Source organism: Anguilla anguilla, chromosome 12 (assembly GCF_013347855.1).
Source record: "Anguilla anguilla isolate fAngAng1 chromosome 12, fAngAng1.pri, whole genome shotgun sequence".
Classification (NCBI taxonomy): domain Eukaryota; kingdom Metazoa; phylum Chordata; class Actinopteri; order Anguilliformes; family Anguillidae; genus Anguilla; species Anguilla anguilla.
In genome coordinates, this window is record NC_049212.1 from 34,991,512 (window position 1) to 35,277,816 (window position 286,305).

Consider the following 286,305-nt stretch of genomic DNA (forward strand, 5'->3'; position numbering starts at 1 on the left):
CCTCAGCCTGAATTTAGTATTTGTTCTTAAAACTGAAATATAGATGTTTAATAGAAAACAGATGATTTCTTGTCGTTAATCTTCTGGGATTTCAATGGTGTCTAAAGGGTTTATTGTTTATTATTATGAATATTTTGGATCAAATTCAGACCGTCCCAGTGCAATAGCCAATTACGTCACACTGGGTAAAGGAGGGTTCAGTCAGTTATGGGTCCTCGTTTCATTGCTCTCTAGTGACCCCTGCTGGTCAATCTGGCACCTGTGGACCGACTGCCAAAGCTGTATATAACAGGTCTTCCTCCTTCCCCGGTTACAGGACAGATTTTTACAAACATCAAACTTTTTAAAACTTTAAAGAAAATGGTTTTAAACAAACGCAAAACTGCAGATGGTACAATCATGAATGTCGGCCACTGTGCAATGAGGCTTTTGCAGATCAAACGTTTCTTCATTTTTATAGTTAATATTTCAAGTAGATGTAAATGTGTCCTATTTTAAAACTCTACATGACCAATTTACTAGCAATAATCAGATGCCCTTATCCAGAAGGACTTTTACATATTACCCGTTTATTTCAGCTGGATATCCTGAAGGAATTTCAATTAAATACCTTGATCAAGGGTACAACAGAGCCCAGAGGGAAACGCTGATTATCAGATCAAATTCAGTCCCTCTACAGGGCAACGTGGTGCCCAGAGCAGTTTCGTGTTTCGTGAGACTGAAGTCAGCCTATGCTTAGTGGGGGATACATCATTAACCGCTCTGTTCTCGCCTATCCATTCTTTAAAGACGAAGCAATCAGACAAAGGTGCACTCCTGTTGACATTGATGTGTGTGTCCTGACTGCAGTCACGCTGATGGCCTCGCTATGCCGTTAGCCTGTGGCTGCTGGGACCACCCAGTGTGTGTGAGATGAGCACTTTGACAGACTGATCCATTTAGAATCGGCCGTCATGCAATCATCTTGTCTTTCTATAAGGCCTGAAAAGAGGGGGGGGGGGGTGCAGCTAAGCACAATGACATAAATCATTGGTGTTGTGGGGGAGGGGCACTGATATAAATGGTTTATACATCTGCATTATATCACCTCCCTTTCATTTGTCCCATTCCATACCAACTACCCCCAAGGCTATTTAATCCAAGTTTTTCTGCCTGTTCCAAACCAAACCAAAATCGACAGTGTGAAGTGTGCTGTGTCAGGGCCGCTGGACATTATGTACAGTGCCTTTGGAACCAGGAGCGCAAACGGAATGCAGAATAAAGAGGGGCTCCATGGAAACGCTGCTTCACCCAATCAAATCAGTTGGAGGACCCCATCAGGCCTTACTGTAGTTATCCCGCACAAACCTCATAATCACAGAGCGTTAAATGGCTCAAGAGAATCTGATGTTCTGACCAGATCATATGTCATAGTTTTTGCGTCCAGCTCCCCCATGGAAATGTCTTTGTTTACGCAGACCATCGCAGGCGAGTCAAATGGAGCTTTACTGTGAAGTGCATTTTCTTTTCCCATGTCTCTCACAATGCAGAATCAATCAGACTTGTTATCTAGCCAGGATAGAAATACAAGGACAGAGCCTTTACAAAAAAAAAGGAAGCTCATCCATTAAAAGTCAAAAGTACAGCACTGTATACAAAAGCCTCATTAACTGAAGTTGGAGCAGACATCATAATGGCTCGTATGATAAATGACAAGCAGCCTCCATTACCAGTGATTAAAATTTTGATATTGAGCCTGCATCTGTTCTCATGACACAGGACCTCAAGTCTGCTGTTTCGACTCCTCCACAAACTGCCATCTTTCTTCTCCACTTCTACCCCACGGCATGTCTCTGTTGACTGCCGGCTCACAGTTAGAACATCTTAAAACCCTTCAAACTAACTTAAAACCATAAATGGTACGTTTCTTTTTTTCAAGGGAAGGATCGTTGCCCGGCCAGTTAGAAATATAGAAACAATGGACTAACACTAACTGGGGAAAGATATCTGGGAGAAGAGATCCAGTCAGATTGTACGGTGGATTTTGCCCAAACCTGTTCACTGAGTGCTTTATTAAAATGCAGCTTTGCATAATGAGTCCACGGGTGGTACTGACTTTTAATTAGCCTGAAATGCAATGGGAAATTAATATCATCTCGACACGGCTCTTGCTCAAGTCAATGATATTAAATGTGCAGTTTTCCTGGTCTGTGCCTGTTCACCCAGCTGTAACGCCGGTGTTTAGCTTTCTTCCGAAGGAACCTTTCCAACAGGCACGATGTTAAAGACTTAAACGTGCACTGCCTAGTGTAGGGGTGATCAACTTTTTGAGACCCATATCCTGCTGACACTGCTGTGGAATCAGACCGTGCCTGGGTTCAATACAGTGAAACAGTACATTTGATCTGGAAACACAACGAACATATCAGAACTTCTTCGATTCACATTTTCAAACCGATACTGAAATAGGCTTCCCCATGTGAGTAATACGCAGCTAATACATAGCTATATTCGCACTAGTTTAATTAAACTTTTTTTTAATATACCTTATTCTGTTGATTTGTTGCTGTCCTTGATCGTGTGTCCCAACCCCATCCATTCTTCATGAAATATGTTGCCTGTGTCCAGTGTTGAAGGTGCAGTTCCATTTCACATTACATTACATTTTATTTGGCAAGGGGACGTACAATGAGTGCACAATGAAGGTCGTTGGAACAGCTACAGAACACAGGTCGGATAAGGCACAATTATCGTAAACTATCAGTCGTTTTTAAGAGACGCATACAAATCTGAAGGAGGACCTCTCTGGGTAAAGGATGCTGGTGCGACCTCAAACTCCATAACCCTGTGCATTGAGCTTTTGCACGGTTCATTTCAAAGCCTGTTTAGACTCTACATTCAGACCCCAATGTCCCTGTCGCTGTGCAAAATGTGCCGGCCTGGTTCTCCCCCCTCATTACCAGCTGCCTGACCTCCTGTTGTGTGAGCTGGCAGGGGGGCGGCGATGGCGTCTCCGGGCGGGTTCTTTGATGTCCGTTTCCGTGCCTCGTCAGATGCACCTGCTCGGCCCCGACCCCTCTCACGAGCAGCGGGATTCTACCACGTCTCCTCTCCGGAGATATAAGAGGGGTTCTTCACAGCCCTGCCCCCTCCCCACCATGTCCAATTCCCTTAGGGGCGGCACGGTGGTGCAGTGGGTAGCACCGTTGCCTCGCAGCTTGAAGGTCCTGGGTTCGAATCTAGCCTGGGGCCTTTCTGTGTGGAGTTTGCATGTTCTCCTCGTGTCTGGTTTGTGGGTTTCCTCCGGGTACTCTGGTTTCCTCCCGCAATCCGAAGACATGCAGGTAGGCTGATCGGAGACCATAAATTACACGTGTGAGTGAATGATGGGTGTGCCCTGCGATAGATTGGTGGCCTGTCCAGTATTCCTGCCTCTCGCCCAATGCACGCTGGGATAGGCTCCAGCACCCCCTGCGACCCTGCCCAGGATAAGCGGGAACAGATAATGGATTGATGGATTGCCTTTGGGAGGCTCACCTGTCAGTCGTGATATGAAAGCCCAAGACAGCAGGAGGTTCCCCCAGGATCAGAGCCAGTGCAAAGTGACAAAAAGGTATGCATGCAATATTTTTAAAAAATGATTTACCGTTCAGTGTTGAGCTGAAGATCTGATCTGACCGTAGCCCTCCCCAGAAGGCTGCCGCGTAGGCATCTGTGTGGATAACGTCAGGCAGGCTTGCAGCTTTTGCACCGAAGACTATTTTGGCTCAGTGTGCTTGTTTCACCCTTCTTCTGCATCATTACCAGTGCCAGTCTGAGAATATTTCCTTGGTACATTCATTAAAAAAAAGGTAGTTGTGTCATTTTACAGCTCTTTACATTTAGGCCATAATGCTTTCGGTTTACTATGCAGATGGCGCTTTTAAACCTCTGTCTCCATACGCTCTCCCATCAGATGAGTGAAAGACATTTTGCCAACAGCATATGTATTTATTTGAGTGATGCCGCCATCTCAGGCGTGACACTCCACCATTTCCTCTTAAGCCCTTCCAGCACATTCCGACACCAATCGACCAAAGTTAATGCTGTCCTAAAAAAAATAAAATAAAAAAAAACATAAAAATAATGCAGCTATATAACACGCTGGCACTGAAGTGCGCTCATGAGTAAACCAGACCTGGGGCTTCGCTAATGTTCATTTCCACTGCCACTTTACTGGAGCTCTGGCTCCTTACCGAGGGGGAAGCAGGCTTCAGCTGATCCCCACTGGCTTACTGATAGATTAGGTCGCAAGAACGCAGATGCACTTGATGCGATGGGCAGTCGTGTGGTGCTGATTGGCAAGCGGGGGTCTGAGAACATATAAAAAAAGAGAACAGTGGAGCTTTTACAAAGAAAGAAAAAAAACCGTTAGAGATCGTGAGAAAAAAAAACAGCAGGAGGAGATAGTCGCGTTCATGTAAATCTATCTGCTAATATCCATTCAGCTCTAGAAATAGAATTCTGAAAAAAATTACCGATGTGCTAAGTGTGTGCTGCATGTGTATAATTTCCGTTCTACACATTTGTCTTAGAGATAAATAAAACACCTTAATTTCCATCTAACAGATCTTACAGTACAGTAACTGCAAGATAAGACCTTATCTGTATATGTATCTCTATCTTAATCAGTTGTATTTATTTATTTATTTATTTAGTACAGTCATTTATTATCAATAATCCGCACTGGTCAACACGCAATTCACTTTTCCTTAATTGTATCTGGTAGTAGTCACATTTTCCACCAGTTGAGCCATGTTGCATGTCGGAGTGGTTTGATTGGTCTAGCAGGCAGAGCTGAGTCAACCCAAAGGGCAGGATTTTCCCACTAACCAGCAGGGAGAAGAACCTCTCCGTCAGTCTGAGTGCATCTCCATACGCCTGCATTATTCACCACTTGACATCATGAATTTGTGCAGCATATAATTTCATACAATTTGCAACAATATATGAGCAGTGTTCCTAGCCTGTGTGTGTAACACAGCAACAGTGTACATTGCAACCCTTGATGTACTGAAAGATCCAGAGACATAAAAATGATGCTTAATATTGGCAAATCAGTGTTGCTCAGCATAAATAATAGATATAGATTATTATTTAAAAATATATAAAATGTTGGTTGTAAGCCTTCCAACACCCACCCACACCAAAATATGGATCCCTGGGTGACACTTGTTGAAAGGCCATGGGGTCGAACCCTAACCATCATCCCAGAGAACCCACAAACAAGCAATCTGAATAAATATAATATGGTGGTACAGATGGTATTTATGTTTTTAAGCTCAGAAATGTTAGATGTTCAATTACATTATAACTGCCTTATGACGACTCTGGAATACATAGGGTGATAGGGATATTAGCATCAAACCTGGATTTGCATGGGTCATTACTACAATTCCCCCCTGAGGTGTCCCTATGCACCCCATGCTTATGCTCAACTGCAACAATCACTGAAGCCAAAACTACAGCACCGTGTAATACAGACGCAAGCCATTTATTTATGAACATGGAGGCAACAGGACCTGACTGATGTTGATTTCAAGAGTAGATTTTTGGAATGTTCAAAATTTCAAGCTAGCATTCTACAACTCCATTGCTTTCAATTACCAGTAGTGATTGTGATCAGCATTAGAATTTTCAGCTAAGAAAATTCTAATCACATATTTGTGATCGCACAGCTTAAAGGTTTAATGATTCTCCTTTTTTTTAATTAAGGTTTTATAGCCCTTTTCAAACATTTCTAGATCACATGGCATGCTCTCTTCCTAATGGCCTGGGGGCTCTGTGGGTCCGTTTGGAACTGAGCCTCGGTCCGTGGCAATAAAACGATTCTGCTGCTGTACGGGGGCGCGACGAGACAGAAGAAGTGGCTTTTCACAGGTCATTTAACAGCACGGAGACGAGAGCCCATGCAGCACGGCTAACTGACTGCCACAGTACATGGGTCCCGGTACAACGTCCACAGTAAAATTGCACAAGAGCATGCTCTTGACTCGCAAACAGTATCTGTTCAGACTCCTCGCGTGTTTTAAACGGAGAGTACCAACTTCTCCCCTCGAATAGGCGTTTCAGAGTCCCTCTAATTTAAACGCGACAGGACAAAGAATTCTTTTATACATCGGTCTATCCTGTTGCTAAACCAAAACCAGCGTGCTGCTAACTGAGATCTGAATCCAGAGGATATAATGTGATATGTATGTTTGTCATGACTGCTTGATGTGTTATGTACTTCTAAGATAAGCGTCATATGTGTAACTGTATGTTTAATCAGTATGTAATCTCTTGAACGGAACTGCCTAAGGATGCAAAATGAATTTCAGTGCAAACTGACAATAAAGTTGCATCGTATTGTATCGTATCGTATCACAGTCAAGTATGACAGATAGAGCTTCAGACTCCATTTGTGATCTATCAGTTTTCTTCACACACACCCTCTGCACTAATGCCTTTCATAACCTGGCAAAATATATTCTTCCATAAATGGGCAGGATTTTTTACTTCCCTTAAAGCCTTTGAACCAAACGAAAGAGCTGCAATTACATTAAATTCCATATATTTTCAGTCTTTCAAATCAATTGAGATAAATGCGTTCATTTTTAACCTCCAGAGCCAAACCATTTATTTCCCAGCATTTTTAAATATTCTATCCTCGTGGTGTGTAATGAGGTATGTGACGGAAACACAGCCCAGGAAAATCCCAAAACCGAGCTTGCTTGCAATAGTAAAAGAATGTCCTCATTTTAACAAAGAGACAACTGACATTTAAATGTCGAGAAGGAAGACTGACATCTTCCGCCAGCCACCGCTGTTGAGAAATGGCTTTAAAAAAACTGTGAGTTACGCACCAGTGTGTCTGTCATAGAAAATGGAAAAGCACACTGCACTTTCCAGCGGGTCATCATATTCCAATGTGCCTTTCTACGATAGGAGAGCTCTGATGGAGAACGTGAAAGTGTTTCTTTTTTTTGGTTTGTATTTTTGACTGTATAAATTGAAAAGATCTCACATGATGCCCCCATGTTCTAATATTTTTTTGAGGGCCCCCGGCAGTCAGGGCCCTTAGAATTGTCCTAAAACCCCCTCCTCCCCCACCCCCCCCTCCTGGCCCCCTGCCTGTTACTGTGCCCCTGAGCACTGCTGCCTCGCAGAGTGAGGTCAAGGCCGGCCCAGGTCTTCTCTGGATGGAGTTTGTATGTTCTTCCCATGTTTTCGTGGGTTTCCTCCAGGTGCTCCAGTGTCCTCCAAAAACATGTAACCCCGGGTCTACAAATGACTGTTAGCCTCCCTGGCGAACTCTGGCCCATTTTCATAAGTGTTATTAATGTGCATCAACCATGTCAAATAAACGAATAAATTAAATGATGTGATATAATACAAGCGCTTCCTGTTTTGCCAAACTGTTATTGCTGTGATGGCTATGGAGAAATCATTGTTCTATTAGACATACCTTAAAACTGAGAATCACAATGGCACATGTGAAATACATTTTTTTCATTAGATTTCCACAGTTTGTTTGTGTAGAACACAAAAGAGACACATATTGCAGTTTTCGTGCAGACAAGAATAGCCGTTACCTTGCAAAAGCGTAATCGCCTGCACTTATGTTCAGCTTGTATTTTGTTAATTGGGACAACAATGTTTTCTCTTCTCTTCTCAATTCAGTAATATGTATGAATTATGCCACTTCATTATATTGTCTAAGGCCCTCTTATTTGCAACACTCAAATGCAAAAAGCTGTATACATCCGCCGTAATGAAAGCACGCATGTAGATTAAGCATTGGTTTGTGTTTCTCTGCATAGTGCTCTGTGTAGCCTGCAGCAGTGCAAACAGGCAGTGCGAAGCCCAAGTCTGTATTCATATTAATTATAGCCTTTGGCGAAACGCACGGGACAAGTGTAATGAATGTGATTATGATGCTTTTAGTGCCGTGGAAAGGGAAGGGGAGGTAGCCGTCCGTGGCAGACGGACAGGCCCTTATTTAAAAAAACGGGTGTGTGTGTGTCTGTCAGAGCTCACACTCCTGATGGACTGTCCTACTGCTGAACAAAGACATGCAGGATAACACAAAGGCTTGAGAGAGAGAAAGAAACAGAGAGAGGGAGAAAGACAGAGGGAGAGAGAGAGAGAGAGAAAGAGAGAGAGAGGGAGGGAGGGAGGGAGGGAGGGAGAGAGAGAGAGAGGGGGAGAAAGAGAGAAAGAGAGAGAAAAAGAAACAGAGAGAGAGAGAAAGACAGAGGGGGAGAGAGAGAGAGAGAGAAAGAGAGAGAGAGAGAGAGAGAGGGGGGGAGAAAGAGAGAGAAAAAGAAACAGAGAGAGAGAGAAAGACAGAGGGAGAGAGAGAGAGAGAGAGAAAGAGAGCGAGAGAGAGAGAGAGAGAGAGAGAGGGAGGGAGGGAGGGAAGGGGAGAAAAAAAATCCTTTGATGCGTTCTGTTTTCCACACATTGTTGTTTTTGTGCCTCATGCATAATGCTGATGTCCACATGCAGGGCATGAAACGTTTGATGGTATGCTGCCCTTGAGAGAGATTGAAGAACTGCTCTATATCATCACATGTTACTTGATTCAGTGCCATTTCTGTGAGCATATACACTACACCCCCCTCCCCCATTTCAAATAAAACAAAGCTGTTTGGGATTCCACTGTTATTTCGGTTCTAAACAATGTGGTGTAAAAATAAATTAAACAGCACTGTTACAGGTTTATTTGCAGCTAGGCAGATAAAATAAAGTATTCTAATAAAAAACCACACACACACACAGACACTCACAATGTCAAAGCAGAACTGGCCACAGGGTTGGAAGACTGTGTTCACCTTCACAGTGCAGTGTAATGGTTAGGGAACTGGACTTGTACTGAACGTGTTGCTGGTTGAGTTCTTAGGTGTGGGTTTGCTGTTAAGAAAGGTACTTAACCTGAATTGCCTCAGTAAGGTTAACACAAGGAAGGAAGACTGTCGCGATGGCTAGTGTTTTAGTGTAATGATTTACTGGCCCTCAAAACCACTGACAATGGAAGTGAATTTTCAGTTCCAGGAAATGACTGTGGCAAGTTGCCATGATTGCCTCCCACTGTACACACTGCATTGTGGTCCCACATTCCCAGAGGAGGACAGATGGTTTTGAAGCAGCGAATTGGTTTCAAGCACCAGCTTCAACAACAACGGCTCTGTTGCATGCAGCTCTGTTACTCTGAGATGGGAGTGGGTTTTTTTGGGGGGTGAGGGGGAAGGGGCGTGTGCAAAGCAACAGCAGAGAAATATCTCAAACTTTGTTTCCTGGTAATGGCTGTCCATATTCAGATCAGTCGCTAATGTGTATGCACAAGCAAAAGCCACTGTCTTAATCCTTTGAAGAGTAGAATTCTTTTGGAACGTCTTATTCAAAATTCTAATTCGGTGTTCTAGAACTCCATGGCTTTTAATTACCAGTAGTGATTGTGACATTAGAATTTTCAGAACACCTGACACCTTAAAGGGTTTCAACCGTACAGTTTCTTCAGGAAAGTAAGTGAGAATACATTTTGGTGCACATGTGTAAACAACCTCTGTAGTCTTACCATTTTTAAATGGGAAATGGTTTATGTGAACAAGCTGAGCACTGCAGTTGACCTTAATTTATGTGCAGCACAGCATTTTCCCCCTGCAAAAAGTAAAACAGGCACATTTCTCTTTCAGTTCCTCCTGGTTTGTAATGGTAGACTTTCTCTGAGTGCAACCAACAAATTGCTAAGAGGTGATGAGGGCACAGACGGTCATATAAATGTCGGAAAATAATCGCCAGCGTCAAGAAGCTTGCCTCAACACCAACAACATAAAGAAAAAGAAGGGTTCTTCTTCTCCTTCTTCTTCTTCATTATAATAATAATAATAATAACAATAATAATCATAAATAAAAACATTGCGGGTCGATTGCAGCATGCTGCAGTTTATACTTGATGTTTAAATCTAAGCACACACTAATTGATCCTGAGGCTTCCTTGACAAGGCAGTGCTTGATGGACAATCATGCAGGAAGACATACAAGCTAGTAGAAATAATAAATAAAGAAGGCATGTTCTACAACTTTTTAAGAATTTCAAAATATTACATGCCGCAATTATGTCACAATAAAATTAGTTGTTTTCTTTATTTGTTTTGTACCACTGATTGAACTGGAACCAGTGGTGTGTGAGACTGCGAGAAAGGAATTTTGGAATTTACTAAGGACATATAGGTATATTGACATATAAACTTCAGTAAGCTGATAACATTTGTAAAAGAAAACAGCAGCTATTTTGACTGGAGACAGAAATGTGTGGTATTAGCTCACAAAGTCCCATAAATATTGATAAACGGGTGTTGCATAACTTTGCCCGCTCAAGTGGAAAACCTTCACTGTTCCCTGAGCTGTGAAATCACTCCCCCACCCCTCTCTCTCTCTCTCTCTCTCTCTCCCCCCTCTCTTCCTCTCCCCTCCCCCCCTCTCCCTCCCTCTTTCTGTAAAAACAAGTGATATTTGCTGAAAAAAGGCTACTATAAATAAAAAAATGTAATATCCTGGAAGATGGCCATGTAAGAAAATCACAGAATAATGAAACTTATATTCCTGCTTACTGCAATGCACGGTTATATTACATTAAGTTCAGACTGAGAATAACATCAGCTGCCTGCCAAATGCACTTTGATGCAGTATTTGTCTTAGCTGCTGGGCTGGCATCTCATATAAATTCCTTTTAGGTTGGTTATAACTGCAGTACATAATATCACTACACTAGAATTGTTGATCAATAAATACTGCACAATTTTGCAGATCATTTTCTGCTGCATTCATGAGTCCTGTCACAGCCCCAAATAGACTCAATTTTTTAATATCCCTGATAAGTATGATCCTTGAAGGTCAAACTGACGCGTGAAGCTGGCCTTCACAGCTTCTGAGCTTACCCCAGCCATCCTTCAAATTGCAGGCGAACTTTCCATTCATGTTTGTGTTTTGCGTCTAAATGAAAGATTCTATCCCAAAATTTCCCCAAAGTTCAGCTTGACTACCTTACAAGGGTACAGCTCAGACATTAGTTGTCCTGTTACCACACATTGGCTCCAACTGATTTATCTCGATTGTTGATTTCCTCAGGAAAATGTCATTTTAAATTGTGCTGACCGTTTGCCTAGAACAGAGGACCACAATGGAAACCATGATTTATTGTGTCCAGTTTCCTCATGTTTTCTGTGCATATGCTTGTTGCCATCAAACCTATGTATATTTTAAAATATGTCAGATTAAATTTATCAATCTATCTATAAAGCAATGTGTGATAGCATGCTTAATTTTTATGTCCACACTATCATAATTCATGCTGAGTGACATTCTCAGGGATGTCGACAAATCCTTGCTTTTTCACCATGAATCAGAGGTGGATTAGACATATGACACAATTTATGATGAACAATTTCTCTGAAAAAGCTCATATTCCTTCAGGTTGTATCTGGCTAAAATACAAATAGTAGAGTAGGCCAAGGCGAATGAAATATAAAAGGCAATAACTTATGAAGAGTATGTTCTCAGAAACAAGGCCAGGTTGAAACCTAGTATATGGCTGGACCTAACACACGTGATCCGGCCGACCAATGGTGTAACTTCATCACTCAGCCACAGACATTCGCGTTTGTAGGACTGGCCCCGCTGTTGCGGTCCAGCCAAAAAATCTATGATAATAATCGGACACAGTTTTTTTTTTTGACTGGAGCAGTTGCTGTAGAAAGGAACGCATTGTGGCAGGAGGGACACCTTTAACTCAGCCAGGATGTGAACCATCGCTCCGCGTGTCACCGTCGAAGCGGAAAACGGGAGCTGAGGGGAGCGGAAAATGCGGACGGTCTCTCATTTCACGCGCCTGACCTCGCCGCCGCCGTGGCATCGCTGTCGGATAGAGGCCGTTTAACGAGGGGAGGATCCGAAGCGGAATGCCGCCGCCCGCGAGAGATCGCCGCCCGCGACGCTCGCGGCAGACCCGCCGTCTGAGGGGTTCTGCACTTTAAACGGTTTCGCCGTTTCCCCTGTGGTGAGCCACGCCGTTACCCACAACACCTCCAGGGAAAAAAACCCCGAAACGACATGGAAATTTATTCATTAATCAAACGCCGTCTGCCCAAGCCTCGGCATTCCGGCATCCACCTGTCCGTTTAATGGCAAACAGCTAATACCTGCTAATCCGTGTGTTCGTTTGCATACGGCACGTGGTGCTTTCATCACCGCTAAGGAGGAAAAATAAGCCCTAGCTTTGCCCAGACTGGGGCTCAGACACAGAATGTCAAGTACGGGAAGGGGGGGGGGGGGGGGGGGGGTCTCACAACACTGTAAATATTTTTCACAGGTGGATGAATGACCTTCACAGTGAGTCAATGTTCTCATTTTTTCCCCCTTCTCACTGAAAGGATAACCAAAGTACCAACGCAATGAAAGAGGTGGCAGGAGAGCAGTCCAGGACTTTCACTCTGATAGACTTTGATGGGTCTATTGATATGGGTGGGCAGCATCAAGGACCAGGGTCAGGCATGCAATGACAGGGGTGTGTCAACAGTTAAACGATTTACACGTGACAAAACTCTGCTCCCTGTCGCCCCCTTCTGGGCCGGTGCAAGATGGCAGTTTAAAAGGGCTGAGAACTGCTCCACAACATCACGCTCCACAACCATCCATTCATCCATTATCTACACCCGTCCATTCCTGGCCAGGGTCGCGGAAGGTGCTGGAGCCTATTCCACCATGCATTGGTGGAAGAGGCAAGAATACACCCAGGACAGTTTGTTCCACAACCAATCCTGAATAAATAGATCCCTATTCACTGACTTTTCTGCTAGCATTGTGAGTGAATGGTGTGTGCCCTACGATAGACTGGCAACTTGTCCAGGGTGTATTCAGGTCAGGTCAGCAGGTCAGAAACTTCTGTCAATATCTAAAATATCCTTCAATGCACACAAAAACTGTCTGGATCAATTAAAACTATAGTAAAGCTTAGTTAATTTTTAATCTCAGAAAGTGAACTATCCCTTTAATGACATTCAAATTTTTAAACAACTTTTTTACTTGTGAAAATATATTGCTATAAGATTTCTGTGCTCACACAATAATTAACTGCTACAACCCGAACTTGCAATGGTCATTAGCTTTAAACCTCTGTCACCATCCTGCAGGTTTTCATTTTAATCCTAATTTGGCACACCTGATTCTACTAATTAGCAGCTCAACGAGATCTCTAGCTGTTGAATGAGGTGTGCTTCGTTAGGGTTGGAGTGAAAACCTACAGGACGACAAATCTCCAGGAACAGGGTTGGGCAGCCTTGTAATAAATAAATGATATTATGAGTAGCATATGATGCTTGACCCTGAAAAGCCTTAAATGCATTTTGAGCTTACTGTAAACCCAATGTAAACTGAAACAATAATGGGTTTTAAACGGAAGGGCTTCACTGCAGCTCATTTGATTAACAAATACTGTATATGACTAAAATGTTCTTAACAGAAAGTTGGATCCTCTCCTCTCTCTCGTCTTGAATTTACACAGTCAGTCCTAACATGGGTTCTACGCACCATTTGCCATCCCATTCCTTTCACTATCTCCTTTAGCAAAATGTTGAGGACGTGCATCACAAAATACAGTGTCCTCGAAAACCATTCAAAAGTATCAGCCACAAAATATTCTTGACTCACATCACAGTGTATAAATCTCCATGTGTTTTTATCCTTCTGAGACACCGTAGCCAATGGCAAGGGATTACAGGAGTAAATGTTAGTCTGATTTGCCTTCAGTAGACCAACAGCCAGTTCCCTTAAGATTCATCACAGTGCGTACTAATTAGAGCGATAGCACAACGAGGGAATTAAGAATTCTCTCCATGCAAAGATTTTCAGCAAAACAAAAGGTCGGACACGAATGGCTTGCTTATCCTCCACACTTATAACTGACAGAAGGAAATGCAGAGTGATGTAACACCACAGTTCACAGCAGGCCAGGGGGGCAGCTCCACACCGCTGTCAGCATACAGTCACCAGACCTGCAGCAAACCAGAAAGGTTAATGTCAAATGCAGCTGCCCTCCACGCCAAAGTACTCTCTCTCTCTCTCTTTGTCTCCCCCCTTTTCTCTCCCCCCCCCCCCCCCGAGTGAGTATTAGTTACCCTCACTCCTGCCAGAGGACTTCACAGATCAGCGATGACACAGACTGCTGATGTAACTGCCAATGTCGGGAGAAGTTATTTTGGGGCAAGAGAATAAAATTAACGAAAACAACACCAACGACAACAACAAACTAAAATGCCCCCCCCTCCCCTTCCCTCCTCTTCAGGGTGAGTCGAGCATCTGCCTTCTGGTCCCACTCTTGTCTCTTGGAATGAATCGGATTCAGAAACACGTTCTGATCTGGGCTCCAGGAACACGCTTCCTAGGGGAGGGAGGACAGGGATGTACCAGGGAGGTCTGGAAGAAAGGAAAGACAGGAACGCTCCACCCAAACACTTGCTAAAAATACTGACTGTGAACTTCACAGCACCGTCCCCGTGTTTGGGGATTTTCATCTCCCTATTATTCCGTGTGATAGCTCATGCCGTAGAGTAATCTAACACACAATCTGACTGAAGCCATGTGTATAGTAGCCTATAAACAGAATATTTATATATATATATTTAGATTTTTTAAAAAAAGAAGAAATATAAGGGTACCCTTGGCAGAAATTCCGTTGTTATGGGGGTGTCTCCAGACAGTTGAATCTCCCAGCTGTATACATCCTGTTAGACACGTTCACTCAGAAACGGTGTTATCTTTACAGCCGCTGGCATGCCCAACACGCCAGGGAAGCACAGATGTTGCATCACCACGGACCTGGAAATAAAAACCAGCCTGCTGTGTAAACACGGTTCATTCCAGTGCCATCCAGAACAACAATAACAGGAAGAAGCGCCAAATATGAAAAATATGTAAATCAGATGCTGTCGTCCAGAGCACAGCAACGGCATTCTCAAAATCTGATTCCACAATGTTTAGTCCAATGTATAAATATATCGGAGAGAACATTACCATACGGAAGGCAAGACCTCTCAGAGGTGTCTTGACCCCGAACTGACCCTTCGGAAAAGAAGTGAATGACCTTCAATTTGAACTTCTTAAAGTACAATGTAGCCTGAGTAGCCTGTCTAAAAAGCATTGTTCCCTCCAGAATATCAGACTGGACTGGTTCTCACAAGATAACGTATGACAACAGGAGCACCAGATGAACGTACAAAACCGACTGCATTTTCATATTGCTCATAACAATGCGGAGAGGTACATTTAGATTTTCCATGGCAGGTGACATCAACATTGCCATTCTGCATATCTCCAAAAAGGTTTAACTAAAAAAAATAAAAAAAAGATGCAGCACATATTCCAGGATTGATCCTCCTCCTTCATACCTGAAAGGGGAAAACGCAGTATTCTGTAACCACCTGCCGCTGGAGAAAAATGTCAGCAGTGCTGTCTGTAGTCACGGAGATAAGCATGGCAGAGAACCCTTGCATTGTGTGGGCTCCAATAAATGAACTGCAGATTTGCAAGTGAATGGAAAGGGAAGATTGTCTGAATAATACGATCAGGGAAAGGGCAGGGAAATTGAAGACATCTCACTTAGATTCGCTTCTTGCATTATGCTGTAATTATTTGCTTTATTACTCGTCTACCTTATAAAGTAAGACAAGGGGAATCTTTGCTTTATAAAGTGAAAACAGCCTTTGATTGTGGTCCCCAGCACCGCACAGGCAGAACAGAAGAAAGGGCTGCTCATATGACTTTTGCAGACAGAAATAGACGACCACAGAGGTCATCTTGTTTGGTGGCAGCTTTTATGCTTATGCTTCTTTATGGCCAGTTCTGTTTCCTTTATGGTTGTTATAGCTACGGTTGTTACAGACTGCCACATTTAGAAGCCTTCTTCATTTTGTTCTGAGCTTGATACTGCTATCTTCCAGCTATACAACAATTGATTGATGTTTTTAAGAAGGGTAGACATCAAAGTTGTTGTTTTTTTTTGGGGGGGGGTATCTATGAATATTTCACTGTGTAGATTGCAGCTGATCTGCTAAATCCTGATCAAACCATTTAAAATACAGCACGCAAATCATCAATGTGATGGAAAATGTGAATTTTTAGTGGTGCAAAGGATAGATTGCGTTTGGATGCTTTGAGTATGAATAAAGGTGTGTGCAACTATTCAGATATGCATATACGTTTTTATAAAGCCCATGTTCGAGATGCATGAATACATGCTATTGAAAAAACAGCATTAATCTGGCATCACTAGATTAATGGGTAACAAGAAAAATGGGCCTGATTTCCCCTGCCTAATTCTTCTGCACAGTGTAAAGGATGTACCTTCTGGGGTAGCCTAGCCTGAAACAGAATTAAGAATGAATTAGCCTGGAATTTGTCATCGATAAAAGCTTTCTCTTGGCAATCAGTTCAATATTTATGTCTCTCAGTTCACAAGTGGAATGTTATTCATTGGTTATTGGTATCTTAATGGGGTCAGACAAATCTTTAAACAAGTAATAATTGTGAACACTAATGCAAGTGAAATATGCAGCAACTTCAGTTGTTGTGAAAAGGGGTGTCTTTCTGTCATTATATATGGGTCCTGAATCAATCCAGAATAAACACTGAGAAGCAGAATGTGCATGACAGTGGTGCACTGACAATATCCAGACGGCCAGTTAACACAAAACATTTACAGACTTACCGAACATGCGCGCGGTTTTATTTCCAATTTTGGGGATCATACAGGTTGTCTTCAAAGAGGAGGAAAAAGTATGTGTTAGCTGCCGAGGGCCAAAATTAAAAATAGACATGTCGTGAGAACAGATCCAGACTGGCTGAGCGATTAAGTGATAATTTCTTTATATTTTGCTAGGGGGAAAAAAAACATTACTGAGAACAGTTAAACATGAAACAAGTTATGGTTTTGTTGAGAGTGCTAAAATTAAATAAAGAAATCTGTCAGTTGTTTATGTCAGTGAATTAGTTTGACCTGCAGAGCCTTCAGGTTTCTTGCTCAATTTCTTGCTCATGGCATTTTCAAATTCGGTCTCCGTGACAACGCTGAATAATTAAATTTAAATTTGAATCAAGACACCAAACGATGTAAAAATTTGGTCCCCTTTAGTGGATGTGTTTTTAGCATTTCCAACAGATGTAGGTCAAAGTGTTTGATATTCTCCCATCAAGCCTAATTGAATTGGATTGAAAGAGTGTCAAATCACTTTACAATGTGCCCCTATGTGTGTGTGATTGTACATACACAGTTTAAACTAAAAAAATCTGATGTGTTGGAATTTCCTTGACTAACACTTTAATAATAATAATACTACTAATAATAATAATAGCAACAACAACAACAATAATAATAACTTTATTTACAAAGCTCATTTAAGAAAATGGTGCTTTAAAAAAAAATAAAACTAGGATGCAATGCACACCCCCGTCTGAAAGCCCCCACTGTCCACCTGAATCGGTTAACACCTTACCCTGATCAGAATCATTTTGCTCCGTCAGCCTACAGGTATCGCTCATTGCCAGATTTGAATGTAAATACCTCAAGGTGATTGGTCAGAGTTAATTAGTTTGTTGATGACTGGCTACCTGGAAGCAATCACCTTGACATGAATGGGCAGAGAAAGAAGCCACCATCAAAGGTAAATGCAATCATCTCTGTGGATCCACAAGCTGTTATACCTGTGTGCAACAAATGAACATTCCTTTTACGCCTGTGTCAGTAGCAGTCCTTCCAATGAATCAGACTTTAAAGAAATCTAACTCTGCACTCTACAGTGAGAGGAAATCTTCACTTGGAAATTAAAATACTGCATTAAAGCCGCAGTGCCTCAGAGCAACGATTAAGCCGTTACGTAGTTTTCCTCTTGGTGAAGAATTAAGCTCCATAAAGTAATTTCCCCACAATCTCCTCTCAGTAAGTGTACTTAAAAGTCTCCATTCCAAATTGATTACACTGTATGCATATTAATGTCTAAAAAAATGACTTTCCCTGTTTAGTCTCAACTTCTGAATAATGCAGCTTCTGCCTGAGAAAAATAAATACATTTTTTTAAGATTACATCAAACTTGTTAAAATGTAAATTACATCAATCAACCCAAATATAGCGAAATTCCTACAATCCGGTTTACCATCTTAATCAACGATTTGCGCATCATTTATGGAAGTCAGTCATCCTGAACACTGAACGATGCGTTTAATGGCATGGTTCTGTTTCTGATAAACAACATTAGGAGCACGGCAACAATATTCGGTGTATTAAAACATTTTACAGCAACTGTTCAAAATCAGCTATTAACTGATTATAGGTCATCATCCAAGTGAGTTACAACAATAATCTGTCATATTTTGTAGCTACAGGGCTGTTTTTTTTTGTTGGTATTTTGTTTATATTGTTCTTCTAATGAATGTGTCGACCTTCATTTTTCGATTAGTTATTTCGTTTTAGATGCCTAACGTTAGAAACAAGGACCTATTATTTATTTATTTATTTTTTTATTTTTTTATTTTAGCGCAAGTCCACATAGTAGTACGGTTTCCGGTTTTTTCTTCTTCTTCGAAGAAAAGCATAGCGTTGAAGTCTCGCAATGCTGCCTAGGTCTACTTCCTGGATTTGTAAAGGTAAGCAACAAAACATCGTAAAATATTAACAAAACGAAATAACTAATTGAAAAATGAAGTTCGACACATTCATTAGAAGAAAATTAGAAATAAAATAAGCCCATATGTGTTTTAAAGTGTAGCCTAATTCCCCTTTAACTGCACAGACTTCATCCCCTACACTCTCTGCATCTTTCTGGTTCCAGTCGACCCATTACTGGACAGAAAGCTATGCTCGCGCAACTATGTGCTTATTCACACAGGACATTCTTACCGGTAATTAGCGTGGGGCTAAAGCTCTGCAAGCTAAGTAGTTAGCAAAGGAAAGTGAACTGTACAAAGGCCTGTGTGGTCGGCCTAGTGCAAACACGAAGCTGGCAGTACAGCAGTGCAAAGGACTGGGGTTATAACTAGCATTACTGATCAGAAACAGCAGTTAGTGTGACAACAGACAACGGGGGGGGGGGGGGGGGGGGGGGGGGGGGGGGGATTTGATTTAGAGTGTATTGTACACATGTAAGAAATTGCCCATTATAAAATGCAGCTGAAAATTGTCGTCCGAGAGAAGTGTTCTTAATTAATTCCGAAACAAAATGATCGAGGTCAGCAGTAAGAAAAACCAGTTTAACAGTATGGCAATTGTATAAACGTTCTCAGATCATCCTTTCTGTAGATTAGTTATGGTCGTATGTGAACCTACATAAGCAATGTTTAAAAACGTTAATTTACCACCGAGATGGCAGTTTCAAGATTGATAAATATTGGCGAGGTACCAAGAGATTGTTATTGTGTGTCTGTTTCACCATTGCTGGAGCAGCAGGTCACCAGAACAGGTGGAACGGAGGAGCCAGAGAGGGAGGGATAGAACTTGAATACCACATTCAGCAAGTGAGATGACTTGAATGAATTTTTATGAATGAAAGTTTTGATGTACTGACTCGATTGTACTGATTCATTTAAATGAATTTAACTACATGTATGCACAATAAAGATGGGCACATGCTGCAGGTGAATGCTAAAACTTTTAATATGATTAATCCATTTTCAATATAAAAATAATATTTTTTTGGGGGGGAAACAGATTTTTTTTTAACTTCAGAAAGTAATATGATATGCACAGTAATATAATATCTCACATTCTATATCAAGTGAAACTAAGTGAATGTGTTTTTGTCAAATTTTATCCTGCAACATTTACTGTAACTTCACAGAACAAGTCAAGCCACCCTTTATTTAAAGTGCATTTCACAGATGTCTCAACACACCGTATGTTTAAAAACATAAAAGATTGTAAAAGATGATACATAGTGATTGGGCAACAGCATAACAACAAAACCTCAAATCAAGGGGTTCATAAGAGAGTTAGAAAAAATGTGTTTTAAGTTTACTTTAAAAAAAATAATAAAAAAATAATAATTATATAAAAATAATATAAAAATATTAACACAACTTGCATGGTGAATTGATGGGGGAAGGGCATTCCGATTGCCGATTTATTTTGTATGCACGGTGTTGACCTGCTTAATGGAGAAGCCCAGGTTCCTTAATGTTTCAATGAAACTCTGACTAAGAACCAAACGAGAATTTCTCAACTAAATAAACTCCCAATTGTTGTAAATGTATTATATTATTAAACATTTTCAAAGGCTGATTATCAAAAATAATCCCAATTTAAATTAAAATTTGCTGATCGTTCGGTTTTTTTGATAGCTACTGCTTACCATCCAATAAATCCTCCAGAAAGTGGAACATACCTCCCCAACCTTAGGCTGCTCTCTTCATAACCTGTAATGCCGACGAGTTTTGCTGTATTCCGCGAGCGCCATCTGCTGGCTGTTATTGTGTAATGAACCCACTCTCTTCGGAGCGCAGGCAGTCTCCTAAAGATTGACTACGGCAACTGGCAATCAACCTTTCGCCGCTTGTTTGCTGAGGTTTATCACGAGCATTCATGCATTCAGCAACCTAATTAGGAGCCTAATAACTAACCTCAGTTTTTAATTTGATCAGTTAAAAAAAAATATTACCTAAATGAAATTGTTTTCAATATAACACATTAAGTGCAATGGCAATTTGATTCTTCATGGCATGCATGGTAATTTCTGACAATGTGGCTTAAGAGATTTCACTAATTCCTATAAACAAAAAAAGCACTGAATTAAGAAAAATTAACAGCTTGTTAAAATTCTGGGATTGCAATTGTGGTTGGAACGATAACCAGTGTACACAGAGGGCCCCCAGAGCCAAGGTTGAGAACCACTTGTATAGACAACTTCTTTTTTCCCCTATAAAGAATTCAGTCAGAGATTACGTGCAATTACAGAGATCATTTTTCATTAATAGATAACTACAAATTTGCCAGATACTCAGGAGATTCAGGCAACAGGCCTACATCCTTTCACTGCTGGCACAGTCAAACTGCATGGCACACATAGCAACGATGAGATGGTCAAAACAATACTTAGAACAGGAAGTGCAACATGCACGAGGCGGGTCCTCATCTGGATTTTTTTTTTTTTTTTTTTTTTTTTTTTTTTTTACTTCAGAGAGTAATAGCACATGCACAACAGGCTACATACAAGCTCTTTTGCAAATGATTTAATAGTATCTCACATTCTGGAGCAAGTGAAATTCAGTGAATGTGTTTTTGTCTAATTGTATCCTCTAACATTTACCGTAAGTTCACAGATGCCTTAGCATAGGAAAACAAAATCCTTAAGGCAACTCAAACCTATTTCGTTTTCTGAGCAACAAGATAAAAAAAGGCCTCAGCATCGTAATATTCTTTGTCGGTTTCTTTTGGATGCAGGGTGTTGACCTGCTTAATGGAAAAGCCCAGGTTCCTTAAAGTTTCTTCAATGCAGCTCTGACTAAGAACCAAACAAGAGAATTTCTCCTGCCCCACAAAGTAGAATGATTCATTGAGAACACCAATGAGCACCAGCACACCTCCAGGTTTAAGGAGTGCCGCTATACTTCCGAGAGCACGCCGGTATGTCTCCAGGTCCTTGCAGGCTGCCTCCAGACAAAGACTAGACAGTATGCAGTCTGCTGGTTCCATCGTCAGAGGGTGGAAAGGGTTCTCCTGCCGAACGTCACATCTCTGCACCTGCTTCACTATCTGCCTAAGCCTCTGTTCAACCTCTTCTGGTGACCTGCTGCTCCAGTAAAGACGAAACAGACACAATAATATTCTATTAACACCTAGCCAATATTTACTCATCGTCAAATTGTCATCTCAACAGGGGATGGCGAGCAATACACACATCTTTAAACATTGCTTATGTGGGTTCACATACATGCATAGCCAATCTACTGAAAGGATGATTTAAGAAAGTTTATGCAATTAACTTTCTTAAATCTACTATTAAGCTGGTTTTTCTTTTTTGTGTTTCGCAATTAGTCAAGAACACATTTCTCAGAGGACAATTTCCAGTTTCATTTTATAATGGGCAATTTCTAATGCAATCCTAATTGCATACACAGGAAAGTCTGGATTTTGTTTCATATAGCCTACATTATATTACTAATACAATTTCAAGCTACACAGTACCTTCCGCCTTCTAGCTCACAGACAAACTCGATGGTGGGACGCCAGTCAAAACAGCCTTCCTCGTTCCTCAGCCACTTCTCAATCTCCCTGCGATTGCTGTCGGTGAAGTCTGACACCACTATTTCTTCAAAGTATTTGCTTGCACTTATGATACCATGGATTGTAGGTCCACATCCTATGTCAATTAACTTCTTGCCTTTGATGTTTCCTGAAATGAAAAACAGCAGGCTAACTTGCAAAATAATGTAAGAATGTTCGTTGAGGAAAACATGCCAATCAGCGTTTCTATGCCTGTCATGTGTCGATCCGAGATAAGAACAGAATTATGCCTGTCATGAACGCCAGCGGCAGAGTAGCATAATCGGTAAGGAACTTGTACAGGTCACAGGTTTGATTCCCGGGTAGGACACTGCCCTTCTACCCTTGAGCAAAATACTTAACCTGTATTGCTTGAGTATTTGTCCAGCTGTTTAGACTGATGCAATGTAAATGCTATATAAAAGTTGTACAGTTCGCTGTGGATAAGAGCGTCTGCTAAATGCCTGTAATGTGATGTAATATGACGATCCGAGATAGGAACATTAAACAATCCCAAATCACAACTTTCACCACATACCAACGACAAGCGTTTGGTTCGCGAAGACTTCAGTGGCCTACTTACCCGATGAAAATGTCTCGTGCAGTTTCTGTAGCACAAAAGGCAAAAAATCGTCGCCACTACTGGGACTACTGTAGTAGGCACTGAAATATTCCCTGCTGTCAAAATGTCCCTGGTAAAACTCGCCTTCTGTAAATATTACGCGGTCTGAATCATCCATAGTTGTTGGCCTACAATGCTTTTCTAAGTGCCTGTGTTTTAAAAAAAAATTTAACTAACGTCTGATGGTGCTGGATCGTTCAAAAACGACGTTTCTCTGATAACACTAAGGTAGCCTACGTTTGTTTTGAATGCTTTCAGCACTTCCTGGTAGGAGTTCCGTGAACTTTGAGCGCGGATATTTCAAGTGGGAAACTTTCCAACTTCAGGGCTCCGTCCGAATAGTCTTTGGCTGCGTCCGAATAGTCTTTTTTGCTTAGAAAGATTCCTAAGTTAGTGAAATGACCCAGAAGTATCTAAATGGCAGCCATGATAAGAGCTGTTCGAAATCTCTACGTCTTTTCACCACTGGCACATGCAGTCTAACTGCATGGCACACATAGCAACAATGAGATGGTCAAAACAATACTTAGAACAGGAAGTGCAACATGCACGAGGCGGGTCCTCATCTGGGTGAAAGTACACTACAGATAAAGTACAGAAAAAGAGATTAAATGACATTACTGTAGATTTATCCACTCAACCCTCTGTGTGTCTGGATGATGTCATCACTTCTCAGGAGGTCATCTGAGCAAATGCATGCACAATAAAGATGGACACAAACTGCTGGTGAATGCTGAAACTTTTAATATGATGAATCCATTTTCAATATAAAACTAATATTTTAGGGGATATATATATATATATGTATTTTTACTTCAGAAAGTAATATGACATGCACAGTTATTACAGGCTCTTTTTCCAAATGATTTAGTAATATATCTCACATTCTGGAGCAAGTGAAATTTAGTGAGTGTGTGTTTTGTCTAATTTTATCCTCTAACATTTACCGTAAGTTCACAGATGCCTTAGCATAGGAAAACAAAATCCTTAAGGCAACTCAAACCTATTTCGTTTTCTGAGCAACAAGATAAAAAACTGCCTCGGCATCGTAAAACCCTTTGTTGGTTTCTTTTGTATGCACGCTGTTGGCCTGCTTGACGGAGAAGCCCAGGTTCCTTAAAGTTTCTTTAATGAAGCTCTCACTAAGAAACAAACAAGAGAATTTCTCCTGCCCCACAAAGTAGAAAGATGCATTGAGAGCACTGATGAGCACCAGCACACCTCCAGGTTTAAGGAGTGCCACTGTACTTCCGAGAGCACGCCGGTATGTCTCCAAGTCCTTGCAGGCTGCCTCCAGACAAAAACTAGACAGTATGCAGTCTGCTGGTTCCATCGTCAGAGGGTGGAAAGGGTTCTCCTGCCGAACGTCACATCTCCGCACCTGCTTCACTATCTGCCTAAGCCTCTGTTCAACCTCTTCTGGTGACCTGCTGCTCCAGTAAAGACGAAACAGACACACAATAATATTCTTTTGGCACCTAGCCAATATTTATCAATCTTGAAACTGCCATCTGGATGGTAAATTAGCATTTTTAAACATTGCTTTTGTAGGTTCACATACAAGCAAAGACAATCTACTAAAATGATGATTTGAGTAAGTTTCTACAATTACGAGCATACTGTTAAACTGGTTTTTCTTTTTTGTGTTTCGCAATTAGTTAAGAACACATTTCTCAGAGGACAATTTCCAGTTGCATTTTATAATGGGCAATTTCTAATGCAATCTAAATCGCATACACAGAAAAGTCTGGACTTTGTTTCATACACAGATGCATTATATTACTAATATAACTTCAAGCTACACGGTACCTTCCGCCTTCTAGCTCACAGACAAACTCGATGGTGGGACGCCAGTCAAAACAGCCTTCCTCGTTTCTCAGCCACTTCTCAATCTCCCTGCGATTGCTGTCAGTGAAGTCTGATACCACTATTTCTTCAAAGCATTTGCTTGCACTTATGAGGCCATGGATTGTAGGTCCACATCCTATGTCAATTAGCTTCTTGCCCTTGATGTTTCCTGAAATGAAAAACAGCAGGCTAACTTGCAAAATAATGTAAGAATGTTCGTTGAGGAGAACATGCCAATCAATGTTTCTATGCCTGTCATGTGACGATCCGAGATAAGAACAGAATTAACCAATCAGAAATCACGACTTTCACCCCACACCCATGACAAGCGTTTGGCTGGCAAAGACTTCAGTGGCCTACTTACCTGATGAAAATGTCTCGTTCAGTTGCTGTAGCAGAAAAGGAAAAAATTCTTCACCGCTATTGGGACCCCTGTAGTAGGCCTTGAAGTATTCCCTGCTGTCAAAATGTCTCTGGTAAAACTCGCTTTCTGTAAATGTTACATGGTCTGAATCATCCATAGTTGTAGGCCTGCTGAATGTTAGTTGAAAGTGAAGTTGAAACAAGTGTGTGAAAGAGATGAGTTGTTCACAAGCAATGTTTCTGTACTAAAGTCTAAAAAACACTAAAGACATGTATTATGTATTTATACGCTCTATAGAATCCACCCACCCAAGAGAAGGCTCTCGGGATGGGCCGGGGTTGTTTTTGGGGAGGCGTCAGATGTTAGGTCCTTGTCATATAACGAGGCGAGACCAGTTTCTGAGCCAAGTCACTCCTGAGGTGCGCACGTACGTAATGCTGGGGGCTATTTAGAAAATGTACAACCCCCCATTGATATGGTGTCACATAGCAGATAGAAAATGCTGCTGGGATCCATATGTGGATATTGCTCAGATGAATTACAGTGTTTGCCTATATGTTGCTGGTGTAGCTTACCTATTATTAGGAATGTGCAGCGAGAACCAGAAAGCCAAAAACCAGAGGAGCTGCAAAGTGCAATAGCTTTTGCTGTTTGTTCTGTCTTTAATGTTTTAGTTTTTTTGTGTGTGTGCTCAAAACCTGTGAGGGGAAAATGTTTGTTTAAATGAATGTGGCCTTGCGCTCCTTATCAGCAATAAAATGCTGGTGAAAACAGGAATTGTTGAATCTGTGCATACAGAAATTCTCCTTGCTAGGTGTGTCATCCAGCTTGTGGCAGTCTTGTTCCGCATTAGATTTGAGAGTCTGAGTTGTTTTCTCCTACTGAGAGGCTGAGTAAAAACTACTACAACAACTTTGGTCACTTTCACTTTCACCTTTACAGTGTTCCTTAATCAGTTTCCCTCGCTGTATTATGAGTCCCCGCCCCCCCCCCCCCCCCCTTAAACACACTAGGAACAAGGTAATGGAAACAACTGACAGGTGGTGAGCAAGTCCTTGTCAGTTTTCACTTCAAAATCTACCTCACATACACCACCATTGTCTTCCTGTGTTTGTATATGTATAAGTATATGTACATATATGTTCCATATGTACATACAGAGAGGGTGCGAAACAGATATGGAATTATTTTGGAATAGCGTTTCTCTCTGACAAAATTAGAGTCTGTTGTTTTCTCCTATTAACAGGCTGAAAGAATCGGTTCTTCCAGGAAGCGTCTCAGTTCCACGGTTGAGGGGCGCAGCGGACTGATTCGAAGACCCTGAGGTTGATCCCAAACAAGGAGTTGAGGTGTGGTCCTCAAACGCAAAATGGTAGAGTCTGGTCTCCTCCTCCCCCAGGTAATTTTCTCCATGTCTCCAGTGCAGGGTGTTAATTAGCTGGGAGCCGTGGGGTGGGCATTCAGGTCAAGTGCTTCAGGTTTAAAACTCATCAGAGCAGGCATGTCCCACGGGGCTTCGCTGTGGATCTGGCAGCGGCAGGATTAAGTTTCGTGGCCTCCCGGCCCCCGAAGTGGCAACTCAACAGCTTGACTCCCTAACACCTTTCTAATAACTCACATAAAAGCTGACCCCCTGCTGCCCCCTGCTGGGGTTGAGGCAGACAGTTTCCTGTTCGGATTAACGCGGAAAGCTACGGTGCAATTTTTTTTATTGAAGCGATCAATCTTTTTATTGCGCTGGACTTTCACAACCGGGTTATTAATTAATTAAACAATTTTTCCTCTCTGGCTACAGCGTTATATATCTGGAATTTGTGCTTTTGTTACATATAGCTAACATTTAGCCGTCTGTTTATTTATTAATTTATTTATTTATATATTTACGGCCTCTTGAGGTTATCTTGTAAAGATCAGGCTGAAAAATCCAATGACAGACACTGTATCCAACAAAGGAGGGATAAATCGCCCACTTTCTCAGCAGCCAGTGTCTGCTGTCTTGCTTGCTGTTATTGAGCTGTGAGACGCTGGCATGCAGCAGCTCTCTCTCTCTCTCTCTCTCTCTCTCTCTCTCTCTCTCTCTCTCTCTCACTCTCACTCTCTCTCTCTCCCCCCCCTCTCTCTCTCTCCCCCCCCCCTCTCCCCTCTCTCTCTCTCTCCCCCTCTCTCTCTCTCTCTCTCCCCCCTCTCTCTCTCTCTCTCTCTCCCTCTCCCCCCTCTCTCTCTCTCTCTCTCTTGCCCTCTCTCTCTCTCTCTCTCTCTCTCTCCCCTCTCTCTCTCTCTCTCTCTCTCTCCCTCTCTCGCTTGTTCCCAGGCTAATTAAGCAGGGCAGGGTTTGGCTTTTCCTCCCAAAATCACAGGGCTCTACATGTTCTCTCTGCATGCGCCAGTGTGGTCTCGCACGCCACGACATTGTTCCTCTCCGCTGCATGGCTGCATCCCAGATTAAATAATGCGTAACGAAGTTGTGCATTTGAGATGCACAATGTGAAGCACGGAAGTCCCACAGGTTATTGGGCTACCCTTTGAAGCCACGTGTGCCGGTTGCAGGTGCGCCTCAGGAACATGGGGCAGAAGCAGGTATATAGGTGAGATAGACCAGCTGCTTTTGGAAAGGGAGGGGGGCGCACTTTTTAGCTCTAACCTGAAGTCGATGAGGACTGTGCAGAGGCAGGACAGTTATACTTCAGGGCCAATAACGTCCAGCTGCCTGTGGCCCCAGTAATGATTTATTTTTATACGAAATCGCAGGTATAGAGAAACCTGAGTGTGGCAAATGTAGACCCAGCAGGTTTTTTTTCCCACACATTTGAATTGGCAAACTCCGTTCTGACTGGCATGCTGTCTTTAAGCATGCAAGTGTGTGTTCTTAAGCAGCTCTACTGCAATGCTGATGTATAGTATGTTATGTGAGTGTGTGAAGTTTCATTTTCTAAAAATTTATAGATGTTTAATTAACCCATGCTAAGAAAATATCCTTGAACTGTCTATTTATATTCACTTATCATTGACCTGTATGTTATATGACTAACTTGTTAGCCTTGAATAATTGTTTGTAAGTCATGTAATTATACGATACTCAGTGGCCATTAGGAGACATTGTGGCAAATTTAGCATAAGACACTGATTAGCTTGATCGCTGAAAGTAAATCCATGAAACATGAATTTTTTCAGTCTCTGTTTATATGTGCTCACAGCATATGTAGGGATTTTTCTAAAGCAATCACCAGCTGAATTTACAGCCTGGTGATGTGATGCCTTGTGTCATTTGCAGTTTGGAGGTTCAACATTCCCAACAGCTGAGAGGGTAGGGATGGGGGGCGGGGGTAGGGGCTGGGAGGGGGGGTGGTTGTGTTCTGGCAATACTCCATTCTGGTCGCTGGAGAGTTATAGGAGCAAGTTGACAGGACAACAGAGGAGTTGCGTTTGCTACTCTGTCCTTGTGGACCACTTCCAATCGGGACCGCTATCTGCTACATGTAACCTTCAGTCCATCTCTACTGTCACTGCAGTTGAGATGCAGTGAAGGAAAAAGATTAACCGGTTTTAGCTGGACTTTTAGTTCCTCCGATTGTCATTATGGAGAGATTGTAGCTTTGTATTGGTGTGCTCATGAGAAACCAACAGTTCCCACAAAGCACGCTGGTAGTCAGAAAATGTGAACTTCCCCCCCCTCCCCCTCAAAGGAACAGTACCGTTGACTTTGCCTTTGGGATTTTTGGGAACGGGGGACTTGGTGGGATGATGACGAGTCCGCAGCAGCTCGCTGAAAGACGGCGCACCCCCCCCACACTCTCGGGGAGGCGGAGACGCGAGGCGTTCTCACGCTGTCCGCGGGTTTTTCCCGCTAATTTCCCGGCTCACCTGGCAGGACAGCTGGCAGGACGCTGTTTCAACACCTCGAAAACCCAAAGGACTAAAAATGATGCCAGGTGGCCACCCTCACAGAACGAGCACATTAAGGAAGTACGGCATCAAATAACCTACAATCTACAAGGGGGGGGGGGGCTGTCTTAACATTTTTTAGCAACAGTTTTTCATGAATGATACTTGCTGCATTATCGTGTGTGCGCAGCAAGCATTAAGACCTTTTTTAAGGTTCCACTGACCTGAGCCATTTAATGTCGCTTGAAAAATGCGAGTAAACATTGGACCCTATAGATTCAAGACTCTTCAAGGAAAGGGTTTCGCCCCTCCTCTCTCCTACCTTGGGGACTCTTTGTCTTATAATCATCGCCCCAGGCACCTGCCCGTCACCTAAATTGTTTTCGGCGACCTTTTGAAAAGCCGGTCTCCGCCGTTCTCGCACGGGTACGTGGGATCAAAGGAGAGGTGCAGCCGGTGATGCAGATCACCCAAAATAGCCCTAATGAGTCCAGAAGGGCCCGGCGTGCATTGCCACTCAGCGCCAGGGGTGGGGGGAAAAAAAACTGAAAGTAACAGTAAAAATAGACCCGATAAGCTGGAGGAATTAGAATAGTCCAATGATAGTGGGACTGTGTCTGTGGCTTCACTGCCAGACATAGTGTAGTACTGTAAGCATCCATAGCTATGCAAACAATGGAGACGGGGTTTCAGTTCAATGTAGGGCACGTACTCTGTGTTAGTCATGCATACTTTGTGCATTGTTTTAGATACAGCTACAGTTTGTTACATATAGAATGCAAGAGTATATCTATATTATCTGTATCTGTGTGCACATAAGAGCAATTTACAATCCAGACACAACTGCAAAAGGGTAGTTACTGTATATAAGTATGTTGCATAAACTTCCTAGAACGATTTTCTCAGTTAAAAGTTAAAAAATACTTTGACTTACAGTGCTTTAAAAAATTTTCCGTATGGTTAGGGTTAAATATGAATATGCTTTTTTCAATTACCATGGAAGCATTTTATGCAGTGCAATTATTTTAGTCAATGTCCCGATATGATTCCCTTGGAAACACATCAAATGTCTTCCTTAGTTAAAAGTAGAACTTAAGTAATGCTACCTTGTATTTTGTTCAGTATTCATTATCTAGTTGCCATGCAACATCAGGTGAAGCTATTCTTAGATGCTTGTTTCCTGTATCTTGTTTCTGGAACTTGAACATTACATCCAAATTCATGTACTCCAAACTTCAAAGAATTGAATAGGCATAAGACGTCAGGGTGATGTATGAAATTTTGTCAATACCAATTCACCATTACCATTAAACAAGTTTAATGACAAAAATAAAAAAGAATAACAGCAGTTCCACGCAGAGAGCTTGCTCTTACACTGAATTTCAGGACCCCAGACTGGGCCCATCTCCTATCTATGATTCCTACCGCATTCTCTGCGGTCAATAAAATTCCTCTGGCAGACTGTTAAATACCCGATTGGAGATCCAAAACAATCTAGCCAAGTATACGTATATACGCTTAAACCCATGTATCCATGTACACAGTATGTACACATGTACACACAGAGGTATGTCTATGAGAGTCAGATACACAGATTATTCAGATTCCATCACAAGCCTTGACGCAGCACTTTTCGGAGGACCGATGACCCAACGGCATAATTTGCATGACGGTGCCGTGAGAAACCCAGGAACCCTGAGCGAACGGAAGAGACCACAGGGTCAGCGTGTCATTGCACTACATTACATTACTGCCTTTTAGCAGACGCTCTTATCCAGAGCGACTTACACAGCTTTTATGTACTGTACTGAAGCAATGCAGGTTAAGTACCTTGCTCAAGGGTACAACGGCAGTGTCCTACCCAGGAATTAAACCTATTACCTTTCGGTTATGAGCCCAGTTCCTTACCCGCTGTGCTATACTGCTGCCCGCCGTGAGAGAGCTGAGCACCCAGTACCGGCAGGGAAACTAAATCTCAACATGCCTCCTGCACCTGCACATTTTCAGTCTGTGTCCCCGCAAGGCAGGAATGGCACCATCATTGTTTCTCCAACATGACCCCCGCCACCCCCCCCCCACCCCCCACCGCCCCCACAGGGTCTATCTCCACTGCCCTGTCCTCAAAAACCCTTTCGATGGGAGGGGGCAGGTACAACCCTTCCTGACACCGTCATGACCTCTTTTAGCCCAGTGCGTCCACATAGCTGCATGTGATTTGTGTATTTATTTATTTATTTATTTATTTATTTATTTATTTATTTATTTTTAAAAGTACATTTTTGATGCGACAGGAGGTGGAACATGTGAGGTCATCCAGGTGACTGTGTTCCTTTTTGCAATGATTTGACTTTTAAATGTGTGTTTGCCCCTGTCAGTCTCTCTGCATGTCAGCACTTGTGGCACAATTCCTTTTTGTTTTGCTGAGGAAAGAAACATTTCTTCTCTCTTGCACAAATCCAAAGAAATGTACAAATTTACTAAGAGCCTTTAGCATGCGCAAAACCTTCTAGCACACAAAACAAATAACATGACCAGTGATTGGCCGTGGTATTTTTTTGCGCCAACCTTTGGTTGTGTTATTAGCTTAGCATGTGCAAAACATTTCAGCATAGGCAAAAGGTCTTAGTATATCAGGCCCTTGATGTGTGTAAATGTGAAAATCCACTCTGCCTGAAATGGCAGCTTTTCAAACGGCATTTTCTGGACTCAGTGGATGAAGCCGGAAGGATACGATTATTTAATTTTGTCAGCCTCAATGCAGGTCTGGACATTTCAGCTGGATCAGCACATTCCCATTGCCAGAAATGACTGAATGACATAGGAACAGTCGTCCTCATTAAAATGTTTTTGTAGTTTTTGTTCGGAACAGAAGTAGTTTTCCTTTTTTTTATATAATTGCAGAGCACATGAATAAATCCATCCACCACATGTTTGTAATCATAGTACTAGAGTAAAATACCTGCTGGAGATACAGTACCATGGATTACTGCATCACTTTCTCTCTCTTTCAAACACTGTTGCTTGGCAGGATTAATAACATATTTTGATTTCATGAAACTAATCAATAGCTATAAATATCAGACATATAATATTCACATAAGTGGTATGAAAACCGGTACTAAAAGGTTGTAAAAAAATATATGCATTTTTTCTTTTTACTATTATTGGCTAACTTGCAAATTGGGGGGGGGGGGGGGGGGTCACATATTGCTAACCTTTAAAATTGAGATAATATATGGTGGCTGTGACCTGGAACATTCCATTTTGGCATTTAGCAGACACTTAGTCTGAGTGATTTACACACTTCTTCTCTTACATACAATCCACTATAAGAGTATATACTTTTACTAAAGCAATTCAGGTTAAGTGCTTTGTCCTTAAAAAAAAAGCAGTATCCCATCTGGGAACTGGCCCTGCAATCTTAATTAAATGTCCAGATCCATAACCATTGCACCACATTGTTATCCCACCATTATAATACACAACATGGCTTATGTGGGCTGGCTAGGTGAACACAAAGAAACAAGCCAAACAGCTGTCAAACTGAGCACTGTAAGCAGACCGACTCACCTGAGGCACGGGTAGATCTAAGGTGAGTGGAAACTTTTGTCTCAGAGTGTTTCACACTCTAGTCTGATATGGAAACAATACTTATGCAGCAACAGTTGCTCCACTGTAGTAGGGGAAAGAAAATACTAAGAAAGACAGGGAAAGACATTCCATTTGGCCGTGGAAAATAACTGTCACTCTCAGAGTGTGCCACAGGTGAGTTAGGGCCAAGCTCTTAACGTGGTGTATTACAGCAAATATGTCATGATGACAGAGAAAGAATACAACTATGTGAAAAAAATATACAAAATACTTGTTAAAAAAAGTTATTTTTATAATTCTGGGAGGAAAAGAGCTCAGCCAGTTTAATTGCTCTTTTCCTCTCAGCATTATAAAAATAACTTTTTCATGACTGTGAGGGGAAAATGAACTGGCATCAAACAAGGAAAAGAAAATTGCCAATGTACAAATATGCTGGAATAAGCCACTGAATTCAAAAGCTAACAGATAAGTTAATGCCATTTTTGCTCAACTGCCACGTGACAACAACCTCTTGAGGGAAGCTCAGCAAAACGAAACAAAAAAAAAGACATTTTCAAAATGTGTCATGAATGTTTCCTACCAGTTGCACTTCCCTAGATCTCTGCCATGTACAAACCAAGCAGGCATTGTAAACGCCTTGCAGATTGCCATACCACTCCTTCAACAAAAGCAGTTTGACATCTCTAGGTACGGCATTCCTGACAAGCTCGCTCTTGTGCATGGAGCCTATAAATGTACCCCCTCCCCCTCGCTATTATCATTATCATTATACTTTTTTTTTTCAGTTTTAATTTGTCCGAGAGAAATGTCGGTTTCAACAGGTGTGTGATTATGCAGGAGCCCTTTCACGCGATGCGGCTTATTGCTCTCTTCACACTTGACATTTCGAGAGAACATTACCATGCTCAGGCTTCGCAGTCACACGCCCACTTCCTTCACGCTTAGGGGATTACACTCATTTACAGACATTACACTGGCAGCCACTTTAATCAAATGACTGCAATGAAGCAACTGTCTGCATTCTGCTGGCGTTAGAATGGTTTGTTTTGTTTTTTTTTGTTGCCATTTTTCTCCCATTTTCTCCCCAATTTAGTCGTTATACCAAGTCCCCTTGTGAATCACGGTCCTGGTCGATGCGGTCGATGTAGACTACCACGTGCCTCCTCCGATACATGTGGAGTCACCAGCTTCTTTTCACCTGACAGCGAGGAGTTTCACTGGGAGAGCCTAACGCACGCGGAGGTTCACGCTACCTCCCACAGATCCCCTCCCTGCTGAACAGGCGTCCCAACTAACCAGTAGGAGTCGCTAATGCAACAATCAGGACTCATACCCTCACCGGCTTCCCACCCGCGAACGCTGCCAATTGTGTTCGTAGGAACGTCTGACCAAGCCGGAAGTACCGCTGCCGGGGATTGAACCCAGGTCTCTGCGGTGGTAGGCGAGTGCTTATACCTTTACACTACCCAGACGGCCCCTACGGATTGTTTTTTTTATTAACTGGCCTTATGGCCCTCACTCAAAATTTAGGATGGATCCTGAGTTAAGTGTGCTTTTTCGGGGGACGTTGGGCCTCGGCGTTTCAGCATCTGAAGCGTTCTTATTATTTGAGCCATCTGAAGAGCAGCCATGCGAACAGAACTTTTTAAGCCCTCGAATTTTTACTCCCCGGTGAATGTTTTATGAATGATTGGTTAGCACCTCCAGGGCAACTGTGGAATAAACAAGGCGAACTCGCCCCCCCCCCCCCCCCCCCCCCTTCCAGCCCGTGGCTGAGCGGCTGAATTTGGCCGGCGTTCATCTGCTGTTGTGTTATTGCACTTCCTGCCCCCATGAGCCCCGTGCCTGGAAGCTGTCGCTGAAGAGGACTTTTCATCTTCTCTTTATTTTTATTTTTCCCGCTGAATTATGCAGACGATTCCGGGGCTTCGCCTCGCCAAATACCACCACCCACTCGGCCGGCTCATAAGCAGCTCCTGACTGACGGGCCCAAAGCGACCCCGCCCGTTTATTTTTTCTGGAATGAGCCGTTCCACAACAACTGGCAGCCTGGATACCTCGACGGGCGCAGACCCCATAGTCTCTCCGTAACCCCCCCCCCCCCACTAATCCATATCCCTCAGAGGCGTTCCAGAAATCCCCCAGCCCGCCCCCCCCCCCCCAATGGGCCAGGCAACCAGAGGAGTCAGTGGAGGCAGCAGGAGGAATTCTGGGAAGAGAGAGAGAGGTGGCGGGGAAACATTCCGCGTGTGACTTCTCCAGCTGGCGGCACGTTGCAATCGTGACCCCCCCCTCCCCCCCCCCCCTTTTGAAACGCGTTCACACTGCGGGGCTCGGAGCCCGATTTAACCCCTGTCCCCCTGCACGCCACACAGAGTCACACAGGCCCGCGCATAAATCAGAGTGGCAGGCCAAGGCTGCCCCTAATTCGATTTCCAAAAGCCGCTCGGCAGCTATTAGCTGGGCATCCTGAGCGTAAGTGATGAGCTGAACTGCAGTGTAAAAATGTTATTAAATGTAACGTATGCCTAGGGCGTCCATTTTGTGGCCTGCTCTGATTTTCAGGTAAAAATACTTGTGAGGCCTTCAGACAGACTCCAGTACTCCTATTATAGTGTTCTTCTTGTGTACTGTACTTTGTACTCTTTCTTAACTTTGCCTTGCTTATTTGTTTTACATAGCCGAAAAGCTTGTCTCCAGGTAATGACAGGAGAAAAGTAATTATTCTTCTTCTACACCTAACAGGATTAGCAATTTCTTGTGGCTAATTTTATCAACCGGCAACCGGCTGTGATGACGGCCTTGCTAATTTCTTCTGAATCCCTTCAAGAAATTACAAAGATGTTTTTGAAGTCGTAATTATCGAAACAAGAAAGGGGGCAGGTGGTAAGGGGAAGTGATTTCTCTATGTTTTTTTTTTTTTAATCAGGTTTTTAAACAGCAAAAACCTGGATTTGCTAATGACTGCAGAACGCTCCATGAATTGAGAAGCAGTTTGTGTGGGGAAAAGTAACGTCAGAGAGAAAAAAGAGTGGGGGGTGGAGAGAGAGAATGACAGTGGAGGAGGGAGGCCTAGCCCTGGTGGTGTAGATGCAGGGGCAGAGGTAAGGGGCTATAACAGGTAAAGCTAACAAGTCCAGGGGACCGCAAGTAGTAGGCGAGGTCTATGCGAGGTCTTCAAAATGGGCCCCAAAATAATCAATAATAAAACTGATCGGTGGTGCAGTGGGTAGCGCTGTCGCCTCACAGCAAGAAAGTTTGAATCCCAAATCCCGTCCTGGGCCTTTCCGTGTGGAGTTCGCATCTCCTCCCCGTGTCCGTGTGGGTTTCCTCCGGGTACTCCGGTTTCCTCCCACAGTCCAAAAACACTCAGGTAGGCTAATCGGAGACTCTAAATTGCCCATAGGGTATGAGTGTGTGAGTAAATGTTGTGAATGCTCTGCGATAGACTGGCGACCTGTCCAGGGTGTATTCCTGCCTCTCGCCCAATGCATGCTGGGATAGGCTCCAGCACCCCCTGCGACCCTGACCTGGATAAGCGGGCATAGGTAATGGATGGATGGATGGATTTTTTAAAAAACTCTACACAGGGCCCCCGTAAACCAGGCAGGCCTCTAGGCGGTTGCCTGTATGGCCGAATAGATGGAACGACTAGGCGTGTTCCTTTTGCCTTCAGCGAGAGGGCAGGGCCAATGCCCGTGTAGTGCTGTGTGACTAAACCTCGCTGGTAAATAATGAGTCAAGTCAAGTCAAGTAGAACTTTATTTGTCCCCAGAGGGGCAATTAGTTGTGCAGCAGGGAAAACAGTACCAAGGCAATTAAATACAACAAATATTAAAAAAGTAAAAACATAGATGAGGGTAATGAGGGTTCTGTGACTCCACTTCAGCTGGACCTTCTAGAACGGTGGGGTTAAACATTTTGCCTTGCGCCCATCAGAGAACTTTCCCAATGTCAATCCAAGATTCAAGGACTGGAGATTATTCCTTATGCTATTACTATGTGTATGCCAGCAGGTTGTACTCACGAATATTTGCTTAAATATACAGTTTATTCAGTTTGATTTTGAATTACAGATAACCCTCAATGTGACATACTGGTGCTGGCAGGTGTTTCTTTGTTGTACCCCCCAGCCCCCAATTTCAACACTCACTTCCTGTGCTCAAATGTCACGGTCACTCAATAAAATGCTATGTATAGCTTATGAGTCAATAAACCACATGTCACACGTTTAAAACAGAGCTGTCGTGCATTTGACCTAAATTCTTTACAGTATTATAACTGAACAACATTCTTTATTCATTTCTGAAACACCGTAATGTAATACTGTAATTACTAAATCCACTAGTGAGAAATGTCATTAATCTTGTCAATAATTGATGGGAGAATGTCAGCATTGAAAGAATACTGACGAAAGGTTGACATTTTGTATGGAGTGGCACGCCGTGACATTCTCTTAAAAAATAATAATTCCAAGATATTAAGCCTTTGTCTGCCCTTTGCCTAGTTTAACGATCCAACGTGTGATATCACAAATATGCTATTAGAATGTTCTTAACTGAACTGATGTGACAATCACTACTGGTATTGTAAAGTAATGGACTTATAGAACACTGACTTTGGGGGAAAAATCATTGCAAAAACCCATTCTTAATTAAGAGCAGACTGTTTTGTACATCATTGCGTAGTAAATGTGTTCATACGTATGGTCATTACAGTAGTTATGTGTATGGTGCCATGTCGTGAAGTATGAAGTCTCATGTCGTTCTTGTTTTCTTCTTGGACTTTTGTGAAATAGATGACATACAGTACAGGCAAAAAGTATTAGGCCACCTGTGGTTTAAAAAAAAAAAAAAAACTTAAAGAAGAGAAAAATTCAGTTAATATATGCACAAATAAAAACAAAGTATAAAATTTTAAAAAAATTCTACCTATAAGATGTTAACATTACTTCTCCTGTTAACATTACTGCCCATCAGCTTCTTTGCAATTTCTCACTAGGAATAAGTTTCTTAACCACAATATGTTTACTTGGCACATCTAAGCCAAACTCCTTGCCATATTTCTTGCAACTTTAGTGCCTATCTTACTTACACTGCAGCCCAGTGATATTAGGCTACCTGTGGTCTAGAAAAAAGTTAACATAGATTAAAGATTTCAGTAACTTTAACTACCCGGCAATCTCCCTCCCACCCCTCCACCTCCCACTTCGCAAAATGATTGGATAGGCTTAAAATAATTTGTTTAATTGTAATTAAAGCCAAAGGAGGCTATTTTGAGGAAAGTTGTGTCCAAGATTATTTTTTAAGTAAAACTAGTCGTATTATGTTATTGTAGTTAGAATTTTTTGTAGTTTGTACATTGGATTGTTATTCAATAAATGCGCATAAATTAACTGAGTTCTTCTCTACCTAAATAGTTTTTTTTCTCACCTCAGGTGGCCCAATACTTTGGGCCTGTATTGTAAATGGATCACATTCATAAAGTGCCTTTCAGGATCTCAGCGTGCCTTTTCAGCAAATGGGGGTGAACTCGCATCAGTTGCTACCAACCTGGGTGAAAGTGACACCCGAAAAACAGCGTATGTGCTCCGAACGGCGTGAGATTTAGACATTTCCGAATCGTAATTTGAGAGCGGTTCCCCTTGTGATGCCTGCTGCTGCTCTGCTGCCCGGGCACGCAGGACTCTCAGGTTTCACAGGGAGAAACGCTCCCTGGAATTCCACGTTCATTGTCCACACGGCTGTCAGAGTTTCCACAGGTTGGGCTGCGGAACCAGCTAAAGCTGGCACATAACTGCAGGTCAAAGTCCCCTAGCTTCAGGAACTTGGAGCAGGGACAGGAAAATTGTAAATGCAAGAGAAAGGCATAGCCTTGGGGAAGCTTCTCTGGCACTGAGTAAACTCCTGGTTATTGGATAATCCCACCATGCCCCTGCGGAATCCCTATCAGTCTCCTGGTTACTCATTCGTCGGTCTCGGAATCTGAGGATTCTACGTGTAAAATGCACGTCGCTGCCGCCGCCAAATACGCAAACGCCTGAAATGTGACGCGGTGGCAACCATGTGGGTTTCTTCACCTGTGCTTCCCGAGTGCGGAGCAGTTACGCGTTTTAATCAAGCTCTGAGGTAACAGAGTCATTTGTTACCCATTAAAATGCAGAGCAATCCCTTTATTCTGCCAGGTGAATGATGCGTCCGTCTCTGGTGGCTTTTGGATAGGAAGCTTCAACTCAGATTATTTTTAGCGGTTTTTTTTTTTATTGGTTTTTTTTCCCTGAAAACTCTCAGGAGGGCCGACGGTGCAGCTGGTGCGCTTGAAGTCGCTGCGTCGGACGGCCCTCTCCCCGGAGGTGCACGCTCTGTCACAGCAGCTGACCGAATCTCCGCAGCTGCTGCCCCCCCCCCCCACTGAACCCCACCGAGCCCCAGACTCTGCTGGCTTTTTTGCACAACTTTTCCCCGGGGGTGGTGGGGGTGGGGGGTGGGGTGGTGGGGGAGATATGGGGGAAAGGGCGATTTCCACCAGCAACCCAAGTGAGGATGGGAAAAAAAAGCAAAGTGTCGACCGGTCAAGACACCGTACAAATTTTTTGCAGTGCTGCCTATTTCCCCCTGAGCACTGCCTAATGTACAGGGAAGTTCTTTCCAACTTCCAGTTCTTTGGAAGTGCATGTCCATTCAGAGAGCGATAAAGAAAATTTTTGTGCCTCATTCATTGTTCTGGCCTAAGTGTACTTTATTTCTTAATTACTGGCCTTTTAATGTTTCATCTCTTTCTTTGTTTCTTTGCAGATTCCTTTTGTAATACCCGTGGCTTTTGTGTGAGAAATGAATGTCCAACTTTGACTCGTAAAAAATATTTTGCCCATCTGTGGAAGTCCTTGGGAACAAGTGATAAAAAAAAAACTTTAGTGAAATAAATATTCACTTCTCCTGACCCTTTCCATGTCTCACTTTACGCCAAGATGTTCTGAAGTATGATGTATCTCTTTTATCAGATTGCTTTTATCATTATGTGTATATGAATTACTAATGTGCCACGTACAGGCTTTTTCTTTGATGGAGAAAAAAACCCCAAATAATTTTAGTAGATGAAGCCCACAAATGCGTATTTCTGATCATGTGACATGACTGTATCAGACCCATTTTGGAAATGGGTTATGTCATTTACTTCGTAATTGGTCCGTGGCGTCAGTTTGGATGTGCCACTCCTACATCATCTAATGACAGAGCGAGTGCAGGGAGAATGATACTGTTTAATAAATTACATTTTGTGTGCCACGAGAGGGAGCCAAATTATCTACTTGGAATGTCTGGTTTGAGAGGAAACACTTGGTACGCCTTCTACACACCATTATCGTATAATAAATAATTACTGATGTGAATGTCTATATTTTTGATGCATCATTTAAAATGTTAGATTTTAGCACTGATGCATTTGTATGCATTCGTAATCAAGCTATGCAACGTCATTTCACAAAATATAGCTGTGTTTTATTTGACGATATTAAAGACAGTCAGTTTTTAAAAAAACAATGTAAAACGATTTTTAGCAAGCACACTGTCTTCAATCAATGCAAACGCGCCTGTTGGGTACAGCTTTGTGTTTGAAATTAAAGCAGGTTCTAGGCATTTATGTATTCATATGATGTAGGATATACCTCTCACGTTTCCGAATGAATTTTTGAATAGAAATGTATGCCCGCGAGTTATTATCTTTTAAACACTGATCTATAGAGAATAGTTCTGTATACGTTTTTTAATCCCTTGACTCACCTCATTCAACCTGTTACTAGTCTTCCCGGTGCACTGCTTGCCTGTGTCGCCGCTCTCCTCCTCAGAGTGACATCAGTCACGTCCATTTACAACCTGACAAACGCATTCCACCGTAAATATCATCCAATCGCCTGTAAAAGAGGGCGTGATTTCCTTACTCGGGGCTCGCAAGTGCCTGAAGTTTATAACTCGGCGCTGCAGCTCGAGAAGAATGCAGTGTCTTGATACGGATGCGCGTGTGGGATTTTTAAACTCTCGGTCTGCGTTCTTTTAACTTTCAACCGTCCTGTTGTTTTTATTGTGGATTTTATTTGCACAGAAGAGGACATTTACGCAGTGGCTTCTGACGGCAGATGGCTAGAAGCATGTTCTCGCAGCGGCAGAGGACTGCAACAGCCACTGTGGTGTTTTGCAGACTTGTACTATTTGCAGTGACTCTGACAGGTATCGCATCCACGCAAGTTTTTGACAGTTTGGGATTATATTATGCCCTGCGACCGGAACTATCAGAGGATGCTATTCTTGTCGCTAACAATGGAATACGTGTGCCGTTTGGAAGACCCGTTTTCATTGATCCCATCAATGATTTAGTGATTCAAGTTCAGCCAGGAGACAGATGCAGCATAACTGTTTTGGATAATGATCCTTTGTCACAGAGACCCGGGCAGCTTTTCCCAAAGAAGTTTTCATGTGAATTTGGTCCCAACGACGTGAAGTATACGCATTTTGGCTCGAGGAGCCCTTCAAAGGACCGAGTGAGGTTGCAGCTCAGGTATGACACTCAAACGGATACCATTATAATACCGTTTATGATGGAAGTTGAGGTCGTTTTTACGCAGCTGGAGGTGCTAACCAGAAATATGCCACTCACAGTTGAAAAACTTCTTGGCACTAGCAATCCAATCGACAAAAAAATTTTGGAGTTTACTTTTGATAGAAACTCACAGCAGTGCAAGATATCATCCTTAGCTAGTATCAGCACGTTGCCCAGGTACGGCAAACTTACTGATGACGCCAAACTGGGGAAAATGGTGGACTGTGATGAATTTCTGAAGCTAAATATACGCTATCAGCACACATTCACCCACAGGTCTCCAAACAGAGATTACATTCCCATGATTGTGGAATTACAGGACAAGGAGGGAAATTTGCTCAAGCAAGAGTTTTTTCAAATTATGGTGCGCATAAGAGAGGGAGAGGAAAATAACGCCCCCAAGCCTAGTTTTGTAGCGATGATGATGATGGAGGTTGATCAGTTTGTCATGACTGCCATAACCCCCGATATGCTTGCTGCAGAGGACATAGAATCCAATCCTGATGATTTGATATTTAACATCACCTCCCCTCTCTCCTTCGAGGAAGGCTACATTGTGAGCACCGATGATAGGAATATGCCAATCACATCCTTTTATCAGGGAGACCTGAAGGATCTAAAAATAGCCTACAGGCCCCCATCTGTTGATTCAGACGCAGAGAGAATTTTTCAGATCGAGTTCGAGGTGGTGGACACCGAGGGGGCCGTCTCCGACCCCTTTGCGTTCATGATCGTGGTGAAGCCCATGAACACGCTGGCGCCCGTGGTGACCCGGAACACGGGCCAGCTCCTGTACGAGGGCCAGTCCAGGCCGCTGTCCAGCTCGCACAACCTGGAGATCAGCGACGAGGACAATTTAGTCGACGTCAGGGTCACCGTCATCAACGGGCTGCGGCACGGCGAGCTGACGGTCCTCGGGGCGAGGAGGAAGTTCTTCACCCCGTCGGACCTCGACGCCGGCGTCGTCATTTATCAACACGACGGCAGCGACACCTACAGCGACAACATCATTTTCCGCATGACGGACGGCAAGAACGAGGTGGAGTTCCTGTTTCCCATCACCGTCGTGCCGATGGACGACGAGCCGCCCATTATAAACGCCAACACCGGCCTGGTGCTGTTCAAGAACCAGATGATGCCCATTTCCCCCCTCATGCTCAGTGCTGCGGACATCGACTCGGAGGACTCGACCATTAAGTTCACGATCGAGCCTCCGTTTTCCGCGATCGGAGAGGTGTTGCTGCGCCAGTCTGAAGCACCAGAAGACCCATCGACCTGGAAGTTCAGTGCAAAGGACGAGGTGTACGAGAAGGTGGTGACGGAGTGGCTTCAGCAGGACATTACAGATGGGAAACTGTTCTACAGGCACGTTGGCCCTCACAGCACAGACACGGTCATGGACCAGTTCGTGTTCCGAGTTCAAGATGACAACGACCCGCCCAACCAATCAGGGGAGAGCGCTTTTATCGTCAAGGTTCTTCCGATTGACGACATCCCACCCACACTCTTTCTCGGAACCACCTTGCAAATGACTGTGCACGAGTACCAGTTGACCCACTTCCGCAAAAAATTCCTCCGGTACACCGACTTGGATTCAGAGGACAGAGATCTGAAGTACACCGTCATCCAGCCGCCGACCGACACAGATCAGAACAGCCCTATAATACTCGGATCTATCGTTTTGACGGAAAGCCCTACGACCGTGGTCACCGAATTTACCCAGGCGCAAATAAATCACCACAAAATAGCGTACAAGCCCCCTGACCTGGAGCTGGGAATCACCGCCCACGTGGTGCAGTTTCGCTACACCGTTGAAGACACTGCTGGAAATAGTGTGGAGGGAGATTTCTCCATATTTCTTCAACCTGTTGACAACAAGCCTCCTCAGATAACCAACAGTGGCTTCACGGTCTTTGAACGGGGCACCCATGTCATTACGAGCGCAGAACTGGACACCACCGATGCCGACACTGACAGTAAACAGATATCGTTCACGCTCACTCAGCCTCCGCTTCACGGTCAGGTCCAGTACTCATTCACTGACATGACCAAAGGGGATTCTTTTAAACTGAATGACATTTCTAGTGGCAAAATCTCTTATATTCACAATGGGGACGAGTCCACAACAGACACATTTCAGTTGGACATCAGCGATGGCATCCATGTTGTCACGATCACCATCAAGATAAACGTGAAGCCTATCGACGATGAACCCCCCACAATTAATCTCCCTGTGGGCACAATCGGTTCGTACATAGACGTCTTGGAGAACGGAGCCACAGAGATCACAAGCAACGTCATTCAGGGAAGGGATGAGGACACGGATGACCTCAGGCTGACCTTCATCGTGGAAGACCGTCCATTATTTGGGGAAATCCTTGTGAACGGTGTGCCCTCTGAGAGGTTCACCCAGGCAGATATTATCAATGGCGTGGTGGTTTATGCCCACACCAGTGGAGAAATCGGCTTCACCACAAAAGAGGACTTTTTCAATCTGACCCTCACAGACATGTCAGACGAATGGACTGTTGGAGGCAACAAAGTGAAGGGGGTCAGAGTGCAGGTCACCATTCTACCATTAGACAGCCAGGCACCAGAGGTCACAGTGGGCACGCAGTTCAGTGTCGTCGAAGGGGAGAAGAACGTCCTTGAGATCCAGCATGTGAACGCCGAAGACGTCGACACACCTAAAGACGACCTTCTCTGCACCATCATCGTCCAGACCTCCTCTGGTTACCTTGAGAACATTTCTCCAGCCCCAGGCTCAGAGAAATCCAGGTCAGGGACTGCTATCAGTGCTTTCACCATTAAGGACATAAGACAAGGTCACATATATTATGTGCAGAGCATTCACAAAGGTGTGGAGCCCGTGGAGGACAGGTTCACCTTCCGGTGCTCCGATGGCATTAACTTTTCAGAGAGACATTTCTTTCCCATAGTTATAATTCCCTCCACTGATGAAAAACCGGAGATCTTCATGAGGGAGTTTGTGGTGATGGAAGGCATGAACATTGTCATTGACACACCTATTCTGAATGGGGCAGATGCAGACGTCCCAGCGGATGAACTGACATTCATTATCACCAAGCCACCCAAACATGGGTTCATCCTCAACCAGCTTTCCACCGGCACAGTCCCAGTAACCAACTTCACACTCGACCAGATTAAAGAGGCCTCAAGTATTGTTTATGAGCATGATAACACAGAGACCACAGAAGACAGCTTCGATGTAATGCTCACTGACGGCAAATTCACGGTGCAAAAAACCATTATTGTCATGATAATTCCTGTAGACGATGAAACACCCAGAATGGCAATTAACGATGGCCTGGAAATTGAGATTGGGGAAACAAAAGTAATTAACAATAAAATTTTGAAAGCAACTGATCTTGACTCTGAGGATAGCACTCTGACGTACGTAATCCGCTACGGGCCTGGGCAAGGCTTCTTACAGAGGAAAACCCCTTTCGGCTTATATGAAAACATTACAGTTGGCATGAAATTTACACAGAGTGAGGTGGACCAGGAGCTCATTGTGTACATACACAATGGACAGGAGGGCATCCGTGACCTCATTAAATTCGACGTCACCGACGGCCTGAACCCACTCATTGACAGGTACTTCTACATTACCGTAGGCAGCATCGACATGGTGTTCCCAGATGTCGTCAGTAAAGGTGTTTCTCTGAAAGAGGGCGGTAGGGTGACGCTCACCACGGACCTGCTCAGCACCAGTGACCTCAACAGCCCAGATGAAAGCCTGGTCTTCACCGTCACCAGGGCGCCCGTGCGAGGGCATTTGGAGTGCACGGACACGCCCGGTATGCCCATCACCACCTTCACCCAGCTCCAGCTGGCCGGCAACAAAATCTACTACATCCACACCTCCGACGACGAGGTGAAGATGGACAGCTTCGAGTTTGAGGTGACCGATGGCTACAACCCGGTCTTCCGCACCTTCCGCGTGTCCATCACGGACGTCGACAACAAGAAGCCGGTCCTGACGATCCACGGCCTCGTGGTGAACGAGGGTGAGAATAAACTCATCACCCCCTTCGAACTGACGGTGGAGGACCGGGACACCGCCGACCGGCTGCTTAAGTTCACCGTGACCCAGCTGCCCATCCACGGCAGGCTGCTCTTCAACAGCACCCGCCCCGTCACCTCCTTCACCAAGCAGGACCTCGACGAGAACATGATCAGCTACAAGCACGACGGCACCGAGTCGACCGAGGACAGCTTCTCCTTCCTCGTCACCGACGGCACCCACACGGACTTCTACGTCTTCCCCGACACCGTGTTCGAGACCCGCAGGCCGCAGACGATGAAGATCGCCATCGTGTCCGTGGACAACGGGGTCCCGCAGGTCGTGGTCAACAGGGGCGGCCCGACCTTGCGCATACTCACGACTGGCCACCTGGGTTTCACGATCACAAGCAAGGCCCTGAAAGCGGAAGACAGAGACAGCACCCATGCTTCCGTGACCTTCAGGATTACCATTGGCCCGCTGCACGGCTACATCATCAACCTGGGGAAGGGCAATGCCACGATCACCACGTTTACACAAGGTAAAAAAAAGAGACATTCTATTCTCCTTTTTTTCAGCTTTTGCGCTTAATCCATGCACCATTATTTTATATCTGTGTAATTACTGAGCTGAGAACCACACAAATCCATACCTTTCATGTGCACTACAGTTTGCTCTGCAGCAAAGAGCTGTGCATGTTAATGCTTGCATCAAGAAATCCTTGAACTATGTTCAATTTTCGGTTGCAGTACTTCAACTTCTTCAGAGAAAAGAGGCGCGGATGTCTAGTCATTGCATATTAGCCTAAGCACTCTGTATAACTGCAGAGACCCCAGTGGAGCCAGAGGTTGTGATTTTACTTTACATATCTAACTTTCCTAAATAATTGACAGGAGCTCAGCTTTTTAAGCGCGTTTTTCCAGTTTTAGCATTAACACAGGTGGCAGAAAGGTAACGGCAGGTTTCTCAAGCTGCTCTGGCTACTCTGTCAGTACCTCTGGAATCTCCAGTGTTCACAAATGCAGACAAGCACATTCAAGCAAGCTCACTGTCAGCTTCCAACCGCCATTACCGTCTTTGGGAAGTCACCCCCCGACCAGCTGAATTTCTCATACCTCATCTATTTCACACACATGGAGTCTTGTCAGTAATATTTATTGAAGGATGAATAGAGCTGCCCTTACATTTTGTTGTTTTTATTTTGGGGATGGGGGGGGGGGCGGAGGGTGAGGGGCAATGGTGCTAAATAATGGATGTGGTGATGAATCTGAGGGCCCGTCGCAGGGTGTGAAATCCATCTCAGCTGTGCGCAGACTGAAAGACAGCCGAGTATCAGAGTCTAAGACGCACGAGCAAGGCTACAAATGAAGAGAGAAAAACGGAAGGGGGGGGTGGATTGGCAAACAGTTCCCATCAGAGCGACCAGTGGGGGCGGGAGAAAAAGCACAGATCAATGAGATTTATTTACAGATTCAATTTTCTGCACAGCTTCCCCATACACGCTTGCTAAATATTTGAAGAAGACTCTGGAGGGGGGAGGGGGGGGTCGGCTAACGGACAGTAGTATCTGAAGCTGGTCTTTGCATGCCTCCAAAATTGATGGTTTACATTTTTATGAGCCTGCTTCTTTGGAGGGGGGGGGGGGGGGGGGGGGGGGAATGTTTTCACATCAAATATTGAGGACGGCAGGGTCGATAAACTTCACACCACTCTCGCTCGCCAGGGAACTGAGCATCCATGCGGGGATTCCAGCTTAGAAGATGACAGATGTTGTTGCCGCTCCTTGAAGCTTAGCTTTTTCTAGGAAGTTTTTTTTTCCTCTTTCCTTCCTCTCCCCTGTCATTAAAGAGTCACCTGCTGTTCTTAAGTTTTAGTGACTCTTCCTTTTACAATTCGTTGAAAGTGAGTTAATTGAACGGTTTCCATACCCTTTCATTTGCTGTTTCCCTTGAGTCGTTTTATATGCTGTTTTAATGCATGTCTGGACGCTGGGGAGTTCTGCTAGGCAGGCGTTGACATCAATTCATGATATCAAACAAGTGCTGAAGCCTGTATAGGGACTCAGCTCTCATACTGCGATCAATGTAAAAGAGAGAATATAATGTGTACGAGTGGTGACGACTAACCCCGGACAAACAGTGAACCCTTTCTGGAAAACTGGAAATATGAACAGGCTACTCTGTCAGTGAAATCCCTTGCTTCAATTCACAAGTGGTGTTTTGACCGCTGACTGGAATGTCTTATTAGTGCTAATTACTGCAGTGACTCAAAACAGTTTCAGCCTCATTGGAATTACAGGAAATCGTCACTGCATTACGCAACATAATTCAACAGATTACCTTGAGTAAAGCATTCCACCTGTTTGCAAAAATATGCCGGTGTAGTAGAGACGTGAACCCCGGCTGCTTTGTAACCTGTGAAATACTGTGCATTTAAAATTTATGCTGTTAAAATGAAACCGGATGCGGAGATGATGAACGTGCTTCTGATCTGTTTCGTTAGCGGACGTCGATGACATGAAGGTCTGCTACGTGCTGAGAGCTGGAGACAACGCCACGAGTGACATCTTCTACTTCTCCATCGAAGACAGCGGTAAGACACAGCCCTGGCGTGCTTTACTTACGGCAGACTGAATATGCTGCCGTCGTGTCCGTCTGCAACAAGTAGTTTCAGTTTTCGTAAGCATGAATCAGTGTGTCAGGTGCATGTTTGTGAAAACAGGTGAACTAAGCATTAAGTACAGTTTAGTGGTAGGAATAGACGAGCAGTGTTGGGCTGAATGGCCTGTTCTCGTCTTACGTCATGTTATGTTAAAACAAACTACAGTGTCTCAACAGGCAGTGGTTAGCTTAGCATGTTTAAGCTGGACTATTGTTTTAATGATGTTGCCTCTATACGTGCTGGTCTGGGGATGTTGTTGGCTTAGTTTGGCACTATTGCACATATTTAATCAGGTGAACGTACTTACGTTCGTCCTGTGCTGTGAGTCACTGTGGATAAAAGGTCCGCAAAATGAATGTAATGTTAAACAGTCGCTCACAAACGGGGTCGACTGGCTTAAAAATGGGCTGGCTGTAAAATCTGTGGATGAGAAAGCCGACTGAGGCACATTTCACACCTCAGAGTCTGGTGTCTGAAAGGCTTCCATTAAAGCCCTTTTCGTAAACAACAAAGGTGAGAAATCAGAGTAATTTTGACTTTGCTCTCTCAGCCGTGGTTCTTTGCCCAGAGAGGGTTTTTTTTTTTGTTCACAGCGGATGAATAAAAAGGTGCATATAAAGACATTTGTGGAGATGGCGGGTTGTGATAATGAAAGGGGGACGGGGGGGGGGGGGGGGGGGCTGGCACGATAAGATTGAGAAGAGATCACCTTGAAGTTGTGGCGGGGAGAGAGGGGAAGCGTTGTGATCCGGGTGCGCTTCGGGCATGGAGGAGAAGAGACCTCCAATCACACAGGAATCTCGCCTGCTCTTGGCCTGTTCTGACAGGATTTCTTTAAGGTCAGCACAACACACACACCGACTGAGGCATTTTAATGCTGTGACTGCGGTGGTGCGTTAGACTAGGTGTAATGTGGTCGTTAAAAAAGTAGCTTTTAGCCCATAACGTTCGAACCGTTTCGTCTTTTGCGCAGAGAGCCGGTGAGAAAGAGCAAGAAGGTGCATGCGGTTGCACGCAAATGAATATGTGCTCTGGTGTGTGTGTGTGTGTGTGTGTGTGTGTGTAGGTGTGTGTGTGTGTGTGTGTTTGTGTGTGCATGTATGTGGATGTGTGTGCCTGGCTTCCCCCCTTGAAAATCAATTTTGGGTAAAATAAAATTGGCGAGTGATGCTTTCCAGTATGGGCTCTCTGTAAGTAACAGAACCACCCCCCCCCCCCCCCCCCCCCCCCCCAATTCTCTATAACTGCCAAGCACCCTTCACCCCTCCCCCCCACCCCCCCAGCCTGCGTTCTCCTGTCACTCAGGAGGGATCCAGAGGCCCGTCATCTCCCAGCAGCCCCTCCCCACTCAGCTCTTTTTCCACGTGCAGGTCACTTCCATTTAAATAAATTAAAAGGCTCTCTAACTCTTAGGTATGCAAGTGGGAATGTTCAGCCTCCTCCCACCCTCCACCCCCCCCTCCCCCCCCACCACCCCCACTCCCCTCCCCTCCCTCCTACCTTTGTGGGCTTTTTTTTTTTTGTGTTTGTGCGTTTCCGTGATTTGCTGGCGCTGACGTTGATGGTGGCATTTGCTCTAAGAGAGGGCCCGGCCGGCTCTGGGCTTTCTTCGGCTTTTCCACAGCAGTGAAGAAACACAAAAGGCTCTCCTGACATAGGTCTGCGTGCTTCAAAAAATCCCGCCCCCCTCACCCGCCTCCCCACCCCACCCCCCTCTCCCAGTGACGCCGTAACGTGCGGACCCAGGACTGTAATTTTAAAGGTTAACAGCAATCTGTCGTGCGTAAACGCTTGAGAAGTGGAGATAATTAGGCGCTTTTACGGGTCGGTGTGGGATGCTGCTCATTTGGAGCGTAAAGATACCTGAGCAGAGGCAGTGGTGGACGGTCAGACTCGTTTGCGGCTTGTTTCCAGGCTGGTTCTGTCAGCTTCGTCTCTCTACTTCAATAATCCCATCATGTCTTTGGTAGGCCTACTGCAGTTGTAAGCCAACCCTGTTCCTGGAGATCTACCATCCTGTAGGAGTTCAATCGAATCCTAACGAAGCACACCTCATTCAACGGCTAGAGGTCTTCTTGAGCCGCTAATTAGCCGAGTCAGGCGTGCCAAATTACGGTTGGAGTGAAAACCTACAGGATAGTAGAAACTCCAGAAACAGGGTCCGTTACCACTGGTCTACTGTCTTGTTTTGTGTCTCATGCTTAATGATGTCATTCTTGATGATGTTGGTTGTCCGCATTCTGTGTCAGTCTGGATTAGCGCATCTGTTAAATCAATACAATGCACTGCAAAGCCAGGCTGTTCTGTTCCAAAGACTGCTGTGTGTCCATGCAGTATTGTAAAATCCCCAGTGCGCTGGAGAAGAGAAGGCTACAGGTGGGCAGCTGCCATCAAGGCTCAGTGGGCTTTATGATTAACTTGTAGGAGAGGGCAGATAAATCGTGCATATCTCGCACATATTTCACTATCGCATTTTCTTACCTTTATTGCTTCGGCTCCTTGTCAGATGTAAGGAGAAAATATGAACTGCATTAGACTGCTGAAAAAGTGGTGTGTGGTTATGTGGAATCTGAGTCTAAGGCAGAGTAAAGCCTCTAAATGCCTAACATGGAGAGATTCTGGAGCTGAGCTCTTTGTAGCATATTAGAGGAGTAAGTGAGGCAGAATCCTAGTTACTGTAGATCCCCCATGGTATTGTATGTAGAGTGGTTTAAGGGCTAGTCTTCTAACTTTTTAAGAAGGTTGCTGGTTCTCATCCCGGGAGATGCATAGCAGTTGTACAGTAGAAGAATGTACTGAATTGCTTCTCAAAATATCTAGCTCTTTGAATGGATAATATTGTAAAAAAAAAAGAATATAGCATTGTGCCAGACAAATACATACTGTAATGTAATGTAAAAGATGAATGATATTATATGATCATTACTGAAGCAGGTAAGGTCCAAAGGCAGTGCCACGGGTGTGCACCTGTGTGTGTGTGTGTGTGTGTTTATTTTTTAGTATTCACTCAGAACTCATGTCCTTGTGTCTGAGTATCTACTGTACCTGAAGCACATTGAGTCCTTTATTCCTGTAGCGGTGCAGGAGCCTCCATCTTGGAAACGCTTTGCCCTGTCAGACTCTCTCTCAGAACGGGCGTGCGCACAGTCGGCTGGCATCGCCTCAAACGCTCTCCCAGGTGGCCTCCCCCCCCCCCCCTCGCGTCCCGCCGAGCTCCTCCAGGCTCTGAGCTTTGCCGGCGGATTCCCCGAATCCCGCAGGTAGCCAGGTAGCTGTGTGAAAGACGGGCGCCGAGGAGGAGGAGGAAGGACGGTTACCGTGGCGCAGCTGTGCATATTTGCGTTTGAGTTTGTGGAATTAAAATTTCTCACGCGCTGAACCTGAAGCTCAAAATTAGCAATGCACATGTGCGATGCAGTGTGTCCTTTGTGTGGAGAAATGTGTGTTTGTGCGTGCATAGTGTGTGTGTGTGTATGTGTGTGTGTGTGCATTGTGTGTGTGTGTGTGTGTGTGTGTGTGTGTGTGTGTGTATGTGTGTGTGTGTGTGTGTGTATGTGTGTGTGTGTGTGTGTATGTGTGTGCATTGTGTGTGTGTGTGTGTGTGTGTGTGTGTGTATGTGTGTGTGTGTGTGTGTGTATGTGTGTGTGTGTGTGTGTATGTGTGTGCATTGTGTGTGTGTGTGCTTATGGTCCCTTACTCACAGCTGAGCAGACCAGTGTCACAGAGCTCCCGTTCATCCTCATAGAGACGCTCTATTCTGCCCCACAGGCACTCGTATCGTTTGTCCAGTTCTGCACAAATATCATTCCCTCACTGGTTGAAGAAATTTGATCAAATTCGCCCAATGCACGTTTGATAAAGTAAACAATAATTTTCCATGTTATTCCTGTACTGACATACATATTCCCTTTGGAAAGAGGCCAGTGTTAAGAACTTTCAGTTCAATTGCGAATGGTGTTAAACAGAAAAAGAGATTTAATGACTGTAGCCTTGCACAGACTATCACCAAATCAGACCCATGTTAACCGCCTGCAATCAGTACCGAATATTATGACAGGTGTTTGCTGTCTGCATGAAATGCATCTAGCTTAAGCTTGTCCCGGAGTGATGAAATGCTGTTATTTAATGCGGATCTCACACAAGATCATTTTTGCCCCGCGGTGGTTCTTATCTGTTTTGGCATTAAGCCGCGAGCTTGTTCGTGGTGTCATGTCTGGGGGCGGGGGGGGGGTTTCTGTTAGGGCATTTTCTTAATAAAACGAAAAAATGACTACTTAATAAATGAGGTCGGCTGTATGATTCCCCGAAGGCGCATGTCTGTGAGAGCCGTTGTCGGATTTTCGGAATGTTCCGGTGTTTTCTCTTGCCACTCACAGTCCCCCCCCCCCCAACCCTGCCCAGGGCTGTGCCTCGTTGGCATGGCTTCACTTGCTAATCTGGCAGTGACCTCTGACCCCCTCCTCCACCCCCCCCCCCCCCCCCACCCACCTTCACCTCAGGCCTGGGCGATCGCCGAACGGCTTTGATTTTCCGACTGCGGACCTTGAAGGGCGCTACATTACCCCCTCTGCTGTAGTTTGAGCAAAGGGGATTGAAATCGCCCTCCTGATGAATGGCTAAAAAGGCTGGTGGGGGTGGTTGTCTGGCATTCCCTAGCCACCAAGAAAAGCTTGACAAATGACACCAGGGCCAAGGTCCTTAGCGTAGACTGTAATGAAATGTGGCTTACAGAAGATTACTGACACAAAGAGGCTGTGTGGAGCTTGTAAAAATGTAAATATCCTTGGAGCCATTGCTCCCTTAAATAATAAATATCTGTCACGCGCGTAGCTACATTTTTACATGCTGTGCGTTACAGTGCGCGGCTCGCCGTATAAGTCTTAAGAGATTTATTTTGTTTTCTTACTACCTTCAGAGAAGACAAACACAGTAATCCGGAGCAACGTGGTTTGTCTTATCATTTGTGTACGGCTTCTGGGAGAGGTTTCACGCACAGTCGCATGTTAAAAAAAAGGCAGTATTGTCACGCAAAAACACTTTAGTCGGGTCTTGGAAGGAGCAGTATTTGTGTGTGTGTGGGGGGGGTGCATTGGGAGGGGGGGTGGGGGTAAATTCAGGAAAGATGAGGGCACGGGTCAGTGACTCAGAGGCATGTACGTCAGTCCATTCGGCAGTGATGTCAAGGTTTTGAAAGCAGGACAGACGCGGTCAGCGTTGGTGTTTTGGGTCTGGAGTTCTCCTTCTCAGGCTGAATCGTTCACCTGCATCGCCCAGAGCGCTCAGACCGCCCCCCCCCGTGTCTGTAGCAGTGTTTAGGGAGAGCCGGAGGTGGCAGAAGGCTCTTATCACGTCGACTGCTGGGCTGATTGCTGTATTATGATGGCCTTTTTTTTCTTCCACTTTACATCCCCCCAACCCCCCATTCTTAACCTCACCTCCATTCAGGTGAGCTTACCTGAGCACACACAAGTCCAGGAATTCCCTGGCCGAGGCTTGTCTCCCTCTACCTGCCGCCCCCTAATCCGCCCAGTCACTCAGAGTCTCAGCCGTCGCCCACTGACAGACACCCAAACCTGCCTTTTGTTTTTGGGTCCCCTCTCCCAACCCCCCTCGCCGGCTTTGACTGCTGCTCCGGGGCCTGACTGACAGGCAGGAAGATCCTCCCTTTCATCTTGCATTTACCATTTACCATTTACCATCCCCTTGCATTCATTCAAAAAACGATGCAAAAAAAATGAACTCTGGAACTCTGGAACTCTGGAATGGTCATGGGGGCGGCCCGAACCTCTCGTTATAGTGAGATTTCAGAACGAGCAATTCGGTTCGGTTTTCCCTCTTCCAAATTCCAAGCGTTTGGGGTTTGTGGGAACAGGGAAGGGGAACGGATCCAGCCCAGGGTTTGGAACACCCAGGTGTGCTGATCTCAGCCTGGAAGTGCTCGAACCGTGGAGGTGCGACACGACCCCCCCTATCCTCTTACTGGTGCACTGATCCTTAGCCACTGAACCTGTGCACGTTATTTAACAGTACATCATCAGAGGGGGTAAGTTCTGGTCACTGCCAGAGATTGCCCTGCAGGAGTACAAACTCATGAGCTCATGCAGTTCATTAGCACGGATTGCTACAGGAGTGTGAGGCTTGGTGGGTTCGTGACTTAACCCTTCTAAGGCGCGAGATCACAAATATGCGATTAGAATGTTCTTAACTGAACACTCTAATGCTGATGTCACAATCAGTGCTTGTAATGTAAAGGGAAGGAGATCAAAAACATTGAAAAAAACGTTCAAAAAAATCCTGCTCTTCAAAGGGTTAAGTCCATGGTAATCAGCATGGAGATCACTGATGATCATTGGAGATTGATCATATGATCACTGGAGATCTCTTAAAATTTAAGATTACTGGGGATCTATTACAATCACTGGTGATCATCCCTGCAAGCACAGAAAATCTATTGTGATCACTGCAGACCTCTGAAAGCCACTGAAGATTAATTGAGATCAACTGGAAATCTTTGAGGATCACTGGAGATCACTGGTTGAAGCTATAAAGCCATATTATCCCTCTCATTTTAGTCCTCATCAGAAGCTCAGGGTGATGGGGCTTCCCCAAATTCCATTGGGTGGCGCAGGTAGCGGAAAAAACAGCTGGCCCGCACAGGAGCCGGAGAGCATTCCCGCGGGACAGGGGCAAGATCCTCGCGCCCGCGAAAGACCGGCATCCCAACACGTTGTAAAGTGTAAAGCATTATGTGAAGCGGATAATTACTAATCTCTCCCCCACGAAGTACGGATGACACACGTGATGTTTAGTCTGTTCCGTCCCGCACAGCCGTGACAGTTCTTTTCAAGGCGGTGCCACTCGGGGGGGGGGGAATCATCTCGGCGTAGTTACTTCAGGGACATCAGGAGGAGACCCGGAACCACGGTCAAATTGCCTCCTTCACTCCCTCTCTGCCTTTGCTGCTAATGAACTGTCTGGAGGAGGGCTAGGTGGTGATTTTGTTGCCCGATTTTGTTTTCGTATCGCGCCTCGGCGACTGGATTAGAGCCTCCGAGGACTGTGCGGCAACATCTGTTCCAGGCCGGTGGGGATGGGGGGGAGAGAAAGGAGGGATTGCAGTGGGATTGAATCACTGTGCATCAAAACGTGCGGGTTTTACGTGTTGGAATGCGCCGCGCGATTCATCAGCCGGTCTCTGCCTACCTCTTCTTTTTGATTTGTTTTCTCTGAGGCTTCGCATAATTAATGTAGAAAAAGCAGGTGAAGAAAGAAAGAAAAAAAAAACGGTTGAACCTTGGTGTCAGCCTTGGTTGTCGGTGGTGTTACAGTTCCTTTCTCTGTGCGCACGGACGTCTATGAGGAACATGTGTATCTTCACACTCAACAATGGCCTATATATATATAGGCTAATTTACTACAGGATTTGGGTGTTTGTTCTGGCCTTCCATTTGTCCTGCCCCACAGAGAAGATTTATTTGCTGTCCTCCTATGGTGGAGCGGCTGAAAACCAGGTAGTAATTTAGAGATTATCTCGCTGTAAAGCCTGTGGGTTCTCCCTTGTACCGGTGCGGTGGTTTACATGCTTTCTTTCAGGAACGCGGCATTTTGACAAACGAGGCCTTTCTGTGGTTGTGTGTCTTCAGGCTGCCACTCCCCCTTGTTTCCCATGATGCCGTGCTTAATGTACAAGGCGTATCACCCCAGCGGCAAGCGGGGCAGTGCCAGGGGCTTGTCAGCCGCCATCGCGGTGCGTTGATGGGAGGCCGCGCCGTCCGGCGCTCCATCGCTCACTTCCTGTCTCTCTCTCACTGTTTGCCGGTTCGAGCGACCGGGGCCTCCCCCCAGCGAAGGCGGGTCGAGTCAAGCGCCCCTCTGCTTTTAGGCAGTGACATTTATTAAACAGCGGGGCATTTAGACGTTCAGACTGTAAACATAACCCAGGGAGGTTGATTTACAGCGGGGAGTACAAAGGCGGAGGACAGCGTCCTGGACCCGTTCCAGGCGAGGGTATTTCTGCGTGTGTGTGGGGGGGGGGGGGGAGGAGGACGGGGGCTGATGCTCTGGCACAGAGGGCAGGGTCGGCTTGTTTCTGTCAGCCCTCTCGTTCTTCAGGACATCCTCTTTTCTCTCTCTCTCTTCTTTTCTCCGAAGATAAAGGTCTCCGCTGAGACGGGGCGTCGTTAGCGTGACCCGCAGAGTTAGCAGATGCTTGTTCCCGCGGCGACGGTCGACGAGGTTCCGTTTTGCATAGCGTTTGAGGAGGGGGTGAGGGAAAGGGAGTGGGGTACTGAAGGTCTGACAAAAACTCCCATCTTTGTGCTTCTACCGTGGCGGGTTCTCTCTGGCCTGTGGGAAACGATGCAAGGGGCCCAGGAAGAAAGAGAACCAGGCCCCAGCACGGAGTCTCCGGGCCTGAAGAGAAGAGGCTACTCCAGGCCCTGGCTTCTCCAGAGGCCTCTGTGCACCACCGCTGTGTGAAGCCTCTCACAGCGCTCGCTGAGCCATTGCATGCCGGGGGCCTGAGGCACCCAGAGCTGTGGTTCCCTGTTTGACAGACAGCGGGAAAGCAACCTGTGTGATTCCTATGCTTGGGCATGTATATCGCAGTCCTTCAACTCCGTCGCAGAACACAATATGGCTTTTGTACATTTAAGAGCTTAAAGACAAAGCTCTGTACAGTGTTATAGGAATGAGACGTTTCACCGATTTCTCACAAAAGGGTTTCTTTGACCCCACTGTCCTTGACTAAACGAGTGTGGAGTCCAACCAGCATTTAATTTGTCTTAATAATGTGTAGTTTGGACTACATATTGTGGAATTTCCATCCTGAAGTTAAGATGAGTAAAATCATGGCAGTAACTAGTTTTATAGGTTAACTGGGATGAAATATAGGACAAGTGGGACAGTATTTTGCAGAGTGGTAATCCCAGTTTCATTTGACCTACATTTCTGAATCTGGCGCAAGAGAAAGCTGATCCTTTCCCCCCCCTGGTCATCCCAAACTGCCTGGGTGTACCCCGCAAACCGGGCCCACCAGGATGAGCAGGGCACCCCCATGCTCCTTCAGAGCCCAGGGTCAAGGGGTGGAGAGGGGGGGTTACCCCTCATTTTGTTGAATTTCTCCCTATATCCTGGGGGAGAAGAGAGGGGGATTTTCGCTCCATGGGCGCACGTTTCCAAGCAAAATTCCACCGTCTGGGCGCACCAGGCCCGGACTTGTCCGCTTCGTGATGTTACGCGTCGACAGCCTTTCCTCTTCGGGTATTTAGGTTCTGGGTTCAGAAAGAGCTTGCTTCAGCACTTTAGCGCGGACGAGAGCGAGCGAGAGTAAAAATAACCTCGCCATTTTGTCGCGCAAAGACCTGTTACCCTCCTGTCACACGCGGGCGTTGGAGCCGCTCGAGGAGCACTTAAAGGCTTCTGCCTCTCACACGTGCCGAACAGACGAGCTGCATTTAGCGCTTTTCAGACGATCTTCTCCTCTCTTTTACCCTCTTCTTCCCGAGGTAGTCAGGCTTTTTTTTCCCGCTCAGTAAATGAGTCTGGGTGACCTTTTTTCAGCCGCGGATGCTCGGCGGGTACGTCTGTCGGCCCCGTTTCTCCCCCCTGGGCTCCCTGAGGAGCTGTTGACAGGCCGGAAGAGGGGCGGCCTCGCTGAGCCTAATCTCCGGCAGTGCCCTGGGGTCCAGGCCTGGGGCCTAGACAGGCAGCCGCTGTCCCCGCCTCCCTGCCGAGCTCCTTCACTCTCCCCACCTGCGCGTATTTTTAGCAGGGTGATGTGGCACCTAAGTGCCAGCTGCTCTTCTTGCTTTCACATTAAAATGAGACCTCATCCTTCCATCTCCACCCACACAACTCTTAGCCTGTTGCTACCGATTATTGCCAATTATTTGTCTGCTTAATTAGTCATTGTAAGTATGATAAAATTAGTAATTATTAGTATAATTAATAGTAATGATTAGCCAGGTGACTGCATTACCTTATTACCTTGATCTTATTTTTAAGAGTAACCCTTCCCCCTCTGTGTATTATTCGTAAGCATGCGGAGTAGAGACTGCTCCAGCACACCGCGTGTATTCAGTCGATCATGGAAGAAATACCCTATTTTCTTTTTTTTTTTTTACAGAGAACTGAAATTCCCCATTTAGTATTAGATCGATCAGATGTGAATGTGTGGCGATAGTAGATTAGTATCGTAGAATGATAGCCATTGATAAGCCACCCAGGGGTTCCCCCCTGTAGCCTGTAGCCTCAAACGTGGGAACAGGAGCATGCAGGGAGAGATCAGGAGGTTTTACAGTATCGATCCTGTGAGGGATCAGATGCAGCAGTTATCAGGATGTAGGAGCTCTGCAGGCTGGGAAGGAGCATGTAGAATTGTTGAACGGATGGGGGGGGGGGGTGGTGGAGGAGGCCCTCCTCGCAGGTTGAGAAGCTCACCCCCCCACCCTCCCCCTTCCGTCGCGGATCTGCACCAAGGTGTGGGGTGGGGGGGCTAGGGTTTGTGTCCTGATAGTCTTTCATTATTTTGATATTAGCTGTCTGACTGACTGGCACGTTCATGTTTTTGTGTAGCCTTAAGTGATGATCTATACTTGCATTGCTTCATGAAGCCTAAATTAGTAATTGTGATCATGTTCGTCATTTACCATACTAGATTAGGTGCTCTGCTACAGTAAGTAAATAAATAATGTATTCCCTTCAAACTGCAGCCCGCCAAGCATGCTGTCTTTCACATTTTCAGCAGTCTCAAGTTTTACAGTTGTGAATAACTTTTTAAAAATATTTTGTCAGCTAAATTTGTTCTCAGATGGAAGATAAAAAGAAAGGAGGGATCTTCAGCATGCTGCGTGTGAACAAACCCTCAAACCCTTTCAGGTGTTGTTATTTGATCATTTAAAATTTCTCAGTTTAAGTGAAAAATTCTGGATTCCTCCATGAACAGATGAAATCACACAGAACATTGTTCACCCTCTGAGTCTGGATTTAAAAAAAAAAAAGAAGACAAGCCCCCCCCAGTGTCAAAGATGATTTGTGTGTTGTGGAGTGTTCTCCACTGCTGGCTTCCTGCTCGTGTTTCAGGTCTCGTTGCCGGACGCTGAAAACGGGGATTTAACGGGCTGCTAAAGGGAGCCGTGGCGGGCGGGCGAGTGGCACGGGTTTTAGGGGCGGCCCTAGTGAGCGTTGCAGACAGATGGGGCTCTCAGAGAGCCGAGCCCCGTCCGACCGAAAGCCCGGGGGGGGGCTCGGCCGCGCCCGCGTCGGACTCGGCCCGTCCCTCTCGTAGGCCGACACCTCCAGGTCGTCCCCTTCGCGGGGTGAATGAAATCCGTCGGGCGCCGTTTCCTCACAGCCTGTCCTCGAGGTGGGGGTGGGGAGGGCCTGGTGTTGGCTTTAGCCTGCTTGTTGAAAAGGGAGAGAGCCGAAGAGCCGAAGCCGAAAAGCTGAAGGCCCGTCTTTCACCAATGGCGAGGGCCCGCGCGGGGGTCAGCGCACATAAAGCTTGATGGATCGCGCGTACCGTGCTCTTTGCGCTCTCTGCGCCGGGCAGGAGCTTTCACGAGAGGACAGGCGTGAGTGTTTGAGAAGGTCAGGGGTCAGGAGGGGTCAGAGGAGACGGGCGCGTTCAGCGCCGGGGGCCCGTCCTGCGGTAAAGCTCTCCGCTCGGTCGTGGCACGCACCGGCCCGAAATAGCCCAGCCCCCCGTCTCTCGCGTGTTGGCCGCGTCCGTGTGGCATGACCCTGCTCATATCTGCAGATTCCAGGCCTGTTTGGGAGCCCGGAGAGCGGTTACACATTAGCACGTTAGCACGTTAGCACGTTTACAGATCAACAGAGGGGCCAAAGAGCAGGGCGGAAGAGGCCAGGTTAGCAATTCAGTATTTTGTCTCCTCTTGCTTTCATTTCATTCCTCATCCCATAGCTTCCTAGGGAATTATTCGTCCGTGTAGATTATCTGCAAGCCTGTATTTCAATACTGCTGCAGTGTAATTACTTGGAATCATTCATCACTTCAGGTGCGGAAAATGAAGTTGCTGAGGTTTCTAATTGTATCTAATTTCGCGTGAACGGGCCTGTTTGTTGCCCTTTCCTACGCTGCCACTTTTGAAAAAAGCTCACTGTTGTGCTTTTCTTAGTAATCCATTAATTTACTTGGGCTTGCAGGCTGGAGAGTGAACACACCTAATGTTACTGAAAGGCGTCACAGCCGAATGTTCCAGAGACAGACATCCCAATGAAACAGAAGCTGGTGAATTTATTTAATCTCTCTGTTATCAGCAACCCTCCCTCTCAGGCCTGCAGCCTGATAGCATGTACAGTATGTCGTGCTTACAGTCGAAAGTCACGTCTACACTTCGACATTTATCAGCGAGAAGCTCAGTGTAATCTGGAAGCAGAAAAATGCATTTTTTAGTGAAAAGTGTGTGGAGGTGGTCTTTATGTATTCAAGAAACAGCAGTGAGATTCCTTAGCTGCTAAGCTTTTCTACATATACGCATCAGCATTAAATACATTGGAATATTCGCCTTTTATCAGTAGGGCAGATTAAAATAACTTGAAGCACCTGTTATAGCAAATCTTGCATTATACGGGGCCTTTAATGTTTTATTACTTTTCTTAAAATGAATGTGGAATACCATTGGTAAAGTTTCAGTCTGCATGAAAAGTCATTTTTCCTCCTCTAGATACAAAGTTAGCTTTTGCAGAAAGATAACAGAGTGGCAGAGGAGGAATGTTCTGGAATGCTGAAGCTGCTGGTGTGCCACAGTTTCCAGCTAGACTGTTGTTTTTCGACAAGTGGAAGTGTTAGTTCATTAGAAAGCCAGTTTCTCACCCTCTCTCTCTTGTTCACTCTCTCACTCTCTCACCCTCCCACTTTCACTATCTATCGCACTATTCTCTCTCTCTTTCACCCCTTCTTCCTCTCTCTCTTTCACTCTTTCTCCCTCTCTCTCTCACTCTCCCTTTCACCCATTCTCCCTCTCTCTCTCCCTTTCACCCCTTCTTCCTCTCTCTCTTTCACTCTTTCTCCCTCTCTCCCTCACTCTCCCTTTCACCCATTCTCCCTCTCTCTCTCTCTCTCTCTCTCTGTCTCTCCCTGAACTCCTGCTAACCCCTGCATCACGCTTCCAGCGCTCCAAGAATGCGGGCCGGTGTCGGGCCGTAAGACCATAGGCCCTGGCCGGCCGTGCGCTGCTGAGGGTGGGGGGGGGGCGGGGGGGTGTGAGGGGATTGGAGATTAATGGCTTAGGAGGTCTAAGGGGTGACCGGGAAGCGGCCAGTGCTCACAGAGTTAAATAACGCACATAAAAGGCCATTCTCTATTTTAAAACAAAAAACAAAAAGCTGAGTGATCACTGAGTTCTCCCAGCAAATTAATGGGACGGCATTGTGGAGTCCATGAAGTCCCTGATCCCCCCTTTGGAGAGCCCAGGGGGCCTGATGGACGGGCTGGTTGATGCACACTGTCCCTCAGGCAGTGAAAGTTTTTGAGAAGGGAAATGATGGCTCTCAGAAGCTCTGATATTTGGTCCGGTTAGTAATGGGGCTTTGAACCCCTAGCCAAAGCTGTGGTTAGATACCACATCTCAGATATTCCTGGGGCCCAAACGAAAGTTGTCTTCAAAGTGCCGCACTCCTTTTAAAATAATTAACGCGAGGTAAAACAAACTGACTAGCGAGGGAGGTTTGAAACTCTCCCACTTCCTTTAAGAATGCTGCGAGTTCGTTTAACGGTGCTCCTCGGCGCTAGCCGCCAGAGCGCTAGCGCCGCGTACCGCCGCGGCTCCAGCCTCGCCGTCGCACGCACGCATTCCGGTGATCGGATCGCCGGCGAACGACCAACATCTGACATCATTAACGGGGGAGACGTTAACACGCTACGCTCGCTTGGTTATCCGAGGCAGCGTTGTCGGGAGTGAATTTAAAATTCTGCGGTTTGAAACACACCGTGCGGTCGTAACGGACGCTTCCGCCCGGTCTCCCCGGACCCACTTCTCCCTTTAATCCTGCCCACAGTGCAGGAGACAAGAGATTTAGGTCTATCGGAGCATGCGAAAGGTCCCTTTCATATTCCAGGATGCTAAGCCGACAGAGGATTTAAAACAGCGATCGTCATGCCCCGGTCCTGGAGAGCCGCAGGGTCTGCTGGTTTCTGTTGTTACTCGGCACTCAATTGGTCGGTTAAAGCTGTCCGTTAAGCGGTTAACTGACTTCACCTGTTTTCTTGGGTTTGAATCGGTTGCTGATATTAAGCCAGGAACAGAAACTAGCAGCCTGTGCGGTTCTCCAGGACAGGAATGAAAATTACTGATTTAAAACACTGTGCGCACAGGTATTTCCACATTCTTGACAAGGGAAAAAAAGAAATAATTGAGGACTGAAACATAATATTTTGCTGAATAGCCTTTCTTTTCGCAGTAGTAGCTTTTATGTGTTCAGAACATTTGAAGTCAAAGAAGCCTTGCTAGCCACACTTTATCAGCTGAAAAGCTGGTCCTCTACTATTCAGAATGTCATTTTCACATATTAGGTATTTCACAGATGTACAGAGCAACTTACACAGTTTTATGTTCTTTACGTACAATCAACATGTACAGGTGGATATTTACTGAAGCAGATATCTGTAAACAAATGGTTCAAGGTACAGCATTAGCCTCACCTGGGAATCAAACCTGCAACCTGTAATTACAATCCCAGTTCCCTGCCCATTACGCTACACTGTCCCCCCTCATGGGTCGTCTCGTTGGGCTCTTGTCTCGCTGCAGTGCAGCTGGACTTCATTAATTTCTCTGAAGAGCGGGAGTACTGGCTGAAGCCTTTGGGGACATACCCTGCAGCGGCCTGGCAGACACACACACACACACACACACACACACACACAGCTATTAGCACGGAGCGCCTGAGCTGCAGCGAGACAAGAGTCCGGCTCTTTTTTGTGTGTGTGTGTGTGTGTGTGTGTGTGTGTGTGTGTGTGTGTGTGTCTTCCCCTCACACTGATGCGTTCAGCAAACAGCGCTCCATTATTCCGCCTGACAAGAACACAAACAGCACGCATTCAGAGGTCAAGAAAAAGCACGCATCCACCCCGTCACCCTCCTCTCCCCCCCCCCTCTTTTGTCTTTGTCCCATCCCATGCCTTGTTTTCCTCTTCTCTGTTTTCATGCTTCTTTCCATGTTTCTCAAATTTATACACCTCCTCCTCCTTTCTACAAAAAAAAACATTTTCATCAGTCTGTTCTTTTTTTTTTGCCAAGGATCTTTTTTTTGGCATTCAAGCTGCATTCGGTGCCTGGTGCAGCTTATTTCTTGCAGTTCAGTAGGGCTAACGATCGCAAAAAAGCTCATTTTCCCATTTGGGAGTGTGACTAATGTGTCAGGAAATGACCTGAAAGATGCTGTTTGTGTTTGTAAGCAGGTTCCCTAAATGGGCTGATCACTCTTCGCCCATCCAGGACAGCCTTGTGGCCGGGGTAGAGTGCTCTTAGGAGGACTTACCAAATGAATGATAGCTCTGAAAGCATTCTGCAAAGTAGCAGAGAAAAGAAGAAGAAGAAAGAGAAAAGCGAAAATGCAAATGACTTCATTTTGGCTTGATTGGGCGCTGCGCGGAGTTGGAGGCTTTTAGCGGTAATTGGGAATAGCGGAGGCGGGAGGGTGCGAGGACGTCCGCCCAGGCGGCTCGAGTGGCGGAATTAGCTTTTTTCGCGCGGGCTAGCGCGGCCGGCCGGCCCTGGCCTCGTTCACCGCGGCGGCGGCGGCGGCTGTGGCCTCGGGGGCCGCCGGAGTGGTCATGCATAATTGACCGGTAATGAGCGACAGACTTTTCAATATTTAATCGGCGCTGACCTTTACGCGCGAGCGTGGGAGGAAGTGCCCGGCGGCTTGCTGCTGCTTCGAGGGCCTCGCCATTCTCTTTCCCGGCGAAGTCCGCCTTTTTTGCTCTGAGAGGAAGCGAGCGGCGGACCGCTAATTGACTGGCGGGGGACGAAGCGGATTTTTGCAGAGAGATGTGCGATGCGTGCGTATCCGCCCCGGGGATAGGTTTGGAAACGTGACCAACGTGACTGAACCTGCCTGTAAACCAGTGCACATACAGTCGATTCTCAAGCAGCTGAAACTCTTATCTAAACAAATTAGGTAATGCGTATATGCATTGTGGATCCTCTGGAATCCAGACGGAATTGTCCGGAGTTACTGACAGAATATTAATACACGGTGGATTTTATTAGCCGACCGGCTTGATGATGTCCCTGCTGCTTTCACTGCAGTGGGGCCTCGTTACAAGGACCCTGCTGCAGCATGTTACAAAATGCGAAAGAGAGAAAGAAAGAAAGAAAGAAATAAGGAAAGAAAGAAGGACAACATTGTTGAATAGCTTGTGTTAGCTCCAGGTCTGAACTGTAACGTTCAGATTTTAATGGTGTCACCTGACCTTGGAGCCTTGGCAGGACACCCTGTCCTCCTGGTTTTGGGGGGCAGGGTACGACAGCGCGTAGCGTGTGCAGGCCGAGCCGGCCGGAGAGGGAGCCCCACTAATCCAGAGGTGCTTCCCAGGCCTGGTATTCTCTGGCACGTGTAATAGGATTAAGTCCTTAAAAAGTAGAGCATTTCTGAGGAACACGCACTGGTGTTTTTCAGTCACACTGGAAAAAAAACGGACCTTTATTGGTACATGTTTATTAAACACAAAAACAAGGAGGTGACTTGACCTGAAACAGCCTGGAAGGAATTCCTGTTGATTCCGCTTGTCTGTCACCTTCTGAGAACACCAGGGAATCGTCCAGGAGTGGGAGAACCAATATGTGATGTAGTTATGTCCGTTTGTTTCCTTGTTTTCAAAGAACAGGAAATGACAATCCCTTAAAATGAAAGTGTATTGGTTGGAAAGAGGATTTTTCACACAGAGATGGCTAACCAACTGTGCTGCACCTGCAGACACGCTGAGTTGTGCTTTCTGCCATTTCAAATAGTGTTTTCCATGTATTTCAGATATCAAGCAGTGTTTTCCATGTATTTCAGATATCAAGCAGTGTTTTCCTTGTATTTCAGATATCGAGCAGTGTTTACCATATATTTCTGACATCAAGGGGGACATGGTCATGCTCTACCAAAACCTTTAGCTTACGTTTTTTTTCATTTGTCTTTTTGTCACATTTAAAAATACAGAGGGTCAACGGTTTTTGACTGGCACCTTCCTTTACTGCACAGAAATTTCAAAGAGACTTTAACTTGTGGGCCACATTTTCTGTCTAAATTCCTCCTCTGTGCAGACGAATTAGCCCAGTTTTTGGTCACGGGTAGTTCTGTGCGGATTTGTTGTGGTAAGCATTTAGCATGCACTCAGATTTTAATTGTCTGTGAAATGTCTGCTATAGCACAGTAACTTTAAATCTCCAGCCTGCTCAGCGATTAAAGTATTTATTTTATTTTTTTTTTACTGATGTAGTGGTTGCCAAGTTTTTCTTTTTATTCCACTTCATCTGTGGACAGATTGACATCGTTGGCATCCTGTCGAGGGGGGGGGGGGGCAACAGTAGGGCATGGTGCAGACTGCCCACCCAACGTCGTCCTATAGCCACAGACATGCCATATCTCCACCCGTGAGCCTGTGCATAAAGGAGCCAGCTCTGAATGGAGATTTCGTGAATTCCGGACTGCCTCTCCACAGAAGTGTGGGGCTCCAGCTTTGTGACCCGGGGAGGAGAATCTTTTAATGGTTTCCACAACAACCTTGTAGAACAATCTGGAATCAAAAAGCCAGAAAAGGGAACACTGCCCTTTGTGTCCAGGGGGGAAGAGAATTTGTGGCCCATTATCTAATACTTGGATATTTTAACCTAACAACTACAGATACCAAGGGACTGTTATAAAGTACACCCTTAAACTGGTTTTGTTCTTGTATACTGCAGTATAACAGTTGATTTTATGCAGTCAGGTTTTATGATAGTGCTACCCTGTGGCCACACTGCATACGTTATCACTACATAATAACACACATAAGAGCTGCAAGGTTCACTATGGTGTTTTAAAGGCTTTTGCTGGATATGAACATTATAAATCTGAAAAGAGTTTTGTCTGTAAATAAGAGTTTTCCGTGCCGTGTGGAATTGGAACGTACTGAAAAATATCCAAATAAACTTGTCAAGAACTCATCACTATATATTAGCAAAAATGCTAATTATTGGTGCACTCATATGTTGTAATGTATTACACTGCGATGCAGTATATCACATATAGTCATATATTACACTGCTACGATTACCATATATTTGTAAAATATTACAAATGGTGTAAAGCATATCAATCATCACTTTTTCAAAACATTACCGCACATTTGCAGTATATTACAATATATTTAATTTCTATAAGGGAGCCAGTCGTGCTGTTACCTCAGCCTGCAGTCCGGTGTCTTGGGGTAAGGGCCCCTTTTAAATGCCCAATGGCCCTTAGGCCATGACAAAGCAGCACAAAGCAGACCCCTCTGACCGAAGATGGGGGACAGTGGGCACAGATTTATGTCCGCTGGGCTCTGTGGAAGGTCCAGCCGGTCGGTGGCCAGGGGGGGGTAGGAGCTCTTTTAACCCCTCCAGAGCTCTAAATCTTTCAACCGCCATTCACCTCCCAAATCGCCGGGGATTAATGGGGTCAAGTTCGATTGTGCCATCAAAGCTATCCTCTTTCTGCTCGTTTTAACCCTCTCTCTCTCCCTCTCTCTCCCCCTCTCTCTCCCTCTCTCCCTGTCTCTCTCTCTCTCTCTCTCTCTCTCTCAATTCAGTTCAATTCAATTCGCTTTATTGGCATGACAAATGTGTACATTTGTATTGCTAAAGCTTGTAAGGTACAACAATCTATATATATATTTTTTTAAATAAATAAAAATAAAAAATAATAATAATAATAATAATAATAAAACATTATCTCTGTCTCTCTCTCTCTCTCCCCCTCGCTCTCTCTCTCTTTATCTCTCTCACTCTCTGACTCTCTCGCTCTGTCTCCCTCCGTCTCTCTCTCTCTCTCTCTGTCCTTCTCTGTTACCCAGTGTTCCCTGCCTCCCTCTCTCCTGCCCTCCCTCGGGGTTGTTGATAAGTGATTTCACGCATGCCACAGCGCGGGCCGTTGTCTCCTGTCGGGCCTGAGGAATGCGATGCACCTCGCCGTCCGCGAAACCGAACACAGAGCTGCTCTGTGCGGCCCTTCGCTCGCTGGCGGTGGTCCCGCCGCTCGTCACGCTCGTGGTGAAATAATAATATAAATAAATAAGAGAGGGGGAGAGTTTCTGCCTGAGGTTGAATTCCCAGTCTCTTCTGCTCTTTTTAACTGCATGTGAGATGGGGGCTTTTTTTTGGGGGGGGGGGGGGGGCGGGGGGTGCTGGGGGGTGGGGGTGGGGAGAGTGCATTCACTTCAAAAGATAAAGATCTTTGTCCTCTTTTTCATTCAGCTTGCTGGAAGTATGTTTTTCATCAAAAATAAACCATACTCACTTCCAACAGGGTGGTGGTGTGGGGTAATAGCCTAATTTGACTCTAGGTGTTCAGGTGGCTGCAGGTTTGAATCCTAGTTTGTGCATTGTTAGGCTACTGGTTCAGCCTGCTTTGAATGGGGCCATTAAACTTAAGGCCTACATTCATTCAACGTTTGGCCTTGACTCCCAGGTGTTAGTTATTTTCTTCACAAAAAATATTTGGCTAGTTTAACAGTTTCCACTTCAAAAAGGTAACACCTGCGTGCATTTGGAGCTCAAAGTTAAGGGCAAAATGTTGATGGAATCCAAGCCACAGTCTGCAGAATATGAAACAACCCAACAGAACCTTTGCAGAGAACTCTCTGCTTTGATGGTGGATTTTACCGAGTTCACTCCGTGTTCTTTTCCCATTATTTTTACGGTTACACATTCAGAGAAAATTGTGCAAAAAATTGTACCTATAGGGGTGAAATGGCTTGTCACTGGGGCAGTACCTTCAAAGGTGTGTCCGTTGTACCCTTTACTCTTTTGGATTAGTGTTCCAAGATAAAAATATGACCCGGTGAGGGAGCATTGTACCTTAGAGAACCGAATCGGACCCCTTCCGTACCCCTTTTTTCTGACCGTGCTCCGTGCCCGTGCCCGTGCCCTTCCTGTCAGTGGCAGCGGGGCGGGGTGCTCAGGCAGCTGCCTCTCTCTCCGGCCCGGGCGCCGGGCTCAGACTTCCTGTCTGGGTTGGGATGAGGGGACTTAGCCGCCGCCGTCAGCCCCCTGGGTCTCTCGCCGACGACCAAATAAGGGCGGTCTGCTGCGCGGCTCGCCCGGGAGAGGCTAGGGGCACGGCGTTGGCACGGTAACAGACTCCCGCGTTCACCGGCTTCACAGAGCCGCCGGGCGTCGCCTCCCGCGTTTGTGAATATCAGACGGCCGCTCGTCCGCATTCCTCAAACGTCCTACCGCGCTGTCGCGCCAGAAATGAAACGTACCTGCTCCCCTGGGTCTGCTCCCGTGCTTCAAAAGACCCGAAAGAGGAAAGAAAAAAACCAAAAAAAAAACAACATTGATAAACAGTTTTCAAAGTTGCGGGCTGTTCTTTTGATATTGCTGGAAAAAGGTAGCGTCCCCTGATAGTGTACACAGTTGTCAGTGGTGGCTGGCATTTAAAGGTTATTGTTATATATTTTCATATAAGGAATTGGCAGATGTAATTGTATTTTTTCGCATGTCTTTTGAAGGAGCAGCGTGTGTTATGTAAAGAGAGACTAAGATCAAGGGCTGATGTTTTGCTGACAGGGAGTGAGTAGGTGAAAGCCAGCAGTTCATTTAAAGGAGAGCATTTCATCTTGTATCGTTTCGTAAAAAGAGAAACTTGGGGCACGTTTCTGGTCTTGGCTTCGTATGAAAGGAGACGTAGACTTGCCATGAAAGGCTTTGCGAGATCAAAATGAGGACGGCCCACAGCAGCCGAAGGAGATAAGGAGCGCTAAGAGAAAACGTTGGTGAAATAAGTGAAGCTCAGACCGAGCACTTCAAAAGAAATGTCCTTCGTCTGCCAGGGAACGTGAGGTATCACATATTAGTTCAGACTTATTATTTTATATTTGTGTCTTTAAGCCCAGAGCTCATAGTAAAAATTGTGGCTTCTTATTCTCTGTGATACCCCAGTTGAGCAAAAGCTGGAATCTGGCTGTCTAGTGGAAGTCTAGGTTGTGAGTGGTTTTGACATGAACCGACTAGGTTAACCGCAATATAGCTCAGGTTTTTACATAGATATAGCATAGATATGTCCTAGTCGACTCGAAAACTTTCCCTTTTCAACCAGATGTAGCCGGGTTTTCACCTGAACGCCTAGACGGCATTTCACTGAATTTCTCGCCGACTAGTGATCCCGCTGGGGAGATCAGTAGCTGTAGATATGGTCCTGTCCCTCACTGACTGACTGACTGACTCGTACAGTGACAACAAAGTTAAGATTAGAGTTAAACAGGTGGAACTTAAACTTTGTAACAAACCACATTTAGGGTATTTTGTCACAGACCACGCTATAAATGTTGTAGATGCTCTCAAAAATGTAGGGAGAAGGACAAAGAAACAAAACTTAAATGCTAGAGATGGCATGAAAAAGCACTGTATCAAAGTACTTTAATCTGGAATATTAAAAGAAACTAATTAGATTAATCACACAGAAATTAGACTAGAAGCCATAGAGAACCGGTGCAAATTGGTTAAAATGAAATTTCATGCTGATTTTAAAAGGTCTTTCCTCATGCAGTATTACCAGCCTGGATACTGTAGCTCGCCAGGATTTGCGATTGGTTTTAACGATAATCAAACGAACTGAAACTCACTCATTGTTTCATAATGTATATATCATAGCCATTGATTTATAAATGTACAGCGTATGTTGGCATGTGTCATGACTCAAGAGTGAAGTCCCTGCTCAGCAGAATTAAACCAGCCTGTAAGCTCTGCATCGCTCAGCTGGAAATGTCCACATAATGGTCCCATAACGTCCACGTTCCTCAGAAATAAAAATAAAAAAGATTTTTCTGGATAAATATCAAAATAGATATAAAATAAATGGTGTCAGTTGACAGAAGCAGTGTGGTCAACTTTGCATTTAACTCACCATCTTATCAGTATTAACGGCTATTTCTAAAATAACTAGGATGTCAGTTCTGTGATTTGTCTTGACAATAAATTGATTAATGCCTAATTTATCATCGAGAAAGAGGGCGAAAGACAGAAAGAAGTTGGTAAAACCTACATAAGAAACTGCAGGCTACATATGAGTGTAAAATTGACCCTTTGAGTTGTGATTTTGTTAGACAAGTCATTCCTTTATAGGCAACAGATGCACTAACCCAGCTGTACCTGAAAAGTGTGGTGATCATTAGCCTGCGGGCGACCACCTGCATTGCCTCTGTGGAGAGGTACAAAAGCACACGGGTTCTGCCTCACCGAGCGAACTGCACTTTTTCACTGTGAGCTTAACTCTGTTGCCGGGCGAAGCTTTGTTTGTTGACGAACGTCTCGTTTGCATACCCAATTTCCCTGAATGGATTGCATGCGGCGATCGGGAAAAGCATTGCTCATTTGTTGAAAGAAAATAATGGCTTTGGTGGCTGGATGCTGCTGGGATTTATGAATAGGCCCTGATGTGTTCAGCTACAGCGGCAGCATTTACTTTGCAGCTATATATTTGGCTTAGACAATGCCAGCAGGCTATAAGGATTTTGGGGGGAAGAGGGGGGGATTGGTGGCACTGCACTAATTGCAGATTCAGGAAAGTGACAGTGTATGGCTGTATTTTTTATTGGAACGCACACACACACACACACACACTGAAGCTCGAAGGAGTGACCTGTGTGAAGTGACACACACATGTGTGAATAGCATGTCATCTTGGACCACTGAAGACTAGATGTTGACTCCAGCTCTAGTAAAAGCAACGCAAAAAGTAAAAAAGCCAGTAAATATTTAAAAGCCTGTGATTATTTAAATTATTACATTGCAGTGTCGCTTTTCAACAAAACATGTTAAATAACCTAACCAAAATGTAAAATCATATGAAACAATAGTTTTGTTCTGCATATTTGTGTTCTGAAATAAGGCAGTGTTTCTCAGTCAGGGATTTGCACTGGTGTCTGAAGGGTTACAGTATTTGAAATGATTTGACCCAGATCCCAGTCAAAGCGCCGTTTATACTTGTGCAGACTGTTGGAAGAAGGCAAGCTCTCTGCGGCGTGCAGAAAGCAGGCACGGTCTGCCCCCCCCCTCCCCCCCCCGACACCCCGCCCGTGTACGTGTGGCCCTTTCAGCTCTCTGCTTTCGAGGCTGACTCTCCCGCTTAATTCGCCCCCCGGGGAAGCCCGGGCTGCATCGGGAGCTACGCCCACGCTTGTATCGGAAATTAAAAACGGGATGTTCGCTGTCGGTGAAACATTCTTTTATCGGAGCCGACGTGCTGGAACACCCACGAAACCGCACAGACGGTGAGGCGGGTTGGGGGGGGGGGGGGGGTGGGGGGGGCGCTATACACGACTTCCCGTCGAAACCGCTGTCGACTTCGCGGGACGGGCGCGCTAACGAACCGGAATCTCACTTAATTACTGTTTTCCCCCCGGAGACGCGGCGGGAATGCGCGAGCGACGAATCGCGCTCGTCCTCGTCGGGTTGTAATTCTGAAACCCGGAGACAGGCCCCGCTGGTGAAAGGTGCTTTGTCTGGATGCTCCGCGCCTTAATTCAAGCCAGCGTTTGCCTTTTCAGGAGCCGGGCTTAATGTGAATGTTTACATCCATATTGTGGCGTATAATTTATTTTGAGCTCTCCGGCTTCTCCAGCCGTACGTATAGACCACACAGCTAGGGAGGCTGGCACCATAGATGGTAGCGGAACGGCGCCGCGTGCGTAGCGTGATTAAGGAGAGGTCGTTTGCCGTCGTATTTAATGTCTCCTTGGCCTTGTTTGATTAAAATACCGCCATTGACAGCACTCTAAATGGGCATGGATAGCTTCTGCCCTTCATAGAGATCTTGTCAAGGTTACTTAAACGAGTTTGAATTCACTAACATATTTTTGCTTAAAAAAACAGTTTTTTTTTAACCACTCTGGCTCGTGTTAGCCAGTCACATCTTACATCTTTCATCGGTTCGCCTTACGGAAATGGAATATACCAAAAATATATTGACATAAAATATTAACTAGATGTTGCAACACTTAATAATATTTCATTTATTTCAATATATCACCCTGCTCTGAAATATATTAATTACACCTATTAATATATTTCAGTATACTACTTCCCAAGGGGCATTTTGCATGAGCCAGATCCAAAAAAATAGAAATAAATCCACTGTTCACCAGAGTGATCTGTATTGGCTGGACATTTATTTAACAGTTGTACAGTACAGTTGAGACGGAAGGCAGGGGTTGGTGGGGGGACTGAAGTGGGATTATGTCTTCAATTTGTCCTAAGCAGGGAGCAGCAGCAGCAGCAGCCGTCACGACTGAGAGATCACACGCGACACGTGTTCACCTGCATCGCTAGCTCCGTCTGCCCACACCCCCCGACCCCCCCACCCCGCGCGCTCTGTTCCTGGGAGCCGAAGGGACGGCCGGGCAAACAGGCTCTCTGTTTGTTCTCAGGAACCAAGCGGAACATGCCGGCACAGAGGGAGGGAGAGAGGGAGGGAGGGAGTTAGGGAGGGAGGAAAAGAGGGGGCAACCTCTCTGTTCCACCTGACTTCCCAACTTACGGGTCCTTAAGAGGGAGATCAGCTCTGTCCTCTGTGGTTACGGAAAACCTGTGATCTTTTGTCTGGAAAAAAAATGGCGCAGGCCTGGTTTTGTCTACAAATTCTGATCTTCCTTTCTTCCCCATGAGATAACCCTCATGAGCTGATCTCATCTTACGGAACCATCACATGATTATGTTGACTTAACAGATCCTTGGAAAGAGAGATCTATCTACTTCCTGGTATGTATGGACCATTTGGGCTATGACACTTTTTATTGCCCGCTGGTGTTGCACTGTCTCTATAATGAGAGGTTCTGGAAAGTTCTGAGAAGCCTTAACGCTGCCTACTTCCATCAATACCATGCTGACAGGACCCGTTAAGGCCCAAAACGTCCGGTTTTGAAAGCAGGCCAAACGATACTCCGCCTCTCCCCTGCCGACTTTTAGCATCCTCAGTTCCTGTCCTTATCTCGGAGCAGAGAGAGAGATGCTTTTGAGCTTTATCTGTTCGCAGCTTGCTGATATGAGGGGGATGTTTATCTGAGTAGGCGAGAACTCAACTGTCCGCCAAGTGAAGTCAGACCTTGGTCCTGGAGTGTGCTCCTGTTACACGTTCTCCATAGCATTTTCTTCGTGTTTTAGCACAGAGGCTTTTCAGTATTTCTTAATAGCGTTGCGTGTTGTAGTGTGGCAGCCCAGCACTCCTGAGCTTCCATTGTGGCTGGGCTCTCGTTCCCTCGCGGGTGTGACGCTCCCAGCATTCCACAGAAATCAAAGTAAAGCGCTCTGAGCGGCGGTTGGGGTCAGATTAAACAACGAGAACATAGCGTTGAGCAGGTGCGGAGGTGCCACACGTCCGCAAACTCGCCCTCTCTCTTTCCCTCTGACTCCTCTCTTTCTCTCTCTCTCTCTCTCTCTCACACACACGCACACACACAAAGGACATAAAACACCTCGGGCATGCTGTGTGGGAGAGCACGTGGGCCGGTATCCATTCATGAAAGGGAAGACCCCAGAGTGCAGCCAGTGGAGCGGTCAGGCTAGACGTGGGGAGTTTACTGACGGTGACAACTGTGGGGGAGGGTGTGTCTAGTGTGAGTGTGTGTGTGTGTGTGAGTGTTAATGTATGTGCGTATGTATGTGTGTGTGTGTGTGGGCGTGCATGTGGGCGTGCATGCGTGCGTGCGTGTGGTGGAGTGGCTGCCATCCTCAGTAGTGGTGCCAAACACAAACAGACTCGGTGCCTAGAAACCCTGAGAACACCCGACCCCCCCCCCCCGCCCCCCTGCCCGCCGCCCATTATCAAGTCTCCCCTCATTCATAAACATGCCAGGGGTTTATTCAGGTTTCACACACCCTGAGTCACCTGTAATGCTATCGTGTGTCCTGCTTACTCTCCCTCTCAGACTGTAAATACAGTTCTTTCTTCCGCTGTCTGACACTGTTTACCTTTCTGTACAATACCGGGTCAGTCCTCCAGTCAGAAAGATGTGTTTCAGTTTGTGCGTTTGGTGTGTGTGTGTGTGTGTGTGTGTGCGCATCTGTGAAATTTTGTGTGTTTCTCTCTCCCTCTGTGTGTGTGTGTATGTCTTTGTGCACCTGTGAATGTGTGTGTTTGTGTATAAGTGCATCTGTGAACGTGTGTGTGTTTTTCTTTCACTCTGTGTGTGTGTTTGTGTGTGTGTGTGTGTCTTTGTGCACCTGTGAATGTGTGTGTTTGTGTTTATGTGCATCTGTAAAAGTGTGTGTGTTTTTCTTTCACTCTGTGTGTGTTTGTGTGTGAACATGTGGTCAGAACATAACAAGCCCTCCAGGAATATTGAGCTCCTGCTTTGAATTGAAACTTCAAAGCGGATTGTGAAAATAATGCAGATAAGAACGAGAGCCTTGACTCTTAATTAGAAAAGAGCCAATTAGACCTCACGGTCATTTATATCTGCAGAATCAGGGCTTGTGTCCAGTCCTAATCAGTGAAAAACTGGCAGGGTCTGCGTGTGATGTTCTCTTATAAGAACAGTCTATGTTTCCAGGTGAGAGGTATCATTGTAATGGAAGTCCGGAGCGATTTGCTAAGCCTCCCTTGAATCGATGCTGCTTGCCTCCGCACTAACAGTAATCATTCAAACCGCGTGAATTTTTAGAAAAGTGGCAGGCTTTTTTTCGGAATGGGAATTTTAATTTAAGACAGTGCTTTCCGGGTTTAGCCGTTAAGCTACAGCATGCTACTGTATGTCTAGCTCGGAGGGTTCCCGGTTCGATCCCCCCTGCCCTGGGCATGTCGAAGTGTCCCTGAGCCAGACACCTAACCCCTAATTGCTCTGGTGAATGTGAGGCATCAATTGTAAAGCGCTTTGGATAAATGCGCTATATAAAAGCAGTCCATTTACCATTTACCGTCCATCTGGCGTCTTTCTAGTCTTGGTTACCAGTGCACTCGCTTTGCTGCCAAAGAATACTGAAAAAAAGCTCTCATTTGGCCCCAGACCAGTGTGCTGAGGCCTAACACTTTACACAGTGCGGTAACGCGCTTCTGTTCTGCGTGCAGGAGGCAACAAGCTGAAGAACCAGTTCTTCCGTCTGAACTGGGCCTGGATCTCCCTGGAGAAGGAGTACTACGCGGTGGACGAGGACTCCAAGTTCCTGGAGGTGGTGCTGAGGCGCAGGGGCTACCTGGGGGAGACCTCCTTCGTCAGTGAGTGGAAAAACTCTTTCTCTCTCTCTCACACACATACTCAGGGTCCAAGTTGAACTATGCGGTTGTTCCCTGTACTTGGACCGGTACTTCTCTCTAGGGGTTTCGTCATACTTGTTCCTGGTTATGGTTATACACTTTGTTGTACGTCACTCTGGATAAGAGCGTCTGCCAAATGCCTGTAATGTAATGTAACATATATATATCGCTAATTTCTCAACCAGCCTGAACAAACTTTGTTAGTGTAGGTTAAATTATACAAGCCCTTTCCAACCCAATGTTGAGGCTGCCTGTTGATTAAATCCAGGCTTAGGTGCTAATGTTTACTATAACTTGTATATTTAGCAGGTGAAGTTCTACAGAAACAGTTCCCCTCGCGTGCCAATCTGACTTCTGAATCAGTTGTTTACTGCATCACTGGGATGCCTTTGCCCATAAAAAAAGAACATCTGCCATCTCTACTTTAACAGGTCACAGTGATCCAAGAGTACTGAACTGAAATGTTTTTTTATCCCCTCGAAGAGTAGTTTTTTAAAATGTTTTTTTTTTCTTCAAAATACTTCTAGAAGTCAGCATTCCAGAACTCCACTGCTCTCGCTTACCAATAGTGATTGTTACATCAGCATTAGAATGTTCAGTTTAGAACTTTCTAATCACGTATGTGTGATCTTAGCCCTTAAAGGGTTAATTTTGTCCAGCTCCCAGATTGTTAGTGAAGGAAGATTTTAAGTGCTTCCCATGGTGCAACTCTTGACTGATTGTTTGTTTGCTTTCTTTTTATCTTCTGTAGCCATTTTAGCACACTGAAGGGGAAAATAACCACTGTTTGATCAATACTTTCAATTAAGTTTGAGTTGCTACAAAATTCAAGCCTTGTTTTTTTTTATTTTATATATTTTGCCCCATGTGCAGCTCACTAAGTTCAGAGGACACCAGAAGGTACAAAAGCTGTAATTGTACAATTAAAATTTAGACAGCACCAGCTGTAGCACTTTGGTGGCCTTAAACAGGAATGAACCCAGGGGGACTCATCATAGACCAGGGGGGGGACATTGTGTGATAGTGAAAGCAATCACAAATCTGGCATCAAAAAAAGCAATTTGCTCCCTGTGAATACTGCAAATTAAAATGCATTTCAAAATAAATTTACAAAATGATATTGTAAACCTAAATTGTGTAGCCCACAGATGGGTTTGGCCCAAACTGGAGGCGTGCAGTGTCTGATGACTGTTTCCAGCTCTGAACTTAGACAGTTCGCTAACACTTCAAGTGCCAAAGCAGCTTACTTTACAGAAGGTGCATTTTCCTGGCCACCACATAGAGAAGCAATGCGCCAATCAAATGAGTGGCTTTGTGGACATGGACAAGAGCTGCGGAACAGAGGGGGCGAAAAAAGCAGCTCTTGCATTCATTTTGAAATTAGTTCATTTCGGAATTCAGCCGACATTTATCGGGACGGCCTTGTCATCTCAACCTGTTTTTCTCCGAAGGCTTTTGTTTGGCAGGCCATCTGGTTTGCCCCCAGTGCAAACCGTGGAGCATGCCCTGCTCTGCGGGGTGGGGTTCAGTGACTGGGGTTAAAGGTCACGCAGCAGGTGCCTCTGGAGCAGTGCATGGTCCCGGGTGTGCATTTGGACGGACTTCCTCCTGTCTGTGTCCTGCATCAATCACCTGGCAGGTGTGGGGGTTGGGGGTAACTATTCCCCCCCACTCCACCCCACCCCACCCCACCCCAGGGGCAGTCCAGATTTTTGTTGACACGCGAAGCCTTTGTTTGTTCAGCTTTAAGGAGAACCTCCATCCAGCTGTAACTCACAGAGCCTAAATCCGCTGCACTGAGACCTAGGTGGGAGCGGGCCTCAGTGGGGTCACACAGACCCTGATCTTCAACCAATCACCTGAGGGTGATGTTAGAGCATGTTGAGCTCCTGCATGGAAATATAACTGTAGCTGGGAGGGGGCGTTCCGTGTTGATGTAGGGGACAAGTTAGCGCATGATGGCGGTAACTGTAGTGATAATGAATAGTCATCACTTTTTATTCCTTTCCGGAGACAGAGCAGGGTAACTCCCCATCTACACCTCAGTGCACCTGACCCGTTAGACCAAAGTTAGGCGACTTTACACTCACCCCACTGGCCAGAGAACTGCTCTTGTGTTTTTTTTTTTTGGGGGGGTGGGGGGGGGGAAGTGGTGCTGCTTGTTTATAACATGTCAGGCTGTACAGAGGTGTAGCTCTCCTGTGCTTACTTCCTGTGGAACACCTGGGAGCCCATAACGAGACGTGAGAGGCGTAGAGTCAGTCGTACCTTCAGGAGTGTGTTCTGGCCCCGGGGGGCCGTTGCTAACCTGTTGTTGTGGAGCGTGTCTCAGGACTTGGCTCCGGGTGCGAGGCGCGGTCCTGCCATAATTGAAATGAACGAGGCCCTTTCTCCTCTGGCGACAGGGGGATGATTCACCTGTCAGGGACCAGAGCCGGTCACCGGCCCCCGCCATCAATCACCTCGTTAACATTATTGACCCCCCCCCTCCCTGGAGGCCGAGCGACAGAGCGTTCCAACCGCCGAGCTCTCCCATGAGTCTGAGGGCTCCTTACACCCCCCCCCCCCCACCCCCCCTACGGGGAAAATGAGAATATCCTTTTGGGAATGTTTATATTCACAGTCTTACTGTCATGCAGTATCATGACCTTGCGGTGTTTGCTTACCATGTGAATCGCTCTTGTGCAAGTCCCTTTGGCTAAAAGTGTCTGCCAAATGACTCCAATTGTAAACTGTAAGGACCTAAAAATAATATGGCTGCAGAGCCAAAGAAAGTTGTTCAGTGCTGTGCTTGGGGCAAGATGAATTTAGCACAATTTTTTTTTTGGTTAAAAAAGGGCATCCAAAGGGTAAATCCATAGTTATATATAAAAATGCATTGGAAGTGCACCTCTGTTCACCTTCTGCACCAGTAGGTGAACAGTAGGTGCGTTCCTACAGAGAGGTGAGGGTGGAGAAAAAGCGAAGTTAAGAACAAAGGCAAGCTCCTGGCGAGCGGTCTGTTCGTGCCCCACCTCCCCCACCCCTCGTCTACCTGAGATGATGAAAGAGCTCCGGGGGCGGGGCCACGTAACCGGGTAACCCAGGACATTCCCCTGGCACAGCCCCACACAGGAGCCGCAATCAGAAACCTGCCAATGGAAACTGCACTCCTCGGCTCCGCCGGCCGCCATTCCGGCTCAAAAATGCTTCAGACCCTGGAGCGTCAGAACTAAAACCTGATTCCCCCATGGTGTGATGCGTGCCATGGAAGGGAAAAAAAAACTTTCTTTTTCCCCACACAAAGCTCCGCTTTCCACATTTCTCACCTTTTTCTATCCTGTTTTTTTTTTAATCACTTTTTTATATTCGCTATGGGAGTGCGGTACAGTCCTTGCATGTGAAAGCTTTGCAGAATTAAATTTTAATCTTGTCCACAATCCACAGCATTTGTACCTTCAGCCCTGGGAGCTGCACCGTTCTTTGTGCCAAAGGACCGAGATCTATGCCGAAGCTCGGAGCCGCAGTTTGGTTTTGGTTAATTAGTGTATTTGTTTTTTGTGGGTGGAGTGGGGGGGGGGGGGGTCATGCCAGCTCAGAGATAGCATGGGGGCGGGGGCAGGCAATGTTTTATTAATTGGGTACGCTTCCTGCTGTGTGGCATGGCGCTATCAAATGGGCGAACGGGAGGCGAGTTTCTGTGCCACCCAGCTGCTGGCACGGCAGGCTTGGCGGAAGGACTCGTGCCAGGGTGCCCCCCCCCCCCCACCCCTTCCACCCACGCCCCCCCTCTGGACCCTGATCACAAAGAGGTTGGGGGCAGCATGCAGAGTGGGGCACCCTGACCGTACGGGGGTGAGGGGTGGTGAGGCTCTCAGGGCAGACAAGAAGCCTTGTGATGTCACACCTGTAGCTGTTAGGCCTCTCTGTGGGTGTTGTTGCTGTGGTAACGCTACATTTATTTATTTATTTATTTATTTATTTATTATTCCCATCCAGCACCTCTCGTTGCAGGACCACTTTATTAGCAACTTCTTATAATTATTATTATTGATACTCATATATTCATTCACATATTTATTTATGCAGCAGGTCCCGTGTGATTATAGTGCATTCTGCACGAAAGCGTTTGATGACATCGGACAGCTGTAGACTCAGAGCTGCTGATAATCCCTGCTGGTGACTGGAAATCCTTTTTTAATGAAGTTTCATATTGTGCGGCCATTATTTTGATCTTCTGGAACAATGACAGTGTGAGAAATTTTTAGAAGGAAATACCCCCCCCCCCCCCCCACCTACCTCCACCTCCCGCCTTGTCATGATTTGAGTAAAAGCATAACGATGTTTTTTCTTTCTCCCCTTCTGTTCACTCTGCCCCCCCCCCCCCCCTTCCCCCAGGCATTGGCACCAAAGACGGCACAGCTGAGAAGGACAAGGACTTCCGGGGCAAGTCGCAGAAGCAGGTCCAGTTCAACCCGGGCCAGACCACCGCCACCTGGAAGGTGCGGATTCTGCCGGACAGCGAGTTTGAGCAGTCCGAGACCTTCCAGATCGTTCTGTCCGAACCTGTCATGGGGGCGCTGGAGTTCCCCGAGGCGGCCACCGTGGAGATCCTGGACCCTTCTGACGGTCAGTGTCCCTCTAATGTCAGTCCTTTCCAAAATGTGACAATTCAATTATTCCCCATGTGATCGAACCTACAACTGCTCAGTCATCAAGACTAGAGGTGGCTACACACTAGCCCTAAGGCTATGAATATTTTCTGTTTATCCTTTCGAGCACAGGCAGTGACATGTTAGAGCAGGCATAAATACAGTAGCAGCGTGCATTCCAAGTAGGTAATCGTGTCAGAGCGTCCACCGACGCTGCATCGTCCAGAACTGAGAATATGGGCCTGCATCAAAGTTTACCGTTGAGGAATTCCAGCTTCCCAATAATCAGCGTGTCAGTGATGACGGATGTTGGAAGTCCACTAACCTTGGCCCCGCCAGCCCAGATGGAAGCCAGGCAGCCCCGAGTGGGCGGAGCCAGCGCTGAGTCACTCCGTCCGCGGCCTGCCGCCTGCACGGCCCGAACGCTGTTTTCGCGAACCGCCCCGCTCCCCCGGGGGCAAAAGGAGAGTTCCTCAAAGCTGGTCTTGCGAGTAGGAGGCTTCTTGGAGCGGTTATCGAAGATTTAAAAATAAAAAATAAAAATAAAATCTCTCTCTTCTCAGCCTGCGTCTCCAGCTCCTGTGTGTCAGGCTTTTACTGCGGCTATTCTCTTATTCTCTTTCAGGCTGTCTTTTAAAGGGCGGCAAATAAGATTATCTTGCAGCAGGCCGAGGCTCCCCGGCCAGCAGCAGGTGCTTTATTGCAGAGCTGAAAGAACACGGATAATGCAGGCCTGCTCCCAGCCAGCGTGTGTGTGTGCGTGCGTGTGTGTGCGTGTTCATGTGCGTGTGTGTGTGTGTGCACGTGTGTGTGTGCGTGTTCATGTGCGTGTATGTGTGTGTGTGTGCGTGTGTGTGCGTGTGTGTGCGTGTGCGTGTGTGCGTGTGCGTGTGTGTGTGCGCGCGTGTGTGTGTGCGTGTTCATGTGTGTGTGTGTGTGTGTGTGTGTAGGTTTACGGAGCCTCTAGACACCGCTGTGTGGTCTCTCGTCCCGCACTGCCCTGGTTTATCCAGACCTGCGCATCTGAATGGGGGTGCGAAACCAGAACTGGACAGAAAGCTTGGGGCTTCAGTTAGATTTTCTAACGGGAACCAGAACCCGTCTGCGCTGGAGGGGGTGCTCCAACCTGCGTAACCCCCCACTAACGTCGGTGCCAGGCAGAGTTCGGTAGCCAGGCAACAGAAGCATTTCTTCTTTAGCTTGGACAAATAAGCATGTACAAGCGTAAGCATGTTTTTAAATCCAGCATTGAAACAGAGTAAAACGTCACAAAACTGCAGTTAGCAGCGTGCTTGTTTGAAACGGAAGGTTAAGTAAACAAAAAATACAAATCCCCGGCTTGTACTATAAGTCCATGGTGGGATGAATATTTCTCAAACTGTGATTCCCTCTACCCCTCCCACTTTAAATCATCTTTGTTTTCGTGAGAAAGCTGTCAGAGGCTGTTTTAATTATCCCGTCGGCCAATTCAGCAAATTAAGAGGTATGGACGGGGGTGTTTGTTTACTGAGAGCAGGGGCCCCTGTGGTAATATAAAATCGACTGGGACTTTCGCCGCTATCTCGCTAATGGATGTGTAAGTGGAGGGGTTTTTTGTGTGGGTGCTGTGTTAAAGTGGACTATCACTTCTCCTGAATCAGTTAGATTAATTATCCTTAACTTCTACTCAAAACTTGAAACTGTGTGCTTCAGACTGCTCCTGGTCCACCTGTGGCTCACACATACAAGCACCTTTCTGCACTGTATTTTTGGCACATCCATGTTGACTGTTTTTTGACATTTTTTATTCATTTTGTGTATTTACAAAGCAGTTTTTTAAGCAGAAAATAAGACACTCAGAGCGCATTTTTGAATCCTAGCTCTTTAAAGCATAGCAACGCTTGTAACACTCTGTCAGCTGTGGTTGAGATCCAGTGATGCAAACCAGTACCTTTCGGCCTTGTCCAGATAGGGAAACGGACAGTGAAATTGTCAAAGTCTACACGTATGCGCAATGTATGTGTAGAGTGGGAGTGTCCAATCAAAACCCAGCTGATGGATGTTACACAGACGCACGGGCTCTGCGGTTTTAACAGGCACCAGAAAGGAGGGGTCGGTTTGTGGGGCGCCTTGTTCTCTGTGGCGAGGCAGTTTCGGTTGGAGAAAACGTGGACAGCAATGGGCGATGACACTCCCTTATCGCCCCCCGCAGGGTTGCGATTGATATTTTGGGGCTCCCAGTGCTCGCGGCTAGGTGATTGCTAAGGTAACGATAATAATGATAGATGCTGGGAAAGCTTCTGTCACCTCATTGGTTTTGCCCCGCCATCTCACAGAAAGTGGGATCCGGACGGTTTGAGCTTGCCTGTGTTTTGTTTTTCGAGACGGGAGATAAGATGTACCCCTTAGTGCGTGGCTCCTGAAATATGGACGACAGGTTTGCTTACTTAAGCTATATCGCGCCAAGCTGAAAATAGCCCGCTTAGGAAAAAAGAAAAAAAAAGATGAATTGCTTTAACACATTTCTGCTTGTAAAAAAAGCATAGAAAACAACCTACTGTATAAGTACATGCCCTGCATATTTTGGGAGATTGCTTTTAGATTTATTGTTTTCTCAATGTATTTCTGTGGTATTTTCTTCGAAACATCTGCAGTGAGGACGTGCATGGCTGTATGTGATGCTTCTGGCTGAGTACTGGGTTAAAGTAACGAGATTTTCCACCCAGCACAGCTTCAACTAGGAGTCAGTTGTGCTTTCTGATGTCTGCTGAAGTCCCTCAGAGGATCCTGGGAGCTCTGTTGCCCAGTGAGGAAAGACTACATCTCGTCAGAACCTCCGAGATCAAAAGGCGTGTTTCTCTTTTCCCCCCTTTTTCTCACTGACGGCTAGCCGCCGCTGCCTCGGCGTCTGATGTCAGCTTTAGCACGCTCAATGGCTGAGCGCATTTTCATAAGCTGGAGAAAAGGCCCTTGGATGGAATCGCAGATAATGAACGAGCGAGAAGAGGGAACTAGGATAGGGAAAGCCGAGCTTAGCCGCGTCTTATTGGTCCCGTTGCGTCCGCTGCTCAGTCGCCTTCGCCGTTCACTTCGTTTCAGATGTCCTTAAGCTCTCGCAGTTCTGTCCCTTCATAGGTTGGATAGATTGGCCCACTTATAAAACTCTCTAAGAATCTGTTGTATCTCCTGTAGCGGGGTTACTCAAGTCTGGCTCTCGATGCCAGTAGAACTTCTGGTTTTCATTGTTCCCCTCTACTCAGGACCAGTCCTGGAACACAGCTCTCTCACCACAACCCTCCACTGAGAAATATACACTCCAGACATTTCAAATGAGAAATGGGCCAAACAGCTGCCTGAAATACTTTACAGCACTTTAAGATTCCTACAGAATACTGACGGTGTTAAATGAACATCTTTTTTTCTAAACAATTAAGAGCAAATGAAGCGTTTACATGACTGTACATTTCGGTCAGTGAGGTGAGTTAAATCTCTGGCCAATCGTTGGTATTAATCAATCAATTAACTATCTGGCAGAAAAAAAAAAGCGGCAGAACTACTGGCCTGGAGGGCCAGATTTGAGTATTCCTGTCCTGTACTGATACCAGAGTTCTCCTACTGGCTGTTGTTCAGACATTGCATAACCCAGTACAGAAGCCCGAAACTCTCTACGGTCTCTGGGGGTTGGGTGAAATGAATAAGCAGTACTGGAAGCCCCATTGGCTGTAACTTGGCGCGTTTGCGAGCTGCAGTTCAGAGGGTAACATGGCGGCCCTGGCCTCCTCCTTCCCCCCACAGAGTCCACCGTCTTCATCCCCTCCGCCGCCTACGCCGTGGAGGAGGACGTCGGCGAGCTGCTGATCCCCGTCCGCAGGAGCGGCGACGTCAGCCAGGAGCTCATGGTCATCTGCTACACCCAGCAAGGTAACCACGGCAACAACCCTTCTCCCCGACCGACGCGGCTAAAACCGAAAAGCGGCTGATTACAATTAACACCTCATCCGGGCCCCCGGGATCTCAATCGGCTGCTGATTGTGAGCAAACCCTCCATTAGAGTGTACGGTTTGAGGTAAAATGCAGGCAATCTGCACAAACCCAGGTTGGATTCAAAGGGAGGTAATGAGCACTGCATCCACGGGCTGAGATTATGGTTATCAGCAATCACACGTAGACGGAGTTTGTGTTTTTGGGAGAAAAAGGGAAGTAATCACAGACCGCAAAGCTGTAATGCTGGCATGTGGTCCATTCCATTTACTCTGATGTTTAAGCATTTAGTAGATACTCACCCAGAACAACCTGCAAGACACATACAAATCAGTTCGGCAAAGAGCAAGGACTTAAAAGACTGTCAGCTTTCAGTTCTACCCCCTCCCTCCCCTAGGCACACCCTCTTAACCCCCTCAGCACCCCTCACCCCCCCCCCCCCCCCCCCAGCAGAAATCTTCATCTCGGTGTTACCACCCTTCTCAACTCCGCCTCTGTCCGTAGTCACGGCGACGGGCACCATCCCCAGCACGGTGCTCTCCTACTCGGACTACATCTCCCGGGCGGAGGAGCACACCAGCGTGCTGCGCTTCGACAAGGGCGAGGCGGAGAAGCCCTGCCGCGTGGTCGTCATCGACGACTCGCTGTACGAGCCGGAGGAGAGCTTCAACGTCACCCTCAGCCTGCCCATGGGGGGCCGGCTGGGGCGGGAGTTCCCCTCCGCCCGGATCACCATCCTGCCCGACCTGGACGACGGTAAGGGCCCCGAACCCAACGCTCATGCCACACCCTCCGCTGAGGATATGCACTCCAGACGTTTCAAATTACCCCCTGATAACCCCCTGAAATGCTTCAACACTTTAAGATTCCTACAGAATACTGACAGTGGAAAGCGGTCAGTATTCTGTAAGAGTTCAGGGAAAATGAAGCGTTCACATGACTGTACATTTCAGTCAGTAAGGGGCTGTGCTGAAAATTCTCCAGGAACAGCAGGAGTGTTTTCTAAAGAGCTACAGTGTTTCTGTATGTGTGTTTGACACAGAGCTACAGTATTCCATATTTTGTGTTTGACACAGAGCTACAGTATTCCATATTTTGTGTTTGACACAGAGCTACAGTATTCCATATGTGTGTTTGACATAGAGCTACAGTATTCTGTATGTGTGTTTGCCACAGAGCTACAGTATTCCATATGTGTGTTTGACATAGAGCTACAGTATTTCGTATATGTTTACAGATGCAGTATTCCACTCCTTTTTGTTTAAATCCTGTATTCCAACTTCAAAATAGACCCGCCTGTCATTGGCAGAGCGTTGACTATGTGGAGGAGAATATCTGTGATTTGTTGTCTTCCTTTCAAGTATTAGCAGCGCTTTTTCACACCACTGTTGTGTGACTCTGGGGTAAACCGCCTGCAGGTTGGATGCTCTGAAATGAGGGCTTTTTCTGTGCTGTCTGTCTGGGATATGAGTGGAACTGACAGCAGGCTTTGCTGTCCTCAGTTCATCAAGTGTGGAAGCAAAGAAAAAAGGATCTTATTCCCCACGCGAGTCATTATTTTACTGCCAGAAAGCATTGCTTTTCCCATTTTGCTTTGGCAGGGTTTTACCGCGTTTTACCCGAGCAAGAACAAACAGCGCAGATGTATCAAACCTTCCCCTGCATGCGGTAATAGTCAGCGTTTGCACTAACACACCAGCATATCCTGCCTGGACGAAAACGTGTTTATTATGATTGTGTCTTAGCCGTTTAGCCTGCAGTGTGCACAGGTGAGTGTGTAGTTCTGTAATTCTGACTCACTGGGATTAGAGGAACACTGGGCCTCATTGGGGTCATGGAGATGGTGTGTGAGATAATCCAGGCAGCTGATTTCAGCATGCACCCCTGGAGGGGCCCTTATTTCTCATCTCCTGCTCACGGGACAGCGTCCTTACCCCCCCCCCCCCCCACAATCCAGCCTTGCACCTCCTCCTGCACCCCCCCCCTCCCCAACCACCATTAGAGCAGAGCATGCTGGGATACGTTCTCCCACCGCACAGGCAGGTTATGGAGCCGATGGAAGCGGCGAACGCACCGCCGCCGAAGCTTTTCGAGGGTCAGGCGACAATCAAGCGCGTCGCTCGCGAAATCACTTCAGATAATTGCCGCGGTTCTTAACTGCAGTTTTGCATCCATTAACCTTTACGCACGGCTGAAGTTTTGAGTCATTCTTCACCAAACAAAAACGCGCGCGCGTTACAGGAAATGGCTGATTGATGTAGGGAATTTAAAAGAGGGTGAGCTGAGGCTCTCGTTCCCCAGCCTTGATTGTGATGAAGTAATAATGAGCATTTAAAACAGCGCGAGGCTGTTAAATGAGAGGTTTGGAATTAGGTGAAGCCAGTTTAATGATGGAAACACTGTGATTTTTTTGCTGGGCCCAGATTCGCACTCGCTGCCGGGTCTCCCCGACCCTCCCAGAAAAGACGAGAAGCGGCAGTTTTTCGGGCGTAGAGTCGGGGTTTCTGCGATTCCTCGTTTCCAGACACAGATTGAGAGAGATTTGCAGAAAAAAAAAAAACCAAAAACAGAGTCTCTCTGACGAGCAACTCCCCGCATACCGCGCATATCTGCGGACCAGTCCCCCCTCGCGCGCCCGCTGTCCGCGAATCCCGCGCACCCCACGCATCCCGCGCATCCCGCGCACCCCACGCACTGCGCAGGATCAGCGGACGGCCCTTCCTCGGCTGAGGAGCGGTAGCTACGCCGGGCCGCGCGCGGCGCGCTGCGCTGTGTTCCTTCGCCGTGCTGCCGCGGATTAGACCCACTTCAAAGGGCGGTGACTATTTGGCGGGTGGTCTCTGGAACGAGACGCTCCTCGGCTTCCGATTTTTTATTTCCGTTTCGGGTTTTTGTTTAATTTATTTTTATTTTTTTTTACCAGACAAAGCCTCGAGCTTTTTCCGACGAACGGTTCCTTTGTTTATCGAACGAGTATTTTCTTTCTCCCGTTTTCTTCCTGACTGATTTGGAACTGGACGTTGTGCTCGTGGAGTCGCCGCGGGGCGTAGTGTCTGAGGCTGTGTGTGTGCGCTTCTCTAATGGAGCGCGCTGACGGCACGCGCGTCCGGGCAGGTGCTGGACCGAGCGGCGCTCGAAAGCCGCGATGCGTCAGACAGCGGTCCTCGCACACGCTGCGTTTCTAATGCGCCAAAGCGAGTGAAGGTTCTGGTACAGGTTTAGGTCTGCATAGTGTTCACTGTGTGAACTAAACTGTGTTCCTGGCTAGAAATAGCTGTACAAATTAAGTATTGTACCTTACTGAACCTGTGTTTAGCAGTTGTCTATGACCATGAAATGCACTTTTTGTACGTCGCTTTGGATAAAAGCGTCTGCCAAATAAATGTAATGTAATGTAATGTAATGGTACACAGACCCTTCCCCAGACAAAAAAGGAGCCTGGTCCGGGTGTTTGAAAGGTCACTCACTTCAGCACACTTCTCTCAGACCCTCACCCACCCACAAGCCGGTGGCTGTGTGCGCGGGCCACGCTGTGCTACAGGAGAGCTGGCATCTGGGTGAGGTGGGTGAGGTGAGTTCCCCTTCGTCACTGTAAAGCACTTTGAGCGTTCTGAAAGTTCGGAAAAGTGCCGTATAAATGCAATGAATGAATAATTGATCTGCAGGAGGTGAGCCGTGTCTCGCTCTGCTCATACCAGGAAGCCTGTGGGCCCCAGCCCCATCGTTGGGAAGAGCTCGGGCAGCGATTACCCTGCCTGGCCTAATGCCCGCATTAATTCTGAAAGGGAACCAGTCAGCTGTGGCCAACCACTGCAGCCATGGTCAGCAGACTCAGGCCTGTCCTGACTAGGCAATCGGTCCCATTCTTTCTCTATGAAGAGTGCCAAAATACTGGACTTTATTTGACAATGGACACAGCATTTCTGCATCCTACTTTTGCAAAATGACAGTGTTTCTGGTTTTTAAATGTGCACTTCCCACCTCAGGGAATTGTTTTGAATCTTTTTATCACACTTGTTGCCCCCTTTCCTCGCAATAAGTGAGAGCAGCCAGGAAGTAGACCCAGGGGAAATGATCACTTGTGAACGGGTGGTTTTATGGAGTTCCCTTGCCACTCTCTCAGGTTCATGTTCCCGTTAAGATTCCCTTGGGAAGGTGGAGTTTAGACAGACCTGGAACAGGAGTGGATCTGTTTCGCCTTGGGACACAGGACCGAAGGGGCAGCGTTTGGGATTGTTCCTCGCGCTTTGTTCCTTCCGCCGTAACCCAAGATGCTCCTTGCTGACCTTTGACCCGTGGGACAGGACAGCTGTCTCCCCCCCCCCCTTTGGGTTCAGGAATGGAGTTTTTAATAGAGCCTCTTGTGTCCTCTGCTCAAAAACTCTGCTCATTCTTTGATCCTGTTCGAAATGTCACTGATTTATTACGAATCGAAGCTGTGGGGGGCGGGACGGGGGAGTTTACAGGCTGACCCAAACGCCAGCCTACGCTCTCATTATCGTGATTAGTCTGAGGGACAGAAAGTCTCTGGCAGCGTCAAATTGCTTTGCCATTTGAAGTCATTATGTTCCCGTCAAACAATTTAATTTTTTTTTTTTCCCCCATTTGCATTACATTATCACAGCCAAAATAGACCGCGGATATTCGGTTACATTTTTTTTGTTGTTGTCGGTTTGCTGGCTTCATAGTCTCACAAGTGTGCTATTGTGCGTTTGTGGTGACGTGCGCATGTGAGTGTGTGAACACTGGAGAGTCGTATAGATTTTCCTCCAGCGGTGCGTGCGAGATTAGCGCTGGGGAGACTGTCCTGGACGGGGTCACGCGTGAACAAAGCCGAGGGTCAGGAGTTTAATGGCGCCGTAACGGGCCCTTCCTGTGTGAGGCCTCCGGGCCGCTGAAAGACCTGCTTTCCCACTGCCCCCTGGGAAGGGCGGCTCCAGCACGGAGGGAGCCTTCACCTTCACTCCGACTCCGTGTGTGTGTGTGTGTGTGTGAGAGAGAATGTGTGTGCATGAGTGTATGAGTGTGAGTGTGTGTGTGTGTGTGTGAGTGTGAGAGTGAGTATGTGAGAATGTGTGTGTGTGAGAGTGTCTGTGTGAGTGTGTGTGTGTGTGTGTGAGAGAGAATGTGTGTGCATGAGTGTATGAGTGTGAGTGTGAGTGTCTGTGTGAGTGTGAGTGTGTGTGTGTGTGAGAGAATGTGTGTGCATGAGTGTATGAGTGTGAGTGTGTGTGTGTGTGTGTGAGAGTGTGAGAGTGAGTATGTGAGAATGTGTGTGTGTGAGAGTGTCTGTGTGAGTGTATGTGTGTATGTGTGTGTGTGTGTGTGTGAGAATGTGTGTGTGAGAGAGAGAGAGAGAGTCTGTGTGTTTTTATGTGTGTGTGTGCATGTTTATGCAACTATGCATGTATGTTTTTGTGTGTCGTGTGAGTGAGTGTGTGAGTGTGTGAGGTGACTGTGTGTGTGAGGTGAGTGAGTGTGTGTGTGTGAGGTGAGTGTGTGTGTGAGGTGAGTGAGTGTGTGTGTGTGAGGTGAGTGAGTGTGTGAGTGTGTGAGGTGACTGTGTGTGTGAGGTGAGTGAGTGTGTGAGTGTGTGAGGTGACTGTGTGTGTGAGGTGAGTGAGTGTAAAGTACATGTTCACAGCTCTCTGTAAAGGGGGGGGGGACATGTGACCTCCTCACTTTAATATAAAGGAAACAAGCTGGCAGCGCTTGTGTCTTAATCCAAGTGTGTCCCTGGACTGGAAATTAGTTCTAGATTATAAACCTGTAAAAAAAAAAAGCATAAATGAAACCTGGATCCTGCCTGAAAGGTCAAGTGTTCCTCTCCGTGGCGTGCTCTGCTGAAAGTGTCTTTGTGGAGTACGGCTGTTGGCTAAATTGTCCAATTATTTCCGGAACGGGCGAGCGGTCGAAGGAGCTGAAAGGAATTGAATGTGCGTAGCTTAGCCTCCGGAAACCTTGAACACAAACGCCTACTGTGGCAAGCCAGTCTCTGCGTTTTTTTTTAATGCTAAATCAGGTTTTCTTTTCATAAAGAAGTCTCTCCTTGCAGAACAGGGAGGCTAATGACACTCAGGGTCCAGTTTGTGTCCGTGTTTTGTTTTGTTTTTTCCACATTGTGAGCCAACTGACAAAAAATGTAGCACGAACAAAAGGGGCTGGTGGACTGTCTCCTGACTGTGGACGCCTGATTTGTCTACCTTGACATCGGATTTGAAAAAGTATTGGTTCTGGCTAGTTAAGAATTCAGCTTTGGGGGGTGGGGGTGGGGGTGGGGGTGGGAGGGGGGTGAGGCGCGTTGAATCACCTGAACTGTCTGTCTGAAAGACTGGTTTAGCCCCAACACCGCCCTCCCACTCCCCCACTCCCTGCTGAGGATCTGCACTCTAAGGCAGTCAGCCATTTCCACACAAACAAACGCAGCCCGACCGAAGCCCGTTAGCGGCGTCCCTGGCCGTGTGCGTATCGGGTCAGAACGCCGGGCGTCGGCCGCTCGGCGAGCGGTGCTCGGCTCGTTTGTAAACGGTAAATGGACTGCATTTATACAGCGCTTTTATCCAAAGCACTTTACAATTTATGCCTCTCATTCACCCATTCACACACACACTAACACACACCAACGGTGAAAGGCTGCCATGCAAGGTACCGATCAGCTCGTTGGGAGCAGTTAGGGGTTAGGTGTCTTGCTCAGGGACACTTTGACACACCCAGGGCGGGGAATCGAACCGGCAACCCTCCTACTGCCGGAGAACCGCTCTTACCTCCAGAGCTATGTTGCCCCACACGTACGCCCACATGTGTCGTTTCTGTGCGGGCCGCTCGTCAGCCGACTGCAGCGCTAATCCTGAAGGCAGGGACTTCGTTAGGCGATCGTTAGGGGGGGAAGAAACGGGCGGACGAGCTCTGTGGGCCTGGAGCGGAGAGGGAGAGAGGGAGAGAGGGAGAGGCCAACAGATTCATTTCCTCCGTCTGTCAGTCTTCGCCTCAGTGGGCTCTGGAGTGACGAATCCAATTCTGCCTCCTTTCCTTCACGGGTGATAAAGATACCCCCTCTGCCCTGAGCGGTGTGAAATGCATTTAGCCCCCTGCGTCATGTCTTGCTGAGGGGTGAATGGATGGATGGGATGGATGGATTTGGCGAGGGGGGAGGGGGCGGGGGGGGCGGTCATTTTTTGGAACACCTGTCCCTGCCAGTGAGGGGGACCCCACCACCCTTCCCTCCCACCCTGCTGGGGTTTCAGCAGCTGTGGCCTGTCCGAGCAGGGCTTGTCCCAAACCTGCACACACACACACACGCACCGGCCCCCTGGGGAACTGCTGCCCCTGGTGGAATTCTCCGGCAACTGCAGCTCGCTCGCTGGATTCCTCTGCCACAGCTGCACTGAGACTGGAAAACGAGTTAGAAAGTTTCCTCGCTTGGAAATAACTTCTGTGGCTGTGAGGGGGAGACATATCTCTCTAACGTGATGAAAGAGGAAGAATGTGGCACTGCTCAGATCTGCTTTACTCTACATTAGAGGCCTCGGCTGTCTCGCCTCACACACATAAATACATTTATGTGCGTTCACACACAGACACAAATACACACACACACACGCACACACACACCCGCACACACGCGGACACGCACACGGACACACACCGACACATGCATGCACACACACACACACACTCACACACACAGACATACACTCACACACACACACACACCCGCACACACACACACACACACACACACACTCTCACACATGCACACACACACCGACACACACCGACACATGCATGCACACACACACACACACTCACACACACAGACATACACTCACACACACACACACACCCCCACACACACGGACACACACGGACACATGCATGCACACACACTCACACACACAGACATACACTCACACACACACACAGATGGACACACACATACACACACATACACGTGCACACACACACACACACACACAGATATACACACACACACACGTGCACACACACACACAGACTTGTCTGGAGAATAGATCTTGTTCTTTCCTGTGCCTCTGGGAGGCTTACACACACGTACAGTGCATGCATATTTACTGTATGTCTTCCCAGTGATGACTCCGTGAGAACGTGTCTCTTCACGCAGGTGTAATTGCTGCAGAACTGCCTGGGTTTGCATCCGGGAAAGAGGAGCAATTCCGAGTTCATAAAAATTCCGAGTTCATTACTCACTTGTAATTTTTTTTTTCACATTTCTTAAAGGTATCATTATTACCCAGTTTGAAAGCACACTGGGGGGAGGAGGGGAGGGGGTAGGGGTGGGATTGTGTGTCTGCGGTTTTGGGATGGGTAGGAGCAGGGTACAGAACCCCTTGTCATTATCCGGCCTGCTACGGAACAGGAACAGATGTGCAGGGTAGGGGTACGGAGGTACGGGAACGTCAGCCAGTGTCCCGCCCTGCTCACGGTGGGGGGGGGCTGCCCTCTCCCCTCTCCCCTCTCCCCTCTCCCCTCTCCTCTCCTCTCTGCTGTCGTTATTCGCTGACTGAGCGACTCTTTGGAACCCCTCAGACCTGGCAGGTGTTCCTACAACCCTGTCCCATGAAGGAAAGAGTACAGACTCCCACTTTTACTGCAGGGTGTGTGAGAGTGTGGGGTCTCTCTTTTACAGCAGGGTGTGAGAGAGTGTGGGGTCTCTCTTTTACAGCAGGGTGTGTGAGAGTGTGGGGTCTCTCTTTTACAGCAGGGTGTGTGAGAGTGTGTGGGGTCTCTCTTTTACAGCAGGGTGTGTGAGAGTGTGTGGTCTCTCTTTTACAGCAGGGTGTGTGAGAGTGTGTGGGGTCTCTCTTCTACAGCAGGGTGTGTGAGAGTGTGGGGTCTCTCTTTTACAGCAGGGTGTGTGGGAGTGTGGGGTCTCTCTTTTACAGCAGGGTGTGTGTGAGAGTGTGGGGTCTCTCTTTTACAGCAGGGTGTGTGGGAGTGTGGGGTCTCTCTTTTACAGCAGGGTGTGTGTGAGAGTGTGGGGTCTCTCTTTTACAGCAGGGTGCGTGGGAGTGTGTGGGGTCTCTCTTTTACAGCAGGGTGTGTGTGAGAGTGTGGGGTCTCTCTTTTACAGCAGGGTGTGTGTGAGAGTGTGGGGTCTCTCTTTTACAGCAGGGTGTGTGAGAGTGTGGGGTCTCTCTTTTACAGCAGGGTGTGTGAGAGTGTGAGGTCTCTCTTTTACAGCAGGGTGTGTGAGAGTGTGGGGTCTCTCTTTTACAGCAGGGTGTGTGAGAGAGTGGGGTCTCTCTTTTACAGCAGGGTGTGTGTGTGAGAGTGTGGGGTCTCACTTTTACAGCAGGGTGTGTGGGAGAGAGTGTGTGGGGTCTCTCTTTTACAGCAGGGTGTGTGGGAGCACACAGGGTCAGTCCGTTTCTCATTATTAGCTGCCGTCGTGTTTGCCTGTAAGGAGCACTCGTCTATGCAGACCTCAGGCTTAAACACACGCGCAGTGTGTACACACACTCTTCACAGATCAGCAATCCCCCTGTTTGTTTTGTGAATCGTCTTGTATAAAGAGAACCAAATATTAGAAAAACCCAAGGGAACGTATCGGTTTTAATTTTGTCTTTCTGTAAGAATAACTGAGTATATTTACGATTTGACTTTGGGCTTTTTTTCCCCACAGTGTGCAGACAGAATTATTTTCTTTCGACTAGTATTCAGAACCAGCTTCTGGCTCCTGAACCCACTCTTCTTAGCGTATCTTGGAAAAAGAAGTCCTCAGTATTTCAGAACACATTGTTCCCCGTTATTGTTAATATTGCGCTCTACGAGGTACGTTATCTGGAAAAATCTACTCTGAAGCTGCGACAGCCGATAGCAGTTAGCACAGTGCATGTAGTGTAAGCATAAGGTGCATTTGGATTTACCATATATTTGGAGGTTTTGCGTTTGTGTAGTTAGCATCATGTCCCTGAAGGTTTCGTTGTGGTTGAACAGTAAAGGAGAGGCCCAGTGGGAGAGGCCCGTGGACATGTTTTAGTGTACAGGTGTGTACGGGAGAGTCAGGAGAGCGCAGAGCCGCGCAGTGCTCTCCCTCCGTCATCGAACGTGCGATGCGTGTGGCTCGACGCCGCGGGCGGCGTGTAAAGTTCTGGCGTAATTAAGCGGTTAGCGTGTGCGCCGCGTGCCCCGCGGGGGGATCCAGCCGACTTCCAGCGGTGGCTCCCTCCCGGCGGCGAAACCGGGCGGCGCCGGGGGTGTGCGGTGGGAGGCGGACGGGGGGGGGGCGGGGCGCGTGGGGATCGTTCGTTTCTGATCGTGTCTCAAAGCCTCTGGAGCTGTGGGGCGGAGACGGAGCGCACGGGGGGTGGGGGGGAAGGCGGGCTCGCGGGGGGGGGGAGGCGGCGGGAGGCCGCTGTTGGCGGGCTGCGGGCTGCGAGCTGGCTGGCTGCCCGCCACGGCTCCCTGGTGCCAGCCCCAGATGCGAGGCGTGAAAGCAGGGAAAGGGCGGGCCAAACGCCCACCCTGCCAAACACAGCAACACCCCAGCACAGACCGGATCGGGCTGTCACCGTGGAGACCTCTGCTTCCAGTCAGCTCTGAGTATAAACACACCTTAACCTTTTATTTATTGTGTGCATACCCTACATATACCTGTTCAGCTTTGAAACCTTGACTGGAACTGGGTGTTCAGGTGAGACCAAAATTGAGCTTTGGCCAAAACAGATTTATGCATACATACAGACATATGTTGGTTTGGATAAAAGCGTCTACCAAATATAATCTAATGTAATATATACATACAGTACATGCATACTTACATACATGCTATCTGTGTACAAAAACACACACACTCAAACCCACACAAGCACACACACACACACACACTCACAAACTCAACACACACACTCACACAGAACACACACACACACACACACGTAGTGTGTGAACATACAGTTTTAACTGGTCAGTATCATTAGACATCCCAGCACATAAATTTGTCTCCTCTGTGATTTTACATGGAGAGTAAATCATAAATCGAGTGTGTAAAAGGACAGGCTGTCAGAGGGGCCTTTAGCCTGGCTTGGCCTTTCAAACGCTGCTCTGCGTTCTCCACGCTTCAGACCTCTGAATGTCATCGCTCCGCAGACTTTTAAATCGCGCGCGTGATCGACCGTAATCGTGTTTCGGACCCGAGTTAAAGGTTAAAGCGCGGTTCTGAGCCATCTTTCTTTTTTTCCCAGACCTTTAGAGAGGAGCAGATGGAGTTTTCCCCCCTTTGGCGTGTAAAATGTATCGCTGTGTCAGGTCAGGGAAGCACCTTTTTTTTTTTTTTACGGCGGGCTGCTGTGTTTTTATCTTTTGTGACAGGAGAAGGTGCTTTACTGTAAGGAATTATGGCTCATACCGGAGAGAAAATAAACGAGCTCTCAGGAACAGAGGCTTGCTCCTCTGCCTGCTTTTCTTCTGACAGACGTTTCTGTTTTCTGCTGTTTCTGCTTTCCCACAGTCAGGCAGACTTCGTGGGGTGCTCGCTGAATCCATGGCGGGGTGGGGTGGGCGGTTTCTTTGGGGGGTTGGAGGAAGCGCTGCTATTCCCTCTGTCCTCCTGTTGTCCGGTCGGGAGGTATGACTTCTCCAGAGCAGAGGTTATTTGGCCATTTGTAGCAGCCAGGTTGGTGGTAATGGAGTGGGGGGTTGCACCTCACGGGACCTGGTTCTTCTCATGAAGAGTGCAGCACCCCTACGCGGGGAGAACCAGCCCCCGTTTGGCCGTGAGCTGCCCCTAGCCAGCCTGTTATTACATGGTGTGGGTGCACCCGGGGGCTGACACCTTCACAGGTAACGTGACACGGGTGGGGCCACGGCACTGGAGGTGAGGGAAGGGGGTGTGTGTGGATGGGGGGTGGGGGTGGGGGGGGGGGGGTGGGGGGGGCTGGGGGGGGCGTATTTGGAGCCAGCCGTTTGTTTTTTGGCTAATGGGGCTCGGCCTTTTCTTTTCAGACCTGCTGTTTGTCGGCTTTACAAATGAACCTTATCTGATTACCTGGGCAGGAGCCCAGGATCTCCGCCGGTCCCCCCCCCCACGCCCAACCCAGACACCCCACCACCGTTCCACCGCCAACCCGCCGAAGCACGCAGCCTGCGTCTGACTGCAGTCCCCGGGGCGTTCGATCCGTCTGCCAGCACAGGCGGCGGCGGCGACTTCACAGCGCAGATAGCAGCGTTCTGGGCTGCTCTGTACACTGGCTCACCTGCGCAGATAGCAGTGTTCTGGGCTGCTCTGTACACTGGCTCACCTGCGCAGATAGCAGTGTTCTGGGCTGCTCTGTACACTGGCTCACCTGCGCAGATAGCAGTGTTCTGGGCTGCTCTGTACACTGGCTCACCTGCGCAGATAGCAGTGTTCTGGGCTGCTCTGTACACTGGCTCACCTGCGCAGATAGCAGTGTTCTGGGCTGCTCTGTACACTGGCTCACCTGCGCAGATAGCAGTGTTCTGGGCTGCTCTGTACACTGGCTCACCTGCGCAGATAGCAGTGTTCTGGGCTGCTCTGTACACTGGCTCACCTGCGCAGATAGCAGTGTTCTGGGCTGCTCTGTACACTGGCTCACCTGCGCAGATAGCAGTGTTCTGGGCTGCTCTGTACACTGGCTCACCTGCGCAGATAGCAGTGTTCTGGGCTGCTCTGTACACTGGCTCACCTGCGCAGATAGCAGTGTTCTGGGCTGCTCTGTACACTGGCTCACCTGCGCAGATAGCAGAACAATGCTCCTGGCCCTCTCTGGGGTTCACGTTCATATGCCAGCCTATACTGATGCTGCTTTCCAGAACGTTCCCTCCCTTTGTCCATCGATATCACGCGTTTTCCGCAGTGCCGTTTTTCCTCATGGAAGCTGATTTTTATTCATTCTCAGCTGCACGGGGAGTTTTAATCCCACTGTAAATACCTTCCATGTTTGAACTACAAAGAGCACTCGAGAACGCTTTGGTCTTATTGAGGTATGGCACACTTTGTACAGGCTGGTCCAAACATTTTAGCCTCGTACCACCTATTTTCACTGTGGCAAGAACCAGCAGACAGCTGGTTTATTGATCACACCGTTAAGTGTCTCTCCCTTTTAAAACACAGGCACTAAAAGCAGTTATGCATCGCTTCACCAACGCAGCATATCCACTCTCCCATCCAAACATTTACGTACATTTAATACAGGCTCCGCGTAATGTAATTAGCTGTCTTAACTATTTATTTCCCTGCGGCGATTCATTGTCTGTGTGAAAGACACTGAAGTCTTTGTTTAAGAGACCTACCTGCAGAGCGCACCTAGCGCCTCGGTCACACGCTGGGAGGTGTAGGTGACTGCGTAAACAGAAACGGGATATGAGTTATGATGTTCGTTGTCGTAAGACCACAACGCGGCCTTGTTGGCACACGGAGCCGTCTCCTCCAGTCTTGACTGCAGGAGTTAACTCCTTCCACCGGTGACCATGGTAACATTTCAAGTCAAGTCAAAGGCCCCCGTAAGCTGTTATTGACAAAATATGTCACCAACCAAGGCCTGGATAATGGACGACATTTTAATTACCTGCTGACTGTGTTCATTCTGGTGTCACTGAGGAAATAGCTGTTTTTTTTTTTCTGAGCTCACTAATTCTTCCTGTTGAGGAGAGGCCAGATGACGTCACACAGGGGTTATCAAATCCCTGCATCCCTCTTCTGACCACTTCTGTGCACCTTGTTGTCCCAGGTGTCTGACACAAGGCCCTCCTTGTAACATGAATACCATGTTAGGTTTTACGAAAGTGGGTGCGTTCAGGAATAAACTTTTACAAGAAAGATGAAGAGGCTCTGCATAGAGTTTAAATGCAGTTGTGTAGTTGTGAATTTACTCGCACATTTAGCACGCTGGAAAGCTGAACATTAAATAGTTGTTCAGTGAAAGTGGAGCTGTCTGGTTCTGGTTCCATGCAGAATTTCGGAACGTTAACGTGAGTGGAAGCCCAGGATGGATAATCACTCTCCCCCCGTTTTCGTCCCAGACAGCCTGGCGCACCTCCACGCTGCGTCAGAAACACCTGCTCAGGAGGAGAGAAAAATGCATCATCCTCCCTTTATCTTTAGTCCTTCCTGTCACCTCCAAAATGGCAGAGAAGAAATGTAAATGTGCGTAATTGCTCAGGAGATTGTTAAAGCGTTTAAGCAGCAATTACCGCAGACGAAGTGTTGGCCGCAAGCTAGTTAGGAGGCAAGCACAATGAGACTGGCGCACTTGTGATGGCGGGCATTTTCAGCAGTAATGACTCGTTTTTGCACTAATTGTTTCTTGCAGGGAAATGGCGTGGCTGAAAGCAAGTGAGGTTCTGTGCAGTACTGCCGCCTGATCCGTCCGTCCGTCTCTCTCTCTCTCTCTCTCTCTCTCTCTCTCTCTCTCTCTCTCGTTTCTCCAGCTCCTGTCTTCTACTTCGGGGACACGGAGTACCGCGTGGACGAGAGCGACGGGTTCGTGGAGGTGAAGGTGTGGAGGACCGGGACGGACCTGTCCAAGACCGCCACCGTCACCGTGCGCTCCCGTAAGACCGACCCGGTGTCCGCGGAAGGTGGGTGGGGCCCCCCTTTTCAGGCTCCCTGACCCCCCCCCCCCCGGTCCCGTTATGAACTTCACAAAGCTCACCGTTCTCAGAAAAGGGCGAAGCCGGTGAGATTCAGTATTTGAGATTGAAGAAAAGAACCGTCTCTCAACGTTATTTTAAACGTTTGCGGCGAAGGATTTATTTCCGTATGAAGATGTGTTGTCGACTGCGGTCTTGAATTACGCGGTGTGCAACCCCAGGGGTATATAGGAGCGATCTCTTATTTCTGCAGAACAGGGTTTTCGTGGGTGAATTTATCCACGGCTGTCAGGACCTCCGTTCCCCGGGGACCCGTAAATTATTAAGGGGTATTTAAATCGTGCCGCGTTCTCTTCGAAATAAAGCGTTAACTGCAGGTTTCCACAGGATTCACATGACAGTGTTTATTAAACAAATCCCTGGCAGCTCCTCAGGGGGCTTGTGGCCGAAGCTGTGTTGGCTTATGGAGAGAGACGGTCGATTCTTGGAGGAGGAAACTCAGGTGGAACAACACAGTTTCAGTGGCTGCGAGGAAGGGCTTTTTTGTTTTTACCACCAGCAGAGGTGGAAGAAGCGAGCGGACCCAGGTTCTTCTGGGGGAGGGCGTAGAGGGCGTAGGAATGCGAGCGGCTGTGGTGTGGTTCAGCATGACTCCAGGGCAGTGTGTGTGTGTGTGTGTGTGTGTGTGTGTGTGAGGGTCTGAGGTGGCGATCTGCGCGGTCCGGGCAGATCCTGAGGAATGCGTCTCTTTTCTCCGCTCACCAAACACGCAGGCACGCCGTCACGTTTAAAAGGAAGAGGGAAAACAAAGCCTGGAGTCTGTCTCCTTAAACTCCCCCCCCACCCCCCACGATATCTGCTGCCTTCAGCAAACCCAGTACCCCTCTACCTCCTCCTCCAAGCTTCCTCTTTCATCCCTTCTTTGAAAATATTGTTTTTGCGTTTCTGTCTGTAATCTGCGGCCGCTCGGTGGAAGTGTGGTGCGCGCGGCTGGGCGGTAAGTGCGTGGGAAAGAGGAGGCGTAACGGCCGTGACATCATCGACAGGGCCTTTTTCAAAAGCCGCGCCTCTGAATCACCCCGTCGGGCCCTCAGAGGTGCCCAAACGCCCAGCGGCGAACTCTTAATCCCCCAATAAATCCCAGACGCTCGGCGCTGTCTAGGTGAGACGGTGGACTTTAATCTTCTGCTGCATTTCTGAGGTTCAGTAACTCGTTGCCCATCGACCTGTAAACGATCGAGCAAGGATCACCCCACCAATGTCTTTTTTCATATATGATTGTTGCATATATATGATGACTGTTGGTCAATCCAAGATTTAAAAAAAGAGTAAAATAATCTCTGTATTAATGAAGAGACGAACGCAAATTTTGTAACGGAAGACGGGAAAGTTTAGTAGCACAGCTGTCCGTGGGAACACATATTTTAGTTCTCTTTTATTCCATCTTAACTCTTTGAAGAGTAGGTTTTTAAAAAATATATATTTCAGTGTTCTAGAACTCCATTGCTTCCAATTACCAGAGGCGATAGTTATATAAGCATTAGAATGTTCAGGTCCATCCTCGATGGATTAAAGCCTTTTTGCCTCTGACTCACTGAAGTCCTCCTGCTCACTTCCCATGATGCAGCTGGGGCGGACTATGTGGGCATCAGCCGGAACCTGGATTTCGCCCCCGGGGTCAACATGCAGACGTTCCGTGTGACCATCCTGGACGACCTGGGCCAGCCCGTCCTGGAGGGGGTGGAGCGCTTCGAGCTGATTCTGCGGATGCCCATGAACGGCATTCTGGGAGAGCCGGACAAGGCCACCATCTTCATCAACGACTCCGTCTCCGACCGTGAGTGGGCCTCCCCCTCGGGGGTCCGTTTCTGTGCAAAAAAAAAACACAAAACAAACAAATTCCTAATCCGTGTGTGTTTCTCCTACATGTGAATGATCTACTGCGGGGATCTCAAACCTCAGTGTCTGCTGTTTTTCAGCCTTGGGAGCCTGGCGTGTGAACTCTTCTGGCAGCGTTTAAAATTCAGTCCTTAAAGCCCCTGAAACACACCAAAAATGCAACTCCTTCAGTCCGGGTTTTAAATTAAGTCCAAAACCCAGCAGATACTGCTGCAGCCCTCCAGGACTGCGGTTTGAGATGCCCGTTTTTGAACGAACTACAAAGCCGCTGCTGAACAGCATTCGCTGCACGGTTCAGCCTCCCCGTGTCTCTGCGGGGCCTGCAGTAACGATTCTGGACGCGTTCGCTGGAGCGCTGCTGTTTTAAAGCAGCAAAGAAAGAAAAAAGAAAATAAAAATAAAAGGATCGGGGCCGTCCGTCTGAATGCTCGTCGTCTCTCAGTTCCCAAGGTGCAGTTCCGGCAGGGGACGTACGCGGCGAACGAGAACGCGGGCCAGCTCTCAGCCACGGTGTACCGCAGCGGCGACGTCGGCTACCGGTCCACCGTGCGCTGCTACACCCGCCAGGGCTCCGCCCAGGTGATGATGGACTTCAACGAGCGGCCCAACACCGACGCCTCCGTCATCACCTTCCTGCCGGGTAAACGGCTACTGGGGTGGAGGGCAGGGGGCGGAGGAGAGGGGAGGGGGGCTGTAGTGGGGAGGGGAGGGCCGTGGGTGGGTGGGGGGAGGATGGGCAGGGAGGGTACAGAGGTATTGGAGGGGAGGGCCATGGGTGGGTGGGGCAAGGAGGGGGCGGGGGGTGGCGTTGAGAAGTGTGAAGGGGAGGGCCGTGGGTTGGTGGGGCACACAAGGGCGGAGGGTGGCGGGGAGGGGAGGGGCATGGCAGGGAGGGGAGGGGCAGGCAGGGAAGGGGTGGGGTGAAAGGGTTCTGTTTAGGAGTTAGTGGTGTCCATCAGGTTTGGGGCCAATTCTGTTTCAATTCAGTCAACTTAGAAAATTCTCTGCACCGAAATGAAATGGAGCTTAGCCCTGATTTACATATCTCCTGCTCATAGATGTGATTGATTCATGTGTATCACCCAAAAATACATCTTTGCACATCTGACTCTGTGACTGATGGTGTTAAATGATTACTTACGAACAATGGTACATTTATGAGCATCTGAAAGGTCTTTGTATGCAGTAGCCATATCGGTATTAATATTCTGGAGCTGATAATAACTGACACTATCTTTGTCTGTGTGATTTCCACTTTATGCAGTTTATTAAACAGTTATCTCTGTGCAGTGTTTATCTGGACCCACAGTGATTATATGGCCTCTAATTTTTCATTTCACAGAGAAAAAAATAATTGTGAGAGAACTAAAGCTGTTTTTTTTTTTGTTTTTTTTTGCTTAGTCATTTTCAGTCACAGTTGTGTGCTGTCTGTACTAATGGTCTTTGTGAAATGAAGGGATGGAATCAAGAGCAGGGAAAGGTTTGGAGAAGTAGTGGACAGCTGTCCCGTGCCTAACTGCCACTCATTGTCTCTCACTCTCTCTCACTGTCACCCTTGCTTATTCTCTCTCTCTCTTGCATTGTCTCTCTCTCTCTCTCTCCCTCTCTCCCCCTCTCTCTCTCTCTCCCTCCTTCCCTCCCTCCCTCTCCCTCTCTCTCTCCCCCTCTCCCTCTCTCTCTCCCCCTCTCTCTCTCTCTCTCTCTCTCTGTCTCTCTCGCTCTCCCCCCCTCTCTCTCTCTCTTTTTCACTGTCACCCTTGCTCTTTCTCTGTCCCTCTCTCCCTCTCTCTCTCTCTCTCTCTCTCTCTCTCTCCCTCCCTCTCCCTCCCTCTCTCTCTCTCTCTCTCTCTCTCTCTCTCTCTCCCTCCCCCTCTCTCTCTCGCTCTCCCCCCCCCCCTCTCTCTCTCTCTCTCTCTCCCTCTCTCCCAGGCGAGGTGGAGAAGCCGTGCGTTCTGACTCTGGTCGACGACTCGATTCACGAGGAGGATGAGGAGCTGCGGCTGGTGCTGGGGAGCCCCAAGAGCGAATCGCCGTTCGGGGCGTCCGTCGGGGCCCAGAACGAGACCCTCGTCAGGATAAAAGACGACTCGGACAGTGAGCCCCCCCCCCCCCCCCCCCCCCCCCCCACCGCCGCGGCTAACGAGCTTCAGGCTGAGCATCGCTGCCGAAACCCCCGCAGAGAATTTAATTTTTAGATTTATTTATTTGCACTCATCATATAAAAATGAGAAAACAGAACAAATACACTCAGTTAAAACAGTACAAAGAGGGCTATTGTAAAAAAAGTGAGATGCTAAAATGAGAAACAATTTGAGTATTGAGTGCAAGGATTACCCACTAAGCCAGCAATAGCTGGCTCATTTTCAATGGGGTCCGAGACTGGACTATTAAAATAACTAAATATACAACAAGTGTACAAATCTGGATCTCTACATTTAAAAATGTCTACAGTACAAAGACATGCACGCGTACGCGTACACAACCATCTGAACCTCTGGCTCCACTTGTTAGCAGTGATGACGGCCTACTGACTGTTAAACCTCCCCCCCCCCCCCCCCTTACCTACCTACCTACCTACCTACCTACCTACTTGCCTACCTGCCTCTCTCCCTTTTATTGCTTTTCCTAAATTGAATGTGGAATACCACTGGTAAAGTTTCAGGCTGCATGAAATGTAATGTAATTTTGAAACAGCATTGCATGAGAAAGATAACAGAGTGGCAGAGGAGGAATGTTCTGGAACGCTGAAGCCGCTGGTGTGCCACTGTTTCCAGTTTGACTGAAGTGTTAGTTCATTAGAAAGCCAGTTTCTCTCTTTCTCTCTCTCTGTCTCTCTAATGTTCTCTCTCTCTCTATCTCTGTTATTCACTCTCTCTCTCACACACACACACTCACACACTCTCCCTCTCTTTCTCTCTCTCTCTCACACACACTCTCACTCTCTCTTACTCTCTCGCTCTCTCTCTCTCTACCTCTCTCTCTCTTCCCAGGGGCCATCATCAGGTTTGGGGAGACCAAGTTCAGCGTGAGCGAGCCGAGGGAGGCGGGGCAGGTCTCCGTGGTGGTCCCGGTGCTGAGGGTGGGGGACGCGTCCAAGGTGTCCGTGGTGCGCGTCCACACCAAGGACGGCTCGGCCACCTCGGGGGAGGACTACCACCCCGTGTCCGAGGGTGAGCTACGGTTTAGAGCAGGGCGTCCCAACCCTGCTCCTGGAGATCTGCAGGCCTGTAGGTCTTCACTCCAACCCTAACAAAGCACACCTCAGCTCAACAGCAAGAGGCCTTGTTTGGCTGCCAATTTGTAGAATCAGGTGTGTCAAATTAGGTTTGGAATGAGAATGTATAGTCAGGATTGCAGGGGGGGGGGGGGGGCTGGAGCCTATCCCAGCATGCAATGGCTGAGAGGCAGGAATACACCCTGTACAGGTTGTCAATCCATAACTGGGCACACACACCATTCACTCACACACTCATACCTATGGCCAATGTAGAGTCTCCAGTTAGCCTGTCTTGCATGTCCTTTGACTGTAGAAGGAAACACGAGGAGAAAATACAAACTCTGCAAATTGCCGCGATTCGAACCCGTCTTGCTGTGAGGTGACAGTGCTGTCCACTGCACCACCATGCCGCCTGGGAATTTAAAATTGGCAAATATAACATTCTCTGTTTTGTTCATAAATGAAGATGTATGACCTGATGTCTTGGACGAAGACATATGCAAAGGCACTGTTTCTTCAGGCCCTGTACATATTATATCCGCCTGTGCTTTGAGTGGACATATTTCATGTTTTGCGCTGTTATTGGATTTGTAAAAGCCTGGAAATGACACAGCCGTTCTGGAAAGGGCAATGTGTCACTCGGGTTCCGTTTCAGAAGGAAAGGCTCAACAGATTCCTCTGACAGATGGGAGAAATTTTACTGCGTAATTTCATACAGTGATAATTATGCGAGAACAAAGATAGCTCATCTTGAAAGAGGTTATTAGAAATGTATGCTAATGTCTCTGTGTTATATCAGGGTTAGCACATTACATCACTGCCATTTAGCACAAGGTCTTATCCAGAGATTATCTGACTTCCACAATCAATTTTTTAGCATAGTATTCATTTATACAGCTGGATATAATCTGAAGCAATTAAGTAGCTTATGTACAACAGCAGTAGCCTACCTGGGAATCAAACCTGCAGCCTTGGGAGTACAAGCCCAGTTCCATAACCATTGTACTACACTGCATTGCCTTTAGAGATAAACGTGCTTGAATTACAAGGGAAATGAGAGTGCTTTCGTTAATACCCACTGCGGCAAAACAGGTGCGTCCCAGACGTTTGTCAATACGGAGAGTAAGTGTCCATTAGCGAGCCATTTGTTGAACTCCAGTAAGTGAGCTGAGAATCTTAGCCTGAGAAAACAGCGGCATGTGTGGTAGGCTTCTCAGACAAAAGGCAGCTCCTTTTTTTAAAAAGGCTCGCCAAATGTCGCCACAGCAACTCGCTGAGCATCCAGTCAGGTGATTCAGCAGACTCAATATAAATTCAAGGCTTCCCTTGAACTGTCACTGGGGCAAGGTTTACAGCCATTTTGTGACCTAGTAACTAGAGAAGCGTTCATTTTTTGTGTGCTGAACAAGAGAAACCACTGTGCCCCGTCAGACATTCAGTTCAAGGAGGGAGAAACCCAGCACTTTGTGGAGGTGGAGATCTTGTTCGACGGCGTCCGAGAGATGAGAGAGGCCTTTACCATCCACCTGAAACCGGACGAGAACATGGTGGCGGAAATTCAGGTGGGACACGGAAGAGCACGAAGCACAGATAAATATCATATGATATGACATATGATACTTATTTAGATTGAGTTGTTGTTGTTGTTGTTGTTTTCAGTGTGTTTGGTCTGAATAATGCTATTTCAAACTGCTGTGCTGATGCACAATCGCTGTCTGGAATAGTTTTTTTCTGAAAACGCACGACTGCCCCTTGTGGCCGTGCGTGGTAATACGCTGTCACTTACACTCCTATGAAGCATTCATGTTTATGTTTTCAACACAGTCTTGTAAAATAGACATTGTTCCTCTGATTGTTTAAGTGAGACGCTGAAATCATAGCTAGTCTGTTTGTGAATTTAAATTTTTCACCAGGAATGCGTTTTCATTTGTGTTTTCCCATAACCCCTTGCACTTTCACGTCACCCGACAGATGAACAAGGCGATCATCTACATCGAGGAGACCAACAGCATGGCGGACGTCACCTTCCCCTCCGTGCCCCAGGTGGTGTCCCTGCTGAGGTACGACGACCCCGGTCGAACCCGGGACGCCCTCTCGCCCTCGGCCGGATACCCCGTCGTCTGCGTTACGGTACGTCAGTCGCCCGTTGCCACGGCGCCCGTCTGTTCAAACTGCACATTCGGGGAGGGGAGGTTCCGGTCGGCAGCTTCGTAAACGGTGGATTTAACTGTTGAATGAGCCAGGTGAATTTACCTCTTCTGTGTATAATTACTTATTCAAATGAGCCAAACAGATTGGCGTTGTCCGTGAAACACCATTGGATGAGGAATGCATCTGACAACTCCACAGCTTTTTATTTTTGACTTATCGCTCATTATTATTGAGTATTACTCTCATTATTGATCGTCTTTCGGTTACCGTGACGCCCTGATGCAGTGCCTGCGTAGCCTGTTCACGTGTCACTCACACACGTTCCCTCTGCGCCCTCAGGCCTGCAACCCGAAGTACTCGGACTTCGACAAGACGGGCTCCATCTGCGCCAGCGAGCACATCAACGACACGCTGACCCGGTACCGCTGGCTCGTCAGCGCCCCCACCGGGCCGGACGGCGTCACCAGCCCCATGCGCGAGGTGGACTTCAACACCTTCTTCACCTCCTCCAAGCTGGTCACGCTGGACTCGGTCTACTTCCAGGCGGGGTCGCGGGTCCAGTGCGCCGCCCGGGCCGTCAACTCCAACGGGGAGGAGGGCCTGGAGCTCAGCAGCATCATCGCCACCATCAGCGTGGAGGAGGGTGAGTGTACCCATACATACAAACCACATACGAAACACACACAGACACACACTGGAGCTCAGCAGCATCATCGCCACCATCAGCGTGGAGGAGGGTGAGTGTACCCATACACACACACACACACACACTGGAGCTCAGCAGCCCCATCACCTCCATCAGCGTGGAGGAGGGTGAGTGTACCCATACACACACACACACACACACTGGAGCTCAGCAGCCCCATCACCTCCATCAGCGTGGAGGAGGGTGAGTGTACCCATACACACACACACACACACACTGGAGCTCAGCAGCCCCATCACCTCCATCAGCGTGGAGGAGGGTGAGTGTACCCATACACACACACACACACACACTGGAGCTCAGCAGCCCCATCACCTCCATCAGCGTGGAGGAGGGTGAGCGTACCCATACATACAAACCACATACGAAACACACACAGACGCACGAAGCGTGCACACACACACACACAAAACACAAACAGCACATGCACACAAACACGCACACACACACACACACACACAAAACACAAACAGCACATGCACACAAACACGCACACACACACACACACACACACAAAACATGCACACACAAAACATACACACACACGCATGTACCCACACGAACCCACACACACACAGACACACACGCACAGATGCACACACACACACGAAACACACACACACACACATACACACACACACGTAGGCACCATCCATGCATAACATTCTCTCTTGTGAGCTGCAGGAAGTTAATGACCTATCAGTAGAGCTCTCGCTCTCCAGCTGCAGGAACTGGTTTTAGTGATGGGAATCAGTTGCTACCCATACAGGAGTTACATACTGTACTGTACATTCTGTTGAGGCAACGCTGGGGTGGGACTGTATTCAATGTATTTAATTGACCCTGTCCTGGGCTACTCTGTGGTTTTAGATTCGTAATGAGAGCTGGTAATTCTGGTGATGTGTTGGGCTATGATTGATGGCGGTAACGATGTTCTGCGCCCCGTTAGGCATGTGCCAGCCGCGTAAGGTGGGCACCGTGGGCGCCGAGCCCTTCTCCGCCAAGCTGCGCTACACGGGCGCGGACGATCCGGACCACCCCAACCTCATCAAGCTGACCGTCACCATGCCCCACATGGACGGTGAGGAAACACCCCCCTCAAACCCTAACCCTAACCCTAACCCTAACCCAACCTCATCAAGCTGACCGTCACCATGCCGCACATGGACGGTGAGGAAACACCCCCCCCAACCCTAACCCCAACCCTAACCCTAACCCTAACCCAACCTCATCAAGCTGACCGTCACCATGCCCCACATGGACGGTGAGGAAACGACCCCCTCCAACCCTAACCCTAACCCTAACCCCAACCCTAACCCTAACCCAACCTCATCAAGCTGACCGTCACCATGCCGCACATGGACGGTGAGGAAACACCCCCCCCAACCCTAACCCTAACCCTAACCCTAACCCAACCTCATCAAGCTGACCGTCACCATGCCCCACATGGACGGTGAGAACCCCCGCCCTGTGGGGACGCCCCAACCTCATCTGATGAACACGCTCAGAGACATCGAGGGGACCTCATTCTCTCTCTCCCTGTCACCCTTCCTTACTGTGTCTCACTCTCTCATTCTCTCGCATTCTCTCTCTCTCTCTCTCTCTCTCTCATACTCTCACTCTGTCTCACTCTGTTTCTCCCTCTCTCTCTCTCCCACCCCCTCTCTCACTCTCTCCCTCTCCCTCCCCCCCCCCCTCTACGTCTCCCTCTCTCTCTCTCCCCCTCTCTCTCCTCTCTCTCCCTCTCCCTCCCCCCCCTCTCCCTCTCCCAGGCATGTTGCCTGTGGTGTCCACGCGGCCCCTGTCCAATTTCGAGCTGACGCTGAGCCCGGACGGGACGCGGGTGGGGAACCACCGCTGCTCCAACCTGCTGGACCACGACGAGGTGACCACCCGCCACGGCTTCCTGACCGACGCCACCAAGAACCCGGAGGCGATCGGCGAGACCGCGCCCTACCAGTACAGCGCCCCCCTCAGGGGCGCCGGCACCCTGCGCTTCTACAGGAACCTGGACCTGGAGGCCTGCCTGTGGGAGTTCGTCAGCTACTACGACATGTCCGAGCTGCTCACCGACTGCGGGGGCACCATCGGCACCGACGGACAGGTGACACCCCTTCTGTCCGCCGCCCCTGAAAAAACATCAACAGGAAGTTGGTTAGGGTTCGATAGGGTCACGGGTTAGAGTCAATTGTGGTTAAATTCAGCAAATTCAGGACATGAACTGAAATGCAAATTATCTAACCCAAAAAAATCCTCAAAGAATATAATGGCCATTAAGGAAGCCTGAGTTGAATTTAGATTACTTTCCCTGGAATGAACCCCAAACCTGATGTACATATCAGTGTTCATGAATATCACCGGTTCATGTGTTCTGTGTCAGTATGAGTGATGTGCTGCTTCAACTCCATTCATCTCTTTCCAGTGAGAAAAAAAAGGGGGAGAATCAAAGTTGAGAGGGGTTTTATTTTGACATAAATATTGGAACATCAATACGTGTTAGATATGTTGCAGATTTGACCTGGATATAGTCTGGCTATATCCAGGTCAAATTTCTACATTCTAATCAGCTAGAAAACATTTGACTTTTTCAACCAAATATAAGCACGTTTTTTCCTGAACACCTAGATGGCGTTTCACCAACTTTTCACCACAAAAATGTTCAGTGGGTTCAGACTCGCTTTAGACACGCTTTCGCTGCGAGAATGTAGCACACCGTCTAATCCCTGACACTGGTTAGAGTTAGCGGCTCAGTGAAGCACCTCTTCAGCTTTGCGTTTGTTTTTATTTTTTCTCGGTGGAGTTTAGTTTGCCGTGGCCACAGGCCTGGAAGCTTCCGGAAGCTGCCTCTCTGCCGCCTCCGCGTTGGTGTTGTTTTTGTTTTGTTTCCGGGCCGTTCCTTCGCGCGCGTTGTGTACGGCCCCTTTTTTTTACGGCCTGTCCTTGAGCGTCCTCTCGGCGGGGGCGTGCAGGTCCTCGCCGCGGCGGTGAAGATCGCCCGCGTCGCACGGCTGACCTCGCGGCGTAATGACTAACCGAACACTCCCGCCGGCCACGCCCCCCGTTTCTGCCATTTTACGGGCACCGGCTTCCACCCTCTCCGGGAAGACCTCTCGGCCTGCTGGGAAATAAATAAAAAAACTAGTCTGGGAGTAAACAGGATGAGGTCGAAGGTCGTGGATTCCTTTCTCTTTGGTTTAAGGTTCATACAGTAGGTGCCAGTCTATGGACAGGGGTTCTTTTTTTAAAAACCTGACACCCCCACCCCCGCCCCCGCCCCTCACCCCTTTACCTCCCTGCAAACATGCCGCAGCGCTCTCTTCTTTGGCATTCACCGTGGAAACGCACTCTCTTGCTCTCGCTCGCAGTTCATTAAAAGTGATTTACGTCATAAAGCGGGCCCCGGGCCCCGCAATGCCCGTGCGATTTTTATCAGTGTGTTCTGTTCCTCGGGTCACTTCAATCTGTGTGTGTTAGCTCGGAACCTTGGTTAAATATTTACCGCTGGCCCCTTAAGGCTAATGGGGGTGGGAGGAGGGGAGGGGGGGGGTGTTGGATGGGGAGGGGAACACAGGACTGCTGCCCAACCGCTTCTCTGGCTTGAACCTCGTTCAAACATTCTGTGACACAGTCCTCAAGTTCCCCAGAAAGCTAACCGCCGGCAACTGTCTGTCATTTTAAATAAAGTGCAGTTGTCTTTCAAAATTATTTTGATTGAACTTTTTCTATTTGATTTGATTGCGTACATGATGCAAAACCCATTTTTAAGGCCACCTTTTGATTTTGGACGTGCTTCTCTCAAGATTTAAGGACATTAAGGACATCTCACACCTGCTGCTCTCCTCACAGGAGGCAGCTCTTCTGTCTGAGGTTAGCGCTCATGCTACATGTGTGCTGTTCATTTTCGAGCCTGCCGCACGCTGAACCTCAGCCTTTCTGACTGTGATGGCGGGATCCAGCATTCTGAAGCCGGGCTCAGTATTTACCGCGGGGCAGGTGGACGAATGTATGCGTGGCCAAACTTTTTAAATTTTATTTAAATTTTTTTGCCATAGCTGTCGGAGGGATATTTACCACAGTGGGAACCGCTCTGTTGCGCTCTGCTTATTGTTCCCCTCTTGCTGGACACCCCTGTCAGTCTCAGGCTGTCAAGCTGCAATATGGGGGGGGGGGGGGTGTATCCGCCAATGGCGCCGTCACACACAAAAAAAAAGCTCTCACTGTACACCGTGTCAGCTGAACTTGGCGTGACCCGCTATCTGCCCTTAGCGGTAATTGCTTTAAATCCAGTGTCTCTCATTATAATTAGTCTGATGAAAAGGGGGGGAGGGGGTGGGTGAACTTAGCACCTAGATTCCCGTTGTCCTCATCCTTATTGTCCCAGGACAAAGCCAGCGCAGGCCAGTCCTGGTGTGGGGGGTCGGAGGCGGGGGGGGGGGGTGGTCAGCGTGGCGGGCAGACAGAGGCCCCCGGGTAACTATGCTGTGGGGGGGGGAGGCCTTTTGTGTGCTAGCCAGATGGGAGCACTGGAATGCACCAGGCCCCAATCTGTGATGTCAGAGGCGCTAGCCAACCACGGGCAGCCACAGGCGGGCCTTCACGCCGGAGGTCACAGAGCGGGAACTAGCTTCCGGCACAGCGTCCCTTGCCCCCCCGATCCTCCCGTCGGCCCCTGCTGCCATATCGGCCCTCAGTCTCCCTCAGTCAGGAGACTCGAGGACAGGGTCCGGGTGCAGAACGAGCACTGTCAATAATGTATTAGCTCAATAATTGAGGGTTCCCTTTGTTTGAAAACGGGGGCTTAATGCTGCTCTGCTACACAAAATTAGGCTCCCGGCGCCTCTGGTGTTGGGCCGGCTGACGACCCGCTCGCTACTGAGGGGAGACCCGGTTTAAAACAGCGCAGGAGACCTTGAGCGGTGCTAGCATTTCCCGCACATCCTGATTTGGGCCTCGCCGAAAGAAATCCCCCCCCCCCCCCGCCCCCCCTCTGGTATACTGCCAAAGTAAAGTCACAAAGCTGGCATACACACAGATGTTAAACAGCTTGCGCTGGAGCACCCTTCAAAATCGCAATTGGATAAGTTAAACAGAAAAACTGTGTGACTGTTTGCTTTAAGTTGTATTGCGGTTTGAATACACAGAAACTATTTCACACACATAGTGTACGTTTCTGTGATGAAAGGTCGGTTGAAAAGTCCGAAACCTCATCTAGGCATTCGGGTGAAAGTTGTCTAGCCAACTAGGATGTGGTCAATTTAGATTTTCACCCCTCTAGGTGTCTAGGCTTTTGCTCACTTGGCAAGTTTTGTATGACCTAGTAAGAAAACCTAAAACCTGCCAGTTTTGTGACAGTTGAGAGGTCTTTCTTAGATGCTTAGAGTTATTCAGCCCTCATCAGTGTGCTTCTAGGCTACACGAGCGATTGCTAAAAGGTGCATCAAACAGGTGCATCTCTCTGGGGCTCAGTGGCCACTGCAAAGCAGCACTGTAACTTCACGTCCCTGCTCCCTGATTGGCCCTCAGGTGCTGAACCTGGTCCAGTCGTACGTGACTCTGCGGGTCCCGCTGCACGTGTCGTACGTGTTCCACTCCCCGGTGGGCGCCGGCGGCTGGCAGCACTTCGACCTGCAGTCCGAGCTGCGGCTCACCTTCGTGTACGACACCGCCATCTTGTGGAAGGACGGCGTCGGCAGCCCCCCTGAAGCCGAGCTGCAAGGCAAGATCCCAGTTTGTTTTTGTCTTTTTTTTTTCTTTACGTGTGTTTGACTATTTATTAATGGAGCGGGCGCACAAATCTTATCTTTACGGTTATTGGCTCGTTCACCGCTGTTTATGTTTCCTTAGCTTGATTAAAAGTGGATTGTTAATTGTCTTCTGCTAATTCCCTTTTCCTTAATTACAGCTTGTCGGTGTGTTTGTTTTCTTTTCAACAAAATGTGCTATTTGCACAGACCCTCCAGTTGTTTGATCATATGGATAGGTGTTTACTCCCCATTCCCCTGTGATCATGTAAAGATCAGTTTGTTTTTTTCCCAAACTCTGATTTTTATTTAATTTGTTCTTGCCGTTATAGCATCCTGAAACCATTGATGCTGTATGCAATTACAGGGAGGTCTAACCTCTTAATTTTTAAAGGTCTAGCATTTTTAATGATGTCATTTGTTGGAAGAGCAATTAGATAATACATAGGAGAAAGGACATTACCTGCCAGTGGATGTGGATTATACTCAACAATCAGGCAAATATTAGTACTAAGCATGCTTTCAGCCCTTTTATCTTTTTTAACTGCTTACATGTGTAAGCGAAAGTTGATTGGCTTGTTTGTCACTCACTCACCTGTTCTGCATTGCAGGTGCGCTGTTCCCCACCAGCATGCGCATTAACACGGAGGGTCGCCTGGTGGTCAACTTCCGCACCGAGGCCCGCTTCAGGGGTCTGTTTGTGACATCACATTCAGGTGAGTCTGACTTCAGGGGTCTGTCTGTGACATCACACTCGGGTGAGTCTGACTTCAGGGGTCTGTCTGTGATGTCACTCTCAGGTGAGTCAAACTTCAAGGTTCTGTTTGTGACATGACACTCAGAAGAGTTAAACTCCACCTCTGCCTCTGTTGATTTTGTTTTAATGACCAGGCGTTCTGCAGTTTGGATCTCACTTAGTTTACCTATGAATCTGTCGTTTAAACAATTCAAATATACACCCGTCTAAAGGAATCCCCTGCCACAGAAAATGAAAGCATTATTAGTTGATCTGACAGATGAAAAGGCCTGGTACATGAACACGAGAGAGTAAGTCCTCCAGTTGACAGAAAAATGTTTAATAACAAAGAACAATCATCAGCGTGTTACAACCCTGGGGTTGCGATTATGATTAGAACAACAACAAGCCTAAAGAAGGGTCCTCCAGACCAAGCCCTGGCTCTTCCTGTTGTTCCAGCCTCCACTCTGTCGTCCATGGTGATGTGCCCGGACCACCCCGGCCTCACCTTCAACCTGAGCCTGGTGCGGAGCGAGCCCACGTACAACCAGCCCATGCAGCAGTGGACCTTCGTCTCCGACTTCGCCGTAAGCTCACCCTCCTCCTCCTCCTCCTCCTCCTCCTCCTCTCTTACACCTGTAATATAACGTATTGCAGTGAGCACACCTGTCCGGCAGGGTCTCAGCCTCTTGTGGGTATATCCTATTCCAACGATGGGAACTTCCGTTCCTGGAGGGCCGGTGGATGTGCAGGTTTTTGTTTTCACCGGTTACCCTGGCTGAATGAGCTGATTGGCTGTGCTCACCACCACTGGTTCACTCGTAGATTAAATCACAGTGAAACATTTCATATAGGGATCCAAGGACTGTCTTTGGCTGCCATTCATGCGCTCATCAGGAAATGTAGCTAAAATGTCAGATGGTGTAAATGTCAGAGCTAATTATGTAATTATGGTTTTATGTAATTAAAACATCCCCCTCCTTTTCACTTGAGTACTGTCTTTATCAAAGTATCAGGGAATTCTGTTTAGTTTCAAATAAAGTTTTCTCTTTTTTTGCCCTCTGAAAGTTAGGGTACAATTTAATTGTGAATACCGCGAAAATAAAGCCACTGCCCTCCATATTTCATAGCCAGTTCCAATACCCATTGATTCTTTGTAGAACTGTGTCCATTATTTTTAAGTGGAAATACGACACACTTTATTCAGGCGAAATGTTATTTGTAGTGTGGTTACTAATTGATCTTTAGACTGCAACTGTGTCCTCTGTGACCACATGATGTAATGCTTTGTTCTTGTCCTCCACACTGCCCCCTGCAGGTCAGAGACTACTCAGGCACGTACACGGTGAAGCTCATCCCCTGCACGGCTACTCCATACCAGGAGTACACCTTTACCCCTGCCTGCAACCCCCGGGAACCCGTGACCTTCGACCTGGACATCCGCTTCCAGCAGGTGACCGCCAATGTGCACGTTTCAGTTTTTTTTTTTTTTTTTAATGAGGTTGCGCCATCTGCATCACGGAATGGTGATTCATCTTAGTTGACTTAGTTATAGCACTTGTGCCTACTCAACTATTGCTTGTTTTATTTGCACAGACTGCTTTGTTGCTGTTCTTGTTTGTATTAGTGTTAATCAGATTAACCTACAGGGTCCAAGTTAAACTACGCGGTCGTTCCCTGCACTTGGGACTGCACTTCCCTCTAGGGTTTTCGACACGCTTGTTCCTGGTTATGGTTGTACACTTTGTTGTACGTCGCTCTGGATAAGAGCGTCTGCCAAATGCCTGTAATGTAACGATTCACCAGGTTCCGGGTGTCAGTTGTAAAAGGCCTCGCTGGGGTCGTTGTCCGTCCGTCTGTCCGTCTGTCCGTCTCAGGTGAGCGACCCAGTGGCCGCAGAGTTCAGCCTGAACACCCAGATGTTCCTGCTGTCCAAGAGGACCCTCTGGCTGTCCGACGGCTCCGTGGAGTTCAGTCAGGAGAGCGACACGGCGTTCTCAGAGGGTACGGAGAAAACGCCGACGGGTTTCTTCCGCCGGCCGGTCGCGGTCAGGCTTGCGTATCGGCTCCCGTTTCGCCGATTGTGCATTTTGGTTAATAACACGATTTTATAATTCCACAGGGATCTGCGGGAGCGTTTTCAAACTGAATGAGCATGAATTGTTCATATATTTATATGAGCTAATTATTTGACCCGGGTCTGATTACATTTAACTGTACATGGCTTGCTCGAAGGGTACTTGACCGTAAACATGCTTGTTTAAATGTTAACTGTGTGTAATCAGACTGTGTGTCAGTGTGCACAGTGTAATGGAGCCCCGCTCTGCCCCCCTGCAGGTGATGTCATCTACGGCCGCGTGATGGTGGACCCCGTGCAGAACCTGGGGCACTCCTTCATGTGCAACATCGAGAAGGTCTTCCTGTGCACGGGAGCCGACGGATACGTTCCCAAGTACAACCCCACCGGCCTGGAGTACGGCTGCCTGGCCGACTCGCCCTCCCTGCTCTACAGGTTTAAGATTGTGGTAAGCACGCCGGCCGGCTGCCCTTAGCCACCGCTGCTGCTGGCTCGCGCCGCTCACTGGTTCTCAGTCCTGGTCCTGGAGAGCCACAGGGGTCTGCTGGTAGTAGTAGTTTTCTTCTTAACCCTTTAAAGAGTACGTTATTTAGATTTTTTTTTTTTTTTTTTTTAAATTCTAAATCAGCGTTCTAGAACTCCATTGCTCTCAGTTGCCACTAGCGATTGTGACATCACCATTAGAATGTGCTAATGACATATTTGTGATCTCACACCTTAAAGGGTTAAATTCTGAATCCGGCACTAACCCAGGAGACTAGGTGAGCTGATATAGCTGTGTACTAAACTTCTGATGATCAGTTAAGTGCTGAGTGACATCAAACATCAGCTGACCCTGCCGCTCTCCTGGATCATTAGTGGGGTGAGGGGGTCACAAACGTGCTAAGAAATCAACTGGAAACCAACTTCTGGTCCGCTGTAGGACAAAGCCCAGCCGGAAACGCAGGCCAGGAATTTTGGGAACGTGGGCTTCAACGCCCTCCTGGCTGTGGACGACCCGGAGGCGTTGCCCTTGGTGAGGCAGCCGGGCTCGGACGGGTTCCGCCTGGACTCCACAGCCCTGTTCCAGGTTCGTCCTGTTCTCTTTCTCTCTCTCTCTTAAACATAATATTTATCTTGCTCTCCCTCTCTCTCTCAATTCAATTCGATGAGCTTTATTGGCAAGAAATACATGAAGTACATATTGCCAAAGCAAACAGGAAACAAGCTGTAAAAACAAAAACAAGTTGTATAACAGAACAAGTAAAACACGAACAATAGTTAACACTTCTAAAATTGTAACTGGAGTACTTGCAATCTCTCTCTCTTGTTCTCTCTCTCTTTCTTCCTCTCTCTCACACACACACACACACGCGCACATACACTTCCTTTCTTTCAATGAAAGGAAATTAATTAGTTTAAAAAAAAAGTCCTCATAGAACGTTATGAGCATTTCATGCATTGTACTTGGATTCATTTCCCGAATTGCGCTGACCTGAGAAGAGCTCCAGCTGAGCTGACCTGCAGCGCCTCCCCCTCCCTGCAGGTGTCGGCCGGGAGGGAGTGGTACATCCACACCATCTACACCGTCCGGTCCCGCGAAAACGCCAACCGGGGAATTGGGAAGAGGAGCCTGGAGTTCCACTCGCTGGCGCGGGGCGGAGACTCCGCGCCGGCGGGCGGGTCTCGAGCCAAGAGGTCGACCAATGAGACGCCGGATCTGGCCGGGGAGATCGGCGAGGAGAGCAACCGCGGCACCAACATCCTGCACGTCAGCCTGGACCGCGCCCGGCGCGACCCGGGCCCCGGCGGGGAGGCGGCCTCCGAGGGCGTGGTCCCCCGCGAGGTCAACACGCGGGACAGCGACGACGACGACGGGGCCGTCACCATAGCGAGCGCCCTGGTGGGGCTGCTCCTCCTCGTCCTGGTCGTCATCCTCGCCGTCCTGCTGGCCTGCTCCAAGCAGAGGAAGAGGAAGAAGAAGAGGGACGCGGCCAAGGTCTCGAGCAGCACGGAGCCCATGATCGCCACGGCGGCGGGTTACCACGGCAACGACAGCTCGGAGGTCTGACCGGCGCCCGCCACACCGACCAGCTTTCCACGAAGCTTCTGACCTGCGGTTCGTTTGGCTTTGTAAGTGCCTCACACCTCCACACTGGGATTAAGTCAGAGAAGTTTGACAGCGTCCCAAACAACCGAGGAGGCTGTGGCTTCATCGCCATATGACCAGTGAACCGATGACAAACTTCAACTGTTGCCATAACAACAACAACAACAACAACAACAACATCGACGCAAGCTCCTTGTCTACTGCGAGTCATCCTATACGAACCAGAGGCACTCGATTTGCGATGGTCTATTAATGGTGTTTGTCTTTCCAAAGGACTATTTTAATTTATCCAAAGGTGCTAGAGGCTCCCCTGTTGCTGAATAGGGGCTGCCCAAGGTTAAGGATCACTGAGATGAGATTAAGCATTTGGGTCAATGAAAAGGATGGGATTTTTTTTAAAGGCCATTTAGTTATGTAAGCACATTATTTATGCTGTAAGAACTCACTGTTGTGTTTTTCACTGTCAGTGCACTTCACAATGTTGTCAACCTTCGAAGTCAAGATTTCATGTTGTGCGTTCCTGTGATGTGTTCATTTCCTGATCAAAGCTGCGTTCACGTGGATCACTGTAGATGTCAGACGACAGAACTGAATTTTCGGGACGGTACGGGGAGAAAAATGACAGGACAGTACGGCAACTAAAATACATGTTGCTATGGTGATGTTGCTCTGTGATTGTCCTATAATACTGGCCATTTCTAACATGGATAGGAAAAGGGGGGGGGTTGTGCTTGGTGTCACCCTGTACAGTATGTATGTTGAAAAGGCAACTAAATTCACTTCTTGTTTCATGTTTCATGCCCGTATGGGGTTGTTGTTTTGTGTTTCATTTGGTTTGGAATTCCATTGAATATAATGGTAAAAAGTTAGAGAATATTTATCTACGACATTCTTTGCCGTCCTAATCAAACTTTGCTGTTGTGCTCTCGTCCACTATAATGATATTCCGTTTGCCGTCTACCGTCCACGTGAACGCTGCATAAATCACATTTTCTGATTCTCTTCACACATCTGAACGAGTCAGACGAAGCTAGCACCTGTCATTCGATGTAAGGCAAATGCTTAGCATGGAAAGGAATGCTGAATATCAGTGAACTCTGATGTTTGGATTGTTATTTTCTGAAATATTACAGATCATATTTTTTGTTGTCGTCGTAATTTTTCTTCTATATGACTTTTTGAATTATACATCCCGTTGCTGTGTGCTGACACCATGCGGGGGTAACATTACTGTGGAGGGATTTAAGTTTCGTCTCTGGTAATGTACCGTTTCTGCATGTTTGCTGCTCTTATCGTTGCTCATTTTGTAGCTTTGCCATTTCTAGAATGTTTCATAAAATGCCTTTGGATTACATTTCGATGAGACTGAGAGAGAGAAGCCACAGCCTCTTTCAACCTTCATAACACAAAGTATAACATATTTTGCCACAATGTTGTGCGTCAAACTGTTTTGATACACGTGGCTGCCCAGGTAGAGGCGAGTCCCAGTTTTGAAAAATTAGCACTAATTATTTTTTTTAAATAATCACATTTTTTGAGAGCACTGCAGTGATCTGTTCATCGAGACAGCTGTTCTGCTATAACGCGGTAACAGACACAGTAGATCTGCTAGGTACAAATAATATTTTTGTAAGGTGAAGGGCTCATGCATACATTTTCTAAGAGTAACCAAGTTTACTAGGCTAGTGCAACCGGACGGAACTCATGGCCAAGTGCTCACACTGTGGGGCTGTGCTGTTGACATACTGTCGTCGTATTTGTAATCCAAGTTATTTTAATGCCGTTACACAATTACAGAATTATTCATTTGGAATCCGTCAAACTGAACGAAGTGATTGAGATTTATTTACAAGGAATGCTCACATTAGCCAGCCATTGCATTACTGCCCAGGTGAAAGATGCAGGGCTCAGCTGGATCTTGTTTTATTTCCGCTGTTATAAATATCACACAAGCTATTCCGCACAGCTTATCACTTTTGATTTTATCACGCTGATATACCATAATCATGATCATCTTATTTATTTTACTACCATTAGGTGTCCTAACATATGAAATGATTTACTACTGGGATTTATTGACTTATACTATCATGAGTTTTTTTTTTTCTTCTTCTTTTTTTTTCTATGAACTACAAAGCAATCAATTGTCTACATTTCTCTGGATGGCCACTATCATACAACAGTGGTGAAGCAGTCGAGTCGATGTCATTTTGTGAAGTTGTGAAATTATTGTCCTCGTTGCTTGGAAAGCTTTGTGATTTCAGATTTCTGTAAGTTCGCTGCAATGCTACGTTGGTGTGAAATTGCTAATCAGTTCAGCACATTCATTAAAAAAAAACCTCACACGCGTCACTGGAAATTTGTTATTTTTGCACCTCCGTGCGCTGCCAGAACACTTTGAGGCCACCAATGCCACTGTCTTTATTTCAAAATAGGAATGCTATGCAATCTATGACACGGCAAATGTAAGAGTATAGTGCATTCTAAAAACGTGTGTTTTTTTTGCTAATGTTGTGTATTTATGTAACATTTTGCTCCTTGTTGCTCACCTCGTATAGACATTTGGTGCATTTCACTGTTTCTGACTGAAACCGTATTGAACACATGTATTGCCTATGTGTGTGTATACACGTGTGTATGTATATACATATGTATTGAAAAATGAATATAGTTTGGATGTTTTTGGGGAATGGTCAGTGTTAAAATATTGCCAATGTACTGTAAGTATTTGTAACATAGACCTCTGGAGCAGAGAGAGAGAACGCGGTCTGCAAAATAAAGTTTTTTTTTTTGTTGTTGTTTTTTTCAAGATTCTGTTCCTTGGACTCATTGATCACTGCTGCACTTTCGGGGGAACATGGGGAATGTGCCTTCCTTTCTGCTGGTCAGTCCCAGCTGTGTTTTGGTTCATTTCTTTCCATTTTGGTAAACTGATGAAACCCATTTGCTCTACTATCCTCCCTACAGCTCACAGTCAGATTTGTGTACAGAAACAGAGGGCACGTCGGCTGAGTTCATCTCTTAATGAAAATAATGGTAAACGTTTGACCCTGTCGACTCCATGTTTTCATATTATGCCACCAGTAAGATTTTATATATGTTGCATTTTAATATGTTGTGATGTTATATGGCTGCTACCTTGGCCAGGTCTCTCTTGTAAAAGAGATTTTGATCTCAATGGGACTTCCTGGTAAAATAAAGGTTTAAACAAAATAAAAAATATACATCACACGGTTTATATGCTTTACATACATACTGCATATCGGCTGCACAAGGCCTCTAGAATGCGGTGTGAATTCTTTAGCCAATGAAAGACTTCATTAATCACAGGTGTTGAAACACCGAAGACCAGCATGCACTGCAGGCCTTTAAGCCTGGAGTCAGACACCTGTGCTTTGCTTGCATCAATAAAGCAATTCCAAGAACAACATCACAGTATGATCACAATCTATTTTGTTTTGCAATATGCATGTAGTTCTTTGCACGGGATTTTGTTCTTTGAAAAGTTGTGGTTTGCATTTACAATTAGCTTGTCCTAAAAAATATGTAATGATTGGGGAGAAATTTCAAAGTAAGTAATGATTCTTCATTGTGAAAATGGTGAAATAACATGTTAAAATAATATGTTGTAAGAATATTTTTTCTTGCCCACACAGACAGTGTAGACTTCCTGTACATATTTTGTTCTATCACTATGTAGTATAATGTATTTTTGCCTGCCTGCACAGCTTTTATTGAATTGGGGCTCTATGATTCTGGCATACAGCATAGATGTTGTGGTTTTGATTTCTGGTAAATTCTCGATTTTACCTTTGTGGAGATATCTCTTTAACATCTGTGTGTGCTTTCCTTTTTGTTGTTCATCTTTTTTTTTGGGGGGGGGGGGGGGGGGGGGGCAGAAACAAGTGTGATTTCTGGGAAACCATGTGACCCTTTTTGCAAAACTCCCCCTGTCCTGCCAACTTTTGTGCTGGAATTGAGGGACCCTGGGCAGTGAGCTCATTTTGATGACCTCGTTGCAGTCGAGCTGACAGTATATGGTAGAGCTCATGAGCTGACAGGTAAACAAGTGAATATTTTTGTGATATTTATTGTTTTTACGCGTTACTTCCAGTTGGCTGTTTTTATGACTTTATGTTTTCTCATTTAGTTTTTGAACATTACGCGTAGCGTGCGATTTAAAGCAAATATTTGTATTTGTGCAGAATACTGGAGCGAAACTGAGTTTGTAGAAGAGCCAGAACTTCCTTCTGCTGAGCAGTGGAGATGGAGTTAGCCATTCTCCTCATCATATCTGCACTGGCTGCTGTGACTGCGCAGACGCCGCCGTGAGTAACATTTAAAATTCCCATATGGATCGATTTTTTATTCTGTTTTATTCTGACTGTAATCTCATAATCTGTAATCCTGTATGTGTATGTGTGTGTGCGTGTGTGTGCATGTGTGTCCGTGCATTTCTGTGTGTGTGTGTGTGTGTGTGTGTGAGTTTGTGTGTGTGCGCATGTGTGTGTGTGTGTGCACACGCGCATCTACGTGCATATATGTTTGCATGTATGTATTGGGATCACGTATGTGTGTATTCACACGTGTGTTTATTTACATGCTTGTGCGTGCTTGTGTGTGCTTGTGTGTGTGTGTGTGTGTCTCCAGGTATCTGATCACAGTCCCGAGCATTGTTCATGTGGGTGTGGAAGAGACTGTGACAGTGCAGCTCCATGCAGCCACCAAGCCTGTGACCATTACACTGTACTTTGAGCATCAGGACAAAGAGCTGTCAGACAGACAGAGCGTCACACTCACTGAAGGAAACAGCTACCAGGCAGTGGTCAAACTAAAGGTAGACATAATTTAACATGTAAGCATTTAATGTAAGTTTTGTGTGTTTGTTTCTTTCTTTGAACCTCAGTGGCTGTCGAGATGAGAATTTGTCAAATCAGATGACTGGATTTCAATTGATTTAGGTCAAGCCAGACCTGTACAAGGATGTGAAGTTTCCAGTTAAAAGGAAACCCTATGTCCACCTGGTGGCAGAGGGGAAAGATGTTTTTGGGGGACCTAAAATGGCAACTTGCCTTTTGTCCACCAGAAAGGGCTACATCTTTATCCAGACCGACAAACCCATCTACAACCCAGGGGAAACAGGTAAAAATATTTTAATGTATTGTTTTTCACCTTTTTCTTTGTTCTGTTATTCTGTATTTGTTTGTCAACGGTCGTTGCAATTTATGGTTTACCCCATTTCCAGTAAGTTTCAGAATCTTCACATTAGACAATTACATGAGGCCCACAGACGAGACCATCAACCTAAAAATATTTGTAAGTAGAGGTCGTGTATGATATGTGCCCCTTTAATCGCACCTGTGCTCGACTGAGTCACGAAGCCTGGTCCACGACTGAATCGACTCTTCTAAAACGGCCGATGCTCTCTCCTCAGAATTCCAAGGGTTTGATGGTATACAGAGGAGACGTTAAGTCAGAACAAATTTACGAGAGACACGTGGACATCCCTGGAGTTGAGCCGTAAGTTTTTGTTGTGTACCGTAACTCAACATGAAAAGGGAATACTATCATATTTGGATGGGAAGGGTGGGTGGGGGGGGGGGGGGGGGGGGGGGGGGGGGGGGGGGGGGTTTATGGCGGGGTTGAGTTACAGAAAAGACAAAAAAAAAAAAAAAACTAAGAGATGATTCTATTTCACTGTTCGTTTTTATATTTCATTCGAGTTTCAAAAACTTGACATCTCTCTTTAAGGGCTGGCTATTGGAAAATCGTTGCCTCGTTCAGTAACTTGCCCATGTCCAACACCTCCGTGGAGTTTGAAGTCAGGGAATATGGTAAGGTGACTTGACTGAGTGCCGTCTTTCCCAGGATTCATTTCTCAGAAACGCGAAAAACGTTTCCCGTGTAGCGTGTTATACTTAACGTTATAATGTGATCTTTTTTTCTTTTTTTTTTTGTAACGGTTTCAGTTCTTCCGTCGTTTGAGGTGAAGATTGAGCCGGTTAAAAAATACCACCTGCTGAAGGACGAATCATTCAAATTTGGCGTGTCTGCAAGGTAGCTGTGTTTTGAAATTGGGATCATGATAGCGGGGTATGTTTCTGTTGGCCATCCTGCATACCTTTGTGTCGTTGTTTGGTGTTTATAGGTACACCTACGGCAAAGGTGTCAATGGCATCGCTTACGTGAGATTTGGGATTATTGATGAACAAGGCAATAAAACCTTCCTGCCTGGCCTTGAAAAACAGACTGCTGTGAGTAAAACATTTCATATAGACGCTGCTTGCTTTTCACAGAGAAATGGATTCATTAATTTCACTGTAGGTGCTTAGTTAGCCACCATTCAGCCATCGGTTTTATGATGGTTTCCTGAGGGAAAATGCCCTACTTTCTCTTAGCTCAAATGTTAGTTTTTTTTTGACACTGTTACAAGAATACCTACCATCTCAGATGTAAGATTTTGGAGAACAAGATTTTTGTTAAAATTGAAAATAAAATTTCCCAGTGGAGCCTTCCTCTCTGTGTGAGGCGTTTGCGGTTTACCCTCTGATTTAGATCCAGGATGGAAATTCCGAAATCGCGCTCCTCACGAAGGACCTGCGAGAAAAAGCGGAAAGTCTCAACGCCGACATCGAAGGCCGTCACATTTACATCGCGGTTACGGTGCTCGAAACCGCCAGTGAGTCTTTTAAACCGAGCGACACCTCAGTTCGGCTAAAGTCAACTTTATTTGTATTGCGCTGTTGGACAGAGACACGGTTGCAAAGATGCTTCACAGGACCGACAGGGCATAGGAAATCGTTTAGCTTGAGCCCATAAAAAAAAATACAAATAAAACAGGGAGATAAAAAAAAAAATCTCCCAAATGGGAAGGCAAAACTCTCAAATGGTAGCTAGACAAAGGATTACCCACTGATCTTCCTCTTCATCTTCCTCATTTCCGTTTTTCTAGGCGGTGAGCTAGAGGAGGCTGAGAGCAGCTCAGTGAAGATAGTGAATTCTCCTTTTAGCATAGACCTCTCAAAAACCAAGAGGTACTTCACACCTGAGGGAATGTTCTCCATTCTGGTAGGTGACCCTTACTTAGAACATGGACTCTCACACACGCCTACCCGCACACACACACACACCCACATACACGCTCACACATGCCTACTCGCACAAATCAACTCATACACATACATACCCACACACACACACACACACATGCACACGCATGCACACACACATGCCTGCTCACACATACCAACACATACACACATGCACACACATGCACACACACATGCCTGCACACACATACCAACACACACACACACACACACACACACACACACACAAATACTGTTCACTATGTTTACAGGCCACTACTACCTACCCTGATGGGACCCCTGCCCCAGGCCTGCTAGTGAAAGCCTCAGTTCAGGCCAAAGGGGAGATCACAGAGAGGATTGAGATCACGGAGAAATCAGGAAACAACGATGGGGAGGTCGCTCTCCAGTTCAAAGTTCCCCGCCTGGCAGCGTCCTTGGACATCAAGGTACTGTGCGTTCTCCGAACGGGCGGCACGCTGACAGTCCGCAAATACAGAGCGTCACTAAACGCGTGAACTCTACCCACCACAGGTGTTCGCGAATGGCGAAGACCAGGACGTCGTGCTCAGCGACGCGCACATGACGGCCACCGCCACCAGCTCCGAAAGCAAGAGTTACCTAAGCGTGGAGGTGCCACACCTCGTTCTACAAAAGGGGCAGGAAATGAAAGTGACTTTCAGAGACATCACACTTCCTGGACGAAAAAGGCCCACGCACATCTATTACATGGTCAGATATGGGACTCGCTGTTATTGCAAAAAAACATCAGAGTCAGGCAAACCTGTTGCTGGAGTTCTTCAAATTTAGCAGATTTTGCTTGACTCATATAACCGTACAGCACTGTTTACTTTGAGCGCATGGAAAGCAAAGTCCATCTAGTCTACTAATCGATCCAGTGATGTGAATAACACTGCCAACGGTTCGAATGCAAGAAGTAACTCCAGCACTTCAGAGTCAGGGTTGCCTTCTCTTGTTACGTGGGACTTCAGCACGCACCGCCATTTTATAACGTTTGTGAAGTGAATCGTGATCTTTCTCCTTCGTTGTGGTTGCAGATTTTTAGCAAGGGCAGAGTGGTTAAGATGGACAAGGTGCAAAGGTCAGAGGTCACGTCCGTCAGTCTGCCATTCAGCTACGACCTGGTCCCTACGTTCCGCATACTGGCCTATTATTTTACCGGCCCCACGGAGTTTGTGGCAGACTCAGTGTGGGTGGACGTGGAAGATGTCTGCGAAGGCCAGGTATGAAACAATGAGACTCACAGCTGAACCACATTACCTAAGAAAACAAAAAACACACACACACCTTGGCTTTTCAGTTGTGCCACCTGGTAAGGTATATACATACATACTGTGTACATGTATGTCATTATGTACGTGTTACAGTAATGTGGCATATCTGTGTTATTGGGTTTCTAGGTGCGAATCCAGCCATTTGAGAAGGAATATAAACCTGGGGCAAATGTAGATGTAGTGATTCACACAGACCAGGCGGAGAGAGTCGCGTTGGTTGCCGTGGACACCGCAGTGTACATTCTCAACAAACAGAACAAACTCACTGCCCAGAAGGTAAGGCTGATTACCCACAGACCAAATTCCTTTTCTCATCTAAAACTTTACTCTTCCAGCTCCTCCCCCCCCCTCCTTTCTCGCAACCTGCTGACACAAGTGCGAAGATCAGGGGTGTACAATAAGTGTATGACTCCCCATAGGGGGAGAGTATGTTCTCAAGAGAGACAATAAGGGAGAAACCAAGAGCTCTACAAGAACTAGACTGGCAACTTGAAGTTACCCAATTGAACAATAAACCAAGTTATGCAAATAGTACACTAGTGGACATTAAGATGGTACGGTATTGGTATGAAGCACTTACATAATACATTTGATCACACTTGCACTCTTTTACACTCTGTTTAGAGGTCATTTGAGATTTTACCCTGTTCCGTGCTTTTTTTCTTCCCTCTGTTTTACGCAGATGTTTGATTACATGAACTCGTATGACCTGGCCTGCTCCAAGGGCGGAGGCAAAGACCATCGGTCTGTTCTCACCGACGCTGGCCTCACTTTCATCTCCAGCTTTGCAGAAACACCAGATGCTACAGGTGAGGGAGAGTGTTTCTTTAATGCAGAACTTTTCAACCAGGGATGGATGCCCACTTGGGTGGGGGGGGGGGGGGTCGGCTCAGGGGTGCAGGGAACTTTCATCATCATTTTGGCTTCAAGAGGTACATTTTTAATTACATTTATCTGGAATGTTTTTTTTTTTCTTTTCTTTTTCAAAATTCACTAATTACCAGTTGTGATTGTGACGTCAGCATTACAATGTTCAGTTAAGAACACCTTAAGGGTTAAAACTTTGGCTGTTTTGGCTAAAGGACAGATGAAAGTACTTATAATTCATTGTAGAAGGATCTGATTACCTGCCTGTGTTACTGTGGCTGGTATAGGGGTCATCCATAATCTGGTTTGTGATTCAAAACAAAAAAATAAAAGAACATGCATTTCAACTCCAAAGCAGCTTGTTCAGCAATGTCATGGTTCCACAGGTTGTACATATGAACAGATTAATTTCATAGTGTTTATTCACAATTACAAACAAAACTATCAGTTTTTAAAGTGTGCTGGTACTTCTTTTCTTAAATTCAGTGATCTCAGATTGAGTTGTCTTTAGGAAATAAAACCCACTCAAAGACTTGGCTGATTGGCTGGGCCACTTCTATAACAATAATAATGCACAGTATATATATTTTATACTTTCTGGATTAATTTTTTTTTAATCCAGAAAGTGAACTATCCCTTTATCACCGAACACTGTGTAATGATGACATTCAAAGTAGCGATGGTCTTGACTGATGTTTTTTTTTTTTTAAATTCCTTCCATGCAGGTTTGAGCTGCCACAGTGTGAGACAGAAGAGGGCGACAGCGAAGCAATATTCCCAGGAATTCTCTGCCATTGGTGCGCCCGCAGCCATCCGCCACATTTGACATTCGCAAGCCCGGCCTGCCCGCCTGCGCTCCGCCCTCTTTTGGCGTAACCACCCCCCCCCCCCTCCTGACCCCCTCCTGACCCCCTCTCCTCCGTGTCTTTCTCCGGCCCCCTGCAGTGAACAAGTACAACCAGCCGGAGAAGAGGAAGTGCTGCAACGACGGGGCGCGGCTGCACCAGCGGATGACGTGCGAGCAGCGCCAGGCCAAGACCCGCCACCGCTCCTCCGCCTGCCAGGAGGCCTTCCTGCAGTGCTGCCGGGACGCCGCGGCGCTCCGCGACAAGATCCGGCAGGCCCAGAGGAGGCAGAGCGTCGCCAGAAGTACTTCCTTCCTGCTCCCGACGGCGCCGCGTCTCTCTGTCGGGCCTGGGGTCAGCGGCGACGCAGCTCGGCGCGAAACGCTCTCGCTGCTGCGTCGCTGCCGCCGTGCAGCAGTGCCCATGTTATAGCGTTCGCTAAACGTTCCAGTAACATTGCGAGAACGTTTTTTTGTGTTGGCCTTGGAATGGAGTGACCGAATTGAAACTCCACCTCAAGTCAGTTACTACATGAAATTCAGGAAAATTTGAATTTATCGATTGAAAAATGCCCGTAATGCCAAAACAAATGTCCATAGTGTTCTAGGGCCTGGGTTTCTAACAGGGGAACCGCAAACCCCTGGAGGTTCTTCAAGGTACTGCAGGGGGTCCCTGCCTATACTTCATATCCAAGGACTATACATAGATTTGGAAAAAATATATGAAAATATAATATTTTTTTAAAAATATACCTCTTTTCGACTTGTGATGGGGTTCTCCTGGATGCCTTTGAGCCTGGGTGTGGGTCCCTCGATCAGAAAAAGTTGAAAAACCCCTGTTCTTGGGGGATTTTTCCTGTTATTGCAATTAAGTTCAATTCATGTCCTGAAATGACTAAATTGGAAGGACTACTTCGACTCCTTCCCCTGGTCTGACTGGGTCTCATTGTATCTGCCATGGCTCATTCATCCTTGTTGCTCACTCCAAGTCTGATGGAGGAATCTGTGATCCGAGTTCTCTCTCTCTTTCATCCCTCTCTTTGTCTCTCTTTATTTCCCTCCTCTCTGTGTGTGCCTTTATATCATTTTGTGCAGCCTTCTCTCATCGAACCACATTTTCCTAAGATGTATCGTTTCCTCTGGTGTATCATAATATCTGCTTTATCTTCATACTAGTTTCAGCCATTTACTCTTTTTATGGCTTTGCCTAATGTCTCTCATTCTTTGTGAAAATTGCAGGGTGCTCGCAAATGAAAGATCTGCCACATTAAGTTCTCCTAGTTCTGAGGGCGGAGTTTGGGGGGGGTGGGGGGAGAAGAGAGATTCAGATTATGGCTTATTCATTATCGCCAGTATGGTTCAACCAGAGGTGAAATTCCAGGAGTGAGAAAGTCCTGCCTTGCGTTTCCTCCACCCTTCAGCCAGCTGATTTCACTAATTAATTAGCTGTACCTCCTGGCTGAAGAATTGTGCTAATTATGAAATCCAGGTTAATTACTGAGGAGGACTTTTAAGTTCTGGACCTGGATGTTCCACCTCTGGGACCCGCCTGTGAAGGGTCTGTCTTTGGCCTCTGCTGACGTGTGTTCACCTGTTCACCTGCAGCTGGGGGTGACGATAACCTGGACGCGTTGAACGAGGCCTTCATCCACCTCCGCAGCTATTTCCCACAGAGCTGGATGTGGCAGATTAAGCATGTGGATGCCTCAGGCACTGTCAGGTAGACCATCCTCTCTTTTTCATTCCAGAGCCTTTACGCCGGTCTCTAAATCTGCTGTGGTGGCACCAAAGTCTAGAGTCATTTAGAACCAGGTCAAGTGCGTTTAGAGCAGGGTGACCCTCTACCTAGTTCCTGGAGATGGACCATCCTGCAGGTTTTCATTTCAACTCTAATTTGGCTCGTCTGAATCTACTAATTAACAGCTCAACGAGATCTCTAGCTGTTGAATGAGATGTTCTTTGTTAGGGTTGGAGCGATAGATCTCCAGGAACAGTTTGAGGCAGCCCTGCTCTAGCTGTTGAAAGAAAGTGTGTTTTGTTTGAGTTGCATTAAGATACTACTGGATGGTAGATCTCCTGGAGCAGGGTTGGGCAGCTTCAGTTTAGAGCCAAGCGTTCCACGAAAAGACGTAACATTGAGCCCCATAACCCCAGGCCACCCCATCCCTACACAATCAGGGCCCTTGGAATCGTACCCACTACATCTACCCCACCCCCCCCCCCCCCCCCCAAATGCAGAACTGCTGTTTAGAGATACCTGCTAGATATTGTATTTCTATTTAGAATTATGTGAATGTTAATATCTGATTAATATATCCTTTTGTTTGTAGACATAATGATAACCTTCCAGACTCCATCACCACCTGGGAAATTCAAACTATTGGAATCTCTCAAGGGAAGGGTAAGGCGTTGGGTTCATCATCGGTCGATCCTGTGACATTGGTCTGAAATAAAATTGCTTAAATTTTATTGTATATATTTTTTTTTGTGTGATGCAGGGTTCTGTGTGGCTGAACCACAGCGGCTGAAAGTCTTCCAGGACTTCTTTGTGTCACTAAAACTACCTTACTCAGTGAAAAGGAATGAGCAGCTGGAGGTGAAAGCAGTGGTGTACAACTACAAGACAGAGCCCTTAGAGGTAATCCTCCAGACTGGCAACCTCCTCCTCAACTGGCAACCCCCTTCTCGAAACCCCATAACGATTCACACATGGTTACAATATGCAATGTTAAAATGGGAAAAGGTTGTATTTTTTTATTTTGTATTTTTTTAATTCTTTTTTTTCTTAACTATATATTTTATATATTAAAGGAGAATAATGCAATGTGATTACTAATGCTTTGTGGAGTAGTTCCTTAATAATGCACATTTATCATTTGCCCTTATTACGTATTATGAGTAACTGGCATGTTATAAAGTGCTAGGAATTCAGAGTGCTTGAAAGGTCCCTTCACAAGGACTGGGCTGTGGGCACAGGTCCAGGATAGGGCACGGTGCTCTGCTGTGTGCTCCGTCACGCACTCCTGCCCTCCCCCCCACCCACCCCCCAACCCCCCCCTGCAGGTGACCGTTAAGATGGCCTCCGCCGAGGGACTCTGCACCGCGGGCGGCGGCGGGGACGCGGGCGTGCGTACCGTCAGCGTGCCGGCGAACTCGGCGGTGCCCGTGTACTTCACCGTCATCCCGCTGAAGGTGGCCAGGATCCCCATCCACGTGACCGCCTTCGCCTCCCAGAGCGCGGCCGACCAGATAAAGAAGTACCTCAACGTGGTGGTACGTCGTTTTAAAACCGTGACCGTGGATTTGGGAGTTCCTCTCTCTCTCTCTCTCAGTATAAGACATTAGAACATTAGCATAAAAATGAAAGATTTCTCAAAGAGAAATCACATTTGAGTGCCTGTGTGCCTGATGCTTTCTTGCTTTATTCTTTAGGAAATATATATATATATTCGCTTTGGCAGAGTAATAAATTGGGCCAATATAATATTATATATATATATATATTAGGCTAGTGCTAAAGAATGATGTAATGCTCAGTGCATTATGTTATGGGTTATGGTAAAGCAGCTTGAATTATTATTATTATTATCATCATTGTGATGATTATTATAATTATTATTATTATCATTATTAACACTATGGTTCTTGTGCTTTCAATTCCAACAGGGTGAAGGGGAGCTTGTCTCTGTGCAAGAAGAATACAGCATTGAGGCCAGAGGTAATGTGGTGTGATAGCATTCAGGTTGTAGTCATCGCATTAATAATATGTTAATTAATAATAGACTAATTAGGCACTGAGAGACACACGTGAATGAGGAGTATAACGTGGAGCTGGTAAAAGATTCTTTTAATGCAGCCCTGTGACACATAACACACGTGTGCGTCTCCCAGGGGCTAAAGTGCTGGAGATCGACATCCCAGAACCCGCTGATGCCATCCCGGGACTGGAGTCTGCGGCTTCCATCAGTCTCCGAGGTGAGGGTGTGCCCAAAAACTAGTCCTAGCTCTCACGGCAAAGGCTTCACCCCCCCCCCCCCTCCCCCCGAATTGAAGTACCAACACAAAAGTCAGGGCTGGGGAGTCTTCTCGGCTTGGGGCCTAGTGCATTTGCGCTGAACATGTTTCACTGTGATTCCTTTTTTATTGTAAGTTCCTTAAAGAACTGTGAAATCCTGACAAGCATCTAGATAATTATAGTGGGTACCCCCTAACTTCCTTTGCCCTGTGCCCCTTCCCCCCCCCTTTTTTTTCTTAAGGTGGTGTCATGGGAGAATCAGCAGATAATTGCCTGAACCTGGAGGGCATAGACAGGCTCATAGAGCTCCCCACCGGCTGCGCGGAGCAGACCATGGTGAAGATGTCCCCGGCCATCAACGCCATGAAGTACCTGGACGCCACCGACCAGTGGCTGTTCCTCAGCCCCCAGCGGAGGGGCGAAGCCAAGGCCATGATCCAGAGCGGTGAGCCCTGCTCCCACGCGTCTCCCAAAAGGAGAGCGCCCGCCCCAACCCCCCCCCCCCCCCCGTCTCGTCCCGAGCCCCTGGTCATCAGGCCAGTATTAGCCCCACTATCCCTCACAAACAGCTGAATACAACATGCTGTTAATGTGTTTGTGGACAGGTTTCCGCATCGTCTGTCAGCAATGCTGGTGAACACTCGATAAAGGGAAATTTTTTCCTGAGCAGGAGGGGTGTTGTTTTTTTTTTGCATAATGCATGGAGTATCTTGCCGGGTCATACGGTATAAAGCAGACACCATTGGGTTGTGTTGGAAGGCCTGTTCTTCTCATCAAACATTTGTAATTTTGTAGAAAATGGAACCATACCTGGGGCCTGTATCATGAAGCAGGATTAGCTGGATAGCTGCGCTGAGTAAAACCCAGAACAGCTCTTTTTGCTCCAGTCCATGTTCCAGGTTTGAGAAGGTTTTGGGTTTTACTGAGTGAGCTGGATGACTGCACCCAGTAAAACCCAAAACCTTCTCAACACCCCCCTGCTTTGTGATACAGGCCCCGGTATACTGTATCTACAGTATTGTTGATATTTATGCTGGTGTTGTGGCATCAGAGAGACTGGAATATTAAAACACCATAAGACTCATAAGTTAAAAATGTCTTAATCTCTGTTCTCTATTCAGGCTACACCACGGTCCTGACGCACATGAAGAACGACGGCTCGTATGGGGCTTTTAAAACGACTCCCAGCAGCATTTGGTAATTTCCGTCCGTACCTCCGTCCGAGTGATTTTAACCCAGATTTACCTGTGCTGACGCCACGGACAGCGATGACGAAAGGCTAGAAACCTAATCGCCAAAACACTATATATTTTTTCAATTCCATGCATTTCCTGAGGCTGTTTATAAATAATGATTTAAAGGTAAAGAAACGGAGACGCCTTCAGGACTTGCTGGTGTCTTGTTAAGACACTGCTCCAGGGTTTGGCTACACCCCAGAGATTGGTACTGAATCCAGAATATCGGTGCAGAATTTGACTGACTGTGCTAGTGGTGGTATATACTTGGTATCCATCTGTCCGCTGTCCATCACTGTACATATTGTAAGATATAGCATCACTTATGCTGTAGTACTTACTTTTCCTGCACTTATCTGTAAATAATACTATATTTTGCACTTCTGGTTAGATGCTAACTGCATTTCATTGGCTTTGTACCCGTACTCTGCACAATGACAATAAAGCTGAATCGAATCTAATCTAATCTAATATAATCTAATATAATCTAATCTAATCTAATCTAATCTAATACTATGGTAGTAATATGGAGGTGGGGCTTCTCCATGTCTCACTGAGCACTGGTCATTCTAGTCCATCAGGCCTCTGTAGTCTACCTGAACCAGCTTTGCATGCAGTCTTATTCTCCGGCACAGTGACTACGCTGTTGGAATTTATTATGATTTTTGGGTGGGGGGTGGGGGGGTAGGTGTTTGAAGTTAGCCTTTCGCCTACAGATGCTGAATGCCATGTGAGATGACGCTTGTTTTCGGCATCGCAGCTCATGTTGAATTTGCCTGTTTGTCGGTAGGTTGACGGCATTCATTGCGAAAGAGCTGATCCGTGCCAGAGACATCATAACAGTGGAAGACTCCTACATTCTGCGCTCTGTTTCTTATTTGGTGTCCAAACAGCAGAGCAATGGGGCATTCACTGATCCCAACCCTGTCTATGACCGGACCATGCAGGTATTGTGAAGTCCGCTCCCTTTGAAAAGATTACTGTGAGTAATGTGTTGCCCATTGATGTTACACTGCCAAATCAGAGACCAAAAGTAAAAGTCTGCTTGCTAGAAAAAGTGCAAGCTGAATAGGTTAGGCAGCTAAAAATGGATGTAATTATATTTTGATATTATTTTTCCAGATGTTCTTCGATTGCAAATTTTAAATTGTGTTTGCATTGTTGTGCACCCAGATTGTTGTGTAGTCATCTTGTCTCCACTGCTATTGCTTACCATCAAGGACCACAATGGAAATAAGTTTTTATGCCTCCGCGACGGCACAGCCGTGGCCAGAGGCGTTATGTTTTCGGGTTGTCCATCCGTCCGTCCATCCGTCCGTCCGTCCTTCCGTCTGTCCGTCTGTCCGTCCATCCCGATTCTCGTGAACGCAACATCTCAGGAACGCCTTGAGGGAAGTTCTTCAAATTTGGCACAAACGTCCACTTGGACTCAAGGATGAACTGATTAGATTTTTGTGGTCAAAGGTCAAGGTCACTGTGACCTCACAAAACATGTTTTTGCCTTGAGGGAATTTCTTCACATTTGGCACACACGTCCACTTGGACTCAAGGATGAACTGATTAGATTTTGGTGGTCAAAGGTCAAAGGTCAAGGTCACTGTGACCTCATAAAACAAGTTTTTGGCCATAACTCAAGAATTCATACGCTAATTATGACAAGTTTCACTCAAATGTCTACATTTTATATCCAAACTGGCTACTGGTTGGCGGAGGCATACAACCGCGAGGCGGTGTTTCTAGTTTTAACTTTATTGTGCCATCCTTGACAATGCACTAAACTGAACTGACTAGGATTGACACTGTTCCTGTTATTAACAGTATGATTATTACACTAGACACGTAACAAAGCTTCAGTCATTGTCGTAATTAAACATTGAGATTCCCCACAGATTTTTTATTTTTTTTTGAAAATGCATGGTTTCTCTTCTTGTGTTTGTCATCATCTTCGGCTTTGTCTCAGGGCGGAGTTGGAGGGGTTGAAGGAGACGTGTCGCTGACGGCTTTTGTGCTGGTGACGATGGTGCACTCCGTACCCGTGTTCCCCACCGCAGAAGGAACCAAAACGGTAATTCCCGTCCAGAGTTCGTTGTTGGGTTGTTGCTCCCAGGGGATTGCCAGAGGAGGAAAGTCCAGGGGTCAGAAAGTAAAAGTCCTGCCATGTGTTTTTCCCACCTACAAACTCACTAATATGTTCTACCTACCTGGCTGAAGATTTGTACTAATTAGCAAATCCAGGTGATTTGGAACAGGTGATTACTGGAGAGAATCATTTTTTTTTTTACTTTCTGAACCTGGATTTTCCACCTCAGGGTATTACATCAGGTTCGATGTGCCTCCTTACATTACATTACAGGCATTTGGCAGACGCTCTTATCCAGAGCGACGTACAACAAAGTGTATAAGAATAACCAGGAACAAGTATGACGAAACCCCTAGAGAGAAGTACCGGTCCAAGTGCAGGGAACAACCGCATAGTTCAACTTGGACCCTGAAGGTTAAACTGATTAACACTAACACAAGGAGAACGGCAACAACGCAGTCTATGGAAAAAATACAAGCAGTATTTAAGACAGTTAATGCACCTAAGTCACCTACGAAACAGCTGCCTAGTTACAATTCTAAGCTTACAGTCATTTACAGGGGGGTAGGGAGGGATGGGGAGAGGTGCAGCCTGAAGAGGTGAGTCTTCAGTCGTCGTTTGAAATGGGTCAGTGTCTCAGCTGTTCTGACCTCCACGGGGAGGTCATTCCACCATCGTGGGGCCAGAACAGGCAGGAGACGTGTTCTGGAAGTGCAGGTGCGAAGAGGGGGAGGTGCTAGGCGTCCTGAGGTAGCAGAATCTGCTCTCTTTCTCTTTCAGAGAATGGCGATGATGCAGGCTCAGGATTACCTGGCGGGGAAGCTGGACTCCTTGCAGAGGCCCTTCGCGTTGGCGATCACGGCCTACGCCCTCTCTCTGGCCTCCCCAGGGAGCGCCGCTGCCACGCGTGCCAAAGGCAAACTCAGGGAAATGGCCGTGTGTGACGACGGTCAGCACCGCACCTCCTACCATTATAACAGGGTTAGGGGGGGGTTGGGGGTGTTTGGGGGGGTGGCTTGGAGGGGGTTAGAGGGGTTTGGGGGGGGCGGTTTGCGGTGGGGGGGGCTTGGAGGGGGTTAGAGGGTTTTGAGGGGGGGGGGAGGGCTTGGAGGGGGTTGGGGCGGTTTGCGAGGTGGGGTGGCCTTGGAGGGCATTGGGGGCATTTGCGAGGGGGGGGGAGGGGCTTGGAGGGCATTGGGGGGGGTTTGCGAGGGGGGGTGGGCTTGGAGGGTCATGTGATCCTGGAGGGTCATCAGGACTGAGTTGGACATTTTAAAACAACAGAGTGAAATAAATGCTTCTGACCGGCAGATGATAAAAACAAGTGCAATCTCTGCCGTTTTGTGCGCGCCAACATCATGTGGAATTGCAATGGTAAGCCCTTACCCTAGCATTAAGACAGCACCATCCGTGAGGCTACCTGCTGATTGACAAGTGTCTGTGTAGACTTCTTAATTCTTGAATTCGACTGGTATCGCCATTCAGAAACGTCTGGTGGCGTCAGCATTGGGCGGTGAAGAGTGACTGAATACAGAGACGTTCAGAAGTCAGGTTTAAAGGTGTATGATTGCGCAGTTATGGGAAGGATTCACACGGCTCCCCTCTCCTCGCACTGTTCACCCCAGCAAAGGGCACCTGCCACTGGGAAGCTAAGGAGAGCCTGAGACTGGCAGGGGAGAAGAAAGCCACGCGGGTCCCCAAGGCCGACTCCATCTCCGTGGAGACGACGGCGTACGCCCTGCTGGCGGCGCTGTCGAGGGACGAGCAGGACTTGCAGCACGCCACGAAGATCGCCAGGTGGCTCACTGAGCAAAGGCAGTACGGAGGCGGGTTCCGTTCCACACAGGTACAGCTAGATATGAGCTCAGGTTCCATTCCGCACAGGCTCAGTTATATATGAGCACAGGTTCCGTTCCGCACAGGCTCAGTTATATATGAGCACAGGTTCCGTTCCGCACAGGCTCAGTTATATATGAGCACAGGTTTAGTTCCACACAGGCTCAGTTATATATGAGCACAGGTTTAGTTCCACACAGGCTCAGTTATATATGAGTGCAGGTTCCATTCCACACAGGCTCAGTTATATATGAGTGCAGGTTCCATTCCACACAGGCTCAGTTATATATGAGCGCAGGTTCAGTTCCACACAGGCTCAGTTATATATGAGTGCGGGTTTAGTTCCACGCAGGTACAGTTGGATATGAGAGCAGGTTCTTTCTCCACGGGTTCTATTTCCTTTCTACAATCTGAACCTGCGGTTCTTTTCTTTTTTAAAAAAATATACGTGTAAGTATTTAAGATGTTTACGTAGTGTTTTGGAGCAAAAGCAGCCAATAGCATATTGCCGCCACAGAGGAGGCTGAAAGAACAGCCTGTAGATTGTGAAAGGTGAAAGGTGAAAGGTGAAAGATGAAGTCGTCCAAGCGCAGTGAGTGTCAGACGCTGTTCTCTTCAGGACACGGTTGTGGCCCTGGAGGCCCTAGCCGCGCTCAGTGGGAGAATCAATGACGTTGAGGACCTGGACCTCAACGTGGAGCTCTGCCTGAGCAAGAGCAAGAGGGAGAAGGTGCGCCTCACCAAGAGAAATGCCCTGACCCAGCCCTCCTTCCAGGTGAGACTCTTCAGCCAATCAGGGTGTGTCTCCTGTTAATTACCCGGAAACAGTATTGTTCCCTGCATGCTGCATATAGAAGTACTGTCATGAACTTTTATATTTCGGATTATAAAAATAATAATAATAATAAAGGACATAATTCACTTGTGAGAACATTAAGCCACTTAGCTGTTATAAAAGGGGTCAAGTGGTCCATATGGACCTCAGCCCCCCAACCCTCCATTGCTTAAGGTCTGTTTATTAATGCCCTGATTGCTGGTTATTTGTTGTGATTCTCTCACTCCTTCCATTCCCTTAGGCCACACCAGGAAGTAAAGTTACCGTTGACGTCACGGGTACAGGAAATGGAACTTTGTCGGTAGGTTTGTTTTCTCTTGTGAATATTTCTGCTCCAAGGTGTGTGCGCCCTGTGATAAATTGGTGGCCTGTCCAGAGTGTATTCCTGTTTCTAGCCCAATTCACATTGGGATAGCCCCCCCCCCCCCCCCCCCCCCCCAACACTGTCCAAGATAAGCGGGGATAGATTATGGATGGATTTTTTTTTTGCACCATTTCTTGGAACATTTGGCATTTAATACACAAAATATGTAATTATGATTAAGAGAACAAAACATGCAGTTGATTATCCTGTTTTCTAATATATTCTCTTGTGGTTCTCAATAGCTCCTTCAGACCTATAGGTCGATGAAAAGGGCTGTCTTGTACTGTGATTATTACCAATTAAGCGTCAGCTTGGAAGGGGAGGTTGCATACCAGCGTAAGTCACTTTTTACCTGATGTCAAGTGTTAATCCATTTGTGCATGTGCTGTTTTATAGTAGAAAAGAAGTGGAAAATGAGGATTAAAGGCTCTTTTCTAAACAACTGTTTTCCAAGCAGACTAACCTCTTCATAGTTTGCCATTTTGTGCTAAAATTCTGTGTTGTGTGTGTTACCCTTTTGGAATGCATCGAATAGCAAGGTCATTGCATTTACACATGCATCTTTGTTGTATATTATCTTACTATTTGTATCTAAGTGATTTATTTCAGTGTAAAGCACATCGAGAAGGCTTCAGTGCCCTTGGCTTTGCTTAGAGCAGGGCTGCCCAACCCTGTTCCTGGAGATCTACCACCCTGTGGGTTTTCACTCTAACCCTAATTTGGCACACCTGGTTCGACTAGTTAGCAGCTCAACGTGATCTCTAGCTGTTGAACGAAGTGCGCTTTGTTAGGGGGGTGGAGTGAAGATCAACAGAACAGGTAGATCTCCAGGAGCAGGGTCAGGCAGCCCTGGTTAAGATTGAACTGATGGAGCTGTGGGTCTACAGCGGTTGTGGATGGTGAGCCGGACCTGGATGACTACTATAACTATGAGGCGGGGGAGGCGAGGGAGGAGCCTATGGACAGGGTGGAGTGGTTCGACCTGCGCACACGCAGGAAGCGCCACGCCCCTTCAGAGCCAGAGAGGGAGACCTCCCTCATCTACACGGTCTGCGTCAGGTGCGTCACTAGGTGACAGGTGATGTAGTCACCCCCCCCCCCCCCCAAATAGTCACACCCCCCCCCCCAGAGTTAGTCAGGAAACTGATGTTAGCCTGTAAGGGGATGTTACAGTTTGTGAGGTTTGTTGCCTGAAATATGATTGGGTGTTCCAGATTTTAGCTAGCATTATGCTGTAGGTGAATGGTTGAATGGGCTTTAACTGCCACCTCCAGCTGGTGCCCTACCTCTTGATTCCTCAGCAGTTAACTGGCCATTTTTTAGCAAAGGTTTATTAGCAAAGTCGTTGGGTGGACCTACTGATGAGCCTCAGGGTGCCAACCTGGTCAGGATCATAGAACTGTAAGAATCATTGTTTTAGCTGGATGGATCATTTGGTGCTTTTTTCCTTCAAATGCCAACAGTCTCTGCTCTTCGTCCTCTCTTGTTCTACAGCATGAAAGGAAGGAACTCTACAGGAATGGCCATAGTGGACATCTCACTCTTGAGCGGATTGGAACCAAACATGCAGGATCTCGAAGATGTACAGTAATATCCTGGAATTAATGACCTTTGTGACGCTGTATGTGATTCTTTCTTGAAATCTTGTCAATCCGTGTAAATCTTTTTGTTAGTTGGGTCGTTTTCTGTTTTTCAGCAAGTGAAGGGCACAGAAAAGTATATTGACCATTACGATCTTGGGAAGAACAAAGTATATCTGTACTTTAATCAGGTAGGTAAGACTGCCTTTGCACCAATTAATAGTGCTTTCAGGTGCAGCTTCATTCCAAAAATAATAGTGCTTTTATGTTTTCACCCTATATACTGCATATATGTATGTATGTACTGTATGTATGTATCTATATGTGAATGAATTGTCTTTTACAATATTTAAGTGTGAAGGTCACCAAAATATATAATGATTGAATGAAAAAAATGAGCCTCTAGATTGTGAAATATGCAAATGTAATTAGACTCTTGGCACAGTTATATTCGATATCATGCTTGGAAATCACAGAGCAATCACAGATCACAGAGCAAAGCAGTGCGAAAAGGGATTTTACCCTCAAATCCAGCATGCAGCACACTAGAGACAGCCTTTCCTCTCCCCTTCTAACAGACTGTTAAACATGCCTTGACATGATAGGTACTGTACACGGATATCAAGATAGCATAAGAAACATGCATACAGGGATATCAAGATAGCATAAGAAACATGCATACAGGGAACTATTTTCCTCTGCATGAAAATTATTTATAGAACTTAATATATGTAGATTGTGTGTCAGTCTGTCTCTCTAATGAATTGTTTCCTGTAGATCACAGAGAATACTGATTGTGTGACCTTCAGAGCCAAACAGATCACGCCCATGGGACTGGTACAGCCAGCCAGCGCTGTCATCTATGACTATTATAATCCAGGTGAGTGCCTCGAATGCAGGTGTACCTGTCCTCCATTTCCATTATATTACACCATAAGGGTGCATTCATAGTCTTGTGTCATGATAAAAGTGTCAATACAGTTGGTCTGGAATTTTAAAAAAATAGCTCTCATTTGTAATTCTTAATGCTGGTCATTGTTGAGTGGAAATGCATTTGTAATTCACTGCGCTGGTCTCTATCAAGTGGAAATGCATTTGCAGTTCACTGCACTGTTCACTATCAAGTGAAAATGCATTTGTAATTCGCCTTGCTGGTCACAATCAAGTGCAAATGCATTTGTATTTCTTATTGCTGGTCAGTATTGTGTGCAAAGGGAAACAGATGTGTTGGTAACCGAGGTGGTTTTGTCTGTGTTTATGAGTTGGTAACCAGGTTGGTTTTGTCTGTGTTTATGAGTTGGTAACCAAGTTGGTTTTGTCTGTGTTTATGTGTTGGTAACCGAGTTGGTTTTGTCTGTGTTTATGAGTTGGTAACCGAGTTGGTTTTGTCTGTGTTTATGTGTTGGTAACCGAGTGGGTTTTGTCTGTGTTTGTGTGTTGGTAACCAAGTTGGTTTTGTCTGTGTTTGTGAGTTTGTAACCAGGTTGGTTTTGTCTGTGTTTATGAGTTGGTAACCGAGTTGGTTTTGTCTGTGTTTATGAGTTGGTAAACAAGTTGGTTTTGTCTGTGTTTATGTGTTGGTAAATGAGTTGGTTTTGTCTGTGTTTATGAGTTGGTAAACAAGTTGGTTTTGTCTGTGTTTATGTGTTGGTAAACGAGTTGGTTTTGTCTGTGTTTATGAGTTGGTAACCAGGTTGGTTTTGTCTGTGTTTATGTGTTGGTAACCAAGTTGGTTTTGTCTGTGTTTATGAGTTGGTAACCAAGTTGGTTTTGTCTATGTTTATGTGCTGGTAACTGAGTTGGTTTTGTCTGTGTTTATGTGTTGGTAACCGAGTTGGTTTTGTCTGTGTTTATGTGTTGGTAACCAAGTTGGTTTTGTCTGTGTTTATGTGTTGGTAACCGAGTTGGTTTTGTCTGTGTTTATGAGTTGGTAACTGAATTGGTTTTGTCTGTGTTTATGAGTTGGTAACTGAGTTGGTTTTGTCTCTGTTTATGTGCTGGTAACTGAGTTGGTTTTGTCTGTGTTTATGAGTTGGTAACTGAGTTGGTTTTGTCTCTGTTTATGTGCTGGTAACTGAGTTGGTTTTGTCTGTGTTTATGTGTTGGTAACCGAGTTGGTTTTGTCTGTGTTTATGTGTTGGTAACCGAGTTGGTTTTGTCTGTGTTTATGTGTTGGTAACCGAGTTGGTTTTGTCTGTGTTTATGTGTTGGTAACCGAGTTGGTTTTGTCTGTTTTTATGTGTTGGTAACCAAGTTGGTTTTGTCTGTTTTTATGTGTTGGTAACCAAGTTGGTTTTGTCTGTTTTTATGTGTTGGTAACCAAGTTGGTTTTGTCTGTTTTTATGTGTTGGTAACCGAGGTGGTTTTGTCCATGTTTATGTGTTGGTAACCAAGTTGGTTTTGTCTGTTTTTATGTGTTGGTAACCAAGTTGGTTTTGTCTGTTTTTATGTGTTGGTAACCAAGTTGGTTTTGTCTGTTTTTATGTGTTGGTAACCAAGGTGGTTTTGTCCGTGTTTATGTGTTGGTAACCGAGTTGGTTTTGTCCGTGTTTATGTGTTGGTAACCGAGTTGGTTTTGTCCGTGTTTATGTGTTGGTAACCAAGTTGGTTTTGTCCATGTTTATGTGTTGGTAACCAAGTTGGTTTTGTCTGTGTTTATGTGTTGGTAACCAAGTTGGTTTTGTCTGTGTTTATGTGTTGGTAACCGAGTTGGTTTTGTCTGTGTTTATGTGTTGGTAACCGAGTTGGTTTTGTCTGTGTTTATGTGTTGGTAACCGAGTTGGTTTTGTCTGTGTTTATGTGTTGGTAACCGAGTTGGTTTTGTCTGTGTTTATGTGTTGGTAACCGAGTTGGTTTTGTCTGTTTTTATGTGTTGGTAACCAAGTTGGTTTTGTCTGTTTTTATGTGTTGGTAACCAAGTTGGTTTTGTCTGTTTTTATGTGTTGGTAACCAAGTTGGTTTTGTCTGTTTTTATGTGTTGGTAACCAAGTTGGTTTTGTCTGTTTTTATGTGTTGGTAACCGAGGTGGTTTTGTCTGTGTTTATGTGTTGGTAACCAAGTTGGTTTTGTCCGTGTTTATGTGTTGGTAACCGAGTTGGTTTTGTTTGTTTTTATGTGTTGGTAACCAAGTTGGTTTTGTCTGTTTTTATGTGTTGGTAACCGAGGTGGTTTTGTCCGTGTTTTTCAGACCGAAGGTGCAGCGTGTTTTACAGCGCGCCTCAGAAGAGCACCATGCTCTCGAAGCTGTGCAGCGGAGACGTGTGTGCCTGTGCTGAGGGTATGCCTCCCAGATTCACTCTGTCCCACCTCCGCTCTCAGGCATGGGCATTCTCTGCCTCGAATGGCCTTTCCAGGAACATAATATATTCTGCTTCCATTTAACCACAGATTTAAACCTTCATCAGGAAATTCAGTTCTCCGCTTTGGTTCTGAACTTCAGATGCCAATTTATTGACTTAGAGAGTCAATATTTATTTATTTATTTATTTATTTATTTATTTTCTCACACAAATCAACTTAAAAGGCAAGTTTTCTTCTTTGAGTAAATCACAGATATAAACCTTCATCAGTAAATTCAGGTCTCTGCTTTGGTTCAGAACTTCAGATGCCAATTTATTGACTTCAATATTTATTTATTTATTTATTTTCTCTCATAAGTCAACACAACATAAAAGGCAGTAAAATATAATGTATGTTTTTTTTTTTTTTACATTGATAAAAATGCAGGTTTTCTTCCATAGGCCACTGCCCAAAGACTAAAGTCACATTTAGCAAGAACATGCAAGAGGACACCCGCAAGGAGTACGCCTGTTTCTCTCCCGTCGTAAGCTACGGTAAGATAACTGCTAACAGGGCAGAGCGCCCCAGGGAATGGTGTCACCTGTTCATCCAGCCCTGCTGTTTGTTTCACCTGGATGGAACTTTGGTGTAGTGCACTCTTAGGGGAAAAAAAAGGGTTCAGAAGGGGTTCTGTGGCTTATCTCATAGGGGAACCCGTTCTAGCACTTTACAGTGCCCTCTATGGTACAGTAGGTGTGGAAAGTGTGAAAGCTGCCAGATTGAGCCATTTTGCCTGACAAGGAAGTCTTGGTCTAGATAGGGTTCCTCTATCGAGACACAGAGGAGGCTTTTGGAACACTTTTTTCTGAGAGTGTAGTAAAGGACCTATGCTGCAGGTTTGATTATCAGATGTGGCCCTGTTTTGGTACCCTTGAGTAAGGTGCTTAACCTGAATAACTTCACTAACATGAACTGTATGCAAAGAATGTATGCGGTGTCCGTTTCTGTATGTAAGAACATCTGATAAATATGTATTTGTGTGATTTTTTTAAACAGTGTATGTGGTCAAGGTCCTTAACTCAACTGAAGATGGAGTGTTTCAGTATTACACCGTGACGGTCACCAGAGTCTTGCAGATTGGTGAGTATTCAAGCGATCCATCGTGTTTTTTTTTGTTTTGTCTTCCGTAAAGCAGGCGTTGTTACATTTACCGTAGTATAAACGTTTTTTTCTCCTGACGCTTCCTTCGTGAAAAGGGCTGGATGAAACCGTCCGCGCAGACGCGGTGCGCGAACTGGTTCAGAGGAAGTCCTGCGACGAATTTCAAATGAAGAGCGGCAGGGACTACCTCGTAATGGGCGGGGCCTCCACCGTTACACGCACCCGTGACGCCAATGGAGAGTAAGTTGCTGGCTCAAGTCGGAGAATATAGCCTCTTGTTTTAGCCACTGTGGCATTATAGACGATATGAATATTGATGTCGCTAAAGTCGTGACATTGCATACTTCGGGGGGGAATGCAAAAGCAAAAGGAAAAGAAGCGTTTTTAAAAATTGCATAAATATCACACACCTTTTAGCACTCGGTGGAAAAGCTTAAGAATTGAATAAAGTTTTCACATTGCATTATAGCCAGATTGAAGGATGAAAACAGACGTGGTTTCTCAATACCTCTGAAGTGCATTTGAAAAAAAAATTCAGTAGTTGTGTTTAAACATTCATATTTGAACTTATTTAAGAACTTGGACGTCATCTGTCATCGTGTATACCTGTTAACCGATTATACAGAGAGTGCTGTTTTGTGAAGACTATGATACAGGTTACGGAAATACAGGAAACAGGAGAAAGATGGCAGTGTAGGGCAGTCTTTGGCTTGTAGCGTTCAGGTTGTATTCCCAGGTGAGCACTGCTGCTGTATTCTAGAGCAGGGTATTTCAACCTGAACTGCTACAGCGTAATATCCAGCATAAACGGATCAGGTGTAACACATTTAAGATGCTTAAGTCTCTCTGGACAGGAGCATTTTGCTAAATGCTTAAATGTAAATGTGTAAAACGTCATATTTTCCACGGCTGAGTGGTGTGTGAAGTGACACTTAAGGGTTGTTTCTCGTGTGTCCGGTAGGTTCAGATACCTCCTTAGCAACGAGGTGTGGGTCGAAGAGATACCAGAGGAGAGGAAATGCCAAGCAACCAAGAATCGCAACGCCTGCCAGCTCCTGAACGCCTTCATGGAGCAGTACGAACTGCAGCAGTGTGCCATCTAACCCTTTAACAGTAAAATCCCGGGAGCCCCTGGGCTCTAGGCTTTAGCGTCTGCCTCTAGCATTAACAACCACTGAGCCTTCAGTTAAGAGCTAGGCTCTCCTACAATGACGACGATGTAGAAATAAATGTAGCAAAAGCATGTTAGTTAACCATCGTGTGCTTTTATTACCAGTGTGAATACCATAGGAGCTCAAGAGCTGCGTGTGAAAAATAAAAAAAAATCAATAAATAAATAATATAAATAAAATAGCAACAACACAATGTATCAATGTCATACACAAGGGGGTGCTGTAAACACAATATAAAATGATTCAGTAAAACAATAGCTCTATGCTAATACGCATGATCACCCCCGCCCCCTTTGAGAAGTTTGGCAACCAGACGGGAGAATATTGTTTGTGAACGTCTCACCAGAACAGTCTGTGCCAAGCAGCACACAAAAAATGCAATTCTGATGGGACTTTCGTGTTGAAATCACTACTCTCTCTTTGTCTAATGACTCTCTTGCCATTGCACCTAATACAACTTCGTATGTTAGGAGCTTTCATTTTCAACACATTTTCGAAGAGAGGTCATTGGAATAGGTCATTCAGTCGACATGACAAGTTACGTGAAGAATGGATTGCTAACCATGGCAAGACCTGGAATATTATTGTGCAGTTATTTATGGAATATGGCAGTTTGAACTACAATACACCGATGTTATATAACTGAAATGGCCAGCCTGAAAATGTGGGCTTGAAAACACAATATACTCTATGCTACTAGAGGCAAATAACCCAAGTAAATATCACACAAACATGCTGTAGTGAGTATTATGGTATGCATGTTTGAAAGGGGTGGAGAGGCCACTATTTAACATTACATTCCAGCATACTGCCTTACACTTAAGTTTAGCTTTCAGCTTCCATATATAGCTCTACTTTGCACAGAAGTAATCATTGCATGTTGAGTGACATTTTGAAGCCAGCTGTGATTGCAAATACGGGGGCCGCCTACAGCATGTGTCAATCAATCAGAGAGGAACCATTTTACAAACCATCTACATACTCCAGGATTCAGGGTTCCTACAGAGTTCGATAGCATTTTCAAAGGATCATTTATTTTAAAAATGACGTGTAACAGGCTAGTAAATGGTCGATAATTTTATTGAAAATACCACTCTCATACCGTAACCAGTTTATTTGGGGCATTGCATGCTTTGGAAGACAGAATATTGATATCACTAAATTCATGACATTTCATATTTTGGGGAATGTATAGCAAAAGAAAAAGAAGCGTTTTTAAAAATTGCATAAATATCACCTTTAAGTGGAAAAGCTTAATAATTGAATGAAGCTAAATATTTTCACATTACAGTACAGATAAAGCAAATTCAAGATTTGCATGTGTAGGAACCCTAAACCCTGTTCACAATTATAACAGTATGCCCTATACTAAATGCAATGTCCAGGCATTAACCGGTCATGGCACGTCTTGTAAAACTCGTTCAACAGAAGCCTTCAAAAGAAAAAGCCTTCAAGGATTTTTCAACAGGTACCCCACAACCTACAAGAAACAATGTACTTATGTGAGGTTTCAATAAATGTGTACTACAGGGCAGTTAATGAGTCAAGCATCTAAACATAAACATGGTGAATATACTTAATGTGTTCCATGGGATTTCTTCATTACGTAATGCTCTGGGCAGTTCCTAGTAAAAACAGAGACATGGAATTGCAATGACCACTTGAAAGACCTTATCTCTTTTAGATTCAGGAAGGTCAAAGAATGAACAAATGAGGTGATGTGAATTCACACTGGACTGAGGTGGCCTAACCTATAAGGGTTGCATGACTGTTGTAGCCTACACAGGATTCAATTCACTATTCTAAATGAGAGTCTTCAACATGCAATGACAGTGACCCTTCTGAACCGAAGAATGCCGAAATGGCTGTCAGTTTCCCCCCCCCCCCCCCCCCCCCCCATCGTTCACAACTTTTAAACAAGGCACAGCAGGACTGACTGTGATGATGTAACTGCAAATACTGTTTTCTGAACCTGTGATATTATCAGGAGAGAGTCCGTCAGAGGAGAGGTTGGTGAAACATAACACATTCCACATTTGAGCCCGTGGGTTGGTTATAAGAACAACTTAGCATTGTGCTGCATTCATTCTAAATTCCTTAAAGTAACGCAAGTGAGAAATTTTAATTATCTGCCATAATAATAGCAATGATGCTATATAGATATAGCATATATAATATCAATATACATAAGTTTATGAGCTACACCTTCTCAGTAAATGGCAACAGTAACCAATTTATGCTTTTTGGCAACAAAAAAAAAATACAAAGAAATTTTTCGTTTTTGTCATTAGTTGCTGACTATATCAGGGTGTTCCACAGACAGAGTAGATACAATATAACGTCAAGGCCTGCACCCGAATTTTGGCGGAAACGAAAACAAATGCATAAAATTAAAAAAATAATCTGTAAAAGATAAAATCACGTAAAAAATAAAATAAATTAAGAAGTAACTTCTTGTTTTTTGTACTTTTTCCTTTTTGTCTTAAAAAGAGCACATAAAAAGTGAGTCATTGTGCTATAGCTATTTGCATTAAATACTGCACACTTCATTTCATAAGCTTGGGCTTATATGTCCAGGTTCAAACCCACACGATTTCAATCTTGACCTACACACTTGTTACAAATGCTGAAATGCTAGTTATCTGAACTGTGAGTTACTCAATTAGGCCCATAAGTTTTATAACATAAATGCAGCTTCAAAGAACATGTCCATTTACAGGATATACAGATATGTGTTTACAAGAATAAATATACAACAAAATTAAATGCACAAGATGGTGTGTTTGAAGTCATGTTCAAGATGGCTTACTTCGTCATGGATAAAATCTGCTGTTACAACGAATGACCAAATAGAGAAAGATTCAGTCTCAATACTGCACTCAGAGTTAAAAGAGAGGTATGAGTCATCCATTTTTCTTCAGGCATTTACTGCCAGGAAAAGCGACCAGTTTACAAACATACTTTGTCTCAGCTGTGGTTCCGATAAGCTACAACTTCATGCATTTGGAAAACTGTTTTTGCTCCACGACGTTCCGTCTTGCTTATGCCTTTCAATGTTCTTCTTTGTCCACACTAGGTGCGGTTAATCACTTTGAATATATATATGTATATATATATACACACGCTTATTTTTTTATCCCTCCAGTCGAGTTCCTGACATACTTTCATTATTTTCTCATTTTTATTTAATGGAAAGTCCTTCGGCTCAAAGTGGGTTTGCTTCCAAACGATACAGTAGAAAAACATCAAAGAACGTTTTTTTTTACATTTGTTTGTTTGTTTGTTTCTTGTTTTCCAGGAGAGCTTGGAAAGGGTGAAAGGTACAAGTATCTTACAGTCCGTCTGATGAGTCGAGTCGAAATGGTTAAAGCGGAAAACATTGAGAATGTTTTGAACCCTGTGTGTTTTCTTCCCGTTTCCTCTCCTCCTCCTCTTCCTCCGAGGTCTTACTGCAGGTAGCGGTACACCTTAAAGCAGTGGTTCCCAGAGTCGGCCACGGCCACGTGTCCGTCCGACGTGAGGGCCAGGCCCTGGGGCCCGTACAGGGGGTCCGCCGTCGTGTTTATGTAGGACAGGAAGGACCCGGAGCTGTCAAACACCTGGAAGGCGAACACAGGGAAGCACATGGAAAAAAAAAAACTAGCCTCGTTTTTCAGGCTCGTTGCCCTACAGCAGTAATGACGTGAGACACGTCTGTCAGTAGAGCTCCAGGGATGTGCTTTGCTTATGGTCAATTATGATTTCTCCGTCTGCCATCTGCACTACTTGACCTGTAACAAATCGGGGGCTAAACATGCTGGAACTGGACTTAACCTCACAGGCTTTCCCAAAACAACCTTGAAATTTCCCCTTTTTGAACGCTCTGAGGATAGAACATCTAGGGTTCGGGACAAGAATGAAAGATTACGACCACGGCTCTCGCACCTGTATTCGGCTGTTGCCCCAGTCAGCGATGATGATGTTGCCGTTAGCGTCCACGGCCACGCCCGTGGGGGCGTTGAACTGACCGTTGCCCTCTCCGTGAGAGCCGAATTTGAACAGGAACTCTCCGTCAGCGCTGTACACCTAGGGACACGAGGCGAGCAGGCAGGAGTCATTTAACGGCCGGGGGAAATCATGCTCTCATCCCAGTGAACATTTTTGCGGTGAGAGGTCAGTGAAGCCTGGCTACATTTGGTTGAAAAGTGAAAGTTTTCTAACTGACTAGGGTGTAGCCAGACTAGTATCCGGGTAAAAACCGGAGCTGTGTTGGGGTTGTCAAAGCTGTTGCTCACTGGGATATGACACCATTCGACCCAGTGAGTCATACAGAATATGACTGAAAGCTCTGCAAGCGTGAGTACAAACAGGCTGGAGAGGACAGCGGTGAGCACACAACTCAGAAACCCAACACTGGAGATGATGTCGTAACCGCACACGCGTTAGGTAAGGGGAACGGCTCGCTCTGGCCTTACCTTAACGGAGTGGTTGTGGAAGTCTGTCACCACTATTTCATTCTTGTTATTTACAGCTACAAAGTGTGGACCTTGAGACAGAGCAGTGAGTGAGAGATGGGGTGAGGGAAAGAGATAGATAGAGAGAGAGAGAGAGAGAGAGAGAGAGAGAGAGAGAGAGAGAGCGAGAGAGGGAGAGAGAAAGAGAGAAGAGAGAGACTCATTCAGTCTGAGAAAAGAAGGTTAGCCATTCCCCCAAACTCTCTATACCACCAAACTGGAAAGTGGTGGCCTAGGTTACCTACGGCCGTATATTCTAGTTGCTTTACTCATGTTTTCATTTTTTTTTAACCAAAAAATAATGTTCAAGACTAATATCCAGACCAATAACATAAACATTTTAATGTCAGTGGTAATGTGTTTATTTTTACTTTTCTTTATTGTTTTCAAAACAGACATGTATAGATGTAAAAATATATTGATCAGTACATTCATAAAAGATCCACACATTTTTTTAAAATAGTTATTTGGTGTTTTTTTGAACATTTTAATTGAATTGAAGTTTTATTAATAATGTGTTTTTAAGCTGAATTAAGCCAAATCTTTACCATCATTATTTAAATATAGTGCAGATCCTTCATGAATTTAATGTCTGTAAAAAGAGTCTGATTTGAATAAACTGAACAATCGATATCTAACACGTTAGTAAAACTTGGCACACACGCAATACTTACTGAACGCTGGGCCAGATTTACTAAGCTTTTGCTCCAGTGCAATGTTTGCACCACTTTTTTCTAAAAGAAATGAAAAGGAAAAGTCAGAAATGAAAGACAAAGGACCAAAAAAAGCCCCAAGCTCTTTTTCATAGGAACCCCACTTCCTATGTCCATTTTGTTGAAAATGCAGCCTTTGCAGAGGTGGGTGAAACCAGCTCCCTCATTGGCCAACCTCTGACCAATCATGCGCTGCATGACACTGCCAGTAGTCTAAGCTGGTTCCTTACACACAAAACATGCTCCTCCACCATGCCCTGCTAACCCCCACATGCATAACACTGAAAGTCCTGGATAACACATCATAGGTCGTAGTACAGAGACAGCTGGAAATTATCAGAAAGCATTTGGCAGTACAGATTCACAGGATGGGTTAAGTGATGCTGTTCACCAGCTGTAGACGGAAGCATGCCATCAGGATTTCCCAGGATGGGCAATAGTTGAGCTACAACACTCTGCCCTGACCAATGGACTGAGCGCACCCAAATGTCCATCCCTCAAACTCCATCAACACCACAGCATGGACTACGGATAAAGAGATTTAGCCTTCTGCCAAATTAAACCCTTTATCCACCAGCGAGCTATAAATGCTGTAGACATCTGTGTGGTACGAGCATTTGCTTTTTGGCTACAAGCAGAACAAGAGTTACGCTGCCTGTAGTCATGGGAACGCAAAGCAAACGGTTCCCCGTACAGACTAATCTGCCATCAGGACCCACAGGACATCGAAGCGGTTTAGAGCTAAACCGATTCCCTCAAAAATTAAACAACGAACGGGACGGGATCAACGAGTGGGATGGGACAAAAAATGAAAGAAAGTAAAAACAGTTGCACCAGATGACAGTTGACACCAGCACCAGATGACAGTTGACACCAGATGACAGTTGACAGTGTCGTCCCTTTCAACACTGGAACTGAAGCCTGGGTAAATCTGGCCCCCTTTCATGGTTCTATTCAATAACAGATTATACAATATCCCCTGTTCCTTCGCACTGTTCCTTTCCTTGTATTGTATTTCTCTCTTATTTCATTTACAGAGATCCCAAATTCCCAAAGCAAATCCAGTACCATGCTGTGTATCTTACGGAAGCCAGCGCAAAGATTATCATTACATAGATCTGACAGAAAAATCAAGATAGACTAGTCCACCGGTTATACATTATTGCTGATGCGTATCCAATCTCCATCATATGATATTGTGAATTTAATTTAGCAGCATCCTGCTGTTGTGCGCGAGCAACCTTTCCCCGTCCGTACCTGCAAACTGGCGCTCGGAAGTCCCCCTCGCGCCGAACTTGGTCACCAGCTTCCCGTTGGACTGGAATATGAAGACGCAGCAGGCCTTGTTGTCCACGGTGATGATGTGGCCGTTCTTGTCCACGGCCACGCCCTTCGGCCCCATCAGGCGCCCGGCGCCGATTTTGTTCTGAGGCGGGAAAGACGATTCGCCCTTTGTCGCGTGGCTCTGCTTTCTTTTTATGTGGCACGGAGTGTAGCACAGTGGGTAAAGGAACTGGGCTTGTAACCGAAAAGTCGCAGGTTCGATTCCCGGGTAAGGACACTGCCGTTGTACCCTTGAGCAAGGTACTTAACTTGCATTGCTTCAGCATATATCCAGCTGTATAAATGGATACGATGTAAAATGCTATGTAAAAGCTGTGTAAGTCGCTCTGGATAAGAGCGTCTGCTAAATGCCTGTAATGTAATGTCTGTTTTATTATTTTTATTTAATATTTATTTATTTAACTTATTTATTTTACTCATTTTATGCCTCTGTGAACTTGTTCTTGAAAGGTGCTATATAAGTAAAGTTTACTACTTACTACTTGCTAATCTAACTTTGATTGGCAGCGTGCTCGAGGACTGCAGGCGATTGGTTATTCCTCAAGGATTATTTGAATGACTGACAGTTATGAGCAAGCTCACCTTGAACTTGCCGTCTGAAGTGAAGATGCTGACCCATCTGTTGTCGTAGTCGGCCACGATGATGTCACCGTTCATATCCACGGTGACGCCTGTGGGGCGCTGGAGCTGGCCAGGCGAACGACCTCTGACCCCAAACCTAAGTTTGAATAGTCCATCATTGGAGAAGACCTGTGTTGGATGACAGTTTAGAAAATTATTAAAATAATAAACACTCATTGGTGTTAATTGGCCATTCATTACCACAGTAACCGAGGCGCACCTGCAAATCGTAAGGCTCTTACCTGGATACATTGATTGTTACTGTCTGCCACCACGATCCTGCCATTGCTGGAGGCAGAAATACCCTGCAGATTGGTGAACTCCCCCCTCTCCCGCCCACGTGAGCCTGTGAGAATGAAGAAAGGACACAGGGGTATTATGACATCATTGCAGGGGCATTATGACATCGCTGCAGTGGCTCCAGGAGAGGTGGGGCCTGCTTGTGTATACGACGGACTGACTAAACCAGTGGTCTCCAACCCTGGTCCTGGAGAGCTACGGGGTCTCCTGGTTTTTGTTTTCACCTTAAAATCGGCACCCAATTGAGACCCAAGACACCAGGTGAGTTGAGTTAACTGTGTAATCAACTGCTCTAACTGATTCATGAAGTGCAGAGCCACTATGAAAACCCGCAGACCCTGTAGCTCTCCAGGACCAGGGTTGGAGACCGCTGGACCGAACGCACCGACTCTGTAGATGAGCTCGTCCTCGATGGGGTTCTCCTTCTTCTTGCTGGTGCTGTACATGCTGGAGGGGCGCCTGACGGCCTTCTGCCGGACGTGGCCCCCGCCCCCGCTGGGCGACTTCACCCTGCGCTTGACGTCGTCGGGGGACTGGGGCACGTCGGAGGGCTTGACGGCCCGCAGGCGGAAGGGGCTGCCCCGCACGGGCTGCCCGTAGAGCAGCAGGGCGAAGGAGAACTCGCCCTCGGAGCGCAGCGTGTACCCCACCTCGTACGTCCCGTTCTTGTTGTCCGTCACCTCGGCGTCGGCCCGCGCCCCGTCGGGGCCCGAGATCTCGGCGCGGAGCGCGGCGTTGCCCGTCCGCACCAGCTCGCCGCCCTTGTCCTTGGTGGTGACGGTGACGGACGTGTGCTGGCCCACCAGGGCGTGCCGGAGCCCCTCGCCCGTGGCCACGCTGGTGTGGCCCACGGCGCCCGTGGTCAGCAGGACGCCCAGGTTCTGGATGGAGCGGCGCAGGCCCTCCGTCTCCACCAGGCAGTCCAGGTGGCCGTTCTCGTGCGGCTGCTCGGGGAAGTCGTGGCGGGCCAGGGCGCTGACCCGCTCGCTCATCTGCTTCTGCACCAGCAGCACCTCGGTGGCGCTGCCGTGGTCCAGGGCCTGCTCCGTGAAGCTGCAGCTGCTCTGGATGTGCTCCTTCCCCTGGAGCAGGGAGGCCAGCTGGGCCTGCAGCACCTGGGAACCACACGTTAACAGAGCAGTGATTCACAGATTCATATTAGATTTAATCCATGTATACTAAAGCAGTTAATAACATAACACAGCGTAGGAAAATTAGGGAGGACGGAAAGGGAAAAGCCATTAAAGAAATCATAAGGCTTTATTTTCTAATGTATATTCTAATTGTATTTTTGCAATGCAAAGGCACAAAGGCAACTACGAGGTGTGGTCAGCGCTCTCATTGCGTTGACCAATAGAATCGATTCTGAACATTCGTTACAACTATGGGGCGTGGTTTGCAAATTATAGGCGTTTTCTCCCCGATTGCATTACACCATTTTTCCCCCAAAATGACACAATTCATACCGGGAGCACCTTAAACTACGGGCGGCCATTTTTACAGCCTCTCCATATTCATGAGGGCGGAGGGGCGACATAGCTCAGGAAGTAAGAGCGGTTGTCTGGCAGTCGGAGGGTTGCCAGTTCGAGCCCCATCCTGGGCGTGTTGAAGTGTCCCTGAGCAAGACACCTAACCCCTAAATGCTCTGGTGAATGAGAGGTATCAATTGTAAAGCGTTTTGGATAAAAGCGCTATGTAAATGCAGTCCATTTACCATGTCATTTTATTAGAAAACAAAACCCAGGGGAAGAGTCTTTTCAGACCTACAGCACCAAAAATGGACACACCTGCACTGTAATGGCCTTTCATTTTGCGCATACTTAGAGCTGAGCAACTTAGTTTTCCCAAGGTTCCATTTGAAATAGCAGTAAATGCTATCGTTTAAACAAAATGGCTTCAATTAGAAAAGGCTATTTCTTCAATAATCATTGTCCACTGCTACTCACTTTCAAAAAGCAAACAGCCTGAAAGACCTTGAGGTGCAGAGACTAAACAGGGCGGAGTTTCTTAAACTATGGGTTGAGGCCCAAAATGGGTTGTGGAAGTGTATGCGGTGGGTCCTGGAACGAGTCTGTTGTCCACTAGCCTGTGCTGGCATCTGCATTGGAAGGATCCCTGAAAGGTACTAAATTTCTAATTTAGGTTCCAGCATTAAAAAGTTTAAGAACCAGTGCCCTCCTACACATGTATCCCTGTGATGGGAAAGGAGGAGGGGGGTGGGGGGGGGGGGGGGGGGGGCGGAGGCGGAACCTTCTGCTTGGCGTTGCAGATGCTCTCCAGGTCGGTGATGAGCGCACTCTTGCGCAGATTCAGCGCCCGCTCCAGCTCCTCGAAGGTGCAGTTGATCTCGCTCACCGCCTCGTTCTTGCGCTCCGTCAGCTGCTTGGAGATCTCGCTCACCAGCTCGATGGCCGCCGTCAGCTGGGGGAGTCTGGGAAAGGGGGGGGGGGGGGGGGGGGGTATGGGGGGTGAGAGACAAGGGTCAGGGTCAGTCCACATGGGGGGAACACACTGCAAAACATGTGCTAATAATAGCAATATCGCCTCAAGCAAGGGTCACATTCAGTCATATGCATTCAGTGACCAGCTCACTAACAACACAAGAATATATAATTAGGAGAAAACGCCACTCAGCCCCACTATGACTGTCATTTACCCACAATCTTAAAAAGTATTCAGTACTGTGTTGAGCCTTGACTTGCACACCTCAAGGCGTTCCACATGCTGAAAATGAAGTTCTGATATAAAAAATCTGAAATTAAAAATGGCTGTGCCAGGTGGGTAATATTTCCTGGTGGTTGTACCTGCCACGGATGGCATCAAGCTGGTTCTTCAGTGCGGCTTTGTGCTGCTCCAGGACGTCCCGTAGAGGGACGGTCACGTGCTCCCTGTGCTCTCCCTCTGTGCACTCCAGACACATGGCCGTCTCGCATGACTCGCAGTAGAACTCCATCACCTGCAGGGGGAGCCAGGGAGCAGGAAAAAAAAGATATGACTGCTCCACTAAGGAAAGGTGGGGCCACATTGCACCAAAAAATTTAGATTTTTACTGAGAATAGCTGTGGCAAAATAAAACTTTGGCTCCTTTTACTGCAATGTATTAACTGATATTTGTACGGGTACTCCAAATACAATGCAGCACAAGCTAAGACCCCTGTAACATACAACCTGATTTTTTTTTGCTGGATCTGTCTGAGTCCATTGTTCTGCGAAAAACTGTAGCATTGCAATTCAGCTCATGACAAGCCAAAGGCTGGACACTGAGAGAGCTGCTTTACCTGTTACCTGCTACAAATGTTACGAGAAGTGGGGCCTCTTTCATTTCTGACTAATTTCTTTCAGAAAAAAATGGTTTCAAACGTCGCACTGCAGCAGAAGCTTACTGATTGACCCATAGGGACAGGGTGGCCACTCACATGGAGATTACAGTGAGGGTTTCGGCGACGTACCTTGCCCTCGTGGTTGGGACAGCAGAGCGGTGTCCCGGCCACAGCAGCGCTGACGGACTCCAGGACACTGCAGGCCTCGGGACGGGCGCACTCTGGCCCCCGCTGGAGCACCTCCATCAGGTTGGTGATGAAGAAGTTGTTCTGGAGTGCGGCCACGCCCTTCTCCGGCAGAATGGAGGTCTGTCGGCACACGGGGCACGACAGCGTCAGGGACTGCGGGGGAATGTAGTTCTGTAGGCACCTGCAACGGCGGACAGAGGAAGGAGGAGAGAGGGGAGAGGAACAAAAAGAAAAGAGACAGAGATATTTCTTATTTTGCAAAACAATATAAAGCAGAAAGATGTACTACACTGTATCCCCTACTGTCCCCGCAAACAAAAACTGAGAATGTACGATTTTCATGATGCGTGACTTTTTTCACCATTTTTTACTTGGACCTGGACTTTCAGTCAAGTGACTTGAACTTGCAGTATCAAACAGATTCCATTATACGTGTGTCTGAGCGGCTAATTGTGTAACACAATATGTGATTTTAAATCAACCGGTTTAAATTATAAATGATAAGATAACATGAATCGGCTTCAATGGTATCTTCCCTGATCAACATTTTATTACGCAACTGGGTCAGTGACGTCAGACGTTTGGTCAATGGCTGTAGTCGCGACTGTCGCGTGCATTTGGTCAACATAAAGTTTCTGTGGCAAGATCAAGAATAACGCAAACAGCGTTTGCAAATTACACAATGGAGACAAAATGTCGGGACCATTTGCCATCTGCAAATATGAAAATGAGGAGAAATGTGGGACAACATAAACTTTTCCGAGATACCTGGTCCGCATTCATCAAGAGAGGTAAGCAAAATCAGTTTGGATTGAACCAAAATCGTTTAGCCAGACCAGCCAGCCAAGCCAGCTAACGTTACAGTAGTTGCCCATAACTTTACTAATCCAGTCTGTCTCGGTTCATTTATCTGCTCATGCTAACGTTAGACCAGTCAGCTTGCTAGCAAGCGGTATTAGTATTATTTCCAGCAAAAACATCATGAAATATTGTGATTACAATATTACGTCAGCATTCAATGAACGTATTGTTGATAAAAATGAGCGTACGCGGAATTGTGACATCCTACTGACTGTTTTATACATTGCAAGATATTGCACTTCTGCCACGAGTTTACCCAATCATTTCTGTTGCATAGAATTAGCCTACTAAACATACGGCCATCTGACTAAATGCTCTACAATTGTTGACCTCGTCTGTCCTTTCTAATCTCATGTATTTAAAAAATGCAATACTGAATAGGCATTATGAAATTCCTGCCTGCTCCTTCTGTGTTGTGTTGTTACAATGAAAGTTTTTTTTTACTGAAACTGAAACCACTTGAATATTTAATCCCACGCATACCCCTCTCTTACTGACAGTACTATCCAATCCAGTCACTAAGAAGGAAATATATATATCATTTGGATTCAATGCCCCTTTTGTTTCTTTTGTAATATAAAATTTGAATTTTTCATCATTGTTAGTGAGAGCCGCGAAATGTGATCCCCATTTGCCCCATTCAGGACTTCTTGATTCAAACTTGAGAATTGGTGACTTGGACCTGATCAGATTTCAACACTGGTAACTTGAGACTCGACTTGAACTTGAGGTTAAGCGGCTTGGGCTCGTGCTATTGCTAGCTCTTGTGGTGTTTGTTTACCGCGTTAAATGCGCGTTTTGTAAGTCACCGTGATTGAGAGCGCCTGCCCGAATGACTAAAATGTAAATTGTCGTCTGCTCTGGCTTCTCTCTCTTCCCTGCATAATAAAACGTTCGGTGCAGCCATGACGCATCATATAACTAGGTTTGGGAACAGCATGCCAGTAAGTAAGTAAGCTAATCCGTTTATTACACAAATGATTCACCAAATTAATTGGTGTCTGGCGCAAAATGCCAGTTGATGGTTTTCACACCGATTAACTGGAGCCTGTCCACAGACTGCCGCAGAACAAAGAAAAGGCATAAGGCATGAAATTTTTTTTTTTAGAGAGCGAAGAGTTGTCTGAGCAAAAAGGCATACATAATTCAAAAACCAAAGATGGAACAAAAGGTGATCATAGTGCAGCAGTCAGACATTGCAGTCACAAGCTTTCACGAGCACTGCCAGCGCATATATGCAGTGCTTATATACACAGAAGCCATTCTGTTCCCCTGCGCCCAAAGTGAAGTGTTGGAAATTGGGAAGTCGGTTTGGAAACGTTGTCATTGAAGGGCAGTTTTATGCTGTCTAACTCCTTCCCTGCATGGTGTAACAGTCGTACCCTGGGGCCAGGTACTTAACCTGAATTGCTTCAGTAAATATCCAGCTGTATGGACAGAATGTAAATGTGTAAGTCGTCTAAAATCGGGCCTTCTGACGATAAATGGTGTAAAATAATTTAGGCCCCCCCTTAGGCATGCCCTTCAAGAGATTAGGGGACAGGGAGGTGAGGTTTGAAGCCTAGCCAGTAGGGAGCGCTCTGTACCTCTCGCAGAAGGTGTGCAGGCAGGGCAGGACTTTGGGGTTGTGGTAGTGGTCCAGGCAGATGCTGCAGACCAGGAACTGCTTGTCGATCTGCCGCACCACGGGGCTGCTGTTGCTGGTCTCGTGCTTGGCCATGGTGAGAGACATTCACAGAGGGCGCCTGGGGCACAGGCACCAGCTAACCTGCAGAGAGAGGGAGAGAGAGAGAGAGGGAGGGGGAGAGGGAGGGAGGAAAGAGAGGGAGATGGATGTGAGAGGGAGGGAGGAAGAGAGAGATGACAAGAAAGAGGGAGAAAGAGAGAAAGAGAGATGTGGGAGAGAAAGAGAGATGGCGAGTGGGAGGGAGAGAGAGAGGGAGGGAGAGAGCAAGATATTTGGACTCATTAGCCAATCAACAGCTTGAATAAGGCATGCGAGTGTTGAAGCATGTCAAAAACCTGTCTAAACTGTGGCCATTGAGGACTTCAGTTTAACGTCATCTCCATAATCGGGAACATGGCTCTCGCCATTAACCATTAGAGCCACAAAGTCTTCTTTACACGTTCATCAGGCATAGGGCACCAAACGCACACAGTCATCCGGGTGATATCCCTCTCCCCTTAAGCGCTGCCTCTCGGCACGGAGTGAAGGTCTGCATGTAGGCTATACTGCATTTCAAACACAAAGCGTTCCTTACGCAGCGAAGCTGTGTTGCCGCAGCATCATCGATTCAGGACACCCTGCGAGAGTGCACAGGGCACATGCATCCTGCGGATCTGCAGTCACTGTGCGCTTCCAGCGCTGCTGCTGCTGCGAGCGGGCAGTGGGTTTCTAATCAGCCAGGGTGTTCGCTCTTATGCATCAAGTCTTCCATCTGAGACCCTCCCCGTCAACCAGAGTCGGGTTCTGGCTTGGTCAGGATTCAGTTTCTGACCAGGAGGCTCAGAGAGCAAATGCTTCCTGCTTCGGAGACACCAACTTGACAGTCCTAGTGATATATCCTGTATGTGTATGCATTAGCCTGTATATTTATTTAGGCACGTGTGGAGAATAATTCACATTCCAGCTCTGAAAATGGTCTAGATGGCTTATAGATACATAGAGGGGTCCTTGGTGAACAATGATCTGTATTTGATGTAGCCTAGGTTTCAAATAAAACACAAAAGACACAATAAGCATTGTAAGAGGCGCTGAAATGACTCGGTAAATGTAGGTGGCAGTGGCAGAATGCTCTTTAGCCACACACTCGGAGCTCAGAGAAACCCCACGCCAAGGCCCTACACGGCGTACGTCAACAAGCGTGGACCTGCGGGTGTCAACGCTCCCCGCTCAAGTGCTTTTTCGGGGAATGATTTTCACTGACAGTTGGGACCGCTGAGGTGCCAGAGGCCTCACATTTGTTGCGAATTCCTGTCTGTTTTTCCACTTCTGCTGGGTTAAGAATGAGGCTTTCAGCAACCAAACGAAAACAACATTCTCTTCTTGAAAAAGAAAAAAAAAAAAAAAACACTACCACCATCGCTGTTTGTGAGTTTGTGCTAGGCTTCTGTGTAGTATAGTGGTTAGCGAACTGGGCTTGCACCCAAAAGGTTGTGGGTTTGATTTCCAGATAATCTACGGCGCAAGCTACCTAACCTCCAACTGTGTAAATGGATAAGTAATATTTAAATATGGCAACGGGTTGTATGTTGGAGGTCACTCTGGATTAGAGCCTTAATGCCTGTAATGTAATATGTACTCTAATGCTGTGTTTACGGTAGGCTACAGTAGGCATGCAGTAAGCAGCAGTGAATATTATGGTGGCACAGAGTGAGTGAGGAGGTGGATAGAGCAGTAAGGAAGTACACACCTACCAGCAGTTCAGATGACAAGTAGGGAGGCATAATTTTGCTGCTTGGTTGTTGCAACCACATAAATCAGTGAGACACAGCAGTAATTCAGCACTGCTCTATGCTTCTCCGGAAACGCGTGACTTAAAAAAAAAACAAAAAAACAAAAGGGAGTTTGAAATTGTGTCTGTTGTCAAGACCATGGGCCTGTAGCCTACATGAAATAGATTTTTTACAACTGCCACACGCTGCTCTGGATCAGCGGATGACATCATTGCTTTCGGCGGGGGAAAGATACAGGGGAAAAGGAAGTAAAGGCGTACGCGTGTAATGGCCGCGCCCGCTGCGACGATGATGATGATGATGCGAGCGCCAGCGCAGCTCTCCATCAGCGGGTCAAGAGGAGATTTATTATTCGTTCGGCTGGCGTGCGCGCAGTCCTGCGTCTGCGCATGCGTTCGCAGCAGCCGTTCGGTTGGGTTCGTCTGCCGCGCGTTTAGCAACCCGCGCAGCCAGCAGAGCAGACGTCGTGTTTTAGCCGGCTGAACGCGCGTTTTCTCAAACGCCCTTCCTCTGCGGCCCTTTTCATTTTCCGTCTCGCTGTCTGGGTCATACTCCATTTCATTTCATTTCATTTGTTAGGATCCCCATTAACTCCAGCAGAAGCAGCAGCTATTCTTCCTGGGGTCCACGCAGGACGCTGCATTTAGGACATCATCAGACTGAACATTGAGACAACAGTAACGTCAAACAAAACCCCACGCCATTACTCTGTTTTTTAAAACCTAAAAAATTCTTCCCGCACATAGAGAAAAATCAAAGATACTGCCCATATATCATGGCTAAATCACTATTACATCTGTTACTAACACATGGTTGCATTATCCATCTTTATCCATAGAACTGTACTGTATATCACTGTAATACCCATATTAAACAATAAAACATATGCAAGGGATATGATACAATTGGCTAATATTAGTATATTATAATTTTAGTATATTATACATGATAATTCAGCAATTAATTAGCTGTTATCCTTCTAGATTATATTCACTGCATATGTCTTCAAAAGTGTATTTCTAATTTATCCTGTAACATAGGATATTGACATATACAGTCTAATATTATAATAATAAATATATCATTCATACATATTGCATATACAATTGAACGCCTATGGGAGATTTTGGACCGACGTGCTAGACTGCTTTCCACCACCATCATCAAAACACCAAACGAGGGAATATCTTTAGGAAGAGTGTTGTTCCATCCCTCCAGCAGAGCTCCAGAGACAGTAGAATCTATGCCAAGGCGCATTGAAGCTGTTCTGGTGGCTCATGGTGTCCCAAATTTATGTTGGTCTTTCCTCTAATTTCTCACCCATCTGTACATATATACATACGGTACAATCTCCGAGATTTGTTACAGTGAGGAGGACTGTCGAGCCGGGGAGGTGTTTTGTGTTTTCGTAAGGTTTTGAGTCGACCATGCAGCCGGTTAAGAGCTGCGTTTGACTTGCGCGTCGCTTTCCCGCGTCGCTGTCCGAGCCCTCTGCTCTGCTCACCCACCGGACTGCCAGCGCTCTGAGGCGCAGATCTAAAAAAAGGATCTCTGCATACAGCTGTTGCTCAAGTGGCCTTGTCTTCTGAGGCGGCGCTGTGTTCTCCGACACGGCTTGGAAACAGGGCTCCCGGGAGCCTGTCTCCGCGGCCTGGGACACGTGCTGGAAGCCCCGATAGGTCTATTTTAGGCGTCACATGACACCGACAGTAAAACTGAGGAGGGCAGACCTATTGCCCCGCAGATAAGCCCTACGTCCACAAGCACACTCCTCTAACCTTGATGCTCACCTTGTTTTGTACTTCAGCTGCAAAAGACCGTTTCAGCATCACAGCCAATGAAGCGTGCTAGTGATTGCGTTTGAAGTAGGGCTTCGGTCGCGACCATTGAAATTCAAACAGCAATGCTGTAAACTCTAATTATCACAGACCCCTCACAGTTTCCATTTTAATGAAAACCCATTTAAAAGGAACGGAATGCAAATGTTATAACTTAAACGCTCAAATGATTTGACTGATTATGAAGTCACTACGTGGTCAAAAGGAACCGCTCCCTTGTTTGCACAGGATATGACGACGACGTCAGGGAAATCTCTGGTGAAGGAATGGGGGGCCCTTTGTGGCAGTGTTATGCGAAACAGCCTGATGATGTCATAGAGGGATGTGGACCACCCTGGTCATGTGACCGCCTCCTCACAGCTGGAAGGCTGACTTCCTGTTGCTGTTGATTGTGGCCGTGGCCCTGGCCGTAAGGGAACAGTATGGAAGGTGGGGACTGACGAGGCCTCGATCGTGGTGGGGCGTGGCTCGAAATCTCAGACCTCGGCTTGCTGATGAAGGGCAATCATGTTCTGCCATGATGTTTCGCCATATTGGACACTGCTGGCTGTGAATGCTTCACATGGAGAGCCAGACACTGCTATTCACGCTATTTTAATAACGTTTCTATTAAATGGATCTTTATTCCGGTAAATGTGGGAAGATTGAGACTTTGCTGCCTTGAAGTGATTTTTCTCTTTTGGTTTAGCATTCTTTTAGCAGATGCTCATCATCCAGAACCACATTTTATGGGAGAAACGGAAGTGCGTTCACCTCAGTAATTAGCCTCGCAGTTACATCGCAAGTTTTTTTGGCAGAGCAACTTACAAATTTTACGGGGTGTTTAATCCTTTGACGGTTTCTGCAGCTGGGAAGTTCACTGAAGCAGGTGGGTTTAAGTTCAACAGCACACAAGCCTGCGAATCCAGCCCACGTCCTCGCTGTTGGGAGACCGGTTCCCTGTCCTTCACGTGAAGCAGCTTTTACATCTTTTTTGCATTTTTCATTCTATGTCCTTGTTTCACATTCGTGTTTTTAATAAATTTCCTTAGAATATGACGTTCCCTAGGGACATAATGTAGCTAAGTCTTTGGCATACTTGGCCAGGACTGACTGCTGATAAAGGTAACACTACAGTTAGCTGCGTCAACACAATTTTACAGATACTGAAAGCAATTATTATAATCGTGAAGTCGTGTCTTTTGTGTGATTTAGATTTTTTGTACTGTGTACTGTGAATATGTCTGTTACAATAACTTGTGTTAATGGCATGGAAACTATAACCAAATAATTTCCCTGAAGGGACGGTAGCATAGTGTTGGCAAGATGACTCGGTAGTTCCTGAACAAAGCAAAAGCAAGACAGCAGTGGGCACAGAATGTACGTGTAAAAAAAAAAAAAAAAAAAAAAAAAAAAAAAATTCTTTATGTCTGCAAAAAAAAAAAGCAGGACAATAGTTTGCTGACTGGCTGGCTAGTCTGTTGCCGGGCTTGATCATTCGCAAGCTGTATCTTCCCCGACTTAAGGAACCTTTTTTTATAACGAAACGAATAGATAAGGGCGTAAAGATGCAAGACAGGCTTCCCTGTAGAGTGTCTGTCCGCTGCTGGCCCAGATTCGCTGCCGGACCGCGTGGCATTACCACCGGCTTTACGAGCCAGCGCTCTGGAGAAAGGAGCCGCCGCCGGCATGAGAGGTTTCTGATGGAAATCGCGCAGCAGGGCTCCCTGTGAGTCCTGTGTTGGGCACTGCGCTGGCTTTTGTTTTTCGGTGCATATGGGATGCGCTCTGCTAATCTTCTGTTCTGCAGTCGGTGTTGTGCCGACGCTGCTTTGCTTTATCAGCGCCCGTCCAGAGCCTGGCCGGGCACCTGCTTTGCCCGCTCCCACCTGCTCCCGCGCCCGCGTGATGCCCGCTCCCACCTGCTCCCGCGCCCGCGTGATGCCCGCTCCCACCTGCTCGCACACACGCCCGCATGCTGCCCTTCCTGTTTTTCTCCAGAGATAATCCTGTCCCTCCTCCCCGGGCAAAAGAGTGCATGTCACTCATTACCGCTTTTCAAACACTCTGTCCCTGCAAGCAGCTGCTACAGCTAAACGCACATTAAAATATTGTCCCTGTTAATATTCATATCACCCTCCCCCAACACCGCCCCCCCCCCCCCCACCTCCGTTTCCCGCATCACCAGAATAAACACTGGGGGGTAAAAAATAATAAACAAGAAAAAAAAAACTTCAGCCGTTTCCTAGAGCATTGAGAATTCCTGTCCAATAAGGTGAACCACCCTGACGGGATCGTCATGGCGACTGTGACTGACGGTGGCCCCTTCTGGCCCCCATGCGTGCCTGCATTCCTCTGGTCTGTGAGAAATTCTTACGCAGCACAGACACCGCCACCAAACCAGCCGGGCTATACGCGGGGGGGTGTTAATTAGCATGCACTTGGACTGTCCGTGGACCTGCTCCAAGGCGTAATACACTTTCAAGGCGCAGTGCTGACCTATCCGGGTCTAGTCCAGGTCAGTATCTCGATTGTGAGTTGTGCTGTCAGTGCAGTGCCACTGATGTTTAGTTGAGAACAAACTGTATGACGTGTCAGAAGACTTCTCAGAAAACCTTCATAAAGACATCATATCACTGTCAATTTCAGTATCTGGGACTGACAAGTAGTAGTAGGATTTAATTAGTCCTACAAAACCCTGTATTTTTTTTATCTAAATATATACTTTGTGTTGGTCAAACATGGCAAAGACACTCCTCAATTCAGTGTATAATACCCAGGTTAGCCAGTACAAAGAAAGCTCCACCCCTAACCACAGGCTGTACTAGACAGTAAATCCTGAATAATCTTACTCCGTTAAACTATAATTAAATTATTGTTAAAATTTGTTTTTTTAATTAATTCATGTTATTACATTCAGAAGTGTAATAACAAAGACATTGAAGATATAGTTAGAACATAAGAGTATAAAAATAAAAATGTTTTTGCAAACATTGATAATCCTGACCAAAGCTCTGGACATAACAAATGTCCATTGCTGGTTCGTTAGTTATTACATGGAAACACCCATGAACTTTCTCCAGGGAGCAGACTTTCTGCAAACAAAGCTGCCATTAAATCTGTGTAAATGGGTCTGGAAGAGAGAAGATAAGAAGACAATGCCTGCTCTGTGTTTGGAAAGAGTCATACCCCCGGATAAGACCATATCCTGGCTAGAGTCCTTGAAAGCAGTATTTGACACACAGCTAAGCTAGCTAAGGGCAGTAAAGCTAGCAAAGTGCAGCTAAGCTAGCAAAGAGCAGTAAAGCTAGCAAGTGCAAGTAAAGCTACTGAATTGTAGTAAAGCTAGCAGAAGCCTTTTCAGCAAACACACCTGTTTGTTATGTGCCCGCACAGTCATGGCCACTGACACCCCGTGGTCATGACTCACAGAAAATTAGCCTGAGAACTGAACCGCAAACAGATTTCCGGTGCCCTTCACGAAAACTCACCCATTACAGTCCACACCACGGCTTATCCCGCTCTGCGTTCACACACGCACGCCAGCTCTCCTCCTCCTCCGTCGTCTATTACTCCTCCGTTTCTCATCCCTTCATTTCTCTCTGAGGAAGCTTTGGGACGCCCAATCTGTCAGTCACTCCTCTTATTTTTACAGGGCGTGCCAGAGTGCCCCCAGAGCGTTACTGCCTGCTGGAAAGTGGGTGTTTCTCTCTCTCTCTTGCTCTCTCTCTCTGTCACACTGTCTCTCTATCTCCATTTTCTATCTCTTGCTCTATCCCTGTTCTCTCTCTCTCTCTCTCTCTCTCCCTCCCTCCCTCCCTCTCTCTTTCCCTTTAAAGCGGTGGTCTGGGGTGAACCAGCTGTTTGTTCAGGGTCCTAACGGCATGGGCACAGCCTGCCTCACTGAGCTCTGGCTCCTGACAGGAAGAGAAATAACACAACAAAAACAGAGGAAGCCTGGAAAAGGCACTCCCAAAATCCCCCCCCCCCACACACCCCCGAATCCCTGTGGGCCCCAGCGGAAAAAACTGAAACAAGGACCCTCAGCCTTCGCGGGAAGCACCACCTGTCTCGCGCGCTGGAGAAATCGGGGGGTTGTAAAAGAGAAGGAGGGAGCAGGCGGTTAGCCTCTCTCTCTCAGTCTCAGCCTCAGCCCGTTACGCAGGGCTGCTGTAACAATGACATTCCATCCCCGCTTCATCCCAGCCCGCTGCTCTCTCTCTCTCTCTCTCTCTCCCCCCCTCTCTCCCCCCCTCGCTCTCCCTCACGCATGCAGCACACGCCCGGCAGCAGTAAAAAAAAACACACGGTCGCTCGCGGCGAGGAGGAGCGTTGTTTTTTTTCCCCCAGAAGCCCGCGGCTCGGCAGAGACGCAGTACTCACGGGCGACGGAAGGCAGCTGGTGCTTTTTTCAGACGGCCCCCATTGTTGTTTTCATTGCCAGCCGACTGCAGGGCCCAGGGAGCGAGAAACAGAACAGAGGCTTTTCACTAGCTATCCACACACCCCTTAGGCAACCGTTTCTGCCCCCGCGAGCCGTCCCCCCTCCTCTCCTGCACCCTCCCCTTTCAGGCCCCCCTTCGTCCCCCCCCCCCGCCACAGGCTCTGAATGGGAGCAGCTGGGCAGTGACTTCGGGAAGCGTCAGACCGAGCTCGAGCACCCAGGCTCCGCCCCCCCCCCGTCCACACTCTCCTACTGCTGGAGCTCCTCAAGCTCCTCCCCTGGCTCCGCCCACACGACCCACTGCAGTACGGCTTGAACGAGGGTCCTGCTTAGACGCACGGGCCGGTTCAAAGAGCAGCTTTGCCTCAATGCCTAATAATGTACGTGCTGACAAATGGGTGGGTGGGGAGGGGCGGGGGGGGGGGGGGGGGCTGCTGTTTGAAGGAGAGAGGAAGGGAGGGAGAGAGGCAGGTAAAGAGAGAGAGAGAGAGAGACTGAGAGACAGAGATTATAAGTGAGAGGCCAAACCAAGTTTGCCAGATCTGTGAGAGGTTCCCTTCACAGCGGGCAAATAGCAGAAATGCTTTGACATAGTTAGTCAGTCATGCCATCCCAGCTTTAAAAAGGTGACAGCTCAATGCACAGATCTGTGGTGGAGCTCAGGATATTATTTGTGTGCTCACGGCTGACCCGGGCTCATGAATTAAACTGTACGAGTGTCAGAAGAGAGGGAGACTTTTGCAGGATAATGATTCTGTGCACCTCCAAAGATCAAGAGCACCAGTGACAACCCAGGATTAATTCAGGATGAAATGTCCAGACTTGGAACGAAAAACCTGATCTGTGAAATCTCTCCTGATTCTGAAAAACCTGGGTCGGTAAGGCGATATGTTCAAGGGCATTCTAATGACCAGGGCGTTCCCGGCCTGTAACAGGTCAGGGGAGCAGTAGGGGACGAGTGTCTCAGCCCTTCCAGCCCCCCCCCCCCCCCCCCCCCCCCCACTGAGGATCAGTGCAGGCGACAGCAGCCAGGCTCAGTCATTGTGAAGGAGAGAGCAGAGACTGTAGAGAGACAGGATGTGCGCACGTGCGTGCGTGCGTGCGTGTGTGTATGTGTGCGTGTGTGCGCATGTGTGTTTTTGTATGATTTTTCAGATATTTAAATGTGATTTACGCATGACTGCATGGTAAGCTTTATTCACCGCTTTCATGAATTGATGGTTGGATTAGTGTGCAGTGTGTCCTGCAGGTACCTGACCTATTGGAGTGAATATTTAAGATCAGCTGGGCAGATTAATGTGAGGTGGTGTTTTTGCTACTTGGCTTGGGCAGTATGGTAGCAAAGCTTTTGCCTACTTTGCCTAAACTGCCCAAACAAACGATGATGTAAATGACCCGATGTAAATGACCCGGTAACACAAACAGTCGCAGTGCCTGTATTTCTAGTTTGTTTGTAAATAAACTGTTTTACATACAGTGAGGACGAAACGCCTGAGGATACTACCTAGCCCTGTGTATTAAGGAATAATGCAATTATTGTACTCCAATAAGTCTTTTTAATACAAGAATACATTATTGAGAACGGGGGGGGGGGGGGGGGGCTTATTAGGATGGCGTTCCCACCACAGTCGCCGGACATGAACCCAGTCGAGCATCTGTGGGAGCAGCTGAAGAGGGAAAAGGCCAAACATCAAGTAACAAATAAACAGATCATCTATGGGAAGACCTGGGAAAGAGCTGGGTTGAAATGGAAGATGAGCCGTTGCATAAGATGGTGGAGTCAATGGCTAGCAGAGTGAGGGTGGTAATCAGGGCGAAAGGCGGGCACGTTTTTTACCTTCAAATACCCACACATTTCTTTACTTACGGTATTAAAAAATAACTCTAAAAAAGACTCTTGAATAAGAAGTAGGCTATAAACAGGGTATCATAATTGCGTTAGCCCTTGATAAATAATGAAAACAATCAGCTCTTGGTAGTGTCCGCAGGCCTTTGGTCCCCACTGTGTATAGGCCTATTCGAGCTCGGGTAATTCATTAAGTCTTGGGCTGTCTGAGGAATCAGCCAGCTTCACGAGAAGCAGGCAGCCAATGCAGCTGCAGTCAATCTGCGAACATTCAGCCATGTTATTAAGTCACATTCAGTGTTAGAATAGCAGAATATTAGCATATCAGCATTCATATCATAAGTGCTGAATCGGAACGTATTGGGCAGGAGTGGCTGCTCCTTTATGCGGTATTTGAAAGTGACAAGAGGGCAGCGTTCTCCTCTTCTCTCTCTGCTGCTTACGGCACTGAGGGAGTTTTTCACTGCGCTTCCTGTGGGGGCCCTCACAATGCAAGCAGGCACAGACAGGCCTGCCTCGTTCTCTTATGGAGGGTTTAATTTCCCGCAATCCTGGCGGGTTTATCAACGAGCGCACTTTGGCCACGGCGTGTTTCCATGCTGAGGACGAGAGTTTTACACTGAGCAAACAGAGCCGCTGATCCAGCCTGTCACAGCGAAAGACGGTACGTCGTCTTTTAACGTGCAGAGAAATGTCTGCATTCTCGCTTCTCTATGCTTATGAAAGGGTCACTGAATGTGAGGCTGGTGTCAGCTGGCTGTGGAAACATTCCAGACCTTCCCTGCCCATCCCCTTATCGTACATATCATTCTGTCTGTACAGTGCCCATCCACTTATCGTACATTACCAATCTCTTATCATTGTTACCATAGTACCCGCCCCAATATCTTTCATTAGCAATCTCTTATCATTCTATTTCTACAGTGCCTCTCCCCTTATCATACATTGGCAAGTTTTTGTGTCTAAGTTTCTGGATTTACTCTAAGGTGCAACATAAGGAAGTAAAAAACCTCTGAATCGCGTGCATGGTATCGATCATGCTCAGCTCCTAAGCTGATTGGCTTAGAGACCTCCTGCGGGCGACGGCCCTGCCAGCCGTCTGGTGCGTGGCACGGCCCAGATGACATGGCAGCGATGGCACACACCCGCAGTGCCACTTCCAAAATCTTCAGGCCAATCAGAGCGGCTCCCTAAGTGGCTCACAGGAGCTAGCATATCTAGCGTGTAGCCACATTAATCCCTTTGAATGGAGCGGCCAATCCACTCTCTTTTCTCTTTTCCTGGGGCTTCCTGTACATATATCTCTGCAGATTATCCTCATACAGGTTTAGAATATCTCCACCGACAGCTATGGCTATGACAGCCGTGGTGTTGACAGTGTGACAGTTGACAATTACTGGACTTGCTGTTGTCCAGTAATTCCTTTGCGATGCGTGAATTCACAAAGAGCGGAAGACGCTGATTGGATCCATTTTACCTGCTAAATGAAATCGCGTCTGTCCGTTGAAATTACTCCCGGGCAGCAGATGGGAGCAGTGCGCTAACTGCGTCCATTTTGTCTGCTGGACGAGTCTGCTCAGCGGTGACTGGCAGCTGGAACGCAAGTGCAGGTCTCCTCAGCCAGACGTCAGTTTCAATAACCCGGTGAATATATCAAAGGCGGATTCCACATCTCTGTGTGGCACGTAATCCCATAAAAAGGACTGCTCCCCTCTCCTTTCTGAATTAAAGCGCGCGCTTTGCTCGGATAGCGGTTTATCTTTTTTTAAAAATGAAAAAGCGGCTTCTCGTGTTATTTTCCATTAAGGTCTCGTCACAGGCGACTTCCGGCGGGACGGGGTTTAATTCGGCTTGCGGGGCGGGGGGGGGCCGTGCTGAGAGGGGACGCCCCTGCGTGGCTAATCCGTGAGCCCGGACCACCGCGTTCCGGGAGAGCGAGAGAGCATCCCAACCCCTCCCTGCACCCCCGTCTCTCTCTCTCTCTCTCTCTCCGCCACAGTTAACGGTCTCTTGCCTCCCTCGCCCAGCCGCCATGGCGGACCGGCTTCTCCTCGCATAATTTAGCGAGGTGAACTTTTTTTTCTCCCCTTTAAGGAAACGCTTCCAGTACCGACAGAAAAGCGCATAAATTATGATTCATCTCCCAATTAGGCTTTTTAATATGCAGCGTTAAAGTTTAATATTTAGCTCCTGTTTGTCTCCGGTGTCTTAACTGTAGCGGAGAGAGGCGGTGTGGGGGGGGGACGGGGGGGGGGGGGGGGGAGGTGGTAGGGGGGCGATAGTTTCCGTTTCCTCCCCAGATTCTGAGGCTTGATCCCCGCATTCGCTGCCGGTCACAAATTCAACACCGTAAGGCAGGGGCGTCAAACTTCAGTCCTGGAAAGCTGCTAGTTTTTGTGATTTCTTTTCAATCAGCAGCGAGTTTAGGCCTTGGAAACAAGGTGTGCTGTCTCTTCAGCCAATCAGTGACTTAAATTTTCTTCTTAAGTGCAGGAACACACAAAAAACCAGCAGCCAAAGCGGAGATCCCTGCCAAAACCGAAACTCAGGTCTTTTTCACTCTTTAATGGTAAGGTGATGTCTCACATAACCCAGTTTTAAGTTCCACAGCCTGCTTGGTTTTGGAGGCAGGATAGAGAGGTAGCCACAGACAGACTCTATAATTCATTGAAGGGGAGGTGATGCTTCTCTGTCTGCCTCGGGTGTGTAACAGGGAAATCAGCTGTATGACTGATTCACTCAGGAAAATGGCGACTGTTGTTGGGCTGAATGGCCTGCTCTAGTCATTATGTTATGTTATGAGAAACAGGGGCACGGGTGGTCAAGAAGAAGGGAGCTGGCCCATGTGAGCTCAGCGAGGTTTACCTACTGATGGACCAATCCCGAGCCTGAATTATTTTTTGAAAGCAAGTTTAAAACTGGAGTGGGCCGATTGACCTGTTTTCAGATGCACGTTGGCTGTTCAGAGTGTGGAGGTAGGTCACAGTGTTCCAGAGTGGCTGTTCTCCAGCACTGTGCTGTGTTCAGCAGTGTTCAGCCCTCAGTGCGCGTTAAGGGCAAGCTGAGGATTTATCCCGAGTGGTTTCATTAGCACTTCCTGTCTGGAACCCCCCTAAGACCTGTGACTGCGTATCGCCTTGTGTAGCTGAGCGTGCTTCTCGATAACCATACTCCAGGCTACGCGGCGTGACGTCAGCAGCCTGAGATGGGATTGGCTGCAGAGTACGAAGGGGGTGGGGGCGGGGGCGGGGGTATGGGGGGGGAGGACACACACCCACGGGTTGACAGATAGAGAGAGGGAGGGGAAGAGCGAGAAGCCCACCTGCTAATTCATCCAAAATTTATCGCCATCGGGTGGAACCTTATCTAATGAAAGTGCGCAAACTTGGAGAGGGAAAACTACAAAAATAAAAATCACTTGCCTTCACTCAGCTAGTACATTCACTGCACTTACTGCCCGCCTTGATGATTTTCCTCCGAATAATATTTGGAGGAAATCAGCAAGGCGGGCATGAAAGGTAGCCCAAATATGAGAGGCGAGGAATAACCCCCAGAGCTAAGCTTACCGCCCATCTATTCTCATTTAAGGTCCCACCGGCTCGGGCTGCCACTGTAGTGTTGTGTTGTTTAGCTGTGCTGCAGTGGATCAGTGACGAGCGAGCACAGCTTCTCATTTCCTGTGATTAAAGTTTTAAGTGGCACATCACTCACGCAGGACGGGATTGACAGGACCTGGGATTCATCTTCATCCCAGTCCTGCTGTAAAAAAACTGACCCTGTACTCCAGCCACAGAGAGGTGTGGGCATGTGTGTGCGTGTGTGCACACACCTGTGTGGGTCTGTGTGTGAGAATGAGGTGCTTGTATGTGCACACATGTGTATAGAGGGGTGTGTCTGTGTTCATGTGTGGGTTTGTGCATTTGTTTGCATGTGCATATGTGTGTATGAGTGTGCGTGTGTGTGTGTGAGAGAGAGAGAGAATGTGTACTTGTGTGTATCCATGCGTTTTGTTCTTATCTGGCTCCTCTATGGTGCAGAATCCAGCAGATCTGCACGTCTTCTGGATCTTTTTCAGGGCTGGGAACGTTCCGGCGGGAATGTTTTGGTAGGAAGCAGGAAGTGCCCAGGCAGGGGGGATTCATGTGCTGGTAAACACCCGGGTGAAAAAAGGAAGCGCACACAGCGGCACAGTAAACAGCGGCTCGGCGTCACGTGGCGCGTGAAAAGGAGAGCGTCTTCGCTCGTCCTCACGGGGGGGGGGGGGTGCCAGACCGCAGCTCTGATGATACGGAGCGCGTCGTACTGCAGAGGGGCAATGTGGGGGTGGAATTCAGGGGGATATCCGTGACTGCACCGGTATGTTTGCCAGTTTGGACTAATGCATTATTTAGGCACGTCCTACTTTTGGAACAGAGGGAGGGTGCGGTCGTGATTAGGACCCGGGGAAATTAGCCTGTGAATACAGCCTATAGCGTAAACTCATTTCAACAATGAGCGGGTAATCCTTAAAACCCCAAGACCTTGGACGCAAATACGTAAACACACACCCACACAAACGTGCATGCACGCACACACATACACACACCTGTGCCAATGGTTTGTGTGGGTATACAAACAAGCCACTATTCATAAAACCCTACCCTTCAACAAAAGCAGAGAGGTGTGTGACGCAGAGCGATTCAGAGCTCCAAGCATTATGTGGCAGAAGGCCGTGCCGTGATTGGCTGCTTTATATCCCACTGTTTACACTTGTAAAGGGCAGGGCACACGCCGTGACATCACCCAGAGTTCCGTCGGCCCATGAATGAGAGCCATCTTTAAAGCCACAGCGCTCTGCTAAAGGTCAGCTCAGCTGCTGAACTCTCTCCTTCTCAGCGCTGGAAGGCCTGTGCTTCATGCTCTGATTGGCCACCAGGGCCTGCTTTGCTGTCACACGGAAAGCCAGTCAGGCGTCGAGCCAGCGGCTATAGCAGCACTACCCGTCGCCTCCATTGGCAAATTTAAGGATTCATTCGTTCCTTGTGACGTGTTGGCTTAAGATAAGGAGCAGACCTGGCGTGACTGAGAAATCATCAGGAATCTGGCATTCGCATGAGCCCGGATACAGAGCAGAGCTGAGTGCTAGAGAGGAGCTTTAACCCTTTACGGGGTGAGATCACAGATATGTGATTAGAATGTCCTTAACCGAACGTTCCAATGCTTATGTAACAATCACCACTGTGATAAAAAATGGATAATAGAGTTCTAGAACACAGACTTTTGAAAAGCATTCCAAAAGCCTACTCTTCAAAGGGTTAAGGGCAGGGTGGCTGAACTATAGGACCTGAATGGGAGGTGCAATGGCAGATGAACAACAGGACAGCAAACTCACATGCTCTCGGCAATGGCAAGTTTTTGAAGCACTACAAAAAAAAGAGTTCTGCTCCAGCCCACGTTTGTGAGGTTAACGCAGGAGCATTACGGACATCCTGTTCTCTCCCAGGCCTGATGGGGAGTAGTACAGAGGCTTGACTTTTAAGCATAAATAAGAGCTACATGAGTGAGTGTGGAGCGTTCAGTGTGCAGACAGTGCACTGCACTGCAGCAGTCCTCCCGTGGCCTGTCACTGAGGAGCCGCCTCTTCATTAATGCCCGTCTGTCTGCGGTCAGCAGAACCGCTGGGCTGTCTGTGATCGCTGAAGGACGCCTCACTGTCACGTCACCGTAGATCAGGCGCATCGGAGAACGGGCCCTTTCTTAATTACATCACCCTCTGCCCCGCACCCCCCCCCCGGCATGAGTAACCAAACGGGCCGATAAATGCGTAGACTGACTGATGGCTTCACGGAAAGCCCCTATGCATCATGGGCAGCTGAAACCTCCGGTGTCATCAGAAAGTAGTGTGTGCTCCTTGCGATTCTAAAGAGGAAAGAAGAGGAAAACTTTGGCTGGCCTCTTTAAGATGAGTGTACCAGAATAGCTCGTCCTGCTCCAAGCAGTGCAGAGAAACCTGCATGATGCTATCGCTCCCCAGTGCTAGCACTCTGCAGTACAGAACTTTCAGAAAGAAGGGATGTTCTTTAACCCTTTACTGTGTAAAATCATAAATATGTAATTAGAATGTTCTCAACTGAACATTCTAATGCTGATATAACATTCACCACTGGTAACTGAAAGCAGAGGAGTTCCGGAACACTGGCTTAGAATTTTGAGAAACATTCTAAAACACCTACTCTACAAAGAGTTAGGGCCAGGATGGCTGAACTGTAGGACCTGAATGGGAGGTCCAAACAACAGCACTACAAACTACATTCCAAAAAAACCAAGGGTTAAGAACCTGGGAGGGGGGGGGGTGGCTATATCCCCAGACAGATTAATTCATTCTTCCCCCGGATTTCCTTTTGCTCACAGAACGCTGGACTCAGAAGAAAGAAGGACAGCGGTAAATAGCGGAGGGAGGGCGAGGGAAGGTGACGCGGCAGAGAGGATGAAACGGGGGCCTTGTGTAATGATCCCTGCCTTTGAGTTCTGTCCGCTGAAGCGCGTTTCTGAGCCGTGACCGCGGCTGAAGTAGCGTCAGTCGGGGGAAATTAGACCCGTGCAGGAGAGAAGCATCTCCAGTCAGAACGTGTGGGTGTTTATCATCAGACAACAGTATGTGAGAATGCTATTTGTCAACATTTTGTGCACAATTATTGGCAACCTACCAGGAGAGAGACACAGAGAGGGGGAGAGAGAGAGAGAGAGAGAGAGAGATTGAAGGGGAGAGAGATGGAGGGGGTGAAGAGAGAGGGGAGAGAGAGAGAGAGGGGAGAGAGAGAGAGAGAGAGAGAGAGAGAGAGTGGGGAGAGAGAGAGAGAGAGAGAGAGAGAGAGAGAGGGGAGGAAACATACAGCAGCATCCGCTGGAACTCGTAATGGGGCATGACAAATGCGTTTGCTCAGCACAATGTGCGCTAGCCTGAAAACATGCATGTCTACCGCACCGGTTTGGAAAGGGTCAGGTGGGCTCTCTGCTGGAGTAAGCCCTAGGCCTTTCATCAGTCCCCTCGGTCAGTCGGGCCGTGATCGCGCGCACACACGCGCACACACACACACACACACACACACACACACACACACACACACAAACACACACACACACACACTAGGGGTGTGCAGAGACGTCATTATCTGTAGCTGTATCTGTTCAACCAACAAAATTATCTGTATCTGTATTCGGATAGAAGACAGGAAATGGGCGTGGGTTATACCGGAAGTCACGTGAAATCGGGCAAACGTATTTTCTAACCTAATATTCATTGGCAATGCAATTGTTGTGCCTTCAAAGCATCGAACTGATTCAATATTGGCATATAATAATTATGAAATATATTTCCTCATACTGTATTTTTCATCTCTCTCCTTTTTAATTTTTTTTATTTTTAACTAAACTAAGTTTTATGAACTGTCTGATCTTGGTGACTACAGAATATAGCGATCACTTTTCAATAATGTGTAGTAAATGAAACGACTAGTTAGTGAAATCAGAGTCCTATGTTGCAAACAGAATGGGCATTTTTATCTTGTGGCCATCCACAATGATATGAATCGATTTGAAGAAACATAATGGCTGACGCACAGAACTTACTTATTAAACGTTTTGCAGCGCAGTGGCTCAAAGTTTGTTGGTGTGTGTGCCGGAGTTCGGAACTCGACATGGAGCTGACTTTCCACCCCCCCCCCCCCCCGAATCCGAATAATAACGAGCAACTTCGGGTAGAAGAAATATCTGTTTCCATCGCATTTTTCGTGCTTTTCCAGAATACAGTATTCGGATTCGGATACATCCCTAACACACACACACACACACACGCAGCAGACCGCAGCAGCAGCAGCGCGCGCTTATCGACTCGTCTGAGATTGATGGCCGTGCCGAGCCTCTGTCTGCGCCCTCAGATTCATATGGAAATGAGCGCTGGGTTTTTGCCTTCTTCCTGCGCTTTTATGAGGCTTGTCCTCCGAGTCGATGACAACAAAATAAATAACTGACGGCTCGGAATAGGCTCGCGTCGAGACGGACGTTTTAAATCGTCGGATGGCAAAACGGCTGTCTAAAACGAACGATTTACCGGAAAACGAGCCCTGACAATGCGGCGTTTCTTTTCCACGTTACGGAAGAAGCCGTGTAGCATTTTGAGTAAAAGCACTTTCATTAAAAAGACGTGACCGGCCCGGCCCGTTTCTTAATGGGTCGGCTCTACGTTAAGCCGACCCAATGGACGGGTTCTTAAATACATTGAAAATTGCTTTTGACAAGCAATGGGATTATGGGATAAGTCACTATGAGACCAATGGAAGCATCATTATTATCTCAAAAACAAAATGGAAAAAATGGAACTGAAGGATTGAGAACTGAAGCTGAAGCTCCAGAGCTTACTCACGGTTCTTACCTGTGCCAACAGGTGTACATTTAAAGGGGAGTTACACCCTAGATCATTTTTTTTTATTGTTGCTGTAAACATATTTGTATGCCCACTTTATAATGAGACATTTTAATCCAAACCGTTATTTTGCCATAATTTTGCCATTGTTCGAAATAATATAATTTTATCAGAAAAACAAATGGTCAAAAACATCTTGGTGCTCTCCTCTAACATTTGAAAATGCTTTTTGCATTTCACTCTGGCCCTGCCCCAATCGGGTAGTGTCATGTAGATGTCAAATAAGTTGGCCAATTGGAAAATGGTTGCCGCCCACAAATTCTTCTATTTACTTTTTAATATGATGGAAAGCTGCCAGCACCTGATTGGCTAGATTGGTTTCGGCCCAATGCTTTTCAAACTGGAGAAGCATGGCGGCCTTTTCATAAACTCTCTCATATTCCGCTTAAACGGTCCCCTAAAATATGTTTCTGAAAACATTTGAGGCGAGAAACAGGCCATGTAATTGCTGAATCTTGATTGATACTTGATCTGCAACGCCTTGTTAGGCAGTTTGATCCGGGTTTCATGAGCCTACACTGTACAAATAATTTGTATATTGAATACTTTATGCAAATGAGATGGACACACCTGGAAACAATTTTCAGAATTGTGCAGTAGGCGGAGCCAGGCTGCAACTGTGAGTTCAATTACTTTTAAAATGCTTAAAAAAGGAGTTCCAGTGACAGAACTCTTGATGTAACTGCGGCTGACACATACCCTTCTGTGTAGTGTACCATCTTGGTTTCATTACGCTATCTTTGAAGAAGTCCTAATATTTGTTTACTTTGTTACCCAATGTCTCCGCTGTCCAGAAAAGAGTCCAACAACAGTGTGTTTGTGTGTTCACCCCTTTTTAGGATGAACCCCTTTTTACCACAGTTTGGGAAAACACAGGAACACAAACTATAAAAAAGAGAGTACATTGAATTGGAATGTCCTGCCAATCGAATGGCTGTCTGCAAGATTATACTGAACAGAGGCAGCCAATGAAGAGCATTGGCTGCATAAGAGACAGGTGGTCAAAGGTTAAAGGTTAAACTTCCTGTATGAACTCCACAGCACCCAGAGGCCTTTATTTCTCTGCTTTCTAGATGCAAACCCCATGACCTCCTTGTCAGGAGTCACAACTCTTACCGCCATTTTATCCCATCAAGCTTGACCTCATGGAGATAAAAAGCAATTTTATCGGGTTGGACTGCGAAGACAATAAATTGTTTTCTGTCTTTCCTTCTGCCTGTGATGGAAACCGTGCATTTAGACATTCAGGCCACACTACTCAATTCCACGTCTTTCTCCCACCGCGAAAAACAGTGATCTCTTCATGAATCTGTAAATGTAGTGATTTATCAATTTTCTGCAGCTGATAAATTGGACTGTGAGCACATTGCTAATGCAGCCACCAGCCCGGCACACAATTATCCGCTTTTTTGGCAGAGAACACATCTGCTATGCTTGGGGAAATCATGTTTTGCAGGGAGAAAAGCTAGTTCATTTATATGCTGTCCTATTCCAGAGTCATGGGATTTATGCCCCAACTATTCCATGTAAAATTGGCTGAAGAGTTCCCATCGCCCCCGCAGGCTCAGTGTCAGCGCCGATGCCATTAAATGTCATCCTGTCATCCCGTGGCACCCCATCCCAGCATGGGGGGGGATTTCCTGGCTTTTTGGGGCTGGATCCAGATGATCAATACCTCCATAGTCCCAGACCTCTGCCATCAATAAAAATCCCTGCCCCCAGAAAGCACCCCCACTTTCACTCACCCCCACCCCCCCTCTCCTTCCTGCAGTGCAACACCCAGCCCCCATTACTGCCACTGCGTCTGTATTCAGACAGAATGAAGGACACATGCAAGACAATCTGTGTCTTGTGGAACAAGGCAGGGTCTTGGTGAAGCCAGTGCTTGTACTTCTAGGCTGGGAGTTCAAAGCTCAGGTGGGCTGTTCTTCCCCACTCACCAGTGCACCAGTGACATTCCAGCTGAGCCAGCTGAACATTCCATCCCCTGCATTCTGCTTCCCCTGGCAACCAGTTACCACTACTCTTCCAAAAGCCTGGGCCATGTCCGATTCAGCACACTTGCCTGCGATTGTGTATGCTACTAGAGTGTACTTTTTAAAAAGCTGTTAAGAGTATGCAAAATTTCTGAAAATAGAGTGTACTTGGATAAAATACTTATTTCCAAAGTATTTTCAGAAGCATACTATTCCGGAAGTGAATGAACACTTTGGTCCCTTAAATATTGCATGTAGCTTGGCTTCTTACTCAACACGGATGGCTGTCTGAAAATTTAATTCCATTGATGCCAGGGCTGCGTATAAATCATTTCTGCGGTTTAAATGCACGTGGTTTGTTTTTTTATGGTGCTTTGTTAAAACTGACCTTGCGCTGTTTACAGAATAGCTTTGAAAAGGCTTAATGTCGCCCCCAACTGAATCGGAGTGTGAACTGCACAGGTGCGGGAGGATTTATGACACTCCCATAGTATGGTTAGAATAGTATGGTGGTATTTTTCATGTACTGCTTAGTAGGCAGTGCATACTTTAAGGACACAGCCCAGTAGTATGTGATCCAGCAGTGACATCATGTCTGCTTCATTCCTGTGGCTTGACATCCACTGTTTGTCCAATTGCTCACTGTTTTTCCCAGCAAGGTTTGAGTGACATCTGCACTATTCTTTCTGTCGTTTTCCTTTCTTTCTTTCTTTCTTTCTTGCATTACATTACATTACAGTACAGGCATTTAGCAGACGCTCTTATCCAGAGCGATGTACACAACATTTGCATAGCATTTGCATTGCATCAATTTATACAGCTGGATATACACTGAAGCAATGCAGATTAAGTTCCTTGCTCAAGGGTACAATGTCAGTGTCCTACCCGGGAATCAAACCTGTGACCTTTTTAGGTTACCAGACCAGTTCCTTACCCATTATACTACCCTGCCGCCTTGCGTGCTTGCTTGCTTGCTTTTTTCTTTCTTTCTTTCTTTCTTTCTTCTCAAACAGGAAGGGCGTTCAGCGCCACTGTAAAGAGTGGACGTATTGTGCTGCTTGTCAGTGCCCGGTTTTCCACGAATCGGCAGAATTGGATTATGATGATGAGGCACCCTCCTCCCTCTGTTAAACAGGTGCTCCTCTGATGAACTACCTGAGAAATCACCTCTGAGTCTTACGCTGATACACATGGAAGCCGCAGCTTGAAATAGGCAGAAATTGTTGCGATGATTTTTATAATTTGCCCGTATTAAAGTGTCATTTGCACAGCTGCTCAGCTCTAATGCGATTTACACAACCAACCGCAAGCTTTTCCTTGGATGTCCCCAGTCGCTATCAGGGGTGACTTCTAATGAAATATTAACTGTAATCACTCTGTCTTCTTCAACCTCTCTGGTTTAGCTACAGTGCAGATGTGTCGTTTATTACCAGCGCCTGGTGGTTTTCTAAGTGACAGATCATTAGCCGGTGGAGATATAGTTTAGCAGTGAGAACGGCTGGCCCTGCTGCATCATTAACCTTCATAGCACGATCTGCGGCGATCAGAGATACAGAGAGTTGTATTCCGGTTTCTCCTCCCCACCTGCTCCGGGGGTAAAAACCGGGTAAAAAACCGGGCAAAATCAGGGTAAAAGCTGGGTAAAAACCGGGTGAAAACCGAGCCGTTAGGGCCTCAGCGATGGATGCGCCTCAGCCTGCGGCCGCCACACCTCCTGCATGCGTGTCCCTGATTGAGACCCTGCATGCGCGCTGCGTGCTGCGCTGGGGCTGCGGGTGGCGGGGGGCCCCCAGCCCGACGCATAACGGACGGACGGGCACGTGGCGGCGCTGGCAGGCCCGAGCTCCGCGGACACGCCAGCCTAACCGTCGCCACGGGGACCCGCGCCACGGTCACGGTCCATGGACTGTGCGCCCCGGTCCAGCCACACCGCTAACGGCCTCACCCTGACGGCAGCGTGGCTCGGATTCATACAGCACGGATTCATACGGCACGGCTCGGATTCATACGGCACGGCTCTGATTCATACGGCATGGCTCGGATTCATACGGCACGGCTCGGATTCATACGGCACGGCTGGGATTCATACGGCACGGCTCGGATTCATACGGCACGGCTCTGATGCGTATGGCACGGCTCGGATTCATACGGCACGGCTGGGATTCATACGGCACGGCTGGGATTCATACGGCACGGCTCGGATTCATACGGCACGGCTCTGATTCATACGGCATGGCTCGGATTCATACGGCACGGCTCGGATTCATACGGCACGGCTGGGATTCATACGGCACGGCTCGGATGCATACGGCACGGCTCGGATGCATACGGCACGGCTCGGATGCATACGGCACAGGCTCTCACTTCACACGCCCAAATACAGCATCGCTGCACCAGACCACACTGCAGTCCTGCAGAGACACACAGACTGACTCCCAATTCACAAGAACGCAGTCCACTCTTTTAGTCTCGCACTTACCTCTTTTTTTTTTTTGTTACTGTCATTTGGAATATTTGGACATGGCAGGCTGTATTTGTCCGAAATTAACGCGAGCTCCTTTTCTATATATGGCTACGGGCAGAGAGTGTGTGTGTATGTGTGTGCGCGTGCGTTTCTATTCAGACCTGTGCGTGCCCTGAAGAAGCAAAGAAAACCAGAGCATAGCAAAGACAACCGACCGAAATGGGAATTTAAAAAACCCCTAGCAGGGAAGTGAGTGTCGTTCGGAGCACGGCACGGGACGTTTCACAATCGAGCACGCTCCCCAGGAGCCCCAAAAACGGGAGGAGAGCCCCCCTCACACGCGCGCCCCGGCCCAGAGACCGCAGTGTGTCACACCCTCCCGAGCATGCAGACGCTCTCAGCGCACAGCACCAGCAGAGCAGAGAGAGAGAGAGAGGGACGAGCCTGCAGCACGGAGAGACGAACAGATAAAAGCAGATGCTCTTTATTTATTCATTCTCTCTCTTTTTTCCTCTGTTTATTACAACACCACACTTCCTCTGCGGTGGGAGCTAGCTACAATCGCGCCCCCCCCCCCCTCCTCCTCCCCCCCCGTCCCCCCCCCGTCCCCCCGCCTGGTTCTGGGAATAGCGGCTGTCTGCGGAGCGGAGACCAGACCCTACGCTATGCATTATTCATCCTTCCCATGAAGCCGCGCTGGGCGCTCTCAGACGCGGCGCGCCCGTCCCGTACAGCGCGGGGCGGGGGGTGGGGGGGCGGACGGGCGGCTGCACTCACCGGAGGGTTCCGACGGGCCGTTAGGACGGGGTCAGCGTCCCGCTCTGCGGAGAGGACGGCCCGTATTCAGCACCCGGCATTCCCCAAAAAGAAGAACAAATCCAGGCAGGAAAGCAGGGAGCTGACTGTGTGAGAGAGAGAAAGACAGAGAGAGAGGAGAGGAGAGCAAGCAGATAGTGAGAGAGAGAGGAGAGGAGAGGAGAGCAAGCAGAGAGAGAGAGAGAGGAGAGCAACCAGATAGTGAGAGAGAGAGAGAGGAGAGGAGAGCAAGCAGAGAGAGAGAGAGAGAGAGAGGAGAGCAGCCAGATAGAGAGAGAGAGAGGAGAGGAGAGCAAGCAGAGAGAGAGAGAGAGAGGAGAGGAGAGCAAGCAGAGAGAGAGAGAGAGAGAGAGGAGAGCAGCCAGATAGAGAGAGAGAGAGGAGAGGAGAGCAAGCAGAGAGAGAGAGAGAGGGGGAGAGAGAGAGAGGCAGCCAGGAGCTTCACGGTATTGGCTGTGCAGTCAGTGGGAGGAGCTACGCTGTCCAATGGCGTGAGGGAGGTGCGGAGCGGTCGGCAGCAGAGGCGGCGGGAGCATCCTCCAGCGCACGCTCGCCCTGACTGAGGACCTGAGGCCGGCTGCTGCAGCGGGGTGCGCTCTCCACCCCCCTATCCCCCCCCCCCCCGATTTAGTCTTTTACCCGTCTGCCGGGTTTAAATGAGCAGTGAGCTGAGAGACGGGGTGGGGGTGGGGGTGGGGGTGGGGATCACGAGAGGATCCCACAGGGAGGAGGAGGCCCCGAGGCGTGGATTTGGACGGTGGCTCTGGCGCGGTGAGGAGTGCGGAGGAATCGCGCGGTTTCTGAGCCCTGCGTTTCCCACACGTAGGGTAGAGTCCCCGCTGCTCGCGTATCTACGGAGGGCCAGTTCTGCCAAACCTGCCCCCACCCCCCCTTTTCTCTTGGGGGACAGTCCTAAAGAAAGAAACTGCTTCTTTGTATGCTTGGATAGTTCAGAGAGAGAGAAGGAGCAAGGGAGTGACAAAGGCAAAGCAGTAGATGGAGAAAATAAGAGGAGGGAGAGAGACAGTGTGTGTGTGTGTGTGTGTGTGTGTGTGTGTGTGTGTGTGTGAGTCTGTGTGTGTGTGTGTGTGTGTGTGTGTGTGTGTGTGTGTGTGTGTGTGTGTGTGTGAGTGTGTGTGTGTGTGTGTGTGTGTGTGCGTGTGTGTGTGAAAACAGTAGGGGAGTCATGATGGGGTTCGTGCAAGCTAGCAGACGAGATACATCAAGCGCGTGGGAGAGACATAGGGAGAGGCCATGGGGGGGAGGGGGGGGAAACAGGTATATTGAAGGGAGGAGAAAGCGCACACGGCTATGCTGACGAAGAGTTGTGGGGGGGGGGGGGCAGGAGAGGCGGGAGGAAGGGGGCGGCTGCAGACAGTCATCTCAGGATTTTATTGTGAGAGGCTGCGGTTGCCATGGAGACTGCATCCAGCGCCGCAGAGCCCAGATGGCGGAGGAGCAGACTCATTCTCCCATCAGCAGCCTGAAAAGCACAGGAACTGAAGCACGCAGGTGTGTCATCTGTTATCCAGAGAATGCCAGCGTCACCGTGGGTCACATCCTCTCCAACGCATTACAGCTGGTGTGCAGGAAGAAAAAAACAAAACAAAAAAAACATTTCATTTGCGACGAGCCGCTACTGTCATTTTTTTGTCTTGTGAAGCAGAACATGTGGGAAGTTTGTATTCAGTGATTTCCCCATAATAACCTGCTTTGGCTCATTTGCTGCAGTAATTTAAAAGCCCTTAGAGGGTAATTGGGTCCAGTTTTAAATAAAAAGATGTTGATCATCTTGGGGTAAAGGGAAGCCAAAACCAATAAACTGCCCATTTGCCAGGTGCTAATCAAAGTCATCAATCCTGCTAGTGTAACTGTGTGTCATCGGTCATTTCTGTGGGAATGATCAATCTGGCCTAATCAATAGAAGGGACATCGCACAATTGAAAGCAATTCTTTGACTTTAGCCTAATCACTGGCTGAGTGAATTGATTCTTATCACATGACACAAAGCCCCAGATTGCATATTGGTTTGGGCCTGCACTGTAGTTAGGACCGCCCCCATGATGTCACAGAGGAACAATAGCACCGTTCCGTTCAATGATCGTAATGCTTCTAAAATCCCATCAATGGTCTTTTCCCTGTGTGCCAATCAAATATGCCTCTCTAATGGTACAATGGAAGTAGGCTGAGCCTCGTAGCCTCAGTATCACAGGTTTTAGCCTGGGCTATTTCATTAGGTGGCTATGACCAACAGTGGTTCACAGCTGGACTTAAGTTAGCCTACCAGGGCTATTGTGGATCTAAGTTACCCAGGATTCCTTGGGTCCCCACCTCCACAGCATTTCCCCCAGTGAGACACCAGGCCGCTACAGGCTGCCGTTTGTTGCACGTGACATTGATCAATTATAGCTCCCCTGTAGCACTGTGTATGACCACAGAGTATGACTTTCAGGTTGGTGGGAACACAGTCAGCAGCACAGCAGTGACTAATGGCAAAACATGACAGCGGCAGCACAAAAGCACAGCAGCAGCAGCACAACTGCAATGATGAAATGGGGCCAGAAAAAAAAAAGATCTGAAAAGACACACAAAGAGAAAAGGCGAGTCGCTATTTCAGAGCTCCAGGGTCCCTGTGCCACACCTGCTGGTCCACACCACACTGGCAAACCCGGCACGTCTTCCGCCACTGCCTACAAGCAAGAGCAGCAGTGTAAATATGTATAAATGTAGAGCATGCTCTATATCTATGCCCCGTTAGAAAACAGGTGTCTGCTCGCTAGTAACGCTGTGCGAGCGTACCCTGTGCCTCTTCTCCGTCCTCATTCACAAACCCGGGGGCATGGGCACAGGCCAAACGGGGCTCTGCGCGAACTCTTCTCCCAAAGGAGCGCACGTGCTCCTGAGATTAAAAATTTATGGGCATGCAAGTGCATCCCAATTAGCAGATGTGCTCGTGAAGTTATTTTTTTCCGGTTAGCGCGCATCATTTTTTTTTCCGGAGCTAACGCTCCTAAAATGGACGCCCTGTAGAGCCCTGCCAAAGCCATCGGAGCTAAGCGCGCTGGTTTAGCATTAGCGCCTTCACTTCGCCTTGTGTCTCGCGGGGAACGCCGTCCCGTGTCCCACTGTGCCGGCGACCCAGATGGAACAGTATAACAAGAAATTCATTTACATTTCAAATCGAATCGAAAACTTTATTTAAATAGCTCATTTGCTTTTCTAAAAACACGTTTTCCGCCCCTCGAAGCAGTTAGAACACTGGATGAAGGGACTGTGTTGTTCTTTTAGAAGTATGATGCAATGGCTTGGGTTGTCTTCTGAGTGCCATTTTAGGTGAACACAGAGCCATTGAAACCCTGTGGTTTTCATTTTTACACCCGAGTAGCCCACTGTCGAGTTCCTCGTGCCAAGACAGAATGGCTTTTTATAGCAAAATCAATGTGTTTTTTTTTTCTCTTTTGTTCACATGATGGTCTCAAGACCTCTTCCGGAGGGCAGAAATTTGATTTTGATGGTCACATTTTACGGGATAATGAATCAAACCCAATATGATTTGAATTGGAGCTTCTGCCTTCTCTGGCTTCATATTTCACATCAGCCCACAAATAATGTATTTAAAAGTAAACAGTGCAACAGTATTTTGAAATGGCTGAATGTTCATTTACATTTTTTCTTCTGGGCCTTCATAGTGTTTGCATTTTTCTGCCAGTGCATTTTTCAGCCAGCCAAAATGAATTTATTACAGAAACAGCCACCATCGGTCCGAAAACACACCCTTGCCTTTTCCTGAGGTGGTAAAGTCCCAGTTCACAGCCTAAATAGCAAGCATTTGGAACCTCAGCTCCTAACATGGCCTTAGAAGTAACTACTGTGTATTTATGGATTACATACATCATAGGTTATTCTGTTTTCTGTAAGGTAGTAAATAAGCAAATGCTTGTTTCCAGCAAACAGAAATTAATTTAAAAAAACCCACTAATGCATGCAGCAAATATTTTTCTGCATATGGAAACAATATTGGAATCGTTTGTCGTATTGAAATGCTGAAATGTGTATGATTTTTTTTTCTTCTTCTAACGTCCAAACAGCTTGTGTTTATTGAAACATGCATAAGGAGGTGCAATATTAATCAATGTGGCCACCTAGTGGTGTAGAATAGCATGACAATGCAAGGACTACTGTGACAGTTGCATTCAGTGTGATGACTGTAGAGTACAGAGTGCATTGCTTTATGCTGTACAAAAACGAGTTGGATAAATGCTATTTGGACTGCATTTAAAGTTTCCCACTTGCATACCTGAGGGAAGCCAATTTGAAACTAAGCATTTGTTACAATGAAATGCTATTATATGGTGTAAACCATAAATGTGTAAAGTTTGATGGCATTTCGGTTTCACATCACATTTCACATCTAAGAAGCATCATCCGCATATAATACTTGTCTTTGCTGTTTAAAATATTATACCAGAAGATGACTGTCTGTAGCCAACCAGTTGCTACATGTAGTTTAATAAGTTATTCGGATTGGATCACTGTGCATGACATGATTCATTTTTTCCCTTTTTGACGCTTGCACTGGGAACGCGCTGAAACTGTGCACAGTCCCAGAATCCCCTGGGCGTGTCGTCCTCCAGGGATTATCTGCCTGTTGGAGGCTTGCCTCGTGCCACACTGCAAGACTGGCGGGGCACCTTGACGCAGGCTGCGTCTTGTTCTTCAACGGGTTCAGTCCAACCTCAATTCCATAGATTTTACCATTATTCAAACACTTGCATGAAAGTCAGGCTTATTTCATAGGGTTGGGGTCATTTAAATTGAGCCAATTCATTTTTTAGATTAAAATATAACATCATATAGCATCACTTTCCAATTCATGGCTGAATTGTGCTTTATTTCGAGAATTTTTCCAAACCCGGTTTTATAAATGAAATTTTAATGAAAACGTTGATTCATAATCTGAGTATGAGAGTGAATGGTGTGTGTGCCCTGCGATAGATTGGCGGCCTGTCCAGGGTGTATTCCTGCCTCTCATCCAATGCACGCTGAAATAGGCTCCAGCACCCCCCCGCGACCCTGCCCAGGATAGGCGGGTATAGATAATGGATGGGTGAATGAATCTGAATAGCACAGCATCACATAGCTTGACTCAGGCAGAGGGAAAGACCAGATTGCTGGCTTAGCTGACCAGTCCGCAGCAGGCCTTTGTGGCTTATGGCAGGGTATTATATTGATGAGTACTGACCTGGCAACATGGTAGAGGGCTGACGCTCTACCCTCAGTCCTGTTGGAGGTTCAGGAGAGCACCTCTTCATTTTTCCTCTTCGTCTGCTCTTCTGTGTGAAGGTCAGCCAATCTGCCCTGCTCCCCATGTCCTCAAAGCCTGCTTTATCCCAGGAGATCCTAGTCTTTTCACCCCGACAACTGCAGAAAACTGCGTATACACCAGTCCCAACAGGACTGGAATTGCCCACCCCTGCTCTAGGCAGTAGATGGCCATAGCCATTATCCAGGTTTGAATTTCGGGAGTTATAATTCAAATTATATTGCTGACTTCGAGTATGATACATTCAATTGAATTAAATGCCCCCACAATGACTTGAGATGAGAGAAACCATATGTTAGGATCTTATAGATAGGAAACAGGTGTACTGGGTTGCATTTTATAATGGCTTGCTTGAGGCTATCACTCCCATAGACATGAACCCCCTAAGATCAAGGTCCTAAGGTGGAACAAATGACAATCACAGTATCACATAAGGAACCTCTTACGCAGCAGACTGTTGTTCCAGGAGGGTCCACTTCGCTGTGACACCAGTCTGACGAGATCACTCCAAATAAACCGTTGCCTTAGCAACAGGAGAGAAAAGCCACGATCTTCTCCCTGTACAGTTGCTCACAATGCCAGAGTCTAAGACAAACAAGGGTGCCAGGCGAACTGGGACCAGCGGTAATAGATGAGGAGACTTAGTTTAATAAAGAGCTGTGTTTGGGCATCAATACCCGTCTGGGCGAGTTAATCCCTCAGTGGACCGAAGGCTTAGCGTTTCCTCGGGCTTTATTCACGCACGTATTCTCCAGCAGGACACGGCGCCACCGCACCAAAGCACTGCCACGCCAGAAACATTTCAGACTGAACACATGCAGAACAGGGCTGAGGCAGAATCGTTTTTAATAAAAACAAAAAACCAGCAGCACATTTGTCACAGAAGGCAGATTTTTTTTTAGAACTGCTACACCGAGTGCCATCTCTCACAAGGAAATAGGACACAAGAGGTGAGCGTAGGGTTGACACATTTTGTGTTATTACATACATGTTAAACCCCATTAACATTAAAATGTCCTGCGTGAGTTGTGAGCATTAAGGTGCCGGTTTCCCAGCTGTCTGGCTCTGCGAGAAGCAAACTCAGCCTGAAGAAGATAATGGAGAGTTTATAAGTGCATTCCAGAAAGATGCATCTTCCACCTCTGAAGTCTATATCCAGTCTTCACTCATCTACTCTGGGCGTGGTGGGGGTGGGGGTTAATGGGATAACTGCACTGAGTAAAACCTGGAACAGCTCTTTTTACTTCAGTCCATGTTCCAGAGGGCTCCGGGTTTTACTTGTAATCTTCTAATCCCGCATTGTGAAACTGGGCCCTGATGTCTGAATCATTTTACTACACTGACGTCATCTGGGAGTTTCAGCTTTAATTACTGCTCTTACTGTCCCCCATCTAATAATATAAAAACATGTAAACGGTTGCATTAAATCCACTCCCCTGACTGAGAAGGTACCTGTTCAAAAATAAATTAAAAATAAGAAAAGACAAGTAAAATAGCACATTTTATTTAAATATAAAACATTTATTTCACAAAATTTTCAAGGAGTGAAACTTAAGGTTTGCACTCCCAATTCCTACTTTGAAATGGCCAATGAACTTTGTCTTTCGACACGACCAAACTGTCCTCACTTTCCTGAAATACTGCAGGTCAGACACACAGCTGATCTTTTTTTTTTAACCCAAGAAAAGAGAAATGAGACCTAAAAGGCTAAACCCAAGGGGCTGATGTCACCTCCTCGGGCCTGCTCTTCTCCCCGAAGCGCCTGAAGAAGGAGATGAAGGCCGAGGTCTCCTGCTTCTCGGGCGCGGCCTTCTCCTCGGCCTGGGCGGACCGCGAGTTGTAGCGTCTCTGGAAGATGCTGCCCAGCTGAAATCTGGGGGCCCACTCCAGGGCCTTGCCCTCCTTCTGTGGCTCCGCCTGCCCCCTCACCGAGGTGCGGCTCCCTGGGGAGTTCTCCTTCTGGAAAGTGCCGGAGTGCGCGGCGGGGCCGGTGCGATTGGCCAGGTCCGCTGGTCGGACGGACAGGCCTTTCTGTTTGGAGGAGCCGTCGGGGGGGGACGAGGGGGGCGACGAGGGGGGCGTTTTCCCGCTTTTGGCCTCCTTCAGCTTGGGGGACAGCAGGCAGACGTCGGCCGACTTCATTCTCCCCACTGCCCCCAGGTGAGGGTGAGCGGCGGGGACTTTGGGCAGCATCCACAGGTCGTCCTCGTCGCTGTCGTTCTTGGGGGGGATGGAGAGGGTGTGACGGCGGTTGAGGGAGGTGGGGGTCATTCTGGGGGTGAAGCGAGGGCTGAGTATGGTCCAGGGGACCCCGTTTGCAGGCGGCTCCACTGAAAAGTTTTGGCGGCGAGGGGAGCTGACGGCACTTTTGGGCGTCCGTGGCAGGTCCCCTATGGAGTGCTCCCCGGACGAAACGCTCCCCCTGCTGTTCTGGTACCGCAGGACCTTACGGGACACGTCCCGCATCTTCTGCGCCTCTTCCTCAGTCTGTCCTTCCTCTTCCTCCTCACTCTTCACTGACTTGTGTCTCTCTGGAGAAGAGACGCCGCTCTTCTTTCTCGAAGGTGTTTCCGGACACTTCTGGTTTGGTTTTTGAGGGGCCTCTATTTTCACGACTATCGGCTCCTCCTCCTCCTCCTCTTTCACAGTGCTCTGTCTCTTCTCTCCCTTATCCGGGGGTGGAGGCTGCACCTCCTCAAGAGGACGGCATCCCGTTTGCTCCCTGGCCAAGTTGTGCTTGTTCTTTCGCGCCTCCATGGCCGGACTGGCGTTGGGCGCAGCCGGCGCCTCCTGGATGGAGTTCTCCTTGATGGCGATCTTCGCCAGGTTGGCGCTGGTGGGCGAGGGCGTCCCCGCCCTCCTGCGCGAGCCACGGCCGCTGGCGAACCTCTGCAGGATGGACTCCAGGGCCACGTCCTCCATGTCCTTGTCGTTGATGGAGCAGGTGGCCGTCGACCGGCGCTTGATGGAGGTGTGGAGCCTCTCTCGCTGTCTCCTCTTCACCTCCGCCATCTCCCGATCGCGGTTCTCCTGCGGGGGCCAAACACTAGGGGTTAGAGTCCCAGGCTGAGAACAGACAGCAGGGATTACGGACCACTTCACATGACCCCCCCCCCAGCTCTAAATATTACATCAGGCAGACCTTTACCCCTCTGTCTCACATAAACTTCTGCCGTGGTCATAAACAGAACATACGAATGCACAATGATGAGACCAGGTCATTAAGGCCATCTAGGCTAACTGTTTATGTGCAAACTGGAGATTATCCAGTACTGTGTAAAACCTGGACTCAAACACTCTGGACTCACACAGCCTATAATTTGCTTGACAAGCTGTTCCACGCATTGACAACCCTGTGCAAGTAGGTTCCTAATATATACAGAATTTACCTTGAGGTCATTTATTCCCATGTTCTCTTGTTCTGCTGAAATCAATCTAAACAACCTTTGATTGATATGTTGGAAGGTCAAAGGTCATGCTCACCTGGGTGGCCCGGATGAACTTCTCACAGAAGGAGTCGAAGATGGCACAGCACTCCTCCAGTCTGAACTGGCTGGGGTCCTCACAGAAGTACTCCGCCACCGATTGGCTCACGGTTTCGAGGGCCTGAAAAGAAGCCTCCACCTCGCCCAGCTGCGACTCTGCTTCCTGCAGGAGAAGGGTCAGGGTTCAAATTCTACACTTTTATTACTCAGAGCTCATTATGGAGAACCAACATCGTTGACTGGCATGTTCCAGATAGAAGCTTAACCACATGGCCATGTGACAGGGAGCCACTGCTTTGAATGAATGACTTCCTTATTTCTGCCATATTGCAGTGCACCAGGACTGATCCAAACAGATGTCTCTGAAAGGCACAAGGCATGTAAATCTCACCCTCAGGAATTCCTCCATCTGAGCTTCCAGATCCGGCTGTTTCCTGGCATCCCTCTTTGCCTCCTCCACTGCACTCTTCTCTCTCTGGAACTCTGCCTCCACTTCCTGTTTCTGGATCCTACGCCAGTGCAACATTCAGACATTTAAACTGACTGACAGTGTAGATCCCATGATTTAATTAAAGGGCAAAAACAAATCTGCTTAAAGTACCTGGCCGCTGCCCCGATGTGCTGCAGTTGATCAGGGAATCTGAGCAGAGCGCCATCAATCTTATTTGCTTGCTGCAATGAAGGTGGAGACGCTAAGTGAGTGGAAACTGGGATTGCAGGGAGTACAAACAGGCTGCTGGGTTGAGGATTCATTTTTGTTTAAAGGAGAGCAGACAGTCTTGGGCCTTGTGTGTTTTCACATTATTCAGACAGTGGGAAAGTAGAGGGTTATTTATAGAGAGAGCATCACAGTACAACAGTCGTGAGTCATGACTGGGAATCGAACCCTCGACCGTCCAGGGGTAACTGTATATGGGCTGAGAGTCCGCAGCCTTATGGACTGTGTCCCGACACGGTTTTTCGCCCCAACTGTGGAATTCTGACTGAAGGGGCCAACGGGCTGCTCCAGAAGAAGGGGTCTCACCATCACGACGTAGTGCATGAGGTTCATCCCGGGTTTGTTTGCCCTGGTGTCCACCAGCTTCAGGAGAGAGGCCATTCTGAACCCGATGGCACTGCCAGCGTAGCCACCCTGCGAACACCCAGAGGAATTTTTTCAAAATTCTAAGTCCATGTTATAGAACTCCGTTGCTTTCAGTTACCAGTAGTGATTGTGACATCAGCATTAGAATGTTCAGTTTAGAACATTCTAATTACATATTTGTGATCTTACACCTTAAAGGGTTAATTGCCTTTCCATGTCTGCCCCTGCCAGACTCCTGTACTCACTGCGTTCATGTAGTTTCCGGTCTTGAGCACCAATCGGATGATAGAATGAAGGTCATCACAGTCCAGCAGCTCTAGAAAAGGAAACCTAAGTGAGAAATAGGTTTGGTGGGACTCTTCAGTCACATACCTAGCTACAGCACTGGGGACCTGTGCCATAGGGTACCCAACAGACAGGAAGTGAATGCTGATTGGGCTGTGAATTATGCATAATTGGCCATGGTGTGGTCTGGGGGGTGGGCTTTTTGTCCAGCAGGCTATTCCCTGACTGAGATGTGTGACAGCGACTCCACTGCTTAATCAGACTAAAAGGTGCATCTCGCAGGTCTCAGGGAGAGTTGTTAGTGTATGAAACAGCTCGCCAGGCTGTGTAGTCAAGGCAGAGTCCCTCAGGGTGTTCAAGTCTAGACTGGATGCAGCGTTGGGTGCTCTAGTTTGTGGGTAATTGGCGAGGCCAGTTGGGCTGAACGGCTGGTTTTGCCGTTATGTTCTTTCATGCTCTCACATTCTTCAGTGTAACGGCTGTGTAGCCCCACTATTAAACTACAGAATGAAACAGTCAGGGAGGATGTTGTTGCAGCATTGGAACATTTGCACTTTCAGGACCAGTACTATGCAGTGTAAGATGTGAATGCATGTAAAATGTCGCCCTAAAATGTGTTGCGGGTGTTGTCTTTGGAACTTTGTGTTTTATATCAGGTTCCCCCCAGGTAAAAGAGATTGGGGTGTTCCCTGTTAAATAAATGATAAAGTAAATAAAACGAATGGAAGAATCCAATTCTGAGAGCTAAAGAACATCACAACTTCCATTTTTAGCATTAGCAGCTTTGCTTCACTGAGCTGGTTATAAATGAGGACGGTGCTTGATGTTGCCATGGAGACAAGTTCTACAGAAGCTCTGTTGAAGTGTGGGACATCAGTATGTAATGTTCAATCTATAAGCATTAATGTATGCTGACTGGCAGAAGGTTAATGATCTCTTTACCTGTATGCTCAGCTGTATGATTCATTCATTGTAGCGCTCAGTCATAATTAATTGTCAACTAGTAGGCTATGTACTATGCAGATTCACAAGTATTAGTGACATTGTGAAATTGAACTTAAATGAACTTAAAAGGGTACCTCTCCCTTATACTTCTTAGAAATCTACAATTTCTACAACTTTAAGTTCAGAACTTCATACAATCATTGAAAAGCACTTTAACTAGCAAGCTAGTATTGACAGGTTGCCAAAAAAAGAAATATTTTTCTTTTACTATTAAATATTAGTAACCGTTTTTTTTTCGGTCATCCAGTTTATTTTGTAATAAACTGGATGACCGAGGTAAAAGTGCCAGTGTATGGGCATTTGCATACTGGCTAAAACTATCACCATTTCAGCACACCGTCATTCTGCACACCCACGTCACAACACACAAACAGACCCCACCCCCTACAGAGCGACTGGGTACAGGTTGTCATTGTCCTTTAAACTGTGAATAGAGTTCCTCTCCTGGCATTGTGCACAGAGCACAGTCTGTGACGACACTGTGCACTACCTTGGGCAGCTGTGGTCATGGTGGCAATGGACTGCTTCATCTCCTCCATGAAGGGGGAAAACTCCTCCCTGAGAACTAAACTTCTCAGACGTTCTTCATAGCTGAGGAGAGAGAGAGGGAGGGAGGGAGAGAGAGAGAGAGAGAGAGAGTGAGACAGCGATGACTCCCTGTACTTCCAGTGTGTTATGGGAATTATTCGGTCCATTTAATCGAAGCAAATGTCAGCGCCTACACCCTCTGACAGCCTGTTCCAAATCCCAAAGGCCCGGTGTTCTGCTTTTGTGACATTTCGACGTTCGTCTGGTTTTTTTTAGGATAACGTCAGATGGTATTCAGCAAACAAACGGGAACACGAAAACAAACGAATGCGTGTGTCATCGGGAAAGGAGCCCTTGTGACAGATTACACGCGGCTCGTAATAAAGGCGGCGACTCTCGTACGAGAAAAGTCGTGTTTAATACACGCAGAGTGCAGACGATTCCTGAAAGCGTTTGAGCAGTTACTCGGATAGCAATGAAGGCCGATCATGAAACAGTGCTGAACTTAAAGGGATATTTCACTTATTAATTTTGGCATGGCCCTTAAAATGAATGGGAGTGAATGCCGATCCCGTTAACGGTCAGCAGGCGGAGCTGACGTTGCTAGTGTTCACGCTTCGCAATTACAGTGGGGGGGTAAGGCTCCACAAAACCTACGTCGTGCCAAAGTGAGATATCCCTTTAAGGAAATGCTGACCCTGTTGATGACATCACAGAGCCCTAGTAAAGCGCACTTACCCAGGAACCCTCACCAGCAGGACCATGAACAGGTCGGCCTCCGACAGCAGGGACAGGTCACCTTTGAAGGCAAGAAGCTGCTTCACCTGAAACAGAGGCCCAGACACAAGCCCCGCCCACATTTTAGACAGCACGTTAGCGCAGCGGAGTATACAATATCATGGACACCTTCTAATGCTAATCGTCTGATTAAAAATTGGGGCCGCAGTGTCAGCAGGTTTAACTCCAGTCCTGGGGGGCCGCAGTGTCAGCAGGTTTAACTCCAGTCCTGGGGGGCCGCAGTGTCAGCAGGTTTAACTCCAGTCCTGGGGGGCCGCAGTGTCAGCAGGTATTTGTGATTTCCTTTCAGTCAGCAGTAATTAAGACTATGCGAACCAGGTGTGTGGACTCTTCAGCCAGTAAATGAAAAATGAATCGCTCGTGCTGAAACAGAAAACCAGCAGACCCTGCGGTCCCCCAGGACTGGAGTTAAACCAGCAGACCCTGCGGCCCCCCAGGACTGGAGTTAAACCAGCAGACCCTGCGGCCCCCCAGGACTGGAGTTAAACCAGCAGACCCTGCGGGCCCCCGGAACTGGAGTTAAACCAGCAGACCCTATAGCCCCCCAGGACTGGAGTTAAACCAGCAGACCCTATAGCCCCCCAGGACTGGAGTTAAACCAGCTGACCCTGTGGCCCCCCAGGACTGGAGTTTGACACCCCTACGTTAAAGACTCAGGAGCATCCCTGACCTCTCCGTCCTCGGGCAGCAGCTTGAACAGGTCCTTCAGCTTGCCCGTTCCAAACGGCTCTCCGTTCCCTTGGGAGATATCCTCCACCATCTCCCTCACTGGCCTGTAGGGGGCAAACAGGGGTCCGTCAGCCAAATATTTTCAGCGCTTGATGACATCAGACAATTAAATTATTAAGACTACTGGCACTAAAAGGGTGAACAGCATAAGTAATTACATCTAGAATACAGAGAAAATAACGTGTAATAACGTTTTTTGGCACAAGTAGCAATTTCACTGTCAAATTTCACTGCTTACATTTTTCATACATGAAATTGAATTTATGATCTTTCATTTAACATTGACATGCAATTAACTGCTGTAATTATAAGTTGCCTGTAGGCTGTATGTTTTCTTATAAACAACCTTGAGTAATGAGATGTTCGACTAAAGTTCCCCAACAATTTATATGAATAAATATGTCCTGTCAGTGCAGAAACAGGATAGACAATCCAGTTTTTTTTCCCGATATGACCCAGTTAAATCCATAACCCACACCTTACAGATGGAAAAACATGTTGGATTGCGCGTGCAATTCACTGCCTGTCATGTAACAGTTGTGGCAAGTGCGCACAGGAAGTAAAGACTTAAGACGCTCGTGTTCATACATTACTCACGCAGCAGTCTAACGTCCCTCCCTGGCAACAGCCAACTCCAAACACACCCTAACCTCTCAGCTGTGTAGGCCCAAATCACAGGAAACACTGCACTGCAACCTGGGAAAGCCCCCCCCCCCCCATTTTCTGTAACTACACCGCACACTGGCGTCTCTGCCCAAAATGGCCGTAGTTCTTAAACGTCCCTTAGTTCTGACAGTGTAAGTGAACTCAATTTACTTGCCAAAATGTACCTGAAGAAATTTAGCTGTCAATGTTATGGACAAGTCGTTTCATGCCAAGCACATAGTTTCAGTGATAAGTAAACTGTACAGTCCAGTATTTTAGGGACTATGGATCAGGCAGAGAGACTGGAAACTGCTGAGATCAATATGCACTCACTGTTGTAAATAACGCCTGCTAATTCTCAGCTGCCAGAGCATTCTTTTTTAATGCCCTACAGGAATAGTGGCAGTGTGTGTTCAGATGAGACATTCACAACAAAGGCAAGGTGCTTGAATACTGTGGGGGTGGGGGGGGGAGGGGAGCGCAAAAAAAAAAAAACGTCAGCACGCATTTCTTCACTGCTGATCTGCAGAGCCCTTGCGAGAGGGCTGACCTGTTCCTGCGCTCCGTCACTCCCCGCAGCAGCGTGTTCCAACACGCTCGAGACGCGCATGACCCTGCACGGAGAGCAGCGCATGCCTGCGGAACCGTCTGTACCGCGCGCTCGCTGTAACGCGCTCGCTATAATGTGCTCGATATAATGCGCTTGCTATAATGCGCCTGCTATAACTCGCTTGCTATAATGCGCTCGCTATGACTCGCTTGCAATAACGTGCTCGCTATGACTCGCTTGCTATAACGTGCTCGCTGTAATGTGCTCGCTATAATGCGCTTGCTATAGCGTGCTCGCTATAACGTGCTCCCTGTAATGTGCTCGCTATAATGCGCTCGCTATGACTCGCTTGCTATAACGTGCTCGCTATGACTCGCTTGCTATAACGTGCTCGCTGTAATGTGCTCGCTATAATGCGCTCGCTATGACTCGCTTGCTATAACGTGCTCGCTATGACTCGCTTGCTATAACGTGCTCGCTGTAATGTGCTCGCTATAACGTGCTCGCTATAATGCGCTTGCTATAACGTGCTCACTATAATGTGCTTGCTATAATGCCCTCGCTATGACTCGCTTGCTATAACGTGCTCGCTGTAATGTGCTCGCTATAATGCGCTCGCTATGACTCGCTTGCTATAACGCGCTCGCTATGACTCGCTTGCTATAACGTGCTCGCTATAACTCGCTTGCTATAACGTGCTCGCTGTAATGTGCTCGCTATAATGCGCTTGCTATAACGTGCTCGCTATAATGTGCTTGCTATAATGCGCTCGCTATGACTCGCTTGCTATAACGTGCTCGCTATGAGTCGCTTGCTATAACGCGCTCGCTGTAATGTGCTCGCTATAATGCGCTCGCTCTAATGCGCTTGCTATAACGTGCTCGCTATAATGCGCTCGCTATAACGTGCTCGCTGTAACGTGCTCGCTGTAATGTGCTCGCTGTAATGTGCTCGCTATAATGCGCTTGCTATAACGTGCTCGTTATAATGTGCTTGCTATAATGCGCTCGCTATGACTCGCTTGCTATAACGTGCTCGCTGTAATGTGCTCGCTATGATTCGCTATAACATGCTCGCTGTAATGTGCTCGCTATAATGCGCTCGCTATGATTCGCTATAACATGCTCGCTATAATGTGCTCGCTATAATGCGCTCGCTATGATTCGCTATAACATGCTCGCTGTAATGTGCTCGCTATAACATGCTCGCTATATATCACTCACCTTCTGAACTGCTTCAGAAAGATGCCGATGTTCATGTTCCTCTTGGAGCCGAGAATGGACACCTGATGGGGATCGACAAGACAACACACTCAGCAAAAACAGCCAATCAGGCGACGCAACTGCATGACGTCAGCAATAATGGCGCATGGAAGGGTCACTCTGTTCAAGTCTAGTGGAATGGAATGTGGGATACTGCAGCTCAAGGGGTCTCCACTGTGATCTGTGTCCCATCATATTGACCCTGCTGAGGACACTTAAACACTATCATGTCCACCCATTCCAGGAGCCCAGACTCCATGCTTTCAAACTGCACACTGTCAAACAGAACCGGCTGGATTAGTCTATCCAAACCGCTGACACATCCACAAAGAATAAATGGATTCCGAAGAGTTAAAGTTTCACAGAAACTCAATTTCATGCACCAGTATTTATTGATCAGAGTTCATTGGAAAAAAACAAATTAAAGGCATGCAGCCAACTGCATATTCATTTAGCCCCACTATAATATCTAATGCTGTAAGAGGTTATAAAAGGCGCAATATACACTAAAATAGATGCTCGTTTAATTCATCATATAAATGAGTAAAGCTTTTAAAAAGATACCCAGACAGAGTAAATGTGACACACAACATGGCTGTCAATGGAGGAATCCTTGCCAGTTGTCAAATACCGATGAGTCATCCAGTGACGTTCCATGAGAAAGTAACCGACACACTGAAAAGGGGAATTAAGCACCTTATTAAATGCGCTGAATCCCATAGCACGCTAACACAGGAGGTTCAGATGCCACATTTCAACTGGTCTGCCCTCGGATCCGATCACACGCACACAGCAGTTTCTTTTTTACTTTTTCATTGTGTTTGGGAACGCCCTTTGGATGCACTACGCATTTCATATCTTACTATTATTAGTATTATTATATTTCACAGGAGAGCTCAGAAGGACAGTTTGGAGCATGCTCAGTGCAGCCGTACCGGACTGATGGAGATTTCCCATTTCATAGAGGCAGTTCTGCTTGCTGTTGCCTGGGCCATGTAACAACATCTGAAACATTGAGAGGAAAACTCGAGAGGTATATTTGGCTGTCTAACCTGTACTCTGATCTTGTTCACCTACAAAGGGACGGACTGAAGTACAAAACTCCCTAGAGAAAATCTAAATGATAATCTGAGCATATAGATCCTTTAAGCACAATGCTTTGATCTAGTCAACACTGTTTATTCTTACATTTGATATGCACTTGTAACATCAGAAATCTGTACAAGCCCTGAAACACTTTCAGTTCTCAGTTCACTTCTACTGAAACATTATATTATTCTTAAGTTCTTCCGACACATATCTTTAATAAATATGAAGATTGAGGTTATATTAGTATATCAATCAACAAGCCGTTCTGGTTGGGGAAACATAGCTCTGGAGGTAAGAGCGGTTGTCTGGCAGTCGGAGGGTTACCGGTTCGATCCCCCTCCCTGGGCGTGTCGAAGTGTCCATGAGCAAGACACCTAACCCCTAATTGCTCCCAACTAGCTGATTGGTACCTTGCATGGCAGCCTTTCACCGTTGGTGTGTGTGTGTGTGAATGGGTGAATGAGAGGCATCAATTATTAAAGCGCTTTGGATAAAAGCGCTATATAAATTCAATCCATTTACCATTCCGATTAAATTGTCATCCTTAGTAAAAATACATCTGCAACCGATTGCTCAAATATTTCATACGCTCATATTCCATCATCATACCACTGCATGAAGACCCGTTGCGGCAGCTACTTCACAGGGGACCAAAGACAGAGTGAACGGAGTCAGAAGAAACATTATTTACAACCACAAGCCATGAAGACTGGACAGAAGGGTCGTGGCCTGAAGGTAAACAAAGCAATGAAGGCAACTGTGAAGACCCCGCCCAGGCGTGCAGGCAAAGCATCAATTTACAGCCCAATGTACAGCCCTTTACCTGACAACAAGACTGCAGATCAATGCGCACCTTGTATCAGTCGCTGCTTAAGTGCACTGCACTTCACACTTCAGCTTCCTCCTCTTCATCTTTGGGGCATGAAAACTAACATTAAATGACTGTAAACAGTACTTCATGGGTGCAGCTATTCATTAGCGGAGGGAGGGGGGGGGGCGAACATTACAATCAACCTCTATGAAGAGCTCGGAAAACCACAGCAATACCACACACCGCAGGCCATCGGTAATTTGTCCAGAGATATAACCAAAATATCCACGTTTTTAAAATCCACATTCCTTTACACGTATTTATTTATATATGTAATCTCATTTAATAATATCGTAGTTGCGACATTAAGCAGTTCTATAAATATTGACTAGTGGCGGCGTTGTTCCTGGTTGTATGTTGAAATGCGTAATTGGGTTCAGTGGCCAAAAATGCCCTTGGGTATGAAAAGAATCCTGACTTGGGTAACGTCAACATAGATTAACTGAAGGAAATGGAAGAGCTGGATCACTTAGGAGCTACTTAGCATATTTTAATTTAAAAAGTGACAACTGACATTCATTACTTCCATTTAGCAGACATTTCAACGACTCAGCTTCCTTAGCGTCAGTAAACCCCTTTCAAAAGCAACTTTTCTTGCATGCTTCTTGCTACCTTTTAGGTGGCAATCCGGGTTTTAATTATTGATAACATGTAAGTCAGTTCCTTTCAACCATCCATTTTCTAAACCGCTTATTCCTGGTCAGGGGGTGGGGGTTGATTTGGGGGGTCTGGAGCCTATCCCAGCATGCAGTGGGTGAGAAACAGGAATACACCCTGGACTGGCCTCCTGTCCATGGCAGGGACCTAAGTCAGTTGTCTAGACCAAATGCCATGCTGTATTTCCCTGGAATCAGAACGTGTCTTTACATATGATTGTTGACTTTTCTTGGCAAGTATTTGAAAAGCACTGCCTCATTACAAGCATTTCAGATGACTAGAAATTGAAACTTCAGATAATCTATTTTTTCCCCCAAAACAAAACGCATAATTTATGGGATTTATATGAATCACCCAGATTACTACCATAGATATTGCGCCATTTCCTTTCAAAATACCAGGAAATCTCTTCTGGTCTTTCACAAGGCCAATTAGTCTACTAAAGCAGCATGGCTATGTACAAGCTTAATTTAGAAGGGCAAAAATAATCAGTAAAAATTTGGCTCCAGACGCAGTTGCGTTTCTCTGAACACTGCTCTGACGAAACAAAAATAGTTCTATTCTCTGCTCCGGATACACTAAACCAACACATACCTTCTCCAAGTATGCAAGTTGCACACATTTCTACGGGAAGGCCAGACATGATGAGGCATGCTGCAATGGCAGGCCGTAAGGAATGAGTGCGCATGCTGCCGGCTTCCCTGCAGAGCAATTCCTCATCCTGAGGACAAAATCAATTGAGGGCTATAGGGTGGATGTCGAAAGTTCTCGGGTTGCAAACAACATTCCGAAAGAACCAAGCCCACAGGCCGTCTGTCACACAGCACCTTGAACCGTCATCCACCTGGACATGTACCTCTGTGTAGGCAGTGTTGGGGAAACTACTCTGAGAGTGTAGTTGCTTCATACTTAAAGTAGCTGAACAAGCTACCCAACAAAGCTACCCGAAAGAGAAATGTCGCTTGCAAAACTACAGTTGCTTAAAAAATGTAGTTCAAACTACTTTTCAAACAAATAACCATTGTCATCTTCCCCAGACATGTCGCATGTGTGAGCAATGTCATCTTTTTGCGCACAAGAACCAACATACAGTGCAGTGGGGAGAACCAGCAATGTGTGGCACCTGGCAGTTGACTGTTATCAACTATAGTGGAGCAGAGTGCTTCTCATCAATCAGGACTAGATGGAAGAGAGGGAGGAGGTTGCGGTATTTGGTCAAAGGACAAAGTAGTTGTAATTAACTAAATCTCAATATGACCAAAAAAATTTAAATACTACAACCACTACACAAATTTAAATGTCATTGAACTACCAGCAAACTGCTGCAAAATGTAATTAAAAAAAACTACCAGTTCAACTACATATAGTTAAATGGCTCCCCAACACTGTGTAGGAATGAGAAGGAATCATTCGGAATAAACACCTGGGGGCAGGAACACTAAATGTGACATAATGAAACATTGCTTGTCCACCGTCTCCAGAGACATGCACCTTCAGGAACTGGTGCGTTTCCCAAGAAACTGCATTATGGGAATTCTGCAATATGTAAATCAGCACTTGTTACAAAAACAGGCCACTGCGATTTCACCATTTGTAACACGTGCCCATATTTTTCTGGGATAATATGACACTCTCCAGTACAGCCAAGGAATAGATTCTCCAATATTAGGGCATGGTTTGAGAGTCCTACAGGTATGATCAACTGAGTGCTTCCCTACAGGGAATCACACTCACAAGAGACACCTTACACTTCATCCAAAGCTAAAACAGTGAAGATGCTGTTAAATGCAGTCTGATACTATAAACAGGTACTCAGCTACCTATTCCTCTTACTGAGAGTTCTGTCTCCATTGTGCAGATGCCGAGACATTCCAGTCTGACGTGAATCTTTTGAAGTTTCATTAACAGGCCAGACCAAGTACAATACTGCGGCAGTGGACATTTGGCACTGCATTTACAGAAACTCCCGTCAACCAGGAACATCGATAGTTGAGAGCAAGACCAGGTAAAAACCTGGTATATGGCTGGACCTAACACACGTGATCCAGCCGACCAATGGTGTAACTTGATCACTCACTCAGTCAGTCACAGACATTCACGTTTGTAGGGCTGGGGCCGCTGTTGCGGTCCAGCCAAAAAGTGAAGACAAAAGTAACGTATAAGATCGGGCTATCTGATGGGCCTGTGTGATCTGTGTGACCCATAGAAGTACAGAGGGCTGCGGGTCCCCGCGTGTCTGACCGAGCCGGGTGGAGCGGACGGGGGCGGACTCACCAGCTCTCCCCCCTGCGTAGAGGAGGGCAGCCCCCTCACGCTCTTGTGCGAGGGGGCCTGCTTGGGCTGCTGGCCCTGCCCGGCCTGGCTGAACAGCTCCTCCATGCGCTGGGTGTCCAGCTGAAACTCCTCGGCGGGCTTCTGCACCGTCCAGATGTTGTGCCTTCCCACCACGCTCTGCTTGGGGATGGTGACCCAGTTGAAGTTGCGCATCCTGGAGCGCCGCTGGGCGTTTCTGCACAGGCCAGGGGGGCCGCCGGGGCCGAGGCCGGGGGGAGGTGGAGGAGGAGGAGGAGGAGGAGGTGGAGGGGGTGGGGGAGGTGGCGGAGGAGGTGGTGGGGGTGGCGGAGGAGGAGCTGCTTTTGGTACAGCTGGGGCTATGGGTTCTTGTCCATCTGGTACAGAGTCTGATGGACCCAGGAAAGGGGGAGGCGGAGCTGTATCCATGGTTACATCACCATCCATCAGTTTGTTTGTTTGTTTTTTTTTAGCCTGGATGTCCTGGGGATTTGATGTCAACCCCAAACTGACCAATAGGCAGAAGGGAGTACTGCGGTTGTGGCCAATTCTGATTTTCGCCTTTTGATTGACAATCCCAAGCCAGGGTGTGCACAGTTTTTTTGTTTGTTGGTTTTAAAAATGGCTTAAAAGGGGAAAATGTTTTTCAGTCTTCTACACTGAAGGTTTGAGGTTCTTCTGTCCTTGATGGCTCCTGATGAAAGAAAATAAATCATAGAAGTTGCTCATCAATTGAATGATTTTGAAAGATTTATCCATCTCTTTAACAAAGTAATGGAGAGCAAGAGAGGGAAACCAACAGATTAGCGTTATTTTCAGAGATTATATTTCATTGAGATGAACTGCTACAAGTAGCCTATTGTAGATAACAGATTCACAGACTGGCAGGCACTGGACTACATCAGATCTAGCACAGCCACACACAAAAAAACACACATCAAGCTGCCAAAATTAAGCATGTAAGTAGGACAGCTTTTTTTCTGTGAAAATGTAACCCCTCCTCCTTAAAAGATGTTTTAGGAGGAGAATGTCCACGAACTATTCAATCAAAACGCATGAAGTCAGCTGATAAAGAAAGTCAATGCTAAAAGCAGGCCAGTTCAATAACACAAAAACAGTTGAAAAAACTGTCTTTTCAGTTTGGACTGAGTGAATTGGCATTGTGCACTACAGAAATGTGTTTGATCTGTACATAGCAGGTAATTGATACTATGTTCCTTAGCACGGTGGTTCTCAAACTCGGTCCTGTGGGACCCCTGTGTATCCTGGTTTTCATTCGAACCTCAACAGCAATCCCAGAATTTAAACAAGCTGTTAATTTTTCTTAATTAGGTGCTTTTCGTGTTTTAGAGCTGGGGTTCCAGAAAGGGCCAGTGTGGGTGAAAAATTAACAGCTTGTTAAAGTTCTGGGATTGTTGTTGAGGTTGGAATGAAAACCAGCATACACAGGGGTCCCCCAGGACCAAGTTTGAGAACCACTGCCTTAGCAAATATATTTCAAACAGCACCGAATAATAAAAATGGCAATAGTTTCCACAAGTTTCTCAATCAGGACAATTCATATGGGAAGTAACATGAAGCTGCACTACCCTGTTGGCCTCTATTAGAATTGCTAGAATAAATAGAATTTATGGAACCATTTCACATCCTGTTCCTTATTTTACTCGTTCACGTTTTACTACCAGTTAGTCTAGATTACTGAGTAATTTATATAAGTAGATAAAATACTTTTAAAAACATTAAAAACCGAGGGCTAGACCGTGTAGGAAGCATTGAAACTTTTATGTCTAAATAACATCATAAGGTACACCACGTTCACTATACCTACGGCTACAGTAAAAATAATAATAATAAATAAATAAAACAAAATAGACAGCATAGTCACCGCTTCGAACGTAGATCTGGTTGTACCATACGTGATCTCGACGTCTCAATCCGTGATTGAACAAAACTTAGCTAACGAGTTATCTTTCCAGCGCAGTCCATGTCCTCAAGCACATCAGACTTTTACCCAGGTAGTCCTTTTACTTACTCAACGCCGTAGCTTTTGCGAACTTGCCTTCACACCTGCGCCAAAGTCACACGCCCAACTGAATTGTTAACCAATTCGCTTCCAGCTCACAGAGAACACACTTCATGCTAAAAAAAGGGAGGGGGGCAGAAAACGAGAGGCTATACAAGCCTACGCGATGAACCTGGCTGCCCACGTACTCCCTATATCAGATCAAACGACGGAAGTATATGACGGAATTCCAATGCAAGAAAGTCGCCTGCAATCAAGTGACCTGTCGAATGTATTTTAAATGAACTGTAATTAGTGTGATACTGATTGAAGTACCCGGGATAGTTATGTGACAAAATGAAACACAAGTAAATGCACTGAATGTATCAAGCACTGGAAAAATCGGAATTTGTCATAGATTTTATGCTTGATCAGTGCGGCAATGTAATCCATCTATGTTATTAAATGATTTACTTTATTGAAGTCGAATCTTCTAACAGACGGTGTTAAGCACGATTTCATGACAGCAAGCTCCCCCGTGCGTTCATTCATGGAACAACTGAACTGCTAATCTCTGGTGAGTTCTTTGTGGTTGTGCATTTTAAAAGCACTTAAAATACTTCATATGTAGCGGATTCCTCAAATAAAACACTAGGCAACAAAGTTTTGAAAAGATTTTTTTTATTTTATTTCGTGTGTCCTGGGGGCTCACAAATTCCTAGGGTCAGGCCAAAGTGAGATTTAATGGAAAATATTGACATGAACCAAAAACTTTGGTTGCATTTTCAGCATTTTAAATATTAACGTTTATAATTCATACACTACAATATCACAGAGCAGCCTAAAAAAATAGATTGTACGCAAATCATATTTCATATAAACCTTCTGTTTTATCTAATAACTAAGACCACTAAAGGAGTTACTTCAGGCCTACCACAGAAATAAATGGTGCAAAAAAAAAAACCTGATTCAGTTAGATTTTGAAGAGTAGAACCAATTGACTCAATCTATAATTACAATGGGATCAACCACTGATCAGATAGCAAAGTGTCTGTAACAGATAACCTGGGATACACCCACTCACAGAAGAAGAAAAAAATCCTATTCAGATCTCCCTCGTCTTTCAAGTTGAGCCACTCTCATAAGGACTGGGTTGCATAAATCTTACCGACACATTTTTCTTTTCATTGCCCTCAGTCAAAGGGCATACGACTTCTATCTGTAATAAAGTCTGTCCTCCTCAAGTCCAAACCATCCGGAACCAGGTGACCTCTACTGTTAGAAGCTTCAAATAAACTACATTTCACAGACCGTTTCATTTTTTTTTTTTCCTAGCCTGGTTTGCCTTTCCATAGCCACTCTGTGCAGGACCTAGTATGCACACCCACGTAGCCCATCATGCAATGCAATGGAAGTCCAAAAATTCCAGTTTCCAGACTGCATGTGAACAGACGATAGCACTTTGTTTTGCGTCACAAAGGCCTTTCACATGCTGTATATTCACTAGGAAAGGAGGGGCAGCGGTTTGAGTAAAATTTAGACGTGTCACTCAGTCGTTTTATGAAAGAATTGACTGTATAATTAAGCATAGCTTCATTCCTTCCCAATGTTTGATTCGTGGATTTTATTTTATTTCTGAAATGAACTACACTGAGCTGTGCAGCTGCTAATGCTGTTAGCAGAAGAAAGTTAGACCACAGCACAGTCGCCCCACTGCAGAAAGTACAGGGAGCATTTTTTCAAGAAATCATTTTTTTTTTTAGGAGAGTTGGCGTCGCTAAAAACCAGCAAGAGACGATACGTCTGACAGTTGAACGGCGCACAAGTTAGCAAACATCTTTCACACCAAAGCCTTCAGTAAACATCACCAATATGCCGGCCATGACGGCGGTTCCGTTAGCACAAACAGGCTTGTGTGTCTACGTGTGGTAGATTTAGCTTGGAGTTCAATGTGTTTTAAGTGCGCATGTTTTTGCGCGAGAGCTCTGGGGCGGCAGCGTAGCCTTACGGTTTTGGGAACTCGGCTTGCAACCCCAAAATTGTGTCTTCGGTTCCTAGGACGGGTGATTCTGTCGTACCACCGCTTAGCAAGGCACCACACCTGGACCGCTTCAGTAAATTCCCAGCTGTATGAGCGGACTGTACGTAAAAGAGTTTAGCTGTGTAAAGTTGCTTTGGATAAGAGCGTTTGCTCAACGCCTACAAAGGAAAGTATAAGGTATGTGTGGCAAGGACAACAGAGAAACGTGACACATTAAGAGACTTCCTTCCCATCATGGTCCAAAGGAATCTCCTAATGCAGCGTTTCTCACCTCCAACCCTGGGGACCCACTTTGCAGGCTGGTTTTGTTCCAACCATAACAACAGCAAGCTCTGTACTGCAATGAGCTGCTAATTGTTCTTAATTAGACACGTTTACAGTCTATTGATGGATGATTTACCCTCTCAAAAAAAACAAAACACTTTCTGCCAGAAATAGCTAAGTACTGTATGCCCTAAAAAATAAATGTCCAATACCGACATCCCAGGAATTTCAATAAGTTAGACCAACTTATGACTTAATTTACTGTGCTGTATCGCAGATCATTTGAATTGTTACATTTTTTATTGATTCAATTATAAACTGACAAGTGAAATCAGTTGGGTGCTATTTGCTAAGATTGCGGAAACCTAAAGTCATCTGTGTAAAACAAATGGAGTTTACTGACAGCAAGTGGCAACAAGTCAAACCTGCATTGTGTTAAAATAAGTTTAACCACGTAAATATGGTAGAAATGAAACACACTTTCAACAACCTTAACTGACCAAGAGAGGCTTTGACAAAAACCAGCATACACCGTGGGTCCCCAGGACCAAGGTTAGGATCCACTGTTCTACAGTACACAGGAAAGACCAGAATTAGCATAAAAGCATATTCCATATGATTATGCACCATCCAGCTGAAATACTTCATCATCCAATCAGGAGCTGAATAACAAGGGACATGTGTATAAGATTGCCCACGGCGATTGTTCAAAATAAAAACAACCTCGTCACTTAAGAGGCATATCCGGAGTGAAATGCACAGGTTAAAACAGGACAAGCCGTGTGTCTGAAAGGGAAGAGTCTGTGTCTCTGGTTTCTGGTGGCATCTGTAGCTCAATCAAGCGGCAAGACTCCGAGCCGGAAAAATCGTTAACGTGCGAGCTTTAGGTTCCGCAAACAAGAGCAGCCAAAGGGGTTCCTAGTGTCCTACTGTAACTAGTTGCGGACGATCCGGTTTTGATGGTCAGGGCTGCGTGACGTTGGCGAAAACAAGTCGTTTTTCGTTTAGCATTCCATATGGAAGTTGAGACGTAGTCAAAAAGCCTTTTCAGAAACAGGCTCCTTCTCAAACCACGGTTGGGACAGTGAAAACATAATCAGCTGACATAACCAGAATGCTAACGTACATATTCATCAAGGGTGAAACATTACGGTTAGTTACACTGTGGCAAAGCTGTTGTTCAGAGCTCGGATATTTTGCTAGATAACAAGACAAGACCTTCCAAGGCATGCCAGTTACTATATGTTAAATAGAGTGATAACAGACGTAAGACAGGAAACAGCAAGACTGAATATCACACAAACTAAATCACATAACACATATCAGTCACTTTTGAAAAAGACAGAAGCTTCTCACCTCCCTCTGTGCAAAAAGGCAAAAAAAAAAAAAATCTTTGAATGATCTTAATGTTCCATCAATCAATCTATTTGTCTTTCCCGCACAAATTCAATCACGTCTTGTGCCTGTAAAGCTTCTATGTTATATTTCAAAGACCCTTCTTTAAGTTTTGAATGAGTCGACTGATCATCCATTAAGATAAGACATTTCTCATATGAATGACAAGCGATTTGTCATCCTGATGGAAATGTAGACCTTGTCCTCTGACTTTTTATTTATCACTGTTCCCTCTGAGTACTGAGCTCAGTGCTGCTGTTTTATGTACACAGCTTATTTAGCACCTGTCCGATTCTGCATTTATTAGACTTTATGAGCCTGTGGTTAAACCAAGTTTCCGGGCACAGCTTACTGGGATCAGGAAATGCATGTAGGAATCATTTATTATCACTCAACTGAACTCAACCCAGTGCAGAGGACAGGGGTTGCCAGTGCATTTCAGGCCTTGGAGAGCATGAGGTGGAGTGACAGGATGGCTATCAACCAATAGGATGACTGAATTCCCTACGATCCAACCCCCCTGAGGTCTAGGACTTCCTACCTTACCATATACTGTATAGAGGTCACCTAAAGGTTAAGCTCTCTGAATCCAAACAACGCTTACAAATAGAAAGAAGGACAGAGAGGAAGGGAATTAATTTCTCATTTATACATGAGGGGACTCAAATGTGCCGTTCAGCCTTTCAACAGCTTTTGGCTGGACTGGTTTATGTTTTTCCCCCCCATGCGGTGTAGAATAAATCAATCTCAGTGTGTTATTAACGCAAGAGCACAATGTATGAGAATTATGTTACTCAGTGAAGGTTAGAAGTAACATGTTCCAGCCGCCTGGTGAAATCGCTTTCCAAATAACGTGGATTTAATTTCATCATGATTATTTCGACTTCTCCCAGTAAATTACTCTACGTTACATATACTTTTAAAATTTCTTTCTATACCATTTTCCCCATACATTTTTACATACCATTTTACCATTTTCATTTTAACAACTTATTTATATTAGATAGGCATTGGCTTTATCTCACAATGCCTATAAATAACCTTACTGTATGTCTGTATGTACTGTATGCAATGTTATGTGATATATGTGTAATGTCTATGGAGTACTTTTTGCTGCATACAGTGAGTGCTTAGTTTTTCTACAATCAAAATAATTCCATCTAATACTGCTACTCAGCTTAAATACCTCTGAATCTTTCTGGGTTTAAGGCTTCAAAATATATTACACAATTTATGGTTGGGGACTAGTTTCGTTTATATTTGTATTTATCCAAATATGACAGTGTGATTGGGCAAAATATACACAAGGGAACACACACATTCCCTTCCTGGTCCAGATAACCATCAAGTGAAAAACAAACAAAAAAAAAAACAAACATACAATATAGATTATATTATCATCTGTGGATTAAAAAAAAAAAAAAAACATTTAATGGAGAAAAAAAAGTCTAATGTCCTGCATTTCTAACGCCACTTCAATGAAGTCCAATGTTTCCACTTCCTGTCATTTCTCATGCAGCTGCCACATTCAGAATCAGTGATTTTTCACCAGTGATGTCACGCCTCCATTTGCATTAATTTTGCCCTTCTTCAGAAGCACAAGCAGCGGTAAACTTGGGAGGAACACGTAAGATGGCCGCTCACTGCCTCGCTCCCAGACGCAACGGGAGGGAAACTGACTCTGGGACACGGGAGCTGCTGACCTTCTGGACTCCGTGAAAAGGGCTCCTGTGATAGAATCAGCAGAATAGTCCAGAGTTTTACCAAAAAAAATGCCCACAGGAGGTGAAGCTGAAGCTTCTGTTATTGTCCACGTTTCATGAGCTATAATGTTGGGGAGCCACCCTCAAAAAAAAAAAAAAAAAAAAAACCTTTCATCACCGGCGAGGAGGGATGGAGTGTGAGCTCTAAACACAAAGATGGAGAGATCCCAGAGAAGGGAAAAGGAGAAGGGAGGCAGAGAAAAGGGGGAGAGAGAAGGAACGGAACGGCGAGCCTCGTTCCCTGCGGTTTGCGTATTTCCTCGCCGTTGGCCTCCCCCACCTCCCCCCTCCCCCCCCGTCACTGCCGCTATCCGCTGTTCTGTCCTGCGTTCACTTGTACGTCCGCGTGTGCGCGCGTCCTTTCCATCCCACCTCCGCTCCGTATGCCCGTCCGGTCCGTCACACCCCCCCCACCCCCCATCACTGCTCCTCCAGCCAGGACGGCTTGTCCGAGCCCGGCGGCCTCAGCTGGACGTTGAACTGCTTGAGCGTCTGCTCCAGCTGCTGCTGGTTGCCGGCGAAGTAGGCCGAGATGGCGTTGTGGAAGAGCAGGAGCTGCTTGTGCATCACCTTCACCTGCGGTCCACAACACAGGAAGAACGGGCAATGACAATGAATAAAAAATACATTTTATTATTATACAATGACGATGAATAAATAAAGTTTATTGTTATGTAATGCCTCAGCACTGATAAGTACCCATCCCACAGGCTGAATATGTCATGCAGGGGTGTCCTGGCTTATTCGAAAAGGGCCGGTGTGGGTGCAGATTTTTTGTTGTAGCCCAGCACTACGACACCTGATTGACCTAATTGAAGATTAATGGTCTTCAATGAAGCAGAATCAGGTGTCGTAGCGCTGGGCTAAATTAAAAACCTGCACCCACACCGGCCCTTCCTGGATAAGGTTGGACACCCCTGATGTAACGAGTCTAAATTCAGTCCTGTATAATCACAAACATTCAGATTAACCAAAGCTGTATTCACCCGATGAACACTAAACTTCAGTTTTCTCTTCTATAACAAATTCTCATTAGGAATATCTAACATCAATGTGATATTTATCACCGACTAAACTATAGTATAAAAATATTAATTTAAGTAGAAAACAAGGCAAAGTTTCAATCACAAAATTGGTAACAAATTTCCATTTATAAATGCTAAATCATATGCAATTATAAACAAAATAAAAACTTTTTTTTTCATTTTTTCTCTTTCCCGTATATTTTTTAGGATGATACAAGCCTAGATATGGCCACTAGGGGTCAATCAAGAGCTATATTCCTCACAGTCATCTATACCTTATTCTGAACACCAGCGAAACTGTCGGTCGCAACAGAGCGCTATGAAATTATTATGGGTGACTGTCATGATCTGAAGGCTTCTATTTCAAAAATAAATTGTGTTGTCAAGCCTGGTCCACAGACTGCACAATCATCATGTTTCATCATACCTTGCAGGGGAAATGTCCTCTATCCACCATTATTAACCACCGGTTATATATTGCTAAGGAGTAGGAAAAGCATGTTTCACGCGCTACCCATATGTTTCAAAAAGTATTTGTCCCAGTGAGAGGATCCACACCCCAAGGCCAAAAAACAGAAATGACAGATTCACAGCTTAAAGATGGCTTTCAGAGAGGTTTGTGCGTTTCCATACAACTTGAGGAAAGTAATGACCTGTGTTTATACAATTACAAACAAACTAGCAGGTAACAGCGCTTGTGCCATGTGCGCGCCCCCTGGTGGTACAACATGGACATGACTAGAAACAAAGTTCCAGAAAAGTAGCTGTTTGAACAGGATGAATCAGGAATGGCAGATTCATATGTTAATCGAGGAAATTGCTAGACTGCATGCCGGCAGCACATTCTAAAGGCTCCATCTGTGCGTAACCGCCTCAGTATTTAAAAGCAAGAGCTTTAATTATCATGTCTTCTAAGAGATTGTATCACTGAATTAAGACGAGCCCAAATTAGCAATTTTATTGGTCAATTACTTTAAGTGTTCTCTCAGTGCTGTGCATCTGAGTAGCTTATTCTGAACTATTAAAGTAATCTGCAAAGTTTTATTACCAAACACTAAGTTATTTTATTAGTTTTATTACTTAATACTACATAATTGCAACATTTATTGCCTTAATGACTTTTTTTGCTTTTAAATAAGCCTATTATTAGACTTGTCACTTCACTATAAACCTAATTGCTGACTGTAGAAGGACTTCACTTAAGAGAAACTGAATTTTTATCCGCGACTGAAAGCAATACATGTACTTTATTTACGGCTGTATGAGCCAATGGTGCTGGATGCCTGGATGCACAGCAGCAGTGATAGTTCAATTCAATTCAATTTTATTTGTATAGCGCTTCTTACAGAGAACTACAGATGTCCAGCCATTTTCTGAGCGAGGAGGGAGGGGCCTGTGAGGGGGGAATCGAGGGGAGGGGCCTGTGGGGGAGGAGGGGCAAGCGGGTGGTGTCACAGGGGGAGGGGCCAGCAGGGGGGGAATCTGGGGCCAGCGGGCTGCACCTTGTTCTCGTCCAGGAACTTGAGCTTGATGGTGACGTCGCTGCGCAGCCTCTCGTACTTGTCCTTGTGGATCTGGTACTGCTGCTGCGCCGTGTCGATGCGCGCCAGCGTGGCGGCGTCCCGCGGGCCCATGTTCAGCTCCTCCAGGTCCGCGCGGTACGCGTCGAACTCCAGCCTGCGGAGAGCCGCGAAACAGCGGGGCGTTCAGGACCGCTAACCAGAGAGCCGCGAAACAGCGGGGCGTTCAGGACCGCTAACCAGAGAGCCGCGAAACAGCGGGGCGTTCAGGACCGCTAACCAGAGAGCCGCGAAACAGCGGGGCGTTCAGGACCGCTAACCAGAGAGCCGCGAAACAGCGGGGCGTTCAGGACCGCTAACCAGAGAGCCGCGAAACAGCGGGGCGTTCAGGACCGCTGAACAGAGAGCCGCGAAACAGCGGGGCGTTCAGGACCACTAACCAGAGAGCCGCGAAACAGCGGGGCGTTCAGGACCGCTGAACAGAGAGCCGCGAAACAGCGGGGCGTTCAGGACCGCTAACCAGAGAGCCGCGAAACAGCGGGGCGTTCAGGACCGCTAACCAGAGAGCCGCGAAACAGCGGGGCGTTCAGGACCGCTAACCAGAGAGCCGCGAAACAGCGGGGCGTTCAGGACCGCTAACCAGAGAGCCGCGAAACAGCGGGGCGTTCAGGACCGCTAACCAGAGAGCCGCGAAACAGCGGGGCGTTCAGGACCGCTAACCAGAGAGCCGCGAAACAGCGGGGCGTTCAGGACCGCTAACCAGAGAGCCGCCAAACAGCAGGGCGTTCAGGACCCCTAACCAGAGAGCCGCCAAACAGCGGGGCGTTCAGGACCACTAACCAGAGAGCCGCGAAACAGCGGGGCGTTCAGGACCGCTAACCAGAGAGCCGCGAAACAGCGGGGCGTTCAGGACCGCTAACCAGAGAGCCGCCAAACAGCAGGGCGTTCAGGACCGCTACCCAGAGAGCCGCGAAACAGTGGGGCGTTCAGGACCGCTAACCAGAGAGCCGCGAAACAGCGGGGCGTTCAGGACCGCTAACCAGAGAGCACGCACACCCAGAGAACCTCCGCAGACATACAGCCAAGCGCTGTCATCCCAATTCCCGTTCATTTCCCGAGCGCTCTCAACTGAAATGGAGTTGAGCCCAACCCTGCTGCTCATATTGACAGAGCGCCGTTGAAAACCACGTAGACCTCTTCTGTTCCGATGCAGACAGCTGAATGAAAGGAGGACAGATGCCTAAGAGAGATGCCTAATGCCACCTCCCTCACCTGAAGCGTACCGAACATATCAGCACATAACCATGGCAACGATGTCTTACCGTGCGCTCATTTAATCAGTTGAACACACAGGAATGTGTAGACTGCTAATCAACATAAATACACACAACAGAAGAATGGAACTGGGCTGATTTACTGAATCCTTAAATGAGACAGTAATTTTAGATCATAGTAAAAAGGTACAGAGGGAAACAGACCCCATGAATGGTGGTGCTCTGGATGCAGTTCCTGAATTAAAGACAGTGGAACAGCTTCACCCAGAATCAGTCCAAAACCCACCTCACGATTACCTACAGGCACTCTGTGTACACACAGACGCTGCTTTGTGTCATCTTTGCTCCTCAGTCTTAATTAACAATGTGACTGCAGTACAGCTGGGATCAGTGTGATGTCAGTAAACATTTAATCACAGGAAATCCACCTGGGGATATGTGACAGATATGGGAATTCCACTAGCTAATGGAAGTCTCCATCGAAACAAAAGCAAAGTCAACCAGTGTTATTACTAGAGTAGTCTTCTGAATAAAACAAAAGAGTGTATTAACCATTTTAATGTGCAAGATCGCAAATACATAATTGGAATGTTCTTAACTGAAAATTCTAATGCTGATGTCACAATCGCCTCTGGTAACTGAAAGCGATGGAGTTATAAAACACCGACTCAGAACTTTGAAAAAACATTCCAAAAAACATACTCTTCAAAAAAAAAACTGGGTTGAACTGCAAACAGATGGCTCGATATTAAGTGTCTCTCTCCATGGATTACAGTACACTGCACACTGTATTTACGTTCTTCAAACAGCCAGCGTGCATCCACACAGTCTCCACAGTGGACGCGGTGCTGCACACAAGCTCACCCCAGCGCATAGTTTACTGCCCGGCCATCACATCATAAAGCCGCAGCAGCTGAAGACGATGGAGGAAACTCATATTCTCACCCTGAACCCGCGTTCGCTCGAGCACCAGAGAACGCGGGCTGCGCTCCTGTCTGCAAGCCTGCCGCGTTACAGACCCCCGGGGCGGATCGATGGAAGACAACGCTCCATAAAGCAGTACAGGGGGACTCCTCTCGCTCAGTTATAACAAATAGCCGATCAGCCAAACACAATCAGACCTCCATTACAGGCGTCCCCGAGGCCTTCACGGAACCCGCGCCGGCGTCTGCGGTAAGACTCGCGCCCGGGCGCTCCCGACGGAGACGGACGGCGCAGGAAGCACAATAAAAATCAGCTTCGTTTTCTTCTGAAAATACATTCAGACTTTGTTTTCAGATTATTCCTCCCAGACATTTCTAGTGTTCAAGTGAAGACGGTGATCTATTCACATTTGCACCTTTACTGTTCTACATCCAACAGTTAAAAAAAAAAAAAAAAATTTTAAACGTAAAGCTGTAACTTTGAAGAAGCTGGAGCTTCTCTCTACTGGCTAGTCCAACAGCTTACTTTGTCAGTTCCAAGGAGTTTATCAGGGATTTCTACAGAAATGAACAGACAACTGAGCATACTCCTGGGAAGGGTTTGAGTACGTTTACCTTGCGTTCTCGTACATCTTGATGGTCATCAGCGTGTCCTCCATGGTCTTGTTGACCAGCGTGTTGATACCGGACACAAAGAAGTTGATGGCGCCCAGCAGGGTCTCCCCGTTCTTACACAAAAGCTTCTGCGTCTCTGCGTTGTACCCAAACTCGTCCTGCCAGTCACACACACACGGCACACAACCCAATGAGAAGGCCATATGTGTTTTCAGTCAAGAATGTATTCAATCATTTTTTTAAATCCTGCAGACTGGAAAAAGTTGTAGATTCTATGCGCATAGCAGAACTCTTTAGAGCAGTGGTCCCCAACCCTGTTCCTGGAGATCTACTGTGCTGTAGGTTTTCACTCCAGCCCTAAAAAAGCACACCTCATTCTACACCTAGAGATGTTGCCAAGCTGCTATTTAGCAGAATCAGGTGTGCCAGATGAAAACCTACAGGACGGCAGATCTGCAGGAACAGGGTTGGGGCAGCCCTGCTCTAGCTGTTGAATGAGGTGTGCTTTTTTAGGGTTGGAGTTAAAGCCTACAGGACGGCAGATCTGCAGGAACAGGGCTGGTCACAACGGCTCTACAGGACACTGTACCTGCAGCTCTGGCGACTTCTGGCTGAGGTCGGCGAAGGTGTCCCCCAGTGCATGCTGGGTCTGCACCATGTTGTAGAAGTGGTTGGTGAGCGCCCGGGCCAGCCGCAGGATGTTCTCGTACTTCAACTTGGTGTCCCGCAGCACCTCGATCTGCGCCTCCAGCTCCAGGTCCACCGTCCGTGAGCCCCGCCCAAAACGCTCCGAGATCATCTGCTTCGTGCACTGCAGAGGGGGGACGGGGGGGACGGGGGGGTCACTGCTCTGAGGGGCTACCACAGTTGTGCGCAGTCAGCTTGAAATGATTTATAAAGAGAGGACGGTCCTTGTAGGAACTGCCTGAACGTTGGGCCAGGATGTCGTCGCTACCTTGTAGGTGTTGATGCTCCACTTCTTCATGATGTCGAACTTCTCCACGGCAACGCCACGGGAGACCTCCTCCGCCGTCAGCGATTGGCTGCTGCTGCTGTGATGCATGTTAGCCCCTGGGTGAGAGGGGGAGAGGGGAGATGTGGGTCTGTGTGCACTCTCTGAGGAAAGAACACAATAAATTATACATATTGTACACGATCAGTCGATAAATTAATCCATTGACAAAACTAAAGGAGACCACGGGTGCCTTAAAAGAGTAACAACTGTGTCTGCGTTCTTTAATTTGGGTTTTGTTACACAGCAGCTTCCAGCTTCTGCAAACTTGTGTATCACCAAGTGTTTCTATCCTGTTTTATCTTCTGCTGCTGTTAAATTAGAACATTACATTGCACTGCATTCTGTGTTCCAATTTCAAAATGAACGTTGCCATGGATTCAACCTGCCTTCTGAACACAAACTCTAACCAGTGATTCCTGACCAGTGTGTACGGTGCACACACTGGCAGGGTGCTGTAGGAAACCCTTGGGTGTCACCCTATTAAGCTCTTAATTCAATAAACTACCCTGTGCAACAAGGTGCAAAGAAACGACACAGATGGCAATGAGTGATGGGGCGGGGCTAGTGGGCCGAATGATACCTCTGGTGTCCTTTGATTGGCCGGTTATCCGACTGGCTGCGGACTGGCTGGGAGGGAGGCTAAACCCCCTGGACGTCATGCGCAGGTCTGGAATGGGCATGGACAAGGACGCAGAGCGGTCGGTACGGGGAATGGTCATGGTTGCGGTTCGCTGTGGCTGCTCGTGGGTGAGTGGGGTTGGGGGTGGAGGATGGTTGGAGGAACTGCGGGGGGGGGGGTACTGCATTGTAATTTAACCCACTGAAGGGTAGATTTTTTTGGAATGTTTTTTTCAATATTCCAAGTCCAATTCCAGTATTTCAATATTCTAGAACTTTATTGCTTTCAATTAACAGTAGTGCCTGTGACATCAGCAGTAGAATGTCCAGTTAAGAACACTCTAATCAGATTTGTGATCTTACGCCTTAAAGGGTTAAACTAAGGTTGAGGGGTTTTCGGCATGATTGATATTGATGATTATATTATGCGATGGAGGCGATGGGGGGAGAGGGAGGTGGTCAACAGGGGTGGAGGTACACACAGGGGTGAAAGGTTGAGGACTGGGGAATGAGGAGAGGGTGTAGACAGAGGTGTCCTGACAGGGACAGTACATTGAGGTCAGAGGGTTATATATGGAAAGAGGTGACACAAACATATTAATATTCATATAATAATATTAATAATGAGAATTAGTGCTCATGACAGGAATTTAACAACATGAAGAAGGAAATGGGGATAAATGGTGCCATATTTTGTGACGTTTAAAAGTTTAGTAAAATAATCAACTGCGGTTACTGCTCCAAAAAGCAACATGCACTCCGTTATGAACAGTGAAGGTGATGCAAAGGAAAAAAAAAAAAGACAAAAGAAACACAAACACAGTAAAAACAGCCTCGATGGCCTTTTACTTTTTTAAAAACATTTTTATTTAACGGTTAAGCCTGAATTACACTCACATGCATGAAACACAAACAGTCATCTCATTCCACCGTGTTCACAGACTGCAGAACAGAACCGAGCAGCGTTTCATTCTGGAAAGGGGTTAAAAGTACAGGAAGCAACGCTTGCAGGATCGGTTTCAGGCAAACGTGTCCCATCCCCTGAAAAAAAAAAAAAAAAAAAAAAGCCAAGACCCAAATTCACAAGCACAGCTCCGGCTCTGTGAGACAGGAGGGAAAAGAAGAATCGGGGGGGGGGGGGGGGGGGCAGGCGGGGCAGAGAAAAAAGAAGAGTAAATTATTCATCTGGGAGCGGGGTACAGACACCTTGTCCGACAGCGGGGCCCCTGGGCCATCGGTCCAGATAGGCGGGGTTGAAGCGGATTGCGGGCCCTGGGGAGAGGGGGGGGGGGGGGTTTGTCAGGACAGGGAGAGAGTGCTTCATCAGTTTCGGTCCAAAGCCACGGCTGAGCAGGACCTGCACGGGAAAGCCTGACAGTCGCGTCTCTACATCACTGTCCCCACACCAAGCTTCCATTAGCCCTCAGCGCGAAGGGCAAGAGAGGATGGGACAGGTGCTCCTGGGGGTAATTAAGAGATTAGAGAAGCACTGTTGTGTGGAAGGTTCAGAGTCTACTGAAAATAGGAACAAAAGGTTCATTAGTTTGTAAATGTACAATAGAATATGTTATTCCTTTCCTTAACTACAATAGGTACCCATACTGAAAAGTTTCTAATTTGTTTTAATAACTTTCTAATAAAGAAAGCAGGTTTGCTTGCCAACTACCACCCGTACAAACCCCTGAATGCATTTTATTCCTTACCAAGAAAATTACAGTTGGAAAATCATGTTATTTTTATTTTTAGATATTGCTTGTATCTAAAAACTGACCTTAATCACACAAAAATCTGCTGTTGGGTTCCAGAGAACTGACTTAACTTAATAAAGTACCCATTCGCTGGCCATGTATTTAAGAGAGGAAGTGACACGTAGATGCTAAGAGAATAAAAACACTGGAGAAAGAAAATGAGATTGTCCCTTTGTGAAGCAAGTCTTGCAATATACAGCACGGTAAGGTAAGGAACCACACAGTCCACTTTAGTGAAATTGTCATTTTCCATCCCCACAGTGCACTGGATACAATTTCCACAAAATGAACCTCTCAGACCTACAGGAAGTTTGAAGCTCCAGAACAACAAGCTTGATCTTGGGCAAAACAAAGAAGAACAGTTGAAGTAGTGGACCAGAAAATTATGCAAAGCCTGCACTGATGACTTCCTACGGAAGGGGCCACCTTTGGTACAATAGCATGTGTTGTACCCACAGCCCAGACCGGATGCTCCACAAAGCCACGCAGACAGAGCACTAATGCCGTGAAATTGCTCAACCTCTTGCTCCCCTTGTTCTGTGACCTTTCAGGACCTGGAAAACCCTTAAAACTGATATATAATAACTGGCACAAAGACCTCTTGGCACAAACGCTTCAGTCAGTTCAAACCAGCTTCAACTACCCCCCCCCCCCCTCCCCACCAGCCCTCTCCAAAATGTGCAAGCCCTTGTTTGACAAAACAGGAACCTTGATGTGTAAAGTGGATTTTTGTTTGGTTGGCGATCTGGAGGGGCTGTGATTCTGTAAGCAGGGGAAGTGGGGGGGGGCAGGGGGTTGGGTAGTGAGGGGGTGGGGGGGGGTACCTTTGATGGAGCTGGTGGGAATAATGCCCTCGGCCGTGCCTCCGTAACCCCCGGAAACGATGCTGGTCTCATTGAGGTTCGGTCCGGACACCATCACCTGCTGGAGGTCCTGTGGCGATGGGCGGTGAGCCAATTACAAAACGGCGCACAATGAGAGAGAGACGAGAGAGAGAGAGAGAGAGGAGAGACGAGAGAGAGAGAGAGGAGAGAGAGAGAGAGAGAGAAAGAGCACTCATTCAGTCTCTCCCTGAGGGTGCTTCAAACTCCTCACAATAAAACCCCACGTTAATTAGTCCAATGCAAGATGCAGCGACTATATTTAAATCCGTTTATTCCTTTGTTTCGATAATTAGAGATTCAAGCGTCCGATTAGCGTCATTCCTCCTAGCGTCAAAGAGAGAGAGAGAGCGAGCAAGTGAGAGAGAGAGAGAGAGAAAAAACACATTTTGGGACTTTTATTTGGCCATTTCATTTCAAGTGATGTTTTTGAAGACATCAGCAGCCTGATTTGCATCCAAATGCTTGTGCCCCTAAGAAAGCTCTGCATGGGATTTTGAGTAGTGACAGGTGCCCCACAGCGAGTACCACAGAGACGGAATAAAGAACTGACTTTCACTGGAACTTCTATTCAAGTAATCAAGACACTCCATCGCACTCAATGTAAAAAAAAGAAGAAAAGTTTTTTGTAAATGAATCAAACATGAGTTAAGGAAAAATAAGGGACTACAAATCTAGCGATGTGCCATTGATGAGTCTCTTTATCAGTGAACAGAAAAGACCAAAATCATATAACAGGACCTCTGGCAAAAGTAACAAGAGAATGTTTATACAACCATGACACATTATTTAAAGCATGACCAAAGAATACAAATTTATGTAAATGCTTCCGGACAGTTTCAAAGGAGAATATGGATACAGCGTATCTGGTGAATTTTTCCGTAAAATTAATAGCCTGTATATTTTTTAAAAGACTTCCAGCTATTTTATGGCAAGCCCACTAAAAGGTAATCTACCATGCTGATGAAGTGTTATGATAAATTCAGGATACGTAGTGAGATTACAAACAACATTGAGGGATGTAAATATTTGTGTTGAGCATCATTTCCTCCGTGGTGTTGTGCATTTGTGTTCAGATACCCATCTACACTCACAGTGAGGTAAAACACATTGATACTAATAATGCAGTATTTACTTCGTCTTTTACAACGATAAAGACAATTACACACACATTATTACACACGTGAGGGGTGTTAAAACCACAAGGTTCAGCTGTAGCAGCATAGTCTATGAGGTAGTTTATATATGTATGTCTGTATACAACAAGCATGTATCTAGCTAAGGTATGTGTTGTTATGTGTGTGCACACCACCTGAATGATCACACATTCACAAACGTCTGCTCTGCACAAAATTAATTTACTGGAGTTTCACCTTTCAGCCAATGGAAAAAAAATGGGTTAAGTAAAAGACAGACAAAACAATGCTGACATAGAAAAACCCAATATGATTTTTTTTTCATATTAGAAACAACAGAGAGCAAATAAAAAAGTTGTGTGAGTCTATAGCAAAAGGGTTAAAGATACTGGTTTAATTATTAGGCTCTTTCGCCAGGATGCTTTTCAAATACTTTTATTTGACATTTTCTGCTGGTCACTATAAACACTAAAACATTATATGCTTTAAAAACATAGCGATTTGGCACAGATAGCTAAACAGATCGTAACAGTTTATTCAAAGCGTTGTGCAGAATAAATTGTTAATATATACTGAGAAAAATGTGCCAGATCTCAGCTAAGAACGGAAAAATGTCAACTTAAAAGTTTGGGGAGGATGGGGGAAGGGATTTGAAAGTCATCCTGAATGTGGAAACGGCATTAGTGACAGTCCCCATGCATAGAGTGCACCCCAATTTCAGGCGATCCCCCGCAACCCCTCTCTCACCCTGGTCAATCTGGGGTTCCCTACCTTCTCATCTAAGCTCCACTGTATCTGTGCAGCCTGCGTAAGAAATGAGGAAACAAACAGAAAAAAGGACAAACATAAATCTGAAAGAAAAGAAATTAAAGCGTCATACTCAATTTACAAAGGATGGAAAAACAGGCAAACGGCACAAAAACAAATGGCAGATATTTTACACAGCTAGCCTCGCGCGGCAACTCGCGTAGCACAGCGATATTCATCTACTCCTGATGGCACTGTTTAATTCACCATGACCAACATTTTTATTCCTCACAAACCCACAAACCGCACATTTGTTCTCCGCGAAATGAAAAGGCTGAGTGTCTGATACTCCAGAGCATTTGCACAGCGTTTTTTTTTTTACTGCGCTGGATGGTCTCTGGCAGGGAATATGACACAACACACGCAGAGCAAGGTTTTGGAACAGCATTTAAATTAAACGGCATGTAAATGGCTTTTTGTAAAACGGCGCAGAATGGCTGGCCTGAGAATTGGTGGCGTCCGCGTCACTGTGCAGCAGAGCCTCCTGCTTTTATTACAGCAGCTCTCCCACTGGCTGCTGCCAAAATGTTGTTACCCTTGGTTACAAGCGTCCTGATCACTGCTAAGTGCTACTGTAAGTTTCCCTGTTTATCAGTGTAGTAGGCTCCCTAACCCATATCAATTTGCACAGCTTACATTCATAAAGTGCCATACGCCATTACAGACTCCCAGGATTTAACTCAGACACAGTAATTCAGGATCAAGACCTCACTCGAGAGCACTAGAGAATGACCTCACACAGCCCTCAGTGTTACACCCAGGTCTAGCCAGGATGCTAACAAAATTGCACGCCATCTTTAAGGGATGCTGTGCCACTCACAGTCCTGTGTGTGGAAGGTAAGGCGAGCACCTGCAGGTATAGCCTGGATGATAACAAAAGTGCACACCATCTTTAAGGGATGCTGTAGGCTACTTTTCATGGTCCTTTGTGTGGAAGGTAAGGCGAGTACCTGCAGGCAAACTCCACCAGTTAAAGAGGGAACTAGTAGCCTACATACTGTAAGTGCTTTTGCTTTGACCTTCAATTGAGCATGATGAAACTGAATTAAGGAACCCCAGTTTCAATCCCATTTCAGAAAATAAAACATTTGGCAGCGGGTTTGACAGGCATAGCTGTTGAGCACTTAGGCCTGTATGTACCCGCGCATCCGTTCTGCAGTGCTGAAGCCTGAAGGCAATGTAAGAACGATCCCCCTGTGACTGTTTTAATTAAACTGGTTTCTAAACAATGCGGTGGAAAAATTCTGCCACCATCACCCCTCAGCACGTACACAGGGGGGGGAAAACAAAATGGCGTCTGATTGAAAATGTTTCTTTCCAGATCCACAGCATTAGCTGCTTTTAGCGCTGCCTCTGGGCCTCTTGGTCAGCGCTGTCAGTTTCTTCTTTCATTTTTTAAGTATTAGGTTTGTTTCGGTGGACAAAGACGCAAGAAAACAAGCGAAACATAATAAAACATGCACACGATGGGGAGGTGAGAGAATGTTGACAATCCAATGGAGAAGGTGTTCCCAGAGAGTCCTTCAAGCAAACAGGTGATATCAAAACAGAATATCAATACTTTAACAAAAACCACAGGCAGCTATCCCGTCAAAATGCCATCACGCACGCAACCGGACTGTAGGACTCCTCTAGATTAAGTGACTGACACTTCATAATTTCAACAAACATGCAGCACCAAAAAAATGAATAAAACTGCCACTAGACTCTGCTGTCCCTGCCCCTACCTGTCAGATGTTCTTTTAAACTTCCTGCTGAGGGAGGGACTGCCCTGCTGTGCACTGTTAATGACGCAGTTCGTGCCAACTCAGAGAAACAAAATATAAACAAAACGTGCAGGCCTATGTTTGGAGTGAGCAGGTGACCCTATCCTAACAACTTGTGCTCTTAGAATGAAAAGGAACACGAACCAGTCTTCTGTCTTCCAAACATGTTCCATCAAACCAGTTCCCCCCCCCCCGAAAATCAGGAAAGGTGTTTAGCTATAAAAATGTGGTTTGTACTTGCCCGTGTCCAACTCTGCTTCCATCTCCAGTGATTGGCAGTAAAATAACCACACTCCTGACTCCGTATGTATAAGTACCGTGTAACTGCAATACCAACAGGAGAGAGCAGACCCCATTTGTCTTTTCAATGGTGCGTTGCTTGTAATACTGTGAGGGTTCATTCCCATTTATGTTTTGCACCGAATGAAAATACAGTAAATCAGAACATAAAATAAAAAGAGCAGAGTAATCCAGAATCGCTAAAGAGCAGTGGCCAGAGACAACATATTAAATCCTAGTGCTTCTTCAAGATGCTTCTTGAGTAATAGCACACTGTACGAGCCAAGGCGTCCCACCATTCCACATTCAAACATCTCAGCACTCAACGATCAGAAGTTTGACCTTACTTTACCTTCAGAATCCAAACTCAATCCCAAATTTGAACAGCCCCTTTGATTCTACAAGGTAACCCTTTGGCCAAAGTCTACAAACAATTCTTATCAAAGTTCCACCACCTACAGTAAATTACAGAAAGTAAAAACAACCGATTGCTTTAAGAATCTGAACCTCACTTCAATGAGACTTAAATCGAAAATGAAATTCCAACAGCCCAGCAAGTGTACTTCCTCATGAATCCTGTTTCATACAACAAGCTGGTAAAACAGAACTATATTCACACCATGTTTTAAATTATTACTTACACAGGTATCACCGGTTCTGACATCCAACAGTGACTGACACTAACTACTGAAAGGCCAGAAACACCATGTGGAATTATGAATGCACCGATTTAGGCTACATGTTCACATACACATATACGTAAATAAACCAACCTGCCACACCAGCACTAATAAAACATTCAAAAGGACGTTTAAAAACAGATCTGCTTCACCTGTTGTCAGTGAAATCGTATGTCTCAATTCCCGGGGATGACAATTAGCCCACTACATTTCCTTGTTAGGCAAGTATACATGCCCTCAGACAAAATGCTCTCATGGGTATCTTGAAAAAAATCCACAGCAACTAATGAAACAGAAAAGAGAACATTTAAAGTGGTTTTATTAGCATAAAACGTGGAGTGGCTATACAGTCACACATCAAACAGCTGCCCCCAAAAAAAAACAAGAGACAGGGTAACTAATAAGAAATAAGGCCTCTGCAAAGCAATGTCCGCCTTTGTTTCCAATCAGATATGCAATTCATTCATAACAGAGGAAAATATTAAACGTCTCCCAGGAATTAAGCCTGACAGCTGTCTATTATTAATGCACTAATAATCGCTAGAGTAACCGAAATGCAAGGGGCAAAACTTCAAGTGGCAGCTAAAAAAAAAAACCAGAAATAAAAGTACTGCAAATCTGTGTGTGGTGTTTTTTTTCATGAGTATTTTATCGCACAGGAAGGCGATGAGAGAGGCCTAGGACCGGGGGGGGGGGGGGGGGGGCTCACCTGCTCCAGGCTGTCGTCCTCGGGGAGGGGCCCCGTGTCCCCGTTGCTGTTGATGGGGATCTCCATGGTGGCCGCCTTGCTCATGATGCTGTCCGTCATGCCGAGGTTCTGCTGGGGGGGGCGGGGGGCGGGGGGGGGGGGGGTTGGGGGAGAGGCGTGGTCAGCGAATCGTGACTTCAGTGAGCGAGCGAGGGCATCGGCATGATGCGCGACACGCGCCACGAAATCCTCCCAGGAGGACACGCCGATTTCAACAGAGGGCGCTGCGGCGCTAACACTCGCCCTATGAATTACAGCTGGGTAGTTCCAAATTTGGAAAATTTTAATAAATAAAAAAAAATTAGGGACGAAAATAGATTTTACAGAAAAATAACAGCAAAGTAAGCTGCAATTGCCTGGTCATGCCAGCTTTAGCTTTCTGTGAAACGTCAGCACTGAATGCACCTGGCAATGCCACAGCTCTTATCACTAGAAATAGAACGGACCTCCGCATACTTTGAATCTAGCCAGTTTTAAGAACTTAAACCATTTATTTCTGATAAGCAAGACTGAGAGTGTACAGATGCCTTTTGTATTTCTACTTTATTATTATTCTAACGCACACAGATAGGCCTAGGTCAGGATTCAAACCCACTACCTTCTGGCTGTGTGGCAACAGTGATACCCACTGCACCACCATGCTACTACAACCAAATTGCTCAGTTTGGGAGAGCACAAAAGATTTGAGGGTTTCCCTCTAGCCCATGTTTTTGTCTGTGGTATGAGTTACTAAATATGTATTAATTCTACAATTTAATCCACTCGGTTGTCAAATACTATCATTTCTTGGTATTAGGTTTAGCCCTCCATTCACTTGTTAGTGAACCGGTGTGGACAGGTGACGTGTGACCAGTTGATTAACGTCAGCTGTGAACACTAATTCAAGGTTGGAAAATGGATGCCCAGGACCGCATTTCGTGAACATTAAAGAACACCAGTTAACAACAACCTTGGTGGCCAAAGAAGCTACGAGGTGGATTAACTCCTGAACTGGTTAGAGGCGAAGGTAGCGAGAGCACCAATGCACGCCTCTTAACAACTGTGGGGACCATTTGTGACCGGCGTGCCTTTCCCGTTGAGTCTTAATTGAGAGCACGCGGACGATGTCGGCTACAGTGTCACCACACACAACCATTTAAAACGGTGAGTACATAAAAACTGGGATTAAGAAGATATATTGCAGCCGTGGATAAGGCATGAAATTGGTGGAATTCCAACTAAATTTGCGGCTGTAACAACTGCATATCCTGCGAGCTACTGGCAACACAACGTCTCCAGAACAGCACTGGTGGAGAATCCCCTAAAACAGCATCAGCCACTGACTTTAATATCAGATTTTTATTACACGTGTCCTGTTTGGCAACGCTAATTATAATCTAGCGGTCGACTTTTGTCCTAAGGCTATCACCTAGGCAGTATGTCAGGTTATTAGTTCTATACAGACATAAACACAAATGCAAGAGATTGTGGTCATTTTTAACAATCGAAGCACGGAATGGATAGCATTCTTTTAGAATTCGATAATGTCATTAAGTGCCCATTATAATCTGTTCCCTGTGATTGCGTTAGAGAAATCGTTGGTGAGCAGACAGACACGATTGCTATATTAGCTTGTCAATTGTGGATTGATGGACTGCAGTCTACCGACCGAGTTAGACATGTATCCAGCACTGTCTGTTTAGCAATTGTATTCCACAACGTTATCTCCTTCTGTTAACTGAGGGTGGGATGCATTGTCCACACCGGGCCAGCTTGCAAGTGGCATCACGGAGTCAACTGTATCGGTCTGGACCGAAAGGCCCACACGTCATAATCCCGTTGTGCAGAACTCGCGGCTAGCACTGCGCTTAAAAATCACTTTCAAACGTCGACAGGGGGTCAAATTATGCAGCTGCAAGCTACCGAGCAACGAAAATATTTTAGGTGCGTCGTGGCACGTACAGGATGTATAGATGATTAGACCGATGCCTTGGTTAAACAGCTACGGTTAGTTGACAACTGACATCTACTGTAGCTAGCCGCTAACTGTATTGCCTAAAATGATGACTGTCTTACCTGTGAGAGCGTCCAGTATTCATGCACTGTCGCTAGTTTACAAAATGTTTTGTCAGCGCAATTGATTTATTTCAACAAAATACCAGCGCAGTGTGATGTTATAGTATTTATTGCATGGCTGGCCAACGTCCTCCTTTCCACTACCCAGCTCCCTTTAGCTGCTGCTAGCCACCAATTCGGGTGCCGCCTCCCCCCTTCCAGATGGAAACGTCGAGCGGATCTGACGACATACACCGATCCAGTCGAGCCCATGGTCGTGAGCAAAGAGTATAGATTGCACAACGTAGAGGTTGATCACTTTAGTTGTGACGTCCCGCAGAAATTCAAGGGAACGCATGACTGAAATGCTTCATTCATATTTATTAAGTTGTATTAACAACTTAAAACATTATTTTTCCGTTTACGTTGTCTCTTTCGGAATAATATGTTCTAGCAAAATTAGTGACCGTCAATCAACAATCTGAGTCACTATCCGGGAAAAGAATTGTTGGTGATTAAACCGTTTTAGTGGCAATTTGGTTTAGTGATCATTTTGACTGTCGGACTTCATAGTTCGTGAATCGGTTCTTGTCTGATATGTGATAGAATTGTAGTGCATTATACATTTAAAGCCTGGTGAAAAAGTAAATAAACGGCAAACAGTGACTTGTCCAGCTAATAATGTGGTTATGCAGTGATTACAGTGATACGTTTCATAGTATAAGCGTACAGTGCATCATTATAAACTAAATTACACAATCAATAGAATAGTCCAGTTCCGAGATTTCCATTAGCTCTGTAGCCAGTCGAGCCAGTCCCCCTAATACTGTTACTGTTGCCCCTCTGTAGCTCTGCAGTTCTTCGGGAGGCAGTAGAGTGTCGAGTCCTCTTGTGGTCAGATGGTGTCAGTATAATTCAAGGGAAAGGGCAGTCAGTCTCTCAATTCATGTGGAAGATTGTAATCTTACTGGATTCAAGCAGATCCCCCTGAGACCCGGTAGAGAAAAATATTTTCATAATTATTATTTTTAGCATAGAATACAAGTGTCATGGGTGACACGTGTTGCTGTACAAAAAAATATTTCCGGGAATATTTCAATTTTATTGAATGTCCCTTGTAGTGTAGGTTCCAACGCAGTAGAATAGATTGCTCCTGAGATCAAGAAAAATGAGACGGAGATGAATTGCCGGGTGAATTTCCGGGTCTTAGGTCGATATGCCATTCATTTCAGTACTTGATTGATTGATTGGGCTGTGAACATACCTGGATCACATGCAACTGCACAAACAGAATGGTGACTCTGGATCAGTTGTCTGTCAGCAGCCGACTTCCATTTCTGTTATTCATTCCTCTTTTTTGTCTTTTGTTGCACTGCTCTTTTTCCCTTTCGTTTTATATTTCATGTACATGTCTTGGCAGCATTTTTTATTATTATTTTAATCCTGTAATCCACCATGCTTATTAATAACTATTTGGAAATCCATTTAAAATAACTGATTTACGTCATGCAATACAGCCACAAAGCATAAGCACCAAAATAAAGGCAGCACTTGAGCAATTGAGGGATACGAAGTCCGTTGAAAGCAGATGCTTCCACACAGGTGTGGTTCCTGTGTCAAGTATCCTGGCATGCTCACGGTGTTAGCGTGTATAAAAATGTTGGGCAGGCTCCATTGCGTATTATTTTGGCTACCATGGCTAGAAGGAATCTGTGACTTTGTAATGGATTGGTAGCGGCTGCTGGGTGGCTCATTCGCATAAGGCACCACACTATGGTACACAGATGAGCTCCGCAGTCTTGGATCAGACCTGCACCATGCCGGTTTTGACTGTGGCCGGTAGCTCCTTGGGGGGTCACGGTATGGGAGTCTTCAGTCAGTTAGGGGTCAGCGGTTCTTCACTCTCTATCGATCCCTGCTGTTCAACCAGGCGCCTGTAGTGTAAACGTCAAAGCCGCATATGAATGGTCTTCCTCCCACTCTTCACTGCGTGAGCTTGACCGTAGTCTGCAATGTGAAAAGAAGCAGATGGCGACACCACAGTTCGGAGGAGTACCGGGGATGTCTACACTATCCCGATTCGGCAGTGGGGTTCGAACATGAACGTGCGGGTGCAGATAATTGGACGTTCCAAATTAGGGAGGAAATTGGACGTGCCGAGTCCCATGTTAGATGTCAAATAAAAAAAATTTAAAAAACAATTTAAAAAGAAAAGTGGTGGTGGTTAGAGCACATTTGCCAAGAAGTTCCGTGACTGAGACTGCTGAATTTGCGAGTGTTTCATGAGTAAGAATGGCTATGGTAATGTCGGTAATTGAAGTCTCTGGCGAAAAACATTAACTATGGGCAACTGTGGCCAAGAGTGCATACCCTTGGTCTGTGATGTACATGTATTGGTTCAAGATGCAAGGGGAAAAACAGATGAGCAACTCTGAATAAGTTGAAATGTAACGTGCGAGCGGGCAGTTTCATCAAATGCATTGTCTGTGAAGAATATTGCAGAGAAGGATGTTATGGTTGGTGTTTCCTTTATTTGGGCTGTTACTTGTATCACCCTTTCCTCGTAATGGTGATATGTTTTGATTGCATTCACTCGTCTACTTCAGATTTTTGACATTGTTACAAACTGGTCCACTGCCCTATGTCATTGTTACCAAGGTTACTATCCATGCACTGATCCAATATAATAAACTGCCATTGTCTCTAGATGTGCAAAAATTGATTATCAAACCAAGATTTTTAAAATAAATTGAAATTAGGATTCAATTATAGAGCCAGTGGTTGCCAGATTTCTCAAACATTGTCTTGAGTTATACTTTTCACTGTAGTCAAAATGATCAGCCATTCAGCTTGGCAGCTTTAATATTGTCTGCAACCTCCAACCAGGTTTCTGTTGTCTTTACCTATGAGACTTTTTGGCTTCTGGTATTTCTGTTTTCCTGTAGGCTCTTGAAACTCAGTTTTTTGTGTTTTTGTGTTTTCAGAAGTCTTGATAGTTTAATCTTTTCCTCTTTTTTTATAGGTACACCATGCAGTTGAACTGCAGTCACCTCTGGGCTATGGAGTGAGACTGGAACTGTAAGTGAACACTCCTTTTGGGAATACAGCACATTTAAACAGAGCCTGTATGGTACTTACTTTTGAGCTTTAAAGTCTGAAAGATTTAAGCATTTACAATGAATTACAGGTTCATATGTCCCGTAGCAAAAGTCTAAATACATTCGGTCTCATATTTTCTCTATGCTTTACTTGCTTCTCCATTTCTCTCTCCACCTCTCAACACATGCACAGACACAGGCGCACATGCTGTACTCATATGCGTATTTCACCTCTCAAGAATTCTCAGTGTAGGTCAGATTTTAATGCACATCTGTTGGGTGAGGGTAATTTTAAAAGATAGAAATGGAAGGATGATATGTACCAGTGCAAATGTATAAAGTTATAGCCCTCTTCTCAAAGTAAACTAAATGGGTATTTCTTGATTACACGTTTTAAGCCTATGAAGAAAACAAAACCAAAGGACTGTGTTTCTTTAGTTTTACTTATCAGCTGTACATATTGGTCCTATTGTGCTTTGAAGCAGATGCAGCGTGTAATAGTATTTGGCCTGATAACCTTCATACTTGTTACCAGCTGTCCTGCCTGAACTTCATTGCAGATCCATGCACAATCATTTTGTTTCGGTCCTTCGAACCCAAACCAACCCTCTCCTCTTATACCAAAAAAGGAGGCTGGTTTTTTTCTAAAACTGAGTTGAACTACTGTGAGGAAAGATGCCCCCTACCCCCCAGGCAACGATTTTCAGGGGCTGTTGCATTCAAAGGGTCTCACACAGGAAGCAGTGTACATAAATTAAGCTGGCCATCTCGTAAGGCGTACAGTCAGGTGCACAGGTGTGTGCAAAGCAGGGTGAGTTGAGACCGCTAGAGGAAAATCTAAAATGTTTATGTCGGGCTGCATAAAATCAGAATATAATTCTGTGTACAATGTATGACTGGGAAGTAAGTAGGTTGCCGTTCACCAGCACATTGTGTTATACTTTCGGCAGTCAGACTCGTGGATCACTGTCTGGCTGGATTAATGACGTTTACTCCGCTCATGTGAGTCAGACTCACTGAGTGAAAAACAGCAGCTACTTAACGTGAGTCAGGCAGTGCCCCGTGGGTTTCTACACGGTCGAGGGCCTAGTCATGTCTGGCGGTTCACTCTGTGCTGTGTTTTGTGGGTGGCAATAATGCCAGTCTTTGAAAATGGTTGGGGGGGGGGGGGGGACAATATGGATTGGGTGTAGGCTACACCCTCCAGTGAATTGTGCCCGCATGTCCAAGCCTAAAATACACTACATGGCCAAAAGTATGTGGACACCTGAATTCCAACATCTCATCCAGAGTTATGGGCAGTAATGTGGAGTTGGTCCATCCTTTGCTGCTATAATAAGCTACACCCTTCTGGGAAGGCTTTGTACTAGATGTTGGAGCATTGCTGCAGGGATTTGCTTCCATTCAGTCAGAAGAGCATTAGTGAGGTTGGGCACTGATTGAGCAATTAGGCCCGGCTGGCTGTCAGCTTTCCAAGTGATCCCAACAGTGTTTGATGGGGTTTAGGTCAGGCCTCTTTGCAGGCAAGTTCTTCCACACCGTTCTCGACAAAACCATTTCTATATGGACCTCGCTGTGTGCCCAGGGGCATTGTCAAGATGAAACGGGGAAACACTCCTTTGCATCCCAACATTTCTTGGAAAGCACAGACTAGTCTAGAATGTGATTGTGTGCTGTAACATTAATATTTGCCATCACTGGAACTAGGGGGCCTAGCCCAAACCATGAAAAAACAGGCCCAGATCAAGGCGTTTCCATATACCTTTGGTCATATAGTGTCATTGTCAGCTTAAACAACACATCTGAAGCTGAAAGAAAGCAGGGCATCACCAGAGATGAAATGCATAACCAGAAGATGAAGAAAATACAAATAACAGGTGCTCTTGGACTGCCAATTCCCGGCTTTGTGCTATCGGAGCCAATTCACGGGACAGACATACAGTTTCTCCGGGGTGGTCTGGTCCTCAACCTGTCTTTTAGAACGAGGTAGACGGATTCTTCGGCTGAACTGGCTCCATAGCGATCCTCTGCCCTGGCCCGTTAGTATCAGGAGAGGAAATGAGATATACCAACTCAGCTGGGAGCAGCCGGGTTAAATAACCTCTGAAATAATATTTTCAGAAAGAGGTTTTTCAGGTGATTTATCTGGGAATTTATTTTCCTGACCTCAGTTTTACAACCGTGGCCATGAGCAGCTCCCAGGACCGTGGTTCCCCCCCCCCCCCCTCCCCTTCTGTTACGGTAAAAGTGATTCTGGGTTTTAAACAAAAACAGATCCCCAGCCTAAACCCTGACGCCAAAAAGAGAGGAACTTTCCATAACAGGAAGAGCGGCGCAGGCGATGTCCGTCCGCGGGGTGCGTGTCGCGTGCGTACGTGCACGTGCGGGCGTGCGTGCGCCGACTCTGACTGTCTGTACCTGCCGCTGACTCGCGACCGCTGGAAAGGGCGACGGAAACGTTTGCCAAACCCCGGAGAGTCTGGAGCACGAGAGCACGACTAGCGTCACTGACACAGCTCTGCGCACGGATTTATTAGCTTATCAGACCTCCTGAGGAAATGACATGGCCAAACTCAAAGAGATTAATTTAGAAATAGGCGGCTATATAAACCACGCACTTTAAAAGCCGGTCCTTTATATTTGTGTTCGTTGCTAAATAGTCTGTTAGTCATTGTCACAAGCAGATCTATGGGTTGACCTGTTTGCATGCACATTAGCTGTCCTTGCACCTCTTAATCTGTTCATATCTATTCTCTCTCCTCTTTTGATCTTTTATGTCTTGTTAACTGTTGTTCTTTTCTTATGCATTATTTTTGCGTTGCTTGTTACACTGCTGCAAGGCCAGTTGCTCAAAAGAGACCAATATATATTGCAGTGATGTTAACTTTAACTTTCCAAAAAAAAAAAACCCTACTCTCTTGATACCATGAAGTATACTGTGTGACTAGATATTGGGTACAAGATGAGAATGCGATCAATAGCATTTTATTTGCAGCCATTATTGCTTCTATGATATACCTAGTTTGCCTATAAATATCCATTTAAGCCTTCTGTGATATCACACTCTCCCCTTATGAGAATGCACGATTGGTCAGTATATTTGCAGAGGATGAGATTATGTCTATTTGCAAGATGTGTGGAAGGACTTGGTGGCGTTGTCGACATGCATCAGTATGGCTACAAGAGCCATTTCTTCCCAACCATCTTTGAAAATCATAACAAGCCGAGCGTGACAAATAAAGCCTATGCTTCACTTATGGTATTCCAATTGCTGCTCTTTCTGTTTTAAATTTCTTTCTGGGGTGACATAGCTCAGGAGGTAAGACCGAGTGTCTGGGAGTCGGAGGGTTGCCGGTTCAAACCCCGCCCTGGGCGTGTCGAAGTGTCCTTGAGCAAGACACCTAATCCCCCAACTGCTCTGGCGAATGAGAGGCATCAATTGTAAAGCGCTTTGGATAAAAGCGCTATATAAATGCAGTCCATTTACCATTTAAATGTGCCATACTCTGAAAGCACATAGGTATTGTACATGTGATGTCATAGTATGAAACGGATGCGTAATGCATGTGCAGATGGAAAAGTAAACATCCGCACGATAATCCAAACATAAGGACAGACACAGCATTCTAGTGTAAATCAATGTTCTCATTAATATTAATTTGTTAGAGTTGGCTGAGGTCTATGCATACTGTAGTTCCGGAAGGTGACCTCCTGTTGTTTATAAAAAAAATTTAAAAAAAATAAAAAAAAAGCAGTTGTATAACTGGCCGGGAGTCTGATGGTAATGAATATTAATGCAGAAAGATAAGCATCCTTCTGTGTCAGTCGCCTCCTGTATCACACGATAAGATTTGCTTTCTCTGCAGGTCATTTTTCAAAGCACACAATCTAAAATGTAAACAGAGACCCTGGTTTGGCTGTTTCAAAAGTTCACGAACTAAAATATTATGTAAAGTGATATTTGGAGGTTTGGCGATGACCTAGAGATACTGGGGGAAAAAACCAAAAAAAAACCATGTCAGTGTTTAAATGGACAACAAGTTCAACTTCCTCACCACTGTAGGTAACACATATTTCATTATCAAACTTACCTTGTTGGGGCATGAAACTGAATATGTAAAGCTGTCCTTAATAGTAGCCAATATCTTGCAGATCTCCTCCAATATCTTGCATGCTATTTGAGTTTTATGCTCTGTAAAGATAAACCTTGTTGTATATTGTGCATTTAAAGCCATTGTCAGGCAGATGCTTTGGTAAATGGACTGCATTTATATGGCGCTTTATCCAAAGCGCTTTACAATTGATGCCTCTCATTCACCCATTCACACACACACTCACACACCAACGGTGAAAGGCTGCCATGCAAGGTACCAATCAGCTCGTTGGGAGAAATTAGGGGTTAGGTGTCTTGCTCAGGGACACTTTGACACTCCCAGGGCAGGGGATCGAACCAGCAACCCTCCGACTGTCAGACAACTGCTCTTAAGTCGCTTTTCCACCGCATGGTACTGGCTCAACCCGACTCAACTCTACTCGCTTTTGGTACCAGGTGCTACGTTTTCCACTGCAGATGGTACCCCCGTCAATGTAGCTGGTCATCATTAGCGACGCCGCATGAAACTCGTTGCTCTGACCAATCAGTGGTCTGCAGTGTTTTCACGTCGCCTTTTGATATCGCCTCAGCTCTCTTGGAACCTCAACGGAGGTGATACCAAAAAGGTACCAGGTGCCATCCACAACTTTTGCCCGATGGAAAACCACAAAATGTCGAGTTGAGCCGGTACCGTGCGGTGGAAAAGCGGCTTTACCTCCTGAGCTATGTCGCCCCTGAGCTATTGTAGCAGAAAATCTGACTAGGAACCCTGTAAACTCTGTGGAACTCTGCACGATCAGCTAAAATGGCCACTAGGAAGTGAGCAATGAGACGAACCCTTCCAGTAAACATCTCGATCCGTCTCCGGAGCACTTCATCAAAGGGCCCAGACAAAATTACAACAGTCATGAGAGTGGCTGAGGACGCGAAGTCTCGGATCTCTACCTGCTTGCCAGAAACCTGGTTGCGATTTAGCCCCATTCCCAGTTCCCAGACCCTCAACGAAATTAATCAAGGCGCTCACGATCAGGTGAAATCTCTTAAATCCCAGACAGATGTCACTTTTTACTTTTTTTTTTAAGCGAGCCTGACTCGTCTGCGACTGTCCGTTGTGTACATTAGCGCGCCGGATGAACGGGCTGATCTTTGAGTAGGTCTTACTTTGCAAATGGCCGCTTCAGTCAGGCTGCATATACTGTACAGCGTCGGAGCATGGACACAGGTTTAAGGGGTTAGAGGGCAAACTAGGGTGATGTACTAAAACATCAACATTTCCCATTGCATTTATCATTTGGCGTGTTTGTCTTTCTCGTTGGGGTTTTTTTTTTTTTTGTCCTCTGCCTCTGCTAAAAGGTTTTTGAAACAAACTCCAGAGTAAGTGTGGAGGAAGTCAAGGGGGGTCAGAGCTGATGTCTTTGATGTTTGGCATGTCCAATCAAACACCTTTGCTGGTTAGTACTTTTTTTTTTTTTTTCTTTCTCCTACTTCCTGCCTAGGTCCTTTTTTTAAGCCTCAAGTCAGACCACAACGCAACAAAAGCCACACGCAGGTGAAAAGACTTGGATGTGAATTTACAGGCGACCCTAAATCATGTGCGGGGGCCCCATAAAGTTTTATTGGCTGCATGTTTGGAACCCTTGCAAGGGCATAAGCCACAGAGCTGTTAGTCGTCTGGGAAGAAAGCTCGAGATCTCTTCTGTCGTGGTCCCCCTCCACCCCCCACCCCCTCAACCAGCACTATTTAATAAACGTTTAGGCTCGTTTTTTAATGATCATTAAGCGTGCTTCCAGATGTTGGCAGCCGGCGCGCGTTCACACGGCTCCCTGTGTGTTCAAAAGCGCTCGAGTGAAGAGAGGACCCTCCAATAACAGGGCGAATGCACCACGCTCGAGATTTCTTTACTGCCATGTCATTCCCCAAGAAAACAATTACAAAAGCTGTTCTCTTTTTTTTTTTTTTTTATAGTGTGGAGCATATGGGCCTGATCTTTTTTTTTAAATACGTTTTAGTTTTTGTAACGTGCCCCTTTCGAACAAGCCATCAAATTTTTTTTTTTTTTTTTTTTGTCTTATGCTTAGTGGTCTAATTAGCAAATCTATCCTGCTGCCTGCAATCCGTCGTCTTTCGAGTCCCTGACTTCCAGCATCACACTTGACATTCCCTCAATTTGAAAATGGACAAAAAATGAACTTCAAGGAAAAAAAAAAGGGCAATATTAAATCCCTAATATAGATTTTTCTTTGCGTATACTTTGCATTTACATCCTTTATCAGTATCAGTTTATAAATCTGGAGTTTTTGGCATTTAAACCGAAATGTGTTTTTCTCTCAAAATATGACTCAAGAAAGGGCAGGATAATCATTTTTTGCTTTTACCGCAAAATGCGATTTCCCGGTAGTTGCCGTGCAGTGGCTGATTAGCTGTGTGACTAATGAGCTAGTAGTCAGCAAACAGCAGTCAAGAGCGATGTGAGTCACGTTAAAAAGGGAAACTGGTTGGACAAGCCTGGAGCGGTGACTAGTACAAGCTTGGCTGTGGCTGCAGCATCTTATGATTTCACTTCATTAAGCCCAGAAACCTTAACTTCCTTTTGTTGGCCCATGTGTCTGTGGACCGTCCAGATTTTATGGCGAATCGGCTTGGCTCGTAATTTTTGGGACACAATATGAGCCAGCACTTCTGTCAGCCACATGTCCTTTTATAGAATGGCAATGTAATACCATTATGATGCATCTTGCCTATTGTAATGTTCTGGGTTTTTAAGGAAATCTGAGTCTGTTTTATAGTGTATTTTAAAATGTCTGTCCTTTAGAATCATGAGCATGTTCGGAACAGATTAATAGAAATGCTTGTGCTAAATGGTCGCTGTGGTAGAGCTCAACAGAGTTTGCATTTTTGATTAATGCAAGCATTGTTTCTTGTATGTTATGATTTTTTTTCTTTCAAAATCTGTGTCTTTTAAAGTAGTGGGTTTTATGGGATTGAAAATTGTCAACCAATAAAGAATAAAGATTTTACTTCTGCCAGTCAGGGGAGGCACCCGAGATCAGCCTGGGAGACTTACTGAGGATCCCTGGTTATTGTAACGGAAACTTGCGTGCCTGTGCCAAATTATGCTGTTAGAAGATGATGTCTCTGTGAAAGTGTATTGCGGGGACACCATAGCAGCTCTCTGGCAGAACATTTGGACAGGTTCCCATTTGTTGTGTGTGGTTGGGTGGGCTTGTGTCCAACCCTGTTCTTTCTGGGTTAACACCCATATTCAAGTAAAAATGTCAATTTAAAAATATATGCATTATTGGTATAAAGTAAGTACTGAAGGACCGACTGTTATTCTTCTGCCTGGATGGCTTTGCAGAGGTTAGGTCTGATTAGTGTTCACTGTGTGAACTAAACTGTGTTCTTGGCTAGAAATAGCTGCACAAAATAAGTATCGTATCTTACTGAACCTGTGTTTAGTAGTTGTCGATGACCATGAAATGCACTTTTTGTACGTCGCTTTGGATAAAAGCGTCTGCCAAATAAATGTAATGTAATGACTAGCATGGGTAAAGCTCCTTATTTAAGTCAGTTTTGGTGATTCTTTTTACATTTTAGCTTTTTGGTTTGCGACATGTTGCACTTCGTTTTGGAGCACACACATGTTCTCATTTGACCCTTTTTTTTCCGTCATCTGCATTCGACTTTCGTCGCTAGCACGCCAGAATACGCCGCCGGCGCCTATTCCAGCACACAGAAGCCGTGAGAGAGCGGCACGCTCGCCCCTCCGGCTTTTGGTTCATGGTGTAACGTAGCCCCCTCCTGAAGAGCGCAAGACGACGGCGCTGGTTGTGATTAGGTGGGCGTGTGAGCCGGCTGCTGCTGTTGAGGTAGCGCTTTTGTTTTCTGGTGGTCAGGCACGAGACCTGGTGGCGTGTCGTCTTGGCGACGGCCCGCTATCCGGTCAGACATCGCGTGTCCCGCCGCGTCACGCAGGCAGCCTGAAGTCTGAGCGGCCCAGCCCGCAGGGCGCCGGGGTCAGGGGTCGCGGTAGAGAAGGCGCCCCCCCCCCGCCCCCCCCAGCTGCGGAGAAGATGTGGGCGCCGCGGTGGTAACAGGAACCAGAGCGCGCTCCCCTAATCGCTCCCACGTTCCCGTCGGCCTTCGGCCCGGGACACCAGCGCATGGGGCGCCGCCGCCTTCAATTCGGGGAGACACGTTTGTTTGCACACTATCCGTTTCCCCGGAGTTTCGTCTTGCGCGCTCGCTCTCTCTCTCTTTCGGCGCGGACTTGCTGATCAGCTCTGCGCTGTGCGTCTGACTGACCCACTAACCCACTTCAGTCCCGGGGGGACACCGGACCCCCTGATTAACAGCCAAAGATCTATTGATTCGTTATCGATGCAGCGAGTAAACGCAGGCAGCAGGAGCCACACGCATACGGTCAGTGGCAGGTCTGGTGCCGTTTGCTCACTTGAGTGCTTTATAGATTATTTGTCCCTGCAAATGTGGGATACGTGACATCTCTTGCCAGCCAGGAATATTTATTATCAAGAAATCAATGCAAGAAGAAAGCGTTGATCATTTTTAATGTGGTCATAGTGCAACACAACTCTCTTAGATTATGTTTTTGCGGCAGAGATAAGATTGTTAGAACCCCGTACACATATGCTGTATGAAGAATGGCAAGACTAAACTCAGCGCTCCAAAATTTCCTTTAACAAAGCACACAAGTGTGCAACATGGATTTTGACCTCTGGTCAAGAGCTGTGCACTCAGGGGACCTGACCTTTGACTCCTTTTGATTATTTTAGCAGTGTTTTTAAATTAATGCAGAGGACATGTTTTGTACACAGATAATATTTTCAGAGGGTGTCTGCAGTATCTTTATGCATTTTGTGTTTTGCTTTTCAAGTTTAAATAGTTTTTGTCAGTGCAGGGGGAGGGCGACTGTTTACACAATCTTTTTTCCACCCTGCCACCCCTCCAGTCCACCCCCTTCTCTCCCTCCTCTGATCTCCCGAGCCTCTTTGCATGTGGAGTTTAGAACCAGAACTACCGGGTGGAAATGGGATTTGCTCTTTTATTACAAATCTCAGATAAGTGAGAGGGGAGCAAAAAATCGGGACCAGGACTGGGCAAGAGTAAAAACAAAAGGCGGTAATCAAGAAATAAATCTTAAAATCTATCTAAATATTAAGTATTCCACTAAAACACGCTCCAGCTGTGATACTTTCTGTGCCCCACACAAAATCCCACCTGGCCCTTTCAAGACCCGGGAGAGAGGATTTACCGTTTAGATAGAAAATGCGTGTAGGCTACGAAACCTTAGAAGTGCGCGCAATAAGACCAGTGGTCGTGGCGCGCGGAGATCCGAAGCTGGCCGCGGGATTTCACACGCCTCCTGTTAACATGTGATGGTGATTTAGTATTCTGTGGCTGCCGTGAGAGGCGGGCGATCCGTTGCTATTCCGTGAGAGCAGCAATGACTATAAACGAACTCCAGAGGGGAAAAACAGCATGCAGAAACGGGCAACCTGACCGCCGCAGCGGGGGGACATCGATACTGACAATTAAATTCACCTGCAGAATCAAAGAATCGGCCACTGTAAACCTCTCAAACAAACACGGAAAAACCATCGTAAATACAACGAGGCTGTTGGCATTGCCAATTAAGTGTTTAAGCATTTTTACATTTTGTTTTCGTGAATGCTACCTGCGGTTGGTAGAGCCAGGCTGCAGGCATGACATATGGGCTCAGGGGAAGATTTTTTAAATTTTATTATTCGAGAAGAGGGGGAGGGGGAGGGGGGGGTTGGTTGGTTGTTATGTGTTCACTTTAGCTACTTTTTTCATTGCGCTCTCTAGATATTTTTTATTTACAACACTTCAAGTCACGCAGCAGAAGCAAAAACCGCATCTGCCTAATGGCCAGCTCGCACGTAGAACTGCGGAACAAACAAGCCACGTACACACACAGTCACGCACCCGCGCACGCACACGCCACACATAGGCTAATATGCTCAAACTCGCACGCTTTCACGGGGAAACCGACGCATTATTTCCCTACTGAAATGAGAACACTTGGACCCTTGAACACACGAAGGCAAGAATGTAGTCAGCCATAACAAAGGAAATCAATGGCCTGGCTAAGTGCACCACAAAACTGCGTGTGTGTTATTGATCTGAGCAAGGAAGACCATGAAGGGAGAGGAAAAAACAATGAATTTATGTATGCTCAAAAAATTGTGTTTTTAAGTTTATTTACACACAATTTATGGGGGGGGGGGGGGTGATATATCATGATGGTGATAAATAATTTAATATAGGGATTTCATGTTGTGATTGGCATATATTGATCAGTAGTATGAATGATTTTCCCTTTAGAATTAACTAAAAATTATAATTTCACAGCAATTCTCATTAATTTGTGGGGGCATGCCCCGGGCGCCCCTAGCAGGCAGTTCTTGGGGTCTGTGGATTTTACCCCCCGCCATAATATTCATCCTAAAGTTACGCGTTTGTTTACATCCCTGTTTTGAATACTTTGTGCCCCCTCCCTTGGCAAGAATTCCACTTCTAGACATCTTCCATAGTTTCTTATGAGATTTGGAAACGTACTGGGGGGAACTCCATACACAGTCACTGAAGATCATGTAGATCATTTTGTCCATGCTTGTGGACTGCCCTCTTCAATGCACGCCACAAATTTTCTGCCTGTTTTAACTTTGGAGGCCGAGATGGTTGTTGCAAAACTATAATCCTGTGGTCAGGTAACCATTTCTTGGTCGATTTTGAGGTATGCCTGGGGGTCATTGTCTTGCTGAAAGATCCGTTTGCAGCCAAGTTTGAGAGCAAGTACACACACACACACACACACGCAGATTCCATCACACAGAAGACTGCCATTCAAGTCTGCGGTTGCATTTGGCCTAGGGGCAGCATTAAAAAATTGCAGCTTCTCTGAATTGTACTTTTCCAAATCCCACAAACCCAAAGGCCTGGCATTTCACCATGTATAACTTATTGCCCTGTGCCACTGTATTTAGTTCCATTCACAACTAATTCACTGTTGCAGATGTCATCGTGAACGAGAAGGTCTCGATGCGGTCAAACACTCTTCTGTTGTGCCAGCCAAAATGATCTTTTCCAAAGCAGTAAACCTTTGTGGGTTGATTGCATATTTTTTGCTGTGTGTGTTGAACCACATTAGCTATTGCAATTTTTTTTGTCTGTTATATCTTCAGTAAAATAAATACATATCCTATCAAAAGTAAAACGGACATGTCAATTTTGAAGTGTGTTACTGGACCAATGGAGAAAATGTGTCTGCTTCTGTCTGCTTTATCTTTAAATCTTAACACGATAGGCCTGAGACTAATTATAATTTTCCATTATAAATATGATTACATTTCAATAATCTGTGCAAATGATTTAATGTTGTCTTTGGTCACACACACACACACACACACATATAAAACACACACAAACGCGCGAACACACACACACACTCACACACACAAACCATGTTTGTGTTCTTTGTCGCTCAAAGCTCCCGACTGAGAGAACAGACTGAGTTTTCTGGCAAAATGTGGCACAAAGCAGCTCTCCTTTACAGTACAGTCAGCGGGATGTGATATTGCAAATTCATGGTCAGAATTTTTTATTATCTTTTATTATGTCCTTGGTAAGCAGCCCTTTGTTGTGACAGCTTCTCAGTCGATGCACTATTTCTTGGCAGCCCTTGAAAAACCGTCATCAAGAGCGTTCATTGAAAATGGCAGTGGGAGGGATGGTGTGGTTAATACTGTCCAACGGAGATATTGTGCCAGTCTTATTTCATTAATCTATACAAGTGAAACATTGTTTGATACCAGGTAGCCTAGAGCTGAAATGTGGAACGTCTGTTGAAGTAACCTATCTACTTTGCCGCCCACCCTCGTTTTTAACTAAGAAATATTTCTCTCGGCATGCAATTGATGCAACGTCACATGATCAAAAAAAAAAAACATGAAAAAAAATGAAACGCATAGCTTGCTTATTAAAATCAGTTTAGCCACTTGGTGGCGCTGTAACAGAGCACACAGGTGAAGCTATCCCAATGGGATTTAAAGACTTGCCTTCTATGCTTTATAGACAGATGGGCTGGAAATCTTATCTAGTGGTGTCTTAGAGAGCATTAACAAAAAGCTTTGTGCATTGTGTATGACTCTACATGAAATGGGGAAAAAAGGAATGAAGTAAATTGTATGCTCAAATTTAAATTCTATGGTAGTATTTCCACTTTAAGGAGTACTTATTTCAGCTGCAGCAGTACCTGTATTCATTTTTCAATTAGTTGGAATTGTGAATTCTAAATTAAACACAAGTCAACCTATCTGGTTTTCAAAATTGCAAACAGTGGTGACCAACAGACAATAAAACTCATTGTCCTCTTGCTTTCTCGTACACAAATGTTGTACACAAGCAGTGAACAAAAATTGAAATGTCTGTATAAGGATAAGTATAGGAAAATATGTATGGGTTATGTAAAAAAAAAAAACAGACAGACCTTAGTTATCATTATGGCTAGTATGGCTGCAAGCTGAGACCTCATTGTCTTTTAAAAAAATGGGTGACTGTCAGGGCAGCTTTGAAAGGGGCATCGTTGACTGAGACCGGTCACCTGGCTGATCTTTCACAAGCAAAGGTGTCTCAGGTGATGTCAGAACCTTAGCTAACGAAAGGCTGACGACAGACAGAAGCTCATAAATAGAGGAGCATGATATCCAGGCATTCATTCATTGTTCATAGCAAAACTGAAGTAAAACTGAGCATTTGATTTCAACCTGAGAGAGAGAGAGAGAGAGAGAGAGCTGCCAGTTTGCCCAGGCAAGGTGGTGACCCAAACACCAATTAAGTGACATTTGATTTGCTTTGTTAAATTTGTGAAAATGAAATGAAATTCAGTACCCCCAGAGGATTACACAGGATGCTGAATATAAAGATGTCTTCCTGCAGGCTGAGGTCAAAATGGAGGATGTGCCATTCACAGGAGAGGAGCCAGGGCTGTGTGGTTATTATAAAAGCAACGGGGAACATTTTCCCTCAAGGCATCATGGGATAGAAGGGATAGATTTATGGATTCACGGTGATATGATCATATTAGTCAAAATGGCACGTCTTGTGGCAGAAAGCATGTGTAAATGTGGTGAGGTTTGGACGGCTAGAGGTGGTTAATTCTTTGTGTGAGTATTATTTATTGAGCCCAGATGGTTTTTCAACCAGGCTAATCATAGGAGTGAAAAGCCAATGTAATGCAGTCCTCTCACAAGTTTTTCAATTGTATGTTATTTTCCTTGATATTTCCTTACATTTTGGTTAAACTCCTTCCTGATGATGCAATTTTGAAGAACAAAAAAACGAGTAATCCGCATAGCAGATTAACAATGGATTAACAATGGACAAAAACCTGTCCAATAATGAGCATTTCTTTTTTTATATGGCCGCTACTTCCTATCAGGGAAATTGAGGTTTGTCTTGCAATACTTTAAAAATTCCTTCCATGTCCCTTTACCTTCTTCTAACTGGGTTAACTGGCTGACATGACATTACTTTTTTTTAACAAAGGATCACATTTCCTTTCTCATTTGCATCCTTTGCAGAACTGATTGCGGTTATTTGTGACTGCAAGTCCCACAATGCTTTGCTTAAAAAAAAAAAAAAAAGTTAAAGGTTGACAGAAAAGTTGGTACATAGATAATAACTAAGGAGGGAAAGAATGAAGCATACGTTTTTTAAATGTAAGTCACAGTGGCAAAAGCTGTACTATACAGAAATGTGAATAACACGAACAAATAGCTTGCAGAAACTGAAAGATAATACTAAATCAATCATTAAGCAAAATGTAACTTGTAATGCCTTTTTTTAACAATTATTCACTGTGGAATTGTTACAAAAACGCTAATTTTAAGTTAGATCAACGATATAATTGGAGCATATACACGTTTGTGGGGTTGTGATGTCACTCCAGTCTTCAGAAAAATGCAGAGATGGTGAAAATGATGACTGAGTGAACAATGATGTCTGAACACTTTTGAACACTTCCCGCTGTTCTTGTTTCTTGTTACGTGTTCAGGAGAAAATCTCGGAAAGGAAGCGAGGTACGGAAACAAGGAAGATATAAAGCAGCCTAGTGACTAGAATGCATGCAGGGTTTCGCGATCGCCGTCAGCGTCATCGTCATACTTCATCCCAGCCCTGGAATCTGCACAGGCCGCAGTTGAGCTTGGCCCACAACGCAGCAGGCGCGCTTCACGAATGCGGTAACCTCCGAATCTTTGATTCATTTTCTTATGTTTTTCATCAGAATGGGATACATTTTTGTTAAAAGGCACAGAATCTGGAAGAGATGAAACTCCAGGCCAGTTTTTTTTTTTCTTCTTTCTTCTACCAACTAAAAATCAATAATAGTACAGCTTTAGAAGTTAAAAATAAATAAATAAAAAGCCTGAGGGGGGAAAAAACTGGTCACCTGCTGACTTGGAATAGTTTGGTTTTGGAGTTGGATCTGGCTCCTTTCCTCCCTGTCTGCTCTCATAAATTCAGACTTGCTTTCTCCCTGCAAAATGAACCTCTTCCCTTTTGTGTCTTCTCCAGCCTAGTGAAGCACTGCATCTGCTGCATCCGTTTCACTTCATTTTAACAAGGTTTTCTCGCCCACCTGCAAAGAGCACATTATGAAGTTATGAATAGTAAATCCCATGTTCCTTCAAGTTTTCTGATCTTGACAGTTTTTAAATAAAATTGTATGGACATTGCAAAAAAAAAAAAAAAAAAAAAGTGAAAGACACTCCTTCTTGGAACGTATACCAAGAAGACTTGTCTTCCCAGACAGAATTAATTCAAGCAGCGGAAATTCACCAAGGACGTCCTAGGACATTTGTGTTGTTATTTTTTTCTCGGGGGGGGGGGGGGAGGGGGGGGATTTTGACAGGAAAGGGCACTGCCCTGGTGCACCTGGGAAAGACACCTGTGTCAGAGATGCTGTGGGGTGCCAAGGGGTGTACGTGTAACAAAGTTTCATAACTCTGGCCATGGAGGGCCGGTCTGTGTATTGGTTTTAGCTCCAATCAGTTACCTTAGTTTTAGTTTTCTGACAGCTCTATGAACTGCACTGTCTCTCTCCTGTATTCGAGCTAGGTAAAATCTTTAGGATGCACTTGCTGCTTGCAGTTTGCGCTGATACAAATGGCAGCTCAAGATATGATTGAGCCAATTAAAAATTGAGAGCTGAAGATGGCAGAAAATCCTGGAAGGGATCTGCCTTTATTGTGCTCCTCTAACAAGACCGAGACTGTCAAAAGAGTCAGGAGCAACGGTGGTGGGAGGCCAGAAGTGGAAAGTCCAGGGGGTCAGAAAAGTAAAAGTCCTGCAACCCGTTTCCTCCACCCATGTACCCAGCCAGCTGATTTCACCATTTAGTTCCACCTCCTGGCTGAAGTTTAAGTGGCAAATTGTGCTAATTGGCAAATCCAGGCGATCAGAACAAAATGCCAGAGACTTTTACGTTCTGAACCTGGATTTTCCACTATTGGTGAGAGACCGTCTACTGCTGCTCTTGGGAGAAAACCAAGCATCTGATCGAAAGCTCACTTGCAGGTTTTCTACCCCTGCCATTTTTTTTTTTCCTTCTACATTCCTCCATGTTTTATTGCAGGTGAATGATCTCCATTAGGGCCGGAGTCGTGTACTCTCTGCGCTGTCTTCGATTGCGCTTGAGAGAGCTGTAGTTTGGCTTGGGTAAGGGCTCTCGTTTTAAAAGTGGTTCCTCGATCAAGAGAGAGAGAAAGAGAGAAAGTACTTTGGGACCTGAGTTCATGGGATTAAACTATTCAAAGCATCACAAACCATAAAACACAGACCCAAAAATGTTTCTTTTTCCCTTAACAATCACTGTCTGTGATTTGCAGTTGACAGACGGCAGTTGACAGAAAGAGCCATTTGACGTTATGGAGTGCAGTTTGTCCACATCGTGGTGAAAGGATTAAGAAAATGAATCATTGTTGTGCTATTATGGTACTGATGTATAGTCCAATGTCCTGTGAGCATTGTGACGAGAGTTAATCCCTTGCTGAAGATATTTTAATCATGTATTTAGATGTGCTGAAAGGCCTTACTTTTTCCTAGGACTTGGTCGATGACAGGATCAGAAATAAATTTCACAGTTTGCGATTTTGCGGGGTGGGCCTGGGCAGACGGGGCGCACAAAAAAAACGAGTGAAATTTAAAGCAACGTACACGGAGGGAAATAACGTGAGGTTCCTGCCGGCCGAGCGGATTTTCGCGCTGAAAGACGAAACGCTAAAATCGCCCGGCTGCGAGATGACGAATGGGACGCCGGCTTTTTTCCCACGCCCGTTTCGGAACGCGCCGGGAGTCGCCGCTGACGTCTCCGAGCTGGCGTGCCGATGTGGAGACCCGTTCCGGTCCGTTCTGTTCCGCCAGTCCCGGTTCTCTGCGGCAGACCTCCCCACTCGGACGGCAACTTTCCCCTTTGCAAGGTTACGTAGCCGTTATTGCTGGAGTAGAAAAGCAACTGTGCTGCGTGTCAATTCGTTCTTATGTTAAAGCATGTTAGGGAACGTTGGGGGAATAAAAAATTCAGGACAGCATCAAGCTTTATTGAGGGAGGGTGGTGGCCCGTGGCAACATTTCGTACCACCGGGTTGGGCTTCAGCGGGGGAGGCTTGGCTCCAGCTCCAGCTCCGGCTCCGGGTTTGAGGGCCACATGCACTCACGCGAATGGAAGCTCATCCGAGAGGGTGCCCTGGGGTCCCCCCTAAACGGTGACCAGGGTACGCCGGGCCCTGTTTTTCCTAAAGGCATGCTGGGGCACCACACTGCTTCCAATTAGTCCGTGGGGGCGGGGGGCGGGGGACGGGGGACGGGGGGGGGGGGGGCGGGGGCGAAATTCCTGCTCCCTCCTGATCTTGTGCATCTGTGCTCTGCTGTCGCCCTATTGACCCTCCAAACCCCCGCCCCCACCCCAACCGCCCTGCTCCCCAAGCCTTCCCTCTTTCATTAATGTCCTAATTCCCTAAATAACTTTTTTTTTGTTGAGAAAACAGCCGTATGCCAGAGATTATAAACCCACCTAGTCTCTGCGATGATGGAGAGAAACCCGATATGGGAGATTCAATTAAAGGAGGAGAATAAAAAGGTGCTGGCAGAGGAGTTACATGCAGACCCGGCTGCAGGCCCGACTCTTTGAGTCATCCAGAACCTGTTTTTCACTTTACCCTGCAATTAACAGGCTGAGAAATGTACATGAAGCCGGTCTGTTTGCGATTAGCTGTTTTGACGCGAGAGCTGTCCCTCGGTACACTTCACAAAAACACCACTGCTCACGAAGTAAGCCTGAGAAACAAGCCGACGAATGGTTTTAGTTGAACATCAAGCTCTTTAATCACTTTGTTGCAAGCAACGTTATTTAATGCAGCTCAGTCTCTGTTATAATTCAGATCTTTTAAGTCTATAAAGGCACATAAATGCTACCAGATTGGACACAGTAAAGTGAGGAATTGGAGGCTGATGGTGAAGCTACTGGTGATCCTTAGCGAAAGTGACCAGCTTGTTTGCCATGAAAAACAGGCTTGGGCCCCGGGTGATGTCAAGCTCCCTGCCCGCCCGTGTTTTTAGCTCACCCGGGAGGCTGCTGGGTAAATTGCAGACCCTCCTCCGGGCCCCCATTCCCGACCCTGTCACACGTCCGCGGGAGAGACCTGAGGTGAGCCTTGATTCCTGGCCCGTGCCTGACCTCCGTTTCCCCTTTTCAGTCGCATGGAAACAGATGCCGTTGTAGGGGCCCGCAGTCCCTACCCCCCTCAGAGCAGCAGCACCTGCAAGGCCTCCCCCCCCATCCTCCTCTGCCCCCCCCTGGCTCACCGTACCCTAAATCACTCCAGTGGGACCCATGTGATGAGGGGTTCCGCCCCCCCCCCTCCCCAAGCTCCTACGAATGGGCCCATTTCATCCTTGCGTGTCCCTGTCTGTGGCGGCCTTGCAGACTACACTGTGCAGCAGTCCTCTGTCAAAAGTCAGCCATTATCGCACTGATTTACTGGTGTTGATGACATCATCGCCCGTTGCGTCATATGGGTAGAGAGAGCGGCTCTGAAAGGCCAGGGCTTCCTGTCCTTTTACGAGGTGCGAGTCTGCCAATGCCGGAAAAAAAAAAAAAACACACGCACACAGAAGGCATCGTCTAAAATCCAGGGGGACCGAGCGATCTCAAAGAGGCAGTGCTGCCAAAACTCTTGACGGCCTCAGGAAAGCATACAGGAAACTATTGACTGCAGGATGGACTCGGAAGGCAGACTTTCAGTGCTTTCGAACCGACGAGGCCAACGAGGAACGCTGGTGAAGCTCCACGATCAATCAAACGATTCGGCTCGATTGAGCCTTTTTGCGGGCCGAGGCATCGAACAGAAACCGGACTTCGGATTTTCGGTTCCTGAAGGACCCCTGAAGGCGAGCAGCTCCGACGACGTACATCATCGGTGAAGCTCAGCTTCGCACGCTCAAAATTTGAGAGTTTCTGCACCGGCCCCTCTGAGAACGCTGCGTGTTCCTCCGGGGGGTCCTGGGGGTCCCGGCTCACACGGCCATAAATCGCATGTTTGCATGCCCCCCCCCCCCCCCCCACCCCCCCAGCCAGCTGCAGACACGGTTTGCGTCCGTAAGCTGCTTGTTTATTTCCCCGCATGCTAGTCTTGGCGAAAAGCAGAGATTGCCACATTGTATAAATCCCACAGTTTCTCACATCCCCCCCCCCCAGCCCAATCCCCCAACCCCCTTACCCTTAATTCACCTTCCTCACTTCACCTCAGAATTGGCTTGGTCAGCACACATGATGTGAATGGAGAGAAGGAGAGGGGTATTGAAAGACTTTCCCTGGTATCTTGGTAAAATACTTAAGACTAATTAATGTACAGTAAAGGGTTAACCCCTTGAACATGTGATTATAACTGCCAGTATCTTCAGATGATTGCTTTCTGATCCAACTGTACGTTATATTTTTTCTCATCATTACCCAGACATGATTGTTTTACGAAATAGACTGGGAATGATAGAATGATGAAAAACAATTGTTTCTGAGGTTTTGTTGATGCTGATTATACAGAAATGCAAACTTAATACAGCTTGGGTATGGTCCTAGTTGCATATTTCTGTCATGGTGTTGTTGGAACACAAAGCCTGATGTCCCTGAGGCTTGGATGCTCTTCTATGGCATGCTGGGATTGTTGGGACCACCAATAAGGGGAATTTACAGCTGTGAGTACAGGTGGGGCCTTGGAGGGCAGTCAATGGAAAAAATATAAATGTTTTCATGTGAACAGAAGGCAAAGAATACCATGGCGATGCGAGGCATTCCAACCTCTGTGTTTAGTGCCTTGTCCAACATATTTTCCCACCATGTTTGTCGCAATTAGTGTTGGCCACCTATTGTAAGGCAAATAACTTCCAAAGAAAAAACAACAACATGGCGGTAATCTGCGCGCCTATTAAAATCCTCTGAGAAGTCTTTGGGACGACGCGTTCTCTCTGCACTTTTCGCAGGATCGCTTATCCGCTTATGCCTACTTAGAAAGTTCCATAATTCGCCCATGTCCTTAATACATCCTGCTCAAAGCCTGCTTTCTTGCTAAATGATCTGCCCGTTTGCAGAGAATAGGCCGGGCAGAAGGATGCATTCAGATTAATTAACTGTTCTATTTCTGCACTTAACCACTTTTTTTTTTTTTTTTTTACAATTAAAGTACTTATCAGTAGGTTTCAGGTTGAGGAGATGGAAAGGACTTACTAATTTCAGATGTGAGGTAAATGATATTTATTGTTTGCCCCAGTGTTGAAGAACGGTTAAAAACCAGGTCTTCATTAGAATTTTTACTGGTCTCTTTGCAGTGAGAAACTGAAATAAAACTGAATTTAATATGGAATTTGGCCTATAACAAACATATTAACCTTGGTGGTATTAAGATGGTGGCATTTCTGTCAGTTCAGCCTTTTCAGATGCCTTCCTTCTTCTGTTTTAAAGAAGGTCAAGTTGACCTGAATGTCTCTTTTTGTGGCTTGCAGCCTTCGGAGAGACATTGATGTGAGAGATATTTACATTTCTTGCAGTTTGTTTGTCCGGTTTCACATTCAGTGCCGACTGCATATTTGCTTTTTTCCTTTCCCATTAAAAAAAAAAAAATCAATTCAAAAAACCCAATGAAAATCATTAGCAAATTCTTTGGTACTAGGTTTACAAAGAAGTTTGTTATTTATTTTGATACTTGTCACATTGGGGACATGAATGATGACTATATTGTCCCTGGGCATGTGTGCACATTTTCCAGAACTTCAAAGATTTTGCGTATGACTCCCATGAGCCTTTGCACAGATTTGTTGTGTTTGAGTGGTTACTGTGTGGGGGTGTGTTGTGTTTTGTGTATTGTGGATTAGTGAGTGTGTGTGTGTGTGTGTTTCCTGTGTGTTGTGGTCCTTTGTCTGTCTGCTTTTCTAGCATATCCCCATGTCTCTGTTCTGCTTGTGTTTGGTGTTCTTCTACCAGCTAATCCATTGAGGCTTTGTTTCATGTTCTTCTAAAACAGGGAAACTCAAACCTGGCCCTTAAATCAAAATTTGGCTCCCTGGTTTGCTTGCACTAGAACTGTATTGTACCTTATCGAACCTGTGTTTTGTAGTTGTTCCAGTGAGGATGATATGCACTTTTGTATGTCGCTTTGGATAAAAGCGTCTGCTAAATCAATGTAATATAATGTAGATATAATATAATTTATAATATAATTTGGTACCTTGCATGGCAGCCTTTCACCGTTGGTGCGTGAATGTGTGTATGAATGGGTGAATGAGAGGCATCAGTTGTAAAGCGCTTTGGATGAAAGCGCTATATAAATGCAGTCCATTTAGAACAGTGCTGCAACTGGCTTCCGCACCTCTCTCTGAATGCACTTACAACATGCCCTGCCTTCCAACAATAGCGTATTAAATACTCCAGTGGTATGATGAAAGATGCCAGAATCAAACTGCGGAGGGATGAGAGGCCCATAAAGGTCTTGTGGCTACCTGCTGGCCTGGAAACAAGCCAACACATTCTGTGCTGTGACCAAAATATCATCCGTGACACACATTGTGATGGCCTCTTGAACCGTCAACCAGATGCTTTCTGTTCGATTTGTAACTTAAAGCGCATAAAATAAAAGCAGCCAGGATTCATCATCTCATACACAAAAACAAAGGTCTGCACACGTGTCATGAATCTCGTATTTTTTTTTTGTAGGAACATGTTCAAGAACAAAAGTAAGAATAATTTAATAGGTTTTGCGAATTAGGTCCATTGTTTCAATCAAATAATCAGTTATTAATATACTCCAAGACAAACTGACATGGGCCCTCATAGAATATCATATGCTGTAGGACAGAATGGGGTTGTCTCTGATTTGTAATTTAAATATCTATTTGAATATTTTTGTGTTTAAAAAGTATTCTATAAGATGGAATATAAAATCTATGATTTACTGGGCCAAACCATCTCCTATTTTACCACACATTGGAAAATGTTACCACGCATTATTGGTGATTTTAGTTCAGCCCATTATTGGTCATTGGTTTAAATGTAAGCTCACACAATTCCTTCAAGAACTGGTAAGCAGTTTTCATTTTGCAATGAGGAAATCTTTTTCAGTTTATAAGCCCCAGTTTTCAACTCAGAGCTTATAAACTGTAGACTTGTATATTATTATTTATAATATGGACAAAATTATTTGAACGCACTGCTGTCAAATGTATTTATATAACCGGGAGCATGCCCCATAATAATAACTTGAAAATCGTACATTTGCCAAAGTATGATGAAACGGAGCAGTTAAATTTTCTACAGTATATGCCAGTGACTGGCAAAAGGCAGGGCTATAACATATCCAATAATAAAAAATAATAAATCAGAAAGATGAGCGCCACAGACTCATATAGGCTAATCATTTCTTAACCTCAAGAACCAATCCCAGGAAGGTTTGACCCCAAACCTAAGATTTTATTCCACATGAAAAGGAGCCCAGGTCTTTGTTCCTCCATCCAGGGCCATTTCACTTATCAAGGCCAAATCGAAGTGCATATTACAGCCGGATGAAAGGGTCGGTCTGAAAAGGATGGAAGTTCATGTCTGTCGTTTGCGACCGACTATCCCTGCAGTCCTGGAGCATGCTCTTTTTAATCTACACCACAACTGACGTTCTGGGCGAGGGGAGGGCTTTCAACTGCTGCTGATTGATAGGAGCCACACAAGGCTCCTCCCCCGTGACTGGAACTTGGAAGTTAATGGGGAAAAAAGCACAACAAACATGAGTAAGTTTCTATATCTATACATACATACATACATACATACATACATACAGTGTGTGTGTGTGTATGTATGTACATATATATGTGTATATACACTGTGTGTGTGTGTGTGTATATATATATATATATATATATAATTTGCACTTCGAAACCATTCTCCTCTCATGTCTGAGTCTAATTGAGGACAGATGCTTCGAACAGTCAAATATGGAAGCCTCACATGCTTTCAAGAGTATCCACAGTGGCTATCCCCTCATCCCCTTTCTTGGGTTAATTTTTGGGAAAAAGATTCTCTTAATAAAAACAAAAATTTTATTTTAATCTTTGATTTTTACCGCACATTCACTTTTTCTATCGTTTTAAATATTGTGTATTGCAGAGGAAACTACAGCCCTCCTATTACACTAATGTTTGTCAGCTCAAGCTGTGCACAGACAGAAACTGACCTTTCCTCCACTCTACTGCCTCTGCTTTCCTCTCCTCCTACAGTGCACCCATGGACCACACAGTAGAGAAAGATCAATGGGTTTCTGCAGGCAATAAGACGGTGAGCAAAAGCCTGTAAAATTCCCTTCAGCTTTCAGCCACCCCCCCCCCCACCCCCACCCCCAAATACAAACAGCTTCTGCAACTCGCCTTCTCCAGTGCCTGTTTTTGTTCTTTTTTTCTTCATTATTATTGTTTTTTGTTTTTTTTTTAAATATGTGGATGGCTAAGTTTTTCCTGACTGGCACCAGGCAAGCTGGGAGGTAGCCCGCCCAGTCAGAGGTCCTGACAAAACAAAGCCTTATCAAGGCTCCCCGACTGTGTACCCACAGCCCTGCTTTGCACCACATGTTTACACCATTATGGGATGGATTTCACATTTTTGTTTGTTTGGTTGTTCCTTTTCCCATTTCCACCTCGGCTGTCCCAGACAGAACCCTCTGCACCTCCCCTCCCCCGCCCCTCTCCCCGCCACCACTCCAAATGTGTTGCAGTTATACACAGTTATACCTCCTAAACCAGGTAAAGACATTACGTTTTCCTGTGCCAAACTCCTCGAGCCACCCCCGCCTGCCCGCCACACACTTTACGCGTTGACAAAGCGAACCGCTCTGACTCAAACACCCCCCCCATTTATCAAGGGCCATTTTAACAAGCTAAACACAAGTTTAGGTGCTGACTGCTCATTTATAACGAAGCACCTGCCGTCTCTCAGGAGCATGGGAAAGGTTGTGTGTTCCTCTCTCTCTCTTCCTTCCTTCTTCCCTCTCTCCTCTCCATTATCCTCCTCTGAGCTCACCTCAGTTTTTCTCCAAGAGCTTCATGGACGAGTTTCATGTCTTTTTTTTTTTTTTGGGTCGAGATTTTTTTCACTTCCCCCGTAGGCTTTCCTGTATAACCGTCACCCTGAAAAGTATCTGTAATGAAAGTGCCTGGCCCAGAAGGTCTAGTAAAATGTGTCTTCCCCCCCCCCCCCCCCCCCCCTCCTGTTACTTGGTTTAAAAGGTTCCACCTCATTGTCATGTTTGACTCCAGAAGATGTAGGAGATTGATCGGCGATGTGCCTAGCAGCTTAATTTTTTAAATGTTTTACAAAAAAGAGGAAAATGAACTGTCAAAAATAAAAATACATTATTAGTGCCCTGCAGCAAGTGACAAATTTTATCTCAATATGGATGCGCCGTGATAAATCTGTTCTCTGTTCACTGCTGCTGATCGAAGACCCATGGTGTAGTTTCTCTTTCAGGGAAATGTTTTAGAGAGTTAAAGGAACCTTGGTTGAAGTTATTTAACGTGTTAAAGCTTTGCTTTCTGGACCGCTGAACTCATTAAAATTAATGCCGTCTCTGCGAGTCTCGTTACTCCTGTTATTGGGCCGTGTTCAAAACTTTCCTTTCACAGTCTTTGGCGGTTTGAAGTACGTCTTCAAAAGCAGGATTTTCACAGGCTCAGCTAAAGGAAAGCGGGGGGGGTGGGGTGGGGGGAGGGGATGAAAGCCTATGGGGTCAATCTTTGCATATCTTTATGTATTTATGTATATGTTTTAAAAAATATACTTTGGCAGTCAGCTTAGTGCACAAGCTAATTGTGAAAGCACATGTTCAAGTCCGTGAGCATTAGCTGGGGGTCAGCTTTCATAATGCGCGCACATGGCGCTAAGCTCCTTAAAATCTGTTGCGTAAGTCATCAAAGACGTCTCTGATTCGGAAATGCAAGAAATCAGCGGTGATTTCATTCCTTAAGGAACAAATGTACATTTCCTTCCTCCATATGACTATTTTTAACTCTTAACTGAGTGCTTTTTGCTTGCTTTCAGTGCAGCCGCTGAGGCTAAAGTTCTCGTTGCTATGAGCGATGTTTATTTAATCTTGGCTGATCCTGAGCGACAGAGATATCGAGCATTTTTGGGCAGCATCCCCCTAATGGCCTGCAAGTCAGGTTTAATTTTAAAGGTCTTTAATGCACTGAAAGTGTGGGTCTTCACACTTCTGGAGTAAAAACTACAGTGACTTTGTTCAGAGTGATAAAACCAGTTCAGTTTGTCGCTGTACGTTTTGAACGGGGGAATGGCTAATGGCTAATCCACTGTGGCAGAACAAAAGTAGCAATAAACAAAGGGGAGAGTCTGGCGTAATTTCTCTGATGCCCTGTCGAGTGTGTTCCAGCCGTTTGGCCGCAGGTGTTTATGTAATTATGACGGGGTGTTTGCAGACCCAGAAGGGTCAAGCTGCTTGGGAGTTTTCCCTGTGATTTACAATCGAGCCATGCAACCTTTTCATAAAAACCTTTTTTTTTCCTTTCTTTTGCCATTGTGTGTTTTATTGTGCATCCATCGTATAATATAATGAGAGGATAGGGGGCAGTGGGGGGAAGCAGAACTTTCCAGACAAAAAACGTGGATGAATGAAGGCACAACCTTAAACCCCCAGTTTAAACCCTGTTACATACTATGACTCTATTTTATTTATATATTCTCTCCTCAGAAGATATGGGATTTGGACACTTAAAAAAATACATAATGCATAAAACATTTTAGATGGGAACGACCTCTGCAAGAACTATGGTAACGGTCAACTAATGACTGCTCCAGGTTTCTCTCATCACCACGGTAACTAATCACCATACCTCTCATTCCTTGAACTAGATATTAAAGGGAAAAAAGAAATGAGAAACCTAATCTTTATGAGATACCAGCTGCAAAGATGCTTTTGTAATATAATGTTTAATCTTTCTCTTGCTATTATTACTTTCTTTGGAAAAGAAAAAGATCTTGAGCTCAGGCAGAGTGACTATCTTCTGCGAGGAGTCAAAATGGGTCACAAAATGCATCTCTGATACATTATGTGCCTCCATCCAGCACTTATTGCGCCTGGCATCATTGCCTTGATGTTGTAGTTTGTCAAGCCTCCTAGTTTGACTTAGCCTAGGTAGGTCAGAGTAATGTTCACTGTGTGAACTGGGCTTACTGTGTTCATGGCTATGAATCACTGTACAAAATGAGCATTGTACCTTATCGGGCCTGTGGTTTGTAGTTGTTCCAATGACCTTTGGTATGCACTTTTTGTACGTCGCTGTGGATAAAAGCGTCTGCCAAACGAATGTAATGTACTGCAATGATGCAGAAAGTCAATTGGGAGTCTTCTCTCAGTGCTGTCAAACACATATTGCTGATCTGGGAAGCAAAATGTTAAGTGTGAGTGTGAGTGAAAAGGTCAACAGCTCATTGTTATTTATGTTTGCCATTTTTGGCCGTAGTGAACTTAATCCCGTTCCCTTACCCCATGCTTCTCATCCCCCTGTCCTCTCATGGGAATGAGGTGGGGGGGGGGGATTTTTTGGACCCCTGGAATTTCTTGTTGAGGTGCATCGTGATTCCATCCTTCCTCTGGGGAAATGAAAACTCATGCAGACCCAGGACAACAGCTTTGGGGACAACGAGCGAGCACGTCACCTTGGAAACCACAGAGGGGGGCCCATAGACGCGTCGCTCGCTCTTGTCGACGGTGCTCTGCGATTGGGCCTCACCGTGGTAACAGTGAATTGGATTCACGTCTTTATCCGAGTGACAGGGATGGAAGCTCCGCCTGCTCAAGGACTACACTCCCATGCAAGATGGATCCTTTTTCCAATCAACCGTCAAGTGAGGGTGTATGTTGGGCTTTTTTTTTTTACGGACGTGGAGGATTTCTGTATTGGCTCAGACCTCCTTTCTCACAGTCATTGATCCAGGAATAGCCTGTAATCCATTGTGTCTGGGTAATGTAAAGAGCAATGCCAGCCATCTTTTATTCCACTGCCAGATGGACATCATCCCAATGGCACCAGGTCCATGGACTCCAAGCAGCACACAGAGAGCTCACCACGCACACTCCCAGGCCACCTGTGAACACGGTTTAGTGTCTGAGGCAGAGCTGGGCTCTTTCGGCCGAGAAATTCATGAGTTGTTGATGCTAATTGCAGCGGAGCCCGGCCTGTTTTTAGTTAGACTGGCCTGCTTTCTTTCAAGCCTCTTCTGACGGATTAAAAGCTGGCTCCGTTTCTTAATTAAAATAAAACATTAGGTGAGCGTGAGGGTTTGGGCGAGGAAGTGCTGTAGCTTTGCAAGATTACGTACTGTGCGGGTGTTCAAGAAAAAACAAAGAAGAAAATATTTAGCTTGGTAATGATCTCTTGCTGCATTTAATGCTTTATTTTCTTTCCCCTTAACTACTCGATAAAGTCAAGGTAGCGACTGGTACTCGGTGTACTTGTTTTTAATCTCTCCCTTTTCTCCCTGAATATGTGTAATCAAAGACCCATCCCATTGCTGCCATGCCCTTGATTGGTTCAGGATGTTTCACACCAATGTAGCATTGCAATGTGCATAGCCTTGCTGTTGCATCCTATTCAGTCTGATCTCCGTCAGTGTGACAGATCCAGCTATAAAGGACTTCTCCACTGACACAGTTGGAGCAGGTGCCTGACTGACCAGAAGGGGTCGCTAGTGAGCAAACGGGAAACCTTTACTGATGTCTGGTGATACCGCGTCACCTGAATCCTTGGGTGTGTGGCTATGGCTGAAGATGTCTTGTCCTGTTGGGATACCAGGCCACAATTGGCCATGTCACGGGCAGGATGCAAACTGGGTCCATGGGGCACACCAGTGCATTATGAACAGCCCCTGTAGCGCCATTTAATGTTTTTTAAATGGGTGAAAGAATAAAGAAATGAAAGAAAATGTATGGCGATGCAGCTCTGGAATGACGAGAGAAGCCACAACAGCACTGCAGGAATATTTTGGGCCAAACAATACTTTGTGTATGGTTTAGATACACTGGCTGAATGCCTGAAGGTCACAAATAAAAATAGCATCCATGACATCAATGTTAATGCTTAAAGGGGGGTAATGCTGTAATTTAATTAAAGCATTTATGCACGCTGATCATGTTCTAATGTAACTCCACTCATCAAGCTGTTTTTAAGAGCAGGTTGTTTCTTTAAAATCTAAGTCGGTGTTCTAGAACACCACTGCTTTCAGTTACCCGCAGTGATTGTTACATTGGCAGTAGAATGTTCAGTTAAGAAGGTTCTAATAACATAATTGTCATCTTACACCTTAAAGGTTTACACCAAAAGCTACAGGGAAGGGAGAAGAAGGTCTTTAGCAACAGCCAATAAAAGGAGAAGGCCTACGGGGCATTTTCCTCTCACGTAAGACCCTTGATGTCACAGCACTATGTCACAACATGCTTCTCCCATTAATTTACTGAATAGCATGAGAGGAGGAAGAATCTGTAAGCAAACAGGAAATGAAAGACAGTGGGAGGAAGTGACTCTCATAATTCAATTCCTTTACAAACGCAGAAAAGCTGCAGATATGGAAAATGTCATTTTAAACAGAAAACACCTGAAATGCATTCAGCGATGGAAGACCTTCCCAGGGTGCTTTGCACTTGATGGGGGGTGGGGTTACATTCACATTTGCCCATTTGCGATTGCTCGACGCGATCTAGCTTCAGAGAGAGAATACATAGGAGGAAAAATCACTAATAAAAGTACAGAGAGGGAATCTTTATTTAGATGGAGGATCGAGCTCCAAAGTGAAAGCAGATGGGGACCGTAGGCTGAAATATTTTCCACTTGAAGTATACCACTTTTTGCTGGGCCCAGTCCAGCGCTACAGCTCAGCTCAGATTCTGGAAGGCGGCCGACTCGGTGCATGCACCTTCGAGCCCGAGCTGATGTTAGACAGCAAGGTTAATTCACAGAAAACGAGGGACGGTTGGTTCATCAAGCATATAAAACCCCACACAGACATGGAGTATAAATCCAAGCGGCATTAGCGAAAGTGTTGCGGAGGTGACGAAATGCATCTTCTAAGCAGCGTCACGCATGGGGCTGTGGAACCTTCTTGTAGCTGCATCCAGCTCCATAAAATAATTGGAATACGACTGTCGTGAGAAGAAAAAAAAAAGCAAACCATAATTTATATAACACAGGCTATATATGGCTGACTTCTGGCGATTTCTAAGACAGTATTCCGAAAACGCTTCACGCACCGTTCACATCACACGTACTGAACGTGCCAGTAGAACGGGTTCACGCGAGTACAAGTCGACGCAGCACCGACCGGGGCAAGAACAATATGTCTGTTCAAGCGGTCTCCATAGAACCTTATAATTTATGCTGCTTATCTTACGGACTGTGATAGTAATGTGAAAAGCGGTACTTTGTAAAAAAGAAATTTAAGGTGTATTACACGCTGAGCTGTTGAAGTGGCATTAAAGAAGTTTGCAGGAATCAAAGCCGTGCGATTTATGGAATCCTATCGCTGGCAGTTGCTCAGATTTGATGCATTTTTTGGCCGCAGTTTCACCCAGGGGGTGGGGGGGTGGTGGCTACTTTATGCACCTGCACAGGTGACTCCTGGTTACCTGGGCAACTGCAATCTGTCTGCATCGGCTGCACGTGAAGTGTAGTTGCACCCGAAAGCAGTGCTGTAGGGAAAAGGCTTATTATTATTATTGACATCAAGCGGAGAATTAAAAGTTGCTATGAAAAAGGTAACGATGAAAAAATGTACGAGCATTGCCACCCCAAGTTGGTTAAAATGGTCTTGAGTGCTGAGGACTTGTAGAGGACTAATGTTCTGCCCTCACATCTCATGTTTGGAAGTCGGTTAAAGGACTTTTTTTTCCCCCTGAATTTCAGCGTTTTATTTTCAGAAGGGACCATGTTGCCTCCAGTGTAGCGTGCAAGCGTTCTTCCCTGTTTCACATTTTGGCTTTTTTGAACGCACCAGAGATGATGCACTGATTTCCTGGTGTAGTACGAGTTTTGAATAGTTTCTTAATATAAACTTGTAAACAACCGTTTCAAACAGATCGGCATTGTTTTGTATTGTCAGATGTTGCAAGCACCATCAGACCAAACAACATTATTTGCTGCAGAAAAGTACCTTGAACTCTCCACCATGGAAAATCAGAATTGACAATCTGCTATTGATATGACGAAACAGAAAATAAGAAAAAAGCACGGCAGAGTTTATGGAAAAGGCCTTCTAACTGTAATTCTTTTAGTCTTATAGTTGACACCACTTGCAGGTGAAATAAGTTGTGAATATATATTTAACCCTTTAAGGCTTAAAATATACAAATATATGGTTTCAGTGTTCCTAACTGAACATTCTACTGCTGGTGTAACAATCGCTACTGGTAACTGAAAACAATGGAGCTCTAGAACACTGACTTAGAATTTTGTAAAAGAAGAAAGTAAAAATGTCAAAACCCTACTCTTCAAAGAGTTAATTAAGAGAAAACAAAATTGATGGCCATGCTTCTCATTAATCTGAAATCTGGATCGAGAGAGAGAAAGAGGGAGGGAGTGTAAGAGAGAGAGAGAGCGGCGCTCTCAGGAACGCAACAAAGGACAATATGTGCTGAATGATACAAATAATACACGTATTTATAGCCGTTTCTAAATACAGGCGCAGTCAGCAGGGGCTGTGAATGCGAACGGGCCCTGGCTTTGATGGATGGTCTGAGGTTTGGCCCTGCGCTCAGACAGACAAACAGTAATTTCCCTTTCCCCTCTATCCTGCCGGCAGTGACCCTCAGCCTCGCCCACCACAGATGCGCGCGGGCCAATGGCGCTTTATTTGGCCGGGCCGCCTCGGCCCGTAACGTTGGCTATTCTCCAGCGAGCCACGCTGTTTATTTTCGCCTCCCGATAGTGGCTCCCCTTCCCCGACGGGCCTCATAGTTTCCACAACCGCATAGACCATCCCCCCTGATACGATGCGATGCGATACGAGAAGCCGCACATTACGCTGCAATCATCTGGCAGATGCGCTGAGCCAGAGGAACCTACATCAGTGTCCTGTCATGACACTTTACATAAAGTAGCGCTTGAGCGGGAAGAAGGAGGGAATAGATGTCGAACCGCAGGCATTGCCTCGGTCAGAATATTAGAGATTATGTTAAATTCTAACCCTTAACATTCAATAACTATTAATAATTTACGTGAATAAAACGCTTTTAAATGTTTGTTGTCGGGTGGCATGGCAGTGCAGTGAATAACGCTGTGCCCCTCACAGCTGGAAGGTACCGAGTTTGAATCCTGGCTGAGGGGCAGGCCTTTGTGTGTGGAGTTTGCATGTCCTCCCTGTGTCCACGTGGGTTTCTCTGCTTTCCTCAGTCCACAGTCCAAAGCTAATTGGACACTCTAAATTGCCTGTAGGTATGAATATGTCAGTGAGTGCCATGTGGGCCCAGCAATGGATTGGCAACCTGTCCAGGGTGTGTTCCTGCCTCTGGCCAAATGCAGGCTGGGGTAGAATCCAGCCCCCCCCCCCCCCCCCCCCCCCCCCACACCCCCACCGCGCCCCCACATGGTCATATCACCCACATGATTTCATGAAAAATGTATTCATAGCAATGCTTATGCTGTATAATTGAATGCATCCCCACATTAGTCATTTTCCATCTTTATTTAAAAAATGTTAATGTATTTTCATTTTATTAATAAACACAACACTTATATAAACACTGATGTTTGCTCTGCCTCTTGCCTTGCTACTCTGTACAGTGTCTTTGTGACAGTTCTCTGTAAAAAAAAAAAAAAACGCTATACAAATAAAATTTAATTTAATATGAAGGTCTTAAAACAATATGCCTTGTCCATTATAATTTGATTCCAGCAATTATGCAGTGCGGGGAAAAAATCCAAAAAACCAGAACAAGTGATTCTGTGGCAAAATCTTATCTAAAAATGGTGCAAAAAAGTCATACAAAAACAATTTGTATGACTCCTACTTAATAAGTAAAACATTAAATGGTTGGTAAAGCTAAATAAATCCAAGAAAAACAAAGCAAAAATTATCAGCCTTCCCAGATCAGTAAATTAAAATGGAATATGTAATGGAACAATTGGGACCCTTCCATTATTCATAATCAGCTTTAATTAGTTTCATAACATAGATTTTGATATTACTGCTGACTGCAATTATTACTGGAATTTGGTAAATCCACTGCCAAAAAATGCTTCTTTAGAGATTAGGTTTTCCTCCCCCCCCCCATAGATATAGTGTTTGGCAAGTCAACGGGCTAATTTTTTTGTGTCCACGAGTGAATAAAAATAGTGATTTAAAAAAAACTGTTATTGCAATCACAGATTTGATTTTTCAGAATTCATATCATATTTATTATTCCTGAAGTTGAACTCACATGGAAATTTTCCACCTCTTTGTTTTATTTTATTATTTTTTTTCTCCACTCTTGCGTCCACATGCACTCCATATGCCTACAGCGTTGAGCTCATTGTTATGGTAGTCTGCAGGCACGGACGCTGAATTATTTCCTTTATCAGACGGCGAATAAAAAGTCCTGTGGCTTTCAGAGCTATTCGTGGGACCGCTCCTTCAATGACAAATAAACCACCGGATTTTCTCCCCAGACGGTTTGCATGCTGGGATCAGCCTCGCTCTTTGTCTGATGCCTGACTTCCGTGTTGCTGTGCAAAGATCAAAGCAATGGCCCTTCCTCTGCAGGAGGGTGGAGAAACCTTCTGGGGTCTCGCATGTATAAACGTGCAGTATTTTTGTTTGGGGAGATTTGCAACTGTCACGTGAAGCATAAATTCTGTCTGACTTGGCCTTGGCTTCTGTCGAAATTCCACAGCAGGAGTCTTTTTTTTTTGTCCTCTTCCGCTTTAAATAGTTCAGCTTTTTCCAAGTTTTCTGTCCCCGCCCCCCAACCACAGGTGAAGAGGGGTCTAATGTGCTCTTTTGCCAGGAAGAGAGGGGCAAAATCGGAAAAGGTGTGCATGTGTAGGCGTGTCACCTGGAAAGTTGCCCACTCAGTATTAGATGAGCTGGATTGGCATGACGCCACAGGTCTTGTCTGCACTTTAAAAGGCCCATTACCCAGATTGCAGCGGGGCGCTCCAACGTTTTTATAAAGGCACTTGTACATACTCAGCAGTACTTACCGTCATCGATGCTCTCCACATCCCAGATAACGATCGCTCTTCTTACCAGGGCACTCAGCAGGTTGACAAGTATGGGGGGGGGGGGGGGGGGCGGCTTGGGTTTGATACCCTATTTTCAAAATTGTCTGGTTCCATGAAGCATTTCATTTTGGCAGGGAGATGAAATACAAAATCTACTGTGGCATGTTTTTTTTTTCTTTCTTTACAACGAAAGGAAGTTCGGTTCTCACTTCATCTATTGCGCTCCCGACTGCGGCTTTTCCTCTCTCTGCTGGTCTTGGACTGGCTCACTTCTCAATATCCGTACGAGCCAGCCGAAACGTTTCCTGGAATTCTGCTTATCTAAACTATGTCCACCGCAAGCCCGGTTTTGGTTCTCTAACCGATAATTCTCTCAGGGGATGGCGGTTAAATAAATTTTGGCATTGTCCACCTACTTGGTATTGTTTGTCCACGGAAAGTGACAAAATGGTCTGAAAAAAGTGCATTTGAAGATAATACACACACGCCTCATGTTTGGCGCAAAATTGTTTGAGATACTTGGAACGAGCGAGCCGGGGAAGAATCAGTGACTCTTTGAATGGCCTAGAAAGGCATTATGGGCCTACTGCACAGAGACAGTGAGACGGTGATGAGCACCAGGGTGCTGTAGAGCCCAGAAGATCTGCATGGAGTGGTGCTGGGTTATGGGTTTATACAGCATAGAGTGGTGTTGAGTTATGGGTGTGTATAGCATGCAGTGGTGTTGGGTTATGGGTGTTTATAGCGTGGAGTGGCATTGGGTTATGGGTGTGTATAGCATGCAGTGGTGTTGGGTTATGGGTGTTTATAGCATGCAGTGGTGTTGGGTTATGGGTGTGTATAGCATGCGGTGGTGTTGGATTATGGGTGTGTATAGCATGCGGTGGTGTTGGGTTATGGGTGTGTATAGCATGAGGTAGTGTTGGGTCATGGGTGTGTATAGCATGCGGTGGTGTTGGGTTATGGGTGTGTGTAGCATGCGGTGGTGTAGGGTTATGGGCGTGCATAGCATGAGGTGGTGTTGGGTCATGGGTGTGTATAGCATGCGGTGGTGTTGGGTTATGGGTGTGTGTAGCATGCAGTGGTGTTGGGTTGTGGGTGTGTATAGCATGCGGTGGTGTTGGGTTATGGGTGTGTATAGCATGAGGTGGTGTTGGGTCATGGGTGTGTATAGCATGAGGTGGTGTTGGGTCATGGGGTGTACAGCATGAGGTGGTGTTGGGTCATGGGTGTGTGTAGATGGTTGTCGTGCCTTCGTCGATCCATCTGTAATGCTGGTCAAAGCCCATGGAATTCAGAAAACAGGAAACAGTGGAAGGAGAGACTTAGCAGTAAACCGTGCATCAGTCTCAAACAATTCAAATGCCTGAAACAAAATGCCTTACAAAGCTTTTTTTGAGGTATTGACATGAACAGCTCACCCTGCCTGACATCTATCGTGACATCTGGATTTTTTTTTAACCTGGTTTGAGGTTCTACAGACAAAATTTAGTACATTTTCGCACGTGAATTTCTGTTTTTCCTCAGCTTTCAGTGAGACTGCAAGCAGAAGGTCATTTAGCAGGGAGGGTGTAGGAGTGGAACCTCCCCTCCCCCTCTCCCTTCACCCCCCACCCCCAGACAGGGCCGGTTCCAGGTATAGGGGACAATAGCAGTCACCTGGGACGCCATCTGTCTGGGGGAGGGGGGGAGGGGGGGGTGTCAAACAAAAGGGGAAAAATAAAAAATCCACGTGCTGCGTAATGGTAGTCAATCTCTAGGACTGCAATTGCCATCCCCACGCGCACACCAAAGCCCCTTCTCCCCCCCCCCCCCCCCCCCCCCCCCCCCCCCCCCCCCCTTCCCTCCAACCACTGGGCCATTATCTCTCTCAGGGATTTGGTGGATGATTAAAACTCTGAGCCTGAATACCCTAAATGATGAAAATGAGCACCTCCAGCACAGGGTCATCTGTATTCATTAAGCCCAATTAATTAAAATGAATCCAGTTGTGTGGCGATAGGTTTGGATGGAGTGAAAACCAGGACTGGCTCTGGCGCTCCAGGACCAGGGTTGCCTGCCTCTGCTCTAATGAATCAAGTTTCAAGTGTCGATTAGCCCTGCCTGCAGAATCTGCTGTCCCATCATCTACAGGATTGTGATTTGCTGGGCATAAGCATTTTTCATATGTAAAAAAAAAAACAAAAAACAAAACAAGAAAGACTGAGTACATAATGTTTCATACCAAGGTAGATTGTTAGCAATTTGATGGAGATAGTGTTCAAACTGTAGAGAAGGGGCTGTTTGCTGTCTGTCTCATCTTTGCAAAACAGCCATTTCTGTAAAATGGCGAAACGTTTATTCATGCAAATACCACGAAACGAAAGCTGCTTGTACTTTTGTCTCGTATTCGTCTGTTGATCTCAAATCCAAATGCCTCAAGTATGTAGCAAAAATTATTAATTTTACTCTACTGCTCTCATACTTTTGGAGAGCACTGTACATATTGTGTTGCTTTCTGTTGTCAGGTTCTTCCACATCTTTGTCAACGTCTGTGTAAATCTAGTAAATGCCGTGACAGTAAAGGTTTCTTTACGCAGGACTGAACTAACTCAACTGGCAGCCGTGTCTGCAACGCGATGATGTTTCTGAAAATGTAGTACTCCGTCCGTGATGAGATCCATATTCGTATTATTACATAATTAAACAGCTGTGCTAAAACGCGCTGGCTGGCTAATCTGCGGTTCATGCTATGGCTTTATGAAATGAGAAGCAGCATAAAGTCATCTTTGTTCTCCTGCTCCTAAGAGTGTTCCACACCACTTTATCATAAGAGCATTTAATTCCAGTACTGCATCACAGAAGACCTGTATGCTGGGTCTTCCATTAGGAGAAGTAATTATTCTTAAAATCCTTCAGGTTTTTTTTCCCTCCTTTTTTTTTTTGTAATGTGGCCTTTGTCCCTGCCGGGCCATTATTAATTCTCAAGTCTGCTCAAGTTTTTTTTTCTTTTATTTTTTCCCTGCTAAGAAGTTTTGCAAAATCCCAAACCACATCAGAAAATGACAGCGAAAAATCATGAAAATATATATATTTTTAATATAGAGGGGTGAAGAAAAAGTTCTTTCAACACCACCACCACCACCACCCACCCTTCCCCCCACCTCCCCACCGCCCAAGTGGAACCACACAGAGATGACGCCGAAGAGGCAGTGGGAGAAAAGCTCTGGTTGGACTGAAATGGATGGACTCTGTTTCCTGCTTCTGACACACCCCTTTGCCCACACAGAGTGAGAGTGAGAGGGAGAGGGAGGGGTGCTGCTCTCTGAAATCCAATGGCCAGAGTTCTCAGAAAGCCATCAGTCATCTTCCTCCCTCACACTCCATAGTACCTGATCTCTAAATACAATGGCGATTCTTGAAAAGGCTGCCTGTATTATGCCAATAATAATATAAGCAAGCCCGGCGTTTATAGCAAAGGGAGACATGGCCTGACTATTTATATTCCATCCTGAATGGGAAGGAAGACTATACCTCCATAACCGAGAGTAATTATCTGACAAGTCACACAGCTCTGCAGAACTGTGACTGGAAATGGTTTTATTCCCCCTCCACAAGCTGACTTATGCGAGTGTTTACAGGAGCGAACTCCCTTTTCTGTGTGTGTCAAAAGCCTGTTTTACAGCAGCAGAATCACTTACCGTAAATGCATCGCGGAGCGTTTTCTCTGGCTTCGACTAGCCCACGCTACAATGTTGCGGTACGATTAACGCTAGTTTTGAACCATTGTCAGGCATGGCTCTAGCCTTTCTGCGGCCCTAGACGAGATTAGTGGTGCCAGGGCAGTTAGTATGCCAGTTATTTTTGAAAGTGGCAAAGAAAATCTGATTTTTTTGGTCCAAGCCCCAATTAGCTAAGCTACTTCTGTGCTTAGTATGCACTTAGTAAGGGCTGCAATCAAGAGCAATATTTAAATTATCACACATCTGGTTATTTTCTGTTAGCATAACGGAAATTGTGTGTGCTAACAGGTTAAGTGACTGACTCTGTTCCCTAGTGTCTAGTGAATTGGGAGTTATTAAAAGCCCTGTGTACAGTAGCCGTCTCGCAACCTTGGCTTCAGTTAAAACCTCCCTTTACTAAGATTTCACCCATTCAGGCTTTCCCAAAAAAGACTTCTGTTAACAGGAGAGAAAAACAAAATAAAACAAATTATGATTTGCTTTACATATAATACCGGCTCATAAATCATCAATATAGAGAAGGCTGTATGACTGGAATCCTTTTTATACCCTTCCAACTTTTTGTTGTTTCTGTGAGAGACGTTGAAACATTTACTGTCTGTTCTAATTATATATTGATGAGAGACCACACTCTTCCTTCACGAGTTGAGCTTTGCTTTACAGCTCAGAGCAAATGGCACATGGATATCGTAAAAAAATGTTTAATGTAATTAAATTCTTCTGTCTCCTGCATTGCTTATGTTTGTTTGGAGAAAAGATTCTTTTTTTTTTTTTTAATTATCATTATGTACACAGTTATTGGGCTGATGTAAGACAAATCATCTGTCCAGCAGCTCTAAACAGAATAGTTTACGACTTCTTTTTTGTCAAAACAGGGATTTTACACGTGTCAGTAACATTCACTCATTGTTCTCAAATCTGGCACATTTGTCAGGCAAGGGACTATCCAGGCACACAAAGTGAATATCATAGCCTGTGCTACAGCCAGCTAAAACCATAGCGAAATGGCATAACCATAATATCGGCATGTTTCATAGCACTGCTTGGTCGGACTATTTGTCATAGCGTGAGGACGTGTGTGAAGTTCAGTTCCCATACTGTAGGTCAGAAGCCACCTCCATCATCACCCGCATCCATGTGAAGAGGGCTCGTACAGTTCGCGTTGTGCCTCATTTTAAATACTTTTTTTTCGGCACATACCGTAAATCTTTGGTTTTTGGAAAACTCTGTGGAAAAAGGGTCCTCAGAAAGCATCTGTTTCTTCGCTTTATTGCAGGCAAAGAGAGAAGCCCCCCTCCCCTCCCCCCTACCCACCAAGTACACATTTCTGATTGAAATGTGTTCCTTATTTGTGGTGGCGGCAATCACTTTTGGCAAGCGACAGTAAAGAAGCAACAGTCTACATTCTGCATTACTGAAGGCTTTGTTACGTTTGAAAAGCAGCGTACACACACACACACACACACACACGCTCAGCGCGGAGCAACCAGAAGCCTGAGACAGTCGCTGGCACCACTGGCTGATTTGCAGTGATGCTAACATTTACGCTGCGTTTTGTGTCTGTTTCTTCTGTCCGCTGTGTAATTACACCAAAGCCCATGCCACCCATTGGAAGTCTCCAAAGCACAAAGTAAACGAATCCTGTCTTATTTACCAAGGCTTTAATCTAATTTTTTCCCCCCTAAATGTCTGTTTATATAGTTTTTTTTTAACCCCTTAAAATGATGTGCTGACTGGTCACAATCCCCCGGTTGACAAAACAGTATTTAGATAAGATTTAAATAAGATTCCCTGGGAAAATAATGTTTTTTTTTTTTGTTTTTTTTTTGTTGTTGTAGTGTTTAACTCCTTTGTTCTTCCTTGTTGTTATATGATTATATGAGCTTTTTCCTTTTGCATACAAAATATTAAACATACAGAACATCAAGTAATTATTTTTTCAGTTCACTAAGCTGGTTTTTTTTCCCAAACTTGCAAACTTTACACCTCGCTGTAGAACTTAAGATGTCTGCACACAATAAAAAAAATTAATCCCTTGTGGAATCTGACACATTCCTATGTTCTTTCTTTTTTAGTAGTCTTTTAAAGTTAGTCATCAAAGAGGATTTGAGGGGAGATTTGCTCGCCACGTTCAGAGGTACTGTACAGAACTGGAGAGCTTTGACAGTTTCATACTTCAGGGGTGGTCTCCGATGACAGTATGAAGAGAAATCTCTCTAGGAATTTGACTTGTAGCCATGTGATAATCACGTATATAATCATATCAGAGATTATAACGTCGGAGGCCTGGTGCTCCTGACAACTGATTAACTGATTCAGTTGATTTTGCAGAAATCGGTGCTGGTTTTATCTTAGTGAGATACGTTTACACAAATTTGAAAAGGAGAGGGCTACAGCTGGAGATCATTATGGGAAAACTTTGGGATAACTTGTCAGTGGATATTCAGACAATTTGCCTCCTCGTTAATTAAGCAAAATAAATGATAGCAGTCATTGTTACAGTTGTCCTGATGCACACACATGTGACTGAAATTGATGTGAATGTGTTGTCACCGAAAATGCCAACACACTATATTTGGAAATAGCTGCAAAAAGAAATGTTGCATTTGAATATGTGCCTTTCAGCAAAGTCAGACACAAAAACACATTAGATTCCCCTGTTGTGCTGTACACAGTAAATGAGAGGTGAAGAGAAAGAAATGAGAGAGAGTGAGAGAAAGCAGTGATTATATTGTATTTATTGTGGCAAAGAGCTCTATGTAACAGAGCAGGGGAAACAGTGAGGTCGAGTTTTCAAATCGTCTCTGTTTTCCATAAACAACTTTGTTTCAGTTGTGGTGACTGAAATAGTTCTGCCCTCCGGTCAGGGAGTCAAACGAAACTCCTGAAATCCCTTTTATCCCGGTCCAGAACACTTCCAGGGAATAACATATAGGCCAAAGGAAGATAAAGCTGAATTCACTGGTAAACTTGTTGATCTCAAAAAAAAATTAAAATAATAATAGGCAAGTGGCAAATACAATTCCCAGCAACAGTTTGTTATAAACTAAATAATACAAATTTAAAAAAAAATAAAGCACAGAATAAAAATATATTATTGTTCAGCAAAAATCAGCAGGCCAACCGTTATAGTCGGAAAGATCAAGTCACAAGGAGCTTGTTTAAAAACCAACCGCAATCCTTTTCATCAGCTCTGTGGCTCTAGTCCTGATGACGATCGCATTTCATTCTTAGCCTCAGGCTGTCAGGCATATCCATATACAACTTCCATACATCTTCCAGCTTAAACGCTTTTTGCTGTTGCTAGCTAATCACAAACAAGCTTTTGAACGTGCTCGATACATGGCAAGGGTTAGCAATGCATTATTCCCCAAAAATCTATCCTTCCAGGATTGTTTCTGCATGTTTAGTATATTATTTCAGTACATAAAATCTAGTAAAACACTAATTATGGGTTGTACGTCTTGGTTGCTCTCGTACCCAAGGTGTGCTTCATTGCACAACAGCACCATAGAGTGCTACCTTTTACGACGGAAGGTAGGCGGAATGCTGTTGTGTTGGAGCATCATCTGGAGGTTTGTTTTATTTAAAACGGGTCGCACGTTATCGTTATTATACCCGAGACGTCCCAAGCTCAAGTCTGAGCCAGCTCATTAACGGATACTGAATAGAGTCGGCAATAGCAGGACACAGTTGTCTTTGTCCTACCAGGAGTAAGATGAGGATACGTTGAACGGGCTACGGCTACATTCGTTCCAACTATCTGCCAGCCACCGACAGCTTACCAGTGCTCGTCAGTGAGAGATATGCCTCTCCTTCGGCTGGTTGTATTGTGTGGCCAGTAGTTGGGGGGAAAATAAGCCACTAGCTCACGGTCAAATGCGTGAGAGAGCGAGATAGCACGCGCTTCTGCTGCAGCCATGCTTACCCTGGTGCTACAGTGGAAACTCACAGAAGCACGACTAGCGAAAATTTCTCCGCTGAGATAATGTTGAAAACGTTAAATATTTTGTTAAAAAATGTTTAAAAAATCTGAATTGTATAGACTCAGAGCTATATCACTGTGGACAATAAAGCACCTTTTCACTTTTTTTCTTTCAGTGGACAGGGTTGTGCTAATAAGAAAAATCATGATTTCTTTACTAGAGTTCAGCCAATTTTTTTTCACTCACAGGCCTGCAGGCAAATGAAGAGTAATCTAATGGTTCAGCCAATGTGCACAGATGGGCAGGGTCTGTCCCACTAATGTATTTTTAACTGGACTATTAACTACCCATCCTGAAGCGCAATATGATTTCCTGTTCCCGACGGTGACCATCACTGGCCAACTGCAGATTTCTATGACCAAAATAAGGGTCTAATGATAATGTCGCAAAGGCTCTGTGAAGGATTATGGTGACAGACATCCGAAAACTCTGGGTTTTTGTAGTTGGGAAAAAGTACTTCCACTTTGGTTGGCAGTGATTGTTGGAAGTGATGCATTGTGGGTAATCTGTTTGTGACAGTCCCCTGCCCCATCCAGTTTTCTGCAGGGATAAGGAGGCTTTTTTCTCCAAGAACACACAAAAGCAACTGTGTATCTTTCTTGTCGAGTTCTAATGGGTGGGAGAATGACAACGACTCTGTGAATAATCTGATGATGATGATGATGATGATTATGAGTTTTTGTGAATGATATTAGCATTCATGTCACAGTCAAACATAGAGGTCACAGGTTTGAGGTAGGGAGAAGTCATCGGTCAACATGTGCCTGCAGGAGCTGGACTCAGCTGGCTTATTGTGAAGATAAGCAGAGGTCATGACAGAAACACTCTCACAGATTATGAATGAGAAGTGGCAGTTGCTTATGGCTACTGGTCTACTCCACTGTCGGATGGAAGTGTCTTGGGCTGCAGTACACCAAACAGATTGGTTCTGAATGTTCTGTGTGACGGACACGTGCGAACCGAGCTGGCAGTCGTAGTGACGAGTGAAATGATTAGTGGACAATGTGCCAGCGCCCCATGACGGATTTACGGAAGACACCTCCTCCTACGTCCTGCGTCATAGCAATGGAATTCCTCTGGGTTTTGCCGTATGTTTGGCTTTTTGGCTTTTCAGGTCGGGTTGGTCATGGAGAAGAACAGGTTGCACGAATCAGGCCCCTCACTGGGGCCACTCTGAGGGCCACTCTGGGCCACTTTGGGGCCACTGTGGGCCCCACTGTGGGCCCCACTGTGGGCCCACTCTGGGGGCCACTTTGGGGCCACTCTGGGGCCCACTCTAGGCCACTTTGGGGCCACTCTGGCTCCTGTCACAGAACAACCACACTTATTCTGTCAGCTCTGCTACTCACTGCAACCAACAACGGACTTCAGAAAGAGTTACGTCAGGAAGCAAATCTGACCTCATAAGGCTGTTCACTTGGACTAATATTCAGTCAAAATCCTGATTGCAAGCGGCAGGTCAGCGTTCATTTTCTCCTTTCTCTGGCATCTTCAGTGCTTGCTGCTGTGCTACTGTGAGTATATGTATACTCAGCTAATCAAGAACCTGGGCTCTCTCACGCTCGTGCTCTCTTTCTCTCGCTCGCTCGCTCTCTCTCCCTCTCTCTCTCTCATCATCTCACAAAACTCGGGTAAAAAAATGCAAAAAAGAAAATCCTGCCATGTCAGTCCACACATTAAAACGATGCTGAGACATGCCCTGATATTTTAATTTTTTAAATGCATGTATTTTATTACCGAGTGCAAATTTATTGAGTCAAAAGCCGAACAAATTGCGTTTTAAAATGCCATATACTCAATATTCACAGCTGAGCTGTAAATTTGATATAATACAGCAGTTCAGTGACTGCCTTTGCCTTGACTTGGATAGAGAAGAGGGGGATTTGTACAGTCAGGCTCAATAAAAAGAAGGAAGACAGGCCCAGAAAACCTCTTTCTCTCAGAACGACTCCCATCGTGTTCTGTGTACTGTAACTGGTTTTTATGGGCTGTTATCATGGACTTTTTTATTAGGCTTAACACTACTATGGCTATTCCTGCTGCTGTTGCTGCTTCTGCTATGGCAGCTAGGACTGTAACTGACGTTTTTTTAAAATCTAAGTTAACCCAAAATAATATTACATACCATTTTCAAAAGCTAATTATTATAACCCGTGATTTAAAGGACAATTATATATATATACTTTCCACTCAAGGCTAGTTTTTACCATGCAAAGCTAATATCAATGAATGTAAAAATGACCCCAAAAAAATAGGTAATATATAATAATAATAATAATAATAAATTCACTCTCCAGTTAAACCAGTTTATGGAAGATTGATTTCCCCCCTTAGCTGACAGTATACTGGATTAATTACAAGATGGGAGAAATTACTGAACTCTACCCAAAATCCACAATGCCTGCTTCATCTTTCCTGTAGGTAAGGCAGAAGTTGTTTTCTGTCTTACTGCTCAGCCAGGAAACTGTTGCAGTGACAATGATTTAATTAATCTCTGTCTTTTCGCATGTGAGATATTTGTGTGCGGCACTTACTCATAGTCAGGACCAAAGCGCACGGTGCTTGTGTTGAACAGAACCCTGACTGTGGCCGGTGAGTTGAAAATGAGCTTCTCTTATTTTTCTTTCGCTCGGTTATTACGCTCCGAGGCCAAAAAGGATCACCTACGTTTAGGATGAATAACGAGCTGGAAAAAGAATGAATGGAAGAGAGAGAGAGAGAGAGAGAGAGACTTCCTCACTCCCCCGTTTTCCCCCCGGTCCCCTCCGAGCTTCCAAACGCCCGGGCCTCTCCCCCCGGCCGTTAGCGTCTGTGCCGAGGGCTGTCACCCTACACCTGAACACACACAGACCCCCTTTCCACGTGCGCTGCCCCGCATTTCGAGAAACACTCAGGGAAGAGCGCAGATTTATGATGGACAGAAGCGAGCGACGGCGGAGAGCCAAATCTCCAGAAGAGGTCCAGGAACGGGGGACTGGGGGGCGATGGAGTTTTCTTGAGGTGGTGGGTTGGGGCGGTTGGATGGTGACATGGTGGGTTTTGTAGCAAAAGTGATTTTGGCATCATAATAGTAATAATAATAATGAGGAGGAGGAGAAGAAGAATAACGATAATAATAAGTATTAATAAACCAGACTTGAAAAGTAACACTAAATCAGTGAGTGAGAATGGGTTTTTCCATTGTCTGGGTTTGGTCCTCTTTGTTCAGTGATGGTTAGGGAATGGTAGTTCAGCTGCTCACCCGCGGGACCGCCAATGTTTAACGCCTTCACGAGGCTGCGAAACCACCTCCGATTTCCTTGGAGCTTCGCCGTGTCCTAGACGGAGCTGGAAGGCATCCGCGCTCACTCCATCAATCTCGCTCTCTCCCTCGGCTGAGAGCCCTGCCCAAAATATGAGCCAGGGTCCCACAGAGATACCGAACCAAAGAAAATACCCCCCGCACTCACCAGCAAGGTTAGGTCAACACAGCAACTGCCGAAGATAAACAGTGAGACAATAAAACATTTTTTTTCCTCAACTCAAAACCCCAACGCATTAAGTGTCCTTACTGTAATAGAAAAATACAGTACTATGAAATACTGTGAGAGTATAATGGCGTGCATTTATTCTGGTGTTTGTTTTGTTTTAGGAGAAGACATGCAGACAAGGATGAGATGAACAGCTTCTTCTACTTCAGAAAGGGTAAGATGAAATATTAATTTAAAATACTTTTTTTTTTTTTTTTTTTTACTTCCAGTCACACATCAGTTTTATTTGTCTACTGTTCCTGAAGCTCTGCAGTGGGGCGCTGTGCAGGAGGCAGTCAGTACTCCTAACGGTCATAACTATGTCAAACATTATCCTCAGCAGACTGTTTGAATGAAGATGATCCTCACGTAAGGGGTTTGATCTGAAACTCCAGTGAGATTCAAACTTTGCTGCTCAAAAATTCCTTAAATACACCCATGATATCCACTGAGCTTTTTTGTCCATCTGTTGTTTGCTGATTTATGAACGTCATGTCCAACTATGTTCCACAATTTTCTTTTTTTCGGGAAAGAATTATAAAGCAGAGCAGGTCAGAGCCACGGTTTTACACACTTGAACATTATTTCCCTTCTACTTCCAATTCCATCTATTTATTATGCAAAGGAAGCGCATGCTAGGTTTATGCTAGGCTCTGTCAAGAACGGGATTTTCCAACTTCAATCCCGAGCTCTGGTTCGTACTGCCATCCTCGCTGGCCAAATAAACACAGTTTCTACAAACTGACTGTCTGTGAACTTGCCACCAGCGGAAACTCTTTCTTTCCTTAATCAGAAAGACAGTAAATAAATAAACTGTGTGATCAGCCCACGTGCCAGACCTACTAAATCTAAACTGATCTAGATCTAAACTGCCACTTACAAACGACTCAGTTTCCTCGCAGCATTAATAAGCCTAGGACGTATTTGTTTTGACTTACTACACGTAGTTAAAAAGTCCCGTGTGTGGTTTTAGGGTTTTGACAAAAACAGAACAAGATAAATAAAAGAAAAAACAAGAAAAGAAAAAGAAAAAAAAAACAGAAAAACTTCCCTAAGTCACGGACATCGTTCGCACGTCAGGGAAAAACTGTGTCATAGCGGTGCGGGAGGAATTCTGTAGCTCTGTAATGCATTATCCCACGCGACTGTGTGGGTCCCTGTTCAGATCTCCGCTTTTTGTTCTGAGGAGGGGGGGTTCGTGCTGACTCCAGCATCTCCTGGCTGGTCAGGCGTGTGCTGCTTGAACCCGCGCCACTACGCTAGCCAGTACCTGTCGTTCGGGTTCCCATAACATCTGAAGTCACGCAAAATAACGACTTAATCGTGAACGTCATCTTTCTCCCTCACAATAAAAACTTGTGTTCTTAGGAAATTTCCCCACAAGTGCTCGTTGCTGTTAAGTCAATTAAAAGTTTTACCGTAACTAACCGCTGTCTTGTGCGGTTTGAAAAATGTTTGGGCTCTTGGGAAACAGTTGGCGCCGTCTGTGGGAGTCGGTCATGACAGCCCTTTGATCCAGTTGTTGTATTGTTCTTTCAGTTCACTTGTCAGTTGCAGTTTTAAATGACTTTATAACTGCCATTATGCCAATCTTTTGCAATTGGTCCATGCTTTAAATAGATATACTCTAGTTTAAATAGATATTCATGAATGTTATTAGCCCTGTGTATGTTAGTCATGTTTTCTCCAGTGAGTCATTTTAACGGAAGTGTGGACCAGTTTAATTATAATAGCTGGCTGGAGACTTTTACCCAAAACATATGGTGCCACTTTTGTCATCCCTACTTATAAAATAATTGTCAGTATCACTGTTCAGGCAGGAAAATTTTGTTTGTACAAGCTTGACATGGGCTGCAAACTAGAGGCAGTTCACACACATTCATCCAATTACGACTTGGATACACGGAGTCTAGAATTTGTCACCCATGAAGTCACATTATCTGCGATTTTGAGGATGAGGAAATCTCAGGCACAAATACTGATGGAGACATGGAACTTTGAAAAATCAAAACCGGTTCACCATCAGGTAGTTTCAATAACAACAACAACAACAACAAAAAAACTAAACAATGGCTTTGGAGCTGAGAATCTATGGAAGTGCTTCAATATTTTTTTTATATATTCCCTGTACATATTTATATTTATTCAGCACTAATTAACCCTCTTCTGCTCTGCCACTACTGAAATAAACTTGCAAGAGTTATTTTTTAAAAATGTTAACCATGGTAATTTCTCTGTTACTATATTTGCATCATGTACAATAGCAGACCCTATCTTTCATGGTCCAGTTTCTGTGCTTTCACACATCTCAGTAAGAGCTGAGAGGCTCAGGGTACTGGCCTGCATCGGCATCTCACCAGGCTGAAATACTCTGTTCATAGTTGTAATCTTGCATGGCCATATGGTAACATGCCGCATATTTAAAAAGTACATGCAAATATCCAGAAGGCTTGTGAGTACTCTGCATTAGGCCCTTTGGTCACTGTTGCTTAACAATTTGGGAAAACTAGCTTTGAATGCTGATCAAAAACAAAACCAAAAAAAAAAAAACTAACAACAACAACAAAACAAAAACAATAAAAATAGCATGGACAAAATTAAATTAAATCCCTCAATTGTGGTCAGTATGATGCTGAGAGTTAAAAAAAAATCAAAACAAAACACAGTACAGACGCCTGAAACACAAGCAGCTGCCTTGGTAATGGGAAGCAGGTCGCGGAGGTTGCTAAGTGACAGGAGCTCAGATGCAGGCCCAGAATTTGGGTTGGTCTCTGCGGTGAGAACACCCTTACCCACCACCCCCCCCCCACCACACACACACACACACACACCACGGAGGCTCTGACGTTGGCAGGGCCGGGCCCAAATGAGAAACAGACTCCGTTTTACCCCCGCTGCTTTTTTTTCGGGTCCCATCTTTTTTTTGTGTGTGTGTGTGTGTTGTTTTTGAAAAGGGGGGGGAGGGGGAGGGGGGGTGAAAAAAGAGAGCAAGCTCCAAAAATAGTTTTTTAGGGGATCGCGTGCCAGTGGTTTTTCAAGATCTTTTTTCTGTCTTTCTAGTCACGCAAGTAGCCTGGCAAGACCTCTAAGGGAAAACAACAAAAAAAAAGACAGAGAGAGAAAGAGAGAGAGAAAGACAGAGGCAGGGAAAGGAGGAATTCGATCGATGGAACGGGCGCGGGGATCCGGGCGAAGGGTGGACGGGAACATCCCCGGCTCAAACTCCCGGCGTGGGACAGGGAACGAGGGGCGGCTGACGTGCAAGCTCGAGGTACCAGGGGCTTATGGGTAATCCGCCGTGCGCTGGCAGGCGCTTGCTTCGGCTCAGGCCCCATTTGAAACGGAGAGCCTCCTCTTCCTCGGTCCGAAAACAGGCTGATCCCCTCCAAAGCGCCCGCAGACAGCTGAGCTATGTCCCGCTTCGGCGCAGGCAAACACAGCATGCACGCAGGACCCTGCGTTTCGCCCGCTTCGCACGTTAAAACGGCAGCCTGGCACAGGCGCTGTTTGATCTTTCATTTGAGCCTCACTTGGACTGAAAGAATGGATTTTAGCCGCTACCTCTGAACCCCGCATCTCGTTTCGTGGCGAGCGAAGGCCGGCGAAATGGGCAGAAGAAGAAGGCCCCACCCCCTGCTAAATTAGCACATTCGGCTTTTTAGCCCAAAGGACTTCACCACATCGTGAAGAAAAAACCCAAATAAATCAAAAGAATCACTCTCAATTATTAAGATTGCTGCTAAGACTGCATGCCTGCCCACCTTTTGAAGATGAGCTGACGTAGAAATGATAAAAGCCACAGTTACGCCACGTGCGCACACAGGCCGTGTTAAAAAGCCGTCGTTTTCACCACTCCTTCAAGCCGCTACAGCTTCAAGGCTTTTACGAGTCTCCGCCAGTCAAAGAGCACAAAGGCAACTCCGAGCAACTGTCCAAAAGACTGGGTATGGAAAAAAATAAAGAAATCACATGTTATGACAGTACAGTAGACATCTAAAGCTTTGAAAGGGGTAGAGAACAAATAATGTCTCTGAGAATACTAAACCGAAGCAATTTCTCACAATGACACCATCATTGAAAGTTATTATCTGGGATTCGGTTATAATGGTTTTATTTGTTTTTTTCCTTCACAAAGTGAACAGCAGTGGCTGGGTATAGACAGGTTGCAACTGCTGACTTTCAGTAAATGGACTGTCATGCATCATAACTTGCATCATAACAGTATAATATACGTGGATTACACTTAAAGGGGCAGTTTACCCAGAGTGCTATTCATCCATATTCACTGCAGCTCAACCTGCAACAGTGGACCTCAACCGGGCCAACATTTGTGGCTCTCAAAGTGCCAAAAATTCACAATCTTGAAACAGTGGTTTAAAAACAAAACACCTGGAATAATGGCGTATTTTGGTTGAGACTTTTGCGGATAATGTGCAGTTGTCGTACTTTGGTAGAAAGTAGTTTTCAACGAAACTGTGCACAACAAGGTCAGTGCATGTGTCATACGCGGAAAGATATGTTGCTGATGAGTTTTTTTGAATGTCGAGTTTTGGCACGTTGAAAGAAACCAACGCTGGCCCCACTGAGGGCCGTTGTATCAGGGTGAGCTGCAGTGGATATCTAGAAAACTCATCGTATTTCAGTGAAACTGGATGGATAGATAGCACTCCGGATCAGTGAAAATACAACTTTATTTTATTGGTGAGAGTGAGAGAAGGCTGTTTTGTGACACATGTATTGTGTGATTGCACGTGCTTTAAGATAAGACAGATACGGTCCTGTGTTTTTAAACAAATATTTCAATGAAGTTTATTAAGGCATCTGTTATCAAAAACAATGGCACCAAAAACAGACATTGGCACTTCTCTGCTCAAGTATAAATCCTGGGGGAATGGAGCCTATCAAAGGAAGGCCAGCTGGAAAATGTACAGCAACAGAACAAATCTGCGAGAACACATGCAACTTCAAGAATACATAGGAAAACAAGAACTAGAACTTTTTTCTTTCTTTTTTTTTTTTTTTTTTTTAACAGCACATGAAATATAAATAACAGGTTTCCTTCACCACTTGTCGACAACATATTCCCCAGTTCAATGAAAACGTTCCTCGTGAGGCTTTGACCAGGACTGAGAGAGCTGGGTCACTGTGGACTGAGGGCTCTCCACCATCTAGACATCCAGGGATACAGCAGAGATGAAAATAACACCGCATTTGAAAAAGCAAAAAAGGCACTGTAAAAAAAAAAAAAAACTGCTATCCGTTATGACTGCGCTCTCCGTAGATATAAACTCAGCTTGCAGAGCTCTTCTGGTTCAAGTGAAACGATACGATTTATTCAGTTCGCTCACGACTTCAGTTGAAATTCAAATGCTATAATCTACACAGGTGATCAACCCTCGCAAAGGCATCTGGGATAGCTATCATCTATGCTGTGTGCACTGGCCAGCTAACTCTAGTGCATGTAACAGCGGCAGGTTCAATACCTCCTCCTTTGCGAGGGTTTCTGGCTGCGTCCAGTTTTTGGTCACCCTTGCGCCCCCCCCCGGTCTGAAACCGTCCCATGATGAGGGCTCTGCCCAAGTGGGACGGAGTGCGTAATTACTGAGGGCGAAGTGGGGTTGGGATACAGCCCAACGAGCACAGGCTTGGGAGAACTCACAGGAACGAGACCCTATTTCGCAGGGCGGGACCGCTTTCGAGAGGGGGGGGGGGGGTGGGGGGCACTGTACCTCTGTTCTCTCCCCATTCGACCTTTCTGTCCACATGCTTGTAATAACATAAGACATAAGGATATTTACATAGGGAACACAACCTGATCAAACGGATTATGAATAAATTCTAATTCTGTTAATGTTCCGCATAAATCTGGATACTGGGGAAAAAATGGGAATGGGAATTTTCAGCCTGGGTCTTGAGGACATGGCCTTCCCGATGACTTCCGAAGCCAGAATCCCAGAGTGCTGTGTGTTTGATGAGAGACGACTGTTGCCGTTGGAATATTTTGAGCGCCTTACAAGTTAACGTTGTTTTAAAGGGGCGGGACGTGCCTTCAGAAGCAGACCTCAGATCTCGCGGCCTCGTTTTATATACCGATGTATCCAAGCCTCATTTTAAATACCGACTTTATGCACGCGCTCCGTAAGACCCCCCCCCTCCTTTTGCACATCTTTGTTTTCCCCCCATATAAGCCACGCCCACACAGACTCCGCCCCTCCGGCGTGAGAGCCCCGAATGCCACTGCAGCAGATGCACACACACACACACACACACACACACATACACACACACACATACACACGCGCGCACACGCACGCACGCACACGCACACACACGCACAAACACACACGCGCGCACACGCACACACACACTCACACACACACACACACACACACACACACACACTCTCTCTCTCTCACACACACACACACACACACTCACACGCACACACACTCTCACACTCTCTCACACACACACCCACACACACACACTCTCTCACGCACACACACACACACGCACACACTCTCACACTCTCTCTCTCACACACACACACACGCACACACTCTCACACTCTCTCTCTCACACACACACACACACACACACACACACACACCCGGCTCTGTCTCAGCCCCCGCGCGTTTGAGCACGCAAGGCCAGGCGATGCAGTCCGTTGGTGCCGCGCATGATGACGTAAACTCAAACACACGAGGACCTCGTAGACACCGGCAACGGAGCCTCGTCCTACGTCATTCTGATGTTCCCTCTCGATAAAGAGATATTTGGAGTAACTAACAAAAAAAAACTAAAAAAAAAATACACTTTCTTTATTCTGTCTCCAGCATGTGGCCTCAATTTGTACAAATAAAGCTCGCGAGGGGGCTGCGAGGGTTTCAGCAAGAGGTCACGCATACAGAGCAGCTCGACGTTGACTCTAAACCGCTTTTTTAAAATTTGATTTGCCTAGGTGTGCGTTTACTGTAAGGTCAGCCCTGCTGCTCTGCATATGAACTGGCCTTGTGGGGTCACAGTTCGAGCTGGGGATGAGGCACCCGTCCAACAGGACCCTAAAATCGGAGGCTCAGAATATTTGAAGTCGAGTCTTAGCAGGGAGGCAGTGTAGCATGATGGATAAGCAACTGGGCTTCTCACCGAAAGGTCATAGGTTCAATTCCTGGGTAGGACAACTGCCGTTGTACCCTTGAGCAAGGTACTTAACCTGCATGCAGTCTGAGGCTACAGCCACAGCATGTGTATTCTAAAAATGTAACTGTTCTCAAGTAGAGGAGTGAACCAGCATAGTTTACAGAGCTGTCAGAAAACTTAAACTAAGATAATTGGTTGGAACAAAAACCAGCACACAGAGCAAGCCTCCAGGACTGCAGTTTTGCATACAGTGACAAATTCGTACGGGTGCCAAGTTTTAGTGGGACCCCGTATTGTGAAGTTCTTTCCTTTTTTGGGGGGGCTGGGGGCTTATTACTGCTGAAGTATAGGCAGGAACCAGTTCCTGTGTTCCGCTCCCTTGTGCTCTATGGTAGGCCTGACTGGGACTGTGTGTCCCACTCACTCAAACAATCACAAGGCCCATGCTGGAAAAAAAAAAAAAAACAAGATTGTGTATCACACATACACGATGAGAGACTGACAGCTTGGAAGAAACGGCCACTTCCCGCGCTCTGGGTCCCTGGGGGGGCAGAGTAGGTAAGGAAGACGAATGCTCGATGCCCCCCCCCCACTGCTATGCTTGCAAATGGCTTAAAAACGAATCTCCACTTATTTTTCCTAAAACAGAATAAATTGCTCCTTAAGTTTAAGTTATGTGGCTTTTTGCTACTGTGATTGTATATAAAACATTGCGAGCTAGAATCATTCAAGCCAGCAAACCACAGGGATTTATGAAACGGAGTAGCATTCCTCACGAATGTTAAATTTATACCGCTCCATCCCATTATTCTTCTGGACCCACATCTGCACTTCATTTGGATTTTTTTTTTCTTCCCCCCTCCCCCCCCCCCCCCCATTCACTGAGAAGTTTCACAACCTTGACAACATGGTAATTCCTTAGATTTGGATACCATTCCTTCCTCCCCAATATTCCGAATTCCTGGGAAGTTTAGTTTTTCCATCATTTTCAATGAGGAAGATAAGATGGGCCAGAGAAGGCCTGATTGGAGAGGGGGGATCTTTGTGGGTTTATGTGTAAAAAAGGACTTGAAAGAACGCAGGTGCATATCCATAACAGAATAATTATATTCCCCGCCTTCATTTGATTTTTTTAAAATGGGGCTTGTATACAAAGGTGTTTATGAGTTAAGAAGTACAGAGATTTGAGACCCAGTGCACACAGGAAGAAAACAAGACCAGGTTAAAACCTAGTATATGGCTGGACCTAACACATGTGATCTGGCCAACCAATGGTGTAGCTTCGTAACTCGGCCGACCAATGGTGTAACTTCATCACTCAGTCAGTCAGTCACTCACAGACATTCGCGTTTGTAGGGCTGGCCCCGCTGTTGCGGTCCAGCCACAAACAAAAAAACATTTTCTACTCCATTTCATAACATGCTGATTCAACACATTTGTAAACTATATGGATATTGATATCATTTGTGGCAGAATAACCAAACAATTATCTATTCAAAGTGATGTAATGGAACAGCTTTCATATTGTAATCTTGGGAATTCAGTTGTGTGTGTGTGTGTGTGTGAGTGAGAGAGAAAGAGGGAAAGAAAGAGAGAGAGAGAGTGCATATTTTCAGGCACTTGGAAGAATACAAATTTATCTGCCACTGTTTGCCTTTAAGCCCACTGGGGCTCAGTGTATTTCTGGGAATTAACTTTTCTTATGCTTTCGCTCTCATGAAAACCTGATACGGAAACAAAAATAAATGCACTTAAATCATTTTATAAAAACTAACAGTAACAGAGATCCTTTAAATTATACGTTTAAGGAATCTGAATAGATGCAGTTTATTCCCAGATCCCACAGGGTAAACTCTAAACTCTCTGCCATTTTGAAAACAAAACAATGGGTTCTGCAGCAAATGAAGACTCGCCGTTTCAATTTAAAATAATTTCAAAACCGCTTCTTCTGAGTGAGCTAAATACCTGGATGGTCAATTTGCTGTCGAGGTTACAAGAAGTCTCGCGGTGTTTGGACAGAAACAATCTGTAACGTTATTTTAGGGTTGTAATCAGCCGACGATTTACTGTGAAATTGGAGAAGCGCTCTGTGCAGCCTCTTGGGGGGGGACCCAATAATTGTGCCTGACTGTGGATTTTGAGCAGAATATGACACTTATTTGTGGCCATAATTAGTCCAGCATTCAGCATATCCCACGCCAGCAAGACAGTACAACCCTACGCATTGTTTCTGAAAACTTTCTTGGACTGTTTCCATGCGGTTTGACAGATTTGAAAGGACTGAGAGATGTCCAACTCCTAATTGTGTTTTTCCCCGCACTTCTCTGTGATCTAATACAGGTCAGTTGTTGTTTTTTTTTGTTTTTTTTCTGCTAACATGTTAACAATTAGAAATGAAACCTTAGACCCTAAAACCGTCAAAAAAAACAAAATGGCCGTCTCACTGACAAATCCTAGTGAAATGGAATTTCCAGACGTCTTCCATGGCAATCACTCAGATAAGCAAAAAATACAATCTTACACTGGGGTCTTCTGCAGAGGCAGCCAGAAACCGTTCGGTTTTGCTGAACGTGAGGGTTACACCAAGTTGAAGCAGAGCACAAACGAAGAAGCTAGTGGAATCTGAGTAAAATTAACGTAAACGGACAAATGCGGTACAATAGGAACCCTGGGTATCCCATGATTCAAGTGCCACTACCCAGAATGCAATGCAGGAGATGGGCATGTCATTATACAACCATTAACCAGAGAAACCTGGCTGGACAGCAACAGTGGTTTAGTTACAGTATACAGGATATATTTACACTACTCGTTTACAAAGGCTTGCAGTTTGGTTTACACCTGGACAGAACAGTTGTGGGATGCAGAGAGGGGCCATGGTATATATATATATATATATATACACACAACTGGTTTGGGGGGGGGGGGTCTTGGCTGCTCAACTGGAGGTAGACTAACTGAGAAGCGACTCAGGCAGATGAGAGAGAACGTAGCTTAATTACCAAGATGGCTGAACACCGTGCTGCTTTGTCTTGCGTTCCAGTCCCCTTAATGCAGGCTTTTAAGTTTGCTATTGTTACCACACAGTTCTAGAATACTGCTAGTTCACAACAACACTGTTAAGGCAAAACATCAATACTTTTTTTCTTTTGTCTAGTGACAGAAAACAAAAAAATGCACTTATTATAATACAGCAACAGTTACTGCGTACCAGTTAAGAGTCAGTGCTGGAGATTTCACAACTTGCAGCCTCCGTAGTGAAAAAACATGGCTACAAAAGTTTAACAACCCCAGAACTTTTTTTTTTGGGTGCTAAAACAAAAAGCAAAGAGAAGGTGATATTATCCAATTCAATTTTTTTTCTTCTAAATTTTATTGCATTTTCTTGTTCTTTATTCTGCATCAGCTCAGTCCAGTTCCCCCTTGCTTCAGTCTCTTGCCGTTTGCCAAAAGCTTCGTTTTAAATTTTTTCTCCGGGTTCCTGTGGAATGGAAGAATCTTATTGCTTAGTCGGCTGAGGAACGCGGCAGGAATCCGTTGCAGCTATGTAAACACACCTGTCGTCCACATGAAGGAGAGGCGCCCTTCCATTACTGAGCTACGTCAACATTATATACATTCTTATAAGTCTTCCCCCTGTCCAATTAAGATTATATACTCAAATATTTGAGTGTCTTCCAGAACGTTTCAGCTCAGTGATACTTTGTGGAAAAAAGGTTATTTACATTTTGATAGTATGGGTCACCTTGACACCACAAGGAAAAAAACAAGAGTTTTTTTTTATTTTATCTCTTCCAGTTTATATACATAACACATATCTGTGTTGTTTCTGTTCTAGCATAGTCATTTCGCTTTTGAAGCATGCTTCTGATGCTTTGCTTCTTCTTTTTTCTTTTCTTTTCTTTTTTTTTTTTTTTTTAAATTAGCTGCCGTCAACCATTACAGCTCTGTGAATGAAGTGGTTTTGGTTAACCTTCAAAGTTTGCCCGGACAAAGGCTGTTTTTGTACCTGTCTCTGTTTTCTATCCAGCGTGTCTGTGCTGAGCTGAGAACGAAGAAAAACTGTTCCAACGATTGCTTTTTAACGATGCACACGCTCCATTCAGGCCTTTTATGTCATCGTGGAAAGGCAGGTATTTACGAAGGCCTTGCTTTTTATCATTCTCACTCCAGATTTAAACCCAGAAACAAGAGAGGACCAGGTTGCCAAGAAACAGACATGACCAGAATTTCTTTTCTTTTCTTTTTTTTTTACCTCAAATGTCTGCACAAAGCACTTTTAAGTGCTTCGATACAGGAGGATGGCTTGATTTGGAAACAGCTCCAGACTGGATGATGTCTTCCCCCCTCTGTGTTCACACAAGCATGGCACACGGGTTGTCCAAATGGACTTATCAGGTTCCCCTGGTGCCTCCTGGACAGCCCACTTCCCGTCCCGAGGCTAAAACGGTAGCGGCGCGGGGGCAGCCGAGCGGTCTGTCGAAAAACAAGCCGATATCTGATCGTCGTTAATTAGGCACACACATCAATGGTGGGCAATCAAGTGTGCCGTTATTGGCTGCCTCTGGAGTCTGCCTCGTTTGGAGCAATCGGAGTCGAGAACACGCGTCCAAGTAGCATGTCGATGCAGGCAGCACTGTGAGGACCGACTGAACAAATCCACCAATGCCCCCCCCCCCCCCCCCCCCCCCAACACACAATAGAGTTATCCGGCTCAAACCCTCCCCCCCCCAGCTCAGTGACAGCCAACTGTAGAATGACTTGATTATGAGCCTCTTGGGCTGCAGACGGTCACTTCGAGAGAGAAACTCTTTGTCGAAGAACGAGCAGCTTCCTCATTCCCTGCTGAGGTCACCCGGAAGGAGCGCAGGTTGAGGTTTCC

The 286,305-nt window shown here is 46.0% G+C and overlaps 8 protein-coding genes and 2 long non-coding RNA genes across 33 annotated transcripts in view; 3 read left to right on the forward strand and 7 right to left on the reverse strand.

The window, feature by feature from the left end:
• Nucleotides 1-13,711: 13,711 nt before the first annotated feature.
• On the reverse strand, nt 13,712-18,496 carry LOC118210331. Of its 2 annotated transcripts, XR_004761833.1 has the most exons (5): nt 17,676-18,496; nt 16,763-16,811; nt 14,715-16,416; nt 14,175-14,472; nt 13,712-14,051 (listed from the first exon to the last, which is right to left on the reverse strand). It is a non-coding gene; the product is annotated as an uncharacterized LOC118210331 (long non-coding RNA). The 2 variants fall into 2 exon arrangements; XR_004761832.1 differs by lacking the exons at nt 16,763-16,811; nt 17,676-18,496 and having other exon boundaries at nt 14,715-16,753.
• A 1,186-nt stretch (nt 18,497-19,682) lies between these two features.
• LOC118210329 (indolethylamine N-methyltransferase-like) lies at nt 19,683-23,448 on the reverse strand. Of its 2 annotated transcripts, XR_004761831.1 has the most exons (4): nt 22,888-23,448; nt 22,227-22,434; nt 21,306-21,831; nt 19,683-20,585 (listed from the first exon to the last, which is right to left on the reverse strand). XR_004761831.1 is itself a non-coding variant. In XM_035386425.1 (3 exons), the coding sequence occupies exons 1-3, from the start codon at nt 23,042-23,044 to the stop codon at nt 21,405-21,407; spliced, it is 792 nt and encodes a 263-aa protein (XP_035242316.1). In that variant the 5' UTR covers nt 23,045-23,448; the 3' UTR covers nt 20,986-21,404. The 2 variants fall into 2 exon arrangements, 1 of the variants encoding a protein (XP_035242316.1); XM_035386425.1 differs by lacking the exon at nt 19,683-20,585 and having other exon boundaries at nt 20,986-21,831.
• A 285-nt stretch (nt 23,449-23,733) lies between these two features.
• LOC118210330 (nicotinamide N-methyltransferase-like) lies at nt 23,734-25,310 on the reverse strand. Its single transcript, XM_035386426.1, has 3 exons — nt 25,139-25,310; nt 24,736-24,943; nt 23,734-24,356 (listed from the first exon to the last, which is right to left on the reverse strand). Exons 1-3 carry the CDS (start codon nt 25,293-25,295, stop codon nt 23,930-23,932), a joined length of 792 nt encoding a protein of 263 aa, XP_035242317.1. The 5' UTR covers nt 25,296-25,310; the 3' UTR covers nt 23,734-23,929.
• Nucleotides 25,311-40,519: 15,209 nt separating this feature from the next.
• LOC118210050 (FRAS1-related extracellular matrix protein 2-like) lies at nt 40,520-119,935 on the forward strand. The gene is made up of 24 exons (XM_035385876.1): nt 40,520-45,771; nt 47,733-47,822; nt 75,145-75,291; nt 79,708-79,938; nt 83,736-83,861; nt 84,426-84,677; nt 98,349-98,498; nt 100,138-100,347; nt 100,852-101,049; nt 102,339-102,503; nt 103,400-103,579; nt 105,058-105,188; nt 105,598-105,756; nt 106,117-106,420; nt 107,433-107,564; nt 108,256-108,587; nt 112,007-112,199; nt 112,836-112,940; nt 113,420-113,547; nt 114,279-114,413; nt 114,838-114,964; nt 115,298-115,485; nt 115,960-116,106; nt 116,563-119,935. The coding sequence occupies exons 1-24, from the start codon at nt 40,743-40,745 to the stop codon at nt 117,085-117,087; spliced, it is 9,384 nt and encodes a 3,127-aa protein (XP_035241767.1). The 5' UTR covers nt 40,520-40,742; the 3' UTR covers nt 117,088-119,935.
• A 1,099-nt stretch (nt 119,936-121,034) lies between these two features.
• Nucleotides 121,035-144,956, forward strand: c4 (complement component 4). Its single transcript, XM_035385877.1, has 42 exons — nt 121,035-121,187; nt 121,332-121,454; nt 121,777-121,963; nt 122,088-122,268; nt 122,372-122,442; nt 122,561-122,646; nt 122,878-122,960; nt 123,096-123,183; nt 123,275-123,380; nt 123,682-123,805; nt 124,079-124,194; nt 124,487-124,663; nt 124,749-124,946; nt 125,273-125,458; nt 125,636-125,785; nt 126,192-126,318; nt 127,102-127,173; nt 127,322-127,525; nt 128,826-128,940; nt 129,551-129,621; nt 129,719-129,858; nt 130,284-130,493; nt 130,887-130,938; nt 131,112-131,195; nt 131,477-131,680; nt 132,357-132,432; nt 133,261-133,417; nt 134,431-134,535; nt 135,331-135,499; nt 136,176-136,396; nt 137,006-137,161; nt 137,463-137,522; nt 137,828-137,921; nt 138,473-138,644; nt 139,080-139,167; nt 139,282-139,356; nt 139,943-140,045; nt 142,353-142,442; nt 142,906-142,998; nt 143,501-143,584; nt 143,701-143,845; nt 144,567-144,956. The coding sequence occupies exons 2-42, from the start codon at nt 121,393-121,395 to the stop codon at nt 144,706-144,708; spliced, it is 5,124 nt and encodes a 1,707-aa protein (XP_035241768.1). The 5' UTR covers nt 121,035-121,187; nt 121,332-121,392; the 3' UTR covers nt 144,709-144,956.
• Nucleotides 144,957-145,881: 925 nt separating this feature from the next.
• Nucleotides 145,882-182,073, reverse strand: LOC118210052 (tripartite motif-containing protein 3-like). Of its 4 annotated transcripts, none has more exons than XM_035385879.1 (13): nt 181,860-182,073; nt 158,205-158,386; nt 155,698-155,938; nt 155,053-155,204; nt 154,499-154,679; nt 152,634-153,363; nt 152,191-152,294; nt 151,910-152,077; nt 151,241-151,409; nt 149,945-150,004; nt 149,232-149,302; nt 148,702-148,842; nt 145,882-148,376 (listed from the first exon to the last, which is right to left on the reverse strand). In XM_035385879.1, the coding sequence occupies exons 2-13, from the start codon at nt 158,348-158,350 to the stop codon at nt 148,224-148,226; spliced, it is 2,316 nt and encodes a 771-aa protein (XP_035241770.1). In that variant the 5' UTR covers nt 158,351-158,386; nt 181,860-182,073; the 3' UTR covers nt 145,882-148,223. The 4 variants fall into 4 exon arrangements, with proteins under 4 accessions (XP_035241770.1, XP_035241772.1, XP_035241771.1 ...); XM_035385881.1 differs by lacking the exon at nt 181,860-182,073 and adding an exon at nt 166,275-166,425; XM_035385880.1 differs by lacking the exon at nt 181,860-182,073 and adding an exon at nt 165,383-165,815.
• A 6,855-nt stretch (nt 182,074-188,928) lies between these two features.
• Nucleotides 188,929-202,766, reverse strand: fhdc4 (FH2 domain containing 4). Its single transcript, XM_035384308.1, has 11 exons — nt 202,484-202,766; nt 197,554-197,615; nt 195,077-195,179; nt 194,347-194,432; nt 193,571-193,671; nt 192,036-192,106; nt 191,731-191,838; nt 191,308-191,378; nt 191,098-191,215; nt 190,705-190,869; nt 188,929-190,251 (listed from the first exon to the last, which is right to left on the reverse strand). Exons 1-11 carry the CDS (start codon nt 202,694-202,696, stop codon nt 188,929-188,931), a joined length of 2,421 nt encoding a protein of 806 aa, XP_035240199.1. The 5' UTR covers nt 202,697-202,766.
• Nucleotides 202,767-210,376: 7,610 nt separating this feature from the next.
• LOC118209786 (arfaptin-2-like) lies at nt 210,377-227,269 on the reverse strand. 17 transcript variants are annotated; one of them, XM_035385420.1, is made up of 11 exons: nt 227,057-227,269; nt 224,963-225,073; nt 223,439-223,483; nt 221,493-221,525; nt 219,529-219,637; nt 216,919-217,005; nt 216,279-216,439; nt 215,913-216,134; nt 215,324-215,481; nt 212,494-212,668; nt 210,377-210,542 (listed from the first exon to the last, which is right to left on the reverse strand). In XM_035385420.1, the coding sequence occupies exons 2-11, from the start codon at nt 225,059-225,061 to the stop codon at nt 210,387-210,389; spliced, it is 1,245 nt and encodes a 414-aa protein (XP_035241311.1). In that variant the 5' UTR covers nt 225,062-225,073; nt 227,057-227,269; the 3' UTR covers nt 210,377-210,386. The 17 variants fall into 17 exon arrangements, with proteins under 17 accessions (XP_035241311.1, XP_035241312.1, XP_035241314.1 ...); XM_035385421.1 differs by having other exon boundaries at nt 216,279-216,394; nt 221,469-221,525; XM_035385423.1 differs by lacking the exon at nt 223,439-223,483 and having other exon boundaries at nt 221,469-221,525; nt 224,963-225,070.
• On the forward strand, nt 226,058-274,458 carry LOC118209787. 3 transcript variants are annotated; one of them, XR_004761769.1, is made up of 5 exons: nt 226,058-226,144; nt 230,058-230,113; nt 244,324-244,510; nt 253,083-253,140; nt 274,406-274,458. It is a non-coding gene; the product is annotated as an uncharacterized LOC118209787 (long non-coding RNA). The 3 variants fall into 3 exon arrangements; XR_004761768.1 differs by lacking the exon at nt 274,406-274,458 and adding an exon at nt 254,085-254,235; XR_004761770.1 differs by lacking the exons at nt 253,083-253,140; nt 274,406-274,458 and adding an exon at nt 244,845-244,969.
• Nucleotides 274,459-282,288: 7,830 nt separating this feature from the next.
• The window catches only part of dchs1a (dachsous cadherin-related 1a), a 123,843-nt gene continuing 119,826 nt past the window's right edge, over nt 282,289-286,305 (reverse strand). Inside the window, exon 21 of the mRNA XM_035385845.1 lies at nt 282,289-286,305. This exon is cut by the window's right edge and continues 3,670 nt beyond it. The gene's annotated coding sequence lies outside the window, so the exon portion shown is untranslated.

Bases quoted from the DNA above. Each gene is read 5' to 3' on its own strand.
- LOC118210330 (XM_035386426.1), bottom strand. From the start codon at position 25,295: ATGGATGATTCAGACCATGTAACATTTACAGAAAGCGAGTTTTACCAG. The intron at 24,944-25,138 runs GTAAGTAGGCCA...TTTTCATTTCAG, and splicing joins GAACGAGACATTTTCATCAG to GAAACATCAAGGGCAAGAAG. The intron at 24,357-24,735 runs GTACCGTGTAGC...TTACTGGAGCAG, and splicing joins TGTGAGCTAGAAGGCGGAAG to CAGGTCACCAGAAGAGGTTG.
- fhdc4 (XM_035384308.1), bottom strand. From the start codon at position 202,696: ATGCGCAACTTCAACTGGGTCACCATCCCCAAGCAGAGCGTGGTGGGA. The intron at 191,216-191,307 runs GTACTTTAAGCA...GCACTGGCGTAG, and splicing joins CACATCGGGGCAGCGGCCAG to GATCCAGAAACAGGAAGTGG. The intron at 190,252-190,704 runs GTGAGCATGACC...TGGCCCCCGCAG, and splicing joins AGTTCATCCGGGCCACCCAG to GAGAACCGCGATCGGGAGAT.
- LOC118210050 (XM_035385876.1), top strand. From the start codon at position 40,743: ATGGCTAGAAGCATGTTCTCGCAGCGGCAGAGGACTGCAACAGCCACT. The intron at 101,050-102,338 runs GTAAACGGCTAC...CCTCTCTCCCAG, and splicing joins CGTCATCACCTTCCTGCCGG to GCGAGGTGGAGAAGCCGTGC. The intron at 116,107-116,562 runs GTTCGTCCTGTT...CCCTCCCTGCAG, and splicing joins ACTCCACAGCCCTGTTCCAG to GTGTCGGCCGGGAGGGAGTG.
- c4 (XM_035385877.1), top strand. From the start codon at position 121,393: ATGGAGTTAGCCATTCTCCTCATCATATCTGCACTGGCTGCTGTGACT. The intron at 132,433-133,260 runs GTAATTTCCGTC...GTTTGTCGGTAG, and splicing joins ACGACTCCCAGCAGCATTTG to GTTGACGGCATTCATTGCGA. The intron at 136,397-137,005 runs GTACAGCTAGAT...TGTTCTCTTCAG, and splicing joins GCGGGTTCCGTTCCACACAG to GACACGGTTGTGGCCCTGGA.
- LOC118210329 (XM_035386425.1), bottom strand. From the start codon at position 23,044: ATGGATGATTCAGACCGCGTAATATTTACAGAAGGCGAGTTTTACCAG. The intron at 22,435-22,887 runs GTAAGTAGGCCA...TTTTCATTTCAG, and splicing joins GCACGAGACATTTTCATCGG to GAAACATCAAAGGCAAGAAG. The intron at 21,832-22,226 runs GTACTGTGTAGC...TTACTGGAGCAG, and splicing joins TGTGAGCTAGAAGGCGGAAG to CAGGTCACCAGAAGAGGTTG.
- LOC118209786 (XM_035385420.1), bottom strand. From the start codon at position 225,061: ATGACGGACAGCATCATGAGCAAGGCGGCCACCATGGAGATCCCCATC. The intron at 221,526-223,438 runs GTTCGTGTTCCT...TTTCTTACGCAG, and splicing joins GTTTGGAAGACAGAAGACTG to GCTGCACAGATACAGTGGAG. The intron at 216,440-216,918 runs GTATCATTCGGC...TTCTTTCCTCAG, and splicing joins CCAATCAAAGGACACCAGAG to AGAGTGCACACAGACCCACA.
- LOC118210052 (XM_035385879.1), bottom strand. From the start codon at position 158,350: ATGTCTCTCACCATGGCCAAGCACGAGACCAGCAACAGCAGCCCCGTG. The intron at 152,295-152,633 runs GTGCGTTCGGTC...TCATTCTCACAG, and splicing joins CGAGCTCATCTACAGAGTCG to GCTCACGTGGGCGGGAGAGG. The intron at 149,303-149,944 runs GTAAGTATTGCG...CTCTGTCTCAAG, and splicing joins TAAATCTGGCCCAGCGTTCA to GTCCACACTTTGTAGCTGTA.